At 46.5% G+C, this 288,358-nt stretch overlaps 1 protein-coding gene, 1 long non-coding RNA gene and 1 pseudogene across 2 annotated transcripts; all 3 read left to right on the plus strand.

Annotated features, from left to right (window-relative positions):
- The first annotated feature begins 117,427 nt into the window (after positions 1–117,427).
- Positions 117,428–237,015, plus strand: LOC136303447 (coiled-coil domain-containing protein 186-like). Its single transcript, XM_066207113.1, has 10 exons — positions 117,428–117,484; positions 226,128–226,226; positions 226,690–226,776; positions 227,540–227,682; positions 230,077–230,332; positions 230,923–231,112; positions 232,162–232,242; positions 233,276–233,486; positions 234,539–234,758; positions 235,464–237,015. The coding sequence occupies exons 1-6, from the start codon at positions 117,428–117,430 to the stop codon at positions 231,100–231,102; spliced, it is 822 nt and encodes a 273-aa protein (XP_066063210.1). The 3' UTR covers positions 231,103–231,112; positions 232,162–232,242; positions 233,276–233,486; positions 234,539–234,758; positions 235,464–237,015.
- A 4,489-nt stretch (positions 237,016–241,504) lies between these two features.
- LOC136303448 (forkhead box protein J1-like) lies at positions 241,505–243,217 on the plus strand (annotated as a pseudogene).
- An 11,103-nt stretch (positions 243,218–254,320) lies between these two features.
- On the plus strand, positions 254,321–257,007 carry LOC136303451 (uncharacterized). Its single transcript, XR_010724226.1, has 3 exons — positions 254,321–254,414; positions 254,536–254,755; positions 255,456–257,007. It is a non-coding gene; the product is annotated as an uncharacterized lncRNA (long non-coding RNA).
- Positions 257,008–288,358: the final 31,351 nt, after the last annotated feature.

The raw sequence follows: 288,358 nt of genomic DNA on the forward strand, positions 1-288,358 counted from the left end.
GTTAAGGTTTCAGGCAAATTTCCTTGTGAGAAGAATGGGGGTGCACTTCTTCTCTCCAAACCACTGTTTTATAAACATCCTCGGGTTTGGGTTACTTTCCTTCATTTCAGGAAAGATAACACCACTTCTAAGATGCTTGTTTGCTGCTATTAGGGCTGTCTACAAAGCCAAAAGAGCTGGAACGACTTCTAAGCCAAAGCCCAGTGTTGCCTGAGAAGGGAGATTGTTTGCCTGGGCTAAGGCTTGAGTTCCCCCACGGATGCAACCAAAACCCCAGCAGATGCTGATGTGCTGCCGGGACATTTTCAGAAAGGGACTGTGGTGGAAGTAGTTCCAGCGGATGGCAATGGCATTTTGTCCAGTGGCACACACAAAGTGGGATGGGGGAGAAAGACAGCGGGATCAGAGAGTATTTACACCTTACCATGGCAGAATTTTCCTCCCAGTCAGGAGCTTCTCCTTCCACCATTTCAATGACCACGATTCCCAAAGACCATATGTCCACTTTGGGCCCATAGGGTTCACCGTTCACTTCAGGTGCCATCCACTGAAGAGTCCCGACCACCGATCTCCGTCTACTCTGCTCAGGGGTGAGTTGAGCAGAGAGGCCAAAATCAGCTGGGGAGAGAGCAAAAGACCGTTTTTATTTGAATCCTGTGCAATTAGGAAAGCACGCAAAAGAATTTCCCGGTAGAAGTTTGAGAATGTGCTCTTGAATCTCCTGGACAACTGTCCCTGCTCTGTTTCCTCAGGACTTTAGCCAAGGAAATATGGTGCTGGCTGCTTCAGAAATCCCCACATTTTTAACACGGCCTCCAGCAGGGGCTTTTCAAACTTTAGACATGTAGCTCCCTCCCTCTGGAAGGGACACGCACAGAGCAATGCCACTGTGGACTGCTCGAGCCTTGCCATAGGTCTGTGCACGTTGCCACCGCGTGGTCAGCTCACAACAGGCTCCCTGCACTGCCACCAGCGCCATTTTGGGGGGGCTGGCACTCACTCAAAAGCAGCCCCACAGCCCACATATCCCTGGAACGCTGCACCTGCCCAAGAATATACTGACCCAGCTTGACAGAGCCATCCGTTTTGAGAAGGATGTTGAGGCTTTTCAAATCTCTGTGCATCACATGGTTGGCGTGGAGAAAATGCAGTCCTTGCAGGCACTGAGAGAGAAACCAGAAACAGGAGGGCAAATATCAGTGATGTGATTTCATCACACAAGAAAGGAAACAGCTCTCCAAGATTCCCTCTCCAGGGGAATGAGGAGTAATGGCAGAACACAGTGCCACTGAGGGGAAGAGCTCGCTGCTCCAACACAGGCAGGGCAGCACCTTTCTAAAGAAAGGCATGTCAGCTTGCCAAAGAGCAACAGCAACTGCTGGTGTAGACTCTGCCCTGCAAACCAGCCAGGATGACTGCTGCTGCAGTGGATGTGCTCAGAAGCACACAGCACTCTGGCTGCACTGCTAACCTTTCCAGCTGAGGACTCAGAGAAATGAGTCTCTCTTTCTTCTTTGCTGTTCCTTTCAAATGCTCCCACCATCACCACCTTTGCTTTTACAGGCAAGGAATGCAGTGCCAACAGACCAAAGTTTAGAGAGGCAAGATGGAGAAGAGCAAATACAAGAGCCAGAGTGAAAATGCAACAGCAGGAGACAAGAGGACAAGAACAGAGTCCAGTGAGTGCAGGGGCACTGGCAGGCAGTTCATTTGAGAGGCTCTTGCTTGCCCAGAGCATATCAGCCACACAGAAACAAAGCCTGGCTCATGGTATCGCTCCTGTTCTGAGCCCCTTTCCCAGACAATCCTGCCCAAGCTCTGGGAAGCACAGCTGGGATCCCCGACTGACCTCCCGACTGATGATGGCAATCTCGTCTTCTGTCAGGCGAGTCTTTTGGATTGTGTCGTAAAGACTGCCTCCATCCATGTACTCCATCACCAGCCACAGTTCTTCATGCACAAGGTAGCTGAAAGAAGGGAACAAGGCCATGCAGATGAACATGCATTCGTTGGCTCCTTTGCTTGATTCTTGTTTCTGGGTTGCTTTGTGACAAGGACAGAATTAAAAGAATTAAAGACATTCCCTCCGGGCTGTGGGTTGTTTGCAGTCTGTGCAGTCTCAAGGAGAACAGCACATCTGTCAAAAGGAGATGTCTCTGATGGCCAGCAATCAAAAAGTGCAGTTTAGTATACGCCAAGATGAAAAACCTGTCCCGCGTGGTATTTCTGGAAAGAAGCACCTAGTGTTCCTGGCATGGCCAGCCCTGGAAAAGAGGGGCAACAGTCCAAGGGAAATCCTCCCTAGCATGCTTCATCAGCATTGAAGAAACCTTAAAAAATCCATCCTGAGACAACATGGAGGCAGCCAACTTACAGGGTACTGACTTCTTATGGTAGAGTTGATGCAGGTTTTTGAACAATTTTTCAACTATGTGTTGGAAAGCCAGGGATGACTCACGGAGATAAACTGCACTCTCTTCCCATCCATTGGAGATGAGTAGAGAAATAATAATGAAGCAATAATTAACAGCTTTCTTTTCTGCCAGTGTCCAAAGTGGGGTTTTAACCTTGCATACTTTTACTATGTAAACAAACCTTCATGGGATGAGACCATGACCACTCACCCGTCTAAATAATGGACAAGATGGGGACTCATATTCCTCTTCATGACCGTGATTTCAGTAACAATATCCTCCATCTCGCTCGGTCCCCGAAGATAGATTTTCTTGATAGCCACCTAGAATGACATTGAAAATCAGTAACTTTAGAAGTTGGCGGAATGAGACCAAAACACACATGGGGAGAGAGATTTTGCAATGACACCGCCAAGCCGTGCCAAAGTGCCTTGTAATTAGACAAAGGAGTAATTAGGAAGTGACATTCCTACAGCCCATTTCTCTGCTCCTTTGGGGGCCAGATCCAGGACACGTGGCCACTGACCACATTTTGCCTTGTCCACTTGTTAGCAATGGTGTGTCAACTCTCACCCCCCCAAAGCTCTGAGCACACTCTCTGTCTGTCTGTACTTGAGAAGAAGTAATGCGTGACTTGGTACTCTGTGGATACATCTCGGGCTATAGGCAGGGCTTGGGGCTTTTAGGGACACCTTGCAGATCTCTCCCTACGTGCAGTTCCCAAGTGCAGCACTGCAGGTGGCTAAGGAACTGCCAGGAACATTCAGATGTATTTGCTGGCAGCCAGAAATGAGAATTCAGGACTCTGAAGCCGTAGCCCCAGAGAGCAGTGAGATGCTCCTTTGTTGGAGCATCTGAGAGCCAGGGAGAGCATCCTTCTCTGAAAGGAACCGCTGTCCTCCTTGCCTTCCTTCTGGCAGCTGAGCAGGACAAAGACTGCCCCAAATGCAGTTGGCAGGCTGGCACCAGTCTGTGCTTCTTGTGCCTTTGCAGCACAGCTCTAGCCACAGCTGCAGCCGCAGCTGACACGAGACAGGAAAGCCCTGGAGAGCAGCAGAATCTGCAGGGGCTCTTGACATTTACCTCTCCGCCCGTGGCAGTGTCGATCGCTCTGCAAACCTCTCCAAAAGCCCTAGAAACAAAACAGCAGCAAAGAAAGGAGAAGCCATTTAGACCTTGGAGTGAAAGCCAGCCCAGACAGGAGATGTCTGCTGGAAATGCCTCCAACCTGCAGCATGCAGGAGGGCACTGCCAGAAGGCAGATGATGCATGTTCCTCTCCAGTGCATGGGCACCGGGCCTGTTTCTGAAGCATTGGGGTTTAGTGCCTCAGCTCCAAAGGCCAGGTGATTCTTTTGTCTTGGATTTCGGTTTCTAAACTGAGTGGGTTTTATCCTCACCAAAGACTATTTCCTTCAGCAAACTCTTGGGAAGGAATGCTCCTGAGAAGTGTTATCTGACTGCTATGATAGGGGGTAGGTTGCTGTTTCTGGCAATGAAATAGAAGTGTCTTTGATAATGCCTTCTGACCACACTTCCAAATTCTGGCCGGTACTGAGAGATGGGGCAGACTAACCCGCGTGTCTGAATATGTTTGCAGCTTGCCTGACTTCACACTTGACAGATATTCCAGCAGCAAATCAGCTGCCCCATGACTGTGTAGAAGCAACTGTGGTTGGACTCACCCTCTGCCAACAATTTCCTTTTCGGTGTATTTCCTCCGGGGATTTTCTGTGCTCACCATTTGCCCTGAGGGAAACAAAATGCAAAATGTTCACTTGAAAGCAGACATCCCACTATCCAAGAGATACAAAAGGCAGCCCTGCTGGGGCTGTACAGTCTGGCCTTCTGAGTCCTTTGTGGCCAGCTGGGTAACAACAACAACAACAACAACAATTGCAACAAGACAGGCAGCTCTGCAGTACAAGCAGGTCAGCACAGAGAATGATTTTCTACAGTCCTTTGAAGAGATGCCTTGGCAGAAAACAAAGCACAGGGAGATGCATTCCCAGGAGAGGAGGGCATCTTCCCCACCTTGCAGCAGTTTCCCAAAGGAATGCCTTTCCCTTTGTAAACCCAAGCAGCTCATGCTCTAACCAACCCCAAGGGGCCTTCAGCAGCAGGACCCTCACCCTTGATGAGCAGGCTGAGCTGGAAGACGCCCTTGCCCGTGGCCCACGTGAAGAACCACACTGCTTCTCCTCCCCCTGACAGCAGGGATCAGTCCCTGCCATTGCACTCGCCCTCTCAGCCCCGCACACGTGCCCACCTTCCCGCAGCGGGCAAGGGCAGCAAGGACAGCAGTGCTCCTCAGGTGCCGGCGGGACACGGACAGCTGCCCAGAGGAGATGCTGACCCTCTGTGAGCCCAGCCCAGGCCGTGCAGGAGCCGGCCCAGAGCAGGGGCTGCTGCCTCGGGGCAGCTCCGCGCTGCAGCGGCCGGCCGGCAGCGGCACTCTCCCAGCTAAGGAAGGCTCCAGCCTCGGCGCTCACACCAGCCCTCAGGGCCAGGGCAGCCACCGCCACAAAGCTGCCAAAGCCCAGGCACCAGCACTGACAAGCAATGGCAAGAAGGCACGGCCACACCCAGCCCCTTCCAAGCTGCTGCCCCCACTGAGGACACAGCAGGATTGGCTTGGAGAGCAGACACACCCAGGTGCACGGCAGTGCCCTTTTGTGCCAACAGGTGATGGGAGGCAGAGAGTCAGCTGGGCTCTCTTCTCAGCCCCACCAGGTCTTATCTGAGGGCACAGGACGGGCAGCTGCTCTGGGCAAGAAGCAGCTTCAATGACTTGTGCTGTACAATCACAAAGGGCACTGAGATGAGGAGGATCAATGGGTCCAGCTATGCTGACACGTGCTCACAATACACTGTCCCTCAGAGAAGAAAGACACAAGACGTACTCATGAACCCCAGGAAGTCATCCTCATCATACTCCATCTCCTGTTGCTGAGCAACAGCTTTGTCAGTGCTGGAGATGAAGGAACTGCCCAGGCTCCACTGCTCAGCTGGGGCAGGCCAGGCCCCTTCAGGTGACACTGCTGCTCCTGCTGCTGCAGCTTCAATAGAAGAGCCTGTGGAGATCTGAGACAACAAAAGAGTTTGTGTCAGAAAAGTGGCTGGCAGAGATTAGCCCCAGATCCCATTTTAAATGCAAGCCCTTAGGAAGGTGCTGTCAGCCAGTGACTGGGAGCTGCTGTCAAGCTCAGCTTTTTCACCTTTCTGCCCACAATTCACATTAATTCAGCCACTTCTTTCTGCTTCCCTGCCCACCTCTGCTTCCGTTTTACCAAAAGAACAACCTGGCAACCAAGGCACCAAAATCCCTGACTTGAAGCAGAAACTCCACGTCCCCAGTGTGTCTCTGAAATGCTCCCAGGTAAGCACAGCCAAGAAGCTCGTGGGGACAAACCGCCCCAAAAAGCTTGTGTTGTCACATCAATACTTTTTGTGCCTGTGGGTACTTGGCGAGTCTGTGGAGGGGGACAGGTGTCCCCAGACCACAGCGTCCCCTACGTATCCACCAAGGCTGAGCACAGTGCCTTTGACATGCTCCCTCCTCTGCAGACAGGGAACCTTCCTGCTCCAGCCTGGCCTCTATCAGAATCCCAGCAAGCTGGGGCCTAAACATGGCAGCTCAAAGCCCATTTTCCAGCTGTCACTGGCTGAGGGGAATGGCTAGGTCTGGCAGGACTGCAGCACTCGGCATCCTCAGCCACCAACAGCAAGAGCTGGCTGCTCAGAAACTTGCAGCTCTGCCTCGCACTAAAGACAGCGCCCTCCAGAAGTGGCACTTACCGTCTTGGAAAGTTGCGGCTGTGGTGTGACCACAGCTGGAGCCTTGTGGTCATTTGGCTCCTCTTTGCCTTCTCGTCCAGGAGCAGAGGAAGCCAGAGGAGAGTCTGCTCTTGGTTCTGGGATCTGTGGACAGACAGGAGCGTTAGACACAGGCCATGACCTATCATTTAGAACCTTCTTTCTCTTCAGCTCTAGAACCAGCTCTACTAAGCACAAATCATCAACTTGCAGAGCAAGGGGATTCTAAGTCCCTCAGACTAAATTCTAATGGGCTGATTCAACTGGACACTGCAAATTGCTCCAAATTACATATTCCCCCCTGACTACTATCAGGAAGCACATTCTCTCTGCAAAACTTATCTTTTAGTTCTTTTAAAGCTCTGAAATGGAAAATTAGGAAATAGGCAGTGATGCCTTTGCTCTTGCTGCTGTAGACATGGAAATGGATTTTCTTGCAGCCTACTCAGCTGGCCCTCTACACTCTACTGCCACAGGCCAAGCTCACAGCTTGCTGCACAATTCTTAAACGCCAAGAACATCAAATGTTCTTTCCTTACTCACCTTGGGATCAGCACCTCTGAATACCCGGCTCAGGTGACCTGCAGTGGGCAAGGGAAAATGAAGCAGATGCTTTGAGAAAACTGGAGACAACCAGAGCATTTTTAGAAGACCTTCCAAGGCCTCCCAGTCTACATTTTCAAAGTTGTCCTGCTTGACCCAGCAAGGGAGGAATTGGCAAACTCTGCTGCCACAGACTCTCCAACAGAGGGAACGCAACCCCTGCAGGCTCCCTTGCAAATGCTGCCCGCACGGCCGTGGCTACACACACCCCCTTTGGAGCTGAACATGTTGACAGGAGCTTTACCCAAGCGGCATCTGGATGGCCTTTCTGTTTCCAAATGAACTCAGTCACTAAGAAAGAGCAGGAAGACACAAAAACCAGGTTAGGTGACACTCAGGGAAAACCTCTACTTACCTGCCAGGTTAGTTAGGAAATAGCAGGAATAGGCAACTCCATAAACAGTGAAAACTGCAGCGGCGAGTTGCCCAATCATTGTGGCAACTGCTGTGCAAGTTTGCAGACTGCGCTCTAACGCTAGCTAAAAGAAGTCTCCTGTCAGTCAGCAGCTGCCCCCTGACAAAAGCCTCGAGCACAGGACCAAGTTCCTGCACTGAGCAAGGCCAAGAGCTGCTCTGACACCCCTGAGGCCTTCCGTGCACCAAGGCAACCTTGTGATGTCACCACGACCACGTGACAACCGTGCCCTGACATCACAAAGCAAACGCTGTGCCTTGATCTGGATGGATGGAGGAGGGCACGTGGACTCAACTACTGAGGACTCATTGCAGATGCTAGAATTAAGGGCTGTCCTTTGGATCATTATGAATTGGCCTGATCAGGGTGTAAATATTGTCACAGACTCATGATACGTAGTAGGGGTGGTGCTGCGGATTGAGGATGCATTGATAAAGGATATAAAGAATGACAGGTTATGGGAACTTTTGAGGCAGCTGAGGCAAGCTGTTCGGCTGCGCTCAGCTCCTTTTGCGATTTTGCATATTCGAAGCCACAAATGGTCAGAAGGTTTGGGTCAGGGTAATGCCATAGCTGATCAGTTGGTTTCTGTTGCAGTACCACAAGACGGATTTCAGCAGGCACGTATTGCTCATGAGACTTTTCACCAGAATGCGCGAGGCCTAAAGAAACAGTTTCGCATATCTCTGAATGATGCCCGTGGTATTGTCAGATCCTGTCCTCTCTGTAGTCAGCATGGGCCTGGACTAGGGATGGGAGTAAACCCACGGGGCCTTGGACCCAATCAGATCTGGCAAATGGATGTAACTCACGTATCCTCCTTTGGTAGATTGAAATATGTGCATGTTACAATTGATACTTTCAGTAAATTTAGTTGGGCTTCAGCGCAGCCGGGAGAGAAAGCTCTCCACGTGGTACGACACCTAACTACTTGCTTTGCGGTGATGGGGGTGCCAGAACAGATTAAGACAGATAATGGCCCTGCATATGTGAGCAGCAGGATCCAAAGGTTCTTACAGAAGTGGGGTGTGACACACAGGTATCCCACATTCACCAACAGGTCAGGCGATTGTGGAGCGAGCCCACCAAACACTCAAGGATTATCTGTTAAAATATAAGGAGGAGGTGGATGTGCAGACCATGCTATCAAAAACACTATTTGTATTAAACTATCTGTGTGTAATGGGGGACCACTCGGAGCCCCCTGCGGTCATCCACTCAGGCGGAGTAAAGGAGGAAGCAGCTAAGCCATTGTTTAAAGTCATGTACCGAGATCCCAAAACTGGAGTATGGGAAGGTCCCGCAGAGGTTCAGTACATGGGTAGAGGTTATGTTTGTGTTCTTACCCCCACAGGGCCCCAATGGATACCTAGTAAATGGATCCGTCCTGCTAATGACCCTGCAAGAGCGACATCGATACTGGACAGCCAGGGTTAGAGGGGGTACACTTAATTGAAGACTTAAGGGCAAGAGAAAACCTACAACTGCTCTGGCAGTTTGACAAGGTAGTACAGAGAGATCACTCCATGTCAATTCATACCCAAATAGCTAAGTTGTAAGAACTCACTAGTCATTTGCAGCAAGACACAGGCTTGGCTTTAACAGATTGGCTATGATCTTTCGGGCTAGGGCCTTGGATAACCTCCCTACTGCAACATGTAATCAATATTGTGATTGTTATTATACTGCTTGTACTTTTTGTATCTTGCTTTTTTTGCTGCTTGCAACAGATGATGTATCGCGTAGCAGAAACAGTAACTACTCCACACGCTGCGTTTGCTGCACAAAATAAAAAAGAGGGAATTGTTGAAGAATGGTTAGCAGAGCAAGGCCACGGATCATTAGAGGCCTCATGGCCCGATACCAAGTGCTGGCAGCCTACGCGCTGCTAAGATAAGCTGTCCTTGGGACAGCAGTAAGCACGGATACAGGCCAAAGATAAAAGAACTTGTGCTTAATAGAGCGTAGCAGTAAGCACGTATACAAAGTTTTCAGAATGCCAAGGGGAGGAACCTTCTCACGCTTGATATAGCCAATCAAGTATAGATGAGTAGTGTATGCTAACCAATTATAATTTGACAAGTATGCTGAATGCTTGGGGCAAAAGTATAAGAACGGATGTTATGAGCAATAAAGTTGAACAATGCTTTACCAATCATATTGATTGATTGCATTCTTCCCTCGCCGAAATCCTCCGCAGTGCAGCACATCCTGCGTAGGAGATGGTCCTGGTGTCCCAGAGGGAATTGTGCATGGCTTTGGGGACAGTGGTGCAGATGGAGCCCAGGTCGCTGAGGGCCAGGTTGAGCAGGAAGAAGAACATGGGGCTGTGCAGGTGGTGGCCGCAGGCTACGGCGCTGGTGACGAGGCCGTGGCCCAGGAGGGCAGCCAGGGAGATGCCCAGGAAGAGGCAGAAGCGCAGGAGCTGCAGCTGCCGCGTGTCTGCCAACGCCAGCGGGAGGAAGTGGCTGATGGAGCTGCTGTTGGACATTTGCTGTGGCTGCATATGGGCACGTGTTCATGGATAAAGGACAGTGACAAGTCAGGGCTGGCTGCTTTGAGCCAAACCCGTGCCATTCCCTGTAGCCTGTCCTGCTGGTGTTGGTGTCTTTGGGGCGGACCCTGACTGCCGACAAAACAGCAACACATTCGCTTAAGAGCTGGACTAGGTCAGTGCAAAAGATGGCGGCCAGGGCTGAGGGAGCCACACACAAGATGGCGGCCAGGGCTGGAGAGCCACACACAAGATGGCGGCTGGGGCTGGGCTGCCAGGGCGGCTGATCTCACTAGGAGGCGCAGCCTCAGCCCTCTGGCTGCCATCCTGTGTGGGGCAGGCAGAGCCCCCCTTCAGTGCCTGTTGAAATGGACAGTAACGGACACCCGGGAAAAGGACACGGTCTGGCACCTTTGCTCTGTGCACACAAACATAGACCAGCCAGTTTGGAACGCCAACTGGCAGTACTTTGATGTCAAGGCAATTCAAATAGGTGAAAATACGAAACTCCAGGCACTGAACGTTTTAAAATAAAACCTTTTTTTTTTTTTTTTTTTTTTTTGAAAGAGGGCTAAAAGCACTCCTTGTGCACATGGACTCCAATTAGCATCAAGCAGCATCACAAGTGGTTTCGTCCAGGCAGGAGTCACAGTCACCGTGAGGTGATGAAAACGGAGATGGGATCTGCTTGAGGCGGATGGTGCAGCGGCTGCGCACCTGCAACGTGTATCCCTCAGGGTACCTATTTCTTTAGAACACTATGAAGACTAGAGGGAATTGAAAGTCCACTGCAGTTTAGGTTGTTCTTCACGAGATTGTTCAAGTCGAGCACAGCCATTCTGTTCAGCAGACACACGGGCAGGGGCTTCTTGGAGCGCTGCTCTGGCACCCATTCTTTGGAGGAGGGGATTGCAGGAAAGAAGAAAAGAAGCTCATCAACTACTGAAGAGGAAGAGTCACTGACAGGAAGCAGTGGGTTAAGAAATGTGAGGGGGAAAAAGGCAGAAAACATGAGGTGACAAGTGTGAGAAATGGGAGTGGAAAAAGGAGGGAAGTGTGAGGGAAGAAAAGGGAAGGAAACCTGTGTGGGAAAGGGTGAGAAAACGGAGGGGAAAATGGTGAAGATGTGAGTGAAAGTAGGAGAGGAAGGTGAGAGGAGGAAAAGGCAGGACATATGACGGGAAAATTCTAAGAAACATGATCAGGGAAGGCTGAAAAACAAAGAGGAAAAAATGGAGGGAAATGTGAGGGGAAGAGAGTGAGAAAATTACTGGCAGAGAGAGAGAAACAGGCAGCAAATGTGAGGGGAACATTGTGAGAATCCTGAGGGGAAAAGAGGGAGAAACCAGAGGGCAGAAAAAGGCAGAAAACATGAGGGGGGGGAAAAGGATAAGAAGTTGGATGGGAAAAGTGGCAGAAAACAGGAGTGAAAAAAGGGCAGAAAATGCTAGAGGAAAAGTAGAAGCAACATGAGGGGGAAAGAATGATAAACGTGAGGGGAAAAGTGGGAGAAATGTAAGAGGGAAAGCCTGGGAAACATGAGGGCAAAAGTGAGAAACATGAGGAGACAACTTGGAGAAAAATGACTGAGGAAAGGAGAAAAGCATGAGGGGAGAAAAGGGCAGGATAAGTGAGGGGAAAATTGTGAGAATCGTGGGAGAACAAAAAAGCAGGAAAAAGCGGGAAGTTGGGGAAATGTGAGAGGCAAAGCGTGAGGAAAGGGAGCTGAAAAGGGTGGGGAAAATGAGTAAAACTTGGGAGGCAAACATGAGAGGAAAACTGTGAGACTCGAGAGGGGGAAGGGGTGGAAATGTGAGAGGGAAAAGAACAGGAAATGTGAAGGGAGAAAAGGAGAGAAGTCAGGATTGGCATGACAGCTGAAATGATTCCTAACACATTCCCCCATGCATTTGCCCATTTATTGCACTAGCCCAGGGCTTCTCTGTATGTCCGTCTCCCCCTGTGCCTTGATTCCTGTTTGGAAGCAGTAGAAGTGCAGGATGTGCCCACCAGCAGGAGCTGCTCCAAGCTGGGAAGGGGCCGGGTGGTGCTGATTTCCAGAGGCTTCTGTGTCCCAGGTGAGGCCAGGGCAGGAGTGGGTTGAAAGGTGCTGCTGCTGCTCCTCTGTGCCAGAGAGCCCTGACCGGGCAGGGCACGGCGCCCACTGCACTGCGGGCTCTTTCTCCTGCCACAGCTGGGCACACCTGGCAACAAATCATGACGACTTGTGGGGAAACCAAGGGCTTTGTGGAGGCTGCCTTGCTCTGCACACACCCGGGCCACCTGCAGCACAGAGCTTTGGCCCCCAGAAAGGTAAACCCGAGGGGAACAGCTGGAAAAGGTTTCATTTTCACCTGTCAATAGTTGACTTTATTTCAGTGCTGGGTGCGTGGGGAATCACTTTCCTAACACGTGCTCAGCCAGAAATCCCACCTACTCATTTGTAACCATGGAAATAAGACCTACTCATTACTTTGCTGAAACTCACAGGCTAAACATTCCCTCAAATTAGTTGACATATTTAAATCACTTCTCAGAAGTTACTGACAGGAGAGTAGGGCTCTCTTGAGAGTCTCGGCTGGTCATTTGGGGAACATCCCATTCCTGCAATTCTCCTCTGATGCTCAAGAGCCTCCTACAACCACTCTTTTCCCCTTGAATGCATTCCAGCTACATTCTTGGGAAGACTATTCTCAAGGCTAAGGTAGTCACTTGCACACATCAATCACTGCTCTGGAGGAATAGAGGGCTCAACAGTCTGTTAATGCAAAGGGAATTCACAATTTGTTACAGTTCAATATTTTCTCAAAACCTGCCTTCTCTGGGCATTGCTCACAAGCATTTCTTTAATTCACCTTGAAAATGTTTTTGCTGACTGAAGCCACATTGTGTCTTTCCTTCAGCAATTCAGAAGAAAAACACAAACTGCCTGCTGAAACCCTTCTGCTCCCTTCCAAATCAGTTCACTGCTCAAGCACGAGCCACAGGCTCCTGCCCGATTCCCTCTGTGAGATAGGAGGTAATATTCTGCTGCAGCTGCAGGGTTATGAGAAGAAAGAACGAAAGCTGTTGGTTCTTGGGGTTGTTATTTAGGGTTTGGGTTTGTTCTAGTTGATTTGTTGGGTGTTGCTGTGAGCTGGGAGAGGGGCCAGCGTGAAGACCAAACCAAAAGGGAAGTAGGAGAAGAGGGGAGGGGACAGAAAAGGAGGCGGTGGGGACAGAATACAAGTTTCCTATTTCCCGGCCAAAGGGAAAGGGGACACGGTTCGCCCTGGGCTGGGAAAGGCAATAAATAGCAGCATTTTCTGTGTGTGTGTTGTGTGTGTGTTTGGCTCTTGGGAGAGGGAGATACACGCCCAGCTCAGGTGAATCCATCCTAAGAAACAGTTCTCTTTGGCTTTGATGACTTTGTCACCCCATTAAATTTCATCTGAGAGTTGGCTCCTCTCTAACACCTCTCTATCTCCCAGCAGCTCAGGGCTGCATTGCACAGTGCTTGCTGTGTGCCAGAGAGCTCAAAGCAGGCTGGCCTGGCGCCCCGGAATATTTCTGCAGAACACTCTGCATTTCACTCTTTTGCTCTGGCTCAGTGCACAACTCCAGCACTGCAGGCGCTTCCTCCCAGAGCCGTGTGAGGCCCCGGCTCCTGCAGATGTGAGCTGACAAGCTGTCCCTGCCTGCCGCTGGCCTCGCTTCCCCTGGCAGAAGCGCCGTGCCTGAAGGAGGCTGCCCTGTGCCGGAGCCTGAGGAGCAGCCCGGCTCCCTCCCCTGTGCCCAGAGCGCTGCACACACTGCTCACCTTGGCCAGGAGTTAGAGGGCAGCCGGCACAAGGGTGGCAATCCTCAGCCAGGCCTGCAGCCCTCGCCTGTGGTTTGCCTTTCTCTGCTCCTGTGCACGCTCCGGACGGCCGATGCCACCGGTCTGTGCTGTGCCCAGCACGGCCACGCTTCCCCTCGGGAGAGCCTTCCCCACTTTCCAACTGTACCAAAGAAGCCATCAACGTCACTCTCCACCTCTAAGAAAAAACTGACACTTCAGAAGAAAATGTTGAGCTTTCTCAGAGGCTCAGAAGGAGGGGAATCTTTGAAAGGAGTTGAGGTTTCACAAACTTTATTTCCAATCCTATGCTACTATCCTACTCCACTGTCCTAGCTGCAATCCTACTCTACAGTCCTATTCTACAATCCTTCTCTATACTGGTGTTGGAGAAAACAGTTGTCTGATTCCTGTCTCCTCCTTCCACTCTTTCACTGAAGTGATCAGTGGCACCAGGCTGGACACAGGCTTGGCTGATGTTACAAATGGATGCTGCACAAAGAAAAAAAAAACAAGAATGAACCATTACTTTGGAAGCTAAGAGCCCCAAAGGCAGGGAAATATTTATCAAAGGAAAAGGAGACTGAATCAGAGTACGTCTAAGGAGCAACAGTGGGGCCACATTGGCACAGCTTGCTGCAAGAGCTGCTAAGTGCCCCAGGCCTGGAAATATCTCCGGTCTGAGCATCCTGATCTCTTGAAAGAGGTCCCTGGTCATATTGCAGGGCACTTGGAGCAGATGACCCTTACAGGCCCTTGCCAGCCCAGCCCAGTCTAGGATTCCTGACTGTTCTCATTTGAACAGCACCAAGAGTGGAGGTGAGGAGGAGGAGGCTCCCCTGATGCCTTGCACTTCAGTGCAGGAGGAGCCCGTCCCTGGGACACTGTTTCCCCTGCAGCCCCTTGGCATTTTACCTGCAGCAGCTCCTTGGCAGACCAGCGCCGCGCCTCGTCTCTCTGCAGGCAGCAGCTCAGGAAGTCACGCAGAAAAGGGGAGCGGAGCTTGGGCTGCTGCAGCTTTGGGATCCCTTTGGTGGCTTTCAGGAGTTGAGCCTGGAGAAAAAGGAAACACGAGTTTCTCACCCGCTTCTTTCACGTCTGGAACTGCTCTCCCAGATCCCATTGTTTCAGCTGCACTCTGAAGTGGCAGTTTCTGCCGTGGCACACAGGCAGAGATGACTTTCCTGGACCAACAAAACACCCAAAGCCCAATGCAGCCACAGCTTTCCCTGCATCCAGCAGCTCTTGCCTTGGCAGTTGATTTCATTGACTGGCCTTGTTAGTGGAAACAATAGCAGCAAAAGCAGGTTTCCTTCTCTGAGGATTCACCTGAGCAGCTTGACAGGCTATTTGGAAGAGGGACTTTGCTCTACTAACTCACTCTACTATTTCCAAAGATAATTACATGAAAAGCATCTCTGCAGCTCTTGTTGGTCCCTTAAGCACAGCTGCCATCAAACCAAAGTCATCAAGCTTTTTCCTTGGTTCTTGAAAACAATGGGAATTGCAAGCAAAGAAAGGAAATCCCTCAGTTATTCCTCAGGTAAGGAAACAAACATTTGGAATCTCATCTTCCACACAGACACATGAAGATGCATGCACAAATGTCTTGGGACGAAAATGCCTCTTTGGGCACACAGGAAACACCTGCACCTCCGTCTCTCATCAGACTGCAAATTTCAGCTTCCCTTAGGCAGCAAAAGGAAAATTTTGGTGGTCAAAGCAGAAGAGGGAGAAACGCCATCCATGTGGTAGCCCTCTGCTCATTTGGACACTCAAGTCAATGCATTAATGGCATGGCCATCCTAGAAAGTGCCTGGAAACAAAGGGGTGGGTTTGGCCGGCTCTCCACATGGCCAGGCTTCATCTTAGTGACATGGAGGTGACGGCTTGGGTTACGAAAGAAAGACGGTCACTGAGTGTTTCAGCAGCACCGCACAAGAAGCACAAGAGACTCTGTGGCCTTCACACCCTCTTGTTAAGGTTTCAGGCAAATTTCCTTGTGAGAAGAATGGGGGTGCACTTCTTCTCTCCAAACCACTGTTTTATAAACATCCTCGGGTTTGGGTTACTTTCCTTCATTTCAGGAAAGATAACACCACTTCTAAGATGCTTGTTTGCTGCTATTAGGGCTGTCTACAAAGCCAAAAGAGCTGGAACGACTTCTAAGCCAAAGCCCAGTGTTGCCTGAGAAGGGAGATTGTTTGCCTGGGCTAAGGCTTGAGTTCCCCCACGGATGCAACCAAAACCCCAGCAGATGCTGATGTGCTGCCGGGACATTTTCAGAAAGGGACTGTGGTGGAAGTAGTTCCAGCAGATGGCAATGGCATTTTGTCCAGTGGCACACACAAAGTGGGATGGGGGAGAAAGACAGCGGGATCAGAGAGTATTTACACCTTACCATGGCAGAATTTTCCTCCCAGTCAGGAGCTTCTCCTTCCACCATTTCAATGACCACGATTCCCAAAGACCATATGTCCACTTTGGGCCCATAGGGTTCACCGTTCACTTCAGGTGCCATCCACTGAAGAGTCCCGACCACCGATCTCCGTCTACTCTGCTCAGGGGTGAGTTGAGCAGAGAGGCCAAAATCAGCTGGGGAGAGAGCAAAAGACCGTTTTTATTTGAATCCTGTGCAATTAGGAAAGCACGCAAAAGAATTTCCCGGTAGAAGTTTGAGAATGTGCTCTTGAATCTCCTGGACAACTGTCCCTGCTCTGTTTCCTCAGGACTTTAGCCAAGGAATTATGGTGCTGGCTGCTTCAGAAATCCCCACATTTTTTACACGGCCTCCAGCAGGGGCTTTTCAAACTTTAGACATGTAGCTCCCTCCCTCTGGAAGGGACACGCACAGAGCAATGCCACTGTGGACTGCTCGAGCCTTGCCATAGGTCTGTGCACGTTGCCACCGCGTGGTCAGCTCACAACAGGCTCCCTGCACTGCCACCAGCGCCATTTTGGGGGGGCTGGCACTCACTCAAAAGCAGCCCCACAGCCCACATATCCCTGGAACGCTGCACCTGCCCAAGAATATACTGACCCAGCTTGACAGAGCCATCCGTTTTGAGAAGGATGTTGAGGCTTTTCAAATCTCTGTGCATCACGTGGTTGGCGTGGAGAAAATGCAGTCCTTGCAGGCACTGAGAGAGAAACCAGAAACAGGAGGGCAAAAATCAGTGATGTGATTTCATCACACAAGAAAGGAAACAGCTCTCCAAGATTCCCTCTCCAGGGGAATGAGGAGTAATGGCAGAACACAGTGCCACTGAGGGGAAGAGCTCGCTGCTCCAACACAGGCAGAGCAGCACCTTTCTAAAGAAAGGCGTGTCAGCTTGCCAAAGAGCAACAGCAACTGCTGGTGTAGACTCTGCCCTGCAAACCAGCCAGGATGACTGCTGCTGCACTGGATGTGCTCAGGAGTACAGAGCACTCTGGCTGCACTGCTAACCTTTCCAGCTGAGGACTCAGAGAAATGAGTCTCTCTTTCTTCTTTGCTGGTCCTTTCAAATGCTCCCACCATCACCACCTTTGCTTTTACAGGCAAGGAATGCAGTGCCAACAGATCAAAGTTTAGAGAGGCAAGATGGAGAAGAGCAAATACAAGAGCCAGAGTGAAAATGCAACAGCAGGAGAGAAGAGGACAAGAACAGAGTCCAGTGAGTGCAGGGGCACTGGCAGGCAGTTCATTTGAGATGCTCTTGCTTGCCCAGAGCATATCAGCCACACAGAAACAAAGCCTGGCTCATGGAATCGCTCCTGTTCTGAGCCCCTTTCCCAGACAATCCTGCCCAAGCTCTGGGAAGCACAGCTGGGATCCCCGACTGACCTCCCGACTGATGATGGCGATCTCGTCTTCTGTCAGGCGAGTCTTTTGGATTGTGTCGTAAAGACTGCCTCCATCCATGTACTCCATCACCAGCCACAGTTCTTCATGCACAAGGTAGCTGAAAAACGGGAACAAGGCCATGCAGATGAACATGCATTCGTTGGCTCCTTTGCTTGATTCTTGTTTCCGGGTTGCTTTGTGACAAGGACAGAATTAAAAGAATTAAAGACATTCCCTCCGGGCTGTGGGTTGTTTGCAGTCTGTGCAGTCTCAAGGAGAACAGCACATCTGTCAAAAGGAGATGTCTCTGATGGCCAGCAATCAAAAAGTGCAGTTTAGTAACAGCCAAGATGAAAAACCTGTCCCGCGTGGTATTTCTGGAAAGAAGCACCTAGTGTTCCTGGCATGGTCAGCCCTGGAAAAGAGGGGCAATAATCCAAGGGAAATCCTCCCTAGCATGCTTCATCAGCATTGAAGAAACCTTAAAAAATCCATCCTGAGACAACATGGAGGCAGCCAACTTACAGGGTACTGACTTCTTATGGTAGAGTTGATGCAGGTTTTTGAACAATTTTTCAACTATGTGTTGGAAAGCCAGGGATGACTCACGGAGATAAACTGCACTCTCTTCCCATCCATTGGAGATGAGTAGAGAAATAATAATGAAGTAATAATTAACAGCTTTCTTTTCTGCCAGTGTCCAAAGTGGGGTTTTAACCTTGCATGCTTTTACTATGTAAACAAACCTTCATGGGATGAGACCATGACCACTCACCCGTCTAAATAATGGACAAGATGGGGACTCATATTCCTCTTCATGACCGTGATTTCAGTAACAATATCCTCCATCTCGCTCGGTCCCCGAAGATAGATTTTCTTGATGGCCACCTAGAATGACATTGAAAATCAGTAACTTTAGAAGTTGGCGGAATGAGACCAAAACACACATGGGGAGAGAGATTTTGCAATGACACCACCAAGCCGTGCCAAAGTGCCTTGTAATTAGACAAAGGAGTAATTAGGAAGTGACATTCCTACAGCCCATTTCTCTGCTCCTTTGGGAGCCAGATCCAGGACACGTGGCCACTGACCACATTTTGCCTTGTCCACTTGTTAGCAATGGTGTGTCAACTATCATCCCCAAAGCTCTGAGCACACTCTCTGTCTGTCTGTACTTGAGAAGAAGTAATGCGTGACTTGGTACTCTGTGGATACATCTCGGGCTATAGGCAGGGCTTGGGGCTTTTAGGGACGCCTTGCAGATCTCTCCCTATGTGCAGTTCCCAAGTGCAGCACTGCAGGTGGCTAAGGAACTGCCAGGAACATTCAGATGTATTTGCTGGCAGCCAGAAATGAGAATTCAGGACTCTGAAGCCGTAGCCCCAGAGAGCAGTGAGATGCTCCTTTGTTGGAGCATCTGAGAGCCAGGGAGAGCATCCTTCTCTGAAAGGAACCGCTGCCCTCCTTGCCTTCCTTCTGGCAGCTGAGCAGGACAAAGACTGTCCCAAATGCAGCTGGCAGGCTGGCACCAGTCTGTGCTTCTTGTGCCTTTGCAGCACAGCTCTAGCCACAGCTGCAGCCGCAGCTGACACGAGACAGGAAAGCCCTGGAGAGCAGCAGAATCTGCAGGGGCTCTTGACATTTACCTGTTCTCCTGTGGCAGTGTCGATCGCTCTGCAAACCTCTCCAAAAGCCCTAGAAACAAAACAGCAGCAAAGAAAGGAGAAGCCATTTAGACCTTGGAGTGAAAGCCAGCCCAGACAGGAGATGTCTGCTGGAAATGCCTCCAACCTGCAGCATGCAGGAGGGCACTGCCAGAAGGCAGATGATGCATGTTCCTCTCCAGTGCATGGGCACTGGGCCTGTTTCTGAAGCATTGGGGTTTAGTGCCTCAGCTCCAAAGGCCAGGTGATTCTTTCATCGTGGATTTCAGTTTCTAAACTGGGCGGTTTTTATCCTCACCACACACAATTTCTTTCAGCAAACTCTTGGGAAGAAATGCTCCTGAGAAGTGTTATCTGACTGCTATGATAGGGGGTAGGTTGCTGTTTCTGGTAATGAAATAGAAGTGTCTTTGATAATGCCTTCTGACCACACTTCCAAATTCTGGCCGGTACTGAGAGATGGGGCAGACTAACCCCAGTGTCTGAATATGTTTGCAGCTTGCCTGACTTCACACTTGACAGATATTCCAGCAGCAAATCAGCTGCCCCATGATTGTGTAGAAGCAACTGTGGTTGGACTCACCCTCTGCCAACAATTTCCTTTTCGGTGTATTTCCTCCGGGGATTTTCTGTGCTCACCATTTGCCCTGAGGGAAACAAAATGCAAAATGCTCACTTGAAAGCAGACATCCCACCATCCAAGAGATACAAAAGGCAGCCCTGCTGGGGCTCTACAGTCTGGCCTTCTGAGTCCTTTGTGGCCAGCTGGGTAACAACAACAACAACAACAATTGCAACATGACAGGCAGCTCTGCAGTACAAGCAGATCAGCACAGAGAATGATTTTCTACAGTCCTTTGAAGAGATCTCTTGACAGAAAACAAAGCACAGGGAGATGCATTCCCAGGAGAGGAGGGCATCTTCCCCACCTTGCACCAGTTTCCCAAAGGAATGCCTTTCCCTTTGTAAACCCAAGCAGCTCATGCTCTAACCAACCCCAAGGGGCCTTCAGCAGCAGGACCCTCACCCTTGATGAGCAGGCTGAGCTGGAAGACGCCCTTGCCCGTGGCCCATGTGAAGAACCACACTGCTTCTCCTCCCCCTGACAGCAGGGATCAGTCCCTGCCATTGCACTCGCCCTCTCAGCCCCGCACACGTGCCCACCTTCCCGCAGCGGGCAAGGGCAGCAAGGACAGCAGTGCTCCTCAGGTGCCGGCGGGACACGGACAGCTGCCCAGAGGAGATGCTGACCCTCTGTGAGCCCAGCCCAGGCCGTGCAGGAGCCGGCCCAGAGCAGGGGCTGCTGCCTCGGGGCAGCTCCGCGCTGCAGCGGCCGGCCGGCAGCGGCATTCTCCCAGCTAAGGAAGGCTCCAGCCTCGGCGCTCACACCAGCCCTCAGGGCCAGGGCAGCCACCGCCACAAAGCTGCCAAAGCCCAGGCACCAGCACTGACAAGCAATGGCAAGAAGGCACGGCCACACCCAGCCCCTTCCAAGCTGGTGCCCCCACTGAGGACACAGCAGGATTGGCTTGGAGAGCAGACACACCCAGGTGCACGGCAGTGCCCTTTTGTGCCAACAGGTGATGGGAGGCAGAGAGTCAGCTGGGCTCTCTTCTCAGCCCCACCAGGTCTTATCTGAGGGCACAGGACGGGCAGCTGCTCTGGGCAAGAAGCAGCTTCAATGACTTGTGCTGTACAATCACAAAGGGCACTGAGATGAGGAGGATCAATGGGTCCAGCTATGCTGACACATGCTCACAATACACTGTCCCTCAGAGAAGAAAGACACAAGACGTACTCATGAACCCCAGGAAGTCATCCTCATCATACTCCATCTCCTGTTGCTGAGCAGCAGCTTTGTCAGTGCTGGAGATGAAGGAACTGCCCAGGCTCCACTGCTCAGCTGGGGCAGGCCAGGCCCCTTCAGGTGACACTGCTGCTCCTGCTGCTGCAGCTTCAATAGAAGAGCCTGTGGAGATCTGAGACAACAAAAGAGTTTGTGTCAGAAAAGTGGCTGGCAGAGATTAGCCCCAGATCCCATTTTAAATGCAAGCCCTTAGGAAGGTGCTGTCAGCCAGTGACTGGGAGCTGCTGTCAGGCTCAGCTTTTTCACCTTTCTGCCCACAATTCACATTAATTCAGCCACTTCTTTCTGCTTCCCTGCCCACCTCTGCTTCCATTTTACCAAAAGAACAACCTGGCAACCAAGGCACCAAAATCCCTGACTTGAAGCAGAAACTCCACGTCCCCAGTGTGTCTCTGAAATGCTCCCAGGTAAGCACAGCCAAGAAGCTCATGGGGACAAACCGCCCCAAAAAGCTTGTGTTGTCACATCAATACTTTTTGTGCCTGTGGGTACTTGGCGAGTCTGTGGAGGGGGACAGGTGTCCCCAGACCGCAGCGTCCCCTACGTATCCACCAAGGCTGAGCGCAGTGCCTTTGACATGCTCCCTCCTCTGCACACAGGGAACCTTCCTGCTCCAGGCTGGCCTCTATCAGAATCCCAGCAAGCTGGGGCCTAAACATGGCAGCTCAAAGCCCATTTTCCAGCTGTCACTGGCTGAGAGGAATGGCTAGGTCTGGCAGGACTGCAGCACTCGGCATCCTCAGCCACCAACAGCACGAGCTGGCTGCTCAGAAACTTGCAGCTCTGCCTTGCACTAAAGACAGCACCCTCCAGAAGTGGCACTTACTGGCTGGGAAAGTTGCGGCTGTGGTGTGACCACAGCTGGAGCCTTGTGGTCATTTGGCTCCTCGTTGGCTTCTCGTCCAGGAGCAGAGGAAGCCGGAGGGGAGTCTGTTCTTCCTTCAGTGATCTGTGGACAGACAGGAGCGTGAGACACAGGCTCATTTAGAACCTTCTTTCTCTTCAGCTCTAGAACCAGCTCTACTAAGCACAAATCATCAACTTGGAGAGCAATGGGATTCTAAGTCCCTCAGACTAAATTCTAATGGGCTGATTCAACTGGACACTGCAAATTCCTCTGAATTAGATATTCCCCCCTGGCTACTATCAGGAAGCAACGTTCTCTCAGCAAAACTGGGCTTTTAGTTCTTTTAAAGCTCTGGAATGGAAAATTAGGAAATAGCCGGTGATGCCTTTGCTCTTCCTGCTGTAGACATGGAAATGGATTTTCTTGCAGCCTACTCAGCTGGCCCTCTACACTCTACTGCCACAGGCCAAGCTCACAGCTTGCTGCACAATTCTTAAACGCCAAGAACATCAAATGTGCCTTTCTTACTCACCTCAGCATCAGAACCTCTGAATACCCGGCTCAGGTGACCTGCAGTGGGCAAGGGAAAATGAAGCAGATGCTTTGAGAAAACTGGAGACAACCACAGCATTTTTAGAAGATCTTCCAAGAAGGCCTCCCAGTCTACATTTTCAGAGTTGTCCTGCTTGACTCAGCAAATGGAGGAAATGACAGACTCTGCTGCCACAGACGCTCCCATGGAGGGAACGCAACCCCTGCAGGTTCCCTTGCAAATGCTGCCCGCACGGCCGTGGCTACAGACAGCCCATTTTGAGCTGAACGTGTTGACAGCACCTTTACCCAAGTGGCATCCAAAAGGTCTTTCTGTTTCCAAATCAACTCAGTCCCCAAGAAAGAGCAGGAAGACATACAAAAGGCAAGTTAGGTGACACCCAGGGAAAACCTCTACTTACGTGCCAGGTGAGTCAGGAAATAGGTGGAATATCCAACTCCATAAACGGAGCAAACTACAGCAGCCAGTTGCCCAATCATTGTGGCAACTGCTGTGCAAGTTTGCCAACTGTTCTCTAACACTATCAAAAAGCAAGTCTCCTGTCAGTGTGCACGTGCCCACTGACAGTCGCCTCAAGCTGCAGGACGCTCCTGCACTGGGCAAGCTCAAGAGCTGCTCTGACACCCCTGAGGCCTTCCGTGCAGCAAGGCAACCTTGTGATGTCACCACGTCCACGTGGCAACCGTGCCCTGACATCACAAAGCAAATGCTCTGCCTTGGTCTGTGAGTTGATACAGATGGAGAGACTGATGTTTGTGTAGGCCTAGGCTGCATTTTTACCTCTTTCCCCGCTCAGCTGCCTGTTTCAGCTCTTGTTTCTCCCCCTGTGCCCCCTGTGTCCCCTGTTGCTGTGCTGGGTCCCAGCTGGCGGCCGGGCCGGGCGGAGCAGCAGTTCCAGCCCCGGGTGTCCCTGGAGCGCTGGGAGCTGCCGGTGGCCCCAGGCACTGTCCCCTGAGCCAGTGCCATCTGCTGTCCTTGTCCAGGGGTGCTGCTCTGCAGGGGGGAAAGCAAGGATGGAGTGAAAGGCTTTGAAGATGGGGTGGCTGGAATCCCTCTGCTTAGAGTTCTTTTTAAAGATATATGGACTTGAACATAGAGAGGGATAATTATATGGATATTTATACATGTGGGTATGTGCTATTTGTATGGGAATATTTCTATCTGTATGTTGTTATATTTATAAATGTATGCTATGTATTTTTGTGTCTGTATATATGCATACGTCTTTGTAATACATATGTATATATGGATGTAAGTATATGTATATGTAAGTACGCTGTTCTATGTGTGTTTAATTCTATTTCCTATGAATACAGTTGTGTAGGTATTTCTATTTATGCAGTTGGAGTTATATGGCTCTTTAAATAGGTATATTGGTATTCCTAGAAGTAAATATGTTGAGGAATGGCTACATGACCAAGGCCAAGTAGACATGAGAGAGCTTTGCTGAAATCACTTGCACAGAAGCCTGCGAGGTCAGCATGACCCTGAACGCAGCTGTGTTACCATAACAAAGCCTTGGGGTCCAGAAGTTTGAGGGAGAAGCTTAGTGATAACAAGTATATAGTTTTCTTTTACTGTAACCAATCAAATGTTAACAAGTGTGCATAATAAGAAGTAGCCTCAATATAATGTGTGCCTTTTGATCAAGAAAGTGAGGCTTGCTTATAAATCATATTGATTATGTGCGATCTTCCCACGTACGAGAAAGAGCAATATAAATATATCTAGCTTTATATTTACACATGTGCATTTACTTCTGTATTTTGAGGTGGGTGTATCTGGGTGTATCTTTTTATTTCAGCATGTATGGAGATGTATAGTTGCATCATTGTATCAATTGAGATCTTCCTAGAGGACTGTTTAGATAGAAATACTGATATTTTTGTATTCCTAGATGGGCTTTAGGCTTGCAGTAATATGTAATAAATTAAGTTGTTAAACACCTAATTGATCTTTGTCTCTAGTCAGTTGTTGTAGATGTTGGCAATAAATTAAGGTTTTCTTAACTGAAGTGGGTATTTCTATATTTTTACATAGCATTGTTGTAAAAATCTAATAAATTCCTTTTTTTAAACTTAAATTGACATCAGCATAGTTCTGTATTGTCAGCGCGGGTGTAGCGATTTGTAATAAATGACATTTTCCATGTGAAATCAATTCTGGTGTACTTGTTGATCAGCAGCGCAGCTGCAGGAATCTGCAAGAAATTACAATTGTCAACTGCGATGGGTGTTTTGTGATTTGTGCTGTCCAGAGCAATGAGCAGTTGTAAATATTGGAGGATTTTGGCCGTGGAAATCTCCATCCATGCCCAGCACATGCCCCACTTTCACTCAGGCTGGGCAGGGCAGGTGCAGATTTGGGATGGCAGCAGAGCCACACCTTGGCTGAGAACTCGCTACAAAGGCAGCTGAGAAAACTCTGGGACTCCACGAAGCATCCAGCTCCAACCAGAGCCACCCAGGGAGGACAAATCCACCCCCCATGCCATGGACAGCTCTTCAGGAAGCGCTCCAAGTGTCCCTCTGAAGGTCATCCTGGAGCCCAGGAGCCAACAGGGATCCTGAGCCAGCTCCGCTGCCTTTGGCAGCACTTTGCAAATGAGCTGCAGCAAGGGGGAGGCCGCAGGGGCTGTGAGTGCTGCAGGCCGGCGATGAAGGAAGGGCCATGGACACCTGTGCTGACATGCTCCAGAATCCACAAGGATTCTGGGGGAGAACTGGCAAGCAACAAGTTCCCACAGCCACGACAGTGATGGAAGCCCTTGCTGTGAAGTTCCCTGGAGGAACTCCCAGGGGAGTTGCTGCTATAAGAACTAGTACCAGAAGGCACAAACGTAGTAACACTAGGAGATGGCCTCTAGGACCCACAGGCAATAGCTTAGGAAAAGATCAACTATATATTTGATATATTCTATTGATTATGGCATATCAGAATATATAATATGCAGCATTATATTTGATAAATTGCATATATGATACATATAAATATGTACCATTGAGTGCATTTTCATAAATACTTTCATTTCATATAGATTTGATATATTCTTCCCACTTGGGGGAGTGAAGATGTACTGCTGTTGAGAACCTTCTGCCCACACAGCAGTCAGGCCACAGGGCTGTGCGTGCACACCCACCCACCGTCCTTGTTCTTCTCGGCATCTTGGGGCTGCTGTTGGCACAGAACTGGGATGAACTGAACTCGACACACCTGTCCATGTCCAGCCTGTCATCAACGCTGATGTGGCAGGGCACAACACACAGCTCTCAAATCACTCACATTATCATCCATGCTTTCATTCCTGCTGGGGAATGGGGAACTTAGAAACACCAAAGACACAGAAAAGAGGTGGAAAAAGTTGGGATCTTTGGTACACTGTTGGTACCCTCATGTAGGAACATTTGTTGGGTTTTTTAAGGTCATAACTTTCCAAAAACTAGCAAAGCGGCTCAGCATCGGTCACCCAGTTGTGAACGGTTTTCTTGATTTGGCAAAACTGCAGTGTTAACTGCGGACTCCGTCCTTGATTCAAACCACCTGCCCTGACCTGCAGACAAAAGCACCAGCACCAGCAGAAACTACATCAGCCACTTTTCTCAAAAAGCTCTCTTCAATATGTGAGAGGAAAGGAAAACATGTCAGACAGTGTGGACTAATGACAAGACTCTGAGCAACAGTTAAAAAGCCAAGGGCCACAGCTTCTCTGGGACACCCCTCGTGCTCCAAGGCAGCCAGGCCGCCCTGGCTGCCCGGGACCCTGCGCTCCACGGGCTCTGCAGAGCTGCACAGCGGGGAGGCAGCCTCGGGCACCTCAGGCCCTGGGCACCAGTGGCCTTCTTGGTCTGGACGGCTGCCTCTGGGCAAATGCAGCCTGCTGGCCCTCTGCTCTCGGCCCTAGCCTGGCCTTGCAGGGCTAATCCTGCTCCCGGTCTGAAACGTGCTCAAGCGGGATTTGTCTGTTTCCAGCTTTCCAGGGCATTGATTTGCACCACAACATACTGAAGGACTAAGGCCTGAACAACAGGTCCTGAGCTAAATCTGCCCTCTGGATGACCCTTCCAACCAAACGTTCAATGATCTGCTCCTTAACCAAGCCTTACTATCAATAGGATCGATGCATTCATTCATTGGTGAAACACGTCTTTATCTTTCAGCATGAAGAAATCAGACAAGGCCACATCTGGCCTTGCTTCCTCCTTGAGCCCTGGACAGGCTCAGGGAGAAAACCAAGAGGAGAAGGAAATCAGATCTCCTGCCCCAGAAGGTCTGTCAGATTGCTCGTTCACCACTGTCAAAGCTGGGCTACTCTCACAGTGCAGTCAGAAGCCTGGTGGCCAAGAAGGGGGGAGGCAGTGTAGGATTTCCTAGTTCCTCGCAGTGACTTTCCCGAGCTTTGCTGGGACAGCTTTCCCCACCTGATGAGTGGATCTGGATGAAGGATAAATAAAAAGGGTGTCTGCTGATGTATCTTTCTTAACCACTAGAGGCAACCTTTTGTACCAGTGATAAGGTGCATTGCTTACCTTCTTCTTTTCTGATTTGCCTTTGCACTCCTGCATGATAGTAAATTACACTGTTGCTTCAGCTGGTGTCTGTCTCTCCCTGTTGCAGACAGGTAAAAAATGTTATCAAAGAAAGGTCTTATGGAATATGGATGAGGCCATGCTACTTTAGCTAAGCAGCTAGCAATAGCCTGCAAGCTCCCAGTTGAAAACTGTTTAGAGAAAGAGAAGTTTGTTCACACAACAACCTATTCTTAGGGAGAAAAACAAGTGCATCTGCATAAATATTAGCTCTGTTCCATCAGAACCCACCAAGGAAAAATGTAAACAACCTGAAACTTAGCACATACACACAAATGACCTTCTGACCAATAAATGAGGCAGTAAGAAAACTACCAGTCAATGGGTGCTGCACATGAGGTCCCTGAAAACTGGATAAAATAAGTGATGTGAATAAAGAATTGGCTTTATCGGCATGAAGGATATGGAGTCTCGGCTGATTCATTACAACATCTCCCCACCACCAAAACAAACACACAGCCAGTTGAGCACAAGACCTGCCTCTCTGCCAGCCCATTTCTCGGAAAACACCCCTGATTGCCATCTCTGCAAGTGCAATCCCCACTTTCCAACTACCTTTTCTGCAGCCAGGCGAGAAAAGTCGTCGCTCCCAGCTCCGGACACCTCCAGAAACCAACTGCTTTCAGCAGTCACAAGCCTGAAATATCAACTTCCTTACTGAACCAGCCCACTGGGAGCTCACACAGGGAGGCCTTTTGTCCAAGGATACCCACACAAGAGCTCGAGGCTGGAGCAGTTTGAAATGCAACTCCTCCCGATGTTAAACCACCCTTTATCAAATGAGCACATACCAACCTGCCCCAAAGGGAAAGCCAGCAGGAAAGAGAACCTCTTCTCCTGCAATAGCAAGCTCTGTGCTTCTTTCTGTTCCAGCTGGAGAGTGGAGGCCATGGGCTACTCCTCACTTTGGGAAGGAACCCTGGGAAACGTCCGGATCTGGGAGACCAGCAGAGGGAAGTTCCCCAAAAGGTACGAAAAGGTTCTCTATAGAGGGGGAAAAAAAAAAAATTTAAAAAAAAATTATATATATATATATAAATGAAGCATTTCAAAAAGTTCTCAGACAGAAATTTCTGCCCCAACATGACAACCCCAAAGTCTCTGTGGTCTTTCAGGACACATCATTTTTGTCAGTCCCCCAAAGCACAATCAGCTCCCCAACAAGACTTCAAGACTAAAGGACAAACCTTGCCCCCTCACCTCTCCACACCAGCTCGAGGGAGTCTCTGTCCATTGCAAGATCTTTGTCAGTCTGCATTGGCAGGAGCTGGCTGCAGGAGGCATTTGCATTGGAAATCTCCCCTGATGGGGGGAAAAACAGAAGAAGCGATTCCTGAGGAAAGAAAATGGCAACGTCCTTTGGGAAGACACCGGCATGAGCTCCCTACAAGTGAAGGCCTTTCATCCCTTGCCTAAAGCAACATCCATCCATGGGGCAGCACTAGCGTTTTGATGACAATGCTGACAAAATCACTGCCCCTTCCTGCTGCTGTTGCTGACTCCAAATCATGAGAGATGTTCCAACTCTGCAAAAAACAGGCAGAGATGGCGAGAAAAAAACAGCTAGTCTGCTGAAAAGGTGACCAAAAGAATGCTTTCCCATGTCCCCTTTTCATCCTTTCCCCAGCCAAGACAAAGCAATGTCCTTTTCCTCCGTCACCGACGATGACTCAGGTACAGGATGCAGCGTGGGGACAGAGTCCACCACTGCTCCCAGAGCCCGCCCTGGCCACGGGCTTCCCGTGCCCTACCGTGCCGAGCCGAGCTGTGCTGAGCCGAGCCGAGCCGAGCCGAGCCGCGGCCATTGCCCTCCGGCCGTTGTGGCCACAGTCGGCGATGGACGCCATGGCGGAGCTGCCGCTGCCCGCCGGGCTCAGCGCCGGCACCTTCCCCGCCAAGCTGTGGCGCCTGGCGAACAGCCCCCGCGTCCGCTCCGTGCACTGGGACAGCCAGGCCCGGAGGCTGCTCATCGAGCGCTCCCTCTTGGAGCGGGAGCCGCTCGGCCCGGGCGGCTCCCAGGGGCCGGCCCCGCACACCTTCCGGGCCACGCGGTTGCGCAACTTCCTGCGCCAGCTCAACCGCTACGGCTGCCGCTAGGTGCCGGGCCGGCCTGGCGATGCCGGCGCCTGGCGCCACTACACCAACCCCTGGTTTCGCCGCGACCGCCCCGACCTCCTGCTCCGCATCAGGCGCCGGAGCGCGGCCAACAGGCAGCGGCCGGCGGCGGGGCGGGAGGGGCGCAGGCGCCCGCCCTGCGGCTCCCAGCAGCTCCCCAGGGCGCGGCCGCTGCCGGACGGGCGGGACGGGCGCGCTGGCTTCAAGCCGCTGCCCCGGTTTTTAGGTGTCCACTCCACTTCCTGTGGGCACTGCAGTCCCAGGGAGTTCTCTGGTTTGTGTGTCGCCGTCAGGGCTGTGAGGGGAGCAGCGGAAGCACGGCCCCACGGGAAGGAGACAGTTTCAAAATGGACACCGCTACAAAATGGGGGGTGAGGGAGAGCGGTAAAGGTATACAAATGAACTTATTCACATGCAAACTTGGAACAATAACGGATACAAATGGATAAGTCTTTAAATAAGTCTTTAACCTAGTAAACGTGGAACAGTAACTTATGTCCCTACGGAATGGGGCATGAGCAGCTACGAGCACTAACAAGGGTACAGGTGTGACGTAGCATTAACAATTGATACAAACATTTACAACACGGAACACTGTGATTACTTAAGTAGACACTTTATATGAACCTTCTGTTTCGAGATTTTATTCCCCATAAAACCCTAACAAGCTCAAGGTCCATTTATAATAAAAAAAAAGGGTAGTCAAGCTTCCAGGACTGCAGACACATGGAGGTGAGACCACCCCCAAACAGGCTGAAGGTCCATTTGTAGGAGAAAAATGGGTAGTCAAGCTTCCAGGACTGCAGACACATTGAAGTGAGATCCCCAACAAGAAGCTCAAGGTCCATTTGTAGGAGAAAAACGGGGAGCAAAACTTTCAGGGTGTTCTCACTTTGATGTCTCTGCAGTTCAGGAGGTTTGACTATCCTTGTTTTTCTCCAAAAATTGGACCTTGAGCTTGTTTGGGGTGGTCTCACTTCCATGTGTCTGCAATCCTAAAACCTGACTACTTGACGTTTTCCTACAATAAGCCTTAAACTTGTTTAGGGGGGGGTCTCCCTTCCATATGTCTGCAGTCCTAGAAGCTTGACTACCCTTTTTTCTCCAAAAATTGGACCTTGAGCTTGTTTGGGGTGGTCTCACCTCCATGTGTCTGCAGTCCTGGAAGCTTGACTACCCTTTTTTTCTCATACAAATGGACCTTGAGCTTTTTTTTGGGGGGGTGTCACTTTTCTCTGTCTGCAGTCCTGGAAGCTTGACTACCATTTTTTCATTTGTAAATTGACCATAAGCTTGTTGACAGCAGACACATGAAAGTGCCACCCCTCTAAGAAGCTGCAGGTGCAATTTTTAGAGAAAAAAGGGTGGTTAAGCTTCCAGGACTGCAGACAAATGGAAGTTAGACTGCCAAAAAGAAGCTCAAGGTCCATTTGTAGGAGATAAAAGGGTAGTCAAACCTTCAGGACTGCAGACACGTGGAAGTGAGACCAGCCCCAAACAAGCTCAAGGTGTATTCATAGGAGAAAAAAGGGTACACATGGAATGAAATTCAGGATGATCAGAAGTTGTTCCACGAGTCACAGAAAGGCCACTATTCCCAAAGGAGTGCAGAGTTTTTAGGTTGCTTCTCATGTACCCCCAGGAAATATGCAAGAGTCTGGTTTAATAAGCCAGAGCATTAACTAGAAGCATGACATGTAAGATTTGATCTCTTCCCCTTTCCCTCCTCCTACATTTGACAGTCTGGAACTGGGAGAGTGGCAGGGTTGCCCTCTTTAAAGTTTCACTGAAATGAAGTCTACAAAACAAGCTCCCATTTTTATGAAATCACATTTCCCCACTCCAGATAAATCCTGTTTCACCAGAAAACCTCTGCTCAGCTCCTTTTGTACATCCATTCTATGGGATATCTGCTTTCGGGTCCAGAAGCACTCTGGACTGATGAGGTAAAACAGGTAAGAGAAGAGATCACAAAGACTTAGTAAAGGAAGACCTTCCCAACCCATTTGAAGAGTTAGACATAACTAACAGCATCTCCCACGTGAGCATCAATTAAGAAGTGACAAAGGGACAACACCTGAAAAAAAGCCTTCAGCAGACTTTGCCTGTCAGCCCCATCAGCCTCACTAACATCATTTCCATAAGGAGGACAATTTGTGGTCAAGGTTGCTTCCTGAACTCACTTCTCCAAACTGTCTGACCTGCAAAGGTGATGGCTTTGTTGTCACTGACCGCACCAACTGTCCTGATGGATCACTAAGCTCTCCAGCAGCTTCTCAGTATTTTTTAATAGGCACAGAAATGGGAAAGCAAAGAAGCTACAACAAAAAATTTAAAACACACAAACAAAAAAACCACAAACAAACCGTGGAGAGTCTTTGAACTTCAAAAAAAAGAAGGCAAATTGTTGTTAAAAAACCATAGCAAGCACCCAGTGCCAACCAAATTAATGCTTAGGAAAGCTTACAGAGTCTAAAACACAGTATTATTCTGGCTTCCTAATTTAGTGATACAGAGTCAAAGTTCCTATTTGACATATCCCACATAATTGCACTCAATTGTAGCACTGCCATTCAACAGAAGCCAAGGATCCAGAAATGGAAAGAATTGCCCAATGTGGTATATTCAAGAATCTCTCCTTAATATCGAACCAGATCCATGGCCTATGTTCTCATCACTTATGCCATGTGTTATACAATGCACTTAGGCTTAGAAAGTATTATCAGGATAGCTCTAAAAGTAGTATTTCTGAAAAGAAAGGGAAGAAGATTAAGACGAAAAGAACGTCTCTTCCAGTTGTTCCCAAACAGGGCCCAACTCTTCTGACAGACGCTTCAGTTGGCTGCCTTTACCTTGGTTTGGTTTTTAAGCAGAGATACTCATTCCAAGCTCTTCACTTCCCTCTAGCTCCAAATAATTTTTTCATTAGTGAACGGGACATTATTTTTTATGCAAATCAAAGGCCCAAAGGAGTTTATTTTATCACCAATACTTCTATCTGTACAACAGCTATTAAGAGAGCAGTACATCCACCCTAAACCTATCATCAAGGTATCCTGCTGTGCTGCTGATCAATGATACTCTCTCCAGTTCTGCCTCTCAAACAACACAGGGAAGAGTATTCCCAACAAGCTGAACTTTTTCAGGAGTAAAGTTGTCCTATTCCTTCCAATAATGAACTCTGGATCCCTGGTGAGTAACTCACATTTAACCGGCAGCATTCTGGGCTGCTCCTATTAACTGCAACAGCCTGGACAGCTTGAACCTCAACAAAACGTGCAGTAAACGACTGAGCTAATTTAACCTCATTGATCCTCAAACCAGTAGAATAATTTGATGTCCACACAGCAGCTTGTGCACCGCCTCCAACATAAACATGGCCCTGCAGGAAATCCACACCAAAAATGTGCTGCAGCCCAGCTGCCAGAGCTATCAGGCTGGGAGAATCACTGCACAGTCTCTGAGCCCCCTCGCCAGCTGCACGGCATGGGTCACACGCTTTGTTTGTTCTTGTTAACAGTCAAGGGCTTGTTTCCAAACTGGATGTATCCTGACATCTCCCCAGTGCCGCAGTTTTATGGAGGATGCTCCATTTTATCTGTAAACTGTTTACCTCCAGTTTCGACATGAACACAAAAAGCATTGCTAGGAGAGGCAAACACAGAAAACCACGCAGCACTGGCACTTCTCAGGCAGATACTTAGCTGGATTTAAGCTCCCTATTAATCATTAATTACAGCAGCATTTCAAAAATTTAGGTTTTGAAATAATTTCAGCACTACTTAATCACAAAGGATGTAAGGTCTCCCTGAATATTTAGGAACATCTACTTTCAGGGAGGCATTTTAAGAAATGTTCTTTGTATATAAACTATTTGTTATTTAAATTACTGCTGAAAGTCAGGTGCTTTATTTTGTTCAATACAACACATTTAAAACAATAACGTGAGATTTTAATAGCAAAATCACCTAGCCCACAAAACACCGTTCTATCTTGACTAGGGTGGCAAAACAAGGGTAGTTTCTAAACACAGAAAAATAAATTTAAAAAAAGGATTTTTTCTAAGCATGTAAATGCAGGTCTTGGTACCACATCCAAGAACTTCACTTGCAAAGGAACTTGGTCTTGCTAGAGTTTTAAGTACAGTGGTTTTTTATCAGACCTGGCCTCATTCATGCTTTATGCCACTTGTAAAATGGAACAGGGCATTTTAGGAAAGAAGTACCTCCCTTCAACTCCTAAATGCTGTGACTGAAGCCTGTTAAGTTTCAGTAGCATTTCAAATATACCAGGGCATCCTCAGCTTTACCTTCTTTATAGGACAAGGTACAGAAACCCACTGGCAGTTAGAGGAGCCACATAATCAGTGTTCAGCATTTCTACCAACCAAATTATCCCTGATAAATAGATACGACCTAGCATGAGAATTCACTTTTACTTCAGCATATTAAAAGTTATTTATTTTAAGGATAAATATATATCTCTTTCACAACTACACTGCAACACAGACATGAGTCCAACAACGAAACAGCATAACAAAAATACATCCCCCTAATATAGAATATCCACTGCTTTTTCTTCATCAGCCATACAATATTGATGGAAACAGGAGAGATTTCTCTTTCCTTCTAACATAGCAGGGTAAGCGTCTTGAGAGAAGTCAGATGTCACTATTAACTGCAAGCACACAAGAAAACAAACTCATGCCAAAACAAGGGATAATAAAATTGAAGTCTAAATGGAAGTTGAGAGAAAAAAAAGTCCTGCTCCAACAGGTTAATCTCTAGCTAATTCCTCTTGTGACAAGTAGCTTTAAATAGCCATTTCACTCAAATTCTCCTACAACAAGTTTTCCTTGGAAATGAAACAATTTCTAGAACAAGCATAACTATCTTTGACCACACAAAACAGCATTTCATCTTGAACTACTCTAGCAAAAAGTCAACTTTTTAAAAAAGATTGACTAAGAAGACAATTGGAAAAGTAACTTTAGTCAGAAGTGATAGAAGCAGCTGTAAATACTGGATGGGAAATTCCTGAAGAGACAAGTTTTCCCTTAGAGAGAAATGAAATACAGCAATTTACATTTCCCAACAACAATACTGCCTTTCTTTCCAAGTTCACCCAGAAAACTCAGAGTATAAATCAATAGCACAGATTTGGCCCTTACACGCACCCAACTCCCAGGACATTTTGTCACGCTCATCGTGCTGCATTCACTGGCTCTCCCAAATATTAATTGCCTTCACTTCTATCTTCGATATCTACTCATGACTTGGGGGATTTTGCTTCAGGTTTTAATGCTTGGGATTTTTTTACATAGGACTATACACCTCAGTAATTGTATCCAGGAAAGACTGGGTTTGATGCCATTTTTACAGTAGAACCCAAATTTTCAGTACTTTCTACCTACTTGTCCATTAACTGTTCATAGAACAGAAGGACAATAAAAGCCATAAACCTCTTACTTTAGTAGCCTTCTGGAGGTGTAATTCAATAACTTCTTGCAAAATAAAACAGCAGCTTACAAAAATTAAAATAAAAAATGTCTTCACCACAGTAATCATTACAGCAGGGCAGATGCAACAACTATGCATTTGTTTAGTCCATCTAGACGTGGAAAAGGATTAAAACATGTAGACAGTAGCACAAGTCACCATCACTTATTATTTAAGCCATAAACCTAAGCATACTTCTGTGGGAAAATTAATTACAAACCTGGGGGAAATCAGATCAGTCACTAATCAGGCAAAGTGAGCAGGAAAATACAGCTATGTTGTCCACTCCTGATTGAGTCGCAGGATCAAACAGCACTAAGTGCAAGTGGACTGAGGGGGAATTATTATTACGCCTTTTCATCACTGGAATCATGCTGCCCCAGACAACCCCGACTTCTGTGTCTGGGCTATTTACAGACTGTGAAATGTAACAAGGAGACTGCAGCACAGCAGCACCTCAGAGGAGGGAGAAAGACAGTTTAAGGAGGGAACAAGGCAACGAGAAAATTCTGTCCTACAGCTGAAGGAGAAGGAAACAGCCAAGCTAACAGGACACCTGCAAAACAAACAAGGGTCCACACCAGGCTGTGTGCACACACCCGCACGCACAGTCACACCAGCACTGCCTACTGGAAACACCTCCCCCTGTGATAAAATATCAATGCCAAAGGCCAAAGGCTTTGAGAAAAAAATATAAATTCGGTGATAAGGCAACTTTTCTAAATCCATTTCACAAATACTTGTTATTTCAAGCCTCAAATCACTTGTGGTAGGATAATACAGCAGACTCGGAGATATAGATTTATGCAATTTGCAGTTACTTAAGAAAAGGGCTTATTTATACCTGTGTATTTTCACCAAACCCAAGAATTGCAGGTGTCATTAGGCTACACTAAAAACTGCTCCCCCTTGTAAGAGACGGTCCGAAGATCCCTCATCTGCCCCACGACCATCGTCAAGGACAGAGACTGAAACCCCTAAAAGGGACTTTAAAATCTCAGTACAGGAGTTCTGGCCTGGCTGAGGTGGGATGTTGGCCAAGTGCTGCCTGCAGGTGTGTTCGATGGAAAAACCCAGCACCCATATCGAAACATCAGAATCTGAGCAGAAACAATGCGCAAGTCACGGTGAAGTGACTGTGCCTGCTGACACTGTACTGGTTGACACTGTACCTGCTGATGACCGACTTGTTCTGGGTTCTCTAAATGAACACACTGCAATGATTTCCCCCACCTGTTTGGCCAACTGCCTGTCGCTTCGGAGAGGACTATAAAAACCCTGGAGACCCCCGCTCACTTTTGTGATCACGCCACTGGAGAAACTCGCGTCTATAGGCATCTTCAAAAGCCTCGAGGACTCGACCCTCCATGCTGGTAGCTATAATCCCCTTCCCCTCTTTTTCTGTCCTTCTGACTATTCTCTTTTCTCTCCCCACTATCGCATTTGTTGGCACTAAATAAAGGTGCATTTGTGATTGAGTAAACTGAGTTTGTCCCCCGCTGTGTCTTTTGCGCTCTGAGATCCCTAAAATGAACCATCACGAACCCCGCTTGTATGAGCGGATCGTGACATTAAATTGGCGTCACGGACAGGATCTTGATGGACAGAGGGATTGCGGGTTTTATATAGTTTGTAACAGGGGAAGGACCCTCGTCTCAGCCGCACCTAGCACGCCACTTCGGTGAGCGCTGTTAGAAAGCAAGGGGGGCGAGGGAAAATTCCCGCAAACTGTATATACCCAGGCGTATAGCACTCCCTGTCATCAGGATTTTCACAAAAGGATCTCATTGTGCAAAAGATGAGACTGTAGTTAGGTTTTTTGTGTGTTTTGGGCTGCTTGGTGTAGTTGAGGAGACAACCATTTGTAACCAAAGTGAACCTCCCAGGCAGTTTTGGTCTCCTCGCCCATTCCAGGGAAGCGAAGGGAAACACAGTTTTAGCTGTGCCTTTGGTGTAACTTTAAGCATACCTCCCTGAGAGTGGTTTTGGTCCCTTCACAAAATGAGTGAAAAACGTAAGAATGCATTTTATGCTTTGCTAGCAAAACATAGTGCTAGACCTTCTCCAGACGGAGAAAGGTGGGCACAGAATAATTGGTTTAACTTTGAAAACATTGTAGATAGAATATATTCTTTGCAACATGATGCTAGATACAAACTGGGCAGAAATAAAACCATTCTTTGCTCAGTTTTGGAGGCCTGCCTTTTGGCAGCCATAGAAACCCGTTTTGAACGGGTAAGTGAAGAAAAAGCAGTAATAGAATCCCTGCAAAATTTGGTAGAAGCTTTGCAAAAACAATTAGAACAGGAAAGAAATCAGAATTATTTGCTGCAGATTTCCCTTGCAGAAGAGCGAAGCAAAAACTTAAAATCTGCAGATTCATCCACAGAAATAGAAGGAAAGGAGACATACAACATTAAACAAATATACCCTCAGAAAGAATTAGTACACGTGCAAAATTGTGGGGAACACTGTTGCTCCAACTTGAGACCTCTCATTAAAACAGAATATAATTATATAAATGAAGAGGATCATGATCCCCACATAACCACCAAATACCATACACAGCCACTGAATTAGCTAAATTAAAGAAAGAATACTCCCGCCTCCCTAGTGAATCAGAGACGGAGTATGTTTTTAGAGTTTCCCTCACAGGGGGCGACCAAATTAAATTAAGTGAACAAGAAGCAAGTGGCTATTGGGGACATGGAGTTTTCTTAACAACAGGAAACACACATGCTCCATGGTCCCTGACACAGCGTGCAGCTTACTGGGCAGGGGAGTTAAACCCCCTTGAGAGGGGTGACCCTCTGGCAATAGTCGGCACCTCAGACCAACTCCTAGAAAACATGCACAAAGCTGCATGCTTGCAAATGATACATGAAAGGAAATTAATCTCTGGCTATGAGTCACCAATGCAACAGCCTGTCAAACCTGAGATTATGACCTCTTTAATTCGAGGTTTGCCAGAGTCTCTTAAACCAACAGCAATTCTTCAAAAAACAATAGCATCTATCTCTCCGGTAGAGAGACTTGAAAGATTTCTTGGATATACAAGAGATCGAACTGGTTCCACTGACTCAACTGACTCCTCACCTTTTACTACTCCTAGCACACAATATAACAGCAGTCATAAAGTTTGGACATGGAGTGGGGTAGCAGAAGAGTTAATAAGTTACAGTAGAAAATATGGACCAGTGAAGTACTCAGAGGACAAACCAGAAAAACCCAGAGGAGTCAGGCACATTGCTTCTCCTAATGAAAAATCAGAAAAGGGAGAACAAATTTCCAACCAGCAGCAGCTGTGGTCACTAGGACTGAAAAGGGGAGTGCCGCAAAAAATTATGGATAAATTGCCTTATGATAAATTGGCTAAAATAATTTCTAATTGGCCCTGTCCCAAACCCATTGTGTTGGAATCATCCAACCAACAACCCAGCGCACCTCCTCTTCCACAAACCTTGGGCAACAAGCCACAGCACTCCCTAGCACAAGTTTTAAACAATGAGACACAGCAAGTGGGGGGTGTTCAACAGAAAATAACTTCCCACTTAGAAAGCCTTGTTTTGCAAATCCCCTCAAAAAAAATACAAAAACCTACTCAAGAAGGAAAATTTTTGGGTATCTGGTGGAAAGGAGGTATGACATGCATCCCACCTGACACCCTAACCACCTTAGATCAAATTAAAGTGCCTGAGTCCAGGAAAGATCTACAGCATGCCTTGGGATTATTAGTGTTTTGGGGAAAACACATTGCAGATTTTTCAATTTTTGCCAAACCTCTTTATGATTTGTTGAGAAAGGGAGTAAAATGGGACTGGAGCCCTTCTCAGGAAAAAGCATTACAACTGTTGATTTTTGAAGCAACTGCTCATCAGGCCCTAGGCCCTATCCACTCAACAGCTCCTTTTCAGGTAGAATGGGGACTTGCTTCCTCAGGGTTGTCAGTACACATATGGCAGTGGGGTCCTGAGGGTCCGACATGGCCTGTTGGTTTTTATTCCCGTGGTTTCAGAGATGCTGAAAAGAGGTATATTATCTGGGAAAAAGGCTTGTTTGTGGTTAGCCTAGTTCTCATAGAAGTAGAGAAGATTATACAACAACAACCAGTTGTTTGGAGAGGGCCTTTCCAAGTTTTTAAGTCAGTCACTACTGGGACTCCCCCATCTGACAGGGTGGCCCAAACAGCCTCAGTAAGAAAGTGGTGTGCTCAGATTGAATATTATTGTAACATCTTCTCAATAACCGAAAGAGCTGTGAAAAAAAACTGGCAGTACAAGAAGCAGAAAACTTGGATAGCATCCAAGACAAACCTGCCTCAGTCATTACCCCTCCCTTTTCTCCCAAACAGTCAGCAATTCCTTGGTTTACTGATGCTTTTCCTTTTGGCCCAACAGCTCCAAGCATAGTTCCCTCACTACGGGGACCAAGTGATTCCAAGAATCCAGCACGTTACCCTGGACAACCTGTTTTGGTGGACTTCCCCACAGTGGGAGAGGTACCACTAGTGCTAAAACCCCCTCTGAATAAATACACATGGGTAACCTTTGATGCTCCAGGGAAAGAGTATCGAATAAATGCACACTGGAGAATTTCCATCATTCTAACTTTCTGCCTTCTGGTGGCAGATTCTGTTGTGCTTACTTTTCACAGGAGAACTCCGAGGGACATGAAGGCCATATAAACCATGATAAATATTTTAAATTGGGAATTTTTAGAAGTATTAATAAAAAAAATTGGCTGCCAAAACTAGGGATTTGACCAAATTACAACAACCATTGCAGTTATCCTTATTGGCTTTGGGGACACATCAGTGGTTGCTATCAAACATATTACCAAATTGGGAAAAGGTAAATGTGAATGATCACAAAATGATAATTGATGCTCTTGGTGCTACACAAAACAATGTTTCTTTGGCTCTTAGCTGCATCCAGACACAGCTTTGGATGCAGACAGTTGTTGCCTCAATCATAAGGAAAGGAGAAAAAGGCATTTTTCCTACTGAAATTTGGAAAATAATTTGAGACAATGCAAATGATTTTGAAAAACAATTCCAATCCTGGTGGAAATTAGTAAACTTTACCTATAACCCCAATACCAACACAGTTACAACTTTTGTGTTAACCATATGTAATGCCTCTGTACACTCGATATTTCCTATCATTGCATTAGGACTGAATCATGATGGAGCTATTCTCTATGCTTTTGAGCACAGAGAATGGGCCCGTCAAAATGGCAAGAGATGGCAAACTGTTAGTTTAGAATCATGTATTGTTCAGGAACAGTAAGGTTTCATCTGTGAGAGTAATGCAATCATAGCTCAAGACATTTGTCTGGACACTGAACAAAATATCTGCCACTTTGAAATTCACCCTAACCAGACTTCTAAAACAGTGCTAATATATATAGGCAATGGCTGTGCATGCTTTAAAACTGCTTGTGATGTAGTGTTTGTAGAAAAAATAGTAGTGAATCTTAAGAATCACTCAAATTATTGTGTTTGTAACTTTACTACAATTACAGGATGTGATTTTTTGTACATAGCCCCAGTTACCTCTTATCACCTTTTACAATCTGATTATACAGTGATGCACAAATTATTGCCTCCCCCTAATGGGATGAATCTTACTTTGGTGAAGCAATTGTTGCTTCATCAGGACTTACCTGAGATTTTGAAAAAGATCAAGAAAAACAGGCAGAAAGCCCTGGTAACTATTCATCACAATGTGAGAAAAATACATCATGTCATGGAAAGGGTAAGAAAAGATGCTGAACACAGGTGGTGGGATACCCTTTTTGAGTGGTCACCTACGGCTACAGGTATCCTGAACAAAGTGTGTCATCCCACTGTTGGTTTTTTTTGATTTTGGTTTTGATTTGTTTTGTTTTATCAGTCATTTTATACATCCTAAATTGGAAAATGATGAAAAAGTTGACACACTTGGCATTTCTAATGGAAGCACACAGTTTAATCAATACCCCTTTTGCAAAAGACACTCCCAAAGTTATTGACACGAGATGTACTACCCTAACAGTAAAAATTAGGCCTCCAACAGCAGATTAATTTGAAAATGTTAATGGCTTGTTTTGATTATTGTTATTTGTTTTAATTATGTTATATTGTAGTCAAAATTAAGCTTTTGTTTGAAAATTGTTATAACTTTAAGAAATTTGACGATTTGTTCTGATTATTTTGAAGAAATTGTTTTAAATCAATATTGATTGATATTGTTTTGTTTTTATTTCCTTTTCCTATTTCTCTCTCTCTCTCTCTCTCTCTCTCTCTTTCACACACACTCTCTACTGTCCCTGTTTTTTCCGGGATATGCTACTGACATGGACGAGTCCTGAAGACTTCGCAAGACTACGGAACCCTGCAGAAGGAGCTCTCTTGACGACAATCATGAGTCACGGGGTGGTGTAAGAGACGGTCTGAAGATCCCTCATCTGCCTCACGACCATCGTCAAGGACAGAGACTGAAACCCCTAAAAGGGACTTTAAAATCTCAATACAGGAGTTCTGGCCTGGCTGAGGTGGGATGTTGGCCAAGTGCTGCCTGCAGGTGTGTTCGATGGAAAAACCCAGCACCCATATGGGAACATCAGAACCTGAGCAGAAACGATGCGCAAGTCACGGTGAAGTGACTGTGCCTGCTGACACTGTACTGGTTGACGCTGTACCTGCTGACGACTGACTTGTTCTGGGTTCTCTAAATGAACACACTGCAATGATTTCCCCCACCTGTTTGGCCAACTGCCTGTCGCTTCGGAGAGGACTATAAAAACCCTGGAGACCCCCGCTCACTTTTGTGATCATCCCACTGGAGAAACTCGCGTCTATAAACATCTTCAAAAGCCTCGAGGACTCGACCCTCCATGTTGGTAGCTATAATCCCCTTCCCCTCTTTTTCTGTCCTTCTTACTATTCTCCTTTTCTCTCCCCACTATCGCATTTGTTGGCACTAAATAAAGGTGCATTTGTGATTGAGTAAACTGAGTTTGTCCCCCGCTGTGTCTTTTGTGCTCTGAGATCCCTAAAACGAACCATCACGAACCCCGCTTGTATGAGCGGATCGTGACACCCCTTCAGAGAAATCACAGCCATGTCCTACAACTCATGCAGTCTGTTCTACCTCTAGGTCCACTAATGATCGATTTCCAAACTGTGTCGCAACTTCAGGATGACACAGCATCCAAGTACTACCAATAAATAAATAACAAAAGCTCTTTTTTTGAAGATGAGACACTAATTTACCAGCACATAATTGTAACTGAGCTGTTTCATACTCCAGCTGAAACACTCCTTGTTTGGTGTTGCTAGAAGACATTCACTGCATATAAAGGTTTATGCATCACATTGAACTAATTTAACTGTAGGTGAGCAATTCTCTCAAGTTCCTGACTGAACTGCCCTATTGATCAGTTATTTCTCCTTAAAAAATATACACCTGAATTTTACTCTCCCTCCCAACTCCCATAAAGAGGAGTGGACTAAAACTGGTTATAAAATGTTAGTAAGTGTGCCAGCCAGCAATTATCCGAGTGGCCTAATCATTAAAGCTGCCGTTCATTTCCACTAACCACGTGGATGCTTTCAAATGTCTCAGTCCCAACCAGAAACTGTAATATTTTTACAGACCATAGGAAAGCAAGATGGAAAATTACCTGCTGTACACTATGTTTATGCACGTGAACATGGATGCCATTGGGCATAACAATGGCAATTCTGGAGTTGGATGTCCTTTCTGCTTGTTCAGTGTACTCTATACAGCTGCCTTACAAACATGTCAATGTAGGGTAGCAGTTAGGTTTAAAATCAGTTGCAACATGGCTTAAGGAACGAGTTATTTTTGTAATCCAAACTCACTAGGATCCACATCTGCAAGAATTTCACAGAAAACCAGACAAGTGTATCTGCACATCAGCAGCTCCACAGCACAAACTGTGAGGAACAAAGGCCAGTGGCTGCTCAGGCACCCTTCCCATGAGGCAGCTGATGCACAGGAGCTGCTCTGTGTAGAGTGTGATGATTTACCCAGCCAGTGTTTAAAATGCCCATATTACCTGATATCTGCGCCCATTTTAAGAAGGGGAAGTACTGGGAACAAAGTCCCTCATGGATTCCATGCAGAATTACAAATTCCTCTGTTTGGGTCCAGAAAACTGTTTTTGCTAAGGTGACTAACTTAAATTTTTCCACATTTAATTTCACTGTTCCTCCTACATCCAGTATACTGTCAGAATGAGAGAAAACTGCATTCTACCCTAAGTGCCATTGCTACGTCAAACAATTCTTTCAAATGCTGTTTTTGTTGAGCATCCTAGTAATTGTCCTATCTCAAAGACCGGCTTAATCCTTTCTGAAAACAGCTTCTCCTTTATGCTTATAGAATTACTAAATTTTTTAAGTAATTAACATTTTTCCTCTGACTAATTCTGTTGGTGGACATCAGCAATTTGAGGCTGTCCCCACAATTCACTTGCTTTGTTCTCTGCATTATCCCAGACTGACGTTTAGGTTTAGTTTGCAGGAGGCTTAAATCCATCACTCACCACGAAACCCAAATCAGTGATTTCAATAATGCCTGAAACACCAAGGAATTTGGGAAAGGACAGGAAGGCACTCCCACACTTTAAGGGACCGGAGAGAAAGCTTTAAGCAGTTTCTCAAGCGTTCCCCCCTTTCTGACCAGTGACATTTGGTCTTGCTTGCTCTATGCTGGGTGTTTCTCCTTGGCATTTCTGTAGGAATGGGCACTGCTCCAGTGAGAATAACTGCACAGTAGAGTGTCATTAATATACTGATCTGTAAACATCTAAAGCAGGTATTGAACCACTGTCTGACTGGAGAAAAACAGCCTGTGGATCAGAAATAGCAATTCATTACCAAGACTTTTTTTTGCTGAATTGTGCATACAAAAAAACCCCTGAAAGATTCAATCAAATTCATTTTACTGTAAGCCTTTCAAAGATGAACAAAAAGCCTCTTGGCCCATTTGAAAACACAGGGATAACTGTGCTTTCTTTTAGAGTATCACAAATTTACAAAAGTTGCCAGAGGAAGTAAGAAAACAGTAACAAAACCCACCACAGATAAAACTTCACAAATCCCAATTCCAAGACACTGACAGAAATGGTTTATATCTAGCTCTGCTACTGAAGGCTCATTTGCAAAAACTGTGACCACAAAATGCATCACAAATTGGTTTTCTACCTCATGACTGCTGATTACTAGGTAATAGAATATTAATGGTGCTTTTTCAACATCTAATTTTTCCCAAGGTGCACAAATCTCTGTAAAATTGCTTTATCTTACTTTCCAAACATTTGGAAGGCTGGTCTTCAGATGTTTGGACAGCAATCTTTCCACTACAGGGCAGCACACTTCCTTTTCATATAAGTAACACACTCATCAGATTATTTCCACCTCCTGATACAAAATCAGATGCACTCTCCAAAGAGGGAGGTGATTCTCCAGCTTCTACACCTGAAGTATATTTACAAATTATTTACGAGTGTGACCAGATTGTGCCATGTCCCTTCCTAAGAGCTTCTAAAACACACAGTGAATCCAAAGGAAGCAAAACAAGATTTCTAAAGCAGCTGAGTCAATTTTCATAGAAGCTCTTTCTTTATCCAGAAATACAAATACTTTTTAGAAACCAGCAAGGGTATTGATGTTACCAACACAGAGCACATGGTTTGGTGTGACTTTTATGAATTTACAGCCTAAACTACTACTACCACTTGGGCATCTGGCTGAAATACTTCTCTCCACTAAACATGACTGTCTGCAAAGAGATAAAAGTTAAACAGACTGTTTCCTTGAGGTTCTCAAGAAACCTTACTTCAAAAGGATAAGCAACTGAAGTTATTTTGTCAGCAGCAGCTCCCTCAGAAGTACCCATTTTCCTGAGCAGGGGATATTTGTCAAGAAAGCAAACTGCAAAGCCAGAGCAGGGAGTAGTTCAGTCACACCATCAATAGTTTAAGGATGAGAGACCCAGTGCTTGGGTACCAAAGCCCATCAGCCCAGTGAGAATCTGCATGAAGCACAACTGTCAGTGCTGACCGGGACATGAACTGAACAGGGCTGCCTTTCACTGCTCTTTCCTTACCATAGTTATTATACCTGGAAGTGAAAGGTTTTACACATTGTACAACCTACCCAAAAGAGTACCTCCCTGCAATGAAGCAAAACATGAAAAACTGTTCTCACGGTAGTACTACAAGGGAGGAGAAACACATCCCTAAGAACTCTCTCTGACCTCCTTTTTTTGCAAGCTTATATTGGGATGGGGCAGGGACAATACCTAACCAAATGCTATGAAGGATCTTTTCAGACAAAAAGGCAAACTTTGTCAATACCAGATAGAGAAGTTCAGACAGACCTTTTGAGCAAGAAGTAGGAATTTAACGGTAAATACCACCACGACATCTACTTTCAGATGAGGGTATTCATTGAGAATTTAACAGAAAAATAGATTTCAAAGACAATAAACCATAATCCTTAGCTCTAGACAAACTCCCCACAGTACCAAGACGTGGCTCAATTCAAGTGATTTTGAGCGAAAAGCTCCTTTGAATGAGGCACATGAAAGGCTTGACCTCAATTTTGCATTTCACAAGGCAGGTTATTTTTCAGAACATCAAATAACCAACCAAAATACGGGTCAGTTGTTTGACCAGACTATGTTTTGTGAATGAAATCCAACAGCTCAATTACAACTTAGCAAACTCAAGCCATTTAATTCCAAAATCCTAAATCACGCTGGACATCTATGAATTGCAAAACTGCACAAGGTCAGGACCTCTCTTCTGATCCTTGGCCACTTGGAAGAAGGGAATTGCAGAAAACACCTACTGAACAGTACAAAATTTGAGCACTCTTTTCTTTTGCAAGCACACCATTCTCTCTCTTGTCTCACTGATGGCAACGAGCTTATTTCAATCAACATGTTTTCTGAAACACTTAAAAGATGAAGAAAAAACCTTATTGCTCGTGCTCTGAAGATACTACCATTCACTGCCACAAGACAGCCTGAACTCCAATATAGTCATTAACAAAGTGGCCAACTTGGATGGAGAGTGAATTTTAGAAGAGTGGAAGGACTGAAACCAGAAACAGGACTTGAAGTGCTGCCTAATCTGCCCCTAGAGCTAGAGAAAAGCAGACAGTATTTGAGCCTGAATGCTCTCACTGTGTCATTCGTGGCTCCAGGCAGTCCACACAAATTTGAGATTTGAATTTGGGAGTCAGCAAACAGGATTCAAGGCTTTGTAGCTACAGGTGGTCTCAGAGCTCTGAGATTTGACTTTCTTTGAAAGATATTCAAGAACTAAAAAGAGGCAACAAAACTCAACTTATAACAACGTTCAAAGTTTTACTTTACCCTATATTTGCCTGGTCATTAAACCTGGAAGAGGATTTAAATATATTTCCGCTCTTTTAGAACTATAAATGCTTACGCCAGCCAGGTTATTGTCCAATTTCTATTCCTAGCATTCTGAATGATAGTGATGACTTTCTTTTTACATTTATTATAATACTTACATGGACAGAAGTAGTGGTGATGCATAATTTTGGCTTTCTTAATTCGGCCGAGACTGTCTTATGGATTTAATTAAAATTCTGCTACCAAAGCTCTAAGTTTTTGACGTATTGGCAATGCAGAACTATCACCTTTTATTCATTTAATTGTGTAACCACCTCAACCCAAAAGTATCTTTACCCACAATCTGCTTGGTCATTCCATCACAACTATTAAGGACAACTGAGTAACCTGTTCCCATAAAGCACAAAGATTAACAAATGTTTGGTTGGGTTTTTTTTTTTTGCCCGCCACACAAAAAAAGTGCACATTTTCAACACATCTTTTGGGCTGAATGACAATTATACACACAGCATATGCTGTCTGCCTCTGCAAGTTATAGCCAACATTTCTATTCTTTCCTCTAACAATAAATTTAAAGTGTGTACTACATTTATATAAGAAGAATATATAACCCAAGAGTGCCGGCTGCAGCCCCACAAAGCCACCAAAAGTTTATTTTGTCTCGCAAAAGAAGGCAAGCACCTTTCAGCGGCACCACCACTTCCTTCTCTCCTGGATACAGATCCCTTCAGGCAGATTTGGCACACACGCTTGCAGTAAGAGGACAAGATGGAGCAGTTCTGTCAGTGCAGCAGATTAAAAAAACCTGTCACCAAGAGGCTTTATTCCAAAGGCAATTCTCTGATTCACAAAAGGTCTGCCTACCATACAGCCAAGCAGAGGCTCCCAGATGGTGCTGGCAAAGCAATCTCCACTTTCTCCCAACAGCACAGCAGCATGTTGATGTCTAGTAAAAAATATTTCCAGTCCTGATCCCTTTGCTGTCAGTTCTGTAACATGCACTGCCCTGATTAAATAAATAAAAGCCTATCAACCACCAGCAGTTTCAAGACTTACATGAAGCTCTCCTACTCTTAGGGAAAAAACCCCATGAAGTCAGCATTTAAAACCAAGAGAAAGTGCTGGGAATTACATCTCTTTCTTAATGACAGTCCCACTATTCCCTAAAGTTTGGGGAAGTTCTTTAAAGCAGCAACATTTTTGGCCAAGTGATCAATAGTTTGCTCCAGTACGAGACAGGACGAACACTGGACAGGTACCTCTAAAATCACCAGAAACCAGCAGATTGCAGTTGGCTTCTCTCACAGACACACCTCTAAGCGATCTTGGCTCCCAATTCCAGTCTCCTCCACCCTGGCATCCACACATGAACAAGTGGACTAAGCAGCATTGCTCAAATCCTGCTGCACTTGCTTAACCTCCATAAGATTTCCCAAGAGAGCTTTACTTTGTGTCACTTCTGCTCTCCTTCAATCCTGCAGCTCTTCTGCAAGCTTCTGCTCAAGACTTAGCACAGACTACTCAAAAAATCAGAACACAAGGAACTCAGAAATACTTCAACAATTAAGCCTTCTTCTAGAGTAGAGCAAACCACATAAATCATACAAATAGCATATTTCCCTGACTTTTATTTTAAACTTCAAAAAAAAATCCACACTAATAAAAGGACCTTAATACATTGATAAACTATTCACCAGGTCAATGAATAAAAAGGTTGAAGTTTCTCTCAAAGGAAAAAAAAACAAAAAAAAAAACCAAAACCCCCCAAAAAGCCACAACCAAACAAGTCCAGGTGGGAGATAATAGGCACAAGACCCTGTGTCACATTTTATGTCTTGAAGAAAAAATAATGGGGACGTTTGGGCAAGTATTTATCAGAACAAAGCCTACAGTGGCCCCTGAGGATAAAGTCAAATTTATCCAATGCCAGTTAGTCAGTAACTCATTGAGACTGTTAAAAAACTGAACTCAAGGACACTGGCAAAAGCAAGATTTGAGAACTGCAGATATACTATCAAATTTCTACCATGTGAAACCTATTTTGATGGCCACAACCAGCAAGACACATTCCCTAATGCACACATTTGTCATACTCAGGTTTGTTACACTGGGTGATTTAAAGTGACCCTGCAGAAAAACTGGTTTGCAAAGACAGCAGACAAGAAAAACTTAGAGGCCACAAAGCGTACAAGAGGAAAAACTGAACTTGCTAATGATAGTTCAGTTCATGCACTTGTGTATGCAGACCCAGCCAAGCCACCAGAAGGTGAATGAAAAATCTGAAAGCACAATTGAGCAAACCTTCAAAAAATACCTATCACTTAAGAGACCAATTTCATATGCACGTGATGCTGAAAATTTAGAAGAATCAAAAGAATTGAATACTGAAGCAGGAGGATAAGAGTCCATACCATTGACACAAGATCATTTTTTCCTCTTAAAACAATGGGAGAAATGTCTTGTATTAAAACAATTGTTTTCTTTAGGACTTCTAAATTGCACTAAATATTAACCTTCCCAAAACCGCAATGGCAACCCCAAATTTAAAAAAAAAAACAACTTGGGACAAGAAAAAACAGTGATATATATGAATACAGTTCAACAGATCTCCATAGACACTCTTACGTTTCAGAATTGAGTTCATATTGACTATCATACACATTAATTTGAAATCCCAGCTTTAGTCTTTCATACAAGTTCTACTTCTCAGCATTTTTAATGAGGAACTAAGATCTTAATAAAGCCATTCATTTCATTGTATCAGAAAGTCCTTTGCCTGCTGTACATTTTCTCTGCAGCTGTAGGCATGCATGAGTATGCCTAGCATGTGCATCTGCGTATTTCTGTTTACACTAGGAGTACTTCAATATTCATCTGCAGTTATGTATTTATGCACACAGCTAAAACCCCATAGCTAGGTTAGACATGAAGCGATGTATTTTAATGGGGGTCAAATCTTCAATCCAGGCTGGGATTTTCTGCTATTTAAGAGAAACAGGCTGTGGAGCATTTGACCTTTTTCTCCAAGAGCAAGATAAAATGTCCCAGATGTGCCAAATTCTCGAATGCATTGTTTGTATCTCTTGTAAGAACAAGTCTCCAGGCACCTGAGCAAAGATAACCCACCTTACATGGATACCTCACAGACCGGCAGCAAAGTGCTGTCATCTTACCAAACAATATTAAAAGCAGGCTAATGCATGAGGCTGCCAGAGAGCCTTGGGCAGCGCTGTTACATCTCACATTTCACACTCGGTTTGCTACAAGAAGCAGCAAAAAATAGTATTTTTGGCTCACCAATATCAACAGGAAAAGACCAAGTGCTTTCCGTAAAGAAGGATTCTCACCTGACACCAGGAGCCCCCTGGAATCTTGGATACAATCAAGCTCTATGAAATACACTGCTGATATACCTTGCAGATAAGACAGAATTTTACACCAATCTCAGTTTCCCATCTTAATATATTCTCTTTGCTGTGACAGGTAATTATGCAGAGCAGGACAGCCCTCTCAATTCCTGTCTTGTGAAACAAAGATCGCCTGAATTAACATAACCAGTACAACAAAACACTTTCTAAACTTCCACTCAAGAGAAAAGATTCCCTTCACAAAGACGGCCGCTTAAGGGCATTGAGAGGAGTTTTTGGACTTGGGGGACAGGGACAGAGCAACATTACTTGTTTGTTTTCAGTTTTGTGCAGCTCCTCATCTGCTTCACCAGCTAGTGAGAACTGACAGAAATGCCACCTATCTTATCTAAACAGTTCTTATCTGACCTTTTTTGGCTTCTCTTGAGACAGACAGCAGGACTCTGGTACTGCTAAAGGAAAAAGTACTGCCTGGGATCTCTAAAAACACAGACTCTCAGAAAGAAAACAGTTTAATGCATCAAACAAGAACACTTTCTTCCCTCAATACTGCTTACATATTTTCACCTTTTCAAAGTCTCCAAATAAAGCTTAGAAATTAAACACATCAATGCTACATTCAAATATTTCTCTCTTCTAACCTAAGCCAGAAAAAAAAGAAAATCAAATCAGGAAAAGAAATCCTTATTTTTACTGCAAGAAGTCTCGGTTTTCCACATGAGAAGCCACATTCTCAACAAACAGATGCCAGAAGAGTCAACATTATTGAAGAGGGTTGAAGTGAGCTGTCAAATTACCTTCCGTCCTCTGAGGATGTGCACTACACTTCCAGCATGTTTCCAGCTCTCACATTCAGAGTGTGAGAGCCAGGACTAAAACATCTGCTGGGCCTAACGAGGTCCCTGTCACATCTTTGTGATAACACATTGCTCATGTCTATCATGTAACACGGGCAGAACATATTCTCCTGGTTTTAGTCCCTTAGATTCCTTGGTCTAAGCAAGAAATTGGCAGCCTGCCAGGCTTCCTATGGACCATTCTGGGGTGGGACCACCAGGTAAATCTCCCCGAGTCCGGCCATGATATCCTAAAGAGAGACACTGCCTTCCTTCCCCATGGATAAATGGGATGATGAGCAGTGCAGCAGGAGCAGGAAGCTCTGCTAAGTTTCCACCACTGCCATGCATTTTCTCTTCACTAAACATCCATTTACTTGCAGGAAGAAAGGCTCCCCTAATAGAACCTGTTCTTTTTATTGCAACCAAGAGGGAAATGGGGAAAAAATAGCTTGAAACTATACCAGTGTCAAGCTATTATTAACTATCAGGCATACACTGACAGTAGGAGAGATGAGGGGGCAAGAGGACTTTCAATAGCCCAAGAGCCCTTTCATCATCTGAGCAGCTTAGTATATTGTATTCAAATAAGTGTTAAAATACAGAGAAATCACACATATCTAGTGCCTTTACGAGTATCCAGTTGCAGATTTCTTTCTGCATGTGACTAAATTTAATGCATCCTTGCCGTGTACAAAAAAAAAAAAAAAAAACAACCTTGTGAAATGAGAGGTGCTTACATTTTCTAACAGATAGGATGACATTACAGAACAGGATCCTTTTTGTTACTGGGGAAAAGAACACGCTCTCGGTGCAATTGATTTCACACATAAACGGCAACAGTTTCAAAGCCCAACATCGCTATTTTGGGCCAGTTAGTAGAAACCCATTTCGAAAGCTGATAGCAGCTCTGACAATTAATTACAAGCTCAAGATCAAGCAGGTCAAATCCTTGTGAAATCCCTAGACATCAATCAGAATGACTCCTGAGGGCCTCCATAGAGTTCAGAGCAAGTATTCCCTCTGTTTGCAGATCATCTTTCCGTGCCTCTGAGCCGCACAGATTATCAGCATGAAGATTTTATGGAATAAGATCAAGGTAAATAGGGCCAGAAGGTGTAAAATTTCCTGAGTTTAGGTTCAACAGACTTGCCACAGGTAAATAACTGCTCACTTAGGCACTTATACATCTTACAGCCAGGTGAGGGGTGGGGAAACACTCACAAAGGAGACTAAAACACACTGCAGGGCAAACTGCAATTCCACCAGTCCACATCTGCAAAACTCATTTTCCACAACCATGCTCAGCATTCCATAGAGACTCTTAACGAATTTATGCAGCAGCAGTACAAGTTAACAAATACATTAAAAACTATTAAAAAAATTAACTATTATGTCATGATGTTCCTCATGCTGATCTAAGTCAGCTGAAGGGCATTTCCTTGTGAGCTGACAGGCCCACAGAAATAACCCAGCCATGACTGTCCCCAAGGACAACAAATGGGGCAGTCCTCATTCTTCCAAGCAGGCTGAGCTAATCAACAGATCTGCACAGCTACTGCAGAATCTGCAGAAGAAATCGACTGAAACCATTTGTCCTTATGGATTCATTTTGCCAAAAAATTAACTGTCATGGGTTGGCACGGTAATGACGTGAAGGTGTACAAAAAATGTGTCTATTTCACAGCATTTCAGCCTTTACTTCTCCACCTGGATCATACAGAAAATACACTTCTTGGCCACCAGCAAATCATTACCCCTTATGGGGACTGTTCCCCAAAGAGTTTAAGTACCAGAACAATGGACTACTGCACACCACCAAATTTCAATTGTGACTTAACTATTCCACAAAGGGGATTTACTGTAGTGACACCTCTCAGGAAGACACAATTATTGCAAATTTCACTGACATTTTCCACTAACAAAACTGCACTTCTACTTTAGCGGTGATTCTAAGATGCAAACTTTCCATAAAGCCTTTTCTTTCCTCTGGGTGTCAGAGTTGTCCTCAAAGTCCTTCTGTGTTAAAAATTATTGTCTGGTTTGGTCTAACACACTCAATGTATTAGTTAGGGAGTACATGCGCAGTAATATTTCAGAAAGATTACAACCCTCCTCCCCAAGATCTTGGATGGCAATTTTGGGTTACTCTGAACCTCTCTCCAGCTTTGGCTTCTGAACTTTTCCTTTAATCTTCTTTTTCATTCACTTCATGTATACCGATACAGTAGTTTTCCTCCTTTTGTAACCTGGTGTCCAAATACCAGAACAACCACTTGACCATTTCCATAAACAGACCATCCTCTGCAAAAGCCTTCAGTCAGAATCTTATTATTAAAGCAAGTTTTTCCAAACAGTTTCTGCTGCAGAGTCAAAGGGCCCTCTGCTCAGAATCCTTTTCCTTAAAAGCATGGGGATATGGATGATTTCTGTGCCTCGCAAAGGTCCAGTGCCATTCACCTCTGGATACCAACCTGTTCTTCCATCTGACTGGGGATGGAGTCGCGGAAGATGAGAGGATTTCTCTCTAGCAAGGATATCCTGCCCCTTCGCAGATATCAGGCAGTTCAAATCAAATTTCAGGTTTAGCTCACAACACTCAGGATGCTGACACATGCTGGAAGCACTGTCACAGCAGCTCTAGCTTGACTTTCTGTGTACACTACCGCACATCTTAAATCACTTCTGAACAGGATCACTAGAAATGGGCAGCCATCCCTAAATCATCCACAAAAACACAATGGCATCCAACAGGTGTTTGCTTGAGTTATCCCCCTAAGGGAAGGCAGTACTTCAACAGGCATATAGAGGATAAAAGGAATAATTCTGTTCCTAAGAGCTGCCTCCTTCCCCTGTCTCCTCATTTCACATCAACATCTAAGAGGTCAACATTCAAGAGCTTTTCCTACAGTCTCTTCTTGAACCCCTCGGACTTGTTCTCATCTCAGGATATCCAGGTAACTCAGTTTAGAGTTAGTATATCTAGGTAACTCCATTTAGAGTTACTGGAGATTTGTTCATCACCTTTATTATCTTCCAAGCTACTAGGCAAACCAAGTGGGCTATCCTGTCTTATAAATTCCAGCTCTGCCCGACCAGTGTATGACAGACATTCACTCCAGGAAATACTGCCAAAAAGAAGACATTTGCCTGATCTTCTGGCTAGAGTGGACACCACGTAAAGGTACTAGAGTAGAGCCATGAAAACCAGAGCATGGCAAACAATGCTTGGCCTAAAATTGTCTCTCTCACACAGAAAAAAAGTCAGAACAATTAGGAGGAAGTCCAAGATTATTTAGAAGATAACCATGCGTCCACCAAAACACTGCACTGGGGAAATGGATGGAGTCTAGAGAATTAGAGCAGCTGCCAACATGAGACTGAAGTTTGTAAACACACTTTTCACTGCAACTCTCCACAAAAAACCTTGGGGCCTTTCACTACTCTCCCCAGAGGTTTTGGCCTTGTTATTAGTTTGCTTGGTGCCAGTTTGAGTGCCACTGAACCCACCTTCTAATTTCTCTTCAGAGTATTTAATTAGATCAATTTTGTGCTATATTATCATGCTTGGGTTTAACTTTTTGCCTTATTGACCATTATAAAGTCGAGAAAGGATAGGGCCTATCATTGTTTACTTCATATTAGGCACAATTTCTGCATTCTCTGAATGCTTCCTCATGAGCCTTTCTCTGCTTGCTTAATTTATCCACTCCAAAAGACTGAATTCATAAACTACAATTACCATGCTTATTGTCATTGGAATATTTTTATGTACTTATAATTAATGTCTTTTAAACATACAGTCAAAGGTTATAGATTGGAAATCATGTGTAACCTTCTGTATTGATATCAAGATTTAGCTCAAGAATATGATTGATCATTTAAATATTTTCCTTTCTCAAGTCATGGAGCATAATTACATAATTACCAAAAAAAGATATACTGCCATATCATCCTATCATCATGCCTATTCTATTATTCCTGTGGATTATTTGAGTAATCCAGAATAATTAAAGTTCTAAAGAGCAAGAATTAAGAGAAAAGATACAGGATAGTTCCTCCCAGTTTTGATTCCATGAGACCTGTAAGGTTGACTCTGAAGGCCTCCGACGGGGGTTCAGAATAATTCATTCTGTGTATGATATTCCTTATTTATAGCCAAAGCAGGGATTATGCTTCAGCTTCTAAACATTTACAATCTCTAATCCATTTTTTTCCAACAGGAGTAATTTACGTATCCAAGTCCAAACTGAATGAAAACTACCTTTTGATTTACTAAAATCTCATTATTCTTCTAATTGCAATAGGCACGAGATTGTACAGTAGTAAATCCCTCCAATTTCCACTAACTTCACTGAATACCACACCTTAACTTGATGGGGGATAAAGATATTGAAGGAATTCTATACCGTTTGACAGTTCTAAGATCACACTTTTGCCTTTGCAAACTCTATTCCAACTGCTCTTTTCAACATCACCTCATGCTACACAAAAATCACAATGCAACCTGCACAATGCCGGGCCCCAGCTTCTCCCGCTGGCCCCGCTCACTCACCAGCTCGCCCCAGTGGCGGATGCGGGCCCGGGGCACGCATTTGATGGCCACCTGCGAGCAAAGGCCAGCAGCGGGCTCAGCTCGCCGCCTGCCCCGCCGCGCCCCGATCTTCTCCTCCTCCTCCTCCGCCCGCCGCCAGCCCCGCCGCTCACCGGGGCGCCGTCCGAGAGCCGCGTCCCCGAGCAGACGCTGCCGAAGACTCCGCGCCCCGGCAGCGAACCCAGCCGGGACCGGTCCCGCAGGGCCTCCCGCGCCTCCCCTGCGGGCGACACGCGGCCCTCAGCGCTCGGCCCGGGGCCAGACACAGCCCCCGAGCGCCCCGGGCCGGCCATCCCCACCCGCCCCGGGCCCCGGCGGCTCGAGGCCGGCGGCTGCGCTGCCGAGCGGCGGAGCTCGGGCCGGGCAAGCCGCGGCGGAGGCGGCGGGAGCGGCCGCGCCGCGTCGCGTGTGTCCTCCGCGGGGCCCGGGAGGAGCCGGGGCGGGGCCGGGGGCGGGGGCAGGGGCGGGGCCGGGGCATAGCCGTGGGGCGGGGCCGGGGCGAAGGCGGGGGCGGGGCGGGGGCAGAGGCGGGGCCGGGAGACGAAGCGGGGGCGGGGCCGGGGCCGGGGCCGGGGCGGGGCCGGGGACGGGGCCGGGGCGGGGCCGGGCTCGGGACAGGCGCAGCCAAAGCGCAGCGATGCCGCCCTGGCCCCAGGCACTGATGCCCGCCCAGCACCGCCACAGCCAGCACCGCCAGAGCCGGGCGGAGCCGAGACCGCGGCGGGACGCCCGGGGCCGGGGGCGGGCCAGGGGTATGGCCCAGCCCTGCGGGGGGAGAGGGACGGGCCGGGACGGGGACGCCGAGAGGGGCCGGGGGGGTCGGGAAAGGGACACCGGGAGAGGCTGCGGGACACCGAGACAGAGTGCGGCACAGCGGGAGAGGGAGAGGAGGAACAAGAGAGGGACGGGGAGGGGTCGTAGGCGCCGTAGACTCCGTAGACTCGCTGCTGCCGCTGCCGCCGCTGCAACTGGAGCCCTGGGGCCGTTTGTCCGCGTGTCCGTTCCACGCTCGAGCCCCGCGCTCCCCGGGGGCAGCCCCCGAGCCGCTCCAAACACGGCAACTTGGCCGTGCTGAGCCCAGATCCAGAGGCCTGACTCCTGCGCCGTGGCGGAGGAATTCCCTCGGTCGCTGCTGTGCATTGTCCCTGCTGAGGGTCAGACACTGTCAGGACACGTTCCCTGGTTGTAGGATTCGTGCCCGACCCAAGCACTACGCTTATGTCTCCAGCATAACTTTGCAACAAAAACAGGGGAAGGCAAACTCTGTGTACGGCCCACGGTATTTTCGAGTGTCTAAAACTCACTAACACCACTCGTGTTCCTCTGGCTGCCCAAATCCAGTCCCGTAATGTTGCTGTCTGTCCAGTGTGGGGCTCTGGTTCCATCTCTGAGGTGTGTGATGCATCCAGCTGGCAGTGCTGACTGACAGCTGGAGTCAGCAGAGGCATGGGTTAGTTACTCTCCATTCCATTGCAAAGGAATTCCTCTGCTGCAGCCAGGTGTTGGAGGTAATAACTGTCCTGTGCTGCTGATGCACTGCCTTCTCCAGCTTATTTAGTGATCAGTCAAAAAAAAAAAAAAGATCATTTTGCTGATTTGAAAAGCAACACGCTGAACAGATCATTCAAGGTAGGAGGCTATTTCACATTTGGGAGAATAAATGTTCTTTCAGTGGTGCAGTTCTGAGTAAACTAAATATAAACATGTTTTCTTCTAGCTAGAAGGAATGTCACTCTATTTTCATAGAGTTGACAATAAGTTGGAAAATAATGTAGTCTCCTAACGTTCAAGGAATGCCAGAAATATGGCAGGATTTTCTGTGGTTTTTAATGCTCATTTCTAGTGTAACTTGAATGTATTCCAAAATTACATGTTGGTGGTACATTCAGGCCAACATTGAATTGACTGGATTGTGTTGGTGGGTCCATGTGTAGGTTTTCCATATATTTACATACACCTTTTTCAAGAAGGGAGTTGTATTTTGCATTTCCATATACCTTCTAAAAGAAGGGAGTTGTATTTTCTGTGACTCCCTGCATAAATCCATAAATCTGGAGATTCTGTAGGGCTTAAAGGACAGTCTGGGGAGCAAAGCCCTCTGAGCCCTGTGTCTTCGACTAAATTGACCATTAATCCTCCTGGTGTCCATATCTGAGAGCCATACCCTCTGCTTGCTGCAGGTTTGTCACAGCTCTTTGGGGTCACGATGGCCTTCGTGATCTGAGTAATGCTGTACTGCTCCTGCCTGCTCAACTCTGCTCAGAGAGGTTCAGTATTTACTAGCTCAACTCTTATGCAGAAATTTACCAAAAATTAATGTTAATTAACCCCTTCTGATGGGGTTAAATGGAACCATGGGCCTGATGGTACACTTACATTCCTAATGAAAACTAATATTTGTTATCAATATCTTAAGTGTTAGTATTGTTTCTTTCATGTTGGCTATTGGGTTTGTGGGTTTCCTGTTGTTTAAATGACTTCTGCCTTTCAACATTATCAAGGTACATTAAGGTGTTTTCAAAATTTGTTCCCCCCATTCTTGTTTCTGTATCTTTGAGATATATATATATATATACACACACACACACATATATACATTATTGAAATACTACGTAGTTCCTTAAAAATGCAGCTGCTAATTTCCCATTTTTCCTAAGCAACTGTTAGGATTTCCTGAATACATTTGTGAAGCCTGCTTTATGTTAATATTTCCAATTTTTCTTTTTCTTAGTGTATTTTCATTTTGATTTGTTTGCTGTGTCACCTAATTTACAAGAGCATTCACATTCAATATCCATAATTTGCGTGCCATTTTTTGTGTTTGTTTAATTGCACAGTTAACCTAAGAGAGAGAGAAAAATATTGCATGTAGGCCTGGCAGGCTAAGTTTTAGTTGTACATTTGTATCCATGTGTTTGCCATAGTTTTTTTTGCATTTGAAATATTCTGTCTATGCATTTAAATATTCTTTTAATGTGAGTTTAAAGGGATTGAATAGAAAGATGAAACTGAGATCACTACACAGTCTTGATGCTGAAATCAGTCCTTTTTAGTCTAAATAATATAAGTGTGTAATATAAATGATACTTTCTTAGGAAGTTGTAGAAAAAAGCAGATAAATAATTCCTTTTAATGGTGGAGTTCTTCAAAACAGAATCAGAAATACTGCTTACTGTGTGCTTTCCTTAAAAGGTCTTTACATGAGGTAGCAGGAATAGGCATCAAGAATCCAAGCTTCTGGAATGTAAATTTCTTGAGTGTGTTTTGAAATATTTTATGGAGTGGGTTTCTGTTATCTTGCATCTATCTGGGAGCATATGAAAAGTCGTACACCCTTACTAATAGAAGGTAAAAAATAAAGGGTAGTTTTTTAGCAGCTCGTCTCCATGGTGTTGTCACAAGGTGCAGCAGTCTGTACCTTAGCAATGTGCTGAGGAACAAAAATGTTCTATTTGAGCGTGTACAGTAATTTAAATGCTCTTCTCTCTGAATTGTCTCCTCAGCTGGTTAAGGTTATGTTGGAAACTGTTGGAAGGTGTTATTTTCTTTGTTGTACCCCGAAAGGAACACTTTATAGATCACTTGTGTTACCAAAACCACGTCTAACTGAAGGTATGTGTATCTCTATTCTCCAGCAAGCAGGAAAAACGGGCATTTTCTTTTCTCGTGCAACTGATGAGCAAAAAGAGTACGTGAAAAGGACTGAGGAGGGTGGTATTTGTTTGGCTCAGGTTTCTTCAGTGTGACATTAGGGGACACTTGCCAGCCTTGGGGTCTATGTATGAAATTTATTGCACTTAATTGATTTTGTCCAAGACAATAGTCTGCTTCAATTGAAAAGTTTTACATCTGAATACCAGTAGCTTTGCAGCTGATCTGATCCTGTCATTAACTCTGGGGAGAAATTCAGTCTAGGGAGAGCATTTCTGTATTTTGGATGCTGTGCTTTGAAAGTTTGGACGTGTAATCTTAACAAAATGATGGAGAAAGAACATCAGAAAGTCTGCACTGCATAAGCCATTGAAATGTACTCTTAAATGTCAGTTCAGGGGTGAAATTCTCTGCTCTGTTTGGCATTTATCCTAGGCTACCTATGTCCTGTGCTATCAAGCTGTACTGAAGGGGCTGCCTCACAAGAATTTTGGATATTAGTTGTTTATATCCATCGTGGTAATGGCTGATGTGTTTTCCAGATCAGCCACTAGAAGGTGTGAAAATTGTAAACTGATGAGCACAGAGAGGGTCTGACAGTTTCTCCTGCAGAAGGCAGTGATACATCTGTCCTCAAGCAAATGCTGCATAATCCATACAATTTATTAGTGAATCATGCCTTGAGCTTGGGAATTTCACAGGAGCGGAGCTATTCAGGGGTCTGACATGTGCATACAGTGTTTGTGGAGAGTCTCTTTGCATCCTCAGCAACCCCATCCATGCTTGTCCAGCCTCCTCCTTCCTCCAAAGCAGGGAAGAGATCTCTGAACCCATTGCTGCAGGAATTTGCCCCGTTTGATTTATGATGGAAGCAAGCTCAGGTCTGTCAGAAGATCTACTTTCATCCCTAAAATGTGGGAGTGAGGGAAATGTGATTAGGAACATTACCTGCCCTCAGACAAAACTAATTGTGTCTAATGTTTGCTAATACTTAATGGCACTTTTCAGCAGTCAAACTTGAATGAGTTGATGATTACTTAATGTACTTTGTGTAGAAAAGCTGTCAGTGGCCAGCGCAGGAGATGGGAATTACGTGGTCAAGGACTTGTACAGTTGGAATAGAACATGTGGAGAGTGTGATTGATAACTGGCTAGCTGCAAAAGGTCACGTAGACATGAGAGAGCTTTGCTGAGCACGCAGGCACTCTCATGAGAACCAGCAAGGCAGCAAGCTTCGCATGTCCTTGAGCACAGCTGGGATACGAGCCTGGATTGTTAGGCCTTGTAGCTGAAAGGTATGAGGGAGAAGCACGGTAAAACAAAAAACTTACTCAAACTATGTAACCACAAAGAAATGTAGAAAGAGGCGTAGCTGACTTTTAGTCTGAGCACCAATCCTGAGCTTAACTTTTGCAATATGCATGAGCTTATTAGTGTTATTATTAAAAGCATTGTGTGAATTAACAATAAACGAGATTTGCCGATCACTCATATTGAGTGCCACATTTCTCCCGCTGCGGATTTCCCACAAGAACGGACTTTCCAGTTCTTAAAACCTTCTTAGTAGGAGGTGTGATGGTGCACTTTGACTCAATTGTGGTCAATTCTGTCTCCTAATAGCTGGCATCTTCAGATTCTACCGGCGGTGTTGGGAATGTCTTTTCAAGAGTTGAGAAGGAAAGTTTCTTTTAAGGATTCTGATCTTCCAGTGTGATGCGTGGATACCAGTCAACGTGTAGACAGATGACAGGCACAGACAGTATTCTTGGCAATTGCTTAGAAAATAAACAAAACATCAGGCAGTAGAATAATCCTGACAACAAGGAGGATAACAGTAACTTTTCCAAGGGACAAATGTCAATGTCACTTTCAGTTACATTGCAGGAAAAAATGGTAAAAGAAGTGGGTGTGACCCAGAATTCCCACAGCCAAGAGGATATGTGAGTACCAGTTTGGCTGAAATGACTGTTGCTTGTCATTCCCCAGTGACAGTTTGGAGAAGTCATCACAGGCTCTTTTAATTGATGAATACTGATGTGTATAAGTCAGGTGTCGGTATATGTATTTTCACATCCTTTTTTTTGCTTTTTCAATTGTGCAGCAGGTAATCTCAGAACAGCAGTGGCTGTGCTGAAGCAATATAAATAGTAATCTCTGATTTTTTCCAATGATGTTTGATTGCCAAGTGATATCCTCAACAAAGTTGGTCAGACCCTCTCAGTCCTACTCCTTGTAGCTACTGAGTACTGAGATTGTGGAAGGCCTTACTGAAGCTGACAGAAGTAATTTTCATTGCCTTCAGTGACTTTTAAATTGGGCTGAAAGTGCTGGTTGGTCTCAAAAATACTTTGTGAGCTTTGATCTAATGAGTGGAGACCAGTGGTAAATCAAAATGGAAGGAAGAGCTTTGTGGGCAAAATGCAGTACAGGTTAATTTGCTTTTTCAAATTCTAACTTATTTAAATTTTACATCAGAAGCTGTGGAGGTCTAAATCCCTACTACCACCTTAAGGCATCTCTGCCTCATCATTGCTTAAGACACTGACTGAATGCACATAGTTTAATTTAAAGTTGATTGCATTTAACAACAGAATTTTTTAAAGCCTTTAGTCATGTAATAATGGTAGATAGCGCTTAATTTAGTCAAGAATGACCCGATACACTTATCTATCATTTACATTAGCAATGTTGAACCGACAGTAAATTCAATAATTCTTCAATTTTATGCTCTTAACATTTAAAAACCTAAATCCACTTTAAATCAATTTGCATTATTTTGAGGATGGGATTCTTAATGTTAAGCTCCTATTAAATCCGCATTTTCTCTACTATAAAATTGCTTTGAATTTTTTTGTCATGTTTTTTGTGGAATGTTGGTCTTAAGCAGTTTTTGTGGGTTTATCTGTGACTTAAGGAGCTCTCTATTGGGTACTGATCTATGCAGTTGAAATAGAACACTGGAAAAACATGATTTATAACAAATGTTCTCATAGCAGGCCAGGAGGTTGGGTTGATATTTCTTCTTCTTCCATCAAGGAACACCCATGGCTGTGGGCTATAATTTATAACAACAGTGTTGCTTTGGTCGGTTTTGGTTACTGTGGGCTTGTTTTCAGGAATGATGAGTATGTAGTTATCCCATCTTGAAAGAAATACATAGCACATGTGCTTATTTGGATTAATTAGTATGGTTTTATATCACAGTTGATAGAAAGCTGGAAGAAAAGCCCAAGAATAAAGGAATAAAGGAGGCCAACCAAATAACTGAGGGTTGTGACTGTGGTTAAAGTCCCTTATGAATTCTGAGTGCTCCAGCACCGGTTTTCTGTGAGTCACTCTTTGAAGCTGCATTATCATTTTCTTATATATATTCCAATATATGTAAGTCCTGTCAGACCCTAGAGAGAACACTTGCAGGGAGTAATTTCAGGTCTGAGTGCCACAAGCAGGCTGCTGAGAAAGCTGGCCCAGCCTTTTTTTTTCTTGGTGGTTCTGATGGTTTGAGCTGCAAGTTCACTCAGCTGAGCTGCTCTGTGCTCCAGCTCTGTTTCTTTAGTGATGCTGCAATACTTGCTGCACGGCAACTCAGTTGGAAAACAAAGAAATTAATGATACAGACAGAAGATCTGTTCCCAAAGCAGGGTGAAATTCTGGTGGAAGGGCTTCTGCTGCTTGAATTTTAAACACTGTGCTGTGAAACCTCTCATGTCATCTGTGGGTTAGTGGTTGTATCACCTGGGATAGTCTATCCAGGCCCTGTTGATGCAAACGTGCTTTTCACTGGTGCTGCTCCCTATTTTGGAGAATATCTGAAAATAAGGGGTGAACAAGTACTGAAAATTTCAATTTTTGCTCCTATTTATCCACTTGCCTGCTGTTTTAATTTTGAAGTAGGGTGTCAGATAGAATCTGTCTAATGGCAGCGGTGTAAAAAGCATGCCTTCAGTTCCAAACTGAAACCCCTTGCAATCAGCAGATGTCCCAGCTCAAGGAAAATGGCTTGCAAGCCCAAAACATTCACTTTCCCTGCCTCATTTCTTATGGTCTTACCAAGGAAACAGCAAGACTTGGATTGCGCTTACTCTTTGCAATGGAGAAGTTGTTAATGCTGCGTTTTCATGCTTCCATCGTCGCTGTACTCCAAATGTCTGTTCTGTGGAATGGGCAGGATTAGGCTGTTTAAGACAAAGCCACTCCACATTTACAGTGCCTGTAAGGTCCACAGTAAGAGCCCTAAATGGAAGTATCATTTTCAAGATGCCTTCTATTTTACAAGCAGCCAAACAGAAAATGAAACCCTGGGTTGAATTGTAGTCTTCCTGAAGGAAGTGTCAAAGCCTAACAAGGGAGCTTGACCCAGCTTTGTTCTTGTTGTTCAGTGAAATAAACTTTAATTGTTAATGAATCCAAACCCTGTTAATGAATCCAATACTACTACTTTACTGAGAAAAGCTGTAATTACTGGACAATCCCCTGATTTTCAGCTGCTGTAAATCACTCTATCTTCACAGAATGGAGAGGGGCACTTCATTTAACAACACTGAAGAATTAAGACAGGGAAATGGCGTAAAAATCAGAAAGGATCTTAGAATTATAATCAGGGGAAACAGAGTAAAGAAAAACATGTAAAGTTGGGCGTTGCTTCTGTGTAAAGAGAAGTTGTACATCCGTGTACATGTAGTTGCATTAAGGAAAAGCATTAGTATTCAAGCCGAATGATGTCATGGAAAAACCGGTTTGTTTTTTTTAAGCATGCAAAACTTCTGTCAGTTGAAAGGGGATAAGAACAGCATATTAATCAATTTCCCTCCTTACCTGTTGTTTTGTGAAGTAGTTAGGATTGCTGGCATTATCCGTCTGGAATTTTATGCCAGTGGCAGATCCCTGACTGTGATGGTAGAAGGGTAAGGACCTCATCCAAATGCATCAAGAGGAATAGTGTTTCACTGTGTAACTGCCAAGTATTTCAGACCGGTGCCTAATACGGCAAAAACTTGTTGCAATTATGTGTAAAGTGTAATTTATCTAATGTAATTATGAGATGTTTAGAGCCAGTCATTTGAATTAGACTCCACTCCTCTGTTAACTTTTGACATTGGAAGGACTGTAATCATATTGCAGGCCATCAGCCCTTGGATTAAAATTTAAACCTACAGTGAGCTTCAAACTGCTTTGCATTTACCCTTAGAAGAAAAGGGAGGTTGAATAATTTTTCTTACGTTGATTTATCTTAGGAAAATGGGTGTCAAGGTTCTGAATTACAGTAATTATTGTAAGCATGTAAAATATTATCAACTACAAGATACATCTGATGTGGTGTGGATGGATTAGTGCACATGCTAAGACCAATTTGAGAACATTTCAATTTTTGCTACGTTTGCTAGGGCTAGTTACATCCACTTAAAATACAGATTGTCTCTAAAATGGCAGCGGTTTGCAGGTCCTATGTGTTAGGACTTTGGTTAAAGCAAAAGGAACAAAATAATTCTTTTTCTTTTAGCTTGTTATGCAGTTTGTGCTAAGGCTTTCAGTAGTACTTTATTGTGACAGCTCATTTTCCTTTTCATTTGATGCCCTCATATACACCTTGTAACTCTATTAAACTAGAAAGATTTAGTTTCTTAAAGAGCCCTCAATGAAGCTGTTATAAAGCCTTTTCTCAAAACAACAAATATGGAGCCTGAACACATGAGATTACATTGTTTTAGTTTATGCTGCTTTTTTGAGGAAATAAAAACAGGAGAGAGCAAGAGTTTATTGCTTAATAAGTATCAGCTATTATCATAAAAAGGGTTCATAATTTTGAGTTTCATTTTTATTTTGACCAGAACGCTTTTAGATAATAAATGTTGCAATTGAATCTTGTTTTTTTTTAGGAAGTTGTTAAAACAAGCTAAATGCTTTCCATTTATGGATAACAAACAAGCACGGGAGCTTCCCACAGGCATCAGCTGCGTCAATCATCAGCTGTGCCTGGAGCTCCGGCTCCTCCGTCTCCAGGCGGTCTCATCTTCTGTGGCCCCTGAAGGTCTTCTAAGGCCACCGGTTTTTCTGAGCCAGCAGATGACTGCAGTTCTGCAATTCGCTCCTCGAACATCAGCTGGACAAAGAGGCTTATCTGGGAGGGGCTGTCGTCGTCTCTCAGGGCCTGAAGAGCTGGAAGAGACAGGCACAGAGCCCCGGTCAGAGCCCGGATGTGCGGGAGTCCAAGGAGACCCTCCTGCCAAGGGCCATCCGAGCCAGCTCCTGCTGTGGCCACCACAAGAGAGGAGAGAGGGGCCAACGGGATTCGCCGCAAGGTGCTGAACACGAATCGCCCCGCCCGCGTCCCCGAAATCTCTCCGTGTTCTGCGCACGCCAGCCCTTGTCCGCACAGGGAGCCAGGCCCTCCGCAGCCAGGACAGGGATTGCAGCCCCCTGCGCGAGCATTGCGGCTCCCCCCGGCAGCCCCGCTGAGAACCCGCTGCCCTCACTCACCCTCGCTGAGGGCCTGGAGCTCTTCCTTCTGCCTCCTCAGGCGCACCCCGGCGATCCCTGGGAACACAGAGCCTGTCAGGGCCCCAGCGGCACGGCGCCCTGCCAGCGGCGCTGCCAGCCCTGTGGCCACACGGCCTCCTGCCCCGGCAGGGCTCGGCCCGGGCCCTTGCCGCATCCTGCCGCCCAAGGGCACGGCCGCAGAGGGCGGCAGCAGCCCCGAGGGCAGGCGCGGCTCCACGGCGCCGGGCGCGGATGCCGCTGCCGGGACGGGGGCTGGGGCTGGGGCTGGGGCTGGGAGGGAGCCCGGGCTCGTGGCTCACCGATGAGCTTGATGGCCGCCTCTCGCAGGGGCTCCTGTGGGTGCTCCAGGTAGGGCAGGGCCAGGCGCAGGTGTTCGGCCGCTCGGCTCTTGTCGTCTGCCAGCTGGAGAGAACGGCAGGAGGGAGGGAAGGGTTGGCGCGGGCTCAGCCCCTCGGCCGGGCGCTCCCGGCGCCCAGCCCCGGCCTGCGCTGCCCGCACAGCCCCGAGGCCCGGCCAGCGGGCGCCGGGCTCCGGAGGGGGCGGAGGGCCGGGCGCTGCCCGGGGAGCCGCGGTGCCGCCCCGCCCCGCGGCCCCGCTGGGCCGGCGCTCCGTCGGCGCCCGACTCGGGGCACAGGAGCCTGGAGAAGAGCCCGCGCGGCCCCACGGAAGGGAGCGGCGTGTGGGGCGCAGGCCGGAGCCCCTGCGTGCGGCGCTGGGCAGGGGCCACGGCTGCCAGCCCCGCACACCAAGCCCCGCCGTCAGGGGGCTTCTCCAGAGGCCGTCCTTACCACGCACTCGGCGAACTTGAACAGCTTCTCCGTCTTCAGCACGTGCTGGAGGTCGCTCCTCTTCAGGAAGCCGGCCGCACAATGCAGCGTTTCCCGAGAGGCCTGGAGAGCAGCAGAGACGGGAGCTGGCAGCGCAGCCCAGCCCAGGGCACGGGCCCTGCGTCCCTGCGCCAGGGCCAGCAGGAGGCTGCGAGCCGGGAGAGGTGCCCGGGCAGGAGGCAGCCGAGCCCCCTGTCAGGGATGCACCGGCATCACACAACGCCTCACCTTGGCCACGCGCTCGTTCACCTCATGGCAGTGCAAGTAGAGTGGGAGCAGGCTCTGGCTCACAACTGTGTTCAGTGGCTCTTTGCCCTCATCCGCTACCAAGCCCATCACCTTTTGGAAAAGCTGAATGGAGAGCAGCTGCACGTGGCTGTTGTCCTGAAGGAAAGGAAGCGGAAGAGGCCTCAGCGCCAATTTCTCCAGCCCAGCCGGGCAAAAGCCTAAAAATCCCCAGGGCACAAAGTTTCTGGGCAGCAGCTAATGCCCGTGGCACGCAGAGCCTTACGTTTCCAAAGAGCGACAGGAGGAGGTCGGCTAGCTTCAGGGCAGTGGTCCTGCCGATCACGGAGTCTTTCCGCTGGCACACATTGGTGAGCGCAGCGAGGGACATGGCGACCACCTCTCCGTCGGCATCCCCAAGCCGCTCCAGGAGGCTTGGAAGCAGGCTGCGTACACGTCCGGCCTGTATGGAACACAAGGCTGTGCTGGGAAGCCACCAAGAGCTGCAGCGCCAACACCACCCTGGCTCTGCTAGCCCACCCTGCCGCTGCTGGGCCCAGAGGCCAAAGGCCTGTCCCGAAGCACTCGAGCAGCTGGAGCAGGAGGCAGGAGAGCTGGGAGCAGCTGCCTCAGCTCCTGAAGCCCAGCCAGCCCAAGGGGCTGCTTTCCCCAGCGCAGCTTCAGCCGCTGCCCCCTTCTCACCATCGAGGGCTCCTCGCTGAGCAGCACAAGGCCTTTGAGCGCCAGGTGACGTCTCTGCCTGCACGTGCCCCGCAGGTGCCTTGACATCTCCTCCAGGACACGGCCTGCGCATTCCCTCAGGTCCAGGAACTTGATGACCTGAAAGGCACAGGGCAGTGACAGGTGACGCGAACAGCAGGAGCCCAGAAGCGCACAGGGCCGGGCCCAGGCAGCAGCAGCAGCAGTAGCACAGGGCTCGGGCACCGGCCCAGGCAGCTGCAGCTACGAGAGGGCAGAGGGCTGAGAGGCAGCTGAGCGAGGCAGCGCTGGCTCACCTCCACCAGGAATGCCAGGGAGGGCAGATCCCAGCGTGGCTCCTCCCTGCTTAGTGGCTGGAGTAGGTAGAAGCCAATGCGGGAACAGCTGTGGCCCAAGTGACGGCGCATCTCCCTGTCAGGGGGAAAAAGGCAGCAAGAGCCTGAGGTGGGGGGACAGTCTTCTCCCAGGAGGTCTAACTCACAGGTCCGGTCTTACCCCAGTATCTCTGGAGGGGGATGTGGGCGCTTTGGGAGGCAGCCCCTTCTGGGCACCCTCCTCTGCCAGCCTTTTCCAGTCGGCTTGGCCGGCCCTCGGTGACGAGGCCCTCGAGGCCATGAGCACAGGGACTGTGTGGGGCACAGGGGACAAATGTGGGAGAGAAGGGGTTCTCACCTGGCCAGCAGACCCACGGCATAGTGCTGGGTGTCAGCACAGAGCAGCGTGTCCCAGCCACGCTTGCGCTCCATAGCCATCATCTCTGTGTTCCACCACATTTGGCTGAACAGAGCCTTCATGGCCTGCACTGCAAACCTGTGTGCAGAGCAAAACCCAGGTCACACGGCGAGCGCTGGCGCCGGCCACAAGGACATTGAAAAGACAGGAGGACTGGCACCTGTTGGGGTTGCTGGGAAGGCCGTGTTCCTCCTGGCACGCTCTCCAGAAGTTAGCAACTTCCACTGGCATCTCTTGTGTGGTGATGACAATGTGGAAGAGGAGAGCAACAAACAGACGGGCTGAATGAAGGAGCACTGCCCTGTGGCATTTGGGCACCTGGACAGTCAGCCACAGCCCCAGAGTTGCCTGCAAAAGAAGCAGCCCGAGACAGAGCTCAGTGCTAAGATGTCCGTGTGGCAGGGCCCGAGGGGAGACGCAGGGGGAGCGACGGGCCTGGAGCCCCCTGAGCCTGCCCTAAGCCAGTGCCTGAGGCAGGGAGAGGACGGAGAGCTGATGGAGAGGCGACCGGGGAGCGAGCAGAGGCCGGTTCCAGAAGCTCACCGCCAGGGCAAAAACGTCCTCGTCGTCGCCATCGGAGGTGGTCGTTGTATGCACAGGCCAATCCTCCATCACGCGGATGAGTGCTGGCAGCACCTTCTCTGCTGTCACAGCCGACGAGCCTATGGCTCTCCACATGCTTGCAGCAGCTCTGTGGGATTGGAGCTCTGTGTCAGGGCCGTCTCAGTCACAGTAGCATGCCCTGTGCAGCTGTGGAGGCCCAGGTGACAGAGCCCTGGTGCCCTGAGGGGCAGGGAGGGAGCATGGCAGCAGGCTGGTGGAACAGAGGGGCCCAAGGGTCCTGGACCGCTCCGCCTGTCTGGCAGAGCCCATTGGACAGGCTCTGCAGGGCAATGGGCCCTAAAGGCTGCTGAGCCCTGAGCTCTCAAGGCAGGTGGGCCCCATACCTGTCACACGTTGGGGCACAGCGCAGGAGGGTCAGCACAACATCAGCAGGTTTCTCTTCAGCCAGCTTCAGAAAGTCCAAGCGCATCCTGGCATCCAAAGTGACACAGGCCGCCAGTCTCTGGTGAAGGTCCTTCACCATGGCTGGCACCTGGAGGAGGCATGGGGAAGACCTGGAGCGCTGTCCAAGGGAGCAGCTTTCCCCAAGAAGTGCTTCCCCTCCCGCCACACTCTCCTGGCCTCCAAGACTCAGGGTCTCTTTTGTGTCGGTGTTTCTGAAGGCCACGGACTCAGTCACTGCCATGTCCATATTTGCTGCGTCACTGATTGCAGCATCCAAGCGCTGAGCCAAATCTGGGCTGACATTGGGCTCTGCCTGGAGCTCAGTTGGCCTGCGGTCAGGCTCAGCTGTTGCACGGCTTCTGGTCGTTCTACGCCGAATGGGCACAAGCCTCCGGAACATCTGCAGGAGAGCAAAGGACAGGGAAGAGAGACACGTTCCATGGAGTGCTCCAAGCGCGGAGCTCGGCCGAGCAGTGACAGCAGGCCCAGCCCAGGCGGGGATGGCTGCACGTACCTTCAGTGATCTGCGGAAGCGGCCACGGGTGGGCTTCTTCTCCTGTGTCTGCTCCATGGTTGCATCTGGCAAAGAGCGAGCGTAGCCAGAGCTGAGGGGTTGCAGGAGAGGCCAGAGAAGCCAGCCCTGCTCTCCCCAGGCAGGGACAGCCCCGGGATGCCCCAGGGGATGAAGCACAGCTGCTGCAGGGGCAGCCTCGGCCCCTCTTCCATCCTGTCAGTGGGCGGAATGGGAACGGGGATGGGATGGGATGGGGCCAAGCTGTCCGCAGCCATCGGCCTTGTGGCCCGGCTCTGCCACTCACCATCCTGCTGTGGCTGGAACTGCTCCAGCTCTTGAGGGGGTTGTGCTGGAGCATCTCCAGGGCTTGTATTTCTTCTCCTCCAGCAAACTGTGAGGAGGTCGCGAAATCTGCCCGCCATGTCAGCGTCTGGCCTCGAGGGCACCTTCAGACAGATGCCTCTGAGGAAACCAGGGAAAACCCTGAGGCAACAAGTCATGCAGTTGTGCCTTGAAGGCACCTGCGACAAAGAAGCCTCAGGAAGGCTGCAGGACAGCAAGTCCTGCACACTGGTCTTGAGGGCTCCTGCCACAAAGACAGGAGACTCCTTGTGGTGCTTCAGGTCACCAGATCCTGTGGTCTGGCCGCGAGGGCACCGACCGCAGGGTTGGGAGATGCCTCGGGAAAGCTCCGAGTCACCAAGTCCCGCAGTCTGGCCGCGAGGTCAGCTGCAGGAGCAGCGCTTCGGAAAGGCTCCGGGTCGGGCACAAATGAGCGGGCTGTGTGGGAACTCCTCACAGCACCTCTCTGGCGCGTCCTGTCCCGTGGCGTGCTCCGAGCACTGTGGCGTGGCTGCGTTGTTGCCAGCACCTATGTCACCGCGTGTCACAAAGGCTCCTCGGACACCCTGTGCCTTTCCCTGCCACGGTGACCACGCTGCTGCACCGTGTCACAAAGGGCCCATGCACACCCTGCCACCTGCCCCGGCCCTGCCCCCGCTCCACCCAAAGTGGCCCAGGTCCGAAGGAATCCCTCGGCCCAAGTGTCTAAGAGAGCCCAACAGGACCTTGAATGATTTGATGGCTCGAGCCATCGGCAACCACTGCCCTGCTCTGCGGGCTCAGGGCGGCAGAAGGAGCCCCCAGGGCTGCCAACGCAGCCGCAGCGGGAAGGGCACGGGGCCTGCCGCAGAAGCTGGCACGGCCTCCCTTCTCTCAGCTGATAATTGTCTTCAACCAAAGTCAGGCTTTCACTTCAAACCCAGCTCAGTGCAGGCATCCATCTTTCCATTTGCTGTGTTTCCAAAGCAAGGAAGGGGCAGGAGTTTAGGAGGGGCTGGTTCAGCCCAGCCTTGCTGATAAAGCAATTTGGGTTTTCCCTCATCAATCTGTTTCATTACCTACAAATGCAGAATTGGAGAAGTTGTTGGATATTTTTGCGTTTTTCTGCAGCTGGCTGCAGGAGACTTTGCTCAGACTGGGGGTTGGGGCTGTCCAGCCTGGAGAAGAGAAAGACCTGGGGAGATTTCATTGGGGCCTTCCAAGACCACAAGGGAGCCTGAAAGAGCTGCAGAGGGACCTTGGACAAGGACCTGGAGTGCCAGGACAAGGAGGAATGGCTTTAAACTACAGGAGGAGAGATTTAGATGGGATCTTGGGAAGGAATTCCTCCCTGGGAGGGTGGGGAGGGCTGGGCTGGAATTCCCAAAGCAGCTGTGGCTGCCCCTGGATCCCTGGGAGTGTCCAAGGCCAGGTTGGAGCCCCTGGGAAAGTGGGAGGTGTCCCTGCCCGTGGCAGGGTGGGGCTTGAAGGTCCTTCCATCCCAAATTCCATGATTCCAACCCAAAGATAACCTGGATTGGAGGCAGCAGTGCCTGGGGGCTAAAGCACCTTCCCAGCTGTTATCAGAACAGGAGTTGCAGACATTTTATCCCTGGGTTTTCTTCCTTGTCCCTCAGCTGGGAGGTGACGGGAACGACCAGCAGGAGCTTCCCCAGGCCCTGGGAGTGGGACACTGGGAAGGGGACACTGGGAATGGGACACATTGGGACATTTTGGGAGTGAGACACTTTGGGAATTGGACACTGTGGGAATGGGACTCTTTGGGAATGGGAAACTTTGGGAATGGGACACTGGGAATGGGACAGTTTGGGACAGTTTGGGAACGGGACTCTTTGGGAGTGGGACGCTTTGGGAGTGGCACTTTTACAACCACTATTGGCTTTGTGGTTTATCCTGAGACAACAGACCCAACCATAAATTGTCACTTCAGGGCCAGCATTTAGTGCCAGCTCAGGGAAATGCAGGGTGGTTGTGGCAGGTATTAAACACCCCCAATAAATCCTGGAGAAGGATCCCAGGGTAACAATGCCTGCTTGCCAAATCTGTTTGCAGAGCGCACAAAAGCAACGAGGAAAACATTGCAACAGCACAAAGGTTTTCTCACAGCTCCACCACAGGCTGCTGCCTCAGCAAACTGATTGTTGGTGCTTTTCTTCCAGCCCCAAACTGGGATTGAGCCAGGCCCTGCATCCATTGGGACTGGGATGCTGTGGCTGTAGGATAAACCCCCAGCCAAGCCCCGCAGGGAGCCATTTATCCTGTTTGGAGCCCGTTTATTTTTCCTCCTTCCCCTGAAGATGTGTGTGAGGAGCAGAGATTCAGCCAGGCCCTCTTCCCAGGCCCATGGGATGTGTGTTTCTTTCCCGTTTCCTGGAAGCGCTCGGTGTTTGGGAAGGTTGCTGGGCCACGAGGAGCTGCTGGACACCATCCACAGCCTCTCTCAGGCATTTTCTGCTGGGTGGGACTCCCTGAAAATCCCTTCAGCTTTGTAGGGAAAGCACTTTTCCTACGGGGCACACAGGGTGTGAGGCTGGCTCTGGGAAAGAAATATTCCCAGGGAAGAAAGGCTGGGAACGTGCTGACGGCAGCACTGCTCTTTCAGGTGTCACTGTAAGAAGCTTCTAAAAAGCTCCATTTCTGCTTGGTGGGCAGAAAGTGCAGGAAAAAGTGCTGGGAATGTCCACGTGGACTTCAATTAGCATCAAGCAGCATCACAAGTGGTTTCGTCCAGGCAGGAGTCACAGTCACTGTGAGGTGATGAAAACGGAGATGGGATCTGCTTGAGGCGGATGGTGCAGCGGCTGCGCACCTGCGACGTGTATCCCTCAGGGTACCTATTTCTTTAGAACACTATGAAGACTAGAGGGAATTGAAAGTCCACTGCAGTTTAGGTTGTTCTTCACGAGATTGTTCAAGTCGAGCACAGCCATTCTGTTCAGCAGACACACGGGCAGGGGCTTCTTGGAGCGCTGCTCTGGCACCCATTCTTTGGAGGAGGGGATTGCAGGAAAGAAGAAAAGAAGCTCATCAACTACTGAAGAGGAAGAGTCACTGACAGGAAGCAGTGGGTTAAGAAATGTGAGGGGGAAAAAGGCAGAAAACATGAGGTGACAAGTGTGAGAAATGGGAGAGGAAAAAGGAGGGAAGTGTGAGGGAAGAAAAGTGTAGGAAACCTGTGTGGGAAAGGGTGAGAAAACGGAGGGGAAAATGGTGAAGACGTGAGTGAAAGTAGGAGAGGAAGGTGAGAGGAGGAAAAGGCAGGAAATATGATGGGAAAATTCTAAGAAACATGATCAGGGAAGGCTGAAAAACATAGAGGAAAAAATGGAGGGAAATGTGAGGGGAAGAGAGTGAGAAAATTACTGGCAGAGAGAGAGAAACAGGCAGCAAATGTGAGGGGAACATTCTGAGAATCCTGAGGGGAAAAGAGGGAGAAACCAGAGGGCAGAAAAAGGCAGGAAACATTAGGGGGGAAAAAAGGGTGGGAAGTTGGATGGGAAAAGTGGCAGAAAACAGGAGTGAAAAAAGGGCAGAAAATGCTAGAGGAAAAGTAGAAGCAACATGAGGGGGAAAGAATGATAAACGTGAGGGGAAAAGTGGGAGAAATGTAAGAGGGAAAGCCTGGGAAACATGAGGGCAAAAGTGAGAAACATGAGGAGACAACTTGGAGAAAAATGACTGAGGAAAGGAGAAAAGCATGAGGGGAGAAAAGGGCAGGATAAGTGAGGGGAAAATTGTGAGAATCGTGGGAGAACAAAAAAGCAGGAAAAAGCGGGAAGTTGGGGAAATGTGAGAGGCAAAGCGTGAGGAAAGGGAGCTGAAAAGGGTGGGGAAAATGAGTAAAACTTGGGAGGCAAACATGAGAGGAAAACTGTGAGACTCGAGAGGGGGAAGGGGTGGAAATGTGAGAGGGAAAAGAACAGGAAATGTGAAGGGAGAAAAGGAGAGAAGGCAGGATTGGCATGACAGCTGAAATGATTCCTAACACATTCCCCCATGCATTTGCCCATTTATTGCACTAGCCCAGGGCTTCTCTGTATGTCCGTCTCCCCCTGTGCCTTGATTCCTGTTTGGAAGCAGTAGAAGTGCAGGATGTGCCCACCAGCAGGAGCTGCTCCAAGCTGGGAAGGGGCCAGGTGGTGCTGATTTCCAGAGGCTTCTGTGTCCCAGGTGAGGCCAGGGCAGGAGTGGGTTGAAAGGTGCTGCTGCTGCTCCTCTGTGCCAGAGAGCCCTGGCCGGGCAGGGCACGGCGCCCACTGCACTGCGGGCTCTTTCTCCTGCCACAGCTGGGCACACCTGGCAACAAATCATGACGACTTGTGGGGAAACCAAGGGCTTTGTGGAGGCTGCCTTGCTCTGCACACACCCGGGCCACCTGCAGCACAGAGCTTTGGCCCCCAGAAAGGCAAACCCGAGGGGAACAGCTGGAAAAGGTTTCATTTTCACCTGTCAATAGATGACTTTATTTCAGTGCTGGGTGCGTGGGGAATCACTTTCCTAACACGTGCTCAGCCAGAAATCCCACCTACTCATTTGTAACCATGGAAACAAGACCTACTCATTACTTTGCTGAAACTCACAGGCTAAACATTCCCTCAAATTAGTTGACATATTTAAATCACTTCTCAGAAGTTACTGACAGGAGAGTAGGGCTCTCTTGAGAGTCTCGGGTGGTCATTTGGGGCACATCCCATTGCTGCAATTCTCCTCTGATGCTCAAGAGCCTCCTACAACCACTCTTTTCCCCTTGAATGCATTCCAGCTACATTCTTGGGAAGACTATTCTCAAGGCTAAGGTAGTCACTTGCACACATCAATCACTGCTCTGGAGGAATAGAGGGCTCAACAGTCTGTTAATGCAAAGGGAATTCACAATTTGTTACAGTTCAATATTTTCTCAAAACCTGCCTTCTCTGGGCATTGCTCACAAGCATTTCTTTAATTCACCTTGAAAATGTTTTTGCTGACTGAAGCCACATTGTGTCTTTCCTTCAGCAATTCAGAAGAAAAACACAAACTGCCTGCTGAAACCCTTCTGCTCCCTTCCAAATCAGTTCACTGCTCAAGCACGAGCCACAGGCTCCTGCCCGATTCCCTCTGTGAGATAGGAGGTAATATTTTGCTGCAGCTGCAGGGTTATGAGAAGAAAGAACAAAAGCTGTTGGTTCTTGGGGTTGTTATTTAGGGTTTGGGTTTGTTCTAGTTGATTTGTTGGGTGTTGCTGTGAGCTGGGAGAGGGGCCAGCGTGAAGACCAAACCAAAAGGGAAGTAGGAGAAGAGGGGAGGGGACAGAAAAGGAGGCGGTGGGGACAGAATACAAGTTTCCTATTTCCCGGCCAAAGGGAAAGGGGACACGGTTCGCCCTGGGCTGGGAAAGGCAATAAAAAGCAGCATTTTCTGTGTGTGTGTTGTGTGTGTGTTTGGCTCTTGGGAGAGGGAGATACACACCCAGCTCAGGTGAATCCATCCTAAAAAACAGTTCTCTTTGGCTTTGATGACGTTGTCACCCCATTAAATTTCATCTGACAGTTGGCTCCTCTCTAACACCTCTCTATCTCCCAGCAGCTCAGGGCTGCATTGCACAGTGCTTGCTGTGTGCCAGAGAGCTCAAAGCAGGCTGGCCTGGCGCCCCGGAATATTTCTGCAGAACACCCTGCATTTCACTCTTTTGCTCTGGCTCAGTGCACAACTCCAGCACTGCAGGCGCTTCCTCCCAGAGCCGTGTGAGACCCCGGCTCCTGCAGATGTGAGCTGACAAGCTGTCCCTGCCTGCCGCTGGCCTCGCTTCCCCCGGCAGAAGCGCCGTGCCTGAAGGAGGCTGCCCTGTGCCGGAGCCTGCGGAGCAGCCCGGCTCCCTCCCCTGTGCCCAGAGTGCTGCACACACTGCTCACCTTGGCCAGGAGTTACAGGGCAGCTGGCACAAGGGTGGCAATCCTCAGCCAGGCCTGCAGCCCTCGCCTGTGGTTTGCCTTTCTCTGCTCCTGTGCACGCTCCGGACGGCCGATGCCACCGGTCTGTGCTGTGCCCAGCACGGCCACGCTTCCCCTCGGGAGAGCCTTCCCCACTTTCCAACTGTACCAAAGAAGCCATCAATGTCACTCTCCACCTCTAAGAAAAAACTGACACTTCAGAAGAAAATGTTGAGCTTTCTCAGAGGCTCAGAAGGAGGGGAATCTTTGAAAGGAGTTGAGGTTTCACAAACTTTATTTCCAATCCTATGCTACTATCCCACTCCACTGTCCTAGCTGCAATCCTACTCTGCAGTCCTATTCTACAATCCTTCTCTATACTGGTGTTGGAGAAAACAGTTGTCTGATTCCTGTCTCCTCCTTCCACTCTTTCACTGAAGTGATCAGTGGCACCAGGCTGGACACAGGCTTGGCTGATGTTACAAATGGATGCTGCACAAAGAAAAAAAAAAAAACAAGAATGAACCATTACTTTGCAAGCTAAGAGCCTCAAAGGCAGGGCAATATTTTTCAAAGGAAAAGGAGATTGAATCAGAGTACATCTAAGGAGCAACAGTGGGGCCACATTGGCACAGCTTGCTGCAAGAGCTGCTATGTGCCCCAGGCCTGGAAATATCTCCGGTCTGAGCATCCTGATCTCTTGAAAGAGGTCCCTGGTCATATTGCAGGGCACTTGGAGCAGATGACCCTTACAGGCCCTTGCCAGCCCAGCCCAGTCTAGGATTCCTGACTGTTCTCATTTGAACAGCACCAAGAGTGGAGGTGAGGAGGAGGAGGCTCCCCTGATGCCTTGCACTTCAGTGCAGGAGGAGCCCGTCCCTGGGACACTGTTTCCCCTGCAGCCCCTTGGCATTTTACCTGCAGCAGCTCCTTGGCAGACCAGCGCCGCGCCTCGTCTCTCTGCAGGCAGCAGCTCAGGAAGTCACACAGCAAAGGGGAGCGGAGCTTGGGCTGCTGCAGCTTTGGGATCCCTTTGGTGGCTTTCAGGAGTTGAGCCTGAAGAGAAAGGAAACACGAGTTTCTCACCCGCTTCTTTCACGTCTGGAACTGCTCTCCCAGATCCCATTGTTTCAGGTGCACTCTGCAGTGGCACTTTCTGCCGTGGCACAGAGGCAGAGATGACTTTCCTGACCAACAAAACACCCAAAGCCCGATGCAGCCACAGCTTTCCCAGCATCCAGCAGCTCTTGCCTTGGCAGTTGATTTCATTGACTGGCCTTGTTAGTGGAAACAATAGCAGCAAAAGCAGGTTTCCTTCTCTGAGGGTTCACCTGAGCAGCTTGACAGGCTATTTGGAAGAGGCACTTTGCTCTACTAACTCACTCTACTATTTCCAAAGATAATTACATGAAAAGCATCTCTGCAGCTCTTGTTGGTCCCTTAAGCACAGCTGCCATCAAACCAAAGTCATCAAGCTTTTTCCTTGGTTCTTGAAAACAATGGGAATTGCAAGCAAAGAAAGGAAATCCCTCAGTTATTCCTCAGGTAAGGAAACAAACATTTGGAATCTCATCTTCCACACAGACACATGAAGATGCATGCACAAATGTCTTGGGACGAAAATGCCTCTTTGGGCACACAGGAAACACCTGCAGCTCCGTCTCTCATCAGACTGCAAATTTCAGCTTCCCTTAGGCAGCAAAAGGAAAATTTTGGTGGTCAAAGCAGAAGAGGGAGAAACGCCATCCATGTGGTAGCCCTCTGCTCATTTGGACACTCAAGTCAATGCATTAATGGCATGGCCATCCTAGAAAGTGCCTGGAAACAAAGGGGTGGGTTTGGCCGGCTCTCCACATGGCCAGGCTTCATCTTAGTGACATGGAGGTGACGGCTTGGGTTAGGAAAGAAAGACGGTCACTGAGTGTTTCAGCAGCACCGCACAAGAAGCACAAGAGACTCTGTGGCCTTCACACCCTCTTGTTAAGGTTTCAGGCAAATTTCCTTGTGAGAAGAATGGGGGTGCACTTCTTCTCTCCAAACCACTGTTTTATAAACATCCTCGGGTTTGGGTTACTTTCCTTCATTTCAGGAAAGATAACACCACTTCTAAGATGCTTGTTTGCTGCTATTAGGGCTGTCTACAAAGCCAAAAGAGCTGGAACGACTTCTAAGCCAAAGCCCAGTGTTGCCTGAGAAGGGAGATTGTTTGCCTGGGCTAAGGCTTGAGTTCCCCCACGGATGCAACCAAAACCCCAGCAGATGCTGATGTGCTGCCGGGACATTTTCAGAAAGGGACTGTGGTGGAAGTAGTTCCAGCGGATGGCAATGGCATTTTGTCCAGTGGCACACACAAAGTGGGATGGGGGAGAAAGACAGCGGGATCAGAGAGTATTTACACCTTACCATGGCAGAATTTTCCTCCCAGTCAGGAGCTTCTCCTTCCACCATTTCAATGACCACGATTCCCAAAGACCATATGTCCACTTTGGGGCCATAGGGTTCACCGTTCACTTCAGGTGCCATCCACTGAAGAGTCCCGACCACCGATCTCCATCTACTCTGCTCAGGGGTGAGTTGAGCAGAGAGGCCAAAATCAGCTGGGGAGAGAGCAAAAGACCGTTTTTATTTGAATCCTGTGCAATTAGGAAAGCACGCAAAAGAATTTCCCGGTAGAAGTTTGAGAATGTGCTCTTGAATCTCCTGGACAACTGTCCCTGCTCTGTTTCCTCAGGACTTTAGCCAAGGAAATATGGTGCTGGCTGCTTCAGAAATCCCCACATTTTTTACACTGCCTCCAGCAGGGGCTTTTCAAACTTTAGACATGTAGCTCCCTCCCTCTGGAAGGGACACGCACAGAGCAATGCCACTGTGGACTGCTCGAGCCTTGCCATAGGTCTGTGCACGTTGCAACCGCGTGGTCAGCTCACAACAGGCTCCCTGCACTGCCACCAGCGCCATTTTGGGGGGGCTGGCACTCACTCAAAAGCAGCCCCACAGCCCACATATCCCTGGAACGCTGCACCTGCCCAAGAATATACTGACCCAGCTTGACAGAGCCATCCGTTTTGAGAAGGATGTTGAGGCTTTTCAAATCTCTGTGCATCACATGGTTGGCGTGGAGAAAATGCAGTCCTTGCAGGCACTGAGAGAGAAACCAGAAACAGGAGGGCAAAAATCAATGATGTGATTTCATCACACAAGAAAGGAAACAGCTCTCCAAGATTCCCTCTCCAGGGGAATGAGGAGTAATGGCAGAACACAGTGCCACTGAGGGGAAGAGCTCGCTACTCCAACACAGGCAGAGCAGCACCTTTCTAAAGAAAGGCATGTCAGCTTGCCAAAGAGCAACAGCAACTGCTGGTGTAGACTCTGCCCTGCAAACCAGCCAGGATGACTGCTGCTGCAGTGGATGTGCTCAGAAGCACACAGCACTCTGGCTGCACTGCTAACCTTTCCAGCTGAGGACTCAGAGAAATGAGTCTCTCTTTCTTCTTTGCTGTTCCTTTCAAATGCTCCCACCATCACCACCTTTGCTTTTACAGGCAAGGAATGCAGTGCCAACAGACCAAAGTTTAGAGAGGCAAGATGGAGAAGAGCAAATACAAGAGCCAGAGTGAAAATGCAACAGCAGGAGACAAGAGGACAAGAACGGAGTCCAGTGAGTGCAGGGGCACTGGCAGGCAGTTCATTTGAGAGGCTCTTGCTTGCCCAGAGCATATCAGCCACACAGAAACAAAGCCTGGCTCACGGAATCGCTCCTGCTCTGAGCCCCTTTCCCAGACAATCCTGCCCAAGCTCTGGGAAGCACAGCTGGGATCCCCGACTGACCTCCCGACTGATGATGGCAATCTCGTCTTCTGTCAGGCGAGTCTTTTGGATTGTGTCGTAAAGACTGCCTCCATCCATGTACTCCATCACCAGCCACAGTTCTTCATGCACAAGGTAGCTGAAAGAAGGGAACAAGGCCATGCAGATGAACATGCATTCGTTGGCTCCTTTGCTTGATTCTTGTTTCCGGGTTGCTTTGTGACAAGGACAGAATTAAAAGAATTAAAGACATTCCCTCCGGGCTGTGGGTTGTTTGCAGTCTGTGCAGTCTCAAGGAGAACAGCACATCTGTCAAAAGGAGATGTCTCTGATGGCCAGCAATCAAAAAGTGCAGTTTAGTAACAGCCAAGATGAAAAACCTGTCCCGCGTGGTATTTCTGGAAAGAAGCACCTAGTGTTCCTGGCATGGCCAGCCCTGGAAAAGAGGGGCAACAATCCAAGGGAAATCCTCCCTAGCATGCTTCATCAGCATTGAAGAAACCTTAAAAAATCCATCCTGAGACAACATGGAGGCAGCCAACTTACAGGGTACTGACTTCTTATGGTAGAGTTGATGCAGGTTTTTGAACAATTTTTCAACTATGTGTTGGAAAGCCAGGGATGACTCACGGAGATAAACTGCACTCTCTTCCCATCCATTGGAGATGAGTAGAGAAATAATAATGAAGCAATAATTAACAGCTTTCTTTTCTGCTAGTGTCCAAAGTGGGGTTTTAACCTTGCATACTTTTACTATGTAAACAAACCTTCATGGGATGAGACCATGACCACTCACCCGTCTAAATAATGGACAAGATGGGGACTCATATTCCTCTTCATGACCGTGATTTCAGTAACAATATCCTCCATCTCGCTCGGTCCCCGAAGATAGATTTTCTTGATAGCCACCTAGAATGACATTGAAAATCAGTAACTTTAGAAGTTGGAGGAATGAGACCAAAACACACATGGGGAGAGAGATTTTGCAATGACACCGCCAAGCCGTGCCAAAGTGCCTTGTAATTAGACAAAGGAGTAATTAGGAAGTGACATTCCTACAGCCCATTTCTCTGCTCCTTTGGGGGCCAGATCCAGGACACGTGGCCACTGACCACATTTTGCCTTGTCCACTTGTTAGCAATGGTGTGTCAACTCTCACCCCCCCAAAGCTCTGAGCACACTCTCTGTCTGTCTGTACTTGAGAAGAAGTAATGCGTGCCTTGGTACTCTGTGGATACATCTCGGGCTATAGGCAGGGCTTGGGGCTTTTAGGGACACCTTGCAGATCTCTCCCTACGTGCAGTTCCCAAGTGCAGCACTGCAGGTGGCTAAGGAACTGCCAGGAACATTCAGATGTATTTGCTGGCAGCCAGAAATGAGAATTCAGGACTCTGAAGCCGTAGCCCCAGAGAGCAGTGAGATGCTCCTTTGTTGGAGCATCTGAGAGCCAGGGAGAGCATCCTTCTCTGAAAGGAACCGCTGTCCTCCTTGCCTTCCTTCTGGCAGCTGAGCAGGACAAAGACTGCCCCAAATGCAGTTGGCAGGCTGGCACCAGTCTGTGCTTCTTGTGCCTTTGCAGCACAGCTCTAGCCACAGCTGCAGCCGCAGCTGACACGAGACAGGAAAGCCCTGGAGAGCAGCAGAATCTGCAGGGGCTCTTGACATTTACCTCTCCGCCCGTGGCAGTGTCGATCGCTCTGCAAACCTCTCCAAAAGCCCTAGAAACAAAACAGCAGCAAAGAAAGGAGAAGCCATTTAGACCTTGGAGTGAAAGCCAGCCCAGACAGGAGATGTCTGCTGGAAATGCCTCCAACCTGCAGCATGCAGGAGGGCACTGCCAGAAGGCAGATGATGCATGTTCCTCTCCAGTGCATGGGCACTGGGCCTGTTTCTGAAGCATTGGGGTTTAGTGCCTCAGCTCCAAAGGCCAGGTGATTCTTTCATCGTGGATTTCAGTTTCTAAACTGGGCGGTTTTTATCCTCACCACAGACTATTTCCTTCAGCAAACTCTTGGGAAGAAATGCTCCTGAGAAGTGTTATCTGACTGCTATGATAGGGGGTAGGTTGCTGTTTCTGGCAATGAAATAGAAGTGTCTTTGATAATGTCTTCTGACCACACTTCCAAATTCTGGCCGGTACTGAGAGATGGGGCAGACTAACCCGCGTGTCTGAATATGTTTGCAGCTTGCCTGACTTCACACTTGACAGATATTCCAGCAGCAAATCAGCTGCCCCATGACTGTGTAGAAGCAACTGTGGTTGGACTCACCCTCTGCCAACAATTTCCTTTTCGGTGTATTTCCTCCGGGGATTTTCTGTGCTCACCATTTGCCCTGAGGGAAACAAAATGCAAAATGCTCACTTGAAAGCAGACATCCCACTATCCAAGAGATACAAAAGGCAGCCCTGCTGGGGCTCTACAGTCTGGCCTTCTGAGTCCTTTGTGGCCAGCTGGGTAACAACAACAACAACAACAACAATTGCAACAAGACAGGCAGCTCTGCAGTACAAGCAGGTCAGCACAGAGAATGATTTTCTACAGTCCTTTGAAGAGATGCCTTGGCAGAAAACAAAGCACAGGGAGATGCATTCCCAGGAGAGGAGGGCATCTTCCCCACCTTGCAGCAGTTTCCCAAAGGAATGCCTTTCCCTTTGTAAACCCAAGCAGCTCATGCTCTAACCAACCCCAAGGGGCCTTCAGCAGCAGGACCCTCACCCTTGATGAGCAGGCTGAGCTGGAAGACGCCCTTGCCCGTGGCCCACGTGAAGAACCACACTGCTTCTCCTCCCCCTGACAGCAGGGATCAGTCCCTGCCATTGCACTCGCCCTCTCAGCCCCGCACACGTGCCCACCTTCCCGCAGCGGGCAAGGGCAGCAAGGACAGCAGTGCTCCTCAGGTGCCGGCGGGACACGGACAGCTGCCCAGAGGAGATGCTGACCCTCTGTGAGCCCAGCCCAGGCCGTGCAGGAGCCGGCCCAGAGCAGGGGCTGCTGCCTCGGGGCAGCTCCGCGCTGCAGCGGCCGGCCGGCAGCGGCACTCTCCCAGCTAAGGAAGGCTCCAGCCTCGGCGCTCACACCAGCCCTCAGGGCCAGGGCAGCCACCGCCACAAAGCTGCCAAAGCCCAGGCACCAGCACTGACAAGTAATGGCAAGAAGGCACGGCCACACCCAGCCCCTTCCAAGCTGCTGCCCCCACTGAGGACACGGCAGGATTGGCTTGGAGAGCAGACACACCCAGGTGCACGTCAGTGCCCTTTTGTGCCAACAGGTGATGGGAGGCAGAGAGTCAGCTGGGCTCTCTTCTCAGCCCCACCAGGTCTTATCTGAGGGCACAGGACGGGCAGCTGCTCTGGGCAAGAAGCAGCTTCAATGACTTGTGCTGTACAATCACAAAGGGCACTGAGATGAGGAGGATCAATGGGTCCAGCTATGCTGACACATGCTCACAATACACTGTCCCTCAGAGAAGAAAGACACAAGACGTACTCATGAACCCCAGGAAGTCATCCTCCTCATACTCCATCTCCTGTTGCTGAGCAGCAGCTTTGTCAGTGCTGGAGATGAAGGAACTGCCCAGGCTCCACTGCTCAGCTGGGGCAGGCCAGGCCCCTTCAGGTGACACTGCTGCTCCTGCTGCTGCAGCTTCAATAGAAGAGCCTGTGGAGATCTGAGACAACAAAAGAGTTTGTGTCAGAAAAGTGGCTGGCAGAGATTAGCCCCAGATCCCATTTTAAATGCAAGCCCTTAGGAAGGTGCTGTCAGCCAGTGACTGGGAGCTGCTGTCAGGCTCAGCTTTTTCACCTTTCTGCCCACAATTCACATTAATTCAGCCACTTCTTTCTGCTTCCCTGCCCACCTCTGCTTCCATTTTACCAAAAGAACAACCTGGCAACCAAGGCACCAAAATCCCTGACTTGAAGCAGAAACTCCACGTCCCCAGTGTGTCTCTGAAATGCTCCCAGGTAAGCACAGCCAAGAAGCTCGTGGGGACAAACCGCCCCAAAAAGCTTGTGTTGTCACATCAATACTTTTTGTGCCTGTGGGTACTTGGCGAGTCTGTGGAGGGGGACAGGTGTCCCCAGACCACAGCGTCCCCTACGTATCCACCAAGGCTGAGCACAGTGCCTTTGACATGCTCCCTCCTCTGCAGACAGGGAGCCTTCCTGCTCCAGGCTGGCCTCTATCAGAATCCCAGCAAGCTGGGGCCTAAACATGGCAGCTCAAAGCCCATTTTCCAGCTGTCACTGGCTGAGGGGAATGGCTAGGTCTGGCAGGACTGCAGCACTCGGCATCCTCAGCCACCAACAGCAAGAGCTGGCTGCTCAGAAACTTGCAGCTCTGCCTCGCACTAAAGACAGCGCCCTCCAGAAGTGACACTTACCGTCTTGGAAAGTTGCGGCTGTGGTGTGACCACAGCTGGAGCCTTGTGGTCATTTGGCTCCTCTTTGCCTTCTCGTCCAGGAGCAGAGGAAGCCAGAGGAGAGTCTGCTCTTGGTTCTGGGATCTGTGGACAGACAGGAGCGTTAGACACAGGCCATGACCTATCATTTAGAACCTTCTTTCTCTTCAGCTCTAGAACTAGCTCTACTAAGCACAAATCATCAACTTGCAGAGCAAGGGGATTCTAAGTCCCTCAGACTAAATTCTAATGGGCTGATTCAACTGGACACTGCAAATTGCTCCAAATTACATATTCCCCCCTAACTACTATCAGGAAGCACATTCTCTCTGCAAAACTTATCTTTTAGTTCTTTTAAAGCTCTGAAATGGAAAATTAGGAAATAGGCAGTGATGCCTTTGCTCTTGCTGCTGTAGACATGGAAATGGATTTTCTTGCAGCCTACTCAGCTGGCCCTCTACACTCTACTGCCACAGGCCAAGCTCACAGCTTGCTGCACAATTCTTAAACGCCAAGAACATCAAATGTTCTTTCCTTACTCACCTTGGGATCAGCACCTCTGAATACCCGGCTCAGGTGACCTGCAGTGGGCAAGGGAAAATGAAGCAGATGCTTTGAGAAAACTGGAGACAACCAGAGCATTTTTAGAAGACCTTCCAAGGCCTCCCAGTCTACATTTTCAAAGTTGTCCTGCTTGACCCAGCAAGGGAGGAATTGGCAAACTCTGCTGCCACAGACTCTCCAACAGAGGGAACGCAACCCCTGCAGGCTCCCTTGCAAATGCTGCCCGCACGGCCGTGGCTACACACACCCCCTTTTGAGCTGAACATGTTGACAGGAGCTTTACCCAAGCGGCATCTGGATGGCCTTTCTGTTTCCAAATGAACTCAGTCACTAAGAAAGAGCAGGAAGACACAAAAACCAGGTTAGGTGACACTCAGGGAAAACCTCTACTTACCTGCCAGGTTAGTTAGGAAATAGCAGGAATAGGCAACTCCATAAACAGTGAAAACTGCAGCGGCGAGTTGCCCAATCATTGTGGCAACTGCTGTGCAAGTTTGCAGACTGCGCTCTAACGCTAGCTAAAAGAAGTCTCCTGTCAGTCAGCAGCTGCCCCCTGACAAAAGCCTCAAGCACAGGACCAAGTTCCTGCACTGAGCAAGGCCAAGAGCTGCTCTGACACCCCTGAGGCCTTCCGTGCACCAAGGCAACCTTGCGATGTCACCACGACCACGTGACAACCGTGCCCTGACATCACAAAGCAAACGCTCTGCCTTGATCTGGATGGATGGAGGAGGGCACGTGGACTCGACTACTGAGGACTCATTGCAGATGCTAGAATTAAGGGCTGTCCTTTGGATCATTATGAATTGGCCTGATCAGGGTGTAAATATTGTCACAGACTCATGATACGTAGTAGGGGTGGTGCTGCGGATTGAGGATGCATTGATAAAGGATATAAAGAATGACAGGTTATGGGAACTTTTGAGGCAGCTGAGGCAAGCTGTTCGGCTGCGCTCAGCTCCTTTTGTGATTTTGCATATTCGAAGCCACAAATGGTCAGAAGGTTTGGGTCAGGGTAATGCCATAGCTGATCAGTTGGTTTCTGTTGCAGTACCACAAGACGGATTTCAGCAGGCACGTATTGCTCATGAGACTTTTCACCAGAATGCGCGAGGCCTAAAGAAACAGTTTCGCATATCTCTGAATGATGCCCGTGGTATTGTCAGATCCTGTCCTCTCTGTAGTCAGCATGGGCCTGGACTAGGGATGGGAGTAAACCCACGGGGCCTTGGACCCAATCAGATCTGGCAAATGGATGTAACTCACATATCCTCCTTTGGTAGATTGAAATATGTGCATGTTACAATTGATACTTTCAGTAAATTTATTTGGGCTTCAGCGCAGCCGGGAGAGAAAGCTCTCCACGTGGTACGACACCTAACTACTTGCTTTGCGGTGATGGGGGTGCCAGAACAGATTAAGACAGATAATGGCCCTGCATATGTGAGCAGCAGGATCCAAAGGTTCTTACAGAAGTGGGGTGTGACACACATCACAGGTATCCCACATTCACCAACAGGTCAGGCGATTGTGGAGCGAGCCCACCAAACACTCAAGGATTATCTGTTAAAATATAAGGAGGAGGTGGATGCGCAGACCATGCTATCAAAAACACTATTTGTATTAAACTATCTGTGTGTAATGGGGGACCACTCGGAGCCCCCTGCGGTCATCCACTCAGGCGGAGTAAAGGAGGAAGCAACTAAGCCATTGTTTAAAGTCATGTACCGAGATCCCAAAACTGGAGTATGGGAAGGTCCCGCAGAGGTTCAGTACATGGGTAGAGGTTATGTTTGTGTTCTTACCCCCACAGGGCCCCAATGGATACCTAGTAAATGGATCCGTCCTGCTAATGACCCTGCAAGAGCGACATCGATACTGGACAGCCAGGGTTAGAGGGGGTACACTTAATTGAAGACTTAAGGGCAAGAGAAAACCTACAACTGCTCTGGCAGTTTGACAAGGTAGTACAGAGAGATCACTCCATGTCAATTCATACCCAAATAGCTAAGTTGTAAGAACTCACTAGTCATTTGCAGCAAGACACAGGCTTGGGTTTTACAGATTGGCTATGATCTTTCGGGCTAGGGCCTTGGATAACCTCCCTACTGCAACATGTAATCAATATTGTGATTGTTATTATACTGCTTGTACTTTTTGTATCTTGCTTTTTTTGCTGCTTGCAACAGATGATGTATCGCATAGCAGAAACAGTAACTACTCGGCACGCTGCGTTTGCTGCACAAAATAAAAAAGAGGGAATTGTTGAAGAATGGTTAGCAGAGCAAGGCCACGGATCATTAGAGGCCTCATGGCCCGATACCAAGTGCTAGCAGCCTATGCGCTGCTAAGATAAGCTGTCCTTGGGACAGCAGTAAGCACGGATACAGGCCAAAGATAAAAGAACTTGTGCTTAATAGAGCGTAGCAGTAAGCACGTATACAAAGTTTTCAGCATGCCAAGGGGAGGAACCTTCTCACGCTTGATATAGCCAATCAAGTATAGATGAGTAGTGTATGCTAACCAATTATAATTTGACAAGTATGCTGAATGCTTGGGGCAAAAGTATAAGAACGGATGTTATGAGCAATAAAGTTGAACAATGCTTTACCAATCATATTGATTGATTGCATTCTTCCCTCGCCGAAATCCTCCGCAGTGCAGCACATCCTGCGTAGGAGATGGTCCTGGTGTCCCAGAGGGAATTGTGCATGGCTTTGGGGACAGTGGTGCAGATGGAGCCCAGGTCGCTGAGGGCCAGGTTGAGCAGGAAGAAGAACATGGGGCTGTGCAGGTGGTGGCCGCAGGCTACGGCGCTGGTGACGAGGCCGTGGCCCAGGAGGGCAGCCAGGGAGATGCCCAGGAAGAGGCAGAAGTGCAGGAGCTGCAGCTGCCGCGTGTCTGCCAACGCCAGCGGGAGGAAGTGGCTGATGGAGCTGCTGTTGGACATTTGCTGTGGCTGCATATGGGCACGTGTTCATGGATAAAGGACAGTGACAAGTCAGGGCTGGCTGCTTTGAGCCAAACCCGTGCCATTCCCTGTAGCCTGTCCTGCTGGTGTTGGTGTCTTTGGGGCGGACCCTGACTGCCGACAAAACAGCAACACATTCGCTTAAGAGCTGGACTAGGTCAGTGCAAAAGATGGCGGCCAGGGCTGAGGGAGCCACACACAAGATGGCGGCCAGGGCTGGAGAGCCACACACAAGATGGCGGCTGATCTCACTAGGAGGCGCAGCCTCAGCCCTCTGGCTGCCATCCTGTGTGGGGCAGGCAGAGCCCCCCTTCAGTGCCTGTTGAAATGGACATTAACGGACACCCGGGAAAAGGACACGGTCTGGCACCTTTGCTCTGTGCACACAAACATAGACCAGCCAGTTTGGAACGCCAACTGGCAGTACTTTGATGTCTAGGCAATTCAAATAGGTGAAAATACGAAACTCCAGGCATTGAACGTTTTAAAATAAAAACTTTTTTTTTTTTTTTTTTTGAAAGAGGGCTAAAAGCACTCCTTGTGCACATGGACTCCAATTAGCATCAAGCAGCATCACAAGTGGTTTCGTCCAGGCAGGAGTCACAGTCACTGTGAGGTGATGAAAACGGAGATGGGATCTGCTTGAGGCGGATGGTGCAGCGGCTGCGCACCTGCGACGTGTATCCCTCAGGGTACCTATTTCTTTAGAACACTATGAAGACTAGAGGGAATTGAAAGTCCACTGCAGTTTAGGTTGTTCTTCACGAGATTGTTCAAGTCGAGCACAGCCATTCTGTTCAGCAGACACACGGGCAGGGGCTTCTTGGAGCGCTGCTCTGGCACCCATTCTTTGGAGGAGGGGATTGCAGGAAAGAAGAAAAGAAGCTCATCAACTACTGAAGAGGAAGAGTCACTGACAGGAAGCAGTGGGTTAAGAAATGTGAGGGGGAAAAAGGCAGAAAACATGAGGTGACAAGTGTGAGAAATGGGGGAGGAAAAAGGAGGGAAGTGTGAGGGAAGAAAAGGGAAGGAAACCTGAGTGGAAAAGGGTGAGAAAACGGAGGGGAAAATGGTGAAGACGTGAGTGAAAGTAGGAGAGGAAGGTGAGAGGAGGAAAAGGCAGGAAATATGATGGGAAAATTCTAAGAAACATGATCAGGGAAGGCTGAAAAACATAGAGGAAAAAATGGAGGGAAATGTGAGGGGAAGAGAGTGAGAAAATTACTGGCAGAGAGAGAGAAACAGGCAGCAAATGTGAGGGGAACATTGTGAGAATCCTGAGGGGAAAAGAGGGAGAAACCAGAGGGCAGAAAAAGGCAGGAAACATTAGGGGGGAAAAAAGGGTGGGAAGTTGGATGGGAAAAGTGGCAGAAAACAGGAGTGAAAAAAGGGCAGAAAATGCTAGAGGAAAAGTAGAAGCAACATGAGGGGGAAAGAATGATAAACGTGAGGGGAAAAGTGGGAGAAATGTAAGAGGGAAAGCCTGGGAAACATGAGGGCAAAAGTGAGAAACATGAGGAGACAACTTGGAGAAAAATGACTGAGGAAAGGAGAAAAGCATGAGGGGAGAAAAGGGCAGGATAAGTGAGGGGAAAATTGTGAGAATCGTGGGAGAACAAAAAAGCAGGAAAAAGCGGGAAGTTGGGGAAATGTGAGAGGCAAAGCGTGAGGAAAGGGAGCTGAAAAGGGTGGGGAAAATGAGTAAAACTTGGGAGGCAAACATGAGAGGAAAACTGTGAGACTCGAGAGGGGGAAGGGGTGGAAATGTGAGAGGGAAAAGAACAGGAAATGTGAAGGGAGAAAAGGAGAGAAGGCAGGATTGGCATGACAGCTGAAATGATTCCTAACACATTCCCCCATGCATTTGCCCATTTATTGCACTAGCCCAGGGCTTCTCTGTATGTCCGTCTCCCCCTGTGCCTTGATTCCTGTTTGGAAGCAGTAGAAGTGCAGGATGTGCCCACCAGCAGGAGCTGCTCCAAGCTGGGAAGGGGCCAGGTGGTGCTGATTTCCAGAGGCTTCTGTGTCCCAGGTGAGGCCAGGGCAGGAGTGGGTTGAAAGGTGCTGCTGCTGCTCCTCTGTGCCAGAGAGCCCTGGCCGGGCAGGGCACGGCGCCCACTGCACTGCGGGCTCTTTCTCCTGCCACAGCTGGGCACACCTGGCAACAAATCATGACGACTTGTGGGGAAACCAAGGGCTTTGTGGAGGCTGCCTTGCTCTGCACACACCCGGGCCACCTGCAGCACAGAGCTTTGGCCCCCAGAAAGGCAAACCCGAGGGGAACAGCTGGAAAAGGTTTCATTTTCACCTGTCAATAGATGACTTTATTTCAGTGCTGGGTGCGTGGGGAATCACTTTCCTAACACGTGCTCAGCCAGAAATCCCACCTACTCATTTGTAACCATGGAAACAAGACCTACTCATTACTTTGCTGAAACTCACAGGCTAAACATTCCCTCAAATTAGTTGACATATTTAAATCACTTCTCAGAAGTTACTGACAGGAGAGTAGGGCTCTCTTGAGAGTCTCGGGTGGTCATTTGGGGAACATCCCATTCCTGCAATTCTCCTCTGATGCTCAAGAGCCTCCTACAACCACTCTTTTCCCCTTGAATGCATTCCAGCTACATTCTTGGGAAGACTATTCTCAAGGCTAAGGTAGTCACTTGCACACATCAATCACTGCTCTGGGGGAATAGAGGGCTCAACAGTCTGTTAATGCAAAGGGAATTCACAATTTGTTACAGTTCAATATTTTCTCAAAACCTGCCTTCTCTGGGCATTGCTCACAAGCATTTCTTTAATTCACCTTGAAAATGTTTTTGCTGACTGAAGCCACATTGTGTCTTTCCTTCAGCAATTCAGAAGAAAAACACAAACTGCCTGCTGAAACCCTTCTGCTCCCTTCCAAATCAGTTCACTGCTCAAGCACGAGCCACAGGCTCCTGCCCGATTCCCTCTGTGAGATAGGAGGTAATATTTTGCTGCAGCTGCAGGGTTATGAGAAGAAAGAACGAAAGCTGTTGGTTCTTGGGGTTGTTATTTAGGGTTTGGGTTTGTTCTAGTTGATTTGTTGGGTGTTGCTGTGAGCTGGGAGAGGGGCCAGCGTGAAGACCAAACCAAAAGGGAAGTAGGAGAAGAGGGGAGGGGACAGAAAAGGAGGCGGTGGGGACAGAATACAAGTTTCCTATTTCCCGGCCAAAGGGAAAGGGGACACGGTTCGCCCTGGGCTGGGAAAGGCAATAAAAAGCAGCATTTTCTGTGTGTGTGTTGTGTGTGTGTTTGGCTCTTGGGAGAGGGAGATACACACCCAGCTCAGGTGAATCCATCCTAAAAAACAGTTCTCTTTGGCTTTGATGACGTTGTCACCCCATTAAATTTCATCTGACAGTTGGCTCCTCTCTAACACCTCTCTATCTCCCAGCAGCTCAGGGCTGCATTGCACAGTGCTTGCTGTGTGCCAGAGAGCTCAAAGCAGGCTGGCCTGGCGCCCCGGAATATTTCTGCAGAACACTCTGCAGTTCACTCTTTTGCTCTGGCTCAGTGCACAACTCCAGCACTGCAGGCGCTTCCTCCCAGAGCCGTGTGAGGCCCCGGCTCCTGCAGATGTGACCTGACAAGCTGTCCCTGCCTGCCGCTGGCCTCGCTTCCCCCGGCAGAAGCGCCGTGCCTGAAGGAGGCTGCCCTGTGCCGGAGCCTGCGGAGCAGCCCGGCTCCCTCCCCTGTGCCCAGAGCGCTGCACACACTGCTCACCTTGGCCACGAGTTAGAGGGCAGCCGGCACAAGGGTGGCAATCCTCAGCCAGGCCTGCAGCCCTCGCCTGTGGTTTGCCTTTCTCTGCTCCTGTGCACGCTCCGGACGGCCGATGCCACCGGTCTGTGCTGTGCCCAGCACGGCCACGCTTCCCCTCGGGAGAGCCTTCCCCACTTTCCAACTGTACCAAAGAAGCCATCAATGTCACTCTCCACCTCTAAGAAAAAACTGACACTTCAGAAGAAAATGTTGAGCTTTCTCAGAGGCTCAGAAGGAGGGGAATCTTTGAAAGGAGTTGAGGTTTCACAAACTTTATTTCCAATCCTATGCTACTATCCTACTCCACTGTCCTAGCTGCAATCCTACTCTACAGTCCTATTCTACAATCCTTCTCTATACTGGTGTTGGAGAAAACAGTTGTCTGATTCCTGTCTCCTCCTTCCACTCTTTCACTGAAGTGATCAGTGGCACCAGGCTGGACACAGGCTTGGCTGATGTTACAAATGGATGCTGCACAAAGAAAAAAAAAAAAAACAAGAATGAACCATTACTTTGCAAGCTAAGAGCCTCAAAGGCAGGGCAATATTTTTCAAAGGAAAAGGAGATTGAATCAGAGTACGTCTAAGGAGCAACAGTGGGGCCACATTGGCACAGCTTGCTGCAAGAGCTGCTATGTGCCCCAGGCCTGGAAATATCTCCGGTCTGAGCATCCTGATCTCTTGAAAGAGGTCCCTGGTCATATTGCAGGGCACTTGGAGCAGATGACCCTTACAGGCCCCTGCCAGCCCAGCCCAGTCTAGGATTCCTGACTGTTCTCATTTGAACAGCACCAAGAGTGGAGGTGAGGAGAAGGAGGCTCCCCTGATGCCTTGCACTTCAGTGCAGGAGGAGCCCGTCCCTGGGACACTGTTTCCCCTGCAGCCCCTTGGCATTTTACCTGCAGCAGCTCCTTGGCAGACCAGCGCCGCGCCTCGTCTCTCTGCAGGCAGCAGCTCAGGAAGTCACACAGCAAAGGGGAGCGGAGCTTGGGCTGCTGCAGCTTTGGGATCCCTTTGGTGGCTTTCAGGAGTTGAGCCTGGAGAAAAAGGAAACACGAGTTTCTCACCCGCTTCTTTCACGTCTGGAACTGCTCTCCCAGATCCCATTGTTTCAGGTGCACTCTGCAGTGGCACTTTCTGCCGTGGCACAGAGGCAGAGATGACTTTCCTGACCAACAAAACACCCAAAGCCCGATGCAGCCACAGCTTTCCCAGCATCCAGCAGCTCTTGCCTTGGCAGTTGATTTCATTGACTGGCCTTGTTAGTGGAAACAATAGCAGCAAAAGCAGGTTTCCTTCTCTGAGGGTTCACCTGAGCAGCTTGACAGGCTATTTGGAAGAGGGACTTTGCTCTACTAACTCACTCTACTATTTCCAAAGATAATTACATGAAAAGCATCTCTGCAGCTCTTGTTGGTCCCTTAAGCACAGCTGCCATCAAACCAAAGTCATCAAGCTTTTTCCTTGGTTCTTGAAAACAATGGGAATTGCAAGCAAAGAAAGGAAATCCCTCAGTTATTCCTCAGGTAAGGAAACAAACATTTGGAATCTCATCTTCCACACAGACACATGAAGATGCATGCACAAATGTCTTGGGACGAAAATGCCTCTTTGGGCACACAGGAAACACCTGCAGCTCCGTCTCTCATCAGACTGCAAATTTCAGCTTCCCTTAGGCAGCAAAAGGAAAATTTTGGTGGTCAAAGCAGAAGAGGGAGAAACGCCATCCATGTGGTAGCCCTCTGCTCATTTGGACACTCAAGTCAATGCATTAATGGCATGGCCATCCTAGAAAGTGCCTGGAAACAAAGGGGTGGGTTTGGCCGGCTCTCCACATGGCCAGGCTTCATCTTAGTGACATGGAGGTGACGGCTTGGGTTAGGAAAGAAAGACGGTCACTGAGTGTTTCAGCAGCACCGCACAAGAAGCACAAGAGACTCTGTGGCCTTCACACCCTCTTGTTAAGGTTTCAGGCAAATTTCCTTGTGAGAAGAATGGGGGTGCACTTCTTCTCTCCAAACCACTGTTTTATAAACATCCTCGGGTTTGGGTTACTTTCCTTCATTTCAGGAAAGATAACACCACTTCTAAGATGCTTGTTTGCTGCTATTAGGGCTGTCTACAAAGCCAAAAGAGCTGGAACGACTTCTAAGCCAAAGCCCAGTGTTGCCTGAGAAGGGAGATTGTTTGCCTGGGCTAAGGCTTGAGTTCCCCCACGGATGCAACCAAAACCCCAGCAGATGCTGATGTGCTGCCGGGACATTTTCAGAAAGGGACTGTGGTGGAAGTAGTTCCAGCGGATGGCAATGGCATTTTGTCCAGTGGCACACACAAAGTGGGATGGGGGAGAAAGACAGCGGGATCAGAGAGTATTTACACCTTACCATGGCAGAATTTTCCTCCCAGTCAGGAGCTTCTCCTTCCACCATTTCAATGACCACGATTCCCAAAGACCATATGTCCACTTTGGGGCCATAGGGTTCACCGTTCACTTCAGGTGCCATCCACTGAAGAGTCCCGACCACCGATCTCCGTCTACTCTGCTCAGGGGTGAGTTGAGCAGAGAGGCCAAAATCAGCTGGGGAGAGAGCAAAAGACCATTTTTATTTGAATCCTGTGCAATTAGGAAAGCACGCAAAAGAATTTCCCGGTAGAAGTTTGAGAATGTGCTCTTGAATCTCCTGGACAACCGTCCCTGCCTTGTTTCCTCAGGACTTTAGCCAAGGAAATATGGTGCTGGCTGCTTCAGAAATCCCCACATTTTTTACACTGCCTCCAGCAGGGGCTTTTCAAACTTTAGACATGTAGCTCCCTCCCTCTGGAAGGGACACGCACAGAGCAATGCCACTGTGGACTGCTCGAGCCTTGCCATAGGTCTGTGCACGTTGCAACCGCGTGGTCAGCTCACAACAGGCTCCCTGCACTGCCACCAGCGCCATTTTGGGGGGGCTGGCACTCACTCAAAAGCAGCCCCACAGCCCACATATCCCTGGAACGCTGCACCTGCCCAAGAATATACTGACCCAGCTTGACAGAGCCATCCGTTTTGAGAAGGATGTTGAGGCTTTTCAAATCTCTGTGCATCACATGGTTGGCGTGGAGAAAATGCAGTCCTTGCAGGCACTGAGAGAGAAACCAGAAACAGGAGGGCAAATATCAGTGATGTGATTTCATCACACAAGAAAGGAAACAGCTCTCCAAGATTCCCTCTCCAGGGGAATGAGGAGTAATGGCAGAACACAGTGCCACTGAGGGGAAGAGCTCGCTACTCCAACACAGGCAGAGCAGCACCTTTCTAAAGAAAGGCATGTCAGCTTGCCAAAGAGCAACAGCAACTGCTGGTGTAGACTCTGCCCTGCAAACCAGCCAGGATGACTGCTGCTGCAGTGGATGTGCTCAGAAGCACACAGCACTCTGGCTGCACTGCTAACCTTTCCAGCTGAGGACTCAGAGAAATGAGTCTCTCTTTCTTCTTTGCTGTTCCTTTCAAATGCTCCCACCATCACCACCTTTGCTTTTACAGGCAAGGAATGCAGTGCCAACAGACCAAAGTTTAGAGAGGCAAGATGGAGAAGAGCAAATACAAGAGCCAGAGTGAAAATGCAACAGCAGGAGACAAGAGGACAAGAACGGAGTCCAGTGAGTGCAGGGGCACTGGCAGGCAGTTCATTTGAGAGGCTCTTGCTTGCCCAGAGCATATCAGCCACACAGAAACAAAGCCTGGCTCACGGAATCGCTCCTGCTCTGAGCCCCTTTCCCAGACAATCCTGCCCAAGCTCTGGGAAGCACAGCTGGGATCCCCGACTGACCTCCCGACTGATGATGGCAATCTCGTCTTCTGTCAGGCGAGTCTTTTGGATTGTGTCGTAAAGACTGCCTCCATCCATGTACTCCATCACCAGCCACAGTTCTTCATGCACAAGGTAGCTGAAAGAAGGGAACAAGGCCATGCAGATGAACATGCATTCGTTGGCTCCTTTGCTTGATTCTTGTTTCCGGGTTGCTTTGTGACAAGGACAGAATTAAAAGAATTAAAGACATTCCCTCCGGGCTGTGGGTTGTTTGCAGTCTGTGCAGTCTCAAGGAGAACAGCACATCTGTCAAAAGGAGATGTCTCTGATGGCCAGCAATCAAAAAGTGCAGTTTAGTAACAGCCAAGATGAAAAACCTGTCCCGCGTGGTATTTCTGGAAAGAAGCACCTAGTGTTCCTGGCATGGCCAGCCCTGGAAAAGAGGGGCAACAATCCAAGGGAAATCCTCCCTAGCATGCTTCATCAGCATTGAAGAAACCTTAAAAAATCCATCCTGAGACAACATGGAGGCAGCCAACTTACAGGGTACTGACTTCTTATGGTAGAGTTGATGCAGGTTTTTGAACAATTTTTCAACTATGTGTTGGAAAGGCAGGGATGACTCACGGAGATAAACTGCACTCTCTTCCCATCCATTGGAGATGAGTAGAGAAATAATAATGAAGCAATAATTAACAGCTTTCTTTTCTGCTAGTGTCCAAAGTGGGGTTTTAACCTTGCATACTTTTACTATGTAAACAAACCTTCATGGGATGAGACCATGACCACTCACCCGTCTAAATAATGGACAAGATGGGGACTCATATTCCTCTTCATGACCGTGATTTCAGTAACAATATCCTCCATCTCGCTCGGTCCCCGAAGATAGATTTTCTTGATAGCCACCTAGAATGACATTGAAAATCAGTAACTTTAGAAGTTGGAGGAATGAGACCAAAACACACATGGGGAGAGAGATTTTGCAATGACACCGCCAAGCCGTGCCAAAGTGCCTTGTAATTAGACAAAGGAGTAATTAGGAAGTGACATTCCTACAGCCCATTTCTCTGCTCCTTTGGGGGCCAGATCCAGGACACGTGGCCACTGACCACATTTTGCCTTGTCCACTTGTTAGCAATGGTGTGTCAACTCTCACCCCCCCAAAGCTCTGAGCACACTCTCTGTCTGTCTGTACTTGAGAAGAAGTAATGCGTGCCTTGGTACTCTGTGGATACATCTCGGGCTATAGGCAGGGCTTGGGGCTTTTAGGGACACCTTGCAGATCTCTCCCTACGTGCAGTTCCCAAGTGCAGCACTGCAGGTGGCTAAGGAACTGCCAGGAACATTCAGATGTATTTGCTGGCAGCCAGAAATGAGAATTCAGGACTCTGAAGCCGTAGCCCCAGAGAGCAGTGAGATGCTCCTTTGTTGGAGCATCTGAGAGCCAGGGAGAGCATCCTTCTCTGAAAGGAACCGCTGTCCTCCTTGCCTTCCTTCTGGCAGCTGAGCAGGACAAAGACTGCCCCAAATGCAGTTGGCAGGCTGGCACCAGTCTGTGCTTCTTGTGCCTTTGCAGCACAGCTCTAGCCACAGCTGCAGCCGCAGCTGACACGAGACAGGAAAGCCCTGGAGAGCAGCAGAATCTGCAGGGGCTCTTGACATTTACCTCTCCGCCCGTGGCAGTGTCGATCGCTCTGCAAACCTCTCCAAAAGCCCTAGAAACAAAACAGCAGCAAAGAAAGGAGAAGCCATTTAGACCTTGGAGTGAAAGCCAGCCCAGACAGGAGATGTCTGCTGGAAATGCCTCCAACCTGCAGCATGCAGGAGGGCACTGCCAGAAGGCAGATGATGCATGTTCCTCTCCAGTGCATGGGCACTGGGCCTGTTTCTGAAGCATTGGGGTTTAGTGCCTCAGCTCCAAAGGCCAGGTGATTCTTTCATCGTGGATTTCAGTTTCTAAACTGGGCGGTTTTTATCCTCACCACAGACTATTTCCTTCAGCAAACTCTTGGGAAGAAATGCTCCTGAGAAGTGTTATCTGACTGCTATGATAGGGGGTAGGTTGCTGTTTCTGGCAATGAAATAGAAGTGTCTTTGATAATGCCTTCTGACCACACTTCCAAATTCTGGCCGGTACTGAGAGATGGGGCAGACTAACCCGCGTGTCTGAATATGTTTGCAGCTTGCCTGACTTCACACTTGACAGATATTCCAGCAGCAAATCAGCTGCCCCATGACTGTGTAGAAGCAACTGTGGTTGGACTCACCCTCTGCCAACAATTTCCTTTTCGGTGTATTTCCTCCGGGGATTTTCTGTGCTCACCATTTGCCCTGAGGGAAACAAAATGCAAAATGCTCACTTGAAAGCAGACATCCCACTATCCAAGAGATACAAAAGGCAGCCCTGCTGGGGCTCTACAGTCTGGCCTTCTGAGTCCTTTGTGGCCAGCTGGGTAACAACAACAACAACAACAACAATTGCAACAAGACAGGCAGCTCTGCAGTACAAGCAGGTCAGCACAGAGAATGATTTTCTACAGTCCTTTGAAGAGATGCCTTGGCAGAAAACAAAGCACAGGGAGATGCATTCGCAGGAGAGGAGGGCATCTTCCCCACCTTGCAGCAGTTTCCCAAAGGAATGCCTTTCCCTTTGTAAACCCAAGCAGCTCATGCTCTAACCAACCCCAAGGGGCCTTCAGCAGCAGGACCCTCACCCTTGATGAGCAGGCTGAGCTGGAAGACGCCCTTGCCCGTGGCCCACGTGAAGAACCACACTGCTTCTCCTCCCCCTGACAGCAGGGATCAGTCCCTGCCATTGCACTCGCCCTCTCAGCCCCGCACACGTGCCCACCTTCCCGCAGCGGGCAAGGGCAGCAAGGACAGCAGTGCTCCTCAGGTGCCGGTGGGACACGTACAGCTGCCCAGAGGAGATGCTGACCCTCTGTGAGCCCAGCCCAGGCCGTGCAGGAGCCGGCCCAGAGCAGGGGCTGCTGCCTCGGGGCAGCTCCGCGCTGCAGCGGCCGGCCGGCAGCGGCACTCTCCCAGCTAAGGAAGGCTCCAGCCTCGGCGCTCACACCAGCCCTCAGGGCCAGGGCAGCCACCGCCACAAAGCTGCCAAAGCCCAGGCACCAGCACTGACAAGCAATGGCAAGAAGGCACGGCCACACCCAGCCCCTTCCAAGCCGGTGCCCCCACTGAGGACACAGCAGGATTGGCTTGGAGAGCAGACACACCCAGGTGCACGTCAGTGCCCTTTTGTGCCAACAGGTGATGGGAGGCAGAGAGTCAGCTGGGCTCTCTTCTCAGCCCCACCAGGTCTTATCTGAGGGCACAGGATGGGCAGCTGCTCTGGGCAAGAAGCAGCTTCAATGACTTGTGCTGTACAATCACAAAGGGCACTGAGATGAGGAGGATCAATGGGTCCAGCTATGCTGACACGTGCTCACAATACACTGTCCCTCAGAGAAGAAAGACACAAGACGTACTCATGAACCCCAGGAAGTCATCCTCCTCATACTCCATCTCCTGTTGCTGAGCAGCAGCTTTGTCAGTGCTGGAGATGAAGGAACTGCCCAGGCTCCACTGCTCAGCTGGGGCAGGCCAGGCCCCTTCAGGTGACACTGCTGCTCCTGCTGCTGCAGCTTCAATAGAAGAGCCTGTGGAGATCTGAGACAACAAAAGAGTTTGTGTCAGAAAAGTGGCTGGCAGAGATTAGCCCCAGATCCCATTTTAAATGCAAGCCCTTAGGAAGGTGCTGTCAGCCAGTGACTGGGAGCTGCTGTCAAGCTCAGCTTTTTCACCTTTCTGCCCACAATTCACATTAATTCAGCCACTTCTTTCTGCTTCCCTGCCCACCTCTGCTTCCATTTTACCAAAAGAACAACCTGGCAACCAAGGCACCAAAATCCCTGACTTGAAGCAGAAACTCCACGTCCCCAGTGTGTCTCTGAAATGCTCCCAGGTAAGCACAGCCAAGAAGCTCGTGGGGACAAACCGCCCCAAAAAGCTTGTGTTGTCACATCAATACTTTTTGTGCCTGTGGGTACTTGGCGAGTCTGTGGAGGGGGACAGGTGTCCCCAGACCACAGCGTCCCCTACGTATCCACCAAGGCTGAGCACAGTGCCTTTGACATGCTCCCTCCTCTGCAGACAGGGAGCCTTCCTGCTCCAGGCTGGCCTCTATCAGAATCCCAGCAAGCTGGGGCCTAAACATGGCAGCTCAAAGCCCATTTTCCAGCTGTCACTGGCTGAGGGGAATGGCTAGGTCTGGCAGGACTGCAGCACTCGGCATCCTCAGCCACCAACAGCAAGAGCTGGCTGCTCAGAAACTTGCAGCTCTGCCTCGCACTAAAGACAGCGCCCTCCAGAAGTGGCACTTACCGTCTTGGAAAGTTGCGGCTGTGGTGTGACCACAGCTGGAGCCTTGTGGTCATTTGGCTCCTCTTTGCCTTCTCGTCCAGGAGCAGAGGAAGCCAGAGGAGAGTCTGCTCTTGGTTCTGGGATCTGTGGACAGACAGGAGCGTTAGACACAGGCCATGACCTATCATTTAGAACCTTCTTTCTCTTCAGCTCTAGAACCAGCTCTACTAAGCACAAATCATCAACTTGCAGAGCAAGGGGATTCTGAGTCTCTCAGACTAAATTCTAATGGGCTGATTCAACTGGACACTGCAAATTGCTCCAAATTACATATTCCCCCCTGACTACTATCAGGAAGCACATTCTCTCTGCAAAACTTATCTTTTAGTTCTTTTAAAGCTCTGAAATGGAAAATTAGGAAATAGGCAGTGATGCCTTTGCTCTTGCTGCTGTAGACATGGAAATGGATTTTCTTGCAGCCTACTCAGCTGGCCCTCTACACTCTACTGCCACAGGCCAAGCTCACAGCTTGCTGCACAATTCTTAAACGCCAAGAACATCAAATGTTCTTTCCTTACTCACCTTGGGATCAGCACCTCTGAATACCCGGCTCAGGTGACCTGCAGTGGGCAAGGGAAAATGAAGCAGATGCTTTGAGAAAACTGGAGACAACCAGAGCATTTTTAGAAGACCTTCCAAGGCCTCCCAGTCTACATTTTCAAAGTTGTCCTGCTTGACCCAGCAAGGGAGGAATTGGCAAACTCTGCTGCCACAGACTCTCCAACAGAGGGAACGCAACCCCTGCAGGCTCCCTTGCAAATGCTGCCCGCACGGCCGTGGCTACACACACCCCCTTTTGAGCTGAACATGTTGACAGGAGCTTTACCCAAGCGGCATCTGGATGGCCTTTCTGTTTCCAAATGAACTCAGTCACTAAGAAAGAGCAGGAAGACACAAAAACCAGGTTAGGTGACACTCAGGGAAAACCTCTACTTACCTGCCAGGTTAGTTAGGAAATAGCAGGAATAGGCAACTCCATAAACAGTGAAAACTGCAGCGGCGAGTTGCCCAATCATTGTGGCAACTGCTGTGCAAGTTTGCAGACTGCGCTCTAACGCTAGCTAAAAGAAGTCTCCTGTCAGTCAGCAGCTGCCCCCTGACAAAAGCCTCAAGCACAGGACCAAGTTCCTGCACTGAGCAAGGCCAAGAGCTGCTCTGACACCCCTGAGGCCTTCCGTGCACCAAGGCAACCTTGTGATGTCACCACGACCACGTGACAACCGTGCCCTGACATCACAAAGCAAATGCTCTGCCTTGGTCTGTGAGTTGATACAGATGGAGAGACTGATGTTTGTGTAGGCCTAGGCTGCATTTTTACCTCTTTCCCCGCTCAGCTGCCTGTTTCAGCTCTTGTTTCTCCCCCTGTGCCCCCTGTGTCCCCTGTTGCTGTGCTGGGTCCGAGCTGGCGGCCGGGCCGGGCGGAGCAGCAGTTCCAGCCCCGGGTGTCCCTGGAGCGCTGGGAGCTGCCGGTGGCCCCGGGCACTGTCCCCTGAGGAGCTGCTGAAGGACGGGGAGACACAGGGGGCTGAGGGGGCCGAGGAGGCGCTGACGCTGCAGGGACGGTGACCTTGACTGCGGGGGGACTGAGGGCTGTGGGGGAGCAGAGGGCCATGGTGGCACTGAGGTGACAGGGAAGGGGCGCAGGCTGAGGGGGGTCTAAGGGGCCGGGATGGGTCAGAAGGGATTGAGTGGGGTGAGAGGACTGGCAGGGGCTGAAGAAACCCAAGGGGGCCGGGGGTTTGCCGAGGGGACGGTGGGGCTGAGGGGATGGAGGGGGCCAGCAGGGAGCACAGAGGGCTGCGGGCCTGCAGCTCTGCCAGGCCTTGGAACCAATTCCAGAGGCTCCACTTTTGCCACGGCTGCCCTGCAGACCTTGAGGACAGGCAGAGAGTGACAGGAGGCAGCAGGGAGAAGCTGAAGGCCACCAGCTCCAGCAGGGACCAGGGAGCTGCTGCTGCCAGCCCAGAGCCCGGCTGAGGCCGCAGGGCCGGTGAGGCAGCTGGGGGTGAGGGTGGCCTGGGCTTTGGCCGTGGGCTTTGGCCGAACTTTTTCTTTCTCACCCTCCTGGGGAGGCGCTGAGATTTTCCCTTCCCTGACTGAAGGGCAGGTGCTGCCAAGGGAAACATCTGGATTCTTACTCAGTGTTCCCTTTGCTTTCGCACATGTGCCATCTGCTGTCCTTGTCCAGGGGTGCTGCTCTGCAGGGGAGGAAGCAAGAACAGAGTGAAAGGCTTTGAAGATGGGGTGACTGGAATACCTCTGCTTAGATTTCTGTTTAAAGATATATGGACTGTAGCATAGAGAGGAATAATTACATGGATATTTATATATGCAAGTTACTATTTGTATAGGAATATTTCTGTATGTATCTTGGTATATTTATAAATGTATGCTACATATATATGTGTCTGTACATATGCATACATCTTTGTAATAACATATGTATATATGGATGTAAGTATATGTATATGTAAGTACGCTGTTCTATGTGTGTTTTAATTCTATTTCCTATGAATACAGTTGTGTAGGTATTTCTATTTATGCAGTTGGAGTTATATGGCTCTTTAAATAGGTATATTGGTATTCCTAGAAGTAAATGTATCTAGTTTTCTATTTACATATGTGTATTGACTTCTGTATTTTGAGGTGGGTGTATCTGGGTGTATCTTTCTATTTAAACATGTATGGAGATGTATAGTTGTGTCATTGTATCGATTGAGATCTTTGTAGATGACTGTTTAGATAGAAATACTGATATTTTTGTATTCCTAGATGGGCTTTAGGCTTGCAGTAATATGTAATAAATTAAGTTGCTAAACACCTAATTGATCTTTGTGTCCAGTGAGTTGTTGTAGATGCTGGCAATAAATTAAGGTTTTCTTAACTGAAGTGGATATTTCTATATTTTTACATAGCATTGTTGTAAAAATCTAATAAATTCCTTTTTTTAAACTTAAATTGACATCAGCATAGTTCTGTATTGTCAGCACGGGTGTAGCGATTTGTAATAAATGACATTTTCCATGTGAAATCAATTCTGGTGTATTTGTTGATCAGCAGCGCAGCTGTAGGAATCTGCAAGAAATTACAATTGTCAACTGTGATGGGTGTTTTGTGATTTGTGCTGTCCAGAGCAATGAGCAGTTGTAAATCCTGGAGGATTTTGGCCGTGGAAATCTTCATCCATGCCCAGCACATGCCCCACTTGCACTCAGGCTGGGCAGGGCAGGTGCAGATTTGGGATGGCAGCAGAGCCACACCTTGGCTGAGAACTCGCTGCAAAGGCAGCTGAGAAAACTCTGGGACTCCACGGAGCATCCAGCTCCAACCAGAGCCACCCGGGAGGGCAAATCCACCCACCATGCCACGGGCAGCTCTTCAGGAAGCGCTCCACGTGTCCCTCTGAAGGTCATCCTGGAGCCCAGGAGCCAACAGGGATCCTGAGCCAGCTCCGCTGCCTTTGGCCGCACTTTGCAAATGAGCTGCAGCAAGGGGGAGGCCGCAGGGGCTGTGAGTGCTGCAGGCTGGGGATGAAGGAAGGGCCATGGACACCTGTGCTGACATGCTCAGAAATCCACAAGGATGGTGAAGAACTGGCAAGCAACAAGTTCCCACAGCCACAACAGTGATGGAAGCCCTTGGTGTGAAGTTCCCTGGAGGAACTCCCAGGGGAGTTGCTGCTCGGATCAGCAGCAGCAGAAGCCAGCAGGATCTGCTGCTTTTCCTGGCTCTGTGTGCAGGGCACAGGCTGTGATGGCCCCTGCCCCACAAAGCCCTTGCCCATGGAGGCTGCAGGCTCAAAGCAATCCCATTGCAGAGAGAGGCTTTGCAGTTGAAGTCCACTGCCCTTGTGTTTCGGGCTGGAATGGCTCTCGTGCCAAAGCACAGCAGGTAACCAGGGCTTTGGGAGGCAGAGCCTTTAGAGGGAAAGAGAGGTCAGGCACTCACATGCCTGAAACTCCTTCAGCTCTCTTCTTTTATAGAATGAGAAAGAAGCAAGCTGGGGGGAGGCACATGCAGTCCTTTGAAAAAACACGGTGTCTAACAAGTCCTGTGGCAGAAGAAAAATAGCTGGCAACCTTGCCTTGTTTTCATAGCCTGCATCCTCTGCAGAGGAGACAATGGGATGGGCAGGAGGAAGGGAAGGGCAGGGGAGGAATGACTGTGCTAACCCAGTCTGCCTTGCTGTGTCCTGCTATACTTTGTAGCAGTGAACATTAGAGGTAATGCCAAATTCCTATTTAGCACCATGACACGCTGCTGCTTCATTGCAAAACTGCCTCAGTGTTGTTATAAATACATACTAAGTGTTTGGCTTTTTACAAATATGAAAATGAATCTTATACGCGTTATGGTAGAAAGTTATGCTACAGTAATATACCCTCTTGTAGTAGTGGGATAAATACAGTTTTTAGGCTATAGCAGATGCTTTTTGTAACTAGCTCAAAAAATAAAAATAAAAGAACCAAAACCAAAAAACAAACAAACAAACAAAACAAATGGGAGAAGCAATTAAGAAATTCCTCACAGCCTCTCATGTGGATAGACATAACAGCAAGGACACCAAGGACTCCAACAAGAAGAATTTATTGCCTTCGTTATCAAGAGATTTGCGACTTTGTGAAGCCACAAAAACTTTATGTGCAGGAAAGAATGGTGGGGGAGAAAAGTTGCAATTAAGCAGAAACACCTAAAGTCAAAAGGAATGTTTAAATCGCGGATGAAATGTATGAATATGCCATACCTATGGTATTTAAAGGTCCTTTGTTGGCAAGCCGTGACTTGAGTGGAAACACCAGGCACCCAGATGTCTGTCATTTTGCTTTTCTTATGTCTCTTCTTGTCTTATTGTTTATTATTAAACTTTTAAGATTTTAACAAAAACTGAACTGTGTTTTTCACAGAGAAAATCAGCTGAATTTCTTGTTAGTTACATTAGGTGTGGTGAGAAACAGTGACAGTGATTCAAACAGGTTTTCTAACCTCATCATCCAAAGGGAATTTAGTGTTCCCTTTTCTTCATTGTATGCACAACATTTTGGAGTTGTTCTGGATTCTTCAAGGGGGTATCCACTACAGACCAAAAAAGAAAAGGGGGATTATTGCATTCATTCTCTTTTAACACCTATTTGCACTAAGCTGTAGCTTCAACTTAGTAAGGAAAAGGAGAGATTTTCTTTAGTCATGCAGTGTGGAATCAATGGTGTAGAACAGCCACCATCCCAGCTGTAAGAACAGGGTGTTCTTGCTCTTAGCAGCACATTGTGGACAAAAAAGCACCACAATGCTCATGATTCACATCTTAGGTAAAACCAGAATGGTTCATGGTGTCAAACTAGCAGGTGATAGAAATAACAAATGCCCCTGCGCTGGGGCAGAAGCAGAAGTTTCCCTCTTTTCCCACGTTGCCTGAGGTACTTGAGAGTTACATACTTCCCAGAGTGCCCAATACCCAAAATTCCTCCTTAACGTACAACCCCCTTTAAACTTTGAATTTTTATGGAATTTATGGGGTTTCCCCATTGTTTCTTTCATCTTTCAACATCCATTTTCATTTATCAGCAAACCCACCGTTTGTTTGTGAAGGCAAACATCTTCTTTTCCATTCATCAATCAGTGGGATCCTTCCCATTGTTTCTTTTCTCTCTCAGTGCTGGTTTTATCCACCAGCAGACCCAGAGTTTGTTTGTAAAGACTAACCTGTCATTCCTCTCAGAAGTGTCAATGTAAAGATAAATGTCAATCTTTAGAAAGGTGATGAGTGTATTTTCTGATTGGGACATAGTGTGAATAGTAGAAAAATTCATTTTTTCTTTGTGACATCTGAGACTGACCAAGCCAACAATTATGAGGGAGAGGTCATCACCCTACATAAAAGCTGCTGGATTTCTAGTTTCTCTATCAAAATAAAACCAGCCAAAACCCACGTTACCAAACACAAGAAAAACGCCCACAAACAAATCGATCAAATAAGATAATTAGCAAAACTTTAAACAAGCAAACAAAAAGTTTTAATATCTATTGAATATGCAAAACAGCAATCCTTAAAAACACAGCCATTGAAAAGAGAAGGGCGTTGCTTTCTGGTGAGGCACCCCAGCTGAAACGTTTGCTCTTATGTCTCCTAATTGTCTGTCTTTAATTTTTATTAAACTCATAAACATTTGAAAAGAGAGTGGAGCTCGTTTTTCACACAGTGGAAATGAATTCCCTCCTGTCCTGGCAGTCCCTGATGAACACTCCCACTCCGGTTTCCCTGTAGATCTTTCAAACACTGCAAGTTTTCTCTTCTCCAAAGTCATTTTGTTCTTGAGCTCTTTGCTCCAAAAGGTTCTTGCCATATTATTCAAACCCTTGAAAAAGCTATTTTTTTTTAACTGTGAAAAGCTCCAGTCTGCTATCAAATTTCATCTCCTTGCACCAAAAACGACCTGAATCCTGTGTGCCCATCAATTGCTTTCTGATTAAAAGATGTTCTTCTTAAATAAAATGTGCTTTTAACGAGGCAAAACCACATTAAAAAACCTCTGGATTGAAGCCAGAGGATTTATTTACCTCTTCAAGGTGTAGAAAGCAAAGGGCTGAGTTTTACCTGAGATGTTGAACAACACGTTCACTTTCCAGCGACTCTGGCATGAATTTGAGAAGGAACCACAGAAGAAAAAAAAAAAAAAGGTCAAAACAACTTCTCACAACACACAGGTATCATGTTGGGAATCAGCTGCAAACTCCTCTTGGACATAAAACGCTTCATTTCCCTTGATCCGTGTCTTTTCAGAGATCTGTCAGAAGAGAACTGTGTTATTAAATGGATCGCCTTCAACTGCTCTGAAGTGGTTTCGATTCCTGGAAACCCGAGCATCTCCGTTTGCTACAGCTGCTGTGAAAAACACGGGCTCGAATGACAGGGCTTCATTAGGAAAGGAGTTGTGCAACAAATTGGGAAGTTTCAGGGACCAGCTCAAGGATTTCAGTGACAAACTCGAGGGGTTTTGTACAAAACTCGAGGGTTTCTGTGACAAAGTTGAGGATTGCAGTGACAAACTCGGGGATTTCTATTGCAAACTCCAGGATTTCTATGACAAACTCGAGAATTTCTATGACAAACTCGAGAATTTTTTGTAAGAAACTCAAGGATTTCTGTGACAAACCCCAAGGTTTCAGTGCCGCTTGAGGGAGCTCAAAGATAATTGACCTCGCAGAGCCACCTGGAGTTTCCTAATTCCAGGGAAACAATTTCTGTCCACAGATAAAACGCATAACTTTGGAAAGCTAAAGCTAAACCGAGCCTGGGGTTGTCTTTTTCTTGTTCTGTGTAACACCAGGCTCTTTATCTGAGGAAGAAATCTCAGCCACGTATCCGGAATATTTACCAGGAGAAAAGGACGGTTTTCCATTTGCTAATTCCCAAGATTTGCCTTTCTCCCCTGTCACCTTCAGCTTGGCTGTGACCTTGCTGTGCCCGTGATGTTCCTGTGAGTTCAGGCACATGCCTTGCAGGGGAGTGTTTATGTGCCAAATAAATACAGTGGATCGCTCTTAAACTCAGCTTTAGGATGTTTGTTACAGATGGAGTTGCTGCCTCTCTGTAAATCAGAGCACTTAAAGTGCCATATGATCCCACAAAGGCTGTGTTTAGCAGCAGTAAATGCAGGAAAAGCTGTGTACAGGACTTTAGAGGGGCCATAAAATCCTGCCCTCCTTGCAGTGCAGGTGCAGGGAGCACTGAGGGCAGTAAAAACTCCCAGGAGACAAGGATGAGTCTCAGGGTTCAGCTCCTCAGAGTTATTGCTGTCTTTGGGAAGGTGCTTCAAAACTGCAGCCAAGCAGGAGCTGTATTTCACGTGATCAAATTGACTCCACCATCAGTACCCCATTATCCAGTTTCTGGAGGAAAAATCTCACGTTTTCCCCTCAGAGGATGAAGGATCTGTCCCACACAGGCATGCAAACAGTTCTGAATCACTCCGTGTGCTGAGGAATGGGTTATTATAAACCTCTCTGTATCACTCGAATGTTATTGGGCGTTTATGCACCATCCCAAGACAAGTCTGATGTCTTCAGAGTGCTGGGAAGAGGCTGAGGGAGCTTTTCTGCCCCACAAATCTCAGTGAGAGCAAAGATCCTGGCCTGAGGAAGCTCCTGTGCCAAAGCAAACAGCTCCTGCCTCTGCTGAGTCACACCAGCAGGGTGGGTTTATGGCTGTTCCACACTGTTAAATGCTGTTCTGCATCCTCCCCAAAATTCACAGTTTTTCCCGAGGGCAGCTGGTGCCAGGCTCCTTCTCCAGCAGCCAGCTCAGGGAATGGAGTGAAAAACACCCCCTGGGTGGGTGCAGGAGCACCAATAATGATGTGCAGCTTCTCAGCTGAGCCAGGACTTCCAGGAGGAATTTTTTTTTTTTTTTTTTTTTTTTTTTTTTTTTTTTTTTTTTTATGCTCCAGGTCATGTTGGACAGGGCTTGGAGCAGCCTGGTCCAGTGGAAGGTGTGGTGAATGGTTTGAAGGTCCCTTCCCACCCAAACCAGTCTGGGGTTCCTTGATCCTGGGAATTCAGAGCTTTGGGCTCTGGGGACCAGAATTGAATTTCTAGGTAACACCTGAACTTGGCTCCATGCACAAACTTTCCTGTTGTGCCTGTTTTCCTCAACATACACAAACTCCTGGAGGATCTTCCAGGTTATTTGGTGGAAATCCTGAACAACTGCAGCTGCCTGAGAGCCACTGAAGCAAAGCATTTCCTGGGTAGTTCACCTTTGAAAAGATGCATTCTGAAAAGATTTAAACTCCTTCAAACTCTGCAGTTTCTTCCAGCGGGATGGACACGAAGGATTGCGTCGCTAAGGGCTGGAATTGCAGGAGGAAGCTTTGATCCTGAATCAGATGCTGGAGGTTGGTGTCACCCAGGCTGGGAGTGAAGGAAGTTCCCAGCCTGGGCAAGGGCTCTGCTTCCCTCCTCTGGCTGAGGGCCGAGGAGAGCTGGTTGTCACCAGGGCTCCTCATCCTCTGGGAGCACAGAATGGATGGGACAGGGAACTGCTCCCCACGTGGCAGGGCTGACACAGAAACCATCCTGTTCCCAAATCCAGGGCTGTGGGACAGCCCAGCAGCTCCTCACTGCAGGCTCCTGCTGTCCCCTCTGAGCTCTGTGTTCTCTCCCTCAGTTCTTTATCCCAAGGGCAGAGCTCCAGGCAGGCTCCTGCTTCTCCCGCGCCCAGGGCTGAGCGTTTTCTGCACATCCAGAAGTTCCTCCTCAGGCATTTCCTCTGCCCTCCAGTGCCTGAACTTTGCTGGAGACTTTCCAAGACCTGGCTGAGGTGGGCTGGGTTTCTTTCCTTCTCTCTGCTGCAGCCTGGAGAATTTCCCAAGCAGACAACTTGATTCAGTGCTCCCCTTGTTTCCTCAACTTGAATTCCTTTGCTGATACACCTGATCCCTCACTTTTAGATTAATTCCTCCCCTCTGTGGAATTCCTTCTCAGCAGCTCTGCCAGGCCTTGGATCTGAGGAAATTCAATTAAATTCTACCCCTGTAGCTGACATGGTTGTGTTAAATGTTCTCATTGGGTTGAGATGGTTTAAAATAAAACCCAAAAAGAAAAGTCACAATTATTCCAATAATCCTGAGTCATCTCCACGTATCCAGGTTTATCTCAGAGCATGAGGCTTTGCTTCGTAACCCAAGAAAGTGATACCATGGGGGAAAAAAATGACAAAAAGCTCTAATTTGGATGAGAAAAGGGTGGGAAAGGGGGAGCACAATCATTTCCTTATAGGCAAAGAATTGGAAACAAGCTGGAAGAGGGGAGGAAAAAACCATTTCACAAACTGATAATTCAAATTAGAGGACAAGAAATTCTGCCTAGGTATACATTAAAGTAAGGAGCTGGAGAGGGAGGTGAAATGCAATTTTCTTCTTTATTTCCTTCAAAGAGTGAATGAGAAATTATTTTGCACAGCAGAAAAAAATCCCTAGTGATCTAATTCTGAAAATATATTGTTTCCTTTAGAAGCATCTTGCTCAACACTCGATTTCAGAGTTTCACCCACAGATTACAATTCTTTGCATTTTGATGTCCCTGAGCTCCCCACCTTGTGGTTTCCAAGTGCAAACAATTTCCTCAGTGTTATTCACGGCCTGAGAGAAGGAAACGAGTGTGTTCGCCTTGCTGTTCCCCACAAATGCCAAGTGTATAAAACACAAATCCTACAGGTGAGTATCTGAGATATTCCCCAGGCCTTTCCTGGCACCACAACCAGCTCATCCCCACTCAGGAAATGCGAAGGGAATTATTCCCAGCCCAGAGTTTCAAGGAAAGATTCATCCCAGCTTCCTTGGCTTGCAAAATTTGGTCATTTCTTAGGGGACCTCCAGGACTCACCTTCTTCCCCCGAGGCAGGAAAAATGGTGCTGTGCTTTCACCTGAGTCACAGCTGGGCCTGGGCTCCACATGCTCCTTGAGAAGGAGGAAAAAGAACAGGATTCATTGACAAGAACCTGGTTTGAGCAGAAGGAAATGAGTAAAGCAAGTTCTCGGATTGTTTTAGTGGAAATTGTGAGAAGCTTTCCCTCACAACTTGGTTTCTTTCTATTTTTAGTTCTTCCATTTGGGCAATCCTGAATTCCACCCACCCCTGACCACCAGCACGAGGAATGGACATCCCAGCCTACAGTGGAGTGTTTGCTGCCTTGTTTGAGCTGCCTGGCAAACTGGGAACTCACACTTCTTATGTTCCACCCCAGCAAGAAAAGCTTTGGGGCAGGCCTTGGCTCCAGGATGTCCAGCTGAATTCCCTGGATCCAACTGAACATGGAGCCTGCTGGGGAACAGACTCCTCATTCCTTTGGGAATTCACCCCTGGGACTCTGCCCAAGCCCTGCGAAGCACTGGGCTCTTTTCCTTGGCTTCTCTGAGTTTGCATCCCCACCCAAAGAGGAGAAACAACCGATGAGGGCATTTGTCACTCCTTCAAATCTGATTCTTGCGGGGAATTGGAGCCAGCAGATGCACCGGAGATAAGGGGTGGGATGAGGCACAGCTGAGCCCTGCTCTGGGGGTGCTGGGGAGGAGGGGATGGCACCACCACAAAATTCACAGCACAGCTCTGACAGTCAGGGACCCCAAATCTGTGTCTTCAGGAGCCCAAACACGCTGCGAATCGGTCATAATTCACCAGCTCTGTATAAATTCTTTTGTCTAGAATTCACATGTTCAAGCTTTCTCTTCTTTTAAGGCTGCCTGTTCCTTCCCTGCTGAGCATTCCTGCCTCCAGCCCGAGCTGTCCCAACATCATTTCAGCTCCTACTCCACACATTCCCAGCACTTTTTCCTGCACTTTCTGCCCACCAAGCAGAAATGGAGCTTTTTAGAAGCTTCTTACAGTGACACCTGAAAGAACAGTGCTGCCGTCAGCACGTTCCCAGCCTTTCTTCCCTGGGAATATTTCTTTCCCAGAGCCAGCCTCACACCCTGTGTGCCCCGTAGGAAAAGTGCTTTCCCTACAAAGCTGAAGGGATTTTCAGGGAGACCCACCCAGCAGAAAATGCCTGAGAGGGGCTGTGGATGGTGTCCAGCAGCTCCTCGTGGCCCAGCAACCTTCCCCAAACACCGAGCGCTTCCAGGAAACAGGAAAGAAACACACATCCCATGGGCCTGGGAAGAGGGCCTGGCTGAACCTCTGCTCCTCACACACATCTTCAGGGGAAGGAGGAAAAATAAACGGGCTCCAAACAGGATAAATGGCTCCCTGGGGGGCTTGGCTGGGGGTTTATCCTACAGCCACAGCATCCCAGTCCCAATGGATGCAGGGCCTGGCTCAATCCCAGTTTGAGGCTGGAAGAAAAGCACCAACAATCAGCTTTGCCGAGGCAGCAGCCTGTGGTGGAGCTGTGAGAAAACCTTTGTGCTGTTGCAATGTTTTCCTCGTTGCTTTTGTGCGCTCTGCAAACAGATTTGGCAAGCAGGCATGGTTACCCTGGGATCCTCCTCCAGGATTTATTGGGGGTGTTTAATACCTGCCACAACCACCCTGCATTTCCCTGAGCTGGCACTAAATGCTGGCCCTGAAGTGACAATTTATGGTTGGGTCTGTTGTCTCAGGATAAACCACAAAGCCAATAGTGGTTGTAAAAGTGCCACTCCCAAAGCGTCCCACTCCCAAAGAGTCCCCTTCCCAAACTGTCCCAAACTGTCCCATTCCCAGTGTCTCATTCCCAAAGTGTCCCATTCCCACAGTATCCCAAAGAGTCCCATTCCCAGTCTCCTACTCCCAGTGTCCCATTCCCAAAGTGTCCCACTCCCAAAGTGTCCCACTCCCAGTGTCCCACTCCCAGTGTCCCACTCCCAGTGTCCCATTCCCAGTGTTCCACTCCCAGTGTCCCACTCCCAAAGTATCCCATTCCCAAAGTGTCCCACTCCCAGTGTCCCCTTCCCAGTGTCCCACTCCCAGGGCCTGGGGAAGCTCCTGCTGGTCGTTCCCATCACCTCCCAGCTGAGGGACAATGAAGAAAACCCAGGGATAAAATGTCTGCAACTCCTGTTCTGATAACAGCTGGGAAGGTGCTTTAGCCCCCAGGCACTGCTGCCTCCAATCCAGGTTATCTTTGGGTTGGAATCATGGAATTTGGGATGGAAGGACCTTCAAGCCCCACCCTGCCACGGGCAGGGACACCTCCCACTGTCCCAGGGGCTCCAATCTGGCCTTGGACACTCCCAGGGATCCAGGGGCAGCCACAGCTGCTCTGGGAATTCCAGTCCAGCCCTCCCCACCCTCCCAGGGAGGAATTCCTTCCCAAGATCCCATCTAAATCTCTCCCCCTGTAGTTTAAAGCCATTGCCCCTTGTCCTGGCACTCCAGGTCCTTGTCCAAGGTGCCTCTGCAGCTCTTTCAGGCTCCCTTGTGGTCTTGGGAGGCCCCAATGAAATCTCCCCAGGTCTTTCTCTTCTCCAGGCTGGACAGCCCCAACCCGCAGTCTGAGCAAAGTCTCCTGCAGCCAGCTGCAGAAAAACGCAAAAATATCCAACAACTTCTCCAATTCTGCATTTTTAGTTAATGAAACAGATTGATGAGGGAAAACCCAAACTGCTTTATCAGCAAGGCTGAGCTGAACCAGCCCCTCCTAAACTCCTGCCCCTTCCTTGCTTTGGAAACACAGCAAATGGAAAGATGGAAACAGATGGAAACACAGCAAAAACAAAAGAAGGAAGGATTAATTTGGTTTGATTTTTGGTATTGACCTTCTACCCCCTCACATTTCTTTTAGCACACATCCCATTTCTGTTGCCTTCTCCAGCTCACTGAAACCTTCTGTGACTGCAGTGATGGCCCCTCCTGAGCCAGGCTTCTCTTGCCCTGGGGCAGAATTGTTTTCTGTTCCCTTCATGTTGATCAATGAGATCATTGCTGCCAAAAAAACCTGGGTGAGTTCAGCCCAGGTGCTGTGACTCTTCCCCTGGCACTGCCAGGCATTTCCTCTCCCTGCCACATGAAATATTAACATCCCTCCCCTCCCTTTTCAGTCTTGTGAAGAAATGGCAATTTATCCCTAAATCCAATTTACTCTGCTGCCCCTCAAACCCTGCAACCACCACAACAATCATGGAAAGCTGATCATTAGACTTCAGAAGGCTGGGAAAAGGAATTGATTACAAAGAAATCTCTGACCTTTGGAGCTGTTCAGATCAGTGTAACTCCCCCAGCAGCACCTTCTGAATGCACCAGGAAGGTGGATCTCGGATGTCTCCTTGTGCCACTGGAATACAGGAGTTTTCCAGGTTGATAACAATTCCCTCAGGGAAGAGGCTCGTGGATCCCGAGGCTGGAGCAGAGCCAGAGGATTTGCCAGGGGAAGGAAAAGGGCTCAGTGGTGAGGGGAGCGTTTCCCATGATTGTGCTGTAAATACCCTCAGCACTCACTCCCCTCCCATTGTTCTCCTCTGGAATCAAGGGCAGGCAGGATCAGGGGAAAAAAGGAAAGCAAAATGTCAACACAGGTTGGAGCTTTCTGCAGGGAAACTCTGCAATGGCTAACACACACAGAAAGGGGAAAGTTCTCCCTTAAATACTCAAATTAAAAATCCTTCCAGAGGGAAAGGAGGGTGATATCAGGGGTTCAGGCACAACATCACTTCAATCATGGGTTACACTATGTATATAGATGTATTTATTTATAATTTATGTAGATGTGGCACTGTGGTGTTGGTAAACACATCACCAATCTAAAGAGATCTATGCTTAATAAATAATTATAGCAGCAGGCTCTTAACTGGCAGCAAATTATTTCATCTGGGATAATTTCATTCATTTCATCCATACAAATAGTTCAGCACATTCTAGAACCTGGAAGAATAAAATTCCACAATTCTGAAGGGATTTTTGTTTTGGAAAAAAACCCAAATTACCTAACCCGTCCTGGACATGCTTTTATATCCTAAGCCAAACGCAAATATTATAACCCAAATCCCTCCCTGGGAGGGTGGTGAGGGCTGGGATGGAATTCCCAGAGAAGCTGTGGCTGCCCCTGGATTCCTGGAAGTGTCCCAGGCTAGACTGGAGCAGCCTGGGACAGTGGGAGGTGTCCCCGCCCATGGCAGGGCTTGGGAATGAGAGATTTAAGGTCCCTTCCAACCCATCCAGCGTGGAATTCCATGGTTCTGTGAACATTTGAAGGTACCGAATCCTCATTTGCCTCCACCCACCATGCCACCGACGCCACATAGAGCAAATAGACTGCCCTCATCACACAGCGCACCCGTATTAAAAACACAAATCACCCATAAATTTTAAAAATAATTACAAACTGACCAGAAAAGAAAAAAAAAAAAACCAACTTTAGTCTCACAGACAAAGAAAAGCAAGAACAAGTGACACAAGCAAAAAAAGCTCCTTCGTACAACCAACTGCCGGCAAAAAAACCACGCTACGCCCTTTTCACTGACGGTTCCCGTCGCATCGTAAAAATGAACCGCAAGTAGAAAGCAGCCGTATAAAACCCCACATGACAAGTTGCAAAAGCCACTGAAAGGAAAAAAAAAATCAAGTCAGCTTGCTAAACTCAAAGCTGTCCAATTAACCCTTGACATTGCTAAAAACAAAGAGTAGCCAAAGCTCCAGCTCTACACTAATTCGTAAGTAGTAGCCAATGCTCCGTAGAGTTGGCTAAAAAAGTAGAAAAAGGCCAACTTGCAACATAAAAAAAAAAAAAAATCTAGGCTGCTGATGAATAAAAAAACATTGCCACTCGCGTAAAAAACTACCTGTAAAAATCCGCCACGTAATTCCCATATGTTCCCAAGAATCAAGCTAATAAAAACCACCAAAATAATAAGCAAGTCAATCAAGCTGCCAAAATAAAAGTATCAAAATTTCAATTAGCAAGACAGAAAAAAGTTGTTCCTAGCTCAATAAGCCCATAATGCCTCGAATCATCCAAGCAAAAATGCCACCTCTAAGTGAGCCCAAAACCAAGAAGTAAATTTAACCATAGACAGTATTTCTCAAGTTATCCATAACTATAAAACACGTGCTGCAATCAAGCAAGCCAAGCAAGTAAAGCCCTTATGGTATAGTAAGCAGTAGTCCAAATATAAATATAAAAAACCCTAACAAATTAACTACATCAGCCTTCTCCAAACCCGCCAGGGCAGGTGCTATGTACTAACCACAGGAAAAGTCATCACTAAATAGTTAAAAACCTACCCTGTGCCTCATGCTACTGTCCAAAACACCATCCTGAGCCTAAAAAAACAAGTCCTGTGAAAACACAGCACCCCTGAAAAAATCAAATCAAACAATAAAACCCATTTCAAAAATTGTCTTATAAGCACCTAAGCTAAAAAACATAGCATTAAGTAAGTATGCCATATTCCTTATCATGCACCAGCGGTCGAAAAAATTAAACAGTGCAATAACCTGCTTAAAGCTACCTTAAAAGCACTAAGTAAAAAAACTTTCAAAAACTAAAGTATTAATTTAGCAAAAGCCACATAGCTAGTAAACACTCAAAGTTCCACCAACCGAGCAAATCCTGCCCAATCTAAGCCCGTGCAAACAACAACAAAAAATAAAGTTCCAATAGTACACATGAAAAGTATACTGAGAAAACCTGTTTAAATTAATCCTGCCTCCAGCAAAAACAATCCCATCCGTGAAATTGTCTTTGCTCAGAAACCAAGTTGCACCTGGCAAATAATGCAAAAAAATAATAAAAAAACCCCAATGCATACCTCAAAAAAACCTTGTCTTAAAGTAAACTACCCATGACAATGTGACTGTATCCATAATTGCATGTATATATATATAAACATACATATATATTTTAACAGTTTAAACTCAATATAATATGTTAGTATAAAAAAAAATTCAAAGTAGATAATGTTGGGAGTTAGGCTTGTTCCTTCTTTCTCTAAAGAATTTTTTCCCCATAAGTTACCAAAGAGACCAAATGTTAAACACTTCAAAATACTTAGCCGAAACAAAAACAGAAACAAAGTAACAAAAAACCCCCACGCAAGTAAAAAACAAAGCTTAAAGCAGCTAGAAGCTGTCCTTTTTTTTTTTTTTTTTTCCCCCCCCCCCGACGTTCAGAAAAAAAAAGAAAAACACCGGCTAAACTGTTGCTAACTGGAAAAGTTTCACTGTAGCCAAAAAAAATCCAGTCCTCAAAAATCTACTCTGGCCAGTTCAGCCGGAATCCGGAGCCTTCTCTGCCACCCGCAGGAGTTAAACCAGCCCTGCCCCGCCTTCGGCTTCTTCAGCGCTGCTCCTCTTGCTGCAGAGTGACCCTGCAGCCCCGCGCTGCCGGGACACCCTGCCATCCCAGCTACCAGCCCGAAACTTTCCCCTCTTTCAGCTTGCTGCTCTAAAAATCCTGCAAGAACACCAAAACCAAACTGCCCTAAGTTTTGTAAAACAAAGCCCTCAAATTCTTAATACTGTTTTTCTTTTGTTATTAACACTGTAGTTATTTGAAGGGGGTTTGTTTGTTTACTTTGTAATACATACTAATAAAAACCTGCTATTCCTATTTCCCAAATCTTTGCCTAAAAACCTCTAATTGTAAATTTATAATTTAGCAAAAAAAAAGTTTACGCTCTCCATTCCAAAAAAAACCTCCAACTTTTACCTAGCAAATACCTGTCTTCCCAAACCAAAACAAGTTGCCATGCTCATCCATAAGGATAAAGTGGCTAATCCAGCCTTTGCCAACTCAGCTGAGTGGAAGGGGGAAGAGGAGGAGAGGATCAGCAGTGACCCAAAAAGAGAAATTAAAGAAGAATTGGTCATTTTGGATCGAGCAGCCTTTTGGAGATCTTAGCTGCCCAAGGGTTTGCCTGCACTGACCTGGCTTTGAAGTGAACGTCTGACTTTGGTTGAAGACAATTATCAGCTGAGAGAAGGGAGGCCGTGCCAGCTTCTGCGGCAGGCCCCGTGCCCTTCCTGCTGCGGCTGCGTCGGCAGCCCTGGGGGCTCCTTCTGCCGCCCTGAGCCCGCAGAGCAGGGCAGCGGTTGCCGATGGCTCGAGCCATCAAATCATTCAAGGTCCTGTTGGGCTCTCTTAGACACTTGGGCCGAGGGATTCCTTCGGACCTGGGCCACTTTGGGTGGAGCGGGGGCAGGGCCGGGGCAGGTGGCAGGGTGTGCATGGGCCCTTTGTGACACGGTGCAGCAGCGTGGTCACCATGGCAGGGAACGGCACAGGGTGCCCGAGGAGCCTTTGTGACACGCGGTGACATAGGTGCTGGCAACAACGCAGCCACGCCACAGTGCTCGGAGCACGCCACGGGACAGGACGCGCCAGAGAGGTGCTGTGAGGAGTTCCCACACAGCCCGCTCGTTTGTGCCCGATCCGGAGCCTTTCCGAAGCGCTGCTCCTGCAGCTGACCTCGCGGCCAGACTGCGGGACTTGGTGACTCGGAGCTTTCCCGAGGCATCTCCCAACCCTGCGGTCGGTGCCCTCGCGGCCAGACCACAGGATCTGGTGACCTGAAGCACCACAAGGAGTCTCCTGTCGTTGTGGCAGGAGCCCTCAAGACCAGTGTGCAGGACTTGCTGTCCTGCAGCCTTCCTGAGGCTTCTTTGCCGCAGGTGCCTTCAAGGCACAACTGCACGACTTGTTGCCTCAGGGTTTTCCCTGGTTTCCTCAGAGGCATCTGTCTGAAGGTGCCCTCGAGACCAGACACTGACATGGCGGGCAGGTTTCGCGACCTCCTCACAGTTTGCTGGAGGAGAAGAAATACAAGCCCTGGAGATGCTCCAGCACAACCCCCTCAAGAGCTGGAGCAGTTCCAGCCACAGCAGGATGGTGAGTGGCAGAGCCGGGCCACAAGGCCGATGGCTGCGGACAGCTTGGCCCCATCCCATCCCATCCCCGTTCCCATTCCGCCCACTGACAGGATGGAAGAGGGGCCGAGGCTGCCCCTGCAGCAGCTGTGCTCCATCCCCTGGGGCATCCCGGGGCTGTCCCTGCCTGGGGAGAGCAGGGCTGGCTTCTCTGGCCGCTCCTGCAACCCCTCAGCTCTGGCTACGCTCGCTCTTTGCTAGACGCAACCATGGAGCAGACACAGGAGAAGAAGCCCACCCGTGGCCACTTCCGCAGATCACTGAAGGTACGTGCAGCCATCCCCGCCTGGGCTGGGCCTGCTGTCACTGCTTGGCCGAGCTCCGCGCTTGGAGCACTCCATGGAACGTGTCTCTCTTCCCTGTCCTTTGCTCTCCTGCAGATGTTCCAGAGGCTCGTGCCCATTCGACGTAGGATGACCAGAAGCCGTGCAACAGCTGAGCCTGACCGCAGGCCGACTGAGCTCCAGGAAGAGCCCAATGTCAGCCCAGATTTGGCTCAGCGCTTGGATGCTGCAATCAATGACGCAGCAAATACGGACATGGCAGTGACTGAGTCCGTGGCCTTCAGAAACACCAACACAGAAGAGACCCTGAGTCTTGGAGGCCAGGAGAGTGTGGCAGGAGGGGAAGCACTTCTTGGGGAAAGCTGCTCCCTTGGACAGCGCTCCAGGTCTTCCCCATGTCTCCTCCAGGTGCCAGCCATGGTGAAGGACCTTCACCAGAGACTGGCGGCCTGTGTCACTTTGGATGCCAGGATGCGCTTGGACTTTCTGAGGCTGGCCGAAGAGCAACCTGCTGATGTTGTGCTGACCCTCCTGCGCTGTGCCCCAACGTGTGACAGGTATGGGGCCCACCTGCCTTGAGAGCTCAGGGCTCAGCAGCCTTTAGGGCCCATTGCCCTGCAGAGCCTGTCCAATGGGCTCTGCCAGACAGGCGGAGCGGTCCAGGACCCTTGGGCCCCTCTGTTCCACCAGCCTGCTGCCATGCTCCCTCCCTGCCCCTCAGGGCACCAGGGCTCTGTCACCTGGGCCTCCACAGCTGCACAGGGCATGCTACTGTGACTGAGATGGCCCTGACACAGAGCTCCAATCCCACAGAGCTGCTGCAAGCATGTGGAGAGCCATAGGCTCATCGGCTGTGACAGCGGAGAAGGTGCTGCCAGCACTCATCCGCGTGATGGAGGATTGGCCTCTGCATACAACGACCACCTCCGATGGCGACGACGAGGACGTTTTTGCCCTGGCGGTGAGCTTCTGGAACCGGCCTCTGCTCGCTCCCCGGTCGCCTCTCCATCAGCTCTCCGTCCTCTCCCTGCCTCAGGCACTGGCTTAGGGCAGGCTCAGGGGGCTCCAGGCCCGTCGCTCCCCCTGCGTCTCCCCTCGGGCCCTGCCACACGGACATCTTAGCACTGAGCTCTGTCTCGGGCTGCTTCTTTTGCAGGCAACTCTGGGGCTGTGGCTGACTGTCCAGGTGCCCAAATGCCACAGGGCAGTGCTCCTTCATTCAGCCCGTCTGTTTGTTGCTCTCCTCTTCCACATTGTCATCACCACACAAGAGATGCCAGTGGAAGTTGGTAACTTCTGGAGAGCGTGCCAGGAGGAACACGGCCTTCCCAGCAACCCCAACAGGTGCCAGTCCTCCTGTCTTTTCAATGTCCTTGTGGCCGGCGCCAGCGCTCGCCGTGTGACCTGGGTTTTGCTCTGCACACAGGTTTGCAGTGCAGGCCATGAAGGCTCTGTTCAGCCAAATGTGGTGGAACACAGAGATGATGGCTATGGAGCGCAAGCGTGGCTGGGACACGCTGCTCTGTGCTGACACCCAGCACTATGCCGTGGGTCTGCTGGCCAGGTGAGAACCCCTTCTCTCCCACATTTGTCCCCTGTGCCCCACATAGTCCCTGTGCTCATGGCCTCGAGGGCCTCGTCACCGAGGGCCGGCCAAGCCGACTGGAAAAGGCTGGCAGAGGAGGGTGCCCAGAAGGGGCCGCCTCCCAAAGCGCCCACATCCCCCTCCAGAGATACTGGGGAAAGACCGGACCTGTGAGTTAGACCTCCTGGGAGAAGACTGTCCCCCCCACCTCAGGCTCTTGCTGCCTTTTTCCCCCTGACAGGGAGATGCGCCGTCACTTGGGCCACAGCTGTTCCCGCATTGGCTTCTACCTACTCCAGCCACTAAGCAGGGAGGAGCCACACTGGGATCTGCCCTCCCTGGCATTCCTGGTGGAGGTGAGCCAGCGCTGCCTCGCTCAGCTGCCTCTCAGCCCTCTGCCCTCTCGTAGCTGCAGCTGCCTGGGCCGGTGCCCGAGCCCTGTGCTGCTGCTGCTGCTGCTGCCTGGGCCCGGCCCTGTGCGCTTCTGGGCTCCTGCTGTTCGGGTCACCTGTCACTGCCCTGTGCCTTTCAGGTCATCGAGTACCTGGACCTGAGGGAATGCGCAGGCCGTGTCCTGGAGGAGATGTCAAGGCACCTGCGGGGCACGTGCAGGCAGAGACGTCACCTGGCGCTCAAAGGCCTTGTGCTGCTCAGCGAGGAGCCCTCGATGGTGAGAAGGGGGCAGCGGCTGAAGCTGCGCTGGGGAAAGCAGCCCCTTGGGCTGGCTGGGCTTCAGGAGCTGAGGCAGCTGCTCCCAGCTCTCCTGCCTCCTGCTCCAGCTGCTCGAGTGCTTCGGGACAGGCCTTTGGCCTCTGGGCCCAGCAGCGGCAGGGTGGGCTAGCAGAGCCAGGGCGGTGTTGGCGCTGCAGCTCTTGGTGGCTTCCCAGCACAGCCTTGTGTTCCATACAGGCCGGAGGTGTACGCAGCCTGCTTCCAAGCCTCCTGGAGCGGCTTGGTGATGCCGACGGAGAGGTGGTCGCCATGTCCCTCTCTGCGCTCACCAATGTGTGCCAGCGGAAAGACTCCGTGATCGGCAGGACCACTGCCCTGAAGCTAGCCGACCTCCTCCTGTCGCTCTTTGGAAACGTAAGGCTCTGCGTGCCACGGGCATTAGCTGCTGCCCAGAAACTTTGTGCCCTGGGGATTATTAGGCTTTTGTCCGGCTGGGCTGGAGAAATTGGTGCTGAGGCCTCCTCCGCTTCCTTTCCTTCAGGACAACAGCCAGGTGCAGCTGCTCTCCATTCAGCTTTTCCAAAAGGTGATGGGCTTGGTAGCGGATGAGGGCAAAGAGCCACTGAACACAGTTGTGAGCCAGAGCCTGCTCCCACTCTACTTGCACTGCCATGAGGTGAACGAGCGCGTGGCCAAGGTGAGGCGTTGTGTGATGCCGGTGCATCCCTGACAGGGGGCTCGGCTGCCTCCTGCCCGGGCACCTCTCCCGGCTCGCAGCCTCCTGCTGGCCCTGGCGCAGGGACGCAGGGCCCGTGCCCTGGGCTGGGCTGCGCTGCCAGCTCCCGTCTCTGCTGCTCTCCAGGCCTCTCGGGAAACGCTGCATTGTGCGGCCGGCTTCCTGAAGAGGAGCGACCTCGAGCACGTGCTGAAGACGGAGAAGCTGTTCAAGTTCGCCGAGTGCGTGGTAAGGACGGCCTCTGGAGAAGCCCCCTGACGGCGGGGCTCGGTGTGCGGGGCTGGCAGCCGTGGCCCCTGCCCAGCGCCGCACGCAGGGGCTCCGGCCTGCGCCCCACACGCCGCTCCCTTCCGTGGGGCCGCGCGGGCTCTTCTCCAGGCTCCTGTGCCCCGAGTCGGGCGCCGACGGAGCGCCGGCCCAGCGGGGCCACGGGGCGGGGCGGCACCGCGGCTCCCCGGGCAGCACCCGGCCCTCCGCCCCCTCCGGAGCCCGGCGCCCGCTGGCCGGGCCTCGGGGCTGTGCGGGCAGCGCAGGCCGGGGCCGGGCACCGGGAGCGCCCGGCCGAGGGGCTGAGCCCGCGCCAACCCTTCCCTCCCTCCTGCCGTTCTCTCCAGCTGGCAGACGACAGGAGCCGAGCGGCCGAACACCTGCGCCTGGCCCTGCCCTACCTGGAGCACCCACAGGAGCCCCTGCGAGAGGCGGCCATCAAGCTCATCGGTGAGCCACGAGCCCGGGCTCCCTCCCAGCCCCAGCCCCAGCCCCAGCCCCCGTCCCGGCAGCGGCATCCGCGCCCGGCGCCGTGGAGCCGCGCCTGCCCTCGGGGCTGCTGCCGCCCTCTGCGGCCGTGCCCTTGGGCGGCAGGATGCGGCAAGGGCCCGGGCCGAGCCCTGCCGGGGCAGGAGGCCGTGTGGCCACAGGGCTGGCAGCGCCGCTGGCAGGGCGCCGTGCCGCTGGGGCCCTGACAGGCTCTGTGTTCCCAGGGATCGCCGGGGTGCGCCTGAGGAGGCAGAAGGAAGAGCTCCAGGCCCTCAGCGAGGGTGAGTGAGGGCAGCGGGTTCTCAGCGGGGCGGCCAGGGGGAGCCGCAATGCTCGCGCAGGGGGCTGCAATCCCTGTCCTGCCTGCGGAGGGCCTGGCTCCCTGTGCGGACAAGGGCTGGCGTGCGCAGAACACGGAGAGATTTCGGGGACGCGTGCGGGGCGATTCGTGTTCAGCACCTTGCGGCGAATCCCGTTGGCCCCCCTCTCCTCTCTTGTGGTGGCCACGGCAGGAGCTGGCTCGGATGGCCCTTGGCAGGAGGGTCTCCTTGGACTCCCGCACATCCGGGCTCTGACCGGGGCTCTGTGCCTGTCTCTTCCAGCTCTTCAGGCCCTGAGAGACGACGACAGCCCCTCCCAGATAAGCCTCTTTGTCCAGCTGATGTTCGAGGAGCGAATTGCAGAACTGCAGTCATCTGCTGGCTCAGAAGAACCGGTGGCCTTAGAAGACCTTCAGGGGCCACAGAAGATGAGACCGCCTGGAGACGGAGGAGCCGGAGCTCCAGGCACAGCTGATGATTGACGCAGCTGATGCCTGTGGGAAGCTCCCGTGCCTTCAACCCTCTCCCTGCCTTGCTACACCATCCGTCCCTTTTCCCTCCACCCTTCCTCCCTTTTGACAGCTCCATGTCTTCAGCCCTCAGACCATGCCCCTCCCCTTTTTTCCCTCCCAGCTCATCCCTTTGCTTTGCCTTCCATTAATAAACATTCAAAGAGAAGTTGATTGAAGGCACTGAGGTGCTTTTCCCAAAGACTGGACTCGGTTCCATGGGATCACAGACTGGTTTGAGCTGGAAGGACCTTCAAAATCACCTTCCACCATGCCAGGGTGCTCCAAACCCCAATGTCCAGCCCGGCCTTGGACACTGCCAGGGATGGACACCCCAGGATGGACACCTCGTGCCAGGACCAAGGCTGGTGCACATCAGGCACCCAAACAAGCCCCAGCAGCTGCAGCCTCGGTGGTTTTAATCCCAACCATCCAACATTCCCGAGCCGGCAACGAGGCAGTGCTGACCTCTAGTGAGAGGTCCCTAGAAAAGGGAGGATTTCTTGGGATAAAGTTCCCTTCCCAAAGCCTCCGAAGGCAACACCAGAACCCTCAACAACCAAAAAAGCACGGGTGACAGTGTCCAACGAAAGGTTTTCTTTAAAAAACACCCCAAATTCACAAGGAAAGCGTCCAATCAAAGCCTCAGGGCTGGTCCCGAGGAGCCCAGAAAGGACCAGGACAGCTCAGGGGGACAGGGAGCTCCCAAACTGCTCCTTTGGGTCCCCTCATTGTCCTCCAGAATCCAGAACTTTCACCCAAAATGTCCCTCGGGAAGATGAGAATTTTCCAGGCACGTCAAAGAAATCTCCACTGCACAAAAATCTCTTTTAAAACCAAGCTTTAAGACTGGGAGTTCTGCTTAGATTGAAATGATGAAATTCAGGATATTCTACATCAAATGCAGCTTTTTGATTCTAACGGACTCCTCTCCCTGCAGCCAAACAAACGTCAAAGGCTCCTGAGCTTTTTGTGGCACACCAGGATTCCCTGGAGCCATCCCAGGAACATTTCCTGGAGTATCCCAGGAATATTCCCCATTCCTGGGGCTCCACAAACCTCCTGCCCCTCTACAGCAAGCTCAGCTCGGGTCAGAGATAATTGATCCAATTACCTCCAGGAGGAATGAAAGCAAAGCAAAGCGCACTCTGCAGGAGCCCTGGGAAGTCCCTGTTCAGCAAGAAGCTTTCCACTGAAATGATGGGAAAATGATGAGTTCCAGCATAGAATTCAAGGCTTTTCCCTCTGGAAGCAAAATCCAGTCCTTGCATTACCTCTTTTTTATTGGTTTTAGTCACTAAGTCTTAAAAAATAAATCGGTTTTCACATTGTTCAGGCTTGGAGAGGTTAGTGCTGTTCCTGAGCTGGGATAAATTCCTGAGGCTGGGCACTTTTTGTACTTCTGGAACTGGAGATTCCTCTGCAATATTCCCTGGGGAGCTTCTCCTCACCTTTTCCTCCCTCAGAAAAACGAAGCAGAGCAAGGAAGGTGTCCAAGAAGGAGAGGCTGGAGAAGCCCCACCTCCCTCCAGGCTCATCCCAGCACTTTCCTGATGGAATTTTCCCATTTCACAGCCAGAGAGCAACCCCTGGCCCCTGACTCAGCTACTCACGGAGTAATTCGAGCCAAGAGGCTGGAGCAGGTACTCAGAGGTTCCACCAGAGCCACCATCCCCCATCAGGATCCTCTGGATTGTCCAGGAAGGAGGAGTTTTTAGGCAATATTGGAAATCTAGGATCTAGGCTTGCAGCAAAGCACGGAGCATCTGCTGGCGCTGGGCTCTGCGTCCCAGGAAATTCAGTGGATTCCTGCTTCTCCACAGGGCCAAGCTGCTATTTCAACACACTTCTGTGGGCCAGGGTTGAGAAACAGGAGGAGTAATGAGCTGGGAGCTGCAAAAAAATAAAATTCAAGACATTCCTCAGCTTCTGAAATGGGCCAACCTTCGAATCCTTTTTCTTCATTAGATTTTTCATTACTGGGAGGTTTCTTCCTGAGAACAAATCCCAGGGATTTCACTCAGAGGTGGAGTTGCTGGCTGGTAAAAACCGCCAAATCCTTTAAATAAACCCCTCAGCATTCTGGTTTTTAATCAGTGATACCTGAGTTCCAAGTTTGGACAGGTATTTATTCCTTAAACTAACGGCATCAGCTTTTGGCAGCAATTTGGCCAAATCATCGTCCTTCTGTCTCCTGAGCCTCTCCTGCTCTTCTGCTCTGCAAAAGAAAAGCGGCGAAAGATGGTTTGCCCTGAGGGAGAAGCCTGCCAAAGCAGGGAACTGCTGTTATTTGAGTGTTAGTTCATATTTTAATGTTATTGTTGTTGTTTGAACACCTAGGAAACGCTTTGGGGCAGCAGGTGAACGACCCTGAGAGGCACAGGGCTCAGTAACTCAGTGTAAAGAAAGAGAGAGGCTGATTTCTGCAGGTTCCTTTTATTTCACTCCAAGATTTCAGCAGAAAGAGAAACCTTTTGGTTTTTCCCCAGATTACAAGGTGCTCCTTTTAGGATTTTTTCAGATGTATCTCAGGAGGAAAGAGCATTTACCTCTCTCACCTGTGGAAGCAGCCTGGGTTTGTGCACACTGCCAGAAAGAGTCAAACATGCCCACAGGCTTCGGTGTGTGTTGCTTAAACACATGCTCTGGACATTTTCCTACTGGCAGCAGAAAGGATGATGGGGACAGTTACATCAATTGAACTGAACTCTAGAATTCCATATCTAGTTTTTTAGTTCCTTTTTTTATGCATTTGCAAACCATCATCTTACCTTCTGCCCCTTCTCTTACTGTTATTGGATATTGTCTTGTTGGATGTAATGTTTTAGGGTAGCTCAAAATAAATTTTAACAGCTTGAGATTTCCTGACACCTTAATTATAGAGGTTGTAAGTCAGTCCATATTTTTTTCTGACAGATGCCTCATTTTTATACCTCAAGCTTAGTGTATTAAAGTCTCTACTGTTTCAGAACCCACAGTTATCATGGATACAAAGAACAGTTTAAAATGCATCATTTAGTAATAGATACAAAGCTGAGGGGCAAATGGGCATCATGCACCCTTTATGAGAAACCAACTCTAAAAGCTGTACAGACACATTGCCACTCACATCTCAGGGAAGGGATAGATTTTTTCATTTAGGTCAGCAGGAAATGGAAATTTTCTGGCAGTTTGAAACTTATCACCAGCTCCTGAAGTTTTGTGCAAAATCCCAGTGTGTAACATCTGGGTATTTTGCAAAGTCACCTGGCTGCAAACCTCAGCCTCCAACAAATGAAGTGCAGCTCAGCTGTGAGGATTTTTCTGTAACATCTTTAGAACATAAGAGGTAATTAAAACCAGTTCTGTTGCCTAGTGTTACAAAATTGATTACAACTGCATGCAGTAACTGCTTTAGGCTTGGGAGTTATTTTTAAAAGAAAAAAAGTCCACCACATAAAACATTTCCCAAAAAATCCCCTTGCAAGGTAGTTTTAATGAATCTTTCATGGTTCAATGAGCTATTGTATTAGGTCATTCTCCTGATGAAGCAATGCTCCAATCTCATTACATTTAGTCAGAAAGAAATAAGCTGCTAATGTTATTGGATTTCTTATAATTAGTTAAAAAGCAATTTTTTAGAATTTCCTTTCATAGGGTTGGGGGAGGAGGGAAGTTGAGACAAGTAATATTGTGCTGCATATAAGTAAAATATAGTGCTCCACACACAATAACCATTCCCAGCTGAGATGTACTTTAAGGTTTGGGTAAGTCAGCCTCTTTCTCCTGTATCCTTCCTTCCCGCTCCTGTCATCTCTGCTTTTCCAAACAGCAAACCTGAGAACGAGCTCAAAAGGCTGAAAGTCCAAAGGAAAAACACCAGGCAGTCCCCAGAGCTGGTGGTAATTAATAGAAAGTGAATCAGTTGCTTTGTATAGCAGATAAAGGAAAAGCCCAGCCAGAATAACCTGCCTCATCACCACATTGTGTTCCCAACAGAAATTAATTTTGTGAGCTGTGGGAGTTTGAAACAAACATGTGAGGGCTAAAAAGACCTAATGCCATCATCCCAGCGTGGAGAGGAAGACTGAAAGGTGCTTTCAGGAGAACGGCTACAGTCTCTGGGTAGGGACAATGTTTTCCCCCCTGTGGCCTTTATGAAAAAAGAGTAGAATAAATAGTGCCACATGTCTGCACAGCTGGAACATCTGTGACTGGTTGGCACAAATTTACAATCCTACCTGACCGCCTGAATCTGGCTGTAATTGACAGACACGGCCGTAATGGCAACATCCTATCGATCTTCCCTGGGACCAGAGCACCTCAGGCTTGAACGACTAAATTGTGGTAAAAGAGCACGAGATCCCTCAAACATTCACAGAGAAAAAAAGCATTCTCACATTTTAGAACGTACGCCTGATTTTTCATACGAGCCCAAAGGCAGCCTGCACAAGTTGATGTAAAGGCATCTGATGAAGGTTGCTAAATACACAGAAGCTCATTAAGTGCCTCCTTCAAAAGAGCTGGAGCCTGGAAAAACTTTTCAAAATACCAAGTATGCTTATCCGGCATCTGGGTAGAAATCTGCTGTCAACACAGCTAGAAATGGGCTCATTGAACTCCATGGAGTTCTCCTAAATCCTTGTTTAACACGAGATACAACGGATGTGATTGCAAGTCCTTGTATGTAGGTGATAAAGCAGCCCATCCACAACAAAATAAATGCTATTTTATAAAACTACAGCTTCTTATTCAACATGCTGAAGGCACCTAAAAGTTTTGCAGTGCAGCATGAACTATATTAGCCCAAGTAAACAGCATGAAAACACAACTGGTGCGAGCAAAAACCCTCTCAGGTTTTCAATACCTCCACTCTCCTCCCCACATTCAAGTTTCCTCTAGATTCAAGATTATTCTAGTATAAATTCCTAAAGACATGATTCCATCTTTATACTAGTTGGCGTTTTTATTTATTCCCACTAAAATGTGTTTTGCAGAAAAATATTTTCCAATACAAAACTTCAAAACATTTCACAGACATACTTCAGAAAAGAAGAAAATCATAGGTTTGCTAAGGAATTCACAGGCCTGCCGTGCATAACTACAAACCTCTTTCAGCTGTGATCAAGACACCTTCTGTAGTTATAAATCTTAAAACTTAAGTCTTATTTACTGGATAGAAGCTTGGGGTTTTTTGTTTTAGTTTTTTGGGGGCTTGGGGGGGTTTTTTTTGCTTGATTAGTTTTTGAGGTTTTTGGTTTTGGTTTGGTTGGTTTTTATTTTGATTATGTTGGTTTTATAAGAAAGAAAAAGCATGCTGCGATAAGACTGTGAGATTTTTTTTTCCTGGGTTCATTTCTTGCTTTGGGAAGCACTGCCTTTTTAACAATATTTGCAAAAGAGGTTGAGGGATACACTGAAACACACTCTAAAATACTACAGAGATAAACAGGGATCCACCATCCCTGTGCCCTGGATTCCTATCCTTCATTCCCACTCCTGGAAATGCTTTTGATAAAAATAAAACATGTTGAACTCTTTTTTGTACTCGCTGACACCACTGCTAAATCCCAATAAGATATAAAAGATTTGCAGCTTGCTTGGATTTACATCCAAAAGAAACAAAAGGCACAAGACTGGGAAAGGGTGAAAAGTCCTCCACAAAAGCAGTCATGCTTTGCAATGTCCAAATGAAGGAAGACACATAAATATTTTCAGGAAGACCGAATGTAGAATGGAAACACTTGGAGATGGGCAAAAATAATAGAAAAGTGAGCAACCTGAAACTCCTGGCATGCCCAGAGACCTCCTGACACCACGCCAGCCTTAAAACAGAGCTACTGCTGCTCACAGAATAACCATTCTAGGGAGGCTATTTTGAATTATTTCACACAATTTCAGTTCCCAAAGGGGCTATAAAGCACTATTGGTAGTCATCTGTACTACAATCATTGATCTTAACTTTAATTATTATTAATGCAAAAATATTTATGAACCAAAGCTATTCCCTTCCATTTCTCTGTCCCTTTCAAAGCTGCTAAGAGCTGGATAACTAAGCAAAGGAGTGCCCTCTGGGAAGTCAGCGGTGATTGCCTCATCCTCAAAGGGGAAATTGGAAATTCAGAGTAGGGCAAGAAGCTTAACTCCAGCTATTGAACAGCTGCCACAAAAGAAAGAGTTAAGTAGACAAGGGCACTTGTGTGGAGAAGAGGCAGCTGAAGAAAAGGTAAAAACCAGACAGCTGTGAATGCAGGCACTGAACAGAAAGCAATTATTCTTTTTTAGAAGAATATGGAAACATCAAACTAAACCAGCAGAATGAAGACCAGGATTCCTCGCAATGTGCAATGGGGACACTTTTGGACAATCCTATGTCCCAGGTGCACAGTTAGGGATTCTTCCAGAGCCAAAAGACTAGACTGGAAATCTCCTTAACTGGATTTAGCACACGCCTGCAGCTTCATTGTGTTCAGAGGAACACTCACCGTAAAGGTAAAATCCCCAGGAAGCCACACACAGCACACTGTGGAACAAGCAATTTCCTCTTAACCCATTTTAGTTCCTTTGCCAAGACCCAAAACCAGAAGAATGCCAGCAAAGTGGATTTCTCCCCTGATATACCTAATCTTTCTATCAATTAAATGTATTCCCAAATCTTTTAATGGATGGGTTTTAATTATTACTTCTACCACTTAAAAAAATAGTCTCAATAATTTCCTTAAAAATTGCTGAAGCAAGGCACCGTTCAAATGAAGGATACAATTAAATGGGGCTATTGATAAAAATTTTCTCCATATTCAGAATTTTTCCTGTGATTTACATGCATTAGCAAAAGCAGTATCAACTCTTCCCTGCCAGAGTAGTTGAGCATCTTCCTGCTACTAATTCAGCACACATATTTCAGCCATTACCCAGGGAATGCAGTGATTAGGCAGCTTTCCAGTAAACAGTCCTTAAAACAGTTAATAAAAATTCCATTTAGAAAAAGGTTGGTTTCCTGCTCGACAATTTGATAAGATGTTGCAATTACTGCTTAGGGATATATTTCAAGTCCACCAAGTGAGGTCAATTCCATTTCCACATACGCTATCATAGCGTTTGCGGGTTAAAATGCCATAAAGTAGTTCTTACGTACTCAGAAGATGCAATTAATTTGGGTGCTGCTTTTTTAGAAACACACGCTTAGAAAATCCTAACAACTTGCAATGAAAAAAGTGAAAATACCCATAAAACAGGCCACAAAAGGCAGATTCTCAAGTAGAAATCTAGTGGCATTGTCTGAATCACAACTTGCCCAGATCAAAAACTGTTCCTAGTAATGGAGAGAAAACAGCATCACAATCTATATATTCTTTTGACATCCCACCTGAGGTAAGACCCCTAGTTCAAAGGTCCCAGAATAACCAGAAACAGTCAGTTTTACAGGTTACAAGGAAATCAAAGAAATACTCAAATTTTGGCACAGTAATTCCTAAACTTAGAGCATCAGTTTGTTATCCATAAATGGAAAGCATTTAGCTTGTTTTAACAACTTCCTAAAAAAACCAAGATTCAATTGCAACATTTATTATCTAAAAGCGTTCTGGTCAAAATAAAAATGAAACTCAAAATTATGAACCCTTTTTATGAAAATAGCTGATACTTATTAAGCAATAAACTCTTGCTCTCTCCTGTTTTTATTTCCTCAAAAAAGCAACATAAACTAAAACAATGTAATCTCATGTGTTCAGGCTCCATATTTGTTGTTTTGAGAAAAGGCTTTATAACAGCTTCATTGAGGGCTCTTTAAGAAACTAAATCTTTCTAGTTTAATAGAGTGACAAGGTGTATATGAGGGCATCAAATGAAAAGGAAAATGAGCTGTCACAATAAAGTACTACTGAAAGCCTTAGCACAAACTGCATGACAAGCTAAAAGAAAAAGAATTATTTTGTTCCTTTTGCTTTAACCAAAGTCCTAACACTTAGGACCTGCAAACCGCTGCCATTTTAGAGCCAATCTGTATTTTAAGTGGATGTAACTAGCCCTAGCAAACGTAGCAAAAAGTGAAATGTTCTCAAATTGGTCTTAGCATGTGCACTAATCCATCCACACCACATCAGACGTATCTTGTAGTTGATAATATTTTACGTGCTTACAATAATTACTGTAATTCAGAACCTTGACACCCATTTTCCTAAGATAAATCAACGTAAGAAAAATTATTCAACCTCCCTTTTCTTCTAAGGGTAAATGTAAAGCAGTTTGAAGCTCACTGTAGGTTTAAATTTTAATCCAAGGCCTGATGGTCTGCAATATGATTACAGTCCTTCCAATGTCAAAAGTTAACAGAGGAGTGGAGTCTATTTCAAATGACTGGCTCTAAACATCTCATAATTACATTAGATAAATTACACTTTACACATAATTGCAACAAGTTTTTGCCGTATTAGGCACCGGTCTGAAATACTTGGCAGTTACACAGTGAAACACTATTCCTCTTGATGCATTTGGATGAGGTCCTTACCCTTCTACCATCACAGTCAGGGATCTGCCACTGGCATAAAATTCCAGACGGATAATGCCAGCAATCCTAACTACTTCACAAAACAACAGGTAAGGAGGGAAATTGATTAATATGCTGTTCTTATCCCCTTTCAACTGACAGAAGTTTTGCATGCTTAAAAAAAACAAACCGGTTTTTCCATGACATCATTCGGCTTGAATACTAATGCTTTTCCTTAATGCAACTACATGTACACGGATGTACAACTTCTCTTTACACAGAAGCAACGCCCAACTTTACATGTTTTTCTTTACTCTGTTTCCCCTGATTATAATTCTAAGATCCTTTCTGATTTTTACGCCATTTCCCTGTCTTAATTCTTCAGTGTTGTTAAATGAAGTGCCCCTCTCCATTCTGTGAAGATAGAGTGATTTACAGCAGCTGAAAATCAGGGGATTGTCCAGTAATTACAGCTTTTCTCAGTAAAGTAGTAGTATTGGATTCATTAACAGTGTTTGGATTCATTAACAATTAAAGTTTATTTCACTGAACAACAAGAACAAAGCTGGGTCAAGCTCCCTTGTTAGGCTTTGACACTTCCTTCAGGAAGACTACAATTCAACCCAGGGTTTCATTTTCTGTTTGGCTGCTTGTAAAATAGAAGGCATCTTGAAAATGATACTTCCATTTAGGGCTCTTACTGTGGACCTTACAGGCACTGTAAATGTGGAGTGGCTTTGTCTTAAACAGCCTAATCCTGCCCATTCCACAGAACAGACATTTGGAGTACAGCGACGATGGAAGCATGAAAACGCAGCATTAACAACTTCTTCATTGCAAAGAGTAAGCGCAATCCAAGTCTTGCTGTTTCCTTGGTAAGACCATAAGAAATGAGGCAGGGAAAGTGAATGTTTTGGGCTTGCAAGCCATTTTCCTTGAGCTGGGACATCTGCTGATTGCAAGGGGTTTCAGTTTGGAACTGAAGGCATGCTTTTTACACCGCTGCCATTAGACAGATTCTATCTGACACCCTACTTCAAAATTAAAACAGCAGGCAAGTGGGTAAATAGGAGCAAAAATTGAAATTTTCAGTACTTGCTCACCCCTTATTTTCAGATATTCTCCAAAATAGGGAGCAGCACCAGTGAAAAGCACGTTTGCATCAACAGGGCCTGGATAGACTATCCCAGGTGATACAACCACTAACCCACAGATGACATGAGAGGTTTCACAGCAGAGTGTTTAAAATTCAAGCAGCAGAAGCCCTTCCACCAGAATTTCACCCTGCTTTGGGAACAGATCTTCTCTCTGTATCATTAATTTCTTTGTTTTCCAACTGAGTTGCCGTGCAGCAAGTATTGCAGCATCACTAAAGAAACAGAGCTGGAGCACAGAGCAGCTCAGCTGAGTGAACTTGCAGCTCAAACCATCAGAACCACCAAGAAAAAAAAAGGCTGGGCCAGCTTTCTCAGCAGCCTGCTTGTGGCACTCAGACCTGAAATTACTCACTGCAAGTGTTCTCTCTAGGGTCTGACAGGACTTACATATATTGGAATATATATAACAAAATGATAATGCAGCTTCAAAGAGTGACTCACAGAAAACCGGTGCTGGAGCACTCAGAATTCATAAGGGACTTTAACCACAGTCACAACCCTCAGTTATTTGGTTGGCCTCCTTTATTCCTTTATTCTTGGGCTTTTCTTCCAGCTTTCTATCAACTGTGATATAAAACCATACTAATTAATCCAAATAAGCACATGTGCTATGTATTTCTTTCAAGATGGGATAACTACATACTCATCATTCCTGAAAACAAGCCCACAGTAACCAAAACCGACCAAAGCAACACTGTTGTTATAAATTATAGCCCACAGCCATGGGTGTTCCTTGATGGAAGAAGAAGAAATATCAACCCAACCTCCTGGCCTGCTATGAGAACATTTGTTATAAATCATGTTTTTCCAGTGTTCTATTTCAACTGCATAGATCAGTACCCAATAGAGAGCTCCTTAAGTCACAGATAAACCCACAAAAACTGCTTAAGACCAACATTCCACAAAAAACATGACAAAAAAATTCAAAGCAATTTTATAGTAGAGAAAATGCGGATTTAATAGGAGCTTAACATTAAGAATCCCATCCTCAAAATAATGCAAATTGATTTAAAGTGGATTTAGGTTTTTAAATGTTAAGAGCATAAAATTGAAGAATTATTGAATTTACTGTCGGTTCAACATTGCTAATGTAAATGATAGATAAGTGTATCGGGTCATTCTTGACTAAATTAAGCGCTATCTACCATTATTACATGACTAAAGGCTTTAAAAAATTCTGTTGTTAAATGCAATCAACTTTAAATTAAACTATGTGCATTCAGTCAGTGTCTTAAGCAATGATGAGGCAGAGATGCCTTAAGGTGGTAGTAGGGATTTAGACCTCCACAGCTTCTGATGTAAAATTTAAATAAGTTAGAATTTGAAAAAGCAAATTAACCTGTACTGCATTTTGCCCACAAAGCTCTTCCTTCCATTTTGATTTACCACTGGTCTCCACTCATTAGATCAAAGCTCACAAAGTATTTTTGAGACCAACCAGCACTTTCAGCCCAATTTAAAAGTCACTGAAGGCAATGAAAATTACTTCTGTCAGCTTCAGTAAGGCCTTCCACAATCTCAGTACTCAGTAGCTACAAGGAGTAGGACTGAGAGGGTCTGACCAACTTTGTTGAGGATATCACTTGGCAATCAAACATCATTGGAAAAAATCAGAGATTACTATTTATATTGCTTCAGCACAGCCACTGCTGTTCTGAGATTACCTGCTGCACAATTGAAAAAGCAAAAAAAAGGATGTGAAAATACATATACCGACACCTGACTTATACACATCAGTATTCATCAATTAAAAGAGCCTGTGATGACTTCTCCAAACTGTCACTGGGGAATGACAAGCAACAGTCATTTCAGCCAAACTGGTACTCACATATCCTCTTGGCTGTGGGAATTCTGGGTCACACCCACTTCTTTTACCATTTTTTCCTGCAATGTAACTGAAAGTGACATTGACATTTGTCCCTTGGAAAAGTTACTGTTATCCTCCTTGTTGTCAGGATTATTCTACTGCCTGATGTTTTGTTTATTTTCTAAGCAACTGCCAAGAATACTGTCTGTGCCTGTCATCTGTCTACACGTTGACTGGTATCCACGCATCACACTGGAAGATCAGAATCCTTAAAAGAAACTTTCCTTCTCAACTCTTGAAAAGACATTCCCAACACCGCCGGTAGAATCTGAAGATGCCAGCTATTAGGAGACAGAATTGACCACAATTTAGTCAAAGTGCACCATCACACCTCCTACTAAGAAGGTTTTAAGAACTGGAAAGTCCGTTCTTGTGGGAAATCCGCAGCGGGAGAAATGTGGCACTCAATATGAGTGATCGGCAAATCTCGTTTATTGTTAATTCACACAATGCTTTTAATAATAACACTAATAAGCTCATGCATATTGCAAAAGTTAAGCTCAGGATTGGTGCTCAGACTAAAAGTCAGCTATGCCTCTTTCTACATTTCTTTGTGGTTACATAGTTTGAGTAAGTTTTTGTTTTACCGTGCTTCTCCCTCATATCTTTCAGCTACAAGGTCTTGTTATCGTATCCCAGCTGTGCTCAAGGACATGCGAAGCTTACCGCCTTGCTGGTTCTCATGAGAGTGCCTGTGTGCTCAGCAAAGCTCTCTCATGTCTATGTGACCTTTTGCAGCTAGCCAGTTATCAATCACACTCTCCACATGTTCTATTCCTACTGTACAAGTCCTTGACCACGTAATTCCCATCTCCTGCGCTGGCCACTGACAGCTTTTCTACACAAAGTACATTAAGCAATCATCAACTCATTCAAGTTTGACTGCTGAAAAGTGCCATTAAGTATTAGCAAACATTAGACACAATTAGTTTTGTCTGAGGGCAGGTAATGTTCCTAATCACATTTCCCTCACTCCCACATTTTAGGGATGAAAGTAGATCTTCTGACAGACCTGAGCTTGCTTCCATCATAAATCAAACGGGGTAAATTCCTGCAGCAATGGGTTCAGAGATCTCTTCCCTGCTTTGGAGGAAGGAGGAGGCTGGACAAGCATGGATGGGGTTGCTGAGGATGCAAAGAGACTCTCCACAAACACTGGATGGACATGTCAGACCCCTGAATAGCTCCGCTCCTGTGAAATTCCCAAGCTCAAGGCATGATTCACTAATAAATTGTATGGATTATGCAGCATTTGCTTGAGGACAGATGTATCACTGCCTTCTGCAGGACAAACTGTCAGACCCTCTCTGTGCTCATCAGTTTACAATTTTCACACCTTCTAGTGGCTGATCTGGAAAACACATCAGCCATTACCACGATTGATATAAACAACTAATATTCAAAATTCTTGTGAGGCAGCCCCTTCAGTACAGCTTGATAGCACAGGACATAGGTAGCCTAGGATAAATGCCAAACAGAGCAGAGAATTTCACCCCTGAACTGACATTTAAGAGTACATTTCAATGGCTTATGCAGTGCAGACTTTCTGATGTTCTTTCTCCATCATTTTGTTAAGATTACACGTCCAAACTTTCAAAGCACAGCTTCCAAAATACAGAAATGCTCTCCCTAGACCGAATTTCTCCCCAGAGTTAATGTTAGGATCAGATCAGCTGCAAAGCTACTGGTATTCAGATGTAAAACTTTTCAATTGAAGCAGACTATTGTCTTGGACAAAATCAATTAAGTGCAATAAATTTCATACATAGACCCCAAGGCTGGCAAGTGTCCCCTAATGTCACACTGAAGAAACCTGAGCCAAACAAATACCACCCTCCTCAGTCCTTTTCACGTACTCTTTTTGCTCATCAGTTGCACGAGAAAAGAAAATGCCCGTTTTTCCTGCTTGCTGGAGAATAGAGATACACATACCTTCAGTTAGACGTGGTTTTGGTAACACAAGTGATCTATAAAGTGTTCCTTTCGGGGTACAACAAAGAAAATAACACCTTCCAACAGTTTCCAACATAACCTTAACCAGCTGAGGAGACAATTCAGAGAGAAGAGCATTTAAATTACTGTACACGCTCAAATAGAACATTTTTGTTCCTCAGCACATTGCTAAGGTACGGACTGCTGCACCTTGTGACAACACCATGGAGACGAGCTGCTAAAAAACTACCCTTTATTTTTTACCTTCTATTAGTAAGGGTGTACGACTTTTCATATGCTCCCAGATAGATGCAAGATAACAGAAACCCACTCCATAAAATATTTCAAAACACACTCAAGAAATTTACATTCCAGAAGCTTGGATTCTTGATGCCTATTCCTGCTACCTCATGTAAAGACCTTTTAAGGAAAGCACACAGTAAGCAGTATTTCTGATTCTGTTTTGAAGAACTCCACCATTAAAAGGAATTATTTATCTGCTTTTTTCTACAACTTCCTAAGAAAGTATCATTTATATTACACACTTATATTATTTAGACTAAAAAGGACTGATTTCAGCATCAAGACTGTGTAGTGATCTCAGTTTCATCTTTCTATTCAATCCCTTTAAACTCACATTAAAAGAATATTTAAATGCATAGACAGAATATTTCAAATGCAAAAAAAACTATGGCAAACACATGGATACAAATGTGCAACTAAAACTTAGCCTGCCAGGCCCACATGCAATATTTTTCTCTCTCTCTTAGGTTAACTGTGCAATTTAACAAACACAAAAAATGGCACAAAAATTATGGATATTGAATGTGAATGCTCTTGTAAATTAGGTGACGCAGCAAACAAATCAAAACGAAAATACACTAAGAAAAAGAAAAATTGGAAATATTTACATAAAGCAGGCTTCACAAATGTATTCAGGAAATCCTAACAGTTGCTCAGGAAAAATGGGAAATTAGCAGCTGCATTTTTAAGGAACTACGCAGTATTTCAATAATGTATATATGTGTGTGTGTATATATATATATATATCTCAAAGATACAGAAACAAGAATGGGGGGAACAAATTTTGAAAACACCTTAATGTACCTTGATAATGTTGAAAGGCAGAAGTCATTTAAACAACAGGAAACCCACAAACCCAATAGCCAACATGAAAGAAACAATACTAACACTTAAGATATTGATAACAAATATTAGTTTTCATTAGGAATGCAAGTGTACCATCAGGCCCATAGTTCCATTTAACCCCATCAGAAGGGGTTAATTAACATTAACTTTTGGTAAATTTCTGCATAAGAGTTGAGCTAGTAAATGCTGAACCTCTCTGAGCAGAGGTGAGCAGGCAGGAGCAATACAGCATTACTCAGATCACGAAGGCCATCGTGACCCCAAAGAGCTGTGACAAACCTGCAGCAAGCAGAGGGTATGGCTCTCAGATATGGACACCAGGAGGATTAATGGTCAATTTAGTCTAAGACACAGGGTTCAGAGGGCTTTGCTCCCCAGACTGTCCTTTAAGCCCTACAGAATCTCCAGATTTATGAATTTATGCAGGGAGTCACAAAAAATACAACTCCCTTCTTTTAGAAGGTATATGGAAATGCAAAATACAACTCCTTTCTTTAAAAAGGTGTATGTAAATATATGGAAAACCTACACATGGACCCACCAACACAATCCAGTCATTTCAATGTTGGCCTGAATGTACCACCAACATGTAATTTTGGAATACATTCAAGTTACACTAGAAATGAGCATAAAAAACCACAGAAAATCCTGCCATATTTCTGGCATTCCTTGAACGTTAGGAGACTACATTATTTTCCAACTTATTATCAACTGTATGAAAATAGAGTGACATTCCTTCTAGCTGGAAGAAAACATGTTTATATTTAGTTGACTCAGAACTGCAACATTGAAAGAACATTTAGTCTCCCAAATGTGAAATAGCCTCCTACCTTGAATGATCTGTTCAGCGTGTTGCTTTTCAAATCAGCAAAATGATCTTTTTTTTTTTTTTTTTGACAGATCACTAAATAAGCTGGAGAAGGCAGTGCATCAGCAGCACAGGACAGTTATTGCCTCCGACACCTGGTTGCAGCAGAGGAATTCCTTTGCAATGGAATGGAGAGTAACTAACCCATGCCTCTGCTGACTCCAGCTGTCAGTCAGCACTGCCAGCTGGATGCATCACACACCTCAGAGATGGAACCAGAGCCCCACACTGGACAGACAGCAACATTACGGGACTGGATTTGGGCAGCCAGAGGAACACGAGTGGCATGATACAAATCATACCAATCAGAAAACTGGAACTGCTGTTGAAAAAGCACTAACTGAGGCTACAAAATGCAGGATTTTTGCAGAGCAACACTGGTTTCACACAGCTGACTTGCAAAGCCATCCTACTGCCTGACTGCAGACCTAGTGAGCTGCTGCACATGTGTTATTGTTACATGGTCTCTGCACTGAGTTAAGTTTACAAGGGCCTTCAGCACTGAATTAATTTAGATTCTACAAATAAGTCAATGCTTTTTTAGTTCCAACACTTCACTACAGAAACAGTTTTCCAGCATTTCACTAACTAAAACAAAGAACTAAATGCATTCTAAATGTATTTACAAGGTATTTTTAAAGCGTATTTAAGTCTAAATGACACAGAAAGCAAGCATTCCCCAACAGCTAACATGTTCTTGTAACTGTGTAACTGTGACTCTTCCGTCTTTGTATCAGTTGGTTATTTCCCAAAACAGAGCAAACAAATCAGGCCAGCAGACTCCTGGGCTAACAATGCCCATCAAGATGGATCTACAAGATGGACAAATGCAGCATCACACCAACATTACCATGCTGCCCCTTGGACTACTTGATCCCTGTCAGGACAGCAGTCACAAATCATTCCTAAATCTCCACACCCATTCTTCTTGCACCTTGACTGCCCATGCTTTTCCTCTGTTCCTTGGGGTATTCCTTCAGTCCATTATCCCAGACAACCGAGAGCCACCCCATTTGACAGAAACAGGGGATGCTTCTGCCATGTTTTTAATGGACTTCAGGAGAAAAATTATTGGCGACTTTATTAACATGTTGTTACATTCCACTGCCCCCAGGCTCCCAAGCTGGTTTATCAATTCAGGCATCATTCAGCCTGAATAAAATTGGGAGCCAATGTCATTTATAAAACAGTTAAAGACAGAAGTAGACATCCACATCAGAAGAATCCCAGCACTCCAGTTAGTTACCTCAAATCAGTTATAAATACTTGCCAGAGATATCTCCTGTTACAGAGAAGGAAAAGACTTCCCAGGAGAGCTAATGGAACTGCAATTTGCAGCAGCAAGGGACACAGTTGCATTCAGAGCAGGTCCTCACAAGTGCTTTGCACAATACCAGAGCTGGATGCAGAGCCCAGATGCCACTACTGCAATTTTCAATATTTGACCCGAGTTACACTATGCAGATGACATTTCTGGCAGATTCCAGCTGAAGACAGATTAACTAAACTAGAGCAAAGGTATCATACTACTGTATTTGCATCTAATGCATGACTGACATGGCTTGTGGCATCAGGTTTATCAAGAAAATGACCTTGAGTGCTTTTTTCATCGTAGAAAACGTGATTAACAGTTCATCATAAACTAGAAAAGTCTCAGTTGCTCCAACACATGCAGAATACTGTCTCTTCCTTTACTGTAGCATCCATGTCACTCCCACTGGCCCCTTTGTACAATCATCACAAGCCACATCACTGGCTCCAAGCAACAGGCACTGCAGAGCTGCAGCAAAATGCTTGAACAATAAAAACATCAAAGTCAGATCAAGTTAAAAGGGTGCCAGTTGCAGGATGATAGCCACCATTCAATAAGAAATTGTTCCATAGGCATTAAGAAGCCTAGAATGGCTCACAGGGGGAATTAGTAGAACAAGAGGAAAATGAGATATCAAGTTACAGGTCTGATTTACTGGGCTTTTCAGTAGGGTTCATAAGAAAATTGCTTAATGCAGAGAAGGTCACAGAGTAGCTTAACTTACTATAAAGGAAAAACCTGACAGAACATTTCCCTTTCAAAGGCAAGTGGAGCACAAGCCCGGGTATAACACTGTAATCACATGAACTGTTGGATGCAGAAATCTTTTTGTAGCTGCAGTTTCCGTATTTTCCCCCCTGCATTTGGATCCTTGCTGTTTTTCACCCCCAATAGTATGTACTAAGACATTGTCATAGGAATGAAGTTTTGAAAAGTTATTGCAAAACCTAAACATTTAGAAAAGACCCCTGGGAAAGCCCATGCATATCACATATCCAGCACCAGCTTTCACAAAATATATGTCAATACAATAGTAACAAATGTATTATCAGATAAGACCCCAAAGAATTTTTGACTTTAACGTTTACATGCTAGATTTTGGGGGTTTTTAGGCATAGGAAGTCATGCATTAATTGTGTTTTGGTATTTTCACACATCACTACTTGATGTCAAACACTCTTTCATCATATAAGCCTTGAACCAAATATAGATTAGAAGGACGATAGGTTCTATTTAGACAGTGTATGAAAGTGTAATTAAAGGAAAATTGCTGCAGACAGGAAACAGCTCTTGGTCCCAGTAGAAACAAGTCACCTATACTTAAGTCTAAAATCACTGATACAATCCAAGTACAGGTGATTTCCCTAAATTTCAAAAAACCCTGTTATCAGAAATGCAAAATGAACTTCTGGCACTCAGTTAATTCTCTCACCCTCAGTCTAATGCATCAAAACAGAGACCAGAGGCCAGCACAGCAGGAAAGAGCATCTGTCCAATTGGTCACCACATCCAAGTGACTCAATGTCACACCGAGCAGGACCAACAGAGATCCTGAAAATCCTGAGAAACTGGTTTTATGGAAAAGAAAAATCAAATTCTGTCAAATCTTGTTCTGCTAAGGTTTATATGCTGGAAATTATGCCTCATTATGCCTCAGAAAATAAATTCCTATCACATGGATGTCATTTCACATCATTTAAGTGAGAAACATGTACTAAGTATATTAATACCCACATTACCTTTAATTTCATCACTTTTGCACTCATAAGCAAACACAGACCCAGTGTCTCCTTCAGCCAACCACATTTTCTTCTGGGCTGCAGAAGCAAAGCTGTCCCTGTCACAGGAAGGGCTCAGGGCATCCTGACACACCAGGGTTGTTTTAAGCCTGTTTTATAGACAACTGAAACTTGGATGGGTCATGTGAGTATGAAAACATCTGCTGACACTGACACGGGAGACCATTCCTGAGGCCACACAAGTTTTCTTCAATGTTTTAAGCAGGAATGAGAAGTATTACAAAATCTTTGGAAATACCTTCCCAGTATTTGTAGGCTATCACTTATTATGCTGAAATCACAGGTTTTTAAACTGCTTCCAGTTTTCAGCTACAAAACCCTGCTTTTTGATTCAATAAAAGAAGTTATTTCATCTTAATTTGGCCCTTTTACACTCTTTAGTTTTTATCTCAACCACTCCTATTTTATTTTGAAACTCCATAATTGTGAATACAAACAGCTCTAATCTATTGAATGAGTCATCATGTTATTTTTAAGTTCATTCTGTGGTTTTTGGGTTCTCTATGACATTTTCCTGTAGGCTACAGAACACTGAATATTCCAGCACCAGATAAGTACAGCAGTAATTGAATATTAGTCCAGATGCTTGTGGGCAGGGTACTTATGAAAAAATATCTGTGGGCAAAAAATGAAAAATCTTTTTGCACTGTGCAAAGCCAGTCAACACACTGGTTACTAAAAGGAAAGGATTTTCAGTGCAGTTATTAAAACTTGATTTCCTTCACCTTCAACACTCTACTACTGTGTATATTCTCCAGTTTTCCAAACCAGTGCAATTAGAGAACGGTTCACAGACACATTAAGATGGACATGGAAAAACTGAGTAGATCTCTAAATCCTACAGAGATAGTCCTCAGTCCTTTAATAAGTTTGAGTCAAGAAAACCTGGCGCTCTGGTGGAGCCTGTGACAGTAACAAAGCTCCTCAAGCTTATTTCAAAATATGATTTTACAAGTAAGAACTACACATTAGATTGAAAATTTGGCACTCTGCTTGAAGATCTAATTCTACATTCAAAAGCATTTAGTAATAAACTAAGTATTACTCTTCCCTTTCAAAACATTGATGACTAATTCATGCTCACAGTTTGGATTCAGCCAGCAGGGAAATGAACACAGCTAAATGCAATCTTTCAAATTAACAGGCTCTCTCTATAAACCATACAATTATTCTTTAAACAGAACTACTGTTTTATTACTACTGGGATCTTAGGTTCATTATGTTCTCATAATACTCGCAAACATATCTATTAATCTGCAGAATTACAACAGCCAAGAATTAATTTCAAACAAATGCAATAAGTTGCTTATTCATTCTTGATTTCAGCAACAATTTTCACTACAGATATATTTCAAAGAAATTTCCAGTGCATAATAAAAATTCTGTCTTATTCCTAACATCACAAGCGTGGCTGCTAACACAAATACCAAATGTAACGAAAATTAAGTGCACTAAGATTTTCTTCTGAGTCCCAAACTCCACAAAATTCAATATTTCCACTGAAATGAAAACCTTTTTTCTTTTCATCTACAAGAAAAAAAAAAAAAGTCTTAAAATTCTTTAAGCTTAGAGGTTCAAATTTTCATCAATTACTTCTGATATTTCTAGGTAATAATTTCCCCACCTGCACATACACCAGTGCACCCTTGAAAGCAAGAGCCATGATTATAAATTCTGTTAGGTATGACAACAAATGCAATTCTGGGATACAAACAAAGAACTTAGACAGTCTAATTCTCATCTGGGAAAAGATGTCTTTTTGGGATGGGAGTGTTTTTTTCCCAATCCTAAATTCAGTTTAGCTAAGTCAAACTTGAAAAATGCCCCAGGGAAAAGTGAAAAGCATGGCAACACCCAAGACCCTCCACATGTGAACTACCAAATAGTTTGTGTCCAAGTTCTATGAAAACACATTATTCTCCAACTTCCTCCTCAAAATACCAGGAAGACACTAGCTTTTCACTAGCTTTTGCTCCAACTGCTGCTTCCCTTGCCTCTCTCCCCACCTCTACTAAAATGTATTTCTATAGTTATGACACGTTAAAATACATATTTACACTGGCACGGGAGTTGAAGCACAACATCACTGACATGGGAGGTGCTGGTGTGTAAGAGACGGTCCGAAGATCCCTCATCTGCCTCACGACCATCGTCAAGGACAGAGACTGAAACCCCTAAAAGGGACTCTAAAATCTCAGCACAGGAGTTCTGGCCTGGCTGAGGTTGTTGGGATGTTGGCCAAGTGCTACCTGCAGGTGTGTTCGATGGAAAAACCCAGCACGCACTTCTATCGGAACATCAGAACCTGAGCAGAAACAATGGGCAAGTCACGGTGAAGTGACCGCGCCTGCTGACTCGTACTGGTTGACACTGTACCTGCTGATGGCTGACATGTTCTGAGTTCTCAAAATGAACACGCTGTGATGATTTCCCCCACCTGTTTGGCCAACTGCCTGTCGCTTCAAAGAGGACTATAAGGACCCCTGAATTAAGCACAGACTTTGAGATCTCTCCACAGAAGAAGACAGATCTATTGGCTGGACCATGAGGATTTCGTCTCTCCGTTGGTAGCTATAACCCACTCCCTCTTTCTCTTTTCTCGCTATCCTTTATTTCCCTTCAAACTCCCTCTATCGCATTTGTTGGCACTAAATAAAGCTGCATTTTGGATTGAGCAAACTGAGTTGTCCCCCGCTGTGTCTTTTGCGCCTTGAGATCCCTAAAACGAACCATCAGGTTCCCCGCATATATTTGCGGACCCTGACATGGTGCCATACCCTTTTGGTCCACAGAGCTACAAAGTGCTTTCAACATGTGAAAGGGAAGTTGGGGACAAGAGAACTATTTTTTACACTGAGAGTACGCAAATGAAACTCAGGTTATTTGTGCCCTAGATCCAATTTGCTTTTGCCAGCCTTGATAGTGCACTTACGTGAACAAATACTTATGGTCAAGTATTATTAACAAATAAATAAAGCAAAAGAAAACTTTGAAGAAACAGAAAATTAGGCTAGAAAGGCAATATAAACTATCCCCCAGAGAGAGCAAAGGCAGGCAAGCCCCATAACACTTAGGTTCAGTGCATGATGATATCCCAGAACTCAGAACACCAAACCATGCACTGTCTTTAGTGGACAACAACCAAAATTACATGTCGTAAGTGTGAAGAAAAGGTGACCAGTAAACTGGAAAACAACCACACCCTAATAGCTGTTGGAACTGTTTCCATCATCCTAAACCCTCCGGACAAATCATTTCTGTCTCTGCATTCTTTCTGCTTTACTTTATGGGCTGAGAAAAGCCCGTGGCATTTTATACGATGGCTTGTTCCAGAGGCTGAATCAATTCCTGTTCTTGGTGATGTTTCCCTGATGTGAACTGTGGTTGGGAGTTAACCAAGATCTCGTAACGAGAATATTTTTAGAGTGTAATCTACTTGCCTAGTTATTATTTCAGCCTGGCAGTTTGCATCGAGGAGAAAATACAAGGAAATAGGATACATTGAAACAATGAACCAAATAATGGGGTGGGGGAAAGAAATCAGGGCTGAAAAATGAACATGGAATTACTGACTGCAAAGGATCAAGCGGGGATTATTTCTCTTCTCCTCCTTCCCCTCCTATTTTGGTTCTTGATTTAAGAAAAAAAAAATGAAGTAAATATTAGGTGCTGTGTCTGTAAAACAGGGATAAGTCAATCATTCAGTTAATCCTTACTATCACCTGCAAATAGTTTAATGATTTGATGAAACAGTAATAAAGTTTTTAGAGCATCTTCCACAACACAAACTTGATAAGCAGCTCATAAATATTCAAAAATCCTACATTTACACTGAAAGCTAAGAAAAGTATATCAAAAATTCCTTTAGTGTGAATCCAGAGGACCAGAACCAGATTCTTCACCTCCTCCATCAACACTGACACGAAACATAATTGTTTGTGACTGATCTGAACAGAAAATCCAGGCGTTTCTTTCCACATGATATCAGTTTAGGGTGGTTGCCCACTCTGATCTCCCAGGCTATTTCTGCAGTCTGTCATTCCATCCCTGCTTTTAACAAGTACAGAAAATTAGCAAAGTTTAACCACAAATGAAGTTGAAAACCAGGCCTATATGTGACCTTTTAATTACCTCTTACCACTTTGTGTACATAATTTGTGCTATGTACCAAATTCTGTTCAAAATTTTCAAGGATTTTTGTGTCTTAGATGTCGCCTCTACCTCAGTTTTAAAGTTCCTCATGTTTGCTTTTCCCCCCTCTAAGTAAAACAGCAATGCATTTATTTAAATACCTGCATGTTTAAGACTTAACTATTTAATTACTCTCATCTCTCTATTTAGCAGCCTTTTTGAATAACACCCTTGTTCATGCTTGGTTTTTTTGGCTCTAGGGCTGCAGAATACAATTTACAGTGTTTTCTTGATAATAAATGTAATTTTGTCATTGAATATACTTAGGACTCCTGTGATTCTGCTACAGAAAACACAGCATATCAGGGAAACCACACTGTACAAGTGCTTTAACAATGATTTGCTAACAACTTCATCACTCTTTCTTAGAAAAACAATAAAACACTCATTTTATATACTCAAAACTACTTCTCTCCCTTTCCCTTCTTCCCCAGCCTTTCTAAAGTCACAGATGCAGTTGTAATAAGCGACATAGTGCTGGCAAAGGTTCGTTCCAAACCTCACAGAAAACAATCAGCTCCAGCTCCCCTAGAAAAATCATTCTGCCTAATGCAAAATGCACTGAGGTCAGAGGGAAGATGATACTTCCACTGGAATAAATAAATCCTTTCTCTGCACAGGAGACAAAAGTCCTGCACCATCCAGGGCATTCTTGGAAAGCTTTACCAAGAGGGCTCCCCAGCTGTCAGTCACAGCACAAAACGGCCCTCCAGAGACATTACAGACGGTAAATTGTTTCATAATACATCAGCTGCTGTTGATAAGAGGCACTCCAGCATGCTGAGCCTTGTTACTTCTCCTCATTAGCGAGAAGCTTTTATCTGTTCTCAGACTGAGACAACTGTCTTCCAAAGTCTTCATCCACAACATGATGAAGTTAACTAAGCAATCACTTCACTCCTGAAGATCATCTTAAATAAGAGCTGAACAAATGCTTGAAATTAAAAAACAGAGCTGCCAAAGATACAAATAGACTACTACTAGGCAGATAGCTATTTGCTTAGTTTTGGAAGGAGTAAGACAACTCCTCTCCTACAATGAGCTCAGGAAGCTCACTCCTTAAATTACTAACCTGGCAGGGGACCACAAAATTGCTGGAATATTCTCTCTAAACCTTAGTCTCAGCAGAGGAATCCACTCGGGAATAACCACAGGGCATTATGCACCAGCATTAAGTACAACGGGCGATACATGCATACAGATTATATTTGCAATAAACAATAGGCATGAATCCTCAAATCCATCTTCCCTGCAAGCTACAAAATGCCTTTTTTTAAATGAGATGACAGCAAGATATAGGAGACCCACTCATCTTTAAACTGAGTCTGGGAGTGTCCAATTCCAATGTTTTTTGGGTTGATTAAAAGGGACTAATCTTTGCTGTTATTCATGGGTTACTGTTCATTAGCACGATCATTTTTATCAAAGTAAAATTTGCTCCTCTCTACATGGAAATTGCCATACGGCCTTTCAGCCTTTCGTTGATTAGGCATTTTATAAGTATAACTTCTCCTTTCTTGAAAGCCTTTTCAGGGTACCAGCCTTTACAAACTAGAAAAAGCAGAGTTCCATCTCCAGATAGCCAGGCTGAAAGCCTAAACACATGCTAACATTCAGTTTCACCACTAGGGTCTCATCCAATGTTGACTCTTAACATGAAATTCTTATCAAGGAGTGATGTGCCTTATTTCAGGTTTAGTTCTAGTGAATAAAAATGTAAATTCTTGAATATTCTCAACTCGATCACAAAAGGGAGGGTCAAGCACCACCTGTTTACTTCATTACAAATCATCTATTTGAGGAACTTTACATAAAGGAAGATGAGCTCACAGAAAAGTCTTCGTCCCTTAAGGTCATTTCTTCACTGGAATTTTTCATTTTCTTTGTTTTTTGTGGGGCTGGGATTTGTCTGGTGGCTTTTTCATATGGTTGGGATTTTGTTTCGTTGGTTTGGGATTTTCTTTGGTTGGTTTTTCATTTGCTCATTTTGGGGATTTTGGTTGGGGTTTTTTTGGTTTGTGGATTTTATTTGAGTGGGTTTTGGTTTCTTGGTTTTATGGTTGGTTGGGGGATATTTTTGCTTTGTTTTGTTGGGGTTTTTTTGGTTGATTTGGGGATTGGCTGGTTTTTTCATTTGGTTGGTTTGGGGGATTTTTTTCTTTTTTTGGTTGTTTTTTCATTTGGTTGGTTTGGGGGATTTTTTTCTTTTTTGGTTGTTTTTTTCATTTGGTTGGCTTTTTGTTTGGTTGGTTTGGGGGATTTTTTTGGTTGGTTTTTTGGTTGGTTGATTTGAGGGATTTTTTTTTTTTTTTGTTGGTTTTTAGTTGGTTGGTTTGGGGGATTTTTTGGTTGGTGTTTTTTTTTTGTTTGGTTGATTGTTTTGGTTCATTTGGGTATTGTGTTTGTTTCAGATTCAGTACTAGCACCTGTAAAGAGTAGAATACAGGCACATGAAATAGATTTTCATATACAGAAATTCACAACACATTTACTGCTAAATACAACTCATATCTAAGCGGCCCTGCAGCATGGACACAGCACAGTTTGGAAAAGCTCTGGCCTGCAGGGCAGCATCACTGTATTTTGTGATGATATAACAGAGCACTAATAATCTTCATATAAGTAAAACCCTGCTTCCACTCTTAGCTCAGAAAACATCTTTCAGAAGTATTTCCAACTGCACTAAGCACTCTGAAAAGAGTTGTCTTCCACTGCACAGTGTTTACTTTCACAGTGAGCATTGGGGGATGCAAGAGCACAGGGCTGGCTCTTCCTGCCCAAAGCTGAAAACAACTCTTCCATCTCAAACTTCTCTTGCAAAATTGCTACCAAGCTTCATTGCTTTGACCTCACAGGCTAAGGACTAATGAGGACCAGAGTCATCAGTGCTGTCTGTACGACCTCAGCTCAGTGCTACTGGATACTTACAGAGGACATAAATTAACAAATTAATCTCATAAAAGCTCAAATTTAAAACTACTATGATTGTCAGCCTTTACAGTCACCTGACTCTCTAATAAGAAAAATTCACACTTTGTTATTTCTGTGGATGGACAGAAATATTATTCTGTTATTCCATGGATAGACATGCTCAGCTGCAGCACTCTTCTGAGAAGTTCTTTGCCTGGGTTTGTGTTATTCCCAGTCTGCTGCCGCCTCCCTACCCTGAGACTAAAACCCCACCAAAAGCCTTAACAGCAGCAAATAAAGGGGAAGGCAGATGCCCCAAGTCTTCAGTTTCGTACTCCGTGCCCAAAATGACCAGCTTCTTCTACACTTTGCAACTTTCACAAAGTACCTTTCACTGCAATATATATTTCAGCCCCCCAGAAATTTGGGCAATTGAACAATTTCCCAAATTGAGTATGAAAACAAATGAAAAAATTTTGACCATGGTACCTAATAAAAGTAATATCAAGAAAGGAGCATACTGATTCCTGAATATTCACCATTAACTTGGCAGTAACTGCCTTTTTAAGGATAATTTTCTGGACGCTGTCACAGAATACATCAAGACGCCTGAAATTAGCACTGTTAACCAAAAAGGCCAGTGACTGTGCATTCTCTGCCTGGTTTGCAACTATGACCATGAAAATGAAGCATTCAAGTTTCTTGTCCCTGCTATATAGATGGCAGATGGTTTTCAAGTTATCCCATATAGGACCTTAAGTTTTTATATTCAATATTTCTAAGGGTTTTCAAGCCAGGTATTAAGAGACCAGATAAATGGCTTACTTCAAGTACAGAATTTCTCTGAACCTTGATGGGGGCACTTCAACAAATGCCATTCCAGCTAGTTGCACAAACAACCCAGACACTTCAGATACCCACATCTGTCGCAACCTTCCACTCTATGAATAAGCAGCACATCACTACATTCAGGAAAGCACAACTTCATGGAGTTATTTCCATGTCTTTAATCTTTTTCCTGTGCCCTAGTGTTCTATACAAAAGGAGACAAAGATGGAAGCAAACAAACTGCGGCACATTAGGCTTATGATCCCATCTCTGGAAGTTAAGATCATCATTAGCTGATGTTGTATAAGAATAATTACAATTGTTTTATTTGGTCGGATTTAAACATATGTTTTCAAAATTTCAAAATATCAATGAACAATTACAGCATAATTAGGTACCAAATCTAAGTAAACACTCTGCTAGAACAATTTTAATTAAAGGAGATACTTAAGAAATGGTTTAATAAAGCAACCCTCTAGTCAGAGAAGCAGTACTTCTACTGTATGTATTCTTTTTGCTATTCCAGCAGCCAGTTACTGTCTCAGCCATGCCTGCCTTTGCCAAATTAAGAATATGACTTGAATTCTACTCAGTGTAAAAATATACTCAAGAACACAAGAAAGAAGATGTTATCCGATGGCTATAATTTCAAAGACTTCAAAAATTCATCTTCATATTGACCTCAACTTGTCCAAAAATCTGGATTGCTAACAGGCTGTTTCTTCCAGAAGACCTAAATTTTTCCTTGTGTTCTTAAGCACTGCAGACTCTCTGATAATAAACCTTTGCCAGAGTGGACTTGAAAGAAAGAGAAGGGCGAAGGTGCTTTTATGCCAAACATAACAGTTAAGGGTTTATACAAAAATACTAGTGGGCCCACGTGAAACAATACCTGGTTAGTTTTACATTACCAATCATTATCAATTTCATAAAATATCATATCAACATCAATGCTTACTAAAGAGAAGAGCTTTGCAAAAAAAAAAACCCTTAATTTTAGAACACCTGAAGAATAAAATATTTCTATGATACTAATCTTAACTTTTAAGTGAGGAGACTGAAATACAGCACTGCGGTTTGGAAACCACGTTACATGAGGTCTAATGGAGATGTGGAAGTGTTTACTAGCAGAGATGGGATATTTTTTCACTTGATCAGAGGAGAAGTAAAATAAAACCCAAAAGCAACAGCCCAAAGTAAAAGGACAGAGACCAAATCAATGCTAGTCTGTGTCAGACTGAGCACCTGAATATCTTGAAAATACCTCACCAGCCTTCTGTTCACCGTTTTTGCTCTTTACTGCTAGCAAGAACATTTAAAAATGAGTTATAGGTAAGTGACAACATTGACTTTAGTGCAACACTCCTCACTCCTTCAGGAACTGCAGACCCATCTTTAATGAGCAGTGTCACTTAGCCACAGTGTGAGTGGCTCGCAGTCAATCAAAGCAAGTCAACTGGAAAATCCACCCCTGCTTCTGCTAACAGAGAGAGAACAACCAACACTGAAGCAGCAATTAAACTACCTTGATTTATCCCCTTCCTTCCTGTGCAGAATTGTCCCTGTTTTAGATCTTCCCTACCTTTGCTCCTTCATGGAAATTCAATGCGCTGCATCATCAGGCCTTCCCTAATCCATTTTCTATTCCAGAAGATGAACAACCAAACAACCGTCCTTTCCAATAGCTTTCAGCTGCCCAACCCAAGCCCTCTAGCTGAGAGTTTCATCTTTATTTAACTTGTTCCTTGGCCTAAAAAATACTGCTCCTACAATAAATGAGAAGACTATGCATTTCATCGTGTAACATGATTATGGAGCTATCGACTAATGCTTAAAAAGTGACTGAAAGAAACAAAAAAAGAAACACTTGAAAAGGTGTGCCTCTCTTTCCCAGCCTCCTAGTTTCCCTTTTGCTCTTCAGTTGCAGTTTCAAGTCATTTAAGATAATATTTGTAGAAAAGTATGAAGAAAAAAAACTTTCACACCGCATTTGTGACTACTGTAAACTTTAAAAACTATATCTTCTACATGAACAAGAGAGTATTCAACAGCTTTGTGCTTCTGCACTCCAGAAATGATTTCAGGACAGTCAACTTCTGAACATCATCTGATATTTTAGGAACTGAGGTTTTTCACTACACATTAGTGTAACTGCTGAGCCCTTAGGTTTGCTGCTAAATAAATACTCCTGCCTATTAAAATTATTTCATCACTATTGATCCTCAACTTGTGCTTCTCAGACTGTTATATTTTAGTACATTTCAAGTGCCGAGTTCTGAAAACACAAGTCAGTATGGATGTGTTTAAACCACTTGAAAATGTTCAAGAAGTTGCCAAAGTTCACACTCCTTAAATATCACCTAAAGCGTTCATTAAAATTCCTTTCCAGAGGGGCTGAAGAAATCCTGTTATACAATGGCACCTACCTCTAAACTTGCTAAAAGTAGAGGATGCATTTCAACCTCTGTAATTTGATGCTGGCAGTGAAGTTACACAACAACAATCTCTACTGCCAAGGTAAAATGTGCAAAGAGGACAAACAAAAGGCTGAAGTTCAGAGTGGGTAAGTTGGATTGAAAACTGGCTCAGCTGCTGGGTTCAAAGTGCTGTTGTCAGCAGCACAAAGGCCAGCAGTGGTAGAGCCCAGGGGCAAAAACTGGGGCAAATATTGCTGTCCTTCACTAACCACCCTGATGATGGGATCACATGGGCCTTCACCACTTTGGAGATACCAAACTAGGAAGATTGGCTGATAGAAAAGCTGGTGGTGCTGACTTTCAAGGACACCTCTCCAGGCTGGAGAAGTGGTCAGAAAGACTGTATCAGAGACAGAACTTCCTTAAGCATCAGGACGATTGTCAAGTCCCAAACTTGCTGCTATATTCAAAGTATATATATATATATTCAAAACCCAGCTGGACACAGCATTGAGCAACCTGCCCCAGTTAACTTGCTCCAAGCAGAGCAGTTGGACTCAGCCACCTCCAGAAGTGCCTTCCAACCACAACCATCCCCATGATGCAGCTGCCTTCAGCTTTTGGACAGACTCTGTGGACAAAAATACACTTTTTCATTAGAGTCCATTTAAAAAAACATGAGTTTTTCTGTTTTTCACAGAAATCCGACAAAAACCAACAAAGACTGTCCCATCTTGTCTCACATGATCAAATTTTTCTTAAGGAAGTCTATTAAGGGCCAGTAAGGCTTTTTCTCTTCTGTATGCAGTTTTTTGAACGTAAATAAGAAAACATTCCACTGTCTAAACACCTTTTTGAGGCTGAGGATTTTGTAAATATTTGTTGTGAGAATGAATTACATCTGGGTCCTTTCTTTTTTTTAATTTTGTTTGGTTTGGGTTTTTTTTTTCCCTGTTAATTGCCCCTAGGGCCCCCTGAGGGAGATTTTCTTTGCTAAGAAAGCCTGAGGCACATAACTCTGTCAAGCTCTGTTTGCATCTCTGCCTCCTAAAAGGGTTACTCAGGTTGTTTTTATTGCTTTGGACACACACCTGCACACAAGATACTATCTCCAAAAAGCTGGAGCAACCTTCTTCCCCAAGCACAAAAAAATTTAAATATCAAAGAAAGACACTTTTCTTGAAAGAATATACCCATTGTTTTATGGCAGCAGAGATCCTACTACCAGCAATGACTGGCAAATGCACAAAGTACAGACATGACTCTGCTCTCCTCCAAAACCTACTGTTTTACTCCTTCTGGCTTGTTCATTTGGCAGTTTGTTCTCAGCTCAAACTCTCCCTGTGCCACATGCTCAAGTTGTCTTTCCTCCCCTCTGCAGTTTTCCCTCACAGCCCTAATCACAGCTGACCTCTTGTGGATTGACTACTTATCAACACCCACGAAATTCCTACTCAGTCATTCTGCAGAGCTGAGATGCCCTGGGCAGTGTCCCTGCCCAGGCACAAACTGTAGGAAGAACAAGAGCTGAACTGATATTGCTTCTCTTAAAAGCATATTTAGGGAAAACACAGGCTTCCAATCCATTAAATGAACATCAAAATGAGACAAAACAGACTAATGAGATCAGGCAATAAAATTTTCATAAGAATAGAACATTTTGACTAAATTTCCTGTGCTAATTAAGGTCACATTCTGAGCTGATAAGACATATCCATTTCATAGTAAATTAATTGCTTGAGCAATGTGAATATTTTACATGTACTCTACAGTAGGTGTCCAAGATGCACACTTTAAAGTCAGCAGTGACTTTTGGTAACTGTAAGCTTAAAGAACTGACTGCCTCTGTTCTATCTCTAAATTTCTCATCTCAACTTTCCTCCCAGTGCTGCCCCTGTTTGAGTTCCTCATTTTCCAGGTAAGGGGGACTATCCCAGGGGAGAGACACACAAGCACAGGACTGATACTCATCCAAGAATGTTTCCATGGTTCTAAAAGTTACTCAAATTATTACAGATTGACAAGTATTTGAAACAAATATGAGTGAAAATGCAATTTTGTGCCATCAAACCAAACAAGGACAGGCTTCTTATGTCTCTACTTGCACTTGACCAGAAATAAAGCTTCCCTTTGCTTATTTCTGCTGCCCTCTGTGCATGCGACTTCTGAAATTCAGGCAATTTCTGCCTCTGACAACAAGAATAAACTCGCACAACTACTCAGGGCTGTGTCTCCCCGAAGGAGGCAGTTTGATGCAATTTGTCAAAAGCCAAAAGAGTGCTTTAATGGACAATTGACTTCAAATGACTGCAGCTGTTGCCTAATAAAGGAACAGAGACAAAAGATTAAAAGTGCTTCTACCCATGCCAATACAATTCTCAATGATAAATGAATAAAACACACCCTTTTCTATCTCCCCTTTTTAGTCAAAAGCAATAAAAGTCATGAATCATTCTGTTTCTGTAGTTTGTTACACGTGATGTTCAATCAAAGCACTTGGGAAAATTTCAGTAGGTATTGCTAACAAAGTACACATACGCATTTTGAGCTTATTGCTTTGTCTTGAAAAGTAAAGCCAGATACTCCCTCTTCTGTCAGAGCTCAAAAATGTCACTGAAAACGTCTCTGAAACTCCACATATCAAACAAAGCTCTAAAAAAAAAGCCACCAGAACCTCCACACCCTGATCTGGTCCCAGGAGAGCTTGTGCTCTCACACTGCAAGAGTCTCATGTTCTTATGTATGAAGCTCATACTTCACTATCAGACAATATTACAAGCACAGTTGGAGCATAGAGAATGAATAATCTTAAGTGTTCAACACGAACTTAATAGAAAGACAGCTCATTATTCATTTTGAGGGCCTTTCTTTGCCTCGACATCTTTCTTTGTTGAAATGATGAGCATGAAAATATTACTCAACAGCAAACATAGGGAAGTTAGGACAGCAGCATCTCATTAGACCACAGGGAATATTTGGTATTTCAAGGGAGTGAAGGAAGAAAATATAGATAAACACGAGACAGAGCTAACCACAGCATTTGAATGTTACCCCAAGAGCTCCTCCATGCAACCCCATCCTTCAGTCATCCAATTTCAATTACCCCTTGAGCTACTCAGGCATATTCATCTACAAACTAAGAACAGAACTCGCATCAGGGTGATATTATTCCTTTTCAAGGTTGCAAGTACAGTTTTCAGTATTTCTACTCCTGGGAAGCACTTATGCACTGGAGCAGCCCCACTGCCGATGTTTATTCTTTCCCAGGACTGGCAAGTCTTTGAGCTCGAGCTCCTTGGGAGTACCAAAACATTCCATTTCCTTCAATTTTGTCTTCACCTAATCCAATACCTGCCTAGCATTTAACAGAGAGAATACTTCCATGTCATCATTTACTGCATGTAGAGATGAGTTAGGCACATAATTAATTTTCACTTTTACCCACGAATTTATTTCCAGATGTTCCCAATACTGCTGTGCAGCAGGCAGGCTGCACATGGTAGTGTGCCAAAAAATACATGAGCTGTGAGACTAGAATGTAGTTTTTGTTGACTAATGTCACTTTTCCATCAAACTCAAGGAGTTCCAGTGGGCTTATGAATTCATTTGAAGAACAGGGTTGGGTTTTTCTTATTATGCTTATTACTGACTTCCCACCAGGACAGGCACCTTCAAATTCCAAAAACAACACACGTGGACGTGCTCAGAAGAAAAATTGCCTTCCAAATGCATCAAATCCAGAAAAACACTGCTCAATCCCATTTTATAAATCCCAATACAAAGTATAAAGATAAAATCTGGCTTCAGGCATACAGGAAGCCATTGCCCACATTAGCACCACCTCTGGCACTCAGCGCTCTGGCTATCTGTTCAAAGCACTGGATTCAACTCTTCACATTTGAGATGTTCATACAGTTACAAGGGGCCAGCTAACACTGCTGTTTTAAGTGAAAAGTGCCAGTCAATATGTAATAAATGCTAAATAAAAAGCCACGGTGAAGAAATCCCGTCTTGTCAGTCAGGAAGATTCTAAATGAAATAAAGGAGAATCTAACCAGCACCTGTGAAGGCGTGTTCGTCCTGTATTAACACCACATCTAGCTGTGTTACCTTACAGCCACCAACAAACATCAAATTTACACCAGATAAGGACTTTTCTTTTAGGCTCATATTAACACAAACTTGTTGGTCTAAAAGCATTTCTGTACACACTTACACAGAATATAAAATACCCTAAATGCACAATACTTAAAGGAACAAAGCATCAGGTGACAAGCACTCTTTCACTATCACTCACAGTTACAGAAGGAGCCCTTTACTGCCTATTCCACATGGAAAGCATTTGTTCCAAACTACTAAGTCACAGGTTGCCTCCAAGGAAAATCTGATATACCAGAGTATTTTCCCCTTTAATCTTCCACCAAAGGTAAAGCACACCAAATTAATTTGTCAGAAAGCAGAGCAGTCAGGACTACCTGCACCCCCCTAAAGATCCATGAAGGAATCACTAACAGAATCTCTTGCTAACAGGAGAAAAATAAAAATACATTTCCTGTATTTCATAAGCACAGAAACTTTGCTAGACCAATGGACGCCCATATTTCAGCCTAATGAGGCCACTCTTACTTCTTCAGTATTATATTTTCATGTACGATAGTTAACAAAAATACTCAAATGTCACCATTTACATTACACAACTGAAAGATTCACTTTGACCTACGCATTCAAATTAAGATGGGGTACAACATGGAACTATTACCTGAATTATGTTCAAAGCCCTGGAGAGACAGGTCTGACCCCTCATTTCTCAGAGTAGACATGTAGAAGTATTTAAACACACACGCTCAACCCCCACACAGCTATTCTAAAAAATATTAAGTACTTTTACTACCAAACAAACTCCAAGTTACTCTTTCATCCTGTCACGAGAATCACATACAAAGTTTTCCATATCAGATTATCTCTGACTAGCTAAACTATATGCTTATTTGCGCTATTAACACCTTTAACAGAACTGTTTAATAGCTATTTAATAGCTGTTTAACTGTTTAATAGGTAAATCCATACAACTTTGGTAGACTGATCAAATAATTTGATCAAAGTTCATTAATGACAGGGTAGGAAACATGGAGGTTTTCTTCGAATAATAAATCACTGTGTAACTTTTTCTTAAACTTATCTGGCGTAACAAATGGCTACAAATTAAGTCAAAACCATACGGTAGAGGCTAAAGCAGAGAGCACGAGTTGAATTTTATTATACAGAACCATATGCTGCACTTAACGTCTGTGATGACTTTGCCTTTCGCCACAGACGATGCCTATAAATCAGCACTGCAGATGTGAGAACTCCACTAAACTCTACAACTGGATGATCTTGAACACACAGATTCACTATTTTCCTTTATCACATTGTCTCAAAGGGTTTCTTGTGTTACGGATCACTTTTGTGCTGTTGCAGAGTGCCATTTCTAGCACAGCCAGCTCTTCGAGCAGCACTCCAGCAATACTTAAAGGATAACTGAATAACCCATTCCAAGACCAGGGCTCCTTAGAGTTCTCCACATAGATACTCCAAATAGCAGAACACTGGGCAGAACTTTCCACAGAATCGTTTCTGAACCTAAGGAGCTGAAATTGTGAGTGCAACTTGCACATCTGCAAGATTGGGACTCAATGCTCTGCTCCAAGGCAGCTCACTTCTGCAGCTCATGCCGAGTTTGGTATTCCACATACTAAAAAACCAACATCCAACATCCTAGAATGAAATTGCTTTGATGTCAGGTAACCAGGTGAACCCTAAACAAAAAAGGAACTTGACCACAGCAGCCTGACACAACTTTAAGCAGTGGCTGCACAATAGGAGCAAAAATAAGCCAAATACGTGAAAGGCACATGCTGAGTTGAGAGGTTGATCTTCTGCTGTCTATTAGACCACTTATCTACAGTTCGGACATTTCCCGCTTTCCACACAGAGATTATGACATTAGAACAACACTAACATTACTGAGCAACACACAATCCCTTCAAATGGCATTTCAGTTTGGAGATCTAAAAACGCTAAGCAGAAACAGCAATACAGTCCACCTGACTGCTCAAATTGGTAATTTCTGGTGAAATGAAGGGAAGATGCTTTCAGAGAAGTAGTTTAGCAATCCCTATTTTAAGAGTATTTAAAAATACACTGCATTTTCATTGCCAGTGCCACAGGGCACATCACATGGAAGATGTTTCAGAAAACTGCTCACCGCAAAGGTCACATCTCAAGGTAAAGCACTTGCACTAGTATTGAAAAAGGCACTTTTCAAAAGGAAAAAGTGAAGGTTATTTCCTTGTTCCCACTGACCACAAACCCCCTTTTTTTAAGCCAGAATAACTTACACTTTTTTTTTCACTTGGCCACTTTTCACCGCCACCTGGTTTTGGGTTTTCCCCCAAAACCAGCTAATTTTATTTAGCTAAAGTCAGTTCCTGCTACTAATAACATACAAGTCAAAACCCCCACTGATTTTTGGTGAGATCAAAGGGATCAATAACTTTTCATCTCAGCCTGCCTATTCTTTCCTATTTCTTTCCCTTAAGTGTAGATTTTTCATGAGTTTGAGGCACTGCTACAGACAGCGCCATGCTGTTTCCTTAGTACATTTTATCCAGAAAGTACTTGAAAAATACCATTACAAATAATGCCCAAGTACCATTTTAAGAAGAAAATGGGGCTACCCTGAGCAAATTATCCTCCTCCTTCTAAATTTGATTCCATAATTTCATCTTAATTAAAATAAAACACAAGATTTATCCAGCAAACATCTTTAGAAAAACATTTCTACAAAGAAGGGAATTTATATATTTAAGAATTTATATTTAAGAATTTATATTTAAGAATTTATATTTAAGAATTCATATATTTAAGAATTTATATTTAAGAATTCATATATTTAATAGTTCTGCTCCTGCCTAAACAATTAATAACCCAAATACTCACTTCAATATCTAACTGGATAACAAGACACAACCAAACACAGTGAGGAGGGTGTGCATGTTCACCTTTCTGGCCTCTTCAAAACACTGTCAAATTAGCAAAAACATCAGCAAGGGAGAGAGGAGAATGAAAACTTTAAACTTTGCAATTCCTGTTTTTCCTGACTGTGGACCTGAAGCTCTGTTATGAGTACTTGAGAAGCACAGTAACCAAAAGCATTCGCCAGTTGGGATTCTCAGTGCCTAATTGTTCCAGCCAGAGAGGATTAACACAGTTCAAGGCACCTGACAACTTAATGCTTCCCTCATACTACAAAGACTAAAATCACCATTACTGGAAAACAAACAGACAAACAAAATAAAATCCACATTTAACCCCCTAGAACTTTCCCACAACTCCCAATACACTTTTCATAAAACTGTGCCCCATGAGCCAACATCCAGCTTTCGCACAAGTCACTGAGTGAGCAGCAGCAGCAGCAGTAATCACTGCATTTTATAGTCATGTTAGCAGAGGCACAATTTTGTGGGAGAATTCATTATTTTGGTTTTGTCTGTAGTTGGGGATAGTAATTGTTCTCCAAAGAACTCACCCACAACCAAACCTCCACCAACGTCAATGAATGAACAGATCATGGCCCAATATGAAGGGTAGTAGCAAAGCCATCTGTAAAGAACAGCTGTATTTGCTCACTGCAAGAAAGCAGAGAAGCAGACAAGCATGGTGGCTTGTGGAGTGCCCTACTTAACAATATTTTATACCCCAAGCTTGTATTTCAAGCAGGAGAGGCCTGAAAACTCACCCTGCCCAGCTATCAGGCAGAAGATCAGAAAATACCAGGAATCTCACTCCTGCCCTCCCTGCAGGACCTGTGTGCTGCCAGCCTGAACCCCAAATTCTCCTCGGTGCTCTGAGCAGCTGGAGCCAGGATAAGCAGTGACCCACAGCCACAGCCCAGGCCAGATCACCCTGGAGAAACTCCACTCACCCAGCTGCAGTTTTCAAAGGAGATTTCTTCTACAGAATAACTGGAAAAATAACTCAAACCCAACTAGCAATCTAGTCTCAGACATTTTCAGCATCCGTCCACAGTAAACTGCTTTGCCACTTGGCTCTCTCCAGTTGCTATAAAAGCCAGTAACACAGAATTGGAACTGAGACTGTCAAGAAAAGCAACTACAGTTGCACAGGTCCAGATTATGAACTGTACCATCAACACCTGGGAAGTATTATATGGGGAATCCATCAGAACACAGTTATCTTGGTTTTAAAATATACATATTCTGTCTAGTAACACTGCTAAAACTCCTTGCAGATATCCACCTCAGGACCTGCAGTTCCTCTCCTAAAGGAAGGCTCAGTCTGGGACTCATTCCTCTCACTTCCAAGACACTACTTTAGAAAACTGCAGCATTCCAACCTAACCCTTCCTCAAACATGGGGGCTGGAAGAAAAGATTCAGAATTTCTAGCCACCCCCATAGGTTCAGTCATACAACTATGGCAAAATGCATCTCTTCTCTGCACTCCTCTCACGTAAGATTTGTTTCTTTAATAAACCTTTCCTTGGAGGAGCAGTCTTACACCAGTAGGAGATTTATAATATTTTAAGTAAATTTATAAACCAAGAGTTTGTAGTTGCACATACAGCAGAGATTCCAGATGAGAGCAGAGCAGACCAAATGCAGCCAGCCTGGTGTTTTAAAACTGAGGTCATTGACTGATTCCTGTGATCCACAATCCCAACACCAGGCCACACCTGGTGTTCTTGCCTCTCTAGAGAAAAGCACACAACCTATTATCTCTGCTAAGCTCATCTGGTACCATTTAATACATATTTATTACACACTCACAAAATGGCAAGTGTGGTTGCATCACTACCACAAAATGTTCTTGAGGATTTACTCAATCATTGATGATCACAGAAATGGTAAGAAGAGAGGCCAAACAATAGGGTGAAAAGGTGGATTTGCCCTATACAGCATCCAACTTCTTAACAACAGTATGGACTTTGCCACTTATTGCTAATGCTAACTAACTCACATAGAAGGATTTACAAGTTTGATCTGCAAGACAGTTCACACAAGGCCACAAAAGAAAACAAGCACTTTACATGTTGAATTTCACCCCTGTTTATGAGGTTTTCTCCTGATATTTAACTTCAATTATCAAACACAAATTTTCAAACATACTAGTGAACATCCCTCAGTCCAGAGTCTGTGCCTATTTCTTGCTGTAAGTTAGATGAGTAAACAGATAAAATTGTATCAGTTCCTTTGAACCGACCAATTTCAATTCAACTGTGGTTACAGCATTTCAACGGCGAACAAAAAGCATGCACAGCTGAGTTTCAGAAGATATAAATACTCACACAAAGCAACATTTTCAACTCCAAGAGTGTTTCGTATGACACACTTAACTACCTCCAGTACCTAAGAGATCTGTATTGAAAAATCTGAGCCACGTTACTAGTTTTAAGTGGACATTAAAAAACCAAACCCAAACATTAACATGCCACATGTCCTGGCTCTGTTAGCACTGCATTGGCCATAAACACACAATAATTTTGATTCCAAATATTTCTCAAGGTTTCCTGGGTTTTTGTTGTTCCTACAAGTATCCCAGCTTGTTTTTACTCACTGTACCAGGTTGTAAACACAAGTGGGCTGTGACTCTCCCATAAGCAAGTTTTTTCATGTATTTGCAAAACTGACCGCACAAACGTGGTTACAGCTGCTCACATGCTCTACTGCCTGCACACACTGAAATGCCAAACAATTATAGAAGGCTCCAATGAATTATCAAGATTTGGGATGTTTTTTAAGAGCTATTTCAAAAAATAACTAAAACCAGTATTTGTTGATGCATTTACTACCACGTAATTATACTAGAGCCCGTTGAAGAGACAAATTTGAGCGGTTTTTTTTAATGCCTAAAGAAAGTATCTTTACCGAACACAAGAATTGGTTTACACTAGCAAAGCATCAGCCCAGGTCCTGCATTTCATCAGTGCTTGGACAGATAAAATGAATTTTGTCTATCTATCTACCAAAGGATTGCTATTCTTGGCAGCTTATTATCCTGACTGGATCAATTAATTCCTTGCATTGGGGCAACAGGATGATGCACAGATAGATACAGAAGCTCAGAAAACCCTTAGAAATACCTAGTGACTGACCATGAGACTCTGGCCAACCTCAGCCCAAGCATTTTCTCAATATCCTCTGTACACTAATCTAGGGGAGCTATGAAAGACAAGAAATCTCCCCTAATACAAATTACCACTCACCAGTGGCCAATATTACAGCCCTGACCTGATAAAAATATCCAGGAATCATCCAAATCAGATTTTTCTCCCTATTCCATCCGCTGACAAAATTACACAAAGCAAAGTGTTTAAACTGCCATTATGTACCAAGACGCATGAAGATGCACAAGATCCTGTATTTGGTAACTGAAGTTTCCTCATGCAGCAAGGGGAGGACAAACTGGGGGAAGCAATCTCTTTGTCCTAGCATGGACACAGAAGAAAACCATTTAGTCTGAGACTAAATTCATGTCATAATGAACTTGTACCTTTGTTTGTTCCCACCACTTGCAAAATATTCCTCTCTTAAAATAACAATCCTTTTCTTCAGGCTGCATTTTCACTTTCTGTGTTAAACACCTCCAAAACAACTTTGAATATCTGAGGAATTCAAGTGGTTGAAAACAGGGGCTGGGAGGAAAACAAATTAAACAGATTGGTTTAAGCCCAGTGTGCTTATATGAAAATCTTTCATTTGGCTTTCCACAGCTCCATCTGCATGGCCATCTCTGTAGACTCACGGACAGATTTAAACTTGACATTATCTAATGTATCTTGGGAAAAAACCTGCACAGCAAAGTGAATTTTTAAAAGTGGTACTGCGCATTCAATGAGCAACTAATACATTACATTTACTTGAACTGCAGCAGAAGAACATTAAGGATAATAAGCCCATTTGGAACGTTCTTTAGCCTACATTTGAATATACATTTCAGGTGTAGATGTTACAGTATTATGGGGGGGGGGGGGTTGAGTCCAGGCTTTGTGTAAAAATTAACAACTCCAGTATATTTGGTGAGGGGAAGCAGCAAAAAAATCCCATAAACACACTGTACACAACCTGTGTCTTGTTCAATTCTAGTAGAGGTCATTGCTTTCATTAAAAATAACAAAATAAACCCTTGTTAAAAATGAGCACATACAACTTCCACTTAGAATTTAGTTTCAATCCAGTTGCTTGCCACTTTAATTCAGCCCTTGCTCCCACTTTGTGATATGCAAATATTTCTCATCCGAGCCCCTCTGGCCAACACAGGGTTTGAAAATAACCAAACAGCACAGTGTGCAATTTAAGGTCCTGACAACAAGCACAGAAATGTTGTTTTACGCTTGAGGGAGCTGTGCACAGACCATCTGCCGCCTTTGTGATTCCCCTGATGCCTGTGTCACAGCGAGGACATACGAAAAGGCACGGAATGCAAACAGAGCCAACACCATGGAGTTTGGGAGGAGAACCTGAGCCAGCCCAGCACCTCTGATCCCAGAGACAGCACTGCGATCATCAGATCCCTGTCAGGTGATGGGAGCTCGCCTCCAGTACAAGGCCCCCCAGGGAACAACCCCACTGGGCATTTTTTGTTATTAGAGCAGCATTACATACTTCATGCAGAGGGATTTGGGCTAATGGGATCAGATAGCACTGAATGACACAAAGCAATAGAAATCAGAGAAAAATACAACAGCTGGAAATGCAGAAGATTTGGTTTAGATGTATTTAGTATTGTAAGAAGCTCTATGTAAGGATGAGCTTATACTACTTTATAACCTAATGCCTCCTCCCTTTCCCTTCTCTCCCTCAAGGAATGAAAATGACACTGCCTGCAGAATCCAAGAGCTGATATCCAATTGCCTCAGATCACCCATGTTTATCTGAGAGAAACAGATAAGTCAAATTTACATCAAAGCATAAAAGGAAATCAATTCCTTCAGGATTATATTTCACATGGAAGATGAAGAGATTCCTTTCAAGTATCCCCACTCTTCAAACCATCCTATTATTGCATCTACTGGAAACATTGTTGAGTCCAACATGCTCTTCTGATTCCTAAGCTCTGTTTAGAAGAAAGACACCAATCCTCCACTGTGCACACATGCTATGATAAGGATTTTAAAGCTTTTACCTATTTTATTATTTGGTTTGGAGATTTTCACCAAGGATCCAATATTAGATTAACTGGGATTCACTAGAAAACCTGCCTGTTATGGAGATAAACACAACATAGCTCAGAGTTAAAATCGATGTCCCTTTCTCATACTGTCAGTCTTCTATCCAAAGCGATGACAAATACACTCAGAGGAAGAGAACAACTTTTCTTTATACATCATCTTGATTTTACAATACTTTTTTCTCTTTTTTTTTCTTCTCGAGAAAAATCGCTTGTGTTAATACTTTCCCTAATACATGCCAATGAAGCAAATAAAATGAGTTTGAGCCATCCAGACTTCAAAATCAAAGGTGTAGAGGAAAAGGAATGCAGCTATATAAGACAAGTACAGCCTCCTAGCCCGTTTTATACATACCAGGACCAGAGAAAAATTCAAGGTTCTTGTCTCTTCTAGAACAGTTGTGAAAACAGATGATCCTGGTGTCAGACCAATGTTCTCCCCACCCCAAATGGAAACTCCAGACAAAGGCAAACCAGGAAAAGCACGAAGACAGCCTAACTTCTGACACGCTTCAGAGAAGCCTTCAATACACCTTTGGTAAATGGCGGCCACAGAGTCCTTAACTACATTAATAATCCACTTTTCTTGGACAGACTCCTACACTGGATTCCACAACTACGAGAAAAGACTCATTTCAGAAAGTCTTCCACACACCATATTTAAATGGAAATATCTACAAGTGAAATAATTCATGGTAAATGCCTCCACTAAGGGGATTTATGCCTCCATCACGTTCTAAGCAACACCTTGCAGATGATCTCACTTCAGCATGACATCCCTGCTTCAGAATAAGAATAATTCTATGCTGTTTTTTCAAGTGTTTCTCAGAATAATTCTACGCTGTTTCTCAGCTTCGATCCATTTTCTTGTACATGCCATGTTTGTGACACTAAAATTTATGATCCAGAATAAAAGAAAGCTGTTTCTTTTCAGAACTACTACAAATACTATTTTCTTGAACTGAAACTAACAAGTCTATAAACACAGTAGTATTGGACATCTTTTCCAGAACCTTCTAGAAGCTATAAAATTGAGGTAAGTAATATAGTTTCAGTTAGGGAGAAAATCAACAGCAATAAGTCAAACCTGGCATTGCCCTGCCAATCTCACATGTGACTTGTGGCCTGACAGTGTTGTCAGCTCTCCATCTTAAAACAGCTTGGTTTTCCATTCCACTGAAACCAAACCTTTTCCACAGCATCAACACATTCCCTGCTTATGGCCAGCCTGTTGTGACCCAGTACCTTCACAGCTGCTTGTTGGGTGGGTGGGTTTTTTGTTTTAAAAGCTTCTCCTTCACAACAATTCTCACTAGCACATCAACTTCACTCCATGTTACTCAACTGTGCCCTGCTTTACATTCCAGGCTGTTGAGACCATCCAGTTCTTCCAGGAATTATCTGCTCCTCCAGCCTACCAAAGTCTCTTAATCCTGTGCCATAGCATTTAGTTCATGCTGAAGAACAGTCTCAAGACAAACCCTGAGGATCTGTATTAACAGACCAATTCTTCCCTTCCAAGTACAGCTTCTTGCTCTCCCCTTCAATCATTCCCTGTCCACCTTACCAACCACCATTTTAACACCTTCTTTTGTAATTCCCCATAGAGTACTACACAGACATGTTTCTTAAGTGTAGATAATGAACTTCCTACACCGAAACTATTATTTTATCAAGTTAAAGGACGGGCTACATCTGGCACCAATTACTTTGGAAAAAAAACCTCTCATCCATGTGTTATTTGCTGTTGAATCTGTCAATATTTTTTCCAGATAGGCTCTAGAAAGTCATCCATCCTCTTCAGACCAGAATAATTCTCTTGCCCCTCTCCCTTCCCCATTTTTTTTTCTTCCTTTTACACATTTCTTGTCTCTCAAAATGTAGTCATGATGTTTGCCAATAGATTTCACAAATCTCTAAGGGCCTAGTTCTTGAGTAAAAACAAATTAGAGATAGATGTTGATATTTGTCACAAATACATTTAATTCCTCATTTCAGACAGAGCCCTTCTTTGGTTTGTTTAATCTCTGCAGTTCAGGCAACCTCTCACACATATATCGACTCACTTAATCCTTGCCTTCTTCCCTTTCTCTGCCCTCTTCTCACCCCCACACACAAGCACATGGCTCTACAGACCTGATAAAAAATCAACTTTCATGAGCAAGCTACTTTAGTCTGCAAATCATCCTGAGCAAAATATTGCCAAGTAAGGGACACACTACAATTAAACATTAAGAAAAAGCTGCCCTAAAAAAGTGAAAAACGCTTATTAGAAAGGATAGACAGGAGTCAGGAAAAACTAAACTTAGAGCAAAATCTGGTTTCTTCAAATAATTAAATTTGAAGCAATACAAAAAGAAAAAAAAACCCTATTTCTGTGTTTCCAACTGTCTTCGTATTTGTCCAATTACTAACCCAGATATGGAAACAAACCAATGTAATGCACTTCAACTTGATCCCTGGAGATGCCTCCTTGAAATAAGATTCAAAACCACAACTTCTCAATTCCTGTTGAAAATTCATTTCTTCGGAACACTGTTAGGCAGAACAGTGAGACAAAAACCTCTGAAAAAGAATGCACCACCACAGACAGAAAATTATTTTGAATCTATTGAAAGCATTGATATTAAATCTCGTTACAAGCTGAAGTCTGTAACAAAAAGTACTATTTCCTACAGGACACTTAAGGACTGTAGGACACCATGTCTCCATAGGCCCGGGAAATATGTTTTGAAAGATACTCCTTCAAAGGCTTCATCCAGAGTTTGGACAAAACTACATGTCCAAGTTTCCCGTCTCTTGAAGTAACAAGTAAAAACAATGGTTTGAAGACTGTTAGGACAATCCTGGAAACATAAGAGCAGTCCACACAACCTCAAATCATTCTCTTTAAGGAAAATGCTGGAACTGCAAGTTGTCACAAGGCAAATTTGCAAACCTTAAACATTTCCACAAGTTTTCTCAGCTGTTCTGCAGTGTTGCTGCAGTGTCCTCTGCTCCCAAAAAAACAGGCTTTCCACCGTTTTTAGCTGCAGCTTAGCAGTGGTGGGAAAAACTGGGTTTTTGCAGACAGAGCCATCAGCTGGAAGATTTGAAATACTTTTCAAGACAAAGTTCCTCCTCTCTCATTCCCCAAAAGCAGTGTTATAGAGAACCTACGTTATGGAAAACTCTCCACATACAAACCTCTGCACATTAACAGGGAAAGAAAGCAAGATTAAGAGAACACTGCAAGGACTGTAAAGTAAGAGGAATTCCCCTACAAATTGTTTTGGTTCTAATACTACTTCTAGTATGAACAGTTTTTCACTTCTTTGATAATATCTTGCTTCATCCCCAAGTTCCCCAAAGCATAACAACACCTTCAGAAAAATAAAACAAGCATTGGGTTTTGTTTTGTTTTTTTTTTTTTTGTTTCAAAACACAGCAGAACACAGCAATATTTTCCCAACTAAGCAAGACAAAGTCACATTGTTCATTGCCACTGCCTTTTCTAATCTCCTGGTGTAAGCAAAAGAGATTGCTCTAGCCTGAAAACAGGAGTTATCATCCAGCATCAAACTCAGCTTAAGGTATTAGCTCACGTCTGTAATGATGATTCAAAGCTGCAGTGATCAATATCACATCACAAGTGTCCAATCCAGAGGGCATTAAAGGATCCTGTTACTGCCTATCTGAAGGATCACACCGGAGTTTCAGATGATATCAATGCAAAGGTAGAGAAAAGAGAAAATTCTCACCCCACAGAAGCAGCAAATTAAACTCTCTCTAGGAAGCTACAAGCTTCTACTTTATGTGGAAACTATTTACCTTCAATTTGTCATTTCCATGTTAAGACACAAGTTTGTCCCATGGAGGAGAACCCCTTCATAACCATCCACCACTACCTGAGGGTTTTTGTTTTTTTAGATGAGTGTCTAAATATTACACACACAAACAGCTGCAGGTAAACAGAACTTTGTCAACCCAGCTCAGCACGGAATGGAAAAGAAAAAGCAGACACAGGGAAGTCAAAAGTCAACTAACAAAACTCAAAGCACATTAAAGAGAGCTGTATTTAAGCCAACACAGCTAAGAACTGCCAGCTGCACAAGACACAGGATTTTGTTCAGTGTTACAAAATGCCAGGTTTTTTCTGCTGATTTACTAGATTTTGTGCAATTCTCTATTTTTAATAGAAAGATAAAGCTCATGAGTCACCCTGAAATCTGCAGCCAGGTTCCTTTACTCTCTCCTTTCCAAAGTGGCAAACATTTCAAATTAAGCTCTAATACAAAGAATACTACGTGCACTAAAAGCTGTCTCTTCTTGTGTACTGTATCAAGGTATGAAAATAGCACAACAGTGTCAAAAAAAAAAAAAAAAATGTTCTCTGGTACACAAAAAATGAGAATAGGCTAATTTTTACTACAGTGACTTTGCCACAAATCACTTTTTGCCCAATGCAAAGTTAAAATGCAAAGGGCAAGAAACGGTTCCCTGTAACTGGAGCAAGATCTACTTGACAAGTCAGTCACATTAGTGATCTTATAGTCAAAAAAGGAACTTTTACCAAAACACAATATTCCCGCCCTGTTACATAGAGGGACTATTTGTAGATCTTCCACTGTACTGCAGTCTGAAAACTTTTAATTTCCATTTCTGGCTAAAATTATTTCTTTTATCTTGACGTATGTTTGACATCAGAGAAATATTGGATGAGTTTAAAGTACAAGTAGGGCTTGTCTGCCCTCCTTTTCCTAAATTTATTCAGCCTTTTCCTTTGAAAGCAAACACCACTCTACATCTACAAATTCTACAAATCCTGCATCATAAGTCCCACACCTACAACTTCCCCACAATTCCTACGCAGCTCCATCCTCTACTGCCACAAGTACCTGGCAGCTCACTGGAGGAAACCATCACTTTTTTCGTTTCCCAGTTACTGTCAATCTTTCACTCCCTGTTCCGATGTAGTGGCACTACCCTTCTAAACTCCTATTTGGTTTGTGTCACTTCTGCCCACTTCTTTTTCCTACCACATTGTCAGCCTCTTGCTGCTTTCTCTCTCCCCAGTCTAGCATGCATGAGGACCCTTTATGCCCAAGATATAACTCAGAGAAGCTTCCTGTCACATTTCAGAACCTGCAGAAAACCCACTTGTCATTAGGTGTAGCAGACTTATTCCAAGAGCAAAATGAAATCAGAGTTCATTATTTCTAAATATACTTGGGAGAGCTTTGATGGTTTTTTCCACCTCATTCCTCTCCTTACAGTCTAAAACATGAAGGCCTTAACCTTCTTTGTTTAGTAGAGAGTCAAGTTCTTGACTACAAGCACAGTCAAGAGGGCAAAATTTTCCACAGCACATCCCTGACAATCAGCAGAAACACACTGTGCATGTACAACATCAGAACTGTAGGCAATTTCAAACCTTATTCTGCATCCCGACATATGAGTGACACTATACACAGGGCATGAAATGAAAAAATGGCAAGAACTTTGTACACAAAACGTAGAAGGCCTTTGCCAGGAGCGAAGAGTAAAACTTTGTGCAACACAAGCCTCAAATGTAATGATATTTACATGCTAAAACAATGACAGCCACAAATGACATAACCTTGCTTTTCTGTATTACAGAAACAAAGGTCACTATTCCAAGTGGAACGTGAGGGTAGTGTGGCTGAAAAATCCATCACCTCACTGACCTCCACGGTTGATTGAACTGATTTGGAAGGCTAGATGAGTGCCCCATACAACACCAAGTCTGAGGGCATCCATCCTAAAGCTGTTTGCTCGCAGAGAACAACCCCCCTGAGCAGACGAAACCATTCATGTGTCAACAGCACATGGTACCTGCACTCCCCAGATACAGCAGCCAACGAGGCCCAGGTGGATTTGGAAGAGAACGTGAGTAGTCCAGCTTCCAGGACTGCAGGACACATGGAAGTGAGACCACCCCCAAACAAGCTCAAAACCAATTTCTAAGAGAAAAACGGGTAGTCTATCTTCCAGGATTGCAGACACATGAAAGGGAGAGCCCCTAAACAAGCTAAGATCCAGTTTTTGGAGAAAAAAGGGTACTCAAACCACCATGACTGCAGACATACATTAGTTAGACCACCCCAAACCAATTCCAGTTTTATCTGCAGGAGAATATCAGGTGGTCAAGCTTCCAGGAACAGAGACACATGAAAGTGAGATGCCAACAAACAAGCTCAGGGTCCAAATGTAGGAGAAAAAAGGGTAGTCAAGCTACCTAGACAGCAGATATATCAAAGTGGCACCACCCCCCAACAAGCTCAAAGTTTAATTCTAGGAGAAAAAAGGGTAGTCAACATTCTAGAACTGCAGACACATGAAAGTGAGACCACCACAAAACAACCTCAAGGTCCAAATGAGGCAGAAAAAAGATTAGTCAAGCTTCCAGGACTGCAGGCACATGGAAGTGAGATCCCCAAAAAGAAGCTCAAGCTCCATTTGTAGGAGAAAAACGGGGAGCAAAACTTCCAGGGTGTTCTCACTTTGATGTCTCTGCAGTTCAGGAGGTTTGACTATCCTTTTTTTCTCCAAAAATTGGACCTTGAGCTTGTTTGGGGTGGTCTCACTTCCATGTGTCTGCAGTCCTAATAGTTTGACTACCCTTTTTTCTCCAAAAATTGGACCTTGAGCTTGTTTGGGGGTGGTCTCACCTCCATGTGTCTGCAGTCCTGGAAGCTTGACTACCCTTTTTTCTCATACAAATGGACCTTGAGCATCTTTTTGGGGGTCTCACTTTGATGTGTCTGCAGTCCTGGAAGCTTGACTACCCTTTTTTCTCATACAAATGCACCTTGAGCTTTTTTTTGGAGGGTGTCACTTTTCTCTGTCTGCAGTCCTGGAAGCTCGACTACCATTTTTTCATTTGTAAATTGACCATAAGCTTGTTGACAGCAGACACATGAAAGTGCCACCCCTCTAAGAAGCTGCAGGTGCAATTTTTAGAGAAAAAAGGGTGGTCAAGCTTCCAGGACTGCAGACAAATGGACGTTAGACTGCCAAAAAGAAGCTCAAGGTCCATTTGTAGGAGATAAAAGGGTAGTCAAACCCTCAGGACTGCAGACACGTGGAAGTGAGACCAGCCCCAAACAAGCTCAAGGTGTATTCATAGGAGAAAAAAGGGTACTCAAGCTTCCAGGACTGCAGACACATCCAAGTGGGTTGCTGCATGGGCCAGTGTTTTTTGGTTTGCTTGTTTTTCTTTTTTTTTCCTCCTCTTTTTTTTTCCTTTTTATTTTTCTTTTTCCTTTTTTTTTTCCCCCAACAACCTCCTGGAGTACTACAGGAAAAGGGCAGAATTGCTGGAGAGTGCCCAGTCAAAAAGGGACCTGGGGGTGCTTGTTACAGCAGCTGAACATGATCCAGCATTGTGCCCTTGTGGCTACGAAGGCCAACAGACTTTTGCAAATATTAAGAATATGCTAAATTTTATTCAGAAAACATTTCCTTCCAAGTCAATATCAATTAAAATATAACAGTGTTAAGCAGCTTTTGAAAAGCTGTAACTAAAGCTCCCAAGGTTTTATTACTTTTTATTACTGAGCTTTTAACAGAGCTGTTCCAACATTCCATAAGTTTTTGCCCGAGATTTTATCTTGCCCTCATTCACATGGAATGAAATTCAGGAGGATCAGAAGTTGTTCCACGAGTCACAGAAAGGCCACTATTCCCAAAGGAGTGCAGAGTTTTTAGGTTGCTTCTCATGTACCCCCAGGAAATATGCAAGAGTCTGGTTTAATAAGCCAGAGCATTAACTAGAAGCATGACATGTAAGATTTGATCTCTTCCCCTTTCCCTCCTCCTACATTTGACAGTCTGGAACTGGGAGAGTGGCAGGGTTGCCCTCTTTAAAGTTTCACTGAAATGAAGTCTACAAAACAAGCTCCCATTTTTATGAAATCACATTTCCCCACTCCAGATAAATCCTGTTTCACCAGAAAACCTCTGCTCAGCTCCTTTTGTACATCCATTCTATGGGATATCTGCTTTCTGGTCCAGAAGCACTCTGGACTGATGAGGTAAAACAGGTAAGAGAAGAGATCACAAAGACTTAGTAAAGGAAGACCTTCCCAACCCATTTGAAGAGTTAGACATAACTAACAGCATCTCCCACGTGAGCATCAATTAAGAAGTGACAAAGGGACAACACCTGAAAAAAAGCCTTCAGCAGACTTTGCCTGTCAGCCCCATCAGCCTCACTAACATCATTTCCATAAGGAGGACAATTTGTGTTCAAGGTTGCTTCCTGAACTCACTTCTCCAAACTGTCTGACCTGCAAAGGTGATGGCTTTGTTGTCACTGACCGCACCAACTGTCCTGACGGATCACTAAGCTCTCCAGCAGCTTCTCAGTATTTTTTAATAGGCACAGAAATGGGAAAGCAAAGAAGCTACAATAAAAAATTTAAAACACACAAACAAAAAAACCACAAACAAACCGTGGAGAGTCTTTGAACTTCAAAAAAAAGAAGGCAAATTGTTGTTAAAAAACCATAGCAAGCACCCAGTGCCAACCAAATTAATGCTTAGGAAAGCTTACAGAGTCTAAAACACAGTATTATTCTGGCTTCCTAATTTAGTGATACAGAGTCAAAGTTTCTATTTGACATATCCCACATAATTGCACTCAATTGTAGCACTGCCATTCAACAGAAGCCAAGGATCCAGAAATGGAAAGAATTGCCCAATGTGGTATATTCAAGAATCTCTCCTTAATATCGAACCAGATCCATGGCCTATGTTCTCATCACTTATGCCATGTGTTATACAATGCACTTAGGCTTAGAAAGTATTATCAGGATAGCTCTAAAAGTAGTATTTCTGAAAAGAAAGGGAAGAAGATTAAGACAAAAAGAAGGTCTCTTCCAGGTGTTCCCAAACAGGGCCCAACTCTTCTGACAGACGCTTCAGTTGGCTGCCTTTACCTTGGTTTGGTTTTTAAGCAGAGATACTCATTCCAAGCTCTTCACTTCCCTCTAGCTCCAAATAATTTGTTCATTAGTGAACGGGACATTATTTTTTATGCAAATCAAAGGCCCAAAGGAGTTTATTTTATCACCAATACTTCTATCTGTACAACAGCTATTAAGAGAGCAGTACCTCCACCCTAAACCTATCATCAAGGTATCCTGCTGTGCTGCTGATCAATGATACTCTCTCCAGTTCTGCCTCTCAAACAACACAGGGAAGACTATTCCCAACAAGCTGAACTTTTTAGGAGTAAAGTTGACCTATTCCTTCCAATAATGAACTCTGGATCCCTGGTGAGTAACTCACATTTAACCGGCAGCATTCTGGGCTGCTCCTATTAACTGCAACAGCCTGGACAGCTTGAACCTCAACAAAACGTGCAGTAAACGACTGAGCTAATTTAACCTCATTGATCCTCAAACCAGTAGAATAATTTGATGTCCACACAGCAGCTTGTGCACCGCCTCCAACATAAACATGGCCCTGCAGGGAATCCACACCAAAAATGTGCTGCAGCCCAGCTGCCAGAGCTATCAGGCTGGGAGAATCACTGCACAGTCTCTGAGCCCCCTCGCCAGCTGCACGGCATGGGTCACACGCTTTGTTTGTTCTTGTTAACAGTCAAGGGCTTGTTTCCAAACTGGATGTATCCTGACATCTCCCCAGTGCTGCAGTTTTATGGAGGATGCTCCATTTTATCTGTAAACTGTTTACCTCCAGTTTCGACATGAACACAAAAAGCATTGCTAGGAGAGGCAAACACAGAAAACCAAGCAGCACTGGCACTTCTCAGGCAGATACTTAGCTGGATTTAAGCTCCCTATTAATCATTAATTACAGCAGCATTTCAAAAATTTAGGTTTTGCAATAATTTCAGCACTACTTAATCACAAAGGATGTAAGGTCTCCCTGAATATTTAGGGACATCTACTTTCAGGGAGGCATTTTAAGAAATGTTCTTTGTATATAAACTATTTGTTATTTAAATTACTGCTGAAAGCCAGGTGCTTTATTTTATTCAATACAACACATTTAAAACAATAACATGAGATTTTAATAGCAAAATCACCTAGCCCACAAAACACCGTTCTATGTTGACTAGGGTGGCAAAGCAAGGGTAGTTTCTAAACACAGAAAAAAAAATTTGAAAAAAGGATTTTTTCTAAGCCTGTAAATGCAGGTCTTGGTACCACATCCAAGAACTTCACTTGCAAAGGAACTTGGTCTTGCTAGAGTTTTAAGTACGGTGGTTTTTTATCAGACCTGGCCTCATTCATGCTTTATGCCACTTGTAAAATGGAACAGGGCATTTTAGGAAAGAAGTACCTCCCTTCAACTCCTAAAAGCTGTGACTGAAGCCTGTTAAGTTTCAGTAGCATTTCAAATATACCAGGGCATCCTCAGCTTTACCTTCTTTATAGGACAAGGTACAGAAACCCACTGGCAGTTAGAGGAGCCACATAATCAATGTTCAGCATTTCTACCAACCAAATTATCCCTGATAAATAGATACGACCTAGCATGAGAATTCACTTTTACTTCAGCATATTAAAAGTTATTTATTTTAAGGATAAATATATATCTCTTTCACAACTACACTGCAACACAGACATGAGTCCAACAACGAAACAGCATAACAAAAATACATCCCCCTAATATAGCATATCCACTGCTTTTTCTTCATCAGTCATACAATATTGATGGAAACAGGAGAGATTTCTCTTTCCTTCTAACATAGCAGGGTAAGCGTCTTGAGAGAAGTCAGATGTCACTATTAACTGCAAGCACACAAGAAAACAAACTCATGCCAAAACAAGGGATAATAAAATTGAAGTCTAAATGGAAGTTGAGAGAAAAAAAAGTCCTGCTCCAACAGGTTAATCTCTAGCTAATTCCTCTTGTGACAAGTAGCTTTAAATAGTCATTTCACTCAAATTCTCCTACAACAAGTTTTCCTTGGAAATGAAACAATTTCTAGAACAAGCATAACTATCTTTGACCACACAAAACAGCATTTCATCTTGAACTACTCTAGCAAAAAGTCAACTTTTTAAAAAAGATTGACTAAGAAGACAATTGGAAAAGTAACTTTAGTCAGAAGTGATAGAATCAGCTGTAAATACTGGATGGGAAATTCCTGAAGAGACAAGTTTTCCCTTAGAGAGAGATGAAATACAGCAATTTACATTTCCCAACAACAATACTGCCTTTCTTTCCAAGTTCACCCAGAAAACTCAGAGTATAAACCAATAGCACAGTTTTGGCTCTTACACGCACCCAACTCCCAGGACATTTTGTCACGCTCATCGTGCTGCATTCACTGCCTCTCCCAAATATTAATTGCCTTCACTTCTATCTTCAATATCTACTCGTGACTTGGGGGATTTTGCTTCAGGTTTTAATGCTTGGAATTTTTTTACATAGGACTATACACCTCAATAATTGTATCCAGGAAAGACTGGGTTTGATGCCATTTTTACAGTAGAACCCAAATTTTCAGTACTTTCTACCTACTTGTCCATTAACTGTTCATAGAACAGAAGGACAATAAAAGTCATAAACCTCTTACTTTAGTAGCCTTCTGGAGGTGTAATTCAATAACTTCTTGCAAAATAAAACAGCAGCTTACAAAAATTAAAAAAAAAAGTCTTCACCACAGTAATCATTACAGCAGGGCAGATGCAACAACTATGCATTTGTTTAGTCCATCTAGACGTGGAAAAGGATTAAAACATGTAGACAGTAGCACAAGTCACCATCACTTATTATTTAAGCCATAAACCTAAGCATACTTCTGTGGGAAAATTAATTACAAACATGGGGGAAATCAGATCAGTCACTAATCAGGCAAAGTGAGCAGGAAAATACAGCTATGTTGTCCACTCCTGATTGAGTCGCAGGATCAAACAGCACTAAGTGCAAGTGGACTGAGGGGGAATTATTATTACGCCTTTTCATCACTGGAATCATGCTGCCCCAGACAACCCCGACTTCTGTGTCTGGGCTAATTGCAGCCTGTTAAACGTCACAAGGAGACTGCAGCACAGCAGCACCTCAGAGGAGGGAGAAAGACAGTTTAAGGAGGGAACAAGGCAACGAGAAAATTCTGTCCTACAGCTGAAGGAGAAGGAAACAGCCAAGCTAACAGGACACCTGCAAAACAAACAAGGGTCCACCAGGCTGTGTGCACACACCCACATGCACAGCCACACCAGCACTGCCTACTGGAAACACCTTCCCCTGTGATAAAATATCAATGCCAAAGGTCAAAGGCTTTGAGAAAAAAATATAAGTTCAGTGATAAGGCAACTTTTCTAAATCCATTTCACAAATACTTGTTATTTCAAGCCTCAAATCACTTGTGGTAGGATAATACAGCAGACTCGGAGATATAGATTTATGCAATTTGCAGTTACTTAAGAAAAGGGCTTATTTATACCTGTGTATTTTCACCAAACCCAACAACTGCAGGTGTCATTAAGCTACACTAAAAACTGCTCCCCCTTCAGTTCAATCACAACCATGTCCTACAACTCATGCAGTCTGTTCTACCTCTAGGTCCACTAATGATTGATTTCCAAACTGTGTCGCAACTTCAGGATGACACAGCATCCAAGTATTACCAATAAATAAATAACAAAAGCTCTGTTTTTGAAGATGAGACACTAATTTACCAGCACATAATTGTAACTGAGCTGTTTCATACTCCAGCTGAAACACTCCTGGTTTGGTGTTGGTAGAAGACATTCACTGCATATGAAGCTTTACGCATCACATTGAACTAATTTAACTGTAGGTGAGCAATTCTCTCAAGTTCCTGACTGAACTGCCCTATTGATCAGTTATTTCTCCTTAAAAAATATACACCTGAATTTTACTCTCCCTCCCAACTCCCATAAAGAGAAGTGGACTAAAACTGGTTATAAAATGTTAGTAAGTGTGCCAGGCAGCAAGTATCCGAGTGGCTTAATCATTAAAGCTGCCGTTCATTTCCACAAACCACGTGGATGCTTTCAAATGTCTCAGTCCCAACCAGAAACTGTAATATTTTTACAGACCATAGGAAAGCAAGATGGAAAATTACCTGCTGTACACTATGTTTATGCACGTGAACATGGATGCCATTGGGCATAACAATGACAATTCTGGAGTTGGATGTCCTTTCTGCTTGTTCAGTGTACTCTATACAGCTGCCTTACAAACATGTCAATGTAGGGTAGCAGTTAGGTTTAAAATCAGTTGCAACATGGCTTAAGGAACGAGTTATTTTTGTAATCCAAACTCACTAGGATCCACATCTGCAAGAATTTCACAGAAAACCAGACAAGTGTATCTGCACATCAGCAGCTCCACAGCACAAACTGTGAGGAACAAAGGCCAGTGGCTGCTCAGGGACCCTTCCCATGAGGCAGCTGATGCACAGGAGCTGCTCTGTGTAGAGTGTGATGATTTACCCAGCCAGTGTTTAAAACGCCCATATTACCCAATATCTGCGCCCATTTTAAGAAGGGGAAGTACTGGGATCAAAGTCCCTCATGGATTCCATGCAGAATTACAAATTCCTCTGTTTGGGTGCAGAAAACTGTTTTTGCTAAGGTGACTAACTTAAATTTTTCCACATTTAATTTCGCTGTTCCTCCTACATCCAGTATACTGTCAGAATGAGAGAAAACTGCATTCTACCCTAAGTGCCATTGCTACGTCAAACAATTCTTTCAAATGCTGTTTTTGTTGAGCATCCTCGTAATTGTCCCATCTCAAAGACCGGCTTAATCCTTTCTGAAAACAGCTTCTCCTTTATGCTTATAGAATTACTAAATTTTTTAAGTAATTAACATTTTTCCTCTGACTAGTTCTGTTGGCAGACATCAGCAATTTGAGGCGGTCCCCACAATTCACTTGCTTTGTTCTCTGCATTATCCCAGACTGACATTTAGGTTTAGTTTGCAGGAGGTTTAAATCCATCACTCACCACGAAACCCAAATCAGTGATTTCAATAATGCCTGAAACACCAAGGAATTGGGGAAAGGACAGGAAGGCACTCCCACACTTTAAGAGATTGGAGAGAAAGCTTTAAGCAGTTTCTCAAGTGTTCCCACCTTTCTGACCACTGACATTTGGTCTTGCTTGCTCTATGCTGGGTGTTTCTCCTTGGCATTTCTGTAGGAATGGGCACTGCTCCAGTGAGAATAAATGCACAGCTGAGTGTCATTAATATACTGATCTGTAAACATCTAAAGCAGGTATTGAACCACTGTCTGACTGGAGAAAAACAGCCTGTGGATCAGAAATAGCAATTCATTACCAAGACTTTTTTTGCTGAATTGTGCATACAAAAAAAACCCCTGAAAGATTCAATCAAATTCATTTTACTGTAAGCCTTTCAAAGATGAACGAAAAGCCTCTTGGTCCATTTGAAAACAAGGGGATAACTGTGCTTTCTTTTAGAGTATCACAAATTTACAAAAGTTGCCAGAGGAAGTAAGAAAACAGTAACAAAACCCACCACAGATAAAACTTCACAAATCTCAATTCCAAGACACTGACAGAAATGGTTTATATCCAGCTCTGCTACTAAAGGCTCATTTGCAAAAACTGTGACCACAAAATGCATCACAAATTGGTTTTCTACCTCATGACTGCTGATTACTAGGTAATAGAATATTAATGGTGCTTTTTCAACATCTACTTTTTCTCAAGGTGCATAAATCTCTGTAAAATTGCTTTATCTTACTTTCCAAACATTTGAAAGGCTGGTCTTCAGATGTCTGAACAGCAATCTTTCCACTACAGGGCAGCACACTTCCTTTTCATACAAGTAACACACTCATCAGATTATTTCCACCTCCTGATACAAAATCAGATGCACTCTCCAAAGAGGGAAATGATTCTCCAGCTTCTACGCCTGAAGTATATTTACAAATTATTTATGAGCGTGACCAGATTGTACCATGTCCCTTCCTAAGAGCTTCTAAAACACACAGTGAATCCAAAGGAAGCAAAACAAGATTTCTAAAGCAGCTGAGTCAACTTTCATAGAAGCTCTTTCTTTATCCAGAAATACAAATACTTTTTAGAAACCAGCAAGGGTATGGATGTTACCAACACAGAGCACATGGTTTGGTGTGACTTTTATGAATTTACAGCCTAAACTACTACTACCACTTGGGCCATCTGGCTGAAATACTTCTCTCCACTAAACATGACTGTCTACAAAGAGATAAAAGTTAAACAGACTGTTTCCTTGAGGTTCTCAAGAAACCTTTCTTCAAAAGGATAAGCAACTGAAGTTATTTTGTCAGCAGCAGCTCCCTCAGAAGTACCCATTTTCCTGAGCAGGGGATATTTGTCAAGAAAGCAAACTGCACAGCCAGAGCAGGGAGCAGTTCAGTCACACCATCAATAGTTTAAGGATGAGACACCCAGTGCTTTGGTACCAAAGCCCATCAGCCCAGTGAGAATCTGCATGAAGCACAACTGTCAGTGCTGACCGGGACATGAACTGAACAGGGCTGCCTTTCACCGTTCTTTCCTTACCATAGTTATTATACCTGGAAGTGAAAGGTTTTACACATTGTACAACCTACCCAAAAGAGTACCTCCCTGCAATGAAGCAAAACATGAAAAACTGTTCTCACGGTAGTACTACAAGGGAGGAGAAACACATCCCTAAGAGCTCTCTCTGACCTCCTTTTTTTGCAAGCTTATATTGGGATGGGGCAGGGACAATACCTAATCAAATGCTATGAAGGATCTTTTCAGACAAAAAGGCAAACTTTGTCAATACCAGATAGAGAAGTTCAGACAGACCTTTTGAGCAAGAAGTAGGAATTTAACGGTAAATACCACCACGACATCTACTTTCAGATGAGAATATTCATTGAGAATTTAACAGAAAAATAGATTTCAAAGACAATAAACCATAATCCTTAGCTCTAGACAAACTCCCCACAGTACCAAGACATGGCTCAATTCAAGTGATTTTGAGCGAAAAGCTCCTTTGAATGAGGCACATGAAAGGCTTGACCTCAATTTTGCATTTCACAAGGCAGGTTATTTTTCAGAACATCAAATAACCAACCAAAATACGGGTCAGTTGTTTGACCAGACTATGTTTTGTGAACGAAATCCAACAGCTCAATTACAACTTAGCAAACTCAAGCCATTTAATTCCAAAATCCTAAATCATGCCGGACATCTATGAATTGCAAAACTGCACAAGGTCAGGACCTCTCTTCTGATCCTTGGCCACTTGGAAGAAGGAAATTGCCAAGAAAACCTACTGAACAGTACAAAATTTGAGCACTGTTTTCTTTTGCAAGCATACCACTCTCTCTCTTGTCTCACTGATGGCAACGAGCTTGTTTCAATCAACATGTTTTCTGAAACACTTAAAAGATTAGGAAAAAAACTTATTGCCCATGCTCTGAAGATACTAGTATTCATCACTGCCACAAGACAGCCTGACCTCCAATATAGTCATTAACAAAGTGGCCAACTTGGATGGAGAGTGAATTTTAGAAGAGTGGAAGGACTGAAACCAGAGAAATGACTTGAAGTGCTGCCTAATCTGCCCCTAGAGCTAGAGAAAAGCAGACAGTATTTGAGCCTGAATGCTCTCACTGTGTCATTCGTGGCTTCAGGCAGTCCACACAAATTTGAGATTTGAATTTGGGAGTCAGCAAACAGGATTCAAGGCTTTGTAGCTACAGGTGGTCTCAGAGCTCTGAGATTTGACTTTCTTTGAAAGATATTCAAGAACTAAAAAGACGCAACAAAACTCAACTTATAACAACGTTCAAAGTTTTACTTTACCCTATATTTGCCTGGTCATTAAACCTGGAAGAGGATTTAAATTTATTTCCACTCTTTTAGAACTATAAATGCTTACGCCAGCCAGGTTATTGTCCAATTTCTATTCCTAGCATTCTGAATGATAGTGATGACTTTCTTTTTACATTTATTATAATACTTACATGGACAGAAGTAGTGGTGATGCATAATTTTGGCTTTCTTAATTCGGCCGAGACTGTCTTATGGATTTAATTAAAATTCTGCTACCAAAGCTCTAAGTTTTTGACGTATTGGCAATGCAGAACTATCACCTTTTATTCATTTAATTGTGTAACCACCTCAACCCAAAAGTATCTTCACCCACAATCTGCTTGGTCATTCCATCACAACTATTAAGGACAACTGAGTAACCTGTTCCCATAAAGCACAAAGATTAACAAATGTTTGGTTGGGGAGTTTTTTTTGCCCGCCACACAAAAAAAGTGCACATTTTCAACACATCTTTTGGGCTGAATGACAATTATACACACAGCATATGCTGTTTCCCTCTGTAAGTTGTAGCCAACATTTCTATTCTTTCCTCTAACAATAAATTTGAAGTGTGTGCTACATTCATATAAGAAGAATATATAACCCAAGAGTGCCGGCTGCAGCCCCACAAAGCCACCAAAAGTTTATTTTGTCTCGCAAAAGAAGGCAAGCACCTTTCAGAGGCACCACCACTTCCTTCTCTCCTGGATACAGATCCCTTCAGGCAGATTTGGCACACACGCTTGCAGTAAGAGGACAAGATGGAGCAGTTCTGTCAGTGCAGCAGATTAAAAAAACCTGTCACCAAGAGGCTTTATTCCAAAGGCAATTCTCTGATTCACAAAAGGTCTGCCTACCATACAGCCAAGCAGAGGCTCCCAGATGGTGCTGGCAAAGCAATCTCCACTTTCTCCCAACAGCACAGCAGCATGTTGATGTCTAGTAAAAAACATTTCTAGTCCTGATCCCTTTGCTGTCAGTTCTGTAACATGCACTGCCCTGATTAAATAAATAGAAGCCTATCAACCACCAGCAGTTTCAAGACTTACATGAAGCTCTCCTACTCTTAGGGAAAAAACCCCATGAAGTCAGCATTTAAAACCAAGAGAAAGTGCTTGGAATTACATCTCTTTCTTAATGACAGTCCCACTATTCCCTAAAGTTTGGGGAAGTTCTTTAAAGCAGCAAAATGTTTTTGGCCAGGTGATCAATAGCTTGCTCCAGTACGAGACAGGACTAACACTGGACAGGTACCTCTAAAATCACCAGAAACCAGCAGATTGCAGTTGGCTTCTCTCACAGACACACCTCTAAGCGATCTCGGCTCCCAATTCCAGTCTCCTCCACCCTGGCATCCACACATGAACAAGTGGACTAAGCAGCATTGCTCAAATCCTGCTGCACTTGCTTAACCTCCATAAGATTTCCCAAGAGAGCTTTACTTTGTGTCACTTCTGCTCTCCTTCAATCCTGCAGCTCTTCTGCAAGCTTCTGCTCAAGACTTAGCACTGACTACTCAAAAAATCAGAACACAGGAACTCAGAAATATTTCAACAATTAAGCTTTCTTCTGGAGTAGAACCAACCATAGAAATCATACAATTAGAATATTTCCCTGATTTTTATTTTAAACTTTAAAAAAAATCTACACTAATAAAAGGACCTTAATACATTGATAAACTATTCACCAGGCCAATGAATAAAAAGGTTGAAGTTTCTCTCAAAGGAAAAGAAAAAAAAACACCAACCAAACAAGTCTAGGTGGGAGATAACAGGCACAGCATCCTGTGTCACATTTTCTGTCTTGAAGAAAAAATAATGGGGATGTTTGGACAAGTATTTATCAGAACAAAGCCTACAGTGGCCCCTGAGGATAAAGTCAAATTTTTCCAATGCCAGCTAGTCAGTAACTCATTGAGACTGTTAAAAAACTGAACTCAAGGACACCGGCAAAAGCAAGATTTGAGAACTGTAAATACACTATCAAATTTCTACCATGTGAAACCTATTTTGATGGCCACAACCAGCAAGACACATTCCCTCATGCACACATTTGTCACACCGGGTGATTTAAAGTGACCCTGCAGAAAAACTGGTTTGCAAAGACAGCAGACAAGAAAAACTTAGAGGCCACAAAGAGTACAAGAGGAAAAACTGAACTTGCTAATGATAGTTCAGTTCATGCACTTGTGTATGCAGACCCAGCCAAGCCACCAGAAGGTGAATGAAAAATCTGAAAGCACAACTGAGCAAACCTTCAAAAAATACCTATCACTTAAGAGACCAATTTCATATGCACGTGATGCTGAAAATTTAGAAGAATCAAAAGAATTGAATACTGAAGCAGGAGGATAAGAGTCCATACCATTGACACGAGATCATTTTTTCCTCTTAAAACAATGGGAGAAATGTCTTGTATTAAAACAATTGTTTTCTTTAGGACTTCTGAATTGCACTAAATATTAACCTTCCTAAAACTGCAATGGCAACCCCAAATTTAAAAAAAAAAAAACTTGGGACAAGAAAAAACAGTGATATATATGAATACAGTTCAACAGATCTCCATAGGCACTCTTACGTTTCAGAATTGAGTTCATATTGACTATCATACACATTAATTTGAAATCCCAGCTTTAGTCTTTCATACAAGTTCTACTTCTCAGTATTTTTAATGAGGAACTAAGATCTTAATAAAGCCATTCATTTCATTGTATCAGAAAGTCCTTTGCCTGCTGTACATTTTCTCTGCAGCTGTAGGCATGCATGAGTATGCCTAGCATGTGCATCTGCGTATTTCTATTTACACTAGGAGTACTTCAATATTCATCTGCAGTTATGCATTTATGTACACAGCTAAAACCCCATGGCTAGGTTAGACATGAAGCGATGTATTTTAATGGGGGTCAAATCTTCAATCCAGGTTGGGATTTTCTGCTATTTAAAAGAAACAGGCTGTGGAGCATTTGACCTTTTTCTCCAAGAGCAAGATAAAATGTCCCAGATGTGCCAAATTCTCGAATGCATTGTTTGTATCTCTTGTAAGAACAAGTCTCCAGGCACCTGAGCAAAGATAACCCACCTTACATGGATACCTCACAGACCGGCAGCAAAGTGCTGTCATCTTACCAAACAATATTAAAAGCAGGCTAATGCATGAGGCTGCCAGAGAGCCTTAGGCAGCGCTGTTACATCTCACATTTCACACTTGGTTTGCTACAAGAAGCAGCAAAAAATAGTATTTTTGGCTCACCAATATCAACAGGAAAAGACCAAGTGCTTTCCGTAAAGAAGGATTCTCACCTGACACCAGGAGCCCCCTGGAATCTTGGATACAATCAAGCTCTATCAAAAACACTGCTGATATACCTTGCAGATAAGACAGAATTTTACACCAATCTCAGTTTCCCATCTTAATATATTCTCTTTGCTGTGACAGGTAATTATGCAGAGCAGGACAGCCCTCTCAATTCCTGTCTTGTAAAACAAAGATCGCCTGAATTAACATAACCAGTACAACAAAACACTTTCTAAACTTCCACTCAAGAGAAAAGATTCCCTTCACAAAGACGGCCGCTTAAGGGCATTGAGAGGATTTTTTGGACTTGGGGGACAGGGACAGAGCAACATTACTTGTTTGTTTTCAGTTTTGTGCAGCTCCTCATCTGCTTCACCAGCTAGTGAGAACTGACAGAAATGCCACCTATCTTATCTAAACAGTTCTTATCTGACCTTTTTTGGCTTCTCTTGAGACAGACAGCAGGACTCTGGTATTGCTAAAGGAAAAAGTACTGCCTGGGATCTCTAAAAACACAGACTCTCAGAAAGAAAACAGTTTAATGCATCAAACAAGAACACTTTCTTCCCTCAATACTGCTTACATATTTTCACCTTTTCAAAGTCTCCAAATAAAGCTTAGAAATTAAACACATCAATGCTACATTCAAATATTTCTCTCCTCTAACCTAAGCCAGAAAAAAAAGAAAACCAAATCAGGAAAAGAAATCCTTATTTTTACTGCAAGAAGTCTCGGTTTTCCACATGAGAAGCCACATTCTCAACAAACAGATGCCACAAGAGTCAACATTATTGAAGAGGGTTGAAGTGAGCTGTCAAATTACCTTCCGTCCTCTGAGGATGTGCACTACACTTCCAGCATGTTTCCAGCATGTTTCCAGCTCTCACATTCAGATTATGATTTTAGCCAGGACTAAAACATCTGCTGGGCCTAACGAGGTCCCTGTCACATCTTTGTGATAACACATTGCTCATGTCTATCATGTAACACAGGCAGAACATATTCTCCTGGTTTTAGTCCCTTAGATTCCTTGGTCTAAGCAAGAAATTGGCAGCCTGCCAGGCTTCCTATGGACCATTCTGGGGTGGGACCACCAGGTAAATCTCCCCGAGTCCGGCCATGATATCCTAAAGAGAGACACTGCCCTCCTTCCCCATGGATAAATGGCATGATGAGCAGTGCAGCAGGAGCAGGAAGCTCTGCTAAGTTTCCACCACTGCCATGCATTTTCTCTTCACTAAACACCCATTTACTTGCAGGAAGAAAGGCTCCCCTAATAGAACCTGTTCTTTTTATTGCAACCAAGAGGGAAATGGGCAAAAAATAGCTTGAAACTATACCAGTGTCAAGCTATTATTAACTAGCAGGCATACACTGACAGTAGGAGAGATGAGGTGGCAAGAGGACTTTCAATAGCCCAAGAGCCCTTTCATCATCTGACCAGCTTCATCTATTGTATTCAAATAAGTGTTAAAATACAGAGAAATCACACATATCTAGTGCCTTTACAATGAGTATCCAGTTGCAGATTTCTTTCTGCACGTGACTAAATTTAATGCATCCTTGCCGTGTACAAAAAAAAAAAAAGCCTTGTGAAATGAGAGGTGCTAACATTTTCTAACAAATGGGATGACATTACAGAACAGGATCCTTTTTGTTACTCATGAAAACAACATGCTCTTGGTGCAATTGATTTCACACATAAACGGCAACAGTTTCAAAGCCCAACATCGCTATTTTGGGCCAGTTAGTAGAAACCCATTTCGAAAGCTGATAGCAGCTCTGACAATTAATTACAAGCTCAAGATCAAGCAGGTCAAATCCTTGTGAAATCCCTAGACATCAATCAGAATGACTCCTGAGGGCCTCCATAGAGTTCAGAGCAAGTATTCCCTCTGTTTGCAGATCATCTTTCAGTGCCTCTGAGCTGCACAGATTATCACCATGAAGATTTTATGGAATAAGATCAAGGTAAATAGGGCCAGGAGGTGCACAATTTCCTGAGTTTAGGTTCAACAGACTTGCCACAGGTAAATAACTGCTCACTAAGGCACTTATACATCTTACAGCCAGGTGAGGGGTGGGGAAACACAAAGGAGATTAAAACACACTGCAGGGCAAACTGCAATTCCACCAGTCCACATCTGCAAAACTCATTTTCCACAACCGTGCTCAGCATTCCATAAAGACTCTCAACGAATTTATGCAGCAGCAGTACAAGTTGACAAATACATTAAAAACATTTTTAAAAAAATAACTATTATGTCATGATGTTCCTCATGCTGATCTAAGTCAGGGTAAGAGCTGAAGGGCATTTCCTTGTGAGCTGACAGGCCCACAGAAATAACCCAGCCATGACTGTCCCCAAGGACTACAAATGGGGCAGACCCCACTCTTCCAACAGGCTGAGCTAATCAACAGATCTGCACAGCTACTGCAGAATCTGCAGAAGAAATCGATTGAAACCATTTCTTGTTATGGATTCATTTTGCCAAAAAATTAACTGTGACGGGCTGGCACGGTAATGACTTGAACTTTTCCACAATACCATGAAGTACTGATGCTTCTGGAAAAACAAAGCAGATTCTGATGTACCATTTAGCCTTCCTAGAAAGAAACCACGCCAACAAGATGAGATAATCTCGAAATTGCCATCTCCAAGCTTCCTAAAACTGGAGAGAAGCTTTGAAATCTATTCGGACTCTGATTAAACTCAGCAAGCAACACGGTAAAAAATATATTAAATAGAGCTTTTAAATAGACAAACTGCAACAGTATTTACTTATTTTCTTCTATTTCTCCTCCCTGGAATCAAGCACTCAGGCAAACTTCTCACTTCTACAAGAGCATATTGACTTTTTGACACTATGATCATTAAAGTCAACGTGGAAAATACATGCCCAAATAGAAAATCTAGATGCTGAAAGGAATATCAACCAAGTCAAATCCAACTTCTAAAAATAAAATCCTCAAGAAGTGAGTCACCCACCCCCAAAACTGTACCACTTATAGCTACTTTATAACAGAAATGCAGGAAATATCAAAGGCCTTTTTCCACTTTGGAGGTTTATGCACAAAGCTGAAGTCCAGCACACGTTTGGTTGTTAATGGTTGAGACCTCAAGCAGAAAAAAACCCCACAAATAATCCCCAGCCAACAGTATAAATCAACCTAAAGAAAGCTCATCATTTACTGAGTATCATGGCCATAAAGCTGCCCAACAAAGAGAGGGCAAGACAAACTTCATACTTGTATAGCAATCTAAACTGAAAAGCATCCAAACATACCACGTGGAATCACTAGTGCGACAACCAAGACAAAAAAAAATCTCTGCTATCAATCTTCAGCAGCCAGCTCACACTTTTTTACCCTCTTTTATAAACCATTTCTTCTTAGAGTCACTTCCAGGCCCTCACTTTGAGTCTACTGTGATTGACAGATCAGCTACAACATTTTTCTTCTGTAAAACAACAGAACTTAGACCAGATTTTACTCAGCCACAGACTCTGCAAGCTCAGGTGTCGTTGCTTTACACTCACTGTGTCAGGTTCTCCTACCACCAAGCCTGAAGGTGCCACAGTGAAGGAGCTCTGGAACTTGCTGCTCTGATGAAGGCACTTGGTCCAACTGCAGTGTTTCCACTCTGTCTAACTGCAACCTTGATTGATGCCAGCTGCACCTCATTTGTTCCATCACCAGGTTTTCCTGAAGAGCAGCACTCACCCTCCAAATTTTAACCCTGTAGGGGACAAAATTAAATTATATAAAAATATACAATGAACATCTATATTATTTATAAACTGAAATATTTATGATTTATTTAATGAAACTGGAAAGTTTAGCCCTCTAGGGGCTAAAATTAAGGGGACAACAAGTAGAAAGACAAGAGAAGCACGGTCTGTCCAAGAAGTAAAAATCACTCAAGGCCCATCAGGAGTTTGAAAGTTTCCCTCAAATAGTAAAGATCACACAAGCAAAACAGAAGTCTCCAAAGTATCTAACAGAATCATTTTGTATAGATTACATCACTACATCCACCATTTAGTTAATTCATTAACAAGTGCTAAAACCCCTCCTTTATCTGTACAAAGACCAATCATGCACAGAAAAGAGGAACATATGGGAAAGAAATATAGTCTTGCAACATGCAGGCACGTGGGAGACAGACCTTTTGGGGATCCCGAAGGTGGCAGCACAATTACTAAATTACCTAAGCAAGAGTCAGCCGCCAAAAACTCCTGGGGAAGCATCACGGCCCACAGCTGCCCCTGCCAGTGTCATATGGGACAGCTGCAGCTTGTTTGGAGGAATACCTAAAGGTGATCCACCCAGAAGGAAAGTGATCCTGCTTTAAGATATGTCTCTAGTTCTTAAAGGATTGCTGAAAGTAAGAGTACATTTATTTGTATGTTTTACACTTAACACTTGCTTGAATACCCCTCCAGAAATGTTGTTAATCTGATAACTAAGAACATGCCTTTAAAAAAAATGGCATGTTTTTGTCTCTTTCTTTCAAAAGTAAAATATTCCTTGTTGTTTAATGGAAAAGCTGGCTCCTCTCCAAACACATCCTGTGAGGCCTTTTCCAGTGAAGCAGTGTGCATAATGATAAATGAAAAAGGGAAAGGTTCTTGCAAGTATTTTTATCTGTAGTATGCAGAGGTTGATCTGTTACACCCCAAAATTATTTTCAACTTCAACAATTCACCTTTGCCAAATCCCTAACTCACTGTAAAACTCTAATAGGTACACACAACATTTCTTGTGAATAAGTTTGCAACAAATCCTACAAGTTCACCCTCAGGAAAGGTGGCAAACACCCCAAGGGAGTATACAACACACAATATACACTCCTTGGAAGTGGAGGGAGCGAGATTTGTCCTTCCTCCTCCTACTTTTTTTGCCAAGAGTGAGGGAGTCCCAAGGAACCATTTCAACACTTCAAGGAATGGCTCACATGCCAGGAAAGGCTCTGACACACTGACTGAAAACACTGGGAGGAGGGAGGACACACAACACATCAGCCAATGCAGATTTTCGGCTGCCTTGGACATTAGTCCTTCAGAACAGCCACAATCTTTTTCCATAGACATTCTCCCCAGGTAAAAATCCAGGCGTGATGGTGAAGGGGCTAATCCTTTACCCGATTTAGAATTAGTCAGAGATCTTCACCGTGTTTGTGACTCGTGCTCGCTTCACTTGAAACAGCTCCCCCAAGACCTTGAGGGACAACTTGCTTCAACTGCCAGGAGGTCAAACTTGATAAAATCTTCAATATTGTCCTTTCCGGTGTATTTCCTTATCCTCCTGCCCTTATGAGATCTGCCTATACTGCAGGACCAGCTATCTGCTCTAAAAACATGGTTCTTGTATGAAAAATACAAGCCAAAATAGAAAATCTAGATGCTGAAAGGAATATCAACCAAGTCAAATCCAACTTTAAAAAAAAAATCCTCAAGAAATGATTCACCCACCCCAAAACAAATGCAGCAGGAGAGGCAACTTATTCATCTCACAGAGATCATTCTCCTATCTCTCCATGCTCTGCTCCAAAGTGTGTTCAAATCAAAGGATCTCATTTTTTTCCTCTTCCCCTCAATTGTATTTAATTAGGCTTTTTTTTTTTTTTTCCTTTGAAGTCAAGGGAAAGAGGCCTATTTATTGCAAGGAATATTTAGCCTGGCCTTTTCCTTCCAGTGGTCTACCTCACTGCATCTTCAAACCCATTGTTCCATAGGGACAGGGAGGCATCCAAATAAAGATTAAGAAAAAGGCAATTCCTGTGGTGTTATCAATTGAAGAAACAGGATCACTTTTCCCAGTGTCAATCAACTTCAATACACTAATAAAATTAACAAATATCAAAGTGGTTTGGGTCTGAAATAGAAACATTTCCACTAAATCTGAGTAGCTTTTCCAAATACTGGGCAAATAGTTTGATACACTTTGAAATACTAAAATATCTCCAGTGCTCCAAGATGAAGCTGAGCAAATTTCACTGAGTGAAATGAGAGTAGACATTGTTTGCACCTTCGAAGCATGCATCATATTTTCACCTTGGTGTTCAAAACAAGGCCACTACAAGGAGAATTTCCACTGTCCCAGCTGTCAGTAACTGGTTTTGTGACTTACCTGCTGGGGAATTTCTCACTTCCCATTGCAAATCTGAAATCACTGTTCATATGGACAAATTGCTCCTGACTGCACCCTGATGATGTGTCCTCAGTCCAGCTCATGGCACTGGCAAGATAAATGTGTAGAATGAGATTAGGGGCAAAACACTAACAAAATTTGCTTAGATCAAAGAGATGCACTCACACCCTATCAGTACTACCTGACATCTTCCTGACAATATTATGAGGCAATTAATGTCTGTATGTATTGGCTGATGGAGGTGAATTATGGTAAGTTCTAGGAGGCAACTCTCTAAAGCAGGGGAAGCTGATTAATTACCCAGCAATAATTCATTATTGAGACATTTAGGTCGACTTGTGCACCACAAAGTCAGAGGGAGCAGGAAACAATCAAACCGATGAATACTGTTCAGACTAAACTCTTTGCAGCTATAGCCATAGAGGCACATTTACAGAGAAAATGACACCATCTCAGAGAAATTAGGTGCCTGGAAGCAAATCCTCAAACCAAGTGGGCAGTCTCCATCCCATACAAGGGATGTATCAGCACATGCAGCAGGAGCCCCTGTGCTGGCATTCTCACTGTTTCTCAGGTCTACCTGTTCCCTGCCTCAAACAATGATCACACACCCGGGGCACAAAGGAGGAGCCAGTCTGCAAAGCCTTGGGCTTTCATCTCACACTGCTACACTGAAGCAAATGGACAGGAAAATAGAAGAAGCCTGAATACACCTCCGCTGATAAAGATCTGTATGTTAATACCATTAACATTGACTACATCTAATTTAAAGCCGATATCTGCCTGCATATCACATCCAAGTCTCTTTTCAGGTGTACAAAAAATGTGTCTATTTCACAGCATTTCTTCCTTTACTTCTCCACCTGGATCATACAGAAAATACACTTCTTGGCCACCAGCAAATCATTACCCCTTATGGGGACTGTTCCCCAAAGAGTTTAAGTACCAGAACAATGGACTACTGCACACCACCAAATTTCAATTGTGACTTAACCATTCCACAAAGGGGATTTACTGTAGTGACACCTCTCAGGAAGACACAATTATTGCAAATTTCACTGACATTTTCCACTAACAAAACACCACTTCTACTTTAGCAGTGATTCAAAGACGGAAACTTTCCATAAAGCCTTTTCTTTCCTCTGGGTGTCAGAGTTGTCCTCAAAGTCCTTCTGTGTTAAAAATTAATTGTCTGGTTTGGTCTAACACACCCAATGTATTAGTTAGGGAGTACATGCGCAGTAATATTTCAGAAAGGTTACAACCCTCCTCCCCAAGATCTTGGATGGCAATTTTGGGTTACTCTGAACCTCTCTCCAGCTTTGGCTTCTGAACTTTTCCTTTAATCTACTTTTCAATTCACTTCATGTACACCGATACAGTAGTTTTTCTCTTTTTGTAACCTGGTGTCCAAATACCAGAACGACCGCTTGACCATTTCCATAAACAGACCATCCTATGCAAAAGTCTTCAGTCAGAATCTTATTATTAAAGCAAGTTTTTCCAAACAGTTTCTGCTGCAGAGTCAAAGGGCCCACTGCTCAGAATCCTTTTCCTTAAAAGCATGGGGATATGGATGATTTCTGTGCCTCGCAAAGGTCCAGTGCCATTCACCTCTGGATACCAACCTGTTCTTCCATCTGACTGGGGATGGAGTCATGAAAGATGAGAGGATTTCTCTCTAGCAATGATATCCTGCCCCTTGGCAGATATCAGGCAGTTCAAATCAAATTTCAGGTTTAACTCACAACACTCAGGATGCTGACACATGCTGGAAGCACTGTCACAGCAGCTCTAGCTTGACTTTCTGTGTACACTACCGCACATCTTAAATCACTTCTGAACAGGATCACTAGAAATGGGCAGCCATCCCTAAATCATCCACGAAAACACAATGGCATCCAACAGGTGTTTGCTTGAGTTATCGCCCTAAGGGAAGGCAGTACTTCAACAGGCATATAGAGGATAAAAGGAATAATTCTGTTCCTAAGAGCTGCCTCCTTCCCCTGTCTCCTCATTTCACATCAACATCTAAGAGGTCAACATTCAAGAGCTTTTCCTACAGTCTCTTCTTGAACCCCTCGGACTTGTTCTCATCTCAGGATATCCAGGTAACTCAGTTTAGAGTTAGTATATCTAGGTAACTCCATTTAGAGTTACTGGAGATTTGTTCATCACCTTTATTATCTTCCAAGCTACTAGGCAAACCAAGTGGGCTATCCTGTCTTATAAATTCCAGCTCTGCCCGACCAATGTATGACAGACATTCACTCTAGGAAATACTGCCAAAAAGAAGACATTTGCCTGATCTTCTGGCTAGAGTGGACACCACGTAAAGGTACTAGAGTAGAGCCATGAAAACCAGAGCATGGCAAACAATGCCTGGCCTAAAATTGTCTCTCTCACACAGAAAAAAAGTCAGAACAATTAGGAGGAAGTCCAAGATTATTTAGAAGATAACCATGCGTCCACCAAAACACTGCACTGGGGAAATGGATGGAGTCGAGAGAATTAGAGCAGCTGCCAACATGAGACTGAAGTTTGTAAACACACTTTTCACTGCAACTCTCCACCAAAAACCTTGGGGCCTTTCACTACTCTCCCCAGAGGTTTTGGCCTTGTTATTAGTTTGCTTGCTGCCAGTTTGAGTGCCACTGAACCCACCTTCTAATTTCTCTTCAGAGTATTTAATTAGATCAATTTTGTGCTATATTATCATGCTTGGGTTTAAGTTTTTGCCTTATTGACCATTATAAAGTCGAGAAAGGATAGGGCCTATCATTGTTTACTTCATATTAGGCACAATTTCTGCATTCTCTGAATGCTTCCTCATGAGCCTTTCTCTGCTTGCTTAATTTATCCACTCCAAAAGACTGAATTCATAAACTACAATTACCATGCTTATTGTCATTGGAATATTTTTATGTACTTATAATTAATGTCTTTTAAACATACAGTCAAAGGTTATAGATTGGAAATCATGTGTAACCTTCTGTATTGATATCAAGATTTAGCTCAAGAATATGATTGATCATTTAAATATTTTCCTTTCTCAAGTCATGGAGCATAATTAAATAATTACCAAAAAAAGATATACTGCCATATCATCCTATCATCATGCCTATTCTATTATTCCTGTGGATTATTTGAGTAATCCAGAATAATTAAAGTTCTAAAGAGCAAGAATTAAGAGAAAAGATACAGGATAGTTCCTCCCAGTTTTGATACCATGAGACCTGTAAGGTTGACTCTGAAGGCCTCCGACGGGGGTTCAGAATAATTCATTCTGTGTATGATATTCCTTATTTATAGCCAAAGCAGGGATTATGCTTCAGCTTCTAAACATTTACAATCTCTAATCCATTTTTTTCCAACAGGAGTAATTTACGTATCCAAGTCCAAACTGAATGAAAACTACCTTTTGATTTACTAAAATCTCATTATTCTTCTAATTGCAATAGGCACGAGATTGTACAGTAGTAAATCCCTCCAATTTCCACTAACTTCACTGAATACCACACCTTAACTTGATGGGGGATAAAGCTATTGAAGGAATTCTATACTGTTTGACAGTTCTAAGATCACACTTTTGCCTTTGCAAACTCTATTCCAACTGCTCTTTTCAACATCACCTCATGCTACACAAAAATCACAATGCAACCTGCACAATGCCGGGCCCCAGCTTCTCCCGCTGGCCCCGCTCACTCACCAGCTCGCCCCAGTGCCGGATGCGGGCCCGGGGCACGCATTTGATGGCCACCTGCGAGCAAAGGCCAGCAGCGGGCTCAGCTCGCCGCCTGCCCCGCCGCGCCCCGATCTTCTCCTCCTCCTCCTCCGCCCTCCTCCTCCTCCTCCGCCCGCCGCCAGCCCCGCCGCTCACCGGGGCGCCGTCCGAGAGCCGCGTCCCCGAGCAGACGCTGCCGAAGCCTCCGCGCCCCGGCAGCGAACCCAGCCGGGACCGGTCCTGCAGGGCCTCCCGCGCCTCCCCTGCGGGCGACACGCGGCCCTCAGCGCTCGGCCCGGGGCCAGACACGGCCCCCGACCGCCCCCCGAGCGCCCCGGGCCGGCCATCCCCACCCGCCCCGGGCCCCGGCGGCTCGAGGCCGGCGGCTGCGCTGCCGAGCGGCGGAGCTCGGGCCGGGCAAGCCGCGGCGGAGGCGGCGGGAGCGGCCGCGCCGCGTCGCGTGTGTCCTCCGCGGGGCCCGGGAGGAGCCGGGGCGGGGCCGGGGGCGGGGCCGGGGGCGGAGGCGGGGCCGGGGGAAGAAGCGGGGCCGGGGGCGGGGCGGAGCCAAGGGCAGGGGCGGAGCCGAGGGCGGGGCCGGGGCCGGGGCCGGGGCCGGGGCCGGGGCCGGGACAGGCGCAGCCAAAGCGCAGCGATGCCGCCCCGGCCCCAGGCACTGATGCCCGCCCAGCACCGCCACAGCCAGCACCGCCAGAGCCGGGCGGAGCCGAGACCGCGGCGGGACGCCCGGGGCCGGGGGCGGGCCCGGGGCGTGGCCCAGCCCTGCGGGGGGAGAGGGACGGGCCGGGACGGGGACGCCGAGAGGGGCCGGGGGGGGGTCGGGAAAGGGACACCGGGAGAGGCTGCGGGACACCGAGACAGAGTGCGGCACAGCGGGAGAGGGAGAGGAGGAACAAGAGAGGGACGGGGAGGGGTCGTAGACGCCGTAGACTCCGTAGACTCGCTGCTGCCGCTGCCGCTGCCGCCGCTGCAACTGGAGCCCTGGGGCCGTTTGTCCGCGTGTCCGTTCCACGCTCGAGCCCCGCGCTCCCCGGGGGCAGCCCCCGAGCCGCTCCAAACACGGCAACTTGGCCGTGCTGAGCCCAGATCCAGAGGCCTGACTCCTGCGCCGTGGCGGAGGAATTCCCTCGGTCGCTGCTGTGCATTGTCCCTGCTGAGGGTCAGGCACTGTCAGGACGCATTCCCTGGTTGTAGGATTCGTGCCCGACCCAAGCACTACGCTTATGTCTCCAGCATTACTTTGCAACAACAACAGGGGAAGGCAAACTCTGTGTACAGCCCACGGTATTTTCGAGTGTCTAAAACTCACTAACACCACTCGTGTTCCTCTGGCTGTCCAAATCCAGTCCCGTAATGTTGCTGTCTGTCCAGTGTGGGGCTCTGGTTCCATCTCTGAGGTGTGTGATGCATCCAGCTGGCAGTGCTGACTGACAGCTGGAGTCAGCAGAGGCATGGGTTAGTTACTCTCCATTCCATTGCAAAGGAATTCCTCTGCTGCAGCCAGGTGTCGGAGGCAATACCTGTCCTGTGCTGCTGATGCACTGCCTTCTCCAGCTTATTTAGTGATCTGTCAAAAAAAAAAAAAAAATCATTTCGCTGATTTGAAAAGCAACACGCTGAACAGATCATTCAAGGTAGGAGGCTATTTCACATTTGGGAGACTAAATGTTCTTTCAATGTTGCAGTTCTGAGTAAACTAAATATAAACATGTTTTCTTCTAGCTAGAAGGAATGTCACTCTCTATTTTCATAGAGTTGATAATAAGTTGGAAAATAATGTAGTCTCCTAACGTTCAAGGAATGCCAGAAATATGGCAGGATTTTCTGTGGTTTTTTATGCTCATTTCTAGTGTAACTTGAATGTATTCCAAAATTACATGTTGGTGGTACATTCAGGCCAACATTGAATTGACTGGATTGTGTTGGTGGGTCCATGTGTAGGTTTTCCATATATTTACATACACCTTTTTCAAGAAGGGAGTTGTATTTTGCATTTCCATATACCTTCTAAAAGAAGGGAGTTGTATTTTCTGTGACTCCCTGCATAAATCCATAAATCTGGAGATTCTGTAGGGCTTAAAGGACAGTCTGGGGAGCAAAGCCCTCTGAACCCTGTGTCTTCGACTAAATTGACCATTAATCCTCCTGGTGTCCACATCTGAGAGCCATACCCTCTGCTTGCTGCAGGTTTGTCACAGCTCTTCGGGGTCACGATGGCCTTCGTGATCTGAGTAATGCTGTACTGCTCCTGCCTGCTCACCTCTGCTCAGAGAGGTTCAGCATTTACTAGTTCAACTCTTATGCAGAAATTTACCAAAAGTTAATGTTAATTAACCCCTTCTGATGGGGTTAAATGGAACTATGGGCCTGATGGTACACTTACATTCCTAATGAAAACTAGTATTTGTTATCAGTATCTTAAGTGTTAGTATTGATTCTTTCATGTTGGCTATTGGGTTTGTGGGTTTCCTGTTGTTTAAATGACTTCTGCCTTTCAACATTATCAAGGTACATTAAGGTGTTTTCAAAATTTGTTCCCCCCATTCTTGTTTCTGTATCTTTCAGAGATATATATATATATATACATTATTAAAATACTACGTAGTTCCTTAAAAATGCAGCTGCTAATTTCCCATTTTTCCTGAGCAACTGTTAGGATTTCCTGAATACATTTGTGAAGCCTGCTTTATGTTAATATTTCCAATTTTTCTTTTTCTTAGTGTATTTTCATTTTGATTTGTTTGCTGTGTCACCTAATTTACAAGAGCATTCACATTCAATATCCATAATTTTTGTGCCATTTTTTGTGTTTGTTAAATTGCACAGTTAACCTAAGAGAGAGAGAAAAATATTGCATGTAGGCCTGGCAGGCTAAGTTTTAGTTGTACATTTGTATCCATGTGTTTGCCATAGTTTTTTTTGCATTTGAAATATTCTGTCTATGCATTTAAATATTCTTTTAATGTGAGTTTAAAGGGATTGAATAGAAAGATGAAACTGAGATCACTACACAGTCTTGATGCTGAAATCAGTCCTTTTTAGTCTAAATAATATAAGTGTGTAATATAAATGATACTTTCTTAGGAAGTTGTAGAAAAAAGCAGATAAATAATTCCTTTTAATGGTGGAGTTCTTCAAAACAGAATCAGAAATACTGCTTACTGTGTGCTTTCCTTAAAAGGTCTTTACATGAGGTAGCAGGAATAGGCATCAAGAATCCAAGCTTCTGGAATGTAAATTTCTTGAGTGTGTTTTGAAATATTTTATGGAGTGGGTTTCTGTTATCTTGCATCTATCTGGGAGCATATGAAAAGTCGTACACCCTTACTAATAGAAGGTAAAAAATAAAGGGTAGTTTTTTAGCGGCCCATCTCCATGGTGTTGTCACAAGGTGCAGCAGTCTGTACCTTAGCAATGTGCTGAGGAACAAAAATGTTCTATTTGAGCGTGTACAGTAATTTAAATGCTCTTCTCTCTGAATTGTCTCCTCAGCTGGTTAAGGTTATGTTGGAAACTGTTGGAAGGTGTTATTTTCTTTGTTGTACCCCGAAAGGAACACTTTCTAGATCACTTGTGTTACCAAAACCACGTCTAACTGAAGGTATGTGTATCTCTATTCTCCAGCAAGCAGGAAAAACGGGCATTTTCTTTTCTCGTGCAACTGATGAGTAAAAAGAGTACGTGAAAAGGACTGAGGAGGGTGGTATTTGTTTGGCTCAGGTTTCTTCAGTGTGACATTAGGGGACACTTGCCAGCCTTGGGGTCTATGTATGAAATTTATTGCACTTAATTGATTTTGTCCAAGACAATAGTCTGCTTCAATTGAAAAGTTTTACATCTGAATACCAGTAGCTTTGCAGCTGATCTGATCCTAACATTAACTCTGGGGAGAAATTCGGTCTAGGGAGAGCATTTCTGTATTTTGGATGCTGTGCTTTGAAAGTTTGGACGTGTAATCTTAACAAAATGATGGAGAAAGAACATCAGAAGGTCTGCACTGCATAAGCCATTGAAATGTACTCTTAAATGTCAGTTCAGGGGTGAAATTCTCTGCTCTGTTTGGCATTTATCCTAGGCTACCTATGTCCTGTGCTATCAAGCTGTACTGAAGGGGCTGCCTCACAAGAATTTTGGATATTAGTTGTTTATATCCATCGTGGTAATGGCTGATGTGTTTTCCAGATCAGCCACTAGAAGGTGTGAAAATTGTAAACTGATGAGCACAGAGAGGGTCTGACAGTTTCTCCTGCAGAAGGCAGTGATACATCTGTCCTCAAGCAAATGCTGCATAATCCATACAATTTATTAGTGAATCATGCCTTGAGCTTGGGAATTTCACAGGAGCGGAGCTATTCAGGGGTCTGACATGTCCATACAGTGTTTGTGGAGAGTCTCTTTGCATCCTCAGCAACCCCATCCATGCTTGTCCAGCATCCTCCTTCCTCCAAAGCAGGGAAGAGATCTCTGAACCCATTGCTGCAGGAATTTACCCCGTTTGATTTATGATGGAAGCAAGCTCAGGTCTGTCAGAAGATCTACTTTCATCCCTAAAATGTGGGAGTGAGGGAAATGTGATTAGGAACATTACCTGCCCTCAGACAAAACTAATTGTGTCTAATGTTTGCTAATACTTAATGGCACTTTTCAGCAGTCAAACTTGAATGAGTTGATGATTGCTTAATGTACTTTGTGTAGAAAAGCTGTCAGTGGCCAGCGCAGGAGATGGTAATTACGTGGTCAAGGACTTGTACTGTAGGAATAGAACATGTGGAGAGTGTGATTGATAACTGGCTAGCTGCAAAAGGTCACGTAGACATGAGAGAGCTTTGCTGAGCACACAGGCACTCTCATGAGAACCAGCAAGGCGGTAAGGTTCGCATGTCCTTGAGCACAGCTGGGATACGAGCCTGGATTGTTAGGCCTTGTAGCTGAAAGATATGAGGGAGAAGCACGGTAAAACAAAAACTTGCTCAAACTATGTAACCACAAAGAAATGTAGAAAGAGGCGTAGCTGACTTTTAGTCTGAGCACCAATCCTGAGCTTAACTTTTGCAATATGCATGAGCTTATTAGTGTTATTATAAAAGCATTGTGTGAATTAACAATAAACGAGATTTGCCAATCACTCATATTGAGTGCCACATTTCTCCCGCTGCAGATTTCCCACAAGAACGGACTTTCCAGTTCTTAAAACCTTCTTAGTAGGAGGTGTGATGGTGCACTTTGACTAAATTGTGGTCAATTCTGTCCTAATAGCTGGCATCTTCAGATTCTACCGGCGGTGTTGGGAATGTCTTTTCAAGAGTTGAGAAGGAAAGTTTCTTTTAAGGATTCTGATCTTCCAGTGTGATGCGTGGATACCAGTCAACGTGTAGACAGATGACAGGCACAGACAGTATTCTTGGCAATTGCTTAGAAAATAAACAAAACATCAGGCAGTAGAATAATCCTGTCAAGAAGGAGGATAACAGTAACTTTTCCAAGGGACAAATGTCAATGTCAATTTCAGTTACATTGCAGGAAAAAATGGTAAAAGAAGTGGGTGTGACCCAGAATTCCCACAGCCAAGAGGATATGTGAGTACCAGTTTGGCTGAAATGACTGTTGCTTGTCATTCCCCAGTGACAGTTTGGAGAAGTCATCACAGGCTCTTTTAATTGATGAATACTGATGTGTATAAGTCAGGTGTCGGTATATGTATTTTCACATCCTTTTTTTTGCTTTTTCCATTGTGCAGCAGGTAATCTCAGAACAGCAGTGGCTGTGCTGAAGCAATATAAATAGTAATCTCTGATTTTTTCCAATGATGTTTGATTGCCAAGTGATATCCTCAGCAAAGTTGGTCAGACCCTCTCAGTCCTACTCCTTGTAGCTACTGAGTACTGAGATTGTGGAAGGCCTTACTGAAGCCGACAGAAGTAATTTTCATTGCCTTCAGTGACTTTTAAATTGGGCTGAAAGTGCTGGTTGGTCTCAAAAATACTTTGTGAGCTTTGATCTAATGAGTGGAGACCAGTGGTAAATCAAAATGGAAGGAAGAGCTTTGTGGGCAAAATGCAGTACAGGTTAATTTGCTTTTTCAAATTCTAACTTATTTAAATTTTACATCAGAAGTTGTGGAGGTCTAAATCCCTACTACCACCTTAAGGCATCTCTGCCTCATCATTGCTTAAGACACTGACTGAATGCACATAGTTTAATTTAAAGTTGATTGCATTTAACAACAGAATGTTTTAAAGCCTTTAGTCATGTAATAATGGTAGATAGCGCTTAATTTAGTCAAGAATGACCCGATACAGTTATCTATCATTTACATTAGCAATGTTGAACCGACAGTGAATTCAATTAATTCTTCAATTTTATGCTCTTAACATTTAAAAACCTAAATCCACTTTAAATCAATTTGCATTATTTTGAGGATGGGATTCTTAATGTTAAGCTCCTATTAAATCCGCATTTTCTCTACTATAAGGTTGCTTTGAATTTTTTTGTCATGTTTTTGTGGAATGCTGGTCTTAAGCAGTTTTTGTGGGTTTGTCTGTGACTTAAGGAGCTCTCTATTGGATACTGATCTATGCAGTTGAAATAGAACACTGGAAAAACATGATTTATAACAAATGTTCTCATAGCAGACCAGGAGGTTGGGTTGATATTTCTTCTTCTTCCATCAAGGAACACCCATGGCTGTGGGCTATAATTTATAACAACAGTGTTGCTTTGACCGGTTTTGGTTACTGTGGGCTTGTTTTCAGGAATGATGAGTGTGTAGTTATCCCATCTTGAAAGAAATACATAGCACATGTGCTTGTTTGGATTAATTAGTATGGTTTTATATCACAGTTGATAGAAAGCTGGAAGAAAAGCCCAAGAATAAAGGAATAAAGGAGGCCAACCAAATAACTGAGGGTTGTGACTGTGGTTAAAGTCCCTTATGAATTCTGAGTGCTCCAGCACAGGTTTTCTGTGAGTCACTCTTTGAAGCTGCATTATCATTTTGTTATATATATTCCAATATATGTAAGTCCTGTCAGACCCTAGAGAGAACACTTGCAGTGAGTAATTTCAGGTCTGAGTGCCACAAGCAGGCTGCTGAGAAAGCTGGCCCAGCCTTTTTTTTTCTTGGTGGTTCTGATGGTTTGAGCTGCAAGTTCACTCAGCTGAGCTGCTCTGTGCTCCAGCTCTGTTTCTTTAGTGATGCTGCAATACTTGCTGCACAGCAACTCAGTTGGAAAACAAAGAAATTAATGATACAGACAGAAGATCTGTTCCCAAAGCAGGGTGAAATTCTGGTGGAAAGGCTTCTGCTGCTTGAATTTTAAACACTGTGCTGTGAAACCTCTCATGTCATCTGTGGGTTAGTGGTTGTATCACCTGGGATAGTCCATCCAGGCCCTGTTGATGCAAACGTGCTTTTCACTGGTGCTGCTCCCTATTTTGGAGAATATCTGAAAATAAGGGGTGAGCAAGTACTGAAAATTTCCATTTTTGCTCCTATTTACCCACTTGCCTGCTGTTTTAATTTTGAAGTAGGGTGTCAGATAGAATCTGTCTAATGGCAGCGGTGTAAAAAGCATGCCTTCAGTTCCAAACTGAAACCCCTTGCAATCAGCAGATGTCCCAGCTCAAGGAAAATGGCTTGCAAGCCCAAAACATTCACTTTCCCTGCCTCATTTCTTATGGTCTTACCAAGGAAATAGCAAGACTTGGATTGCGCTTACTCTTTGCACTGAAGAAGTTGTTAATGCTGCGTTTTCATGCTCCCATCGTCGCTGTACTCCAAATGCCTGTTCTGTGGAATGGGCAGGATTAGGCTGTTTAAGACAAAGCCACTCCACATTTACAGTGCCTGTAAGGTCCACAGTAAGAGCCCTAAATGGAAGTATCATTTTCAAGATGCCTTCTATTTTACAAGCAGCCAAACAGAAAATGAAACCCTGGGTTGAACTGTAGTCTTCCTGAAGGAAGTGTCAAAGCCTAACAAGGGAGCTTGACCCAGCTTTGTACTTGTTGTTCAGTGAAATAAACTTTAATTGTTAATGAATCCAAACACTGTTAATGAATCCAATACTACTACTTTACTGAGAAAAGCTGTAATTACTGGACAATCCCCTGATTTTCAGCTGCTGTAAATCACTCTATCTTCACAGAATGGAGAGGGGCACTTCATTTAACAACACTGAAGAATTAAGACAGGGAAATGGCGTAAAAATCAGAAAGGATCTTAGAATTATAATCAGGGGAAACAGAGTAAAGAAAAACATGTAAAGTTGGGCGTTGCTTCTGTGTAAAGAGAAGTTGTACATCCGTGTACATGTAGTTGCATTAAGGAAAAGCATTAGTATTCAAGCCGAATGATGTCATGGAAAAACCGGATTGTTTTTTTTAAGCATGCAAAACTTCTGTCAGTTGAAAGGGGATAAGAACAGCATATTAATCTATTTCCCTCCTTACCTGTTGTTTTGTGAAGTAGTTAGGATTGCTGGCATTATCCATCTGGAATTTTATGCCAGTGGCAGATCCCTGACTGTGATGGTAGAAGGGTAAGGACCTCATCCAAATGCATCAAGAGGAATAGTGTTTCACTGTGTAACTGCCAAGTATTTCAGACCGGTGCCTAATACGGCAAAAACTTGTTGCAATTATGTGTAAAGTGTAATTTATCTAATGTAATTATGAGATGTTTAGAGCCAGTCATTTGAAATAGACTCCACTCCTCTGTTAACTTTTGACATTGGAAGGACTGTAATCATATTGCAGACCATCAGCCCTTGGATTAAAATTTAAACCTACAGTGAGCTTCAAACTGCTTTGCATTTACCCTTAGAAGAAAAGGGAGGTTGAATAATTTTTCTTACGTTGATTTATCTTAGGAAAATGGGTGTCAAGGTTCTGAATTACAGTAATTATTGTAAGCATGTAAAATATTATCAACTACAAGATACGTCTGATGTGGTGTGGATGGATTAGTGCACATGCTAAGACCAATTTGAGAACATTTCACTTTTTGCTACGTTTGCTAGGGCTAGTTACATCCACTTAAAATACAGATTGGCTCTAAAATGGCAGCGGTTTGCAGGTCCTAAGTGTTAGGACTTTGGTTAAAGCAAAAGGAACAAAATAATTCTTTTTCTTTTAGCTTGTCATGCAGTTTGTGCTAAGGCTTTCAGTAGTACTTTATTGTTACAGCTCATTTTCCTTTTCATTTGATGCCCTCATGTACACCTTGTCACTCTATTAAACTAGAAAGATTTAGTTTCTTAAAGAGCCTTCAATGAAGCTGTTATAAAGCCTTTTCTCAAAACAACAAATATGGAGCCTGAACACATGAGATTACATTGTTTTAGTTTATGTTGCTTTTTTGAGGAAATGAAAACAGGAGAGAGCAAGAGTTTATTGCTTAATAAGTATCAGCTATTTTCATAAAAAGGGTTCATAATTTTGAGTTTCATTTTTATTTTGACCAGAACGCTTTTAGATAATAAATGTTGCAATTGAATCTTGTTTTTTTTAGGAAGTTGTTAAAACCAGCTAAATGCTTTCCATTTATGGATAACTAACTGATGCTCTAAGTTTAGGAATTACTGTGCCAAAATTTGAGTATTTCTTTGATTTCCTTGTAACCTGTAAAACTGACTGTTTCTGGTTATTCTGGGACCTTTGAACTAGGGGTCTTACCTCAGGTGGGATGTCAAAAGAATATATAGATTGTGATGCTGTTTTCTCTCCATTACTAGGAACAGTTTCTGGTCTGGGCAAGTTGTGATTCAGACAATGCCACTAGATTTCTACTTGAGCATCTGCCTTTTGTGGCCTGTTTTATGGGTATTTTCACTTTTTTCATTGCAAGTTTTTAGGATTTTCTAAGCGTGTGTTTCTAAAAAAGCAGCACCCAAATTAATTGCATCTTCTGAGTACGTAAGAACTACTTTATGGCATTTTAACCTGCAAACGCTATGATAGCGTGTGTGGAAATGGAATTTACCTCACTTGGCGGACTTGAAATATATCCCTAAGCAGTAATTGCAACATCTTATCAAATTGTCGAGCAGGAAACCAACCTTTTTCTAAATGGAATTTTTATGAACTGTTTTAAGGACTGTTTACTGGAAAGCTGCCTAATCACTGCATTCCCTGGGTAATGGCTGAAATATGTGTGCTGAATTAGTAGCAGGAAGATGCTCAACTACTCTGGCAGGGAAGAGTTGATACTGCTTTTGCTAATGCATGTAAATCACAGGAAAAATTCTGAATATGGAGAAAATTTTTATCAATAGCCCCATTTAATTGTATCCTTCATTTGAACGGTGCCTTGCTTCAGCGATTTTTAAGGAAATTATTGAGACTGTTTCTTAAGTGGTAGAAGTAATAATTAAAACCCGTCCATTAAAGCATTTGGGAATACATTTAATTGATAGAAAGATTAGGTGTATCAGGGGAAAAATCCACTTTGCTGGCATTCTTCTGGTTTTGGGTCTTGGCAAAGGAACTAAAATGGGTTAAGAGGAAATTGCTTGTTCCACAGTGTGCTGTGTGTGGCTTCCTGGGGATTTTACCTTTACGGTGAGTGTTCCTCTGAACACAATGAAGCTGCAGGCGTGTGCTAAATCCAGTTAAGGGGATTTCCAGTCTAGTCTTTTGGCTCTGGAAGAGTCCCTAACTGTGCACCTGGGACATAGGATTGTCCAAAGGTGTCCCCATTGCACATTGCGAGGAATCCTGGTCTTCATTCTGCTGGTTTAGTTTGATGTTTCCATATTCTTCTAAAAAAGAATAATTGCTTTCTGTTCAGTGCCTGCATTCACAGCTGTCTGGTTTTTACCTTTTCTTCAGCTGCCTCTTCTCCACACAAGTGCCCTTGTCTACTTAACTCTTTCTTTTATGGCAGCTGTTCAATAGCTGGAGTTAAGCTTCTTGCCCTACTCTGAATTTCCAATTTCCCCTTTGAGGATGAGGCAATCACCGCTGACTTCCCAGAGGGCACTCCTTCGCTTAGTTATCCAGCTCTTAGCAGCTTTGAAAGGGACAGAGAAATGGAAGGGAATAGCTTTGGTTCATATTTTTGCATTAATAATAATTAAAGTTAAGATCAATGATTGTAGTACAGATGACTACCAATAGTGCTTTATAGCCCCTTTGGGAACTGAAATTGTGTGAAATAATTCAAAATAGCCTCCCTAGAATGGTTATTCTGTGAGCAGCAGTAGCTCTGTTTTAAGGCTGGCGTGGTGTCAGGAGGTCTCTGGGCATGCCAGGAGTTTCAGGTTGCTCACTTTTCTGTTATTTTTGCCCGTCTCCAAGTGTTTCCATTCTACATTCGGTCTTCCTGAAAATATTTGTGTGTCTTCCTTCATTTGGACATTGCAAAGCATGACTGCTTTTGTGGAGGACTTTTCACCCTTTCCCAGTCTTGTGCCTTTTGTTTCTTTTGGATGTAAATCCAAGCAAGCTGCAAATCTTTTATGTCTTATTGGGATTTAGCAGTGGTGTCAGCGAGTACAAAAAAGAGTTCAACATGTTTTATTGTTATCAAAAGCATTTCCAGGAGTGGGAATGAGGGATAGGAATCCAGGGCACAGGGATGGTGGATCCCTGTTTATCTCTGTAGTATTTTAGAGTGTGTTTCAGTGTATCCCTCAACCTCTTTTGCAAATATTGTTAAAAAGGCAGTGCTTCCCAAAGCAAGAAATGAACCCAGGAAAAAAAAATCTCACAGTCTTATCACAGCATGCTTTTTCTTTCTTATAAAACCAACATAATCAAAAGAAAAACCAACCAAACCAAAACCAAAACCAAAAACCTCAAAAACTAACCAAGCAAAAAAAACCCCCCCAAAGCCCCCAAAAAACTAAAACAAAAAAACCCCAAGCTTCTATCCAGTAAATAAGACTTAAGTTTTAAGATTTATAACTACAGAAGGTGTCTTGATCACAGCTGAAAGAGGTTTGTAGTTATGCACGGCAGGCCTGTGAATTCCTTAGCAAACCTATGATTTTCTTCTTTTCTGAAGTATGTCTGTGAAATGTTTTGGAGTTTTGTATTGGAAAATATTTTTCTGCAAAACACATTTTAGTAAGAATAAATGAGCCCATTTCTAGCTGTGTTGACAGCAGATTTCTACCCAGATGCCGGATAAGCATACTTGGTATTTTGAAAAGTTTTTCCAGGCTCCAGCTCTTTTGAAGGAGGCACTTAATGAGCTTCTGTGTATTTAGCAACCTTCATCAGATGCCTTTACATCAACTTGTGCAGGCTGCCTTTGGGCTCGTATGAAAAATCAGGCGTACGTTCTAAAATGTGAGAATGCTTTTTTTCTCTGTGAATGTTTGAGGGATCTCGTGCTCTTTTTCCACAATTTAGTCGTTCAAGCCTGAGGTGCTCTGGTCCCAGGGAAGATCGATAGGATGTTGCCATTACGGCCGTGTCTGTCAATTACAGCCAGATTCAGGCGGTCAGGTAGGATTGTAAATTTGTGCCAACCAGTCACAGATGTTCCAGCTGTGCAGACATGTGGCACTATTTATTCTACTCTTTTTTCATAAAGGCCACAGGGGGGAAAACATTGTCCCTACCCAGAGACTGTAGCCGTTCTCCTGAAAGCACCTTTCAGTCTTCCTCTCCACGCTGGGATGATGGCATTAGGTCTTTTTAGCCCTCACATGTTTGTTTCAAACTCCCACAGCTCACAAAATTAATTTCTGTTGGGAACACAATGTGGTGATGAGGCAGGTTATTCTGGCTGGGCTTTTCCTTTATCTGCTATACAAAGCAACTGATTCACTTTCTATTAATTACCACCAGCTATGGGGACTGCCTGGTGTTTTTCCTTTGGACTTTCAGCCTTTTGAGCTCATTCTCAGGTTTGCTGTTTGGAAAAGCAGAGATGACAGGAGCGGGAAGGAAGGATACAGGAGAAAGAGGCTGACTTACCCAAACCTTAAAGCACATCTCAGCTGGGAATGGTTATTGTGTGTGGAGCACTATATTTTACTTATATGCAGCACAATATTACTTGTCTCAACTTCCCTCCTCCCCCAACCCTATGAAAGGAAATTCTAAAAAATTGCTTTTTAACTAATTATAAGAAATCCAATAACACTAGCAGCTTATTTCTTTCTGACTAAATGTAATGAGACTGGAGCATTGCTTCATCAGGAGAATGACCTAATACAATAGCTCATTGGACCATGAAAGATTCATTAAAACTACCTTGCAAGGGGATTTTTTGGGCAATGTTTTATGTGGTGGACTTTTTTTCTTTTAAAAATAACTCCCAAGTCTAAAGCAGTTACTGCATGTAGTTGTAATCAATTTTGTAACACTAGGCAACAGAACTGGTTTTAATTACCTCTTATGTTCTAAAGATGTTACAGAAAAATCCTCACAGCTGAGCTGCACTTCATTTGTTGGAGGCTGAGGTTTGCAGCCAGGTGACTTTGCAAAATACCCAGATGTTGCACACTGGGATTTTGCACAAAACTTCAGGAGTTGGTGATAAGTTTCAAACTGCCAGAAAATTTCCATTTCCTGCTGACCTAAATGAAAAAATCTATCCCTTCCCTGAGATGTGAGTGGCAATGTGTCTGTACAGCTTTTGGAGTTGGTTTCTCACAAAGGGTACATGATGCCCATTTGCCCCTCAGCTTTGTATCTATTACTAAATGATGCATTTTAAACTGTTCTTTGTATCCATGATAACTGTGGGTTCTGAAACAGTAGAGACTTTAATACACTAAGCTTGAGGTATAAAAATGAGGCATCTGTCAGAAAAAAATACGGACTGACTTACAACCTCTATAATTAAGGTGTAAGGAAATCTCAAGCTGTTAAAATTTATTTTGAGCTACCCTAAAACATTACATCCAACAAGACAATATCCAATAACAGTAAGAGAAGGGGCAGAAGGTAAGATGATGGTTTGCAAATGCATAAAAAAAGGAACTAAAAAACTAGATATGGAATTCTAGAGTTCAGTTCGATTGATGTAACTGTCCCCATCATCCTTTCTGCTGCCAGTAGGAAAATGTCCAGAGCATGTGTTTAAGCAACACGCACTGAAGCCTGTGGGCATGTTTGACTCTTTCTGGCAGTGTGCACAAACCCAGGCTGCTTCCACAGGTGAGAGAGGTAAATGCTCTTTCCTCCTGAGATACATCTGAAAAAATCCTAAAAGGAGCACCTTGTAATCTGGGGAAAAACCAAAAGGTTTCTCTTTCTACTGAAATCTTGGAGTGAAATAAAAGGAACCTGCAGAAATCAGCCTCTCTCTTTCTTTACACTGAGTTACTGAGCCCTGCGCCTCTCAGGGTCGTTCACCTGCTGCCCCAAAGCGTTTCCTAGGTGTTCAAACAACAACAACAACATTAAAATATGAACTAACACTCAAATAACAGCAGTTCCCTGCTTTGGCAGGCTTTTCCCTCAGGGCAAACCATCTTTTGCCGCTTTTCTTTTGCAGAGCAGAAGAGCAGGAGAGGCTCAGGAGACAGAAGGACGATGATTTGGCCAAATTGCTGCCAAAAGCTGATGCCTTTAGTTTAAGGAATAAATACCTGTCCAAACTTGGAACTCAGGTATCACTGATTAAAAACCAGAATGCTGAGGGGTTTATTTAAAGGATTTGGTTGTTTTTACCAGCCAGCAACTCCACCTCTGAGTGAAATCCCTGGGATTTGTTCTCAGGAAGAAACCTCCCAGTAATGAAAAATCTAATGAAGAGAAAGGATTCGAAGGTTAGCCCATTTCAGAAGCTGAGGAATGTCTTGAATTTTATTTTTTTGCAGCTCCCAGCTCATTACTCCTCCTGTTTCTCAACCCTGGCCCACAGAAGTGTGTTGAAATAGCAGCTTGGCCCTGTGGAGAAGCAGGAATCCACTGAATTTCCTGGGACGCAGAGCCCAGCGCCAGCAGATGCTCCGTGCTTTGCGGCAAGCCTAGATCCTAGATTTCCAATATTGCCTAAAAATTCCTCCTTCCTGGACAATCCAGAGGATCCTGATGGGGGATGGTGGCTCTGGTGGAACCTGTGAGTACCTGCTCCAGCCTCTTGGCTCGAATTACTCCATGAGTAGCTGAGTCAGGGGCCAGGGGTTGCTCTCTGGCTGTGAAATGGGAAAATTCCATCAGGAAAGTGCTGGGATGAGCCTGGAGGGAGGTGGGGCTTCTCCAGCCTCTCCTTCTTGGACACCTTCCTTGCTCTGCTTCGTTTTTCTGGGGGAGGAAAAGGTGAGGAGAAGCTCCCCAGGGAATATTGCAGAGGAATCTCCAGTTCCAGAAGTACAAAAAGTGCTCAGCCTCAGGAATTTATCCCAGCTCAGGAACAGCACTAACCTCTCCAAGCCTGAACAATGTGAAAACCGATTTATTTTTTAAGACTTAGTGACTAAAACCAATAAAAAGAGGTAATGCAAGGACTGGATTTTGCTTCCAGAGGGAAAAGCCTTGAATTTCATGCTGGAACTCATCATTTTCCCATCATTTCAGTGGGAAGCTCCTTGCTGAACAGGGACTTCCCAGGGCTCCTGCAGAGTGCGCTTTGCTTTGCTTTCATTCCTCCTGGAGGTAATTGGATCAATTATCTCTGACCGGAGCTGAGCTTGCTGTAAAGGGGCAGGAGGTTTGTGGAGCCCCAGGAATGGGGAATATTCCTGGGATACTCCAGGAAATGTTCCTGGGATGGCTCCAGGGAATCCTGGTGTGCCACAAAAAGCTCAGGAGCCTTTGACGTTTGTTTGGCTGCAGGGAGAGGAGTCCGTTAGAATCAAAAAGCTGCATTTGATGTAGAATATCCTGAATTTCATCATTTCAATCTAAGCAGAACTCCCAGTCTTAAAGCTTGGTTTTAAAAGAGATTTTTGTGCAGTGGAGATTTCTTTGACGTGCCTGGAAAATTCTCATCTTCCCGAGGGACATTTTGGGTGAAAGTTCTGGATTCTGGAGGACAATGAGGGGACCCAAAGGAGCAGTTTGGGAGCTCCCTGTCCCCCTGAGCTGTCCTGGTCCTTTCTGGGCTCCTCGGGACCAGCCCTGAGGCTTTGATTGGACGCTTTCCTTGTGAATTTGGGGTGTTTTTTAAAGAAAACCTTTCGTTGGACACTGTCACCCGTGCTTTTTGGTTGTTGAGGGTTCTGGTGTTGCCTTCGGAGGCTTTGGGAAGGGAACTTTATCCCAAGAAATCCTCCCTTTTCCAGGGACCTCTCACTAGAGGTCAGCACTGCCACGTTGCCGGCTCGGGAATGTTGGATGGTTGGGATTAAAACCACCGAGGCTGCAGCTGCTGGGGCTTGTTTGGGTGCCTGATGTGCACCAGCCTTGGTCCTGGCACGAGGTGTCCATCCTGGGGTGTCCATCCCTGGCAGTGTCCAAGGCCGGGCTGGACATTGGGGTTTGGAGCACCCTGGTGTGGTGGAAGGTGATTTTGAAGGTCCTTCCAGCCCAAACCAGTCTGTGATCCCATGGAACCGAGTCCAGTCTTTGGGAAAAGTACCTCAGTGCCTTCAATCAACTTCTCTTTGAATGTTTATTAATGGAAGGCAAAGCAAAGGGATGAGCTGGGAGGGAAAAAAGGGGAGGGGCATGGTCTGAGGGCTGAAGACATGGAGCTGTCCAAAGGGAGGAAGGGTGGAGGGAAAAGGGACGGATGGTGTAGCAAGGCATGGAGAGGGTTGAAGGCACGGGAGCTTCCCACAGGCATCAGCTGCGTCAATCATCAGCTGTGCCTGGAGCTCCGGCTCCTCCGTCTCCAGGCGGTCTCATCTTCTGTGGCCCCTGAAGGTCTTCTAAGGCCACCGGTCCTTCTGAGCTAGCAGATGACTGCAGTTCTGCAATTCGCTCCTCGAACATCAGCTGGACAAAGAGGCTTATCTGGGAGGGGCTGTCGTCGTCTCTCAGGGCCTGAAGAGCTGGAAGAGACAGGCACAGAGCCCCGGTCAGAGCCCGGATGTGCGGGAGTCCAAGGAGACCCTCCTGCCAAGGGCCATCCGAGCCAGCTCCTGCCGTGGCCGCCACAAGAGAGGAGAGAGGGGCCAACGGGATTCGCCACAAGGTGCTAAACACGAATCGCCCCGCCCGCATCCCTGAAATCTCTCCGTGTTCTGCGCACGCCAGCCCTTGTCCGCACAGGGAGCCAGGCCCTCCGCAGGCAGGACAGGGATTGCAGCCCCCTGCGCGAGCATTGCGGCTCCCCCCGGCAGCCCCGCTGAGAACCCGCTGCCCTCACTCACCCTCGCTGAGGGCCTGGAGCTCTTCCTTCTGCCTCCTCAGGCGCACCCCGGCGATCCCTGGGAACACAGAGCCTGTCAGGGCCCCAGCGGCACGGCGCCCTGCCAGCGGCGCTGCCAGCCCTGTGGCCACACGGCCTCCTGCCCCGGCAGGGCTCGGCCCGGGCCCTTGCCGCATCCTGCCGCCCCAGGGCACGGCCGCAGAGGGCGGCAGCAGCCCCGAGGGCAGGCGCGGCTCCACGGCGCCGGGCGCGGATGCCGCTGCCGGGACGGGGGCTGGGGCTGGGGCTGGGGCTGGGAGGGAGCCCGGGCTCGTGGCTCACCGATGAGCTTGATGGCCGCCTCTCGCAGGGGCTCCTGTGGGTGCTCCAGGTAGGGCAGGGCCAGGCGCAGGTGTTCGGCCGCTCGGCTCCTGTCGTCTGCCAGCTGGAGAGAACGGCAGGAGGGAGGGAAGGGTTGGCGCGGGCTCAGCCCCTCGGCCGGGCGCTCCCGGCGCCCAGCCCCGGCCTGCGCTGCCCGCACAGCCCCGAGGCCCGGCCAGCGGGCGCCGGGCTCCGGAGGGGGCGGAGGGCCGGGCGCTGCCCGGGGAGCCGCGGTGCCGCCCCGCCCCGCGGCCCCGCTGGGCCGGCGCTCCGTCGGCGCCCGACTCGGGGCACAGGAGCCTGGAGAAGAGCCCGCGCGGCCCCACGGAAGGGAGCGGCGTGTGGGGCGCAGGCCGGAGCCCCTGCGTGCGGCGCTGGGCAGGGGCCACGGCTGCCAGCCCCGCACACCGAGCCCCGCCGTCAGGGGGCTTCTCCAGAGGCCGTCCTTACCACGCACTCGGCGAACTTGAACAGCTTCTCCGTCTTCAGCAGGTGCTCGAGGTCGCTCCTCTTCAGGAAGCCGGCCGCACAATGCAGCGTTTCCCGAGAGGCCTGGAGAGCAGCAGAGACGGGAGCTGGCAGCGCAGCCCAGCCCAGGGCACGGGCCCTGCGTCCCTGCGCCAGGGCCAGCAGGAGGCTGCGAGCCGGGAGAGGTGCCCGGGCAGGAGGCAGCCGAGCCCCCTGTCAGGGATGCACCGGCATCACACAACGCCTCACCTTGGCCACGCGCTCGTTCACCTCGTGGCAGTGCAAGTAGAGTGGGAGCAGGCTCTGGCTCACAACTGTGTTCAGTGGCTCTTTGCCCTCATCCGCTACCAAGCCCATCACCTTTTGGAAAAGCTGAATGGAGAGCAGCTGCACCTGGCTGTTGTCCTGAAGGAAAGGAAGCGGAAGAGGCCTCAGCACCAATTTCTCCAGCCCAGCCGGGCAAAAGCCTAAAAATCCCCAGGGCACAAAGTTTCTGGGCAGCAGCTAATGCCCGTGGCACGCAGAGCCTTACGTTTCCAAAGAGCGACAGGAGGAGGTCGGCTAGCTTCAGGGCAGTGGTCCTGCCGATGACGGAGTCTTTCCGCTGGCACACATTGGTGAGCGCAGAGAGGGACATGGCGACCACCTCTCCGTCGGCATCCCCAAGCCGCTCCAGGAGGCTTGGAAGCAGGCTGCGTACACCTCCGGCCTGTATGGAACACAAGGCTGTGCTGGGAAGCCACCAAGAGCTGCAGCGCCAACACCGCCCTGGCTCTGCTAGCCCACCCTGCCGCTGCTGGGCCCAGAGGCCAAAGGCCTGTCCCGAAGCCCTCGAGCAGCTGGAGCAGGAGGCAGGAGAGCTGGGAGCAGCTGCCTCAGCTCCTGAAGCCCAGCCAGCCCAAGGGGCTGCTTTCCCCAGCGCAGCTTCAGCCGCTGCCCCCTTCTCACCATCGAGGGCTCCTCGCTGAGCCGCACAAGGCCTTTGAGCGCCAGGTGACGTCTCTGCCTGCACGTGCCCCGCAGGTGCCTTGACATCTCCTCCAGGACACGGCCTGCGCATTCCCTCAGGTCCAGGAACTTGATGACCTGAAAGGCACAGGGCAGTGACAGGTGACCCGAACAGCAGGAGCCCAGAAGCGCACAGGGCCGGGCCCAGGCAGCAGCAGCAGCAGCAGCACAGGGCTCGGGCACCGGCCCAGGCAGCTGCAGCTACGAGAGGGCAGAGGGCTGAGAGGCAGCTGAGCGAGGCAGCGCTGGCTCACCTCCACCAGGAATGCCAGGGAGGGCAGATCCCAGCGTGGCTCCTCCCTGCTTAGTGGCTGGAGTAGGTAGAAGCCAATGCGGGAACAGGTGTGGCCCAAGTGACGGCGCATCTCCCTGTCAGGGGGAAAAAGGCAGCAAGAGCCTGAGGTGGGGGGGACAGTCTTCTCCCAGGAGGTCTAACTCACAGGTCCGGTCTTTCCCCAGTATCCCTGGAGGGGGATGTGGGCGCTTTGGGAGGCGGCCCCTTCTGGGCACCCTCCTCTGCCAGCCTTTTCCAGTCGGCTTGGCCGGCCCTCGGTGACGAGGCCCTCGAGGCCATGAGCACAGGGACTGTGTGGGGCACAGGGGACAAATGTGGGAGAGAAGGGGTTCTCACCTGGCCAGCAGACCCACGGCATAGTGCTGGGTGTCAGCACAGAGCAGCGTGTCCCAGCCACGCTTGCGCTCCATAGCCATCATCTCTGTGTTCCACCACATTTGGCTGAACAGAGCCTTCATGGCCTGCACTGCAAACCTGTGTGCAGAGCAAAACCCAGGTCACACGGCAAGCGCTGGCGCCGGCCACAAGGACATTGAAAAGACAGGAGGACTGGCACCTGTTGGGGTTGCTGGGAAGGCCGTGTTCCTCCTGGCACGCTCTCCAGAAGTCAGCAACTTCCACTGGCATCTCTTGTGTGGTGATGACAATGTGGAAGAGGAGAGCAACAAACAGACGGGCTGAATGAAGGAGCACTGCCCTGTGGCATTTGGGCACCTGGAGAGTCAGCCACAGCCCCAGAGTTGCCTGCAAAAGAAGCAGCCCGAGACAGAGCTCAGTGCTAAGATGTCCGTGTGGCAGGGCCCGAGGGGAGACGCAGGGGGAGCGACGGGCCTGGAGCCCCCTGAGCCTGCCCTAAGCCAGTGCCTGAGGCAGGGAGAGGACGGAGAGCTGATGGAGAGGCGACCGGGGAGCGAGCAGAGGCCGGTTCCAGAAGCTCACCGCCAGGGCAAAAACGTCCTCGTCGTCGCCATCGGAGGTGGTCGTTGTATGCAGAGGCCAATCCTCCATCACGCGGATGAGTGCTGGCAGCACCTTCTCCGCTGTCACAGCTGACGAGCCTATGGCTCTCCACATGCTTGCAGCAGCTCTGTGGGATTGGAGCTCTGTGTCAGGGCCGTCTCAGTCACAGTAGCATGCCCTGTGCAGCTGTGGAGGCCCAGGTGACAGAGCCCTGGTGCCCTGAGGGGCAGGGAGGGAGCATGGCAGCAGGCTGGTGGAACAGAGGGGCCCAAGGGTCCTGGACCGCTCCGCCTGTCTGGCAGAGCCCATTGGACAGGCTCTGCAGGGCAATGGGCCCTAAAGGCTGCTGAGCCCTGAGCTCTCAAGGCAGGTGGGCCCCATACCTGTCACACGTTGGGGCACAGCGCAGGAGGGTCAGCACAACGTCAGCAGGTTGCTCTTCGGCCAGCCTCAGAAAGTCCAAGCGCATCCTGGCATCCAAAGTGACACAGGCCGCCAGTCTCTGGTGAAGGTCCTTCACCATGGCTGGCACCTGGAGGATACATGGGGAAGACCTGGAGCGCTGTCCAAGGGAGCAGCTTTCCCCAAGAAGTGCTTCCCCTCCTGCCACACTCTCCTGGCCTCCAAGACTCAGGGTCTCCTTTGTGTTGGTGTTTCTGAAGACCACGCACTCAGTCACTGCCATGTCCGTATTTGCTGCGTCACTGATTGCAGCATCCAAGCGCTGAGCCAAATCTGGGCTGACATTGGGCTCTGCCTGGAGCTCAGTCGGCCTGCGGTCAGGCTCAGCTGTTGCACGGCTTCTGGTCATCCTACGTCGAATGGGCACGAGCCTCTGGAACATCTGCAGGAGGGCAAAGGACAGGGAAGAGAGACGCGTTCCATGGAGTGCTCCAAGCACGGAGCTCGGCCGTGCAGTGACAGCAGGCCCAGCCCAGGCGGGGATGGCTGCACGTACCTTCAGTGATCTGCGGAAGCGGCCACGGGTGGGCTTCTTCTCCTGTGTCTGCTCCATGGTTGCATCTGGCAAAGAGCGAGCGTAGCCAGAGCTGAGGGGTTGCAGGAGAGGCCAGAGAAGCCAGCCCTGCTCTCCCCAGGCAGGGACAGCCCCGGGATGCCCCAGGGGATGGAGCACAGCTGCTGCAGGGGCAGCCTCGGCCCCTCTTCCATCCTGTCAGTGGGCGGAATGGGAACGGGGATGGGATGGGGCCAAGCTGTCCGCAGCCATCGGCCTTGTGGCCCGGCTCTGCCACTCACCATCCTGCTGTGGCTGGAACTGCTCCAGCTCTTGAGGGGGTTGTGCTGGAGCATCTCCAGGGCTTGTATTTCTTCTCCTCCAGCAAACTGTGAAGAGGTCGCGAAATCTGCCCGCCATGTCAGTGTCTGGCCTTGAGGGCACCTTCAGACAGATGCCTCTGAGGAAACCAGGGAAAACCCTGAGGCAACAAGTCGTGCAGTTGTGCCTTGAAGGCACCTGCGGCAAAGAAGCCTCAGGAAGGCTGCAGGACAGCAAGTCCTGCACACTGGTCTTGAGGGCTCCTGCCACAACGACAGGAGACTCCTTGTGGTGCTTCAGGTCACCAGATCCTGTGGTCTGGCCGCGAGGGCACCGACCGCAGGGTTGGGAGATGCCTCGGGAAAGCTCCGAGTCACCAAGTCCCGCAGTCTGGCCGCGAGGTCAGCTGCAGGAGCAGCGCTTCGGAAAGGCTCCGGGTCGGGCACAAATGAGCGGGCTGTGTGGGAACTCCTCACAGCACCTCTCTGGCGCGTCCTGTCCCGTGGCGTGCTCCGAGCACTGTGGCGTGGCTGCGTTGTTGCCAGCACCTATGTCACCGCGTGTCACAAAGGCTCCTCCCTGTGCCATTCCCTGCCACGGTGACCACGCTGCTGCACCGTGTCACAAAGGGCCCATGCACACCCTGCCACCTGCCCCGGCCCTGCCCCCGCTCCACCCAAAGTGGCCCAGGTCGGAAGGAATCCCTCGGCCCAAGTGTCTAAGAGAGCCCAACAGGACCTTGAATGATTTGATGGCTCGAGCCATCGGCAACCGCTGCCCTGCTCTGCGGGCTCAGGGCGGCAGAAGGAGCCCCCAGGGCTGCCGACGCAGCCGCAGCGGGAAGGGCATGGGGCCTGCCACAGAAGCTGGCACGGCCTCCCTTCTCTCAGCTGATAATTGTCTTCAACCAAAGTCAGACTTTCACTTCAAAGCCAGCTCAGTGCAGGCAAACCCTTGGGCAGCTAAGATCTCCAAAAGGCTGCTCGATCCAAAATGACCAATTCCTCTTTAATTTCTCTTTTTGGGTCACTGCTGATCCTCTCCTCCTCTTCCCCCTTCCACTCAGCTGAGTTGGCAAAGGCTGGATTAGCCACTTTATCCCTATGGATGAGCATGGCAACTTGTTTTGGTTTGGGAAGACAGGTATTTGCTAGGTAAAAGTTGGAGGTTTTTTTGGAATGGAGAGCGTAAACTTTTTTTTTGCTAAATTATAAATTTACAATTAGAGCTTTTTAGGCAAAGATTTGGGAAATAGGAATAGCAGTTTTTTATTAGTATGTATTACAAAGTAAACAAAAAACCCCCTTCAAATAACTACAGTATTAATAACAAAAGAAAAACAGTATTAAGAACTTTGAGGGTTTTGTCTTACAAAACTTAGGGCAGTTTGGTTTTGGTGTTCTTGCAGGATTTTTAGAGCAGCAAGCTGAAAGAGTGGAAAGTTTCGGGCTGGTAGCTGGGATGGCAGGGTGTCCCGGCAGCGCGGGGCTGCAGGGTCACTCTGCAGCAAGAGGAGCAGCGCTGAAGAAGCCGAAGGCGGGGCAGGGCTGGCTTAACTCCTGCGGGTGGCAGAGAAGGCTCCGGATTCCGGCTGAACTGGCCAGAGTAGATTTTTGAGGACTGGATTTTTTTTGGCTACAGTGAAACTTTTCCAGTTAGCAACAGTTTAGCCGGTTTTTTTCTTTTTTTTTTTTGAAGGTCCGGAGGGGGGAAAAAAAAAAAAAAGGACAGCTTCTAGCTGCTTTAAGCTTTGTTTTTTTTACTTGCGTGGGGGTTTTTTGTTACTTTGTTTCTGTTTTTGTTTCAGCTAAGTATTTTGAAGTATTTAACATTTGGTCTCTTTGGTAACTTATGGGGAAAAATTCTTTAGAGAAAGAAGGAACAAACCTAACTCCCAACATTATCTACTTTGAATTTTTTTTTATACTAACATATTATATTGAGTTTAAACTGTTAATATATATATATATATATTTATATATATATACATGCAAATATGGATGCAGTCACATTGTCATGGATAGTTTACTTTAAGACAAGGTTTTTTTGAGGTATGCATTGGGGGTTTTTTTTTATTTTTTTGCATTATTTACCAGGTGTAACTTGGTTTCTGAGTGAAGACAATTTCACGGATGGGATTGTTTTTGCTGGAGGCAGGATTAATTTAAACAGGTTTTTTCAGTATACTTTTCATGTGTACTATTGGAACTTTATTTTTTGTTGTTGTTTGCACGGGCTTAGATTGGGCAGGATTTGCTCGGTTGGTGGAACTTTGAGTGTTTACTAGCTATGTGGCTTTTGCTAAATTAATACTTTAGGTTTTGAAAGTTTTTTTTACTTAGTGCTTTTAAGGTAGTTTTAAGCAGGTTATTGCACTGTTTAATTTTTTCGACCGCTGGTGCATGATAAGGAATATGGCATGCTTACTTAATGCTGTGTTTTTTAGCTTAGGTGCTTATAAGACAATTTTTGAAATGGGTTTTATTGTTTGATTTGATTTTTTCAGGGGTGCTGTGTTTTCACAGGACTTGTTTTTTTAGGCTCAGGATGGTGTTTTGGACAGTAGCATGAGGCACAGGGTAGGTTTTTAACTATTTAGTGATGGCTTTTACTATGGTTAGTACATAGCGCCTGCCCTGGTGGGTTTGGGGAAGGGTGATGTAGTTAATTAGTTAGGTTTTTTTATATTTATATTTGGACTACTGCTTTCTATACTCTGAGGGCTTTACTTGCTTGGCTTGCTTGATTGCAGCATGTGTTTTATAGTTATGGATAACTTGAGAAATGCTGTCTATGGTTAAATTTACTTCTTGGTTTTGGGCTCACTTAGAGGTGGCATTTTTGCTTGGATGATTCGAGGCATTATGGGCTTATTGAGCTAGGAACAACTTTTTTCTGTCTTGCTAATTTAAATTTATTTTTGATACTTTTATTTTGGCAGCTTGATTGACTTGCTTATTATTTTGGTGCTTTTTATTAGCTCGATTCTTGGGAACATGGGGATTTACGTGGCAGATTTTTACAGGTAATTTTTTTACGCGAGTGGCAATTTTTTTTTTTCATCAGCAGCCTAGATTGTTTTTTTTTATGTTGCAAGTTGGCCTTTTTCTACTTTTTTAGCCAACTCTACGGAGCATTGGCTACTATTTACGAATTAGTGTAGAGGTAGAGCTTTGGCTACTCTTTGTTTTTAGCAGTGTCAAGGGTTAATTGGACAGCTTTGAGTTTAGCAAGCTGACAGGATTTTTTTTTTCCTTTCAGTGGCTTTTGCAACTTGTTGTGTGGGGTTTTATACGGCTGCTTTCTACTTATGGTTCATTTTTACGATGCGACAGGAACCGTCAATGAAAAGGGCGTAGCGTGGTTTTTTCGCCGGCATTTGGTTGTACGGAGGAGCTTTTTTTGCTTGTGTCACTTGTTCTTGCTTTTCTTTGTCTGTGAGACTAAAGTTGTTTTTTTTTTCTTTTCTGGTCAGTTTGTAATTATTTTTAAAATTTATGGGTGATTTGGGTTTTTAATATGGGCGCGCTGTGTGATGAGGGCAGTCTATTTGCTCTGTGTGGGGTCGGTGGCATGGTGGGTGGAGGCAAATGAGGATTTGGTACCTTCAAATGTTCACAGAACCATGGAATTCCACACTGGATGGGTTGGAAGGGACCTTAAATCTCTCATTCCCAAGCCCTGCCATGGGCAGGGACACCTCCCACTGTCCCAGGCTGCTCCAGCCTGGCCTGGGACACTTCCAGGAATCCAGGGGCAGCCACAGCTTCTCTGGGAATTCCATCCCAGCCCTCACCACCCTCCCAGGGAGGGATTTGGGTTATAATATTTGGGTTTGGCTTAGGATATAAAACCATGTCCAGGATGGGTTAGGTAATTTGGTTTTTTTCCAAAACAAAAATCCCTTCAGATATGTGGAATTTTATTCTTCCAGGTTCTAGAATGTGCTGAACTATTTGTATGGATGAAATGAATGAAATTATCCCAGATGAAATAATTTGCTGCCAGTTAAGAGCCTGCTGCTATAATTATTTATTAAGCATAGATCTCTTTAGATTGGTGATGTGTTTACCAACACCACAGTGCCTCATCTACATAAATTATAAATAAATACATCTATATATATATATAGTGTAACCCATGATTGAAGTGATGTTGTGCCTGAATCCCTGATATCACCCACCTTTCCCTCTGGAAGGATTTTTAATTTGAGTATTTAAGGGAGAACTTTCCCCTTTCTGTGCGTGTTAGCCATTGCAGAGTTTCCCTGCAGAAAGCTCCAACCTGTACTGACATTTTGCTTTCCTTTCTTCCCCTGATCCTGCCTGCCCTTGATTCCAGAGGAGAACAATGGGATGGGAGTGAGTGCTGAGGGTATTTACAGCACAATCATGGCAAACGCTCCCATCACCACTGAGCCCTTTTCCTTCCCCTGGCAAATCCTCTGGCTCTGCTCCAGCCTCGGGATCCACGAGCCTCTTCCCTGAGGGAATTGTTATCAACCTGGAAAACTCCTGTATTCCAGTGGCACAAGGAGACATCCGAGATCCACCTTCCTGGTGCATTCAGAAGGTGCTGCTGGGGGAGTTACACTGATCTGAACAGCTCCAAAGGTCAGAGATTTCTTTGTAATCAATTCCTTTTCCCAGCCTTCTGAAGTCTGATGATCAGCTTTCCATGTTTGTTGTGGTGGTTGCAGGGTTTGAGGGGCAGCAGAGTAAATTGGATTTAGGGATAAATTGCCATTTCTTCACAAGACTCTGAAAAGGGAGGGGAGGGATGTTAATATTTCATGTGGCTGGGAGAGGAAACGCCTGGCAGTGCCAGGGGAAGAGTCACAGCACCTGGGCTGAATTCACCCAGGTTTTTTTGGCAGCAATGATCTCATGGCTCATGATGAAGGGAACAAAAAACAATTCTGCCCCAGGGCAAGAGAAGCCTGGCTCAGGAGGGGCCATCACTGCAGTCACAGAAGGTTTCAGTGAGCTGGAGAAGGCAACAGAAATGGGATGTGTGTGTAAGAGACGGTCTGAAGATCCCTCATCTGCCTCACGACCATCGTCAAGGACAGAGACTGAAACCCCTGAAAGGGATTTTAAAATCTCAATACAAGAGTTCTGGCCTGGCTGAGGTTGTTGGGATGTTGGCCAAGTGCTGCCTGCAGGTGTGTTTGATGGAAAAACCCAGCACCCATATCGGAACATCAGAACCTGAGCAGAAACAATGGGCAAGTCACGGTGAAGTGACCGTGCCTGCTGACTTGTACTGGTTGACGCTGTACCTGCTGACGACCGACTTGTTCTGGGTTCTCTAAATGAACACACTGCAATGATTTCCCCCACCTGTTTGGCCAACTGCCTGTCGCTTCGGAGAGGACTATAAAAACCCTGGAGACCCCCACTCACTTTTGTGATCACCCCACTGGAGAAACTCGCGTCTATAGGCATCTTCAAAAGCCTCGAGGACTCGACCCTCCATGCTGGTAGCTATAATCCCCTTCCCCTCTTTTCTGTTTTTCTAACTATTCTCTTTTTCTCTCCCTACTATCGCATTTGTTGGCACTAAATAAAGGTGCATTTGTGATTGAGTAAACTGAGTTTGTCCCCCGCTGTGTCTTTTGCGCTCTGAGATCCCTAAAATGAACCATCACGAACCCCGCTTGTGTGAGCGGATCGTGACATTAAATTGGCGTCACGGACAGGATCTTGATGGACAGAGGGGTTGCGGGTTTTATATAGTTTGTAACAGGGGAAGGACCCTCGTCTCAGCCGCACCTAGCACGCCACTTCGGTGAGCGCTGTTAGAAAGCAAGGGGGGCGAGGGAAAATTCCCGCAAGCTGTATACACCCAGGCGTATAGCACTCCCTGTCATCAGGATTTTCACAAAAGGATCTCATTGTGCAAAAGATGGGACTGTCGTTATGTTTTTTGTGTGTTTTGGGCTGCTTGGTGTAGTTGAGGAGACAACCATTTGTAACTAAGGTGAACCTCCCAGGCAGTTTTGGTCTCCCCGCCCATTCCAGGGAAGCAAAGGGAAACACAGTTTTAGCTGTGCCTTTGGTGTAACTTTAAGCGTACCTCCCTGAGAGTGGTTTTGGTCCCTTCACAAAATGAGTGAAAAAGATAAGAATGCATTTTATGCTTTGCTAGCAAAACATAGTGCTAGACCTTCTCCAGATGGAGAAAGGCGGGCACAGAATAATTGGTTTAACTTTGAAAACATTGTAGATAGAATATATTCTTTGCAACATGATGCTAGATACAAACTGGGCAGAAATAAAACCATTCTTTGCTCAGTTTTGGAGGCCTGCCTTTCGGCAGCCATAGAAACCCGTTTTGAAGGGGTAAGTGAAGAAAAAGCAGTAATAGAATCCCTGAAAAATTTGGTGGAAGCTTTGCAAAAACAATTAGAAGAAGAAAGAAATCAGAATTATTTGCTGCAGATTTCCCTTGCAGAAGAGCGAAGCAAAAACTTAAAATCTGCAGATTGACCCACAGAAATAAAAGGAAAGGAGATATACAACATGAAACAAATATACCCTCAGAAAGAATTAGTACACGTGCTAAATTGTGGGGAACACTGTTGCTCCAACTTGAGACCTCTCATTAAAACAGAATATAATTATATAAATGAAGAGGATCATGATCCCCACATAACCACCAAAGAAGTTCCATACACAGCCACTGAATTAGCGAAATTAAAGAAAGAATACTCTCGCCTCCCTAGTGAATTAGAGACGGAGTATGTTTTTAGTTTCCCTCACAGGGGGCGACCAAATTAAATTAAGTGAACAAGAAGCAAGTGGCTATTGGGGACATGGAGTTTTCTTAACAGCAGGAAATGGGCGTGCTCCATGGTCCCTGACACAGCGTGCAGCTTACTGGGCAGGGGAGTTAAACCCCCTTGAGAGGGGTGACCCTCTGGCAATATTCGGCACCTCAGACCAACTCCTAGAAAATATACACAAAGCTGCAAGCTTGCAAATGATACATGAAAGAAAATTAATCTCTGGCTATGAGTCACCAATGCAACAGCCTGTCAAATCTGAGATTATGACCCCTTTAATTCGAGGTTTGCCAGAGTTTCTTAAACCAACAGCAATTCTTCAAAAAACAACAGCATCTATCTCTCCGGTAGATAGACTTGAAAGATTTCTTGGATATACAAGAGATCGAACTGGTTCCACTGACTCAACTGACTCCTCACCTTTTACTACTCCTAGCACACAATATAACAGCAGTCTTAAAGTTTGGACATGGAGTGGGGTAGCAGAAGAGTTAATAAGTTACAGTAGAAAATATGGACCAGTGAAGTACTCAGAAGTCAAACCAAAAAAACCCAGAGGAGTCAGGCACATTGCCCCTCCTAATGAAAAATCAGAAAAGGGAAAACAAATTTCCAACCAGCAGAAGCTGTGGTCACTAGGACTGAAAAGGGGAGTGCCACGAGAAATAATGGATAAATTGCCTTATGATAAATTGGCTAAAATAATTTCTAATTGGCCCTGTCCCAAACCTATTGTGTTGGAATCATCCAACCAACAACCCAGCGCACCTCCTCTTCCACAAACCTTGGGCAACAAGCCACAGCACTCCCTAGCACAAGTTTTAAACAATAAAACACAGCAAGTGGGGGGTGTTCAACAGAAAATAACTTCCCACTTAGAAAGCCTTGGTTTGCAGATCCCCTCGGAGAAAATACAAAAACCTTCTCAAGAAGTAAAATTTTTAGGAATCTGGTGGAAAGGAGGTATGACATGCATCCCACCAGACACCCTAACTTCTTTAGATCAAATCAAGATGCCTGAATCTAGAAAAGAACTCTAACAAGCTCTAGGACTATTGGTATTTTGGGGAAAACACATTGCAGATTTTTCAATTTTTGCCAAACCTCTTTATGATTTGTTGAGAAAGGGAGTAAAATGGGACTGGAGCCCTTCTCAGGAAAAAGTATTACAACTGTTAATTTTTGGAGCCACAGCTCATCAGGCCCTAGGCCCGATCCACCCAACAGATCCTTTTCAGGTAGAATGGGGATTTGCTTCCTCAGGGTTGTCAGTACACATATGGCCGTGGGGTCCTGAGGGTCCGACATGGCCTGTTGGTTTTTATTCCCGTGGTTTCAGAGATGCTGAAAAGAGGTATACTACCTGGAAAAAAGGCTTGTTTGTGGTTAGCCTAGTTCTCATAGAAGTAGAGAAGATTGTACCACAACAACCAGTTGTTTGGAGAGGGCCTTTCCAAGTTTTTAAGTCAGTCACTACTGGGACTCCCCCAGCTGACGGGGTGGCCCAGACAGCCTCAGTAAGAAAGTGGTGTGCTCAGATTGAACATTATTGTAACATCTCAATAACTGAAGGAGCTGTGATAAAACTGGCAGTACAAGAAGCAGAAAACTTGGATAGCATCCAAGACAAACCTGCCTCAGTCATTACCCCTCCCTTTTCCCCCGAACAGTCAGCAAGTCCTTGGTTTACTGATGCTTTTCCTTTTGGCCCAACAGCTCCAAGCATAGTTCCCTCACTACGGGGACCAAGTGATACCAAGAATCCAGCACGTTACCCTAGACAACCTGTTTTGGTAGACCTCCCCACGGTGGGGGAGGTACCACTAGTGCTAAAACTCCCTCTGAACGAATACCCATGGGTAACCTTTGATGCTCTAGGGAAAGAGTATCGAATAAATGCACACTGGAGAATTTCCATCATTCTAACTTTCTGCCTTTTGGTGGCAGATTCTGTTGTGCTTACTTTTCACAGGAGAACTCCGAAGGACATGAAGGCCATATGAACCATGATAAATATTTTAAATTGGGAATTTTTAGAAGTATTAATGAAAAAATTGGCTGCCAAAACTAGAGATTTGACCAAATTACAGAAACCATTGCAGTTATCCTTATTGGCTTTGGGGACACATCAGTGGTTGCTATCAAACATATTACCAAATTGGGAAAAGGTGAATGTGAATGATCACAAAATGATAATTGATGCTCTTGGTGCTACACAAAACAATGTTTCTTTGGCTCTTAGCTGCATCCAGACACAGCTTTGGATGCAGACAGTTGTTGCCTCAATCATAAGGGAAGGAGAAGAAGGCACTTTTCCTACTGAAATTTGGAAAATAATTTGAGACAATGCAAATGATTTTGAAAAGGAATTCCAATCCTGGTGGAAATTAGTAAACTTTACCTATAACCCCAATACCAACACAGTTACAGCTTTTGTGTTAACCATATGTAATGCCTCTGTACACTCGATATTTCCTATCATTGCATTAGGACTGAATCATGATGGAGCTATTCTCTATGCTTTTGAGCACAGAGAATGGGCCCGTCAAAATGGCGAGAGATGGCAAACTGTTAGTTTAGAATCATGTATTGTTCAGGAACAGTAAGGTTTCATCTGTGAGAGTAATGCAATCATAGCTCAAGACATTTGTCTGGACACTGAACAAAATATCTGCCACTTTGAAATTCACCCTAACCAGACTTCTGAAACAGTGCTAATATATATAGGCAATGGCTGTGCATGCTTTAAAACTGCTTGTAATGTAGTGTTTGTAGAAGAAATAGTAGTGAATCTTAAGAATCACTCAAATTATTGTGTTTGTAACTTTACTACAATTACAGGATGTGACTTTTCTTACTCAGCCCCAGTTACCTTTTATCAGCTTTTACAATCTGATTATACAGTGATGCACAAATTATTGCCTCCCCCTATTGGGATGAATCTTACTTTGGTGAAGCAATTGTTGCTTCATCAGGATTTAATTGAAATTTTGGAACAGATCAAGAAAAACCGACAGAAAACCCTGGTAACTATTCATTACAAAGTGAGAAAAATACATCATGTCATGGAAAGGGTAAGAAAAGATGCTGAACACAGGTGGTGGGATACCCTTTTTGAGTGGTCACCTACGGCTACAGGTATCCTGAACAAAGTGTGTCATCCCATTGTTGTTCTTTTGATTTTGGTTTTGATTGGTTTTGTCTTATCAGTCATTTTATACATCCTAAATTGGAAAATGATGAAGAAGTTGACACACTTGGCATCTATAATGGAAGCACACAGTTTAGTCAAGACCCCTTTTGCAAGAGACACTCCCAAAGTTATTGACACGAGACGTACTACCCAAACAGTGAAAATTAGACCTCCAACAGCAGATTAATTTGAAATTGTTGGTTGCTTGTTTTGATTATTGTTGTTTGTTTTAATTATGTTATATTGTAATCAAAATTAAGCTTTTGTTTGAAAATTGTTATAACTTTAAGAAATTTGATGATTTGTTCTGATTATTTTGATGAAATTGTTTTAATCAATATTGATTGATTTTGTTTTGTTTTTATTTCCTTTTCCTATTTCTCTCTCTCTCTCTCTCTCTCTCTCTCTCTTTCACACACAGTCTCTACTGTCCCTGTTTTTTCCGGGATATGCTACTGACATGGACGAGTCCTGAAGACTTCGCAAGACTACGGAACTCTGCAGAAGGAGCTCTCTTGACGACAATCGTGAGTCACGGGGTGGTGTAAGAGACGGTCTGAAGATCCCTCATCTGCCTCACGACCATCGTCAAGGACAGAGACTGAAACCCCTAAAAGGGATTTTAAAATCTCAATACAAGAGTTCTGGCCTGGCTGAGGTTGTTGGGATGTTGGCCAAGTGCTGCCTGCAGGTGTGTTTGATGGAAAAACCCAGCACCCATATCGGAACATCAGAACCTGAGCAGAAACAATGGGCAAGTCACGGTGAAGTGACCGTGCCTGCTGACTTGTACTGGTTGACGCTGTACCTGCTGACGACCGACTTGTTCTGGGTTCTCTAAATGAACACACTGCAATGATTTCCCCCACCTGTTTGGCCAACTGCCTGTCGCTTCGGAGAGGACTATAAAAACCCTGGAGACCCCCACTCACTTTTGTGATCACCCCACTGGAGAAACTCGCGTCTATAGGCATCTTCAAAAGCCTCGAGGACTCGACCCTCCATGCTGGTAGCTATAATCCCCTTCCCCTCTTTTCTGTTTTTCTAACTATTCTCTTTTTCTCTCCCTACTATCGCATTTGTTGGCACTAAATAAAGGTGCATTTGTGATTGAGTAAACTGAGTTTGTCCCCCGCTGTGTCTTTTGCGCTCTGAGATCCCTAAAATGAACCATCACGAACCCCGCTTGTGTGAGCGGATCGTGACAGCATGCAGCATGGGGGTCTTTCCTGGCATGGTCAGGATTATCAGAGATGTACTTACAGGAAAGGCTCAGTGATGTGAAAAGCTGTCTGTACACTCATAGAATAGAAAGGAACACATAAAACTCTACTTATATTTCTTCAATTCCTTTAGGAGTCAGAAGAAGTTAAATCAAATGAATTGGATGCAAAATTCCGAGTAACTAGAGGAGAACTAGAGAAACAAATTCAGGAGAAGTCTGATCACCTGGAGGTAAATATGTGGTTAAGAATTCCGTGAGATTATAATTTTGAGAATCTTATTTTAAGATGCTTATAGTTATGCCAGAATCTTTGGGGTTTGCCTTTTTTTGTTGTCTAATACTAAATCCCAGGTGTCTGCCCCCCAGCATTGCTTTTTTGGAGGATCTCTTCAGGTACTACCTTGGATTCACTTTTTAAAAACAAAGTTAGGGGAAAATATGATATAGTGAAGGTGAAAGTCTTGCTTTTCTTCTCAGTTCTTCCAAGAATAAAGAAGTTTTGGGGTTTTGCTTTCCTTTCTGAAGAAGTTAACCAAGCCTTTGGGGTACCTGTTCTGCATCAAGCCCTCTCAGCTGTTGTGGTGGCCTGTATTGGCCTAGATTTTTTTTTTTTTTTTTTTTTTTTTTTTTTTTTTTTTTTGAGGCGCCACTGTACATTTAGTTTTCTCAATGAACTTTTTACCCTCTAAAAAGGTGCATCATGCAAAAATAAAAGAACTGGAAGACTTGAAGAGAACATTTAAGGAAGGCATGGATGAGCTTCGAACACTGAGAACAAAGGTAAAGTGTGCTGATGGGAGTGGGGCTGAACACACAGTACTGAGTTTTTGGAACAAGAATACATTCCATTCCTAATTGTACTTTTACTTTTTTGGGAATAGACAGTGTGGTTAGAGATTGGCTGACATGAGACCAGAAAGGACGCCCAGTTGTTCACTCTGGATAGCCTTTTTTAGGGAGTATGAGCTGATCTGTAACACAACAGTGTTTTGCTTCATGGTGTGCTCCTCATTTGGCTGAAATGTTGAGAAACATTTTAAATTTGTCACCCTGCAAATATTTTCAATTTTCTAAATTTAGTGTAAGTAAAATACTTGTATGCTTCTCCTACCTGTGAAATGAGTTTTGAGTCTGGTAAGGAGGTTGTGCTGTCCATAACTTGTGGGCAGTCTATGGAATAGCATGCCAGTCCCTCTCTCCAGAGCAGCTCAATAGCCCTGTGGAAGAAGGGAGGAAGGCATAGTAAGGGGTTGCCTTGGTAACTGGGGAAACATCATATCTGTGAACCCTGATTAATGGGGCTGATAAGTTCGAGCCTTTGGACAAAACAAGCATTAAGCACACTTGTTCAATTTCTTGTTTGTTTGTTTTTCTGACTCAATTTGATCTGAAATACTTTGGGATATTGTTCTAAGTTGGTTGGAATCACTGTAAAATTAGCACATGAGCTTTGTACAACAGTCTAGACATATGGTCAGAATAATTTAGCTCTGAAGTTTGTGAAACTAAATAGTTTCTGGTTTCATTCTTTTTTTCCATTTAGGTAAAGTGTCTAGAGGATGAGCGCTTAAGAACAGAAGATGAGCTATCCAAGTATAAAGAAATAATAAATAGACAGAAAAGTGAAATTCAGAATTTGCTGGACAGAGTCAAAACTGTAGATCAGCTGCAAGATCAACATCAGAGGTACAGCTGTGCACTTTGACTAATGATTTAAAAGATTATCTGAGATCTATTTGTTTTATTGAAGTTATTTATGCTTTCAATGTATTGTAATTTGAAGAATGCCTGTCCTGATTTAAATCAGTGTTGCTAATACTGAAGATAACCTTGGTGGCCTCTTACAAAACAAGGGGATTGAGATTGATAATTCTAATTTAGTGTCTGTCATTATTAGAATAACAAGTGCCTGATTTCCAGCATACTCTACAGGAAATTACCTTCTAGGTGTCTGCTCAGTGCTTGCTTTATTGAAAGATGGAGGGGAGCAATTAAACTGGAAAGATAAATTGCTTTAAGACTGTGATGGATGAATGCAAGTACTTCATGAAAAGAATTTTACTTACTTGACAGATGCTGTATTGCGACAGTATGGGGCACTTTTCTTTCTAATGGACTGGAATTCATTCTGCAGTGTCGAAGTTTGCTCATTTGAGAATGTGAGGGAAATAATCTCAGGGGAGGGCTGGGCTCATGTATGATCCAGGAGTGTCTGAGCATGGTCCTGTGTCTGTGTGGTACATATGGACTGGGATATACAAATGCTGGCCACTCTGCTGGTTCCAGTGGTGTTGCATAAATGGAGCTAGATAAATGTCAGATAGGCAGAACCACCCATGTGTCTGTCCCTCTCACGCTGGTAAACAGTTCTTATTTTTCATTGAGAAGTATTTCTGTAGTTATAGGCCTTCTTCAGGGTTTAGCAAATCAACCACTTTCCATTTGCTGTGTGCTGGTCACCCGAATTGTCATGGTGTCTTCCCAGGGAAACTGCTGTGTGCTAGAAACTACTGGAGCCTACACCTGCATCAGTAACAGTTCTTTTTCACTTGGAATCTCGCCAAATGAATTAAAGTGACTGTGATCAGAGTGTGAAACTACAAATGTGTGTTTCCACCCTCTCAGTGGTTGAGACATGCTTAAGTATGTCTCTCATTCGTATTCAATTTGGATTTTTTTTCAGTATCCTTCCCATGCAACACTTATTATCCCTACATTAAATTTCATATTGTCTTTTATTTCAATTTCAAGGCAGACATCCTGAAATGTATAAAGGCTGTATTACAAAGGGAACATTCAGCTATCTTTGTTCACTGGAAAAATATGATTTTAGGTTGAATGCTGGAAAGAAATTAATGTGTGATCTGGATACTTACCACCTCCAGTGTTCCTTGGTCTCCTTCATTTGTAAATTTTTAAGGATAAGCTAGCCATTTCTTTTAGAATGGTCTAAACTTCTAATTTTGTCTGATCCAACCCTGACTGCTAGTCAGAGATTTCTCCTGTAATGAAGCAAGGTATTTGAAAATGTAAAATACAAGCATACCCTTCTGGCACAGGTTTTTAAATGGGAACTATAGGTGAGATACTTTGCAGCACAAGTGACTGGGTCTTGGCTCTTCTTGGAGAAACATATCATTGCAGGATTGTTGATTTAAAGTGAATTGATCCTCCTCATAATTACAGTGTCTGTCAGGAAATTAAATGAGATGTGTGCTCTTGCTTTGTGTAATTTTAATTTTGTTTTGAAATTTGAATATACACGCTCCCTGTGAGAAGGGTGAGTTTTTTTCTGATGTTAGAAAGTAAAGTTTTAGAAGAGGTGTATAAAATCCTGTGATTGTAGAATTAATGAACTAATATTGCAAGTGCAAATAAGAGGGATGTTTTTAGTCTGTAACATTTTTAACAGCTGTTAAATTTTGGAATTAATTTCCAGCACTTTCTGTAGAACGTTGATAACTGAAGATGCAGCATTTTTCACTCAGATTGGATGTGATAGATCAAAAGTCTCCTAATGGGAGTCTTTCAGTAGAAATAAAAACTTGTTTTGTAGAGGGGAAGGACTTATTTTGGGGGGGAGGAGTAGGGGAGTAAAACTGGCTCTTTGATTCAGAGCTGCAGGGCTTGGATAAGGATGTGTCAGGAATTGCCATACTGCTGTCCTAGGGAAATCCAAACTGGAGTATTTCCCTGTTTCTTAAAGATAAGGCCTCTTACAGATTGGCCGCCTTTGTTGGGTTTACAAACCTTCCTCTTACCTACCAGGTCTGGATTTGAGAGTTTTGTTTGTACCCTGATCTGAAGGTCATATGGAGAAGTTGAATATGGAGGGATGGCCTTCCTTGAGGAGTTAATGCCTGAGTCCTCTACAGGATGCAGAAATCTGTTGTTTCAGCACTGCAGCATGTTGTGAAACAAAGTGGAAACTCCCTTGACATTTCAAATGACTAACAGATACCCCAGGGTCATTAATTGTTCCCCTGCCTTATTTGGATTTGACCTGAATGCTTTTATTGCAATGAAGCTTCATATCTTTAGGCTCAGGTTATCACTAATGAGATACAATTGTTTTGACAGAGATGAACAAGAAATCAATGCTTTAAAGGAAGAAATAGACGGTTTCAATTCTCTGGTTGCTGATCTTCAGAGGGACATTGAAGGTAGTCGGAAAAGAGAATCTGAGCTATTGATATTCACTGAGAAATTAACCAGTAAGAATGCACAGCTTCAGTCTGAAAACAATTCCTTACAGAGCCAGTTGGATAAGCTTTCTTACAGTGAAAGAGAGCTGCAGAATCAGCTGGACTGTGTTCAACAGACTAAAGATGATCTGGTGAGTACAGTGGGCAGCTTGCTTTTGCTCTAGTAAGATGTCTGATGCAGATAAACATGTAGCACATGAATACCACCTTGTATCTTCACTTACCTGACTGTAATTTCTCCTTGAATTTGCCGTTAGTAGCAGTGGGATATGAACACCTCATGTTGCCAAGCTGAAAGAAGTCCTGAGGCACACTGCTGCTGAAATGAGGAAGTGTCACTGTGTTGCTCTTTCTGGCTTTTTGGGGGCAGAGTTGTTCTCTCTGCAACTGTAATTGAAACAGACAAAAGGTTCTAATTTGCCTGTGAAATTCATTACTGTAAACTGTTCCTCACGTCCTGTTTGTACTGTGAGATAAATGTAGTTTTTAATAAACTTAGTGAGTCATGGAAAGTAGTGTGGCTTTGTACTGTATCATGTAGATATTTTGGAGGTGGTTGAGGAATCTTACTACTCATGTGAAGTGCTAGTGTTCAGCCTAAATAATAAATGTAAAGTGTTAATGATTCCCAGGTGAAAAGTGCATTTAGGGATGTTGAGCATGCACTATGGTTGGGCTAGAATTTTTTTGTGTGTGACTGAAAATAAAATCCCTATTTCAGGCCGTCAGGTTACAGAAGGAGGAGGATCAGTGGAAGTCAGAGATTGAGACCCTGCAGGCTCAGCTGGCCTCAGAGCAAGAAGAAGTGTCAGCACTGAGGACCCAGGTGGATGAGCTGAAGGATGACCTGGCTACCCAGAAGCGCAAGCACGCAGCAAACCTGAAAGACCTCACAAAATAACTTCAGCTAGGTGGAGATTCTTTTCAATTATGAGTCAGCCCCATCTCAGAGCCCTTCAGTGTCTGGTAGACACTCAGGTCCTGTCGGTGTGTGCTCACTGCTTGAATGTCACCCTGCAGGCTCTCCCTGTCCCTGAAGACAAGGAGAGTGAGCGAGTTAGACCTTGTGGAAACTGCAGTTACAGGCCTTTGTGTTAATTTTCAGTCTAAAATATAACTTTTGAACTGGGCTTAGACATAAAATGAATTATTTATTTCCAAAGAGCTTAGTCTTTGTTATGATGTATCTGACTACTGAAATGTCACTGTAGGTATATGTGGATCCTGATCTGTGTAGGAGTGTATTCAGAAGTTGCCAGAAGTTTCCTATTTGCTGACTGTATCAGGAATTGCTGGTGACAGTTATTTTTTTAGTACATTAAACAGAGCACTTCAGTTTTTAAAGCTGGATATGGAGACACTGATGACTAATTTTGTCTACAAATAGAAGTCATCAAAAACCCAACAATGCATAAGCTCTGAGTGCAAATAGATTTGAAGATAATGAAATGTGTTTGAAATAAGAGATCCTATTGCACTGTGCAAGACAAGTTCCATGTCCCTTTTTGTGCATATAAGAACAGCTGTGTGCTTTCCCTCTTGATCCCTAGTGAGTGAGTGGTGCTTCTGGCACAAGTACTGCTGTAGTGATAAACTTACAAGATGCTGGAATAGAGTTGCCAACATCGGTGGTAGTTTACTTGGCAGACCTAATCAAAAGTAAAATCAAATTGAAGCCTTACTGGTCCCAGTTAATCCTATATATGACATTACACCTTCAACTGGAAATTACAGCACTTTGTAGGGATCATGGTGAGTGTTACATCCAGGCACTTCATGGCTGGGGCCAGAAAGAGGTAGGAAGCTGTTTGGGTTTTATTTTTCGTTACTGCCATTGTCTTTCAGTTGTCATATCATGTTAAATTAGTGCAGGTGATTAAAGGTTCTGTATGTTGGGTAACACTGTAATTTTTAGTTTCTACTCTGCTCTTGGTAATCATCATTTTGTTAATACTTTCAGCACGAAGGAAATTGGATCAGATGGAAAATGGTAATTATGACAAAGAAGTCAGCAGCATGGGGAGCCGTTCCAGTTCATCAGGTAATGGAGCACATAGCAGGGCTGCCAAACAGCCCTTCAGTCTTAACAAGGTTGCCACAGTGTGCTTCCTCTTTATGTGGTTTGTGCATATGCAGTGTGTGGGCAGCCTCCCATTAGAACTGACAAAATAGCCTCTAAGCAGCAAAATGCATTTGATTGACTGCAGTTGTAGGTGCCTGTTATGTGATTAAAGTGTAATGTTTATATATTTTGGTTCTTTTAAAATACCTGCCTTTTTTATTCCATTGCTTTTATGTTTGGAGGAAGCTCGAGAGGACTCCAGTTTATAGAGGACCCTTTTACATGCTGCCAGAGGCAAAATAAAAATGAGCAGTGGCTTCCAACATTGTTTAATTGCCCTATTGACAGTTGCAACTGTGTAAATGAGAAATCAATTAGCATCATTAGAGACATCAATGGGTTTATGTAATATTCCTTACTTTCTATCCAGTTAGAGCTAAAGGAGTGATCTTTGGCACTGAAAATAGCATGTTTGCTTCCTCAATATCTTCGGGTTTTAAGTTGAGTTGGTTCTGTCCAGGTGTCCTGTAATCTCCCTGTGTGAGAGAGACAAATGCTTCGGAAGAACAGCAGAATGTATAGAAAATACTGCGAGCTCTAAGGGATCAGTGCTGCAGTGTTTATATGTAGGGCTTTTGTGAGTCTATACAGTTTTCATAGTATTGTAATTTTAGTTTACTCCAAGACACACATTTAAAATCAGCTCAGTCCTGTGCCAGGTAAACGAACATGAAAGTGTTTAAGTGGGAATAAGCCTTCCTGAAGGGAGCACACTAACTCCAAAGGCAGTGCACCCACAGGAGGGGACTGCACCGGCTGTCCCAGCATGTCACGTATAAACACTGTAAGGATCCTTTAGAGAGAACCCCACTAACACAAAGGGAAACTGGCATCCTGGGTAAAGTATCCTCAGCTCCTGGCAGGTGGTGTGAGTGCATGCACTGCTCTGCTGAGGGCACTTCACCTCGTGTAAGATCTGAGGGAGTTTTTACAGAAGCTGATGTGTTGGCAGGGTCCCTGAACGCACGGAGCAGCAACGAGGACCGGTCACCTGAGAACACTGGCTCTGCAGTGGCTGTGGACAGCTTCCCAGAGGTGGACAAGGCTGTCTTGGTTGAAAGAATACTGAGGCTGCAGAAGGCACATGCTTGAAAAAATGAGAAGATGGAGTTTATGGAGGATCACATTAAACAGCTGGTGGAGGAAATCAGGAAAAAAACAAAGTATGTTCTGTCTTCTGTTCAGGCAGGTTTTCAGTGTTGAGCTGATGCACTAGACAAGTATTCTGGATTTTGTGTAAAGAAAATTGTCTAAATGAAAATGTTTAAAACAGTAAAAATACTGCAGTGACAGTAGACTTTGAAGATAGAATTAGTTTTGGGTTTTATTTCTTATCTTTTCCCAGCAGTTATAGTAATTGCCAGGTTTTTCTCTATTAGTACTATTGCTGATTTTTTTCAGGAGGAATAAACTGGCACAAGTGGGTTTTTGGTAGCAAAATGGTCAGCAGGTGGCTGATTTGAGATGGACTGCTGCCACTGGCTAGCAGAAGAGTCCATTCTCTCCGTGTGCTTAAAAGGGTGCTGATTGTGGGTTTTTTGGAAGGAGAATCTGCAATATTCCAGATGGTACTCTGGTATATATATCAAACAAATGATGTATCTGAGCCAAAGGTGGTCAGTGAGACAATGTGTGAGACAAAATTCCACTTAAATGAAAATCTCATATTCCAGGAAAATGTGTGGAACTTCAGTGAGGAGGGTAAGAAATGCTGGCATAAAGCTGCTTCTGGAAGGTACATTTGCCTGTTAAGAACAGCCCCTTGCTTAATGAGTCCATGCATTTATGCCCAGCTGGTACCATTTCACAGAAAATTATTACAGCTTGGGAAAACTCTTGAGAAGTGACTTTGTAATTTTTTTCTCATGTGTAGAAAGCTTAAGATTCCGTGTCTGGAGTCCTTCAGCAAAGAAAAGTAGACTTTTTACCAGAAAGATCTTTCTTGTCCCAGTAACTTTTCAGAATACTTTTAAATAAGTAAATGCTGCACATTGTAGTCTCTTGATTTGCCAGCATTTCCTGTATCACTACTGGTATCCCAGGTTTTCCTCTGGCATAGAAATTGCAGGAGTAAACTTTTACTGCTTTTTTTTGGTAATACAGTACTGCTTGAAAGTAAAATTACTCATGTCAGGAATCTAAAGTTATTTCAGCATCAGACTCTTCTCTGCCTTGCAATGCTATGATGTTGTTTTTTTATTTTTTTATCCTCCAGAATTATTCAGAGCTATATTTTGAGGGAAGAGGCTGGAACCCTCTCATCAGAGGCCTCTGACATCAACAAAGTTCACTTGAGCAGGCGTGGTGGGATTATGGCATCTCTGTATACATCTCACCCTGCAGACAGTGGGCTCACCTTGGAACTCTCCTTAGAGATAAACAGGAAGCTTCAGGCTGTGTTAGAAGATACATTCCTGAAGAATATTACATTGAAAGTGAGTAGCTGTGCCAGTTCTTGTGCACATTCTTGTGGTTCTTAGATGCTTCCTTCACTGCATGCTGTGAAAGGCTTTTCAGAAGTCAGCTCATTGTGATTTGGTGCCACTGATAGCATTGAGGTTAACCGGGGAGTTACGTGACATGATGCCATGTTCCTCCAGTTTGGTACCCTCAGAGTATGCTGCACTAATGGGCTGCTGCTTGAGATAAGACCTGGAGTGCCTGTGCCTTCAGCAGGGCAGGGTCTCTCCATGCTCTCCCCTGGGCATGTGGAACCAGGAGCATGGGCTCTGCCTGCCTGGCCCTCCTGAGCTGCTGGGGCAGCACCTCTGCTGCCACGGAGAGCTGGCAGGCTGGAAAATGGTGTGCAGGCTGCCAGCTGGGCTGCAGGGTTGTGCACAAGCTGGAGATCTCTTCCTGTAATCATCATTTCCCTTAAATGCTTAGGGGAACTAGCATTCTACCTTCTGGGCATCCTATGGAGTACTGGTAACTGCAAAAAAGGACTTGCCAAGAGCTTTGAGTTTTTTATTGAAATGAGTTTGTTTTTTTTCTGACTCTGATAATTTGCATTTGTTCTGGATACTTGAAAGTATCAACCTGCTGACATAAACACTAATTTTGACTTATTAGTGCATTTTGTGCTGATGGATTAATTTCCCTGTATAACTTATCTTATCATTTTTTCCCCTCCCACGAAGGAAAACCTGCAAACTTTAGGAACAGAAATAGAACGGCTTATTAAACACAAGCATGAACTGGAACAGAGAATAAAGCAGACATAACTAAAACTTCTGGGGACTAACCAATGTGAAGATGCAGAAGAGGCAGGTGCTACAGACCACTGTGTTTTGCATTCTGCCTGCCAGCACAAGCATCTGGGTTTTTGCAAAAGAAGCCTTTGGCCACACAGGCTCACTTGTGTGAGAGATCAGCAGGGTTTGGCATCTGTGTGGTTCCGTCTACCCAGTACCCCAGAGCCTGAGGTACTGCTGGAATTCACTGCACACTACATTTATCTGAAACTTCTATTTGAATTACAGATGCTTTGCAGTGCAGACTGTTTGGAGTGAGTTGCCATGAGATTTTAATTTCTGCACTGTGTAATTAATCAGTCTCTTAATGATGGAGCTTGAAAAAAAAATAAAGCCAATTATGTCTTAGTTGCTATTGAACATATCCAGTGTTACTGAGCTTTAAGGGCTTTCAGATGTTTATTTCCTTTCTTGCATATTATTTCTGATCTTTGGGTTGATTAAGCATTTTTGACATGTGCATGGAATAATGCTTTATTACAAAAGTTTGGGTTTTAAGTGGTGGCCGTAATATTGCATATTTTTTGCTTTAGATTAACATTCAACTGGTCAATTTCTTTATTCCAGAGGAGTGAAACAACAGTAAAACTAAGGAGAATTTGAAAGTGTTCTGATTCAGTTCTTGAGTTCATTTAGTTGAAACCAATGGCAGTTCAGCAAATCTTGTAAACCCTTGATCCTTAGACATGCGGATCAAAAGAAGTTTGATACCAGATAATTGGTTAATAAAGTTCTCTGGGCTTCTGCATCACTAACAGCATTGAAGGAATTTAAGCTGCCCATTGTAAATCTATGTAAGTATATGCACACATGATGATTACATCTGTTTTCAAAGACAGCTGGAAGCTAATGAAACTTTCTCATTAGCTGTGACTAGACTAACTAGCGACAATATTGGTAAGAAATAAGAAATAGATCTAAATGGGATTCTAATCTATTGTTGTGAAAGTGGCACAGAAATCTGTGCGACTCCTTGATTTTACTGTCGTGAAGAATTAATTGGTCAAAGTAACTGAAAACTGTTGCTTAGTCCTTCAGTGGCTGAGAGGGTGATGGGGGAAGAGTGACAAGGTTTGGTTTAGTCACAACATCATGTTCACATTTGAATTCCAGGATAAGTAATGTACAGGATCTGAAATATCTTTATTCCAGCAGTAAATGTGTAGTTTCTGTATCTATCACCTTTTGACCAAAATCAATTGATCAGATCACCGTGTAAATACATACTTCAGGTTTTTATTAAATACTTGAACTTCCTATTGCCATGTAAAAAAGAGTCAATGTACATTTACAATAGCAATGCTTTAGCTACTTTAATCAAAAAGGGGAGTGTGGGGAGAATCCGTCTTACTGCAGGTACTGTTTGCGTTGTACACAAAACAAGGGACCTGAATTTGGCAGCACAGAGAAGGATAATTGATCAGACATCTGGGTGACTTAGGGGTGTGAACACTCGGCTAGAAGCAGCTGGACTGTCTGCAGACTGTTCTGGCCCCCACCAAGACTCTTCTTGTTGCCCTCGAGTGCCTCTTGCTGTAGGCAGGGGCTCCGAGCGGTGCTGCGGGGTTCTGCCCCTCCGTGCTGGCCGCCGGCCCCTGCTCGCCTATTGCATTTCACCTTTTTTTTCCTCATTTTTTTGGGTCAATTTTGGTCAATTTTTTGATCTTTTTTTTTTGGCTTATTTTTGGCTCCTTTTGGGCCAAATTTTGGACATTTTTGACACTTTTGATCTTTTTTATCAGTTTGGGTGGTTTTGGCTCCTTTTGGGTCAATTTTGGACAATTTTGACTCATTTTTGAATATTTTTGGGTCATTTTTTGGCCATTTTGGGTCAATTTTGGGTCAATTTTGAACGACTTTGTGTCTTTTCATCATTTTTGGTACATTTTGGTTCATTTTGGGTCAATTTTGGGTCAATTTTGACGATTTCTGTGACTTTTTCTCTCCCCTCCCCTCCTGCCGCAGAGGAGGCGCCGGAGCTGGAGCTGCCCCTCCCCCCACGTGAGGAAATGGGGGGAAATCCCTCAGATTTGGGTAAAAAATGGGGAAATTGGAGAAATTTGAGTGGAAATTTGGGAAATTTCGGGGGGACATGGGAAATTTTAGAGGATTTGAGGTAATTTTGGGAAAAATTGGGGTAAAAATGGAGAAATTTGGAAAAATTTTGGGGGAAAATTGTAAATTTTGAAAAATTTGGGCCAAAAACTGGGAAATTTCTGGAAAATTCTGGAAATTTTGGTGGAAATTTGGAGAAATTTGGGGGGACATGGGAAAATTTAGAGGATTTTGGGAGCTTTTGGGAAATTTTGGTGGAAATTTGGGAAACTCGGGTCAAAAATGGAGAAATTTGGAAAGGGTTTTTTTGAAAAATAGGGAAGTCTGGGAAATTTGGGCCAAAATTTGGGAAATTTGGGTCAAAACTGGTGAAATTTGGGAAAAATTTCAGAAAATTTGGGAAAATTTGGGTCCAAAATTGAGAAAATTTAGGGAAAAATTCAGGGAAAAATCAGGAATTTGGGGGGAAAATTTGGGGAATTTTGGGATAATTTGGGGGAATTTTGGTGGTTTTAGGTAATTTGGGGAAATTTTAGGGAAAATTGGGGATTTTTTGGGAAATTTGGAAGATTTGGGGGAATTTTAATAGATTTGGGGAGATTATTTGAGGAATTTTTGGGAATTGGGACATTTTGGGGAAATTTTGGAGTTTTTGGGAAAATTTTGGGGAAATTTTGGAACAATTTTGAGGGATTTTGGGAAATTTTCAGGAAAATCGGGAATTTCCGGGGAAATTTGGAGGATTTGGGGGAAATTTTGGAGAATTTTTATGGATTTTGGGAGATTTTTGGGAATTTGGTGAAATTTGGTGATTTGGAGTTTTTTCGGGGATTTTGGGGGAAAATTTTGGGGGATTTCAGGAAAATCAGGAAAATGTCTGGAAATTTGAGGGATTTTGAGAAAATTTGGGGGAAATTTTGGGATTTTTTGGGAATTTTTCGCTAATTCTGCCTCTCCCCCTCCTCAGAGCTTTCGCTGGAGCCGCTGGAGGAGGAGCCCACGTTGAGGCGGGGCCTAAAACGGAAGTGAGAGGAGCCAGAGGAGCCCCAAATGAGACTCGGGGGCGAGGCCAAGACCAAAGATGGGGCGAAATTCCCAAAGAAATCGTAAAAATACTGAGAAATTCCAGAGAGAATGTATAAAATAAAACAGTGAAAAAAACCAACATGGCGGCCAACAGCGGGTGGGGCTTAAATCGGAAGAGGGCGGGGCCTAAGCAGAACTCGAGTCGGGGCGGGACCAAAAACCAAAAATGGGGAGAAATTCCACCAAAAAAATTTGGGAAACTTTAAAGGAAAATTGAGATAGAGAAAGAAAAAACCCAAATGGCGGTTGGGTGGGCGGGGCTTAAACCAGAAGTGTGTGCGTGTAAACAGGAAATGGGTGGGGCCTTGAACCGGAAGTGGGCGGAGAAATCCGGACATTGAGATTCTGGCAATTTTAATTGTCCCTAATGAGTGGGAGGAGCTTCAACAGGAAGTTGGCGGCGTGAAAACCGGATGTGGGCGTGGTTTAAAAAGGATGTGACACCGTTTAAACACAAAATGAGCTCAGGGTGAGAATGTCAAGAAGGGGGCGTGTCCTGATGTCACGACTTCTCTCCCTCATTACCATCCCGCCCCTTCCGGCCCCGCCCCCCGAGGTCGTCCCGGAAGTTCCGGAGCCACCGATGCTCCATCTCAAGAGGTGAAATCCTGAAATTTTGAGGGCGAAATTTGGGAATTTGGGGAAATTTGTGGGATTTTGGGGGATTGTTCCAAGTTTCTTGAGATTTGGGGGAGAATTTTGGGATTTTTTTGGAGATCTTTTGGGGGGGTCGGTGAAAATTTGTTGGAATTTTGTCGAAATTGTTTTAAAATTTGTCCAAAATTTATCAAAATTTTGGGAAAAAATCGGGAAAATTTGGGGGAAAAATTGTGAAGAAAAAAAACTGTAGAAATTTCGTAAAAAAATTGAATCAAAATTCTTCAAAAATTTATCCCAAAACCATCAAAACTTTGAGAAAACTCGGGGAAAAATTCGGGATTTTTTTCCTGATTTTCCAGGAATATTTTAGGGAATGTTTTGTTAAACTTTTTCAGGATGATTTTGGTCAAGTTCAGTTCTGGTGTTTTTGGAGAAATTTTTCGCGATTTTTTGAGTCAGAACTTTGGATCAATTTTTAACAAATTTTTAAAAACAAATTATTGAAATTTAATGAAATTTGAATTAAATTTTTCCCAAATTTTGGCCAAAATTCCTCCAAACTTTGCCTGATTTTCCTGATTTTTTTAATTACAATGTTTTAATTTTGGGGGGAATTTTTTGGGAACTTTCGCAGTTTTTCGGGGAATTTTGGGAATTTTTCCCCAAATTTCTCCTCCTCTCCCTCCCAGGCTGCACCTTGACCACGCCCAGCCCCCGGAAGGGGCGGAGCTTGGCGCCATCCTCAGCCGGATTGGCCACGCCCCCTGGTGGCCGAGCTTGGGTGGGCTTTGGCCACGCCCCTTTCTCCTAAACCACGCCCACTTCCCCTTCAACCATGCTTTAAGCCCCACCTCTTCATTTCCCTCCACATTATCCCCCACCCACTTTACGCCACGCCCACTTGTCATTCAAGCCCCGCCCACTGAAGCCCCGCCCACTTTCCTCAACCCGATTTTACGCCCACTCCCGTTTGGCCACACTCATTTAAGCCCCCCCCCTTTACCTTTAAGCCTCGCCTATTTCCACTTTAAGCCCCGGTCACACAAGCCCCGCCCTCTTTCATTATCCCTGCTATAACCCCACCCCTTTAAGCTCCTCCCACTTCACTTCCCACTTACATTCTGCCCACTGAAGCCCCGCCCCCTTTCCCCCAGACCTCGGTGCCGCTCATTGGCTGCAAGTGGAGCAGCCCCGCCCCTACGGCCCAATCAGCATCAAGCTCCCCCCACGGCACCAATAAACCACGCCCACATGGCCGGAAATGGAGTTGTGAAGCTCGGGGGGCTGCCCTCGAGGGGCTGCGGGAAGCGGCGGGGGCTGGGCTCAGCCCCGCACGGCGCCAGAGGAGCCCGTTCAGCGGCCGGGCGGGGAAATGCCTGTTGGTGGCAGCGTCCCCCTCGAGCCCAAGGCTCGGCAGCGCTGCCGTTGCCCCAGAGCCGCTCCAGCCCGCACAGCGGCAGCTGCTGCGCTCCGGCCGCACTCTGACTCTCTCCGTTTCTCGGTCTCCTGGCCCAAAAGCAGCGCCGGCATCCCGGCTTTGCAAGGCCGGAGCCAAGGCCGCGTCCCCCGCACGGCATTTCCCCAAGGCTGAAGCCGCCGGGTCGCTCCAAGGGACGCCGTGCTTGGGGTGGATCCCTGCTCCGGGTTACTTTGGGGGACCGGGGGCAGGGGGAATGGCGAACAGCAGCAGAGCGAAGGGAGCGGGGATGGGATAGGATGGGGCGGGAGGGGATGGACGAGTGGTTTAGGGTTCGTGGGGTGGAGGTGTCGGACTCTGAGGTGCCGTCCTGACCCATGGCAGGTGTGAGAAACCGCCTTGCTTGGTGGGAGGGCAGGACTGGATTCGTGTTGTTTGAGGGCGGGGAGGGGATGTTGATTTTCTTTCATTCTTTCTGCGGCCAAAACCTCGCCGGGCACTGGGCGGGGTTAGCTTTGGGGGGCCCGGGGACGCGAGGCTTCGAGGGAATTTCCCCGAGGCTCGGGGCTGCTAAAGCTCCCCCCCGGGGCGGACGTTGCGGCTCCCGCGCCCAGCACCCCGGGGACGCGTGCCACCCAGCGGCACCGGGGACACCCGGCGCTGTCCGGGTGCTGCTTCTCACTGAACCTCAACCCTCTGCCTCTTCTCCCTGCAGCATCTGCCCCGTGCATTTTCTGCCTCCACGTGAGCCCTGCCCGGCGCCGAGGCCATGGCGAGCCCCAGCCCCGTGCTCGAGGCTCAGGAGCAATCCAGCTCCAGCCAGGAGCAGCAGCAGCAGCAGCAGCGCCGCGAGGAGCCCAACATGCCGTGGCTGGTCAATCTCACGGGCGCCGACCTCGGCCTGCCTCCCATCTCCGAGGATCCCAATGATCGCTGCAGCATCTGGGAGAACCTGGTGAGCCTGGTGGACTTCCAGAGCCCGGGTTTTTCCCTGACCTCCGAGGAGCTCTGCGACTTCCTCGACATTCCCAGCACGGCCGCGTCCTCCTCCTCCGCCTCCAGCGCAGGCGAGGTGACTGCGTCCCTGCCCCAGACCGTGCCCAGGTCCCCTCCGCCCGCCGAGGACGTCGACTACAAAACCAACCCGCACGTCAGGCCGCCCTATTCCTACGCCACCCTCATCTGCATGGCCGTGGAAGCCAGCGGGAAGCCCAAGCTCACCCTGGCCGCCATCTGCAAGTGGATCCGCGACAACTTCAGCTACTTCTGCCGCGCTCATCCCAGCTGGCAGGTAGGAGCCGTTGGCAGGACTTCAACCCTGGGGTTTGTTCTCTTTTGCATCTAGAGCGCCATCCGGAACAACCTGTGCGTCAACAAGCGCTTCGTCAAAGTTCCCTGAGACAAGGGGGAGCCGGGCAGAGGCGCCTATTGGAAGTTTCACCCTCAATACGCCACGTGGCCCAAGAGCAGCAGCTCCGAGGGCCGCGGGGCGTTTCCAGAGCAAATCCCGCCAGCCTCCAGCAAGCGAGCCCAGCCAGCAGCTCAGCGTGCGCCCAGCCCGGCCCATGGCAGCCTCGAGGTGGGCGCGGAGCTGCAGCAGCCGCTCCAAGAGTTCGAGGAGTTTGGGAGCAACCTCTACAGCGATCCCATGGGGAACGAGGAGGGGCAGCAGGTCCCAGAGCAGTTCCCGCAGCAGGTCCCGGAGCAGTTCCCGCAGCAGCTCCCGCAGCAGGTCCCGGAGCAGTTTCCAGAACAGTTCCCAGAACAGGTCCCGAAGCAGTTCCCAGAGCAGTTCCCGGAGCAGTTCCCGGAGCAGTTCTCGGAGCAGTTCCCAGAGCATGTCCCGGAGCAGTTCCCGGAGCAGTTCCCGGAGCAGTTCCCAGAGCAGGTCACGGAGCAGTTCCCAGAACAGTTCCCGGAGCAGTTTCCAGAACAGTTCCCAGAGCAGGTCCCGGAGCAGTTCCCGGAACAGTTCCCGGAGCAGTTCCCAGAGCAGGTCCCAGAACAGTTCCCGGAGCAGTTCCCAGAGCCCTGCCCCACAGCCCTGGTGGCCGAGGCTTCTTGCCTGCCCAGCGATGCCCCGGGCGACCCCGAGGAGCCGCACGAGCTGACCGCACTGATGGGCAGCATTGACTGGGAGGCTCTGCTCATCCCCTCCCTGGAGCAAGATTTCCTCGCTCTCGACAACCTGGAGCTGCCACCTTCCACCCTGGCTGAAGTGTTGCCCCTGTGCCCGGCAGGGGAGCAAGAGCAGCAGCAAATCCCCGCCGAGCCCGGCCTCACCACGCCGGGCTTGGATGAAAACCTGACGGCCATGGCTTTCCTGGAGGTTGCCTGGAACGAGGAGACACCGGAGAATCTCCTCCCCAGCTGCAGCCTCCTGGAGCAAGGGGCTGAAAACATCCAGGCCTCGCTGCCCAACATGGATGTCATGGACTTTGTGGACGACCCCTTTAAATCTCTCGTAGAGATGGGCGATTAGACTACATTAGATAGGATAGGATAGGATAGGATAGGATAGGATAGGATAGGATAGGATAGGATAAGATAAGATAAGATAAGATAAGATAAGATAAGATAAGATAAGATAAGATGCTGCTTCCCCTCCTGGGTGGGACCCGGGGGCGTGGGGGGGAGACAGGACCTGAACAGGATGGGGGGACACGGGCAGCGCCCCCCTGTCCCCGCTGTGCCTCCCCTGTCCCCGCTGTGCCCAGCCCCCCAGTGCCCCCCCCCATACCTCCCAGCGCCCCCTGCCCCCCCCAGGCCCCTCCTGACCCCCTCAATGCCCCCCTGCTCTGCCCCCCTCACCTCCCCGGCACCCCCCTGCCCTGTCCCCCACCCCTCCCAGCTCGGCCCCCTCAAATCCCACCCGCCCCCGCGTTCTCCGCTGCCCCGGCGAGCGGGGGGGGATGGGGGGAGTGAGGTTTGAGGTGAGGGGGGGTCTGGGGTGCAGGGATGGGGACACGGGGGTCAGGGAGTGTCCGGGGGGGGTCACCACTCACCCCAGAGTCCTGCCGGGGGGAAGGGGGCGCTCCGTCCGGCACCTGGGGAGAGGAAAAGGGGGAGGATTCCAGGGAGGGAAGAGCAGGGCAGGCAGGATGCAGGCTGGGGGGAGAGGCCAAGGAAAGCCCCCCGGGGTGGGGAGGCACAATTTAACCCGGAGTTTTTGGTGTTTGGTCCCAAAGGGATCAGGGGATGGCTGAGGTTGGAAAAGGCTGTGGTCACCCCTGGCCACGTCCCCAAGTGCCACATCCACACAGCTGTGAAACCCCCCCAGGGATGGGGAGTCCCCCTGCTCTGGGCAGCCTGGGCCAAGACTGCCTTTTCCAGGAGGAATTTTCCCTCAGATCCAACCTAAACCTCCTCTGGGAGCCTTTCTGCCTCACCATGTCACCCGAGAGCAGAGCCTGACCCTCACCTGGCTGCCCCTCCTGTCAGGGAGCTGTAGAGACCACGGAGGTCCCTCCTGAGCCCCTTCACATCCCTCAGCCTCTCCCGGTGCTCCAGCTCCATTCCTGAAACATTCATTTTGAAGAATTAAAGATTTTAGTTGAACCAGATATTGCTGAAGTAAGACAGATACACTTCCCTTTTGATAAGCAGAAGCTGGATTTAAGGAACTGATAAATCATGGGGCCTGTCAACTTATGTTTGTGTATTCTGACTAATCAATAGGCTTCAAGAAGGACAATGAATTCATAAATCAAATACTCCTGGGAAAACAGGATTCAGTTGTCACACAACACTAAAAGGTTAAAAAGTCAAAGCAAAGAAGACTCACTTACTTCATTATTTTGAGACCCCGCCCCATAAAAAAGACCACCGACCCATTTCAAAGAACAAACCACGCATGCTTAATAGCTTTTGGCTAATTACCATACGAAGCGGGGAATGGGATGCACTAAAGTCATGAATATACATTTGTGTTTTGGGTATTCAATACTTCTGTAGATAAAAAGACCCTGTGATCTTCTGTGAGCGCGCGTGTGTTTGGGAGCTATCCCACAGGCTGCCCAATTAAACATACACTTTCTAACTTTAAACTCTTAGAGAGTCTTTTGTCCGTCATAGTTGAGTATCGGCATTAGGGCGATATTCATATTTTTTTAATAATTCATTATGGCGAGCCAGGCAGGAGCCTGCTCTCTCTCGCCAAGGGGGCCATCGGGGTCTAGGACCCTTTTGGGCGCCCCCCAGGATTTTCTGGGTAGAAGGCTCCTGCGACCCCCTGACGCCCCTGGAGACAGACCAGAGCCTGCTGGAACTACGGACAAAAAGGTATGTTTAAAAAATAAAGTCAAGAACAAATACTGAAGACAGGTACCTTTGAATAGAGGCAGCTTGTAAGTCATAAGAGACGTCTTATGCAAAGCAAAAGCCTGAATGAGTTTTGGAAAAACTCCGCGGAGTATCGTAGATGGTTGTTTTGTTTCCAGGTAAAGAACCTGGCAGTTGGTGGCTGCATCCCGAGTGGCGGGGCAGCAACGGCGGCAGCAGAGCCGCTGGTCTAGGGTCTTGTTGGTTCTAAAGCAGTACTAGCTCCGGTTTCGGCTTGTAGTTTAAAGGTGCACCTTGGTAAAGCATAATCTGAGGGGCTAGCCTGAGTTTTGAGATGCAAAGGGTCCCGTTTTGAGTCGTGGGCCCGCGCACCGGATGTGTGTGTGTGTATTGCGGGCAGATCTGTGTCTGCTTGGCGATCCCGAGGTTTTGTGATTGTGAATCAATTTTGTACCGTTTGTGCTGCGGTTTGTGAAAGCTTGTAGAGCAGTCGTTTCTGTTTGTGTAATTTTGGAATCTGCTACTAATCTCTAATCTCTGTGTTTTTGGAAATTCTGCAACATGGAAGAGATTTTAAAATCCCCGCTCATTGGCGGAGAGATACCTCTGTCTGAGAAGGAGAAGGGATTTGGGAAGGCTGTGGCGTCTCACGGGAAGGCTGTGTGCTAGTTTTGATCGTTTAACTGATAGTGTGACTTCAATCAGTTTGTTGTTCAGTAGAAAAGCCCCCTGAGTGAATAAACTGTTTGTAGAGAAAAAAAAAAAAAAAAAGGAAAAAAAAAGGAACAAAACAGGCAAGGAGGTTTTTTCCCCTCTCTTTCTATCTATGCCTGACATAGCTGGTGATCAAGGGTACTTAGTGTCACCTTGGTAGTCAGACAACAGGCTGAACTCACAGCCTAAGGCTATGTTTCCCAGCTCTTTGTAAAACGCCCAGGGATTTTTGGCAAGTGGAAGTTTGCAATTGCCAGTGTGTGATAATATCTTCAAAGTGCTGTAGTCCTTGGCTGCAACTGCAGAAGAGCGAAGGGGGAGTGTGGGATCGAGCCCCGCCCCCCCTTTCCTGCAGGAGGGTCTGTGCTGTGTCCCGGCCGAAGTCTGTAGGATTTTAAGAATGTATTCAGAGTCATAGAGGATCTCCCCCCCACCTTGGCTGCTTCCTTTGCGAGCCTAAAACTGTGCCTGACTGATTGGAAAAGTTTTCGTTTGTCTGGTTTTGCTTTTCGTTTGTTTGCTTTAATAAAAAGACGTTTATCCTTTTCTTAACCATAAGTTCTTGTCTCAACAGGTAATGCTTCGAGCCTTAGTTTGAAAACATCTGTTTTGCTTTTTATGCCTCGAGCCTTGTTTTGATTTTTCCTTTTTTGCTTTTTAACCATAATTCTTTCCTCAACAGCTGAAAGTACAGCTAACTTTTTCCTTTTTAAAGTCAACAAACTGGTTTTTGTTTCGTTTTGTTGTTTTTTCTCTCTTGTGTTGATTTTGATATATGCCCAGGAATAGGAGGCACAAGAATTGGGAAGCTGGTTCAAAAGAGTTCCCCTGCCCAAGGAGGGGCTGCTACTGTAAGCAGTGGACTGTGCTTCGTGGTGCAGTCTGTCAAGGCTCGTGGGTCCGATAAGGGTACAAGTGGCTAGTACCTAAGAGTGGAACCATAAGCCCGCGCAGCAGTAAAATATTTGAGTTGCTGGAAAACGAAATTTCAAAGATCTTAAAGAAACCAGTACAAATTCCTAAAGTTGAGTGTGGCCAGCATATTTTTGTACCAGAATAATACCAGGTGAAACTTAAGAATTAGAATAAGATCAAAAAGCATTAAAAAAAAAAAAAAAAAAAAAAAGAGAATTCTTAATAGACACAGGGGCAACATTTTCAGTGCTGAATAAGGCCCTAATACCTGTAAACAACGACTATGTTATGGTAAAAGGAGCAACTGGCCAATCTGAAAAAGCTTATTTTTTTTGCAAACCATTGAAGTATAAATTGAAAAACAATGAAGAATTCATTGATTTTCATATATGCCTAAAGCTCCATCTGCACTTTTGGGCAGAGATGTGCTAGAGCAGCTGGAGACAAAAATAGTATTTAAGAATTGGAAAATTATTTTGGAGGTAAAAGATCAACAATATGTAGAACTGTTAAGCTTAATGATGATAACCAAAGAAATTGAAGTTGCCAATGAAGAAGAGAATTTCAAAAAAATAATAAATCAAGTGTGTCCTGGGGTGTGGGCTTCTGACATACCAAGCAGGGCAAAGAATGCACTATCCGTATAGGTCAAACTTAAAGAAAGAAGGCAGCCAGTAAAAGTTAAACAATAGCCCCTAAAGAAGGAAGACAGAGAAGGGATTAGTCCAATTATTGAAAACATTTGAAGATAAGACTACTAAAAGAGTGTCAGTCTGATTTTAACACTCCTCTCTTGCCAGTGAAGAAGCCTAAGAGATCATACAAGCTAGTACAAGACTTAAAGGCTGTTAATAAGATAACTGAAGACTCGTATCCAGTAGCTGCTAACCCTTACACCTTTTTAACTCGTTTAATCCCTGAACTAACCTGGTTTACTGGTTTAGATTTGAAAGATGCTTTCTTTTGCCTCCCTCTCCATGAAGCTGGCCAGAAAATCTTTGCATTTGAGTGGGAGAACCCCAAAACTAGACGAAAAACTCAGCTCACATGGTGTGTTTGCCTCAAAAGTACAAAAACTCCCCCACCATATTTGGGGAACAGCTTGCAAAAGATTTGGAGTCTTGGGAACCTCCACCAGGAGAAGGACAGTTGCTCCAGTATGTGGATAACCTCCTAATAGCCACCCAGACCCAGGAAACATGTGTGGACTGGACGGTAAGCCTCCTCAACTTCTTGGGCCTGCAGGGGTATCGGGTGTCCCAGAAGAAAGCCCAAATGGTGAGACAAACAGTAATTTACCTGGGCTATGAAGTGAGTGCTGGACGGAGAACCTTAGGGCAAGATCGCAAAGAGGCAATATGCCAGACCCCAAAGCCTCAGACAGTGAAAGAACTGAGAACCTTCTCAGGCATCACAGGATGGTGCAGACTGTGGATTTATAATTACGGATTACTTGTTAAACCTCTGTATGCCTTGATCACGGAAGGAAGCAGAGATCTTCAGTGGACCAAAGAAGCGGCTCGAGCCTTCGACCAGCTAAAGAAAGCCCTCATGTCAGCACCAGCCTTGGGACTTCCAGATGTAAGTAGGCCATTCTTTTTGTTTTCTCACAAGAAGCAAAGGATCGCTTTAGGGATACTAGCACAAAACCTGGGCCCGTATTGAAGGGTAGTTGCCTACCTCTCTAAGCAGCTGGATACGGCAGCTAAGGGGTGGCCAGGGTGCCTCAGAGCCGTTGCAGCAGTGGCAGTGAACATCCAAGAGGCACGCAAGTTCACCCTGGGCCAGAAGACGACGGTGCTAGTGTCTCACAAAGTGTGTACAGTCCTGGAAGCGAAAGGGGGGCATTGGCTCTCCCCACAGAAATTCCTGAAGCACCAAGCTATACTGGTGGAACAGGATGATGTTGAGATTGTGGTAACTAACACTGTGAACCCAGCTTCCTTCCTCAGCGGAAGCATGGGAGAACCAGCGATCCATGATTGCTCGGAGACCATTGACGCCACCTACTCCAGTCGCCCGGATCTGAAAGATAGCCCACTTGAAAATGCCCAGACCTGCTTTACTGATGGGAGCAGCTATGTCAACAGTAGGAAAAAGCATGCTGAGTATGCAGTTACCTCAAGCAGAGAGACTCAAGGTATGCATTTGGAGTTGTGCATGCCCACGGAGCCACTTGGAGAAAGAGAAGACTGCTAAACTCACAAAAGAAGAATATTAAACACGCACAAGAAATATTGAGACTGTTGGAGGCAGTACAACTACCTGAGAAGGCAGTCATCATGCATATCAAGGCACACCAGAAGGTGAGCTCGGAATTGGAAGAGGGGATCATGCTGGCAGATAGAGAGGCAAAAGAAGCAGCAAAAAGTGAGATACCTAATGAGACAATTGAAGCAGCATTAATTCCAGATGGAAAAATTTCTATTGAGGGTAAGCCAATATACAATAAAGAGGATAAAAAACTCATTAAGGCAGAAAAGGCAAGTTATAACCAGGAGGGATGGGCTGTAACAGAAGAAGGGAAACTTGTAGTACCCTCCTATTTGTTGTGGGTATTAGTACAGACGGAGCATGAGAAAACACACTGGCGAATGGATGCCCTGTCTAACCATTTAAAAAAAAGATCATGGCCAGGAAATTGCAGGGCACAGTGATACAAGTAACTCGTCAGTGTAGCCTTTGCCTCCCAACTAATCTCAAAAATACTCCAAAGCCTAAAGTGGGACAAATTGGGAAAGGCTGTGGACCTGGACAACAATGGCAAATTGACTTTACAGAGCTGCCCAGGAAGGGAGGACATCGTTACCTATTGGTGTTAACTGATACCTTCTCAGGATGGCCAGAAGCCTTTTCTGGCCGGACAGCTAAGGCCCGAAAGGTAAACAAGCACTGTTACAAGAAATAATACCGAAGTTTAGAGTTCCAGCCACCATATCCTCAGACAGAGGGCCACACTTTATTTCAAAAACTGTGCAGCAAATAAGTAATCACCTGGGAATAGATTGTGAATTGCATACCCCATACCACCCTCAATCTAGTGGTCAAGTGGAAAAAATGAAGCACTTGATTAAACAACAAATTGTGAGATTGGGGCAAGGAGTAAATTTGCCCCGGCCCCAGGCTTTCCCATTGGCACTATTGCAAATTCGAACAAAACCAAGGGCAAAAAAAGAAACTAAGCCCTTTTGAAATACTGTATAGAAGGCCATATGCAGTTCAAAAAAGAACAACACCCATGCAAGTAGGGGAAGAAACCCTACATGAGTATATAAAGGCCCTAAATAAACAACTTCGAGAAATTGAGAAATACGTGGCCGAAGCTCAAAACCGAGAATTAGATAAGCCAGTATGTATATGTTAAGTCTTTTGCAGAAAAGACCTTGGAACCACAGTGAGAAGGACCATTCCAGGTGCTTCTTACTACCTTCACTGCAATCAAGATCAAAGAACAGAAAGCCTGGATCCATCACTCCCGAGTGAAGAAAGCCCCAGAAGGAATCTGGAAGATCACACCAGGTGATAAGGAACTGAAGCTGAAGCTCACTCAGAACTACGAAGAGATAGACTAAGAGTTATTGCGGACATTATGTGGAAAATTGTAATTATTGCAGTAATTACTGCAACTTATTTCCTTCAAAGAGTGAATGAGAAATTATTTTGCACAGCAGAAAAAAAAAACCCCTAGTGATCTAATTCTGAAAATATACTGTTTCCTTTAGAAGCATCTTGCTCAACACTCGATTTCAGAGTTTCACCCACAGATTACAATTCTTTGCATTTTGATGTCCCTGAGCTCCCCACCTTGTGGTTTCCAAGTGCAAACAATTTCCTCAGTGTTATTCACGGCCTGAGAGAAGGAAACGAGTGTGTTCGCCTTGCTGTTCCCCACAAATGCCAAGTGAATAAAACACAAATCCTCAGATACAGGGGAGTATCTGAGATATTCCCCTGGCCTTTCCTGGCACCACAACCAGCTCATCCCCACTCAGGAAATGTGAAGGGAATTATTCCCAGCCCAGAGTTTCAAGGAAAGATTCATCCCAGCTTCCTTGGCTTGCAAAATTTGGTCATTTCTTAGGGGACCTCCAGGACTCACCTTCTTCCCCCGAGGCAGGAAAAATGGTGCTGTGCTTTCACCTGAGTCACAGCTGGGCCTGGGCTCCACATGCTCCTTGAGAAGGAGGAAAAAGAACAGGATTCATTGACAAGAATCTGGTTTGAGCAGAAGGAAATGAGTAAAGCAAGTTCTCGGATTGTTTTAGTGGAAATTGTGAGAAGCTTTCCCTCACAACTTGGTTTCTTTCTATTTTTAGTTCTTCCATTTGGGCAAATCCTGAATTCCACCCACCCCTGACCACCAGCACGAGGAATGGATCCCAGAGACTTGGGAAGGCCACAAGGGATTTTACCTCTGCCTGCTTCCACTGGGAACAACATTCCCAAAGATACTAAGATGTAAATGACTGTGACTGCACATAGGAACCAGTTTCCCCTTGGATGGGGAAGGAAATCCCACCAGGCTGACCTGGCCATGCACATCTCCTGTGGAATCTGCTTGGGTTACAGCCAGAGGAGCTGAAACCCTTTGGAACCACCAGTTCTTTGTCCTTTTAGAATCATCCCAGAATCCCTAAATTTGGAAAAGACCTCCAGGAGCATCAGCCCAGCTGTTAACCCAGCACATCCACAGGATTGTGAAACCCTTTCAGGGCTGGGGACTCCACCACTCCCTGCATGGGAACCAGGAGATGAAGTCAGATGAGAAGAAACTGAAGAAAAAAGGAATGAATTTTTCCTTTTTTTTTTTCCTTATCTGGAAGGTAAATACTGTTTTGTTGTTGTTGTTGTTGTTGGGTTTGTTTGTTTGTTTGTTTGTTGGTGTTTTTTTTCCTGGAAATTTGAGATCCACATCACAAAACATTCATAGAAAACACAACTCCAAGTCGAAATATCTGACATTTGCCAACCAGTGCCAAGGGTATGGCTCTGGAAAGCGATAGGGAGGGGAAAATGGGGAGAGAAAAGTGACCTCAGGAAAGGGAACGGATAAAAATCCCGCTTTAGAGAGCCACGCCAAGTCAGAACATCCCAGCCTGCAGTGGGGTGTTTGCTGCCTTGTTTGAGCTGCCTCGCAAACTGGGAACTCACACTTCTTATGTTCCACCCCAGCAAGAAAAGCTTTGGGGCAGGCCTTGGCTCCAGGATGTCCAGCTGAATTCCCTGGATCCAACTGAACATGGAGCCTGCTGGGGAACAGACTCCTCATTCCTTTGGGAATTCACCCCTGGGAATCTGCCCAAGCCCTGCGAAGCATTGGGCTCTTTTCCTTGGCTTCTCTGAGTTTACATCCCCACCCAAAGAGGAGAAACAACCGATGAGGGCATTTGTCACTCCTTCAAATCTGATTCTTGCGGGGAATTGGAGCCAGCAGATGCACTGGAGATAAGGGGTGGGATGAGGCCCAGCTGAGCCCTGCTCTGGGGGTGCTGGGGAGGAGGGGATGGCACCACCACAAAATTCACAGCACAGCTCTGACAGTCAGGGACCCCAAATCTGTGTCTTCAGGAGCCCAAACACGCTGCGAATCAGTCATAATTCATCAGCTCTGTATAAATTCTTTTGTCTAGAATTCACATGTTCAAGCTTTCTCTTCTTTTAAGGCTGCCTGTTCCTTCCCTGCTGAGCATTCCTGCCTCCAGCCCGAGCTGTCCCAACATCCTTTCAGCTCCGACTCCACACATTCCCAGCACTTTTTCCTGCACTTTCTGCCCACCAAGCAGAAATGGAGCTTTTTAGAAGCTTCTTACAGTGACACCTGAAAGAGCAGTGCTGCCGTCAGCACGTTCCCAGCCTTTCTTCCCTGGGAATATTTCTTTCCCAGAGCCAGCCTCACACCCTGTGTGCCCCGTAGGAAAAGTGCTTTCCCTACAAAGCTGAAGGGATTTTCAGGGAGTCCCACCCAGCAGAAAATGCCTGAGAGGGGCTATGGATGGTGTCCAGCAGCTCCTCGTGGCCCAGCAACCTTCCCCAAACACCGAGCACTTCCAGGAAACGGGAAAGAAACACACATCCCATGGGCCTGGGAAGAGGGCCTGGCTGAATCTCTGCTCCTCACACACATCTTCAGGGGAAGGAGGAAAAATAAACGGGCTCCAAACAGGATAAATGGCTCCCTGCGGGGCTTGGCTGGGGGTTTATCCTACAGCCACAGCATCCCAGTCCCAATGGATGCAGGGCCTGGCTCAATCCCAGTTTGGGGCTGGAAGAAAAGCACCAACAATCAGCTTTGCTGAGGCAGAAGCCTGGGTGGAGCTGTGAGAAAACCTTTGTGCTGTTGCAATGTTTTCCTCATTGCTTTTGTGCGCTCTGCAAACAGATTTGGCAAGCAGGCATTGTTACCCTGGGATCCTCCTCCAGGATTTATTGGGGGTGTTTAATACCTGCCACAACCACCCTGCATTTCCCTGAGCTGGCACTAAATGCTGGCCCTGAAGTGACAATTTATGGTTGGGTCTGTTGTCTCAGGATAAACCACAAAGCCAATAGTGGTTGTAAAAGTGCCACTCCCAAAGCGTCCCACTCCCAAAGAGTCCCCTTCCCAAACTGTCCCAAAATGTCCCATTCCCAGTGTCTCATTCCCAAAGTGTCCCATTCCCACAGTATCCCAAAGAGTCCCATTCCCAGTCTCCTACTCCCAGTGTCCCACTCCCAAAGTGTCCCACTCCCAGTGTCCCACTCCCAGTGTCCCATTCCCAGTGTCTCACTCCCAAAGTATCCCGTTCCCAAAGTGTCCCACTCCCAGTGTCCCCTTCCCAGTGTCCCACTCCCAGGGCCTGGGGAAGCTCCTGCTGGTCGTTCCCATCACCTCCCAGCTGAGGGACAAGGAAGAAAACCCAGGGATAAAATGTCTGCAACTCCTGTTCTGATAACAGCTGGGAAGGTGCTTTAGCCCCCAGGCACTGCCGCCTCCAATCCAGGTTATCTTTGGGTTGGAATCATGGAATTTGGGGTGGAAGGACCTTCAAGCCCCACCCTGCCACGGGCAGGGACACCTCCCACTGTCCCAGGGGCTCCAAGCTGGCCTTGGACACTCCCAGGGATCCAGGGGCAGCCACAGCTGCTCTGGGAATTCCAGCCCAGCCCTCCCCACCCTCCCAGGGAGGAATTCCTTCCCAAGATCCCATCTAAATCTCTCCTCCTGTAGTTTAAAGCCATTCCTCCTTGTCCTGGCACTCCAGGTCCTTGTCCAAGGTCCCTCTGCAGCTCTTTCAGGCTCCCTTGTGGTCTTGGAAGGCCCCAATGAAATCTCCCCAGGTCTTTCTCTTCTCCAGGCTGGACAGCCCCAACCCCCAGTCTGAGCAAAGTCTCCTGCAGCCAGCTGCAGAAAAACGCAAAAATATCCAACAACTTCTCCAATTCTGCATTTGTAGTTAATGAAACAGATTGATGAGGGAAAACCCAAATTGCTTTATCAGCAAGGCTGAGCTGAACCAGCCCCTCCTAAACCCTTGAGAAGTGACTTTGTAATTTTTTTCTCATGTGTAGAAAGCTTAAGATTCCGTGTCTGGAGTCCTTCAGCAAAGAAAAGTAGACTTTTTACCAGAAAGATCTTTCTTGTCCCAGTATCTTTTCAGAATAATTTTAAATAAGTAAATGCTGCACATTGTAGTCTCTTGATTTGCCAGCATTTCCTGTATCACTACTGGTATCCCAGGTTTTCCTCTGGCATAGAAATTGCAGGAGTAAACTTTTACTGCTTTTTTTTGGTAATACAGTACTGCTTGAAAGTAAAATTACTCATGTCAGGAATCTAAAGTTATTTCAGCATCAGACTCTTCTCTGCCGTGCAATGCTATGATGTTGTTTTTTTATTTTTTTATCCTCCAGAATTATTCAGAGCTATATTTTGAGGGAAGAGGCTGGAACCCTCTCATCAGAGGCCTCTGACTTCAACAAAGTTCACTTGAGCAGGCGTGGTGGGATTATGGCATCTCTGTATACATCTCACCCTGCAGACAGTGGGCTCACCTTGGAACTCTCCTTAGAGATAAACAGGAAGCTTCAGGCTGTGTTAGAAGATACATTCCTGAAGAATATTACATTGAAAGTGAGTAGCTGTGCCAGTTCTTGTGCACATTCTTGTGGTTCTTAGATGCTTCCTTCACTGCATGCTGTGAAAGGCTTTTCAGAAGTCAGCTCATTGTGATTTGGTGCCACTGATAGCATTGAGGTTAACCGGGGAGTTACGTGACATGATGCCATGTTCCTCCAGTTTGGTACCCTCAGAGTATGCTGCACTAATGGGCTGCTGCTTGAGATAAGACCTGGAGTGCCTGTGCCTTCAGCAGGGCAGGGTCTCTCCATGCTCTCCCCTGGGCACGTGGAACCAGGAGCATGGGCTCTGCCTGCCTGGCCCTCCTGAGCTGCTGGGGCAGCACCTCTGCTGCCACGGAGAGCTGGCAGGCTGGAAAATGGTGTGCAGGCTGCCAGCTGGGCTGCAGGGTTGTGCACAAGCTGGAGATCTCTTCCTGTAATCATCATTTCCCTTAAATGCTTAGGGGAACTAGCATTCTACCTTCTGGGCATCCTATGGAGTACTGGTAACTGCAAAAAAGGACTTGCCAAGAGCTTTGAGTTTTTTATTGAAATGAGTTTGTTTTTTTTCTGACTCTGATAATTTGCATTTGTTCTGGATACTTGAAAGTATCAACCTGCTGACATAAACACTAATTTTGACTTATTAGTGCATTTTGTGCTGATGGATTAATTTCCCTGTATAACTTATCATTTTTTCCCCTCCCACGAAGGAAAACCTGCAAACTTTAGGAACAGAAATAGAACGGCTTATTAAACACAAGCATGAACTGGAACAGAGAATAAAGCAGACATAACTAAAACTTCTGGGGACTAACCAATGTGAAGATGCAGAAGAGGCAGGTGCTACAGACCACTGTGTTTTGCATTCTGCCTGCCAGCACAAGCATCTGGGTTTTTGCAAAAGAAGCCTTTGGCCACACAGGCTCACTTGTGTGAGAGATCAGCAGGGTTTGGCATCTGTGTGGTTCTGTCTACCCAGTACCCCAGAGCCTGAGGTACTGCTGGAATTCACTGCACACTACATTTATCTGAAACTTCTATTTGAATTACAGATGCTTTGCAGTGCAGACTGTTTGGAGTGAGTTGCCATGAGATTTTAATTTCTGCACTGTGTAATTAATCAGTCTCTTAATGATGGAGCTTGAAAAAAAAATAAAGCCAATTATGTCTTAGTTGCTATTGAACATATCCAGTGTTACTGAGCTTTAAGGGCTTTCAGATGTTTATTTCCTTTCTTGCATATTATTTCTGATCTTTGGGTTGATTAAGCATTTTTGACATGTGCATGGAATAATGCTTTATTACAAAAGTTTGGGTTTTAAGTGGTGGCCATAATATTGCATATTTTTTGCTTTAGATTAACATTCAACTGGTCAATTTCTTTATTCCAGAGGAGTGAAACAACAGTAAAACTAAGGAGAATTTGAAAGTGTTCTGATTCAGTTCTTGAGTTCATTTAGTTGAAACCAATGTCAGTTCAGCAAATCTTGTAAACCCTTGATCCTTAGACATGCGGATCAAAAGAAGTTTGATACCAGATAATTGGTTAATAAAGTTCTCTGGGCTTCTGCATCACTAACAGCATTGAAGGAATTTAAGCTGCCCATTGTAAATCTATGTAAGTATATGCACACATGATGATTACATCTGTTTTCAAAGACAGCTGGAAGCTAATGAAACTTTCTCATTAGCTGTGACTAGACTAACTAGTGACAATATTGGTAAGAAATAAGAAATAGATCCAAATGGGATTCTAATCTATTGTTGTGAAAGTGGCACAGAAATCTGTGCGACTCCTTGATTTTACTGTCGTGAAGAATTAATTGGTCAAAGTAACTGAAAACTGTTGCTTAGTCCTTCAGTGGCTGAGAGGGTGATGGGGGAAGAGTGACAAGGTTTGGTTTAGTCACAACATCATGTTCACATTTGAATTCCAGGATAAGTAATGTACAGGATCTGAAATATCTTTATTCCAGCAGTAAATGTGTAGTTTCTGTATCTATCACCTTTTGACCAAAATCAATTGATCAGATCACCGTGTAAATACATACTTCAGGTTTTTATTAAATACTTGAACTTCCTATTGCCATGTAAAAAAGAGTCAATGTACATTTACAATAGCAATGCTTTAGCTACTTTAATCAAAAAGGGGAGTGTGGGGAGAATCCGTCTTACTGCAGGTACTGTTTGCGTTGTACACAAAACAAGGGACCTGAATTTGGCAGCACAGAGAAGGATAATTGATCAGACATCTGGGTGACTTAGGGGTGTGAACACTCGGCTAGAAGCAGCTGGACTGTCTACAGACTGTTCTGGCCCCCACCAAGACTCTTCTTGTTGCCCTCGAGTGCCTCTTGCTGTAGGCAGGGGCTCCGAGCGGTGCTGCGGGGTTCTGCCCTTCCGTGCTGGCTGCCGGCCCCTGCTCGCCTATTGCATTTCACTTTTTTTTCCTCATTTTTTTGGGTCAATTTTGGTCAATTTTTTGATCTTTTTTTTTTGGCTTATTTTTGGCTCCTTTTGGGCCAAATTTTGGACATTTTTGACATTTTTGATCTTTTTATCATTTTGGGTGTTTTTGGCTCCTTTTGGGTCAATTTTGGACAATTTTGACTCATTTTTGAATATTTTTGGGTACATTTTTTGGCCATTTTGGGTCAATTTTGGGTCAATTTTGACGATTTCTGTGACTTTTTCTCTCCCCTCCCCTCCTGCCGCAGAGGAGGCGCCGGAGCTGGAGCTGCCCCTCCCCCCACGTGAGGAAATGGGGGGAAATCCCTCGGATTTGGGTAAACAATGGGGAAATTGGAGAAATTTGGGTGGAAATTTGGGAAATTTCGGGGGGACATGGGAAATTTTAAAGGATTTTGGGAGCTTTTGGAAAATTTTGGTGGAAATTTGGGAAACTCGGGTCAAAAATGGAGAAATTTGGCAAGGGTTTTTTTGGAAAATAGGGAATTCTGGGAAATTTGGGCCAAAATTTGGGAAATTTGGGTCAAAACTGGTGAAATTTGGGAAAAATTTCGGAAAATTTGGGAAAATTTGGGTCCAAAATTGAGAAAATTTAGGGAAAAATTTGGGGAAAAATCAGGAATTTGGGGGGAAAATTGGGGAAATTTTGGGATAATTTGGGGGAATTTTGGTGGTTTTAGGTAATTTGGGGAAATTTTAGGGAAAATTGGGGATTTTTGGGGAAATTTGGAAGATCTGGGGGAATTTTAATAGATTTGGCTAGATTATTTGAGGAATTTTTGGGAATTGGGACATTTGGGGGAAATTTTGGAGACTTTTGGGAAAATTTCAGGAATTTTGGGGAAATTTTGCCCTTCCCGCTGCGGCTGCGTCGGCAGCCCTGGGGGCTCCTTCTGCCGCCCTGAGCCCGCAGAGCAGGGCAGCGGTTGCCGATGGCTCGAGCCATCAAATCATTCAAGGTCCTGTTGGGCTCCCTTAGACACTTGGGCCGAGGGATTCCTTCCGACCTGGGCCACTTTGGGTGGAGCGGGGGCAGGGCCGGGGCAGGTGGCAGGGTGTGCATGGGCCCTTTGTGACACGGTGCAGCAGCGTGGTCACCGTGGCAGGGAATGGCACAGGGTGTCCGAGGAGCCTTTGCGACACGCGGTGACATAGGTGCTGGCAACAACGCAGCCACGCCACAGTGCTCGGAGCACGCCACGGGACAGGACGCGCCGGAGAGGTGCTGTGAGGAGTTCCCACACAGCCCGCTCGTTTGTGCCCGACCCGGAGCCTTTCCGAAGCGCTGCTCCTGCAGCTGACCTCGCGGCCAGACTGCGGGACTTGGTGACTCGGAGCTTTCCCGAGGCATCTCCCAACCCTGCGGTCGGTGCCCTCGCGGCCAGACCACAGGATCTGGTGACCTGAAGCACCACAAGGAGTCTCCTGTCTTTGTGGCAGGAGCCCTCAAGACCAGTGTGCAGGACTTGCTGTCCTGCAGCCTTCCTGAGGCTTCTTTGTCGCAGGTGCCTTCAAGGCACAACTGCACGACTTGTTGCCTCAGGGTTTTCCCTGGTTTCCTCAGAGGCATCTGTCTGAAGGTGCCCTCGAGGCCAGACGCTGACATGGCGGGCAGATTTCGCGACCTCTTCACAATTTGCTGGAGGAGAAGAAATACAAGCCCTGGAGATGCTCCAGCACAACCCCCTCAAGAGCTGGAGCAGTTCCAGCCACAGCAGAATGGTGAGTGGCAGAGCCGGGCCACAAGGCCGATGGCTGCGGACAGCTTGGCCCCATCCCATCCCATCCCCGTTCCCATTCCGCCCACTGACAGGATGGAAGAGGGGCCGAGGCTGCCCCTGCAGCAGCTGTGCTCCATCCCCTGGGGCATCCCGGGGCTGTCCCTGCCTGGGGAGAGCAGGGCTGGCTTCTCTGGCCACTCCTGCAACCCCTCAGCTCTAGCTGCGCTCGCTCTTTGCCAGATGCAACCATGGAGCAGACACAGGAGAAGAAGCCCACCCGTGGCCGCTTCCGCAGATCACTGAAGGTACGTGCAGCCATCCCCGCCTGGGCTGGGCCTGCTGTCACTGCTCGGCCGAGCTCCGCGCTTGGAGCACTCCATGGAACGCGTCTCTCTTCCCTGTCCTTTGCTCTCCTGCAGATGTTCCGGAGGCTCGTGCCCATTCGGCGTAGGACGACCAGAAGCCGTGCAACAGCTGAGCCTGACCGCAGGCCGACTGAGCTCCAGGCAGAGCCCAATGTCAGCCCAGATTTGGCTCAGCGCTTGGATGCTGCAATCAATGACGCAGCAAATATGAACATGGCAGTGACTGAGTGCGTGGCCTTCAGAAACACCAACACAAAAGAGACCCTGAGTCTTGGAGGCCAGGAGAGTGTGGCGGGAGGGGAAGCACTTCTTGGGGAAAGCTGCTCCCTTGGACAGCGCTCCAGGTCTTCCCCATGTCTCCTCCAGGTGCCAGCCATGGTGAAGGACCTTCACCAGAGACTGGCGGCCTGTGTCACTTTGGATGCCAGGATGCGCTTGGACTTTCTGAGGCTGGCCGAAGAGCAACCTGCTGACGTTGTGCTGACCCTCCTGCGCTGTGCCCCAACGTGTGACAGGTATGGGGCCCACCTGCCTTGAGAGCTCAGGGCTCAGCAGCCTTTAGGGCCCATTGCCCTGCAGAGCCTGTCCAATGGGCTCTGCCAGACAGGCGGAGCGGTCCAGGACCCTTGGGCCCCTCTGTTCCACCAGCCTGCTGCCATGCTCCCTCCCTGCCCCTCAGGGCACCAGGGCTCTGTCACCTGGGCCTCCACAGCTGCACAGGGCATGCTACTGTGACTGAGACGGCCCTGACACAGAGCTCCAATCCCACAGAGCTGCTGCAAGCATGTGGAGAGCCATAGGCTCGTCGGCTGTGACAGCGGAGAAGGTGCTGCCAGCACTCATCCGCGTGATGGAGGATTGGCCTCTGCATACAACGACCACCTCCGATGGCGACGACGAGGACGTTTTTGCCCTGGCGGTGAGCTTCTGGAACCGGCCTCTGCTCGCTCCCCGGTCGCCTCTCCATCAGCTCTCCGTCCTCTCCCTGCCTCAGGCACTGGCTTAGGGCAGGCTCAGGGGGCTCCAGGCCCGTCGCTCCCCCTGCGTCTCCCCTCGGGCCCTGCCACACGGACATCTTAGCACTGAGCTCTGTCTCGGGCTGCTTCTTTTGCAGGCAACTCTGGGGCTGTGGCTGACTCTCCAGGTGCCCAAATGCCACAGGGCAGTGCTCCTTCATTCAGCCCGTCTGTTTGTTGCTCTCCTCTTCCACATTGTCATCACCACACAAGAGATGCCAGTGGAAGTTGCTAACTTCTGGAGAGCGTGCCAGGAGGAACACGGCCTTCCCAGCAACCCCAACAGGTGCCAGTCCTCCTGTCTTTTCAATGTCCTTGTGGCCGGCGCCAGCGCTCGCCGTGTGACCTGGGTTTTGCTCTGCACACAGGTTTGCAGTGCAGGCCATGAAGGCTCTGTTCAGCCAAATGTGGTGGAACACAGAGATGATGGCTATGGAGCGCAAGCGTGGCTGGGACACGCTGCTCTGTGCTGACACCCAGCACTATGCCGTGGGTCTGCTGGCCAGGTGAGAACCCCTTCTCTCCCACATTTGTCCCCTGTGCCCCACACAGTCCCTGTGCTCATGGCCTCGAGGGCCTCGTCACCGAGGGATGGCCAAGCCAACTGGAAAAGGCTGGCAGAGGAGGGTGCCCAGAAGGGGCCGCCTCCCAAAGCGCCCACATCCCCCTCCAGGGATACTGGGGAAAGACCGGACCTGTGAGTTAGACCTCCTGGGAGAAGACTGTCCCCCCCACCTCAGGCTCTTGCTGCCTTTTTCCCCCTGACAGGGAGATGCGCCGTCACTTGGGCCACAGCTGTTCCCGCATTGGCTTCTACCTACTCCAGCCACTAAGCAGGGAGGAGCCACGCTGGGATCTGCCCTCCCTGGCATTCCTGGTGGAGGTGAGCCAGCGCTGCCTCGCTCAGCTGCCTCTCAGCCCTCTGCCCTCTCGTAGCTGCAGCTGCCTGGGCCGGTGCCCGAGCCCTGTGCTGCTGCTGCTGCTGCTGCCTGGGCCCGGCCCTGTGCGCTTCTGGGCTCCTGCTGTTCGCGTCACCTGTCACTGCCCTGTGCCTTTCAGGTCATCAAGTTCCTGGACCTGAGGGAATGCGCAGGCCGTGTCCTGGAGGAGATGTCAAGGCACCTGCGGGGCACGTGCAGGCAGAGACGTCACCTGGCGCTCAAAGGCCTTGTGCGGCTCAGCGAGGAGCCCTCGATGGTGAGAAGGGGGCAGCGGCTGAAGCTGCGCTGGGGAAAGCAGCCCCTTGGGCTGGCTGGGCTTCAGGAGCTGAGGCAGCTGCTCCCAGCTCTCCTGCCTCCTGCTCCAGCTGCTCGAGGGCTTCGGGACAGGCCTTTGGCCTCTGGGCCCAGCAGCGGCAGGGTGGGCTAGCAGAGCCAGGGCGGTGTTGGCGCTGCAGCTCTTGGTGGCTTCCCAGCACAGCCTTGTGTGTTCCATACAGGTCGGAGGTGTACGCAGCCTGCTTCCAAGCCTCCTGGAGCGGCTTGGGGATGCCGACGGAGAGGTGGTCGCCATGTCCCTCTCTGCGCTCACCAATGTGTGCCAGCGGAAAGACTCCGTCATCGGCAGGACCACTGCCCTGAAGCTAGCAGACCTCCTCCTGTCGCTCTTTGGAAACGTAAGGCTCTGCGTGCCACGGGCATTAGCTGCTGCGCAGAAACTTTGTGCCCTGGGGATTTTTAGGCTTTTGCCCGGCTGGGCTGGAGAAATTGGTGCTGAGGCCTCCTCCGCTTCCTTTCCTTCAGGACAACAGCCAGGTGCAGCTGCTCTCCATTCAGCTTTTCCAAAAGGTGATGGGCTTGGTAGCGGATGAGGGCAAAGAGCCACTGAACACAGTTGTGAGCCAGAGCCTGCTCCCACTCTACTTGCACTGCCACGAGGTGAACGAGCGCGTGGCCAAGGTGAGGCGTTGTGTGATGCCGGTGCATCCCTGACAGGGGGCTCGGCTGCCTCCTGCCCGGGCACCTCTCCCGGCTCGCAGCCTCCTGCTGGCCCTGGCGCAGGGACGCAGGGCCCGTGCCCTGGGCTGGGCTGCGCTGCCAGCTCCCGTCTCTGCTGCTCTCCAGGCCTCTCGGGAAACGCTGCATTGTGCGGCCGGCTTCCTGAAGAGGAGCGACCTCGAGCACGTGCTGAAGACGGAGAAGCTGTTCAAGTTCGCCGAGTGCGTGGTAAGGACGGCCTCTGGAGAAGCCCCCTGACGGCGGGGCTCGGTGTGCGGGGCTGGCAGCCGTGGCCCCTGCCCAGCGCCGCACGCAGGGGCTCCGGCCTGCGCCCCACACGCCGCTCCCTTCCGTGGGGCCGCGCGGGCTCTTCTCCAGGCTCCTGTGCCCCGAGTCGGGCGCTGACGGAGCGCCGGCCCAGCGGGGCCGCGGGGCGGGGCGGCACCGCGGCTCCCCGGGCAGCACCCGGCCCTCCGCCCCCTCCGGAGCCCGGCGCCCGCTGGCCCGGCCTCGGGGCTGTGCGGGCAGTGCAGGCCGGGGCTGGGCGCCGGGAGCGCCCGGCCGAGGGGCTGAGCCCGCGCCAACCCTTCCCTCCCTCCTGCCGTTCTCTCCAGCTGGCAGACGACAAGAGCCGAGCGGCCGAACACCTGCGCCTGGCCCTGCCCTACCTGGAGCACCCACAGGAGCCCCTGCGAGAGGCGGCCATCAAGCTCATCGGTGAGCCACGAGCCCGGGCTCCCTCCCAGCCCCAGCCCCAGCCCCAGCCCCCGTCCCGGCAGCGGCATCCGCGCCCGGCGCCGTGGAGCCGCGCCTGCCCTCGGGGCTGCTGCCGCCCTCTGCGGCCGTGCCCTTGGGCGGCAGGATGCAGCAAGGGCCCGGGCCGAGCCCTGCCGGGGCAGGAGGCCGTGTGGCCACAGGGCTGGCAGCGCCGCTGGCAGGGCGCCGTGCCGCTGGGGCCCTGACAGGCTCTGTGTTCCCAGGGATCGCCGGGGTGCGCCTGAGGAGGCAGAAGGAAGAGCTCCAGGCCCTCAGCGAGGGTGAGTGAGGGCAGCGGGTTCTCAGCGGGGCTGCCGGGGGGAGCCGCAATGCTCGCGCAGGGGGCTGCAATCCCTGTCCTGCCTGCGGAGGGCCTGGCTCCCTGTGCGGACAAGGGCTGGCGTGCGCAGAACACGGAGAGATTTCGGGGACGCGGGCGGGGCGATTCGTGTTTAGCACCTTGCGGCGAATCCCATTGGCCTCTCTCTCCTCTCTTGTGGCGGCCACGGCAGGAGCTGGCTCGGATGGCCCTTGGCAGGAGGGTCTCCTTGGACTCCCGCACATCCGGGCTCTGACCGGGGCTCTGTGCCTGTCTCTTCCAGCTCTTCAGGCCCTGAGAGACGACGACAGCCCCTCCCAGATAAGCCTCTTTGTCCAGCTGATGTTCGAGGAGCGAATTGCAGAACTGCAGTCATCTGCTAGCTCAGAAGAACCGGTGGCCTTAGAAGACCTTCAGGGGCCACAGAAGATGAGACCGCCTGGAGACGGAGGAGCCGGAGCTCCAGGCACAGCTGATGATTGACGCAGCTGATGCCTGTGGGAAGCTCCCGTGCCTTCAACCCTCTCCCTGCCTTGCTACACCATCCGTCCCTTTTCCCTCCACCCTTCCTCCCTTTTGACAGCTCCATGTCTTCAGCCCTCAGACCATGCCACTCCCCTTTTTTCCCTCCCAGCTCATCCCTTTGCTTTGCCTTCCATTAATAAACATTCAAAGAGAAGCTGATTGAAGGCACTGAGGTGCTTTTCCCAAAGACTGGACTCGGTTCCATGGGATCACAGACTGGTTTGGGCTGGAAGGACCTTCAAAATCACCTTCCACCACGCCAGGGTGCTCCAAACCCCAATGTCCAGCCCGGCCTTGGACACTGCCAGGGATGGACACCCCAGGATGGACACCTCGTGCCAGGACCAAGGCTGGTGCACATCAGGCACCCAAACAAGCCCCAGCAGCTGCAGCCTCGGTGGTTTTAATCCCAACCATCCAACATTCCCGAGCCGGCAACGTGGCAGTGCTGACCTCTAGTGAGAGGTCCCTGGAAAAGGGAGGATTTCTTGGGATAAAGTTCCCTTCCTAAAACCTACGAAGGCAACACCAGAACCCTCAACAACCAAAAAGCACGGGTGACAGTGTCCAACGAAAGGTTTTCTTTAAAAAACACCCCAAATTCACAAGGAAAGCGTCCAATCAAAGCCTCAGAGCTGGTCCCGAGGAGCCCAGAAAGGACCAGGACAGCTCAGGGGGACAGGGAGCTCCCAAACTGCTCCTTTGGGTCCCCTCATTGTCCTCCAGAATCCAGAACTTTCACCCAAAATGTCCCTCGGGAAGATGAGAATTTTCCAGGCACGTCAAAGAAATCTCCACTGCACAAAAATCTCTTTTAAAACCAAGCTTTAAGACTGGGAGTTCTGCTTAGATTGAAACGATGAAATTCAGGATATTCTACATCAAATGCAGCTTTTTGATTCTAACGGACTCCTCTCCCTGCAGCCAAACAAACATCAAAGGCTCCTGAGCTTTTTGTGGCACACCAGGATTCCCTGGAGCCATCCCAGGAACATTTCCTGGAGTATCCCAGGAATATTCCCCATTCCTGGGGCTCCACAAACCTCCTGCCCCTTTACAGCAAGCTCAGCTCGGGTCAGAGATAATTGATCCAATTACCTCCAGGAGGAATGAAAGCAAAGCAAAGCGCACTCTGCCGGAGCCCTGGTGTCTTGGTTTAGGAAGACAGGTATCTGCTAGGTAAAATTACAATCAGAGGCTCTTTGGCAAAGATTTGGGAAATAGGAATAGCAGTTCTTTACTAGTATGTAATACAAAGCAAACAAACACAAAAATAAAAAAACTCCCCCCCACCAAACAACTACAGCATTAATGACAAACGACAACAGTACCAAGAACCTTGAGGGCTTTGTTTCACAAAACCCAGGGCAGTTTGGTTTCGGTGTCCCTGCAGGATCCTCAGAGCACCAAGCTGGAACAGTGGAAAAGTCCCAGGCTAGTAGCCGGGATGGCAGGGTGTCCCGGCAGCGCAGGGGGTGCAGGGTCACGCTGCAGCAAGAGGAGCAGCGCCGAAGAAGCCGAAGGCGAGGCAGAAAGCGGCCCAGCTTCCGCGAGTGGCAGAGAAAAACTCAGGATTCAGGTCGAACCGGTGATAGTAGATTTCCCAGGACTGGATCCCTTTGGCCACAGTGAAACTCCTCCAGCCAGCAACAGCCGTTCTCCGCTCGGCGTGCTTTGCGGCGGCTGAGCTCCTTGAGGAGCGGGAGACACGCGTCTCCCCGAACGCCGGAAGCAGAAAAGCACGCAGCTGCCTCAAGCTTTGTCTTTTACCTGCGTTATCTCCCCCTTCCACTTTTTGTCCACCTCTTTGTTTCGGTTAAGTGCTCTCCAGTATCCAACACTTGGTCTCCTTGGTAACTTGTGGGGAAAATTTCTTTAGAGAAAAAAAAGGAACAAACCTAACCCCCAACATTATCCACCCCGAATTTTTTTCCCATACCAACATATTACATTGAGTTTTAACTGTTAAAAATACATATATATATGCAAATATGGATACAGCCACATTGTCATGGGTAGTTCACCCCAAAACAAGGTCCCCTTGAGGTATGCATCGGGTCTCTCCATCCTTTTGCATCACCCACCAGGTGCAACCTGGTCCCTGAGCGAAGACAACCCCACGGATGGGATTGTCTTTGCTGGAGGCAGGATTAATCCAAACAGTTTTTCCCAGCATACCTCTCGTGTACCACTGGAACCTTATCTCCGTCTGTCTTTTGCAAGGGCTCAGATTGGGCAGGACCTGCTCGGTTGGTGGAACCTCGAGTGTTCACCAACCAGGTGGCCTTTGCTAAATTAGTATCCCAATTCTTGAAGGTTCCCCCACCCAGTGCTTTCAAGGTAGTTTTAAGCAGGCCATTGCACCGTTCAACTTTCCCGGCTGCTGGTGCATGATAAGGAATATGGTACACCCACTCAATGCCATGTTCTCTAGCCCAGGTGCTTATAAGACTATTCTTGAAATGAGTCCCATTGTCTGACTCGATTCTCTCAGGGGTGCCATGTCTCCACAGGACTTGTTTTTCCAGGCCCAGGATGGTGTTCCAGGCAGTAGCATGAGGCACAGGGTAGGTCTCCAACCATCCAGTGGTGGCTTCCACTATGGTTAGCACATAACGCTTGCCCTGGCAAGTTTGGGGAAGGGTGATGTAGTCAATCTGCCAGGCTTCCCCATATTTATATTTGGACCACCGCCCACCATACCATAAGGGCTTCACCCGCTTGGCTTGTTTGATTGCAGCACATGTCTCACAGTCATGGATAACCTGAGAAATACTGTCCATGGTTAAATCCACCCCTCGGTCTCGGGCCCACTTATAGGTGGCATCTCTGCCCTGATGACCCGAGGCATCATGGGCCCATCGGGCTAGGAACAACTCTCCCTTGTGTTGCCAATCTAAATCTATCTTTGACACTTCTATCTTGGCAGCCTGATCTACCTGCTTGTTGTTTTGGTGTTCCTCATTAGCCCGACTCTTGGGAACATGGGCATCTACATGGCGGACTTTCACAGGCAGCTTCTCTACACGAGTGGCAACGTCCTTCCATTCATCAGCAGCCCAGATTGGTTTTCCTCTACGCTGCCAGTTGGCCTTTTTCCACCTTTCCAGCCAGCCCCACAGAGCATTGGCTACCATCCACGAATCAGTGTAGAGGTAGAGCTTTGGCCACTTCTCTCTTTCAGCAATGTCAAGGGCTAATTGAACAGCTTTGAGTTCAGCAAGCTGACTTGATCCCCCGTCTCCTTCAGTGGCTTCTGCAACCTGTCATGTGGGGCTCCATACGGCTGCTTTCCACTTACGGTTCATTCCCACGATGCGACAGGAACCATCAGTGAAAAGAGCGTAGTGTGTTTCTTCTGCTGGCAGTTGGTTGTACGGAGGAGCTTCTTCAGCCCGTGTCACTTGTTCCTGCTCCTCTTCGTCCGTGAAACCGAAGTTTTCTCCTTCCAGCCAGTTTGTAATTATCTCCAAAATCCCAGGGCGATTTGGGTTTCCAATACGGGCACGCTGTGTGATGAGGGCAGTCCATTTGCTCCATGTGGCATCGGTGGCACGGTGCGTGGAGGGAGCCTTTCCTTTAGACATCCACCCCAGCACTGGTAGTCGGGGTGCCAAGAGGAGTTGTGCTTCTGTGCCAATCACTTCTGAGGCGGCTTGAACTCCTTCATAGGCGGCCAAGATCTCCTTCTCTGTGGGAGTGTAGTTGGCTTCAGATCCTCTGTAACTTCGACTCCAGAAACCCAGTGGTCGGCCTCGGGTCTCCCCTGGCACCTTCTGCCAAAGGCTCCAGGACAAACCGTTGTTCCCGGCTGCAGAATAAAGCACATTCTTCACATCTGGTCCCGTCCTGACTGGGCCAAGGGCTACTGCATGAGCAATCTCCTGCTTGATCTGGGCAAAGGCTTGTTGCTGTTCAGGGCCCCAGTGGAAATTGTTCTTCTTGCGGGTAACTAGGTAGAGAGGGCTCACGATCTGACTGTACTCAGGAATGTGCATCCTCCAAAAACCTATGGCTCCTAGGAAAGCTTGTGTTTCCTTTTTGCTGGTCGGTGGAGACATTGCTGTGATCTTATCAATGACCTCAGTGGGGATCTGCCGCCGTCCATCTTGCCACTTTACTCCCAGGAACTGGATCTCTCTGGCAGGTCCCTTGACTTTGCTCTTCTTGATGGCAAACCCAGCTTTCAGCAAAATCTGGATGATCCTCTCTCCTTTCTCGAATACTTCAGCTGCAGTCTTTCCCCACACAACGATGTCATCGATGTACTGTAGATGTTCCGGAGCCTCACCTTTCTCCAGTGCAGCCTGGATCAGCCCATGGCAGATGGTGGGGCTGTGTTTCCACCCCTGGGGCAGCCGGTTCCAGGTGTACTGCACGCCCCTCCAGGTGAAAGCAAACTGAGGCCTGCATTCTGCAGCCAGAGGAATGGAGAAAAATGCATTGGCAATGTCAATAGTGGCATACCACCTCGCTGCCTTGGACTCCAGCTCGTACTGAAGTTCCAGCATGTCCGGCACAGCAGCGCTCAGCGGTGGAGTCACTTCATTCAATGCACGATAGTCCACAGTCAGTCTCCATTCTCCATCAGACTTGCGCACAGGCCAGATGGGGCTGTTGAAGGGTGAGTGGGTTTTGCTGACCACCCCTTGGCTCTCCAGCTCACGGATCATCTTGTGGATGGGGATCACGGCGTCCTGATTTGTCCGATACTGCCGACGGTGCACTGTCGAGGTGGCAACAGGTACTTGTTGTTCTTCTACCTTCAAGAGTCCCACTGCAGATGGGTTCTCTGATAGTCCCGGCAAGGTGTTCAACTGCTTAATGTTCTCTGTCTCCACAGCAGCTATTCCAAAAGCCCATCTGAGTCCTTTAGGGTCTTTATAATATCCATTCCTGAGGAAGTCTATGCCCAGAATACATGGAGCCTCTGGGCCGGTCACAATCGGAAGTTTCTGCCACTCCTTCCCGGTCAGGCTCACCTCGGCTTCAACCAGAGTCAGTTCCTGTGATCCCCCCGTCACCCCGGCAATGGAAATCGGTTCTGCCCCCACATGTCCTGATGGCATTAGAGTACACTGCGACCCAGTATCTACCAAAGCTTCATATTTTTGTGGCTCTGATGTGCCAGGCCATCGAATCCACACAGTCCAAAAAACCCGATTTTCCCGTGCCTCTTCCTGGCTAGAGGCAGGGCCCCTCTAACACTGGTTATTATTCCCTTCTTGGACATACATGGTAGAGGTTCCTTCGAGGGAATCTGACACAGCATTCCCACCTCCGTAATACCTGGCAGCTTGCTCATGGGAGGCTGAGGCTACCTTCATTCTAGTGGAACTCCCTCTGTTAGCGTTTCTCTCCTTGAGCTCACGTACCCGTGCTGCCAGGACAGAAGTAGGTTTCCCATGCCACGCTCCCATGTCCTCCTCGTGGTCTCGCAAATAAAACCACAGGTCAGCTCAAGGGGTGTACCCTCTCTCTCTCGCTGGGGGATGTTGGGCTCTGATTCTGGGGCCTGTGACTCGCACCGGTGCTACATGGGAACTGTTCCTTCTCATCTCCTCTCTCACCTCCTTTATCTCCTCTTTGAGTTCCTTCACCACCGCAGAGACATGAGCCTGCATTGGGCCACTGATCATACTTTCATAATTTCTGAGCTTGTTGGCAACAGAACCCACTGTCTCTCGGTTATCCTCGGCATTAATTGTTGCGATGAATGTGGCGTATTGGGATGGTCCATGAGTTGCCAGATTCCACAACATGTGCCCTGTGCATTTAACCTTGTCGGGGTCATTATCATGCTGTCCGGTCCTCCCAAAAAGTACTTCCAATACTGCCACTTCTCTCAACTGTTGGATTCCTTCCTCAAGGGTCTTCCATCGCATTCTATTGTTGTGCTCTTGCATTCTGTCTCTGTGGACAAATCTCTCTCTCACACTCATTAGAAGTCGTTCCCAAAGGGGAAGGGGCCTTTGCTCTCTTACAAATATCTGATTTATACCTGAGTCCTGGGTCAAGGGTCCCAAATTCCTTGCTTCAGCACTATCCAGTTGCACACCTGTACCCATAAGGTCCCAGACTCGAAGTAGCCAGGCTGTATAAGCCTCACGTCCTCGTCGTGCAATATCTTTTTGCAGATTACGTAGACTTTCATATGTCAGGGACTCAGTGATGATCTCAACCTGTGGCTCTTCTGTGGACTGTGAGGACCCTCCTTTCTTATCCTTAATACCAGGATCTGACGATTTCACTTTACACTTCCTTGTTTCCACAGGGGCGACTGCTGCTGGCTGTGGCTGCCCTTGTGGTTCAGCTGGAACCTGGACAGTTGTAACATCTGTGGGTTCCACTGCTGCACCATCAGTCTCTGCCTTCTCGGGGCAGGGGGAGGGTTTTTCATGAGCTGGGGAAATGTACTCCTTCAGCATCTGGCCCATCTCTTTTACCAGAACCTCAACGCAATCCGGGTGGGTCCTTTCTGAGGCAGGCTGTGGGGCAGAGTCAGGCTCTGGGGTATCATCCCTATTCTGTGGGCTAGGTATCAGGGTGGTTATCCAGGTCAGTCTTCCCTTATCTCTGAATGCTAAATAGAATACGCATATTAGCAGCACCAGCCATTGTATGATATCATTAGCATTCAGAGAGGATTTAAACCCTTCAAAAACTGGTGGGGCAGACCCAAAGAGATGGGTAAAGGGTTGGGAAAAAGAAACTTCCCCCGGTGTCATTTCCTCACAGTAGGTACCATTGTTAAAGTAACTCCAAAAACACACAGTTAGTGTACGATAGCCCTGAATCCATGTGCCTGCCTTCCAGAGGAAATTAAAAATCCATGAGTTCTTCACCTTATTAAGCCATAAAATAAACTGGATGACAGTCACAGTAGCCTTAGTTACAGGGCCCATGTTTAGATAATGGCCTGCAAATGGAAGGAATACAGCCACAACCACATGCCACCCAAACCAGGCTAAGTTAGACCACATGATGCAGCCTAATGAGGTTTTTATATCCAACGCACACAAAAGAAAGTACTAGGTTAGTTAAGAACTGCTATTTCTCTTCCCTTTTCTTTTCTCAGTGCCCTCAAGCCCCACACTTGGGCACCAAAATCTGTCTTGGTTTGGGAAGACAGGTATCTGCTAGGTAAAATTACAATCAGAGGCTCTTTGGCAAAGATTTGGGAAATAGGAATAGCAGTTCTTCACTAGTATGTAATACAAAGCAAACAAACACAAAAAAACCTCCCCCCCCACCAAACAACTACAGCGTTAATGACAAACGACAACAGTACCAAGAACCTTGAGGGCTTTGTTTCACAAAACCCAGGGCAGTTTGGTTTCGGTGTCTCTGCAGGATCCTCAGAGCACCAAGCTGAAACAGTGGAAAAGTCCCGGGCTGGTAGCTGGGATGGCAGGGCGTCCCGGCAGGCAGGGGCAGGATGTCCCGGCAGCGAAGGGGGTGCAGGGTCACGCTGCAGCAAGAGGAGCAGCGCCAAAGAAGCCGAAGGCGAGGCAGAAAGCGGCCCAGCTTCCGCGAGTGGCAGAGAAAAACTCAGGATTCAGGTCGAACCGGTGATAGTAGATTTCCCAGGACTGGATCCCTTTGGCCACAGTGAAACTCCTCCAGCCAGCAACAGCCGTTCTCCGCTTGGCGTGCTTTGCGGCGGCTGAGCTCCTCGAGGAGCGGCAGACACGCGTCTCCCCGAACGCCGGAAGAAGAAAAGCACGCAGCTGCCTCAAGCTTTGTCTTTTACTTGCGTTATCTCCCCCTTCCACTTTTTGTCCACCTCTTTGTTTCGGTTAAGTACTCTCAAGTATCCAACACTTGGTCTCCTTGGTAACTTGTGGGGAAAAAATTCTTTAGAGAAAAAAAGAACAAACCTAACCCCCAACACCCTTGCAATCAGCAGATGTCCCAGCTCAAGGAAAATGGCTTGCAAGCCCAAAACATTCACTTTCCCTGCCTCATTTCTTATGGTCTTACCAAGGAAACAGCAAGACTTGGATTGCGCTTACTCTTTGCAATGAAGAAGTTGTTAATGTTGCGTTTTCATGCTCCCATCGTCGTTGTACTCCAAATGTCTGTTCTGTGGAATGGGCAGGATTAGGCTGTTTAAGACAAAGCCACTCCACATTTACAGTGCCTGTAAGGTCCACAGTAAGAGCCCTAAATGGAAGTATCGTTTTCAAGATGCCTTCTATTTTACAAGCAGCCAAACAGAAAATGAAACCCTGGGTTGAATTGTAGTCTTCCTGAAGGAAGTGTCAAAGCCTAACAAGGGAGCTTGACCCAGCTTTGTTCTTGTTGTTCAGTGAAATAAACTTTAATTGTTAATGAATCCAAACACTGTTAATGAATCCAATACTACTACTTTACTGAGAAAAGCTGTAATTACTGGACAATCCCCTGATTCTCAGCTGCTGTAAATCACTCTATCTTCACAGAATGGAGAGGGGCACTTCATTTAACAACACTGAAGAATTAAGACAGGGAAATGGCATAAAAATCAGAAAGGATCTTAGAATTATAATCAGGGGAAACAGAGTAAAGAAAAACATGTAAAGTTGGGCATTGCTTCTGTGTGAAGAGAAGTTGTACATCCGTGTACATGTAGTTGCATTAAGGAAAAGCATTAGTATTCAAGCCGAATGATGTCATGGAAAAACCGGATTGTTTTTTTTAAGCATGCAAAACTTCTGTCAGTTGAAAGGGGAAAAGAACAGCATATTAATCAATTTCCCTCCTTACCTGTTTGTTTTGTGAAGTAGTTAGGATTGCTGGCATTATCCATCTGGAATTTTATGCCAGTGGCAGATCCCTGACTGTGATGGTAGAAGGGTAAGGACCTCATCCAAATGCATCAAGAGGAATAGTGTTTCACTGCGAAACTGCCAAGTATTTCAGACCGGTGCCTAATAAGGCAAAAACTTGTTGCAATTATGTGTAAAGTGTAATTTATCTAATGTAATTATGAGATGTTTAGAGCCAGTCATTTGAAATAGACTCCACTCCTCTGTTAACTTTTGACATTGGAAGGACTGTAATCATATTGCAGACCATCAGCCCTTGGATTAAAATTTAAACCTACAGTGAGCTTCAAACTGCTTTGCATTTACCCTTAGAAGAAAAGGGAGGTTGAATAATTTTTCTTACGTTGATTTATCTTAGGAAAATGGGTGTCAAGGTTCTGAATTACAGTAATTATTGTAAGCATGTAAAATATTATCAACTACAAGATACGTCTGATGTGGTGTGGATGGATTAGTGCACATGCTAAGACCAATTTGAGAACATTTCACTTTTTGCTACGTTTGCTAGGGCTAGTTGCATCCACTTAAAATACAGATTGGCTCTAAAATGGCAGCGGTTTGCAGGTCCTAAGTGTTAGGACTTTGGTTAAAGCAAAAGGAACAAAATAATTCTTTTTCTTTTAGCTTGTCATGCAGTTTGTGCTGAGGCTTTCAGTAGTACTTTATTGTGACAGCTCATTTTCCTTTTCATTTGATGCCCTCATATACACCTTGTCACTCTATTAAACTAGAAAGATTTAGTTTCTTAAAGAGCCCTCAATGATGCTGTTATAAAGCCTTTTCTCAAAACAACAAATATGGAGCCTGAACACATGAGATTACATTGTTTTAGTTTATGTTGCTTTTTTGAGGAAATAAAAACAGGAGAGAGCAAGCGTTTATTGCCTAATAAGTATCAGCTATTTTCATAAAAAGGGTTCATAATTTTGAGTTTCATTTTTATTTTGACCAGAACACTTTTAGATAATAAATGTTGCAATTGAATTTTGGTTTTTTTAGGAAGTTGTTAAAACAAGCTAAATGCTTTCCATTTATAGATAACAAACTGATGCTCTAAGTTTAGGAATTACTGTGCCAAAATTTGAGTATTTCTTTGATTTCCTTGTAACCTGTAAAACTGACTGTTTCTGGTTATTCTGGGACCTTTGAACTAGGGGTCTTACCTCAGGTGGGATGTCAAAAGAATATATAGATTGTGATGTTGTTTTCTCTCCATTACTAGGAACAGTTTTTGGTCTGGGCAAGTTGTGATTCAGACAATGCCACTAGATTTCTACTTGAGAATCTGCCTTTTGTGGCCTGTTTTGTAGGTATATTCACTTTTTTCATTGCAAGTTTTTAGGATTTTCTAAGCGTGTGTTTCTAAAAAAGCAGCACCCAAATTAATTGCATCTTCTGAGTACGTAAGAACTACTCTATGGCATTTTAACCTGCAAACGCTATGATAGCGTGTGTGGAAATGGAATTTACCTCACTTGGTGGACTTGAAATATATCCCTAAGCAGTAATTGCAACATCTTATCAAATTGTCGAGCAGGAAACAAACCTTTTTCTAAATGGAATTTTTATGAACTGTTTTAAGGACTGTTTACTGGAAAGCTGCCTAATCACTGCATTCCCTGGGTAATGGCTGAAATATGTGTGCTGAATTAGTAGCAGGAAGATGCTCAACTACTCTGGCAGGGAAGAGTTGATACTGTTTTTGCTAATGCATGTAAATCACAGGAAAAATTCTGAATATGGAGAAAATTTTTATCAATAGCCCCATTTAATTGTATCCTTCATTTGAACGGTGCCTTGCTTCAGCGATTTTTAAGGAAATTATTGAGACTATTTTTTAAGTGGTAGAAGTAATAATTAAAACCCGTCTATTAAAGCATTTGGGAATACATTTAATTGATAGAAAGATTAGGTATATCAGGGGAAAAATCCACTTTGCTGCCATTCTTCTGGTTTTGGGTCTTGGCAAAAGAACTAAAATGGGTTAAGAGGAAATTGCTTGTTCCACAGTGTGCTGTGTGTGGCTTCCTGGGGATTTTACCTTTACGGTGAGTGTTCCTCTGAACACAATGAAGCTGCAGGCGTGTGCTAAATCCAGTTAAGGGGATTTCCAGTCTAGTCTTTTGGCTCTGGAAGAGTCCCTAACTGTGCACCTGGGACATAGGATTGTCCAAAAGTGTCCCCATTGCACATTGCGAGGAATCCTGGTCTTCATTCTGCTGGTTTAGTTTGATGTTTCCATATTCTTCTAAAAAAGAATAATTGCTTTCTGTTCAGTGCCTGCATTCACAGCTGTCTGGTTTTTACCTTTTCTTCAGCTGCCTCTTCTCCACACAAGTGCCCTTGTCTACTTAACTCTTTCTTTTATGGCAGCTGTTCAATAGCTGGAGTTAAGCTTCTTGCCCTACTCTGAATTTCCAATTTCCCCTTTGAGGATGAGGCAATCACCGCTGACTTCCCAGAGGGCACTCCTTCGCTTAGTTATCCAGCTCTTAGCAGCTTTGAAAGGGACAGAGAAATGGAAGGGAATAGCTTTGGTTCATAAATATTTTTGCATTAATAATAATTAAAGTTAAGATCAATGATTGTAGTACAGATGACTACCAATAGTGCTATATAGCCCCTTTGGGAACTGAAATTGTGTGAAATAATTCAAAATAGCCTCCCTAGAATGGTTATTCTGTAGCAGCAGTAGGTCTGTTTTAAGGCTGGCGTGGTGTCAGGAGGTCTCTGGGCATGCCAGGAGTTTCAGGTTGCTCACTTTTCTATTATTTTTGCCCATCTCCAAGTGTTTCCATTCTACATTCGGTCTTCCTGAAAATATTTGTGTGTCTTCCTTCATTTGGACATTGCAAAGCATGACTGCTTTTGTGGAGGACTTTTCACCCTTTCCCAGCCTTGTGCCTTTTGTTTCTTTTGGATGTAAATCCAAGCAAGCTGCAAATCTTTTATGTCTTATTGGGATTTAGCAGTGGTGTCAGCAAGTACAAAAAAGAGTTCAACATGTTTTATCGTTATCAAAAGCATTTCCAGGAGTGGGAATGAGGGATAGGAATCCAGCACACAGGGATGGTGGATCCCTGTTTATCTCTGTAGTATTTTAGAGTGTGTTTCAGTGTATCCCTCAACCTCTTTTGCAAATATTGTTAAAAAGGCAGTGCTTCCCAAAGCAAGAAATGAACCCAGGAAAAAAAATCTCACAGTCTTATCACAGCATGCTTTTTCTTTCTTATAAAACCAACAAAATCAAAATAAAAACCAACCAAACCAAAACCAAAACCAAAAACCTCAAAAACTAACCAAGCAAAAAACCCCCCCAAAGCCCCCAAAAAACTAAAACAAAAAACCCCAAGCTTCTATCCAGTAAATAAGACTTAAGTTTTAAGATTTATAACTACAGAAGGTGTCTTGATCACAGCTGAAAGAGGTTTGTAGTTATGCACGGCAGGCCTGTGAGTTCCTTAGCAAACCTATGATTTTCTTCTTTTCTGAAGTATGTCTGTGAAATGTTTTGGAGTTTTGTATTGGAAAATATTTTTCTGCAGAACACATTTTAGTGGGAATAAATAAAAACGCCAACTAGTATAAAGATGGAATCATGTCTTTAGGAATTTATACTAGAATAATCTTGAATCTAGAGGAAACTTGAATGTGGGGAGGAGAGTGGAGGTATTGAAAATCTGAGAGGGTTTTTGCTCGCACCAGTTGTGTTTTCATGCTGTTTACTTGGGGTAATATAGTTCATGCTGCACTGCAAAACTTTTAGGTGCCTTCAGCATGTTGAATAAGAAGCTGCAGTTTTATAAAATAGCATTTATTTTGTTGTGGATGGGCTGCTTTATCACCTACATACAAGGACTTGCAATCACATCCGTTGTATCTCGTGTTAAACAAGGATTTAGGAGAACTCCATGGAGTTCAATGAGCCCATTTCTAGCTGTGTTGACAGCAGATTTCTACCCAGATGCCGGATAAGCATACTTGGTATTTTGAAAAGTTTTTCCAGGCTCCAGCTCTTTTGAAGCATGCACTTAATGAGCTTCTGTGTATTTAGCAACCTTCATCAGATGCCTTTACATCAACTTGTGCAGGCTGCCTTTGGGCTCGTATGAAAAATCAGGCGTACGTTCTAAAATGTGAGAATGCTTTTTTTCTCTGTGAATGTTTGAGGGATCTCATGCTCTTTTTCCACAATTTAGTCGTTCAAGCCTGAGGTGCTCTGGTCCCAGGGAAGATCGATAGGATGTTGCCATTACGGCCGTGTCTGTCAATTACAGCCAGATTCAGGCGGTCAGGTAGGATTGTAAATTTGTGCCAACCAGTCACAGATGTTCCAGCTGTGCAGACATGTGGCACTATTTATTCTACTCTTTTTTCATAAAGGCCACAGGGGGGAAAACATTGTCCCTACCCAGAGACTGTAGCCGTTCTCCTGAAAGCACCTTTCAGTCTTCCTCTCCACGCTGGGATGATGGCATTAGGTCTTTTTAGCCCTCACATGTTTGTTTCAAACTCCCACAGCTCACAAAATTAATTTCTGTTGGGAACACAATGTGGTGATGAGGCAGGTTATTCTCGCTGGGCTTTTCCTTTATCTGCTGTACAAAGCAACTGATTCACTTTCTATTAATTACCACCAGCTATGGGGACTGCCTGGTGTTTTTCCTTTGGACTTTCAGCCTTTTGAGATCGTTCTCAGGTTTGCTGTTTGGAAAAGCAGAGATGACAGGAGCGGGAAGGAAGGATACAGGAGAAAGAGGCTGACTTACCCAAACCTTAAAGCACATCTCAGCTGGGAATGGTTATTGTGTGTGGAGCACTATATTTTACTTATATGCAGCACAATATTACTTGTCTCAACTTCCCTCCTCCCCCAACCCTATGAAAGGAAATTCTAAAAAATTGCTTTTTAACTAATTATAAGAAATCCAATAACACTAGCAGCTTATTTCTTTCTGACTAAATGTAATGAGACTGGAGCATTGCTTCATCAGGAGAATGACCTAATACAATAGCTCATTGGACCATGAAAGATTCATTAAAACTACCTTGCAAGGGGATTTTTTGGGCAATGTTTTATGTGGTGGACTTTTTTTCTTTTAAAAATAACTCCCAAGTCTAAAGCAGTTACTGCATGTAGTTGTAATCAATTTTGTAACACTAGGCAACAGAACTGGTTTTAATTACCTCTTATGTTCTAAAGATGTTACAGAAAAATCCTCACAGCTGAGCTGCACTTCATTTGTTGGAGGCTGAGGTTTGCAGCCAGGTGACTTTGCAAAATACCCAGATGTTGCACACTGGGATTTTGCACAAAACTTCAGGAGTTGGTGATAAGTTTCAAACTGCCAGAAAATTTCCATTTCCTGCTGACCTAAATGAAAAAATCTATCCCTTCCCTGAGATGTGAGTGGCAATGTGTCTGTACAGCTTTTGGAGTTGGTTTCTCACAAAGGGTACATGATGCCCATTTGCCCCTCAGCTTTGTATCTATTACTAAATGATGCATTTTAAACTGTTCTTTGTATCCATGATAACTGTGGGTTCTGAAACAGTAGAGACTTTAATACACTAAGCTTGAGGTATAAAAATGAGGCATCTGTCAGAAAAAAATACGGACTGACTTACAACCTCTATAATTAAGGTGTAAGGAAATCTCAAGCTGTTAAAATTTATTTTGAGCTACCCTAAAACATTACATCCAACAAGACAATATCCAATAACAGTAAGAGAAGGGGCAGAAGGTAAGATGATGGTTTGCAAATGCATAAAAAAAGGAACTAAAAAACTAGATATGGAATTCTAGAGTTCAGTTCGATTGATGTAACTGTCCCCATCATCCTTTCTGCTGCCAGTAGGAAAATGTCCAGAGCATGTGTTTAAGCAACACACACCGAAGCCTGTGGGCATGTTTGACTCTTTCTGGCAGTGTGCACAAACCCAGGCTGCTTCCACAGGTGAGAGAGGTAAATGCTCTTTCCTCCTGAGATACATCTGAAAAAATCCTAAAAGGAGCACCTTGTAATCTGGGGAAAAACCAAAAGGTTTCTCTTTCTACTGAAATCTTGGAGTGAAATAAAAGGAACCTGCAGAAATCAGCCTCTCTCTTTCTTTACACTGAGTTACTGAGCCCTGCGCCTCTCAGGGTCGTTCACCTGCTGCCCCAAAGCGTTTCCTAGGTGTTCAAACAACAACAACAACATTAAAATATGAACTAACACTCAAATAACAGCAGTTCCCTGCTTTGGCAGGCTTTTCCCTCAGGGCAAACCATCTTTTGCCGCTTTTCTTTTGCAGAGCAGAAGAGCAGGAGAGGCTCAGGAGACAGAAGGACGATGATTTGGCCAAATTGCTGCCAAAAGCTGATGCCTTTAGTTTAAGGAATAAATACCTGTCCAAACTTGGAACTCAGGTATCACTGATTAAAAACCAGAATGCTGAGGGGTTTATTTAAAGGATTTGGTTGTTTTTACCAGCCAGCAACTCCACCTCTGAGTGAAATCCCTGGGATTTGTTCTCAGGAAGAAACCTCCCAGTAATGAAAAATCTAATGAAGAGAAAGGATTCGAAGGTTAGCCCATTTCAGAAGCTGAGGAATGTCTTGAATTTTATTTTTTTGCAGCTCCCAGCTCATTACTCCTCCTGTTTCTCAACCCTGGCCCACAGAAGTGTGTTGAAATAGCAGCTTGGCCCTGTGGAGAAGCAGGAATCCACTGAATTTCCTGGGACGCAGAGCCCAGCGCCAGCAGATGCTCCGTGCTTTGCGGCAAGCCTAGATCCTAGATTTCCAATATTGCCTAAAAATTCCTCCTTCCTGGACAATCCAGAGGATCCTGATGGAGGATGGTGGCTCTGGTGGAACCTGTGAGTACCTGCTCCAGCCTCTTGGCTCGAATTACTCCATGAGTAGCTGAGTCAGGGGCCAGGGGTTGCTCTCTGGCTGTGAAATGGGAAAATTCCATCAGGAAAGTGCTGGGATGAGCCTGGAGGGAGGTGGGGCTTCTCCAGCCTCTCCTTCTTGGACACCTTCCTTGCTCTGCTTCGTTTTTCTGGGGGAGGAAAAGGTGAGGAGAAGCTCCCCAGGGAATATTGCAGAGGAATCTCCAGTTCCAGAAGTACAAAAAGTGCCCAGCCTCAGGAATTTATCCCAGCTCAGGAACAGCACTAACCTCTCCAAGCCTGAACAATGTGAAAACCGATTTATTTTTTAAGACTTAGTGACTAAAACCAATAAAAAGAGGTAATGCAAGGACTGGATTTTGCTTCCAGAGGGAAAAGCCTTGAATTTCATGCTGGAACTCATCATTTTCCCATCATTTCAGTGGGAAGCTCCTTGCTGAACAGGGACTTCCCAGGGCTCCTGCAGAGTGCGCTTTGCTTTGCTTTCATTCCTCCTATAGGTAATTGGATCAATTATCTCTGACCCGAGCTGAGCTTGCTGTAAAGGGGCAGGAGGTTTGTGGAGCCCCAGGAATGGGGAATATTCCTGGGATACTCCAGGAAATGTTCCTGGGATGGCTCCAGGGAATCCTGGTGTGCCACAAAAAGCTCAGGAGCCTTTGACGTTTGTTTGGCTGCAGGGAGAGGAGTCCGTTAGAATCAAAAAGCTGCATTTGATGTAGAATATCCTGAATTTCATCATTTCAATCTAAGCAGAACTCCCAGTCTTAAAGCTTGGTTTTAAAAGAGATTTTTGTGCAGTGGAGATTTCTTTGACGTGCCTGGAAAATTCTCATCTTCCCGAGGGACATTTTGGGTGAAAGTTCTGGATTCTGGAGGACAATGAGGGGACCCAAAGGAGCAGTTTGGGAGCTCCCTGTCCCCCTGAGCTGTCCTGGTCCTTTCTGGGCTCCTCGGGACCAGCCCTGAGGCTTTGATTGGACGCTTTCCTTGTGAATTTGGGGTGTTTTTTAAAGAAAACCTTTCGTTGGACACTGTCACCCGTGCTTTTTGGTTGTTGAGGGTTCTGGTGTTGCCTTCGGAGGCTTTGGGAAGGGAACTTTATCCCAAGAAATCCTCCCTTTTCCAGGGACCTCTCACTAGAGGTCAGCACTGCCACGTTGCCGGCTCAGGAATGTTGGATGGTTGGGATTTAAACCACCGAGGCTGCAGCTGCTGGGGCTTGTTTGGGTGCCTGATGTGCACCAGCCTTGGTCCTGGAACGAGGTGTCCATCCTGGGGTGTCCATCCCTGGCAGTGTCCAAGGCCGGGCTGGACATTGGGGTTTGGAGCACCCTGGCGTGGTGGAAGGTGATTTTGAAGGTCCTTCCAGCCCAAACCAGTCTGTGATCCCATGGAACCGAGTCCAGTCTTTGGGAAAAGTACCTCAGTGCCTTCAATCAGCTTCTCTTTGAATGTTTATTAATGGAAGGCAAAGCAAAGGGATGAGCTGGGAGGGAAAAAAGGGGAGGGGCATGGTCTGAGGGCTGAAGACATGGAGCTGTCCAAAGGGAGGAAGGGTGGAGGGAAAAGGGACGGATGGTGTAGCAAGGCATGGAGAGGGTTGAAGGCACGGGAGCTTCCCACAGGCATCAGCTGTGTCAATCATCAGCTGTGCCTGGAGCTCCGGCTCCTCTGTCTCCAGGTGGTCTCATCTTCTGTGGCCCCTGAAGGTCTTCTAAGGCCACCGGTTTTTCTGAGCCAGCAGATGACTGCAGTTCTGCAATTCGCTCCTCGAACATCAGCTGGACAAAGAGGCTTATCCAGGAGGGGCTGTCGTCATCTCTCAGGGCCTGAAGAGCTGGAAGAGACAGGCACAGAGCCCCGGTCAGAGCCCGGATGTGCGGGAGTCCAAGGAGACCCTCCTGCCAAGGGCCATCCGAGCCAGCTCCTGCCGTGGCCGCCACAAGAGAGGAGAGAGAGGCCAACGGGATTCGCCACAAGGTGCTAAACACGAATCGCCCCGCCCGCGTCCCCGAAATCTCTCCGTGTTCTGCGCACGCCAGCCCTTGTCCGCACAGGGAGCCAGGCCCTCCGCAGGCAGGACAGGGATTGCAGCCCCCTGCGCGAGCATTGCGGCTCCCCCCGGCAGCCCCGCTGAGAACCCGCTGCCCTCACTCACCCTCGCTGAGGGCCTGGAGCTCTTCCTTCTGCCTCCTCAGGCGCACCCCGGCGATCCCTGGGAACACAGAGCCTGTCAGGGCCCCAGCGGCACGGCGCCCTGCCAGCGGCGCTGCCAGCCCTGTGGCCACACGGCCTCCTGCCCCGGCAGGGCTCGGCCCGGGCCCTTGCCGCATCCTGCCGCCCCAGGGCACGGCCGCAGAGGGCGGCAGCAGCCCCGAGGGCAGGCGCGGCTCCACGGCGCCGGGCGCGGATGCCGCTGCCGGGACGGGGGCTGGGGCTGGGGCTGGGGCTGGGAGGGAGCCCGGGCTCGTGGCTCACCGATGAGCTTGATGGCCGCCTCTCGCAGGGGCTCCTGTGGGTGCTCCAGGTAGGGCAGGGCCAGGCGCAGGTGTTCGGCCGCTCGGCTCTTGTCGTCTGCCAGCTGGAGAGAACGGCAGGAGGGAGGGAAGGGTTGGCGCGGGCTCAGCCCCTCGGCCGGGCGCTCCCGGCGCCCAGCCCCGGCCTGCGCTGCCCGCACAGCCCCGAGGCCCGGCCAGCGGGCGCCGGGCTCCGGAGGGGGCGGAGGGCCGGGTGCTGCCCGGGGAGCCGCGGTGCCGCCCCGCCCCGCGGCCCCGCTGGGCCGGCGCTCCGTCAGCGCCCGACTCGGGGCACAGGAGCCTGGAGAAGAGCCCGCGCGGCCCCACGGAAGGGAGCGGCGTGTGGGGCGCAGGCCGGAGCCCCTGCGTGCGGCGCTGGGCAGGGGCCACGGCTGCCAGCCCCGCACACCGAGCCCCGCCGTCAGGGGGCTTCTCCAGAGGCCGTCCTTACCACGCACTCGGCGAACTTGAACAGCTTCTCCGTCTTCAGCACGTGCTCGAGGTCGCTCCTCTTCAGGAAGCCGGCCGCACAATGCAGCGTTTCCCGAGAGGCCTGGAGAGCAGCAGAGACGGGAGCTGGCAGCGCAGCCCAGCCCAGGGCACGGGCCCTGCGTCCCTGCGCCAGGGCCAGCAGGAGGCTGCGAGCCGGGAGAGGTGCCCGGGCAGGAGGCAGCCGAGCCCCCTGTCAGGGATGCACCGGCATCACACAACGCCTCACCTTGGCCACGCGCTCGTTCACCTCGTGGCAGTGCAAGTAGAGTGGGAGCAGGCTCTGGCTCACAACTGTGTTCAGTGGCTCTTTGCCCTCATCCGCTACCAAGCCCATCACCTTTTGGAAAAGCTGAATGGAGAGCAGCTGCACCTGGCTGTTGTCCTGAAGGAAAGGAAGCGGAGGAGGCCTCAGCACCAATTTCTCCAGCCCAGCCGGGCAAAAGCCTAAAAATCCCCAGGGCACAAAGTTTCTGCGCAGCAGCTAATGCCCGTGGCACGCAGAGCCTTACGTTTCCAAAGAGCGACAGGAGGAGGTCGGCTAGCTTCAGGGCAGTGGTCCTGCCGATGACGGAGTCTTTCCGCTGGCACACATTGGTGAGCGCAGAGAGGGACATGGCGACCACCTCTCCGTCGGCATCCCCAAGCCGCTCCAGGAGGCTTGGAAGCAGGCTGCGTACACGTCCGGCCTGTATGGAACACAAGGCTGTGCTGGGAAGCCACCAAGAGCTGCAGCGCCAACACCGCCCTGGCTCTGCTAGCCCACCCTGCCGCTGCTGGGCCCAGAGGCCAAAGGCCTGTCCCGAAGCCCTCGAGCAGCTGGAGCAGGAGGCAGGAGAGCTGGGAGCAGCTGCCTCAGCTCCTGAAGCCCAGCCAGCCCAAGGGGCTGCTTTCCCCAGCGCAGCTTCAGCCGCTGCCCCCTTCTCACCATCGAGGGCTCCTCGCTGAGCCGCACAAGGCCTTTGAGCGCCAGGTGACGTCTCTGCCTGCACGTGCCCCGCAGGTGCCTTGACATCTCCTCCAGGACACGGCCTGCGCATTCCTTCAGGTCCAGGAACTTGATGACCTGAAAGGCACAGGGCAGTGACAGGTGACCCAAACAGCAGGAGCCCAGAAGCGCACAGGGCCGGGCCCAGGCAGCAGCAGCAGCAGCAGCACAGGGCTCGGGCACTGGCCCAGGCAGCTGCAGCTACGAGAGGGCAGAGGGCTGAGAGGCAGCTGAGCGAGGCAGCGCTGGCTCACCTCCACCAGGAATGCCAGGGAGGGCAGATCCCAGCGTGGCTCCTCCCTGCTTAGTGGCTGGAGTAGGTAGAAGCCAATGCGGGAACAGCTGTGGCCCAAGTGACGGCGCATCTCCCTGTCAGGGGGAAAAAGGCAGCAAGAGCCTGAGGTGGGGGGGACAGTCTTCTCCCAGGAGGTCTAACTCACAGGTCCGGTCTTTCCCCAGTATCCCTGGAGGGGGATGTGGGCGCTTTGGGAGGCGGCCCCTTCTGGGCACCCTCCTCTGCCAGCCTTTTCCAGTCGGCTTGGCCGGCCCTCGGTGATGAGGCCCTCGAGGCCATGAGCACAGGGACTGTGTGGGGCACAGGGGACAAATGTGGGAGAGAAGGGGTTCTCACCTGGCCAGCAGACCCACGGCATAGTGCTGGGTGTCAGCACAGAGCAGCGTGTCCCAGCCACGCTTGCGCTCCATAGCCATCATCTCTGTGTTCCACCACATTTGGCTGAACAGAGCCTTCATGGCCTGCACTGCAAACCTGTGTGCAGAGCAAAACCCAGGTCACACGGCGAGCGCTGGCGCCGGCCACAAGGACATTGAAAAGACAGGAGGACTGGCACCTGTTGGGGTTGCTGGGAAGGCCGTGTTCCTCCTGGCATGCTCTCCAGAAGTCAGCAACTTCCACTGGCATCTCTTGTGTGGTGATGACAATGTGGAAGAGGAGAGCAACAAACAGACGGGCTGAATGAAGGAGCACTGCCCTGTGGCATTTGGGCACCTGGAGAGTCAGCCACAGCCCCAGAGTTGCCTGCAAAAGAAGCAGCCCGAGACAGAGCTCAGTGCTAAGATGTCCGTGTGGCAGGGCCCGAGGGGAGACGCAGGGGGAGCGACGGGCCTGGAGCCCCCTGAGCCTGCCCTAAGCCAGTGCCTGAGGCAGGGAGAGGACGGAGAGCTGATGGAGAGGCGACCGGGGAGCGAGCAGAGGCCGGTTCCAGAAGCTCACCGCCAGGGCAAAAACGTCCTCGTCGTCGCCATCGGAGGTGGTCGTTGTATGCAGAGGCCAATCCTCCATCACGCGGATGAGTGCTGGCAGCACCTTCTCCGCTGTCACAGCCGACGAGCCTATGGCTCTCCACATGCTTGCAGCAGCTCTGTGGGATTGGAGCTCTGTGTCAGGGCCGTCTGAGTCACAGTAGCATGCCCTGTGCAGCTGTGGAGGCCCAGGTGACAGAGCCCTGGTGCCCTGAGGGGCAGGGAGGGAGCATGGCAGCAGGCTGGTGGAACAGAGGGGCCCAAGGGTCCTGGACCGCTCCGCCTGTCTGGCAGAGCCCATTGGACAGGCTCTGCAGGGCAATGGGCCCTAAAGGCTGCTGAGCCCTGAGCTCTCAAGGCAGGTGGGCCCCATACCTGTCACACGTTGGGGCACAGCGCAGGAGGGTCAGCACAACGTCAGCAGGTTGCTCTTCGGCCAGCCTCAGAAAGTCCAAGCGCATCCTGGCATCCAAAGTGACACAGGCCGCCAGTCTCTGGTGAAGGTCCTTCACCATGGCTGGCACCTGGAGGATACATGGGGAAGACCTGGAGCGCTGTCCAAGGGAGCAGCTTTCCCCAAGAAGTGCTTCCCCTCCCGCCACACTCTCCTGGCCTCCAAGACTCAGGGTCTCCTTTGTGTTGGTGTTTCTGAAGACCACGCACTCAGTCACTGCCATGTCCGTATTTGCTGCGTCACTGATTGCAGCATCCAAGCGCTGAGTCAAATCTGGGCTGACATTGGGCTCTGCCTGGAGCTCAGTCGGCCTGCGGTCAGGCTCAGCTGTTGCACGGCTTCTGGTCATCCTACGTCGAATGGGCACGAGCCTCCGGAACATCTGCAGGAGGGCAAAGGACAGGGAAGAGAGACGCGTTCCATGGAGTGCTCCAAGCACGGAGCTCGGCCGAGCAGTGACAGCAGGCCCAGCCCAGGCGGGGATGGCTGCACGTACCTTCAGTGATCTGCGGAAGCGGCCACGGGTGGGCTTCTTCTCCTGTGTCTGCTCCATGGCTGCATCTGGCAAAGAGCGAGCGTAGCCAGAGCTGAGGGGTTGCAGGAGAGGCCAGAGAAGCCAGCCCTGCTCTCCCCAGGCAGGGACAGCCCCGGGATGCCCCAGGGGATGGAGCACAGCTGCTGCAGGGGCAGCCTCGGCCCCTCTTCCATCCTGTCAGTGGGCGGAATGGGAACGGGGATGGGATGGGGCCAAGCTGTCCGCAGCCATCGGCCTTGTGGCCCGGCTCTGCCACTCACCACCCTGCTGTGGCTGGAACTGCTCCAGCTCTTGAGGGGGTTGTGCTGGAGCATCTCCAGGGCTTGTATTTCTTCTCCTCCAGCAAACTGTGAAGAGGTTGCGAAATCTGCCCGCCATGTCAGTGTCTGGCCTCGAGGGCACCTTCAGACAGATGCCTCTGAGGAAACCAGGGAAAACCCTGAGGCAACAAGTCGTGCAGTTGTGCCTTGAAGGCACCTGCGGCAAAGAAGCCTCAGGAAGGCTGCAGGACAGCAAGTCCTGCACACTGGTCTTGAGGGCTCCTGCCACAACAACAGGAGACTCCTTGTGGTGCTTCAGGTCACCAGATCCTGTGGTCTGGCCGCGAGGGCACCGACCGCAGGGTTGGGAGATGCCTCGGGAAAGCTCCGAGTCACCAAGTCCCGCAGTCTGGCCGCGAGGTCAGCTGCAGGAGCAGCGCTTCGGAAAGGCTCCGGGTCGGGCACAAACGAGCGGGCTGTGTGGGAACTCCTCACAGCACCTCTCTGGCGCGTCCTGTCCCGTGGCGTGCTCCGAGCACTGTGGCGTGGCTGCGTTGTTGCCAGCACCTATGTCACCGCGTGTCACAAAGGCTCCTTGGACACCCTGTGCTGTTCCCTGCCACGGTGACCACGCTGCTGCACCATGTCACAAAGGGCCCATGCACACCCTGCCACCTGCCCCGGCCCTGCCCCCGCTCCACCCAAAGTGGCCCAGGTCCGAAGGAATCCCTCGGCCCAAGTGTCTAAGGGAGCCCAACAGGACCTTGAATGATTTGATGGCTCGAGCCATCGGCAACCGCTGCCCTGCTCTGCGGGCTCAGGGCGGCAGAAGGAGCCCCCAGGGCTGCCGACGCAGCCGCAGCGGGAAGGGCACGGGGCCTGCCACAGAAGCTGGCACGGCCTCCCTTCTCTCAGCTGATAATTGTCTTCAACCAAAGTCAGACTTTCACTTCAAACCCAGCTCAGTGCAGGCATCCATCTTTCCATTTGCTGTGTTTCCAAAGCAAGGAAGGGGCATGAGTTTAGGAGGGGCTGGTTCAGCTCAGCCTTGCTGATAAAGCAATTTGGGTTTTCCCTCATCAATCTGTTTCATTAACTACAAATGCAGAATTGGAGAAGTTGTTGGATATTTTTGCGTTTTTCTGCAGCTGGCGGCAGGAGACTTTGCTCAGACTGCGGGTTGGGGCTGTCCAGCCTGGAGAAGAGAAAGACCTGGGGAGATTTCATTGGGGCCTTCCAAGACCACAAGGGAGCCTGAAAGAGCTGCAGAGGGACTTTGGACAAGGACCTGGAGTGCCAGGACAAGGAGGAATGGCTTTAAACTACAGGAGGAGAGATTTAGATGGGATCTTGGGAAGGAATTCCTCCCTGGGAGGGTGGGGAGGGCTGGGCTGGAATTCCCAGAGCAGCTGTGGCTGCCCCTGGATCCTTGGGAGTGTCCAAGGCCAGGTTGGAGCCCCTGGGACAGTGGGAGGTGTCCCTGCCCGTGGCAGGGTGGGGCTTGAAGGTCCTTCCATCCCAAATTCCATGATTCCAACCCAAAGATAACCTGGATTGGAGGCAGCAGTGCCTGGGGGCTAAAGCACCTTCCCAGCTGTTATCAGAACAGGAGTTGCAGACATTTTATCCCTGGGTTTTCTTCATTGTCCCTCAGCTGGGAGGTGATGGGAACGACCAGCAGGAGCTTCCCCAGGCCCTGGGACTGGGACACTGGGAAGGGGACACTGGGAATGGGACACTGGGAGTGGGAAACTTTGGGAATGGGATACTTTGGGAGTGGGACACTGGGACTGGAACACTGGGAATTGGACACTGGGAGTGGGACACTGGGAGTGGGACACATTGGGACATTTTGGGAGTGGGGACACTGTGGGAATAAGACTCTTTGGGCATGGGACTCTTTGAGAATGGGACACTGGGAATGGGACTCTTTGGGAATGGGACACTAGGAATGGGACACTTTGGGAATGGGACACTGGGAATGGGACACTGGGAATGGGACACTGGGAATGGGACAGTTTGGGACAGTTTGGGAAGGGGACTCTTTGGGAGTGGGACGCTTTGGGAGTGGCACTTTTACAACCACTATTGGCTTTGTGGTTTATCCTGAGACAACAGACCCAACCATAAATTGTCACTTCAGGGCCAGCATTTAGTGCCAGCTCAGGGAAATGCAGGGTGGTTGTGGCAGGTATTAAACACCCCCAATAAATCCTGGAGGAGGATCCCAGGGTAACAATGCCTGCTTGCCAAATCTGTTTGCAGAGCGCACAAAAGCAATGAGGAA

The sequence above is a fragment of the Chamaea fasciata genome, unplaced genomic scaffold (genome assembly GCF_029207755.1).
Source record: "Chamaea fasciata isolate MVZ Bird 193981 ecotype frontalis unplaced genomic scaffold, bChaFas1.0.hap1 SCAF_34, whole genome shotgun sequence".
NCBI classification, from domain to species: domain Eukaryota; kingdom Metazoa; phylum Chordata; class Aves; order Passeriformes; family Sylviidae; genus Chamaea; species Chamaea fasciata.

Coding starts and splice junctions, on each gene's coding strand:
- LOC136303447 (XM_066207113.1), top strand. CDS start 117,428: ATGGAGCAGACACAGGAGAAGAAGCCCACCCGTGGCCACTTCCGCAGA. Junction 226,777..227,539: donor TTCGAACACTGAGAACAAAG/GTAAAGTGTGCT, acceptor TTTTCCATTTAG/GTAAAGTGTCTAGAGGATGA. Junction 227,683..230,076: donor CTGCAAGATCAACATCAGAG/GTACAGCTGTGC, acceptor TTGTTTTGACAG/AGATGAACAAGAAATCAATG.